General features: G+C 36.6%; 5 protein-coding genes across 13 annotated transcripts in view; 3 read left to right on the top strand and 2 right to left on the bottom strand.

Annotated features, from left to right (window-relative positions):
- Nucleotides 1-11,505: 11,505 nt before the first annotated feature.
- Nucleotides 11,506-74,454, bottom strand: GOLGA4 (golgin A4). The gene is given in 27 exon segments (XM_025165128.2): nucleotides 11,506-12,333; nucleotides 13,698-13,762; nucleotides 15,395-15,481; nucleotides 18,583-18,686; nucleotides 20,083-20,158; nucleotides 20,669-20,737; nucleotides 20,890-20,910; nucleotides 22,207-22,320; nucleotides 26,851-26,981; nucleotides 30,206-30,327; nucleotides 31,314-32,322; nucleotides 32,325-35,547; nucleotides 36,667-36,822; nucleotides 40,350-40,481; nucleotides 41,507-41,685; nucleotides 50,983-51,130; nucleotides 51,527-51,610; nucleotides 53,009-53,196; nucleotides 55,254-55,392; nucleotides 56,413-56,511; nucleotides 61,066-61,122; nucleotides 61,453-61,500; nucleotides 64,347-64,661; nucleotides 64,974-65,027; nucleotides 68,604-68,702; nucleotides 71,486-71,578; nucleotides 74,110-74,454. Coding segments are annotated over 26 exon segments (6,864 nt in total). The 5' UTR covers nucleotides 74,197-74,454; the 3' UTR covers nucleotides 11,506-12,333; nucleotides 13,698-13,732.
- Nucleotides 74,455-110,013: 35,559 nt separating this feature from the next.
- LRRFIP2 (LRR binding FLII interacting protein 2) lies at nucleotides 110,014-169,980 on the top strand. 7 transcript variants are annotated; one of them, XM_025165122.2, is made up of 27 exons: nucleotides 110,014-110,110; nucleotides 124,586-124,732; nucleotides 125,423-125,509; nucleotides 126,289-126,339; nucleotides 128,892-128,945; nucleotides 129,068-129,112; nucleotides 131,247-131,315; nucleotides 135,306-135,368; nucleotides 137,985-138,059; nucleotides 138,624-138,671; nucleotides 140,532-140,579; nucleotides 140,695-140,751; nucleotides 143,105-143,173; nucleotides 145,534-145,647; nucleotides 151,760-151,804; nucleotides 152,871-152,978; nucleotides 154,127-154,198; nucleotides 156,951-157,121; nucleotides 157,849-157,941; nucleotides 159,598-159,690; nucleotides 160,888-160,989; nucleotides 161,212-161,344; nucleotides 162,089-162,138; nucleotides 163,401-163,521; nucleotides 164,211-164,290; nucleotides 164,857-164,961; nucleotides 169,094-169,980. In XM_025165122.2, exons 2-27 carry the CDS (start codon nucleotides 124,643-124,645, stop codon nucleotides 169,202-169,204), a joined length of 2,154 nt encoding a protein of 717 aa, XP_025020890.1. In that variant the 5' UTR covers nucleotides 110,014-110,110; nucleotides 124,586-124,642; the 3' UTR covers nucleotides 169,205-169,980. The 7 variants fall into 7 exon arrangements, with proteins under 7 accessions (XP_025020890.1, XP_025020892.1, XP_025020889.1 ...); XM_025165121.2 differs by having other exon boundaries at nucleotides 110,023-110,383; XM_088149937.1 differs by lacking the exon at nucleotides 135,306-135,368 and having other exon boundaries at nucleotides 110,023-110,383.
- A 417-nt stretch (nucleotides 169,981-170,397) lies between these two features.
- MLH1 (mutL homolog 1) lies at nucleotides 170,398-203,621 on the bottom strand. 3 transcript variants are annotated; one of them, XM_025165120.2, is made up of 20 exons: nucleotides 203,465-203,618; nucleotides 203,131-203,293; nucleotides 201,731-201,821; nucleotides 201,540-201,638; nucleotides 200,559-200,632; nucleotides 197,668-197,740; nucleotides 196,528-196,619; nucleotides 195,699-195,741; nucleotides 192,585-192,673; nucleotides 190,388-190,500; nucleotides 189,218-189,311; nucleotides 187,683-187,836; nucleotides 186,971-187,302; nucleotides 185,438-185,583; nucleotides 184,097-184,205; nucleotides 183,532-183,595; nucleotides 179,151-179,312; nucleotides 177,765-177,857; nucleotides 176,731-176,844; nucleotides 170,398-170,820 (listed from the first exon to the last, which is right to left on the bottom strand). In XM_025165120.2, the coding sequence occupies exons 2-20, from the start codon at nucleotides 203,244-203,246 to the stop codon at nucleotides 170,653-170,655; spliced, it is 2,226 nt and encodes a 741-aa protein (XP_025020888.1). In that variant the 5' UTR covers nucleotides 203,247-203,293; nucleotides 203,465-203,618; the 3' UTR covers nucleotides 170,398-170,652. The 3 variants fall into 3 exon arrangements, with proteins under 3 accessions (XP_025020888.1, XP_007425810.1, XP_007425811.1); XM_007425748.4 differs by having other exon boundaries at nucleotides 203,131-203,621; XM_007425749.4 differs by lacking the exons at nucleotides 203,131-203,293; nucleotides 203,465-203,618 and having other exon boundaries at nucleotides 201,545-201,638; nucleotides 201,731-201,785.
- Nucleotides 203,622-210,618: 6,997 nt separating this feature from the next.
- On the top strand, nucleotides 210,619-263,595 carry TRANK1 (tetratricopeptide repeat and ankyrin repeat containing 1). The gene is made up of 24 exons (XM_007425751.4): nucleotides 210,619-210,770; nucleotides 218,202-218,351; nucleotides 220,620-220,749; nucleotides 221,780-221,930; nucleotides 223,384-223,502; nucleotides 225,371-225,454; nucleotides 225,786-225,924; nucleotides 226,459-226,590; nucleotides 228,267-228,437; nucleotides 229,002-229,163; nucleotides 236,216-236,470; nucleotides 237,526-237,702; nucleotides 240,592-243,516; nucleotides 245,426-245,625; nucleotides 246,344-246,481; nucleotides 247,449-247,595; nucleotides 249,370-249,526; nucleotides 250,415-250,503; nucleotides 251,793-251,896; nucleotides 253,579-253,711; nucleotides 255,722-255,867; nucleotides 256,639-259,646; nucleotides 260,628-260,726; nucleotides 262,574-263,595. The coding sequence occupies exons 2-24, from the start codon at nucleotides 218,203-218,205 to the stop codon at nucleotides 262,681-262,683; spliced, it is 8,925 nt and encodes a 2,974-aa protein (XP_007425813.2). The 5' UTR covers nucleotides 210,619-210,770; nucleotide 218,202; the 3' UTR covers nucleotides 262,684-263,595.
- An 18,422-nt stretch (nucleotides 263,596-282,017) lies between these two features.
- DCLK3 (doublecortin like kinase 3) overlaps nucleotides 282,018-288,358 on the top strand; it is a 26,252-nt gene continuing 19,911 nt past the window's right edge. Inside the window, exon 1 of the mRNA XM_088150956.1 lies at nucleotides 282,018-282,226. Within this exon, the coding sequence (XP_088007082.1) occupies nucleotides 282,145-282,226 (82 nt within the window). The 5' untranslated portion in view covers nucleotides 282,018-282,144. The remainder of the gene's footprint in view (nucleotides 282,227-288,358) is intronic.

Below are 288,358 nucleotides of genomic sequence, written 5' to 3'. Positions count from 1 at the left end.
TTTAGTCTTCTAATATGATTATCCAGCAGCTCTGGTGATCACACTATGAATCTGAAATGAGCCACTCTACAATAAAGCTTTTGAACACTGCAGCAAGGAATTTGTCAAACATTTGCTGTTGATTAACTAGCCCTTCAGTGATTTTGCTTCCAAGTGTTAACTTTCATTAATTACTCATGTGAAAAATCCAGATAAACAGTAACCAGTTGCATTGGAGACAGCCATAACGTTTCAATCTTCTCAAATCCAAATAAGTAATCAAGCTGAAGTGTGTGTATATAAATTGATGCATGCTGAATTTAATAATTGAAATACATCTGGGTTATGGTATCAATGTGTTGGACAGGTTATTATCTTTGGAATGCCATATTTCAGCTTATGTGCCTCTCTCTGCAGTCATTCAAGTGGCTTGAGAAGTGGCTCAATTAATAGAGAAGTGAAGTCTATCACACATTTGGGTTTATTTTTGAGTCTCCCCCTTTCAGTCATGCTCTATCCCAATCTTCAGGATACTTTCAAGAGAATTATTCTATGAGACAAGGGAAGCTGCCAAGCAAAGATAAAGACAACCATGAAAATCCCAACCCAACACATGACAACACAACTCATGCATGTGTGAAAGTGCTTTGCACATGAGTCACACACGAGATTCTTTTGAATGTCAGCCTCTTTTAATATGTGAAATGAATGGAGCACAGCAGTGGAAAAGACTTTTCTAGCAAATGAATCTAGGAGTTCCCAGAAAATGGGGCATCACAGGAAATGCAGATGGAGAGTAAGTCAGAGGCAGAAGAATGGAGTAGCTTTATGAGAGATTGGTATGACTGAAGAGAGGACCAGGACAAGGAAGGGATTGCATTAGTCAAAATGAGAGATGATATAAACCAGAACCTTTCTTAGCAAGACAACTCATATGCCTCCCACTTACTGTTAAAAAAGATGTGATAATCCCAGACTAAGACTATGTTTTATTTTAGGGACTTTCCCTGGAAAATCATTAGGACAGAACAGCCTTTTCATATGACCTGGATGGGATCTCAAAAAAAAAAAAAAAAAAAAGTCTGTGGGAACTTATATTTATGTTTTGAACTGGCTTCTGCTCTAAAATTGTTCATCAAAGTTCCTGGTCACGTAATGGCAAAATATATAACACAAAAAATTAGAAATATCTCACTTTGTCAAAACTCATTCTTGTTCCTTTCTGTAACACTCCATTTATACATGCCCAAGGGGTTATCTGAAAAGTTATGGAGATCCCACAATACAAACATACTCAGATCTCCTATTTTTAGTCAGCATTTAAACTCAGCCAAAGTAAATACCCGTCTTCACTTTTCATCCCATTAGCAATGCTTTTAAAACATGATTAAACATTTGATACTTTAAATTGATGTATTTGCTTCCCTCCTTTTTTAAATGTTTCCTTTACTGTATTAATTTCCTATACTGCATCATGTAATTTTGTGGGTTTGGATACAGTTTATTCCCTATGATTGTCGTTAAAATAAATATTGTTCCAGTGCACCAATGTGGGATGGGTGGGAACAGGAGGAGAAATCCAAATAAAGCAACAAGTTAAAAGCTAAATTTGAAATGCATTTAAAATACCAGTTGATATGAAGATAACAATTTGTATGTAGCAAGTTTCATGCACCATTGCTTCAACCTCATTTTTTCATACTATGCAATCCAAGAAGTTAAATCAGAATTACAATTCTGAAGAGGAATTGAGGGATGGGTGAGTGTTATTTCATATGATCTGAGAAATATTCCCAGTAGGGTGTGAGAATTACTCACTGAAAAGCATCATTAGTATATTTCTTGTGCAGGGCAATGCCAGTGACTCACAGCCTGCTTGAGTTGCTTCCACAGATAATTTATTATGTCTGTGAGATTTATATCCTGGTTTTGATTATGAGTGGTCCTGAGGTCTCTAACAAGATAATAGAATAGCTTATATAAAATCACAGCTGGCAGCTCATAAATAAAACTTAGCAACATCTAAGCCATTAAAAGGTCCTGAAGTATCATAAAAGAAATGGCGGAACAGCACCCTTGGCATCAGGTGCTAAAATACAATATCATTTGAATGGTCTTGTGTTCTCCTTTTCTGAAAAAAAGAGAACACTGATGCCTTGAAGCGATGAGCAGTAAAAATAATTTTGAGGAACAGGAGGAAGAGCCACAACTAAGACAATGGTCAGATAAAAGAAATCTGAGCCCCAGGCAGAAATGTCAGGTTCAGCCCAAGAACAACAGCGAGACAGTCCAGAACAGTTTAGTTCCTTTATTAGCTTGTACCTAATAGACAGAATCTCTCCAGACTAGTCCTAATCCCCAACAACAGCAACTATAACCATGATACCCTAGGGAGGGGCCAGTCTCATCCTCTTGACTTTCCCACACTCCGGCTGGGGGCTGAGGTGCTCCCCCTGGAATCTCTCTTCCCCCTCTCGGCAACCTTGAAGCTCCATTCCAGAATCCTCCCCGCTCATGCCAGCCATCACAAGAAATGTAATTTGAAAAAATATCTCAGGCATGATGGTCCCTAGTTCTCATGAAGATAAAAGGAGAGAGGGGAGAAACACATTCAGACTTGCAGGATTCTGTTACTGTAATCTTATAATAAAAATAGTATTTGCATTCATAACTCTGGTTCCCTAATCTGGTATATCTTGAAGGGCTGATACCCATTCATTGAGAAGATTAGGATAATAGAGTAAACATACAGATACCAAATATGGGTGCGGTGGGTGTTAATCTATTCATATTCTTCCTTTGGTGAATTATTTTGAATTTGTAGATCATTTATTGCAATTCTAATTAAGTTTATAAAAAAAATATACCAATCTGTGTGGGGTGGTTTTTAAGTGGCTCCCTAAACAAAGATACTAGCCACTTGATCTTCATAGTTAAGGATACACAGAGCAAGAATACTTGATAAAGGTGGTATATAAATCAAATGAATGAATCTCTTCTTCCTATTTACAAATTACTAGAAAAGTGTTATGGTAATTTTAATCTTAATTTTAAAATGTTGCATTAGATAACTAAATATACCCCATCCCTTCCCCCATAATTAAGTTGGAAATACTTTATAGTAGTAAGTTACTTAATAAGTTATAGCAGTGGCATTTCCCAAGTATCCTTTATGTGTTCCAGTTCCTCCTCATGTTGTTGAAATAAAATAACAAAGAATTCATTGTTTCCCTCTCCAAATTTCCCAGTCACGGGAAAAGAACACCAAAGTCTGAGATGGCAATTTTAGTCACCATGAGTTTTCATGAAGGAGAAACTTTCAGGTTTACACTGAATGAGAATTTCCCATGGATACTTAACAATAAGAAAAACAATTCATCTTGGGCATCCATTCGCTGCTTCTGTCAAAAGGTTAAAAGCAGAGTCACACCATAAACTTCACCCCTTTCATACAAGTGTAGGATGTCATGACACATAAAGAACTTTCTCCAACCTGGCACCTTCCAGATGTGTCAGGCCTTTAACTCCCTGAATCTGCAGCCAGCATGGCCTTCAGGTGCAATATTTTGGACTTGCACTCCCAACTTATCTAGAAGGCAATCAGAGTTGGAAAGGTTGCTATAAATGCTGATTCTGGGCGCTACTGCATTGAAGCATTTGGCATTATGACAACAGCTGTCCAATAAGAAATAATAATAATAAAAAGGATAGAAGTGGTCCATGCAGGCAGTTACCATATGTGGCTTTTTTTTTTTCAAGCAGGCAAAAAAAAGTGCAATCGTTGAATGGTCTCTCCTACTTTGGTCCTGATAATATTCCCACAGAGCACTTCGCAGTTTATTAGATTTGTATCTTGCTTTTTGTACAGAGCTCAAGGCAGTGTATATAATGCTCCCTCCTCCTACTTTTCCCCACAACAATAAACCTGTGAGGTAGGTTGGGGTGAGAGTGAATGACTGGCCCAAAGTCACCCAGGGAGCTTCTGTGGTTGAGGATGGAGTAGAACCTGGGTCTCCTTGCTCTTAGCCCAATACCTCCACCGCTACACCACACTGGCTCTTAGTCGACTCATATCCAGGTCAAGGAGAACACAGTACTTGCTCTGGCAGAGATTACCACTCACTTGATATGTCCTGAAATGCCATGATAGAAGTGGGATAAACCGTTTGTACCAGATCTGAATATATCTTCAAATGAATTAAAACCAAATTTGTAGCATTAAAATGAATATACAGTACTTGTATATTTATACATATTCTAACTAAATAACTAGCTCAGTCCTGGCTGGAGATGAGGAACAATTTCAAACTATAGCTACTATATATAATTTTTGATTTTATATCTGACTTTTTATATTCATTTATATTACCTGTTACTCAACCTTTCTAAATTAGTCAGCTTATTCTATTCTCCTTCCAACTCACTTATTTTCGAACATAGCATCTTTTTGCTTAGGGTTGCAATCCAGGTATAACAGATCAATGCAAAGAAAATCAGCAAGCCCAACATAGAACAATTCCTTAACGGTCATTAACTACTTGATTTATACCAGAGAAATTATCTGCTGTATAAACAAAGTACTGCTCCAAGCTTTTAAGCATTGCTTGCTTGTTTTAGTAAAAGTTTGATTTTATATCAAAATGTAGCTTGAAAGCAATTAAGTGTATCTGTTGAACTGGAAAGCACATGTCTTTAAATTCAACTTTTCAGGCACCAGGGAAATGTATAACAATGGAGATTTACAAAACTTGCACTAGCGCTTTCCAAATTTAAAGAAGATTGCCCAATAAACATGAGAATATGGACTTCAGAGTTTAATAACTGAAACACCTTGACCTCAGATAGATGTAAAGCTGTAAATTCAGCAGGTGTCTTTACTAATGTACATGAATTCATTCTCTCCCTGCATTTTTTCATGTAGCTATGTGATCTTGAATGACAATTCAACTGTGGACATGTCTCCTGAAGTCCCCATAAGCATCTCTAGTGGGCTTGAATCATGATTATCATCATTGGGGCAGGGAAGCTTCTGCAAACTGAAAGCTGACAGTTTTTCTATTCTGTTATGCAATGATTCTTATATGCTGCTTAACACTATGCCTAATATTCTAGCACAAGATTGGGCCAAAATAGAGCCGAATCTATTGGCTGACCTATGGGAGATTTACATAGATCAACAAAGATTTCTGACTCCCAATTAATATAAAACCTAACAGTTTCTGGCCTCATCCTAAACTAAAACACTACAAAAAAGAAAATCTGGTCTAAACAGAAGTGGATATTTATCTGAAAGAGTAGAAAAGGAATGGACAGCCTGCAGGGCTTGTACAACCCTTTTCAACACCCCTTTTTCAACTGCAAGAGCACACACAGAGCAGGTGGGACCAGCATTTTCAAGTCAGAATGTTTTATTTCATTAAACCTTTTTCTGATTTCAGATCTTGCCTGGGTTAAGATCCACCTACATCATTTATCCAGATCCAAAAGTAAGCCTAAACTCACCTTTGTATCAATTTTTCAGCCATTCCAAGTAGGCTATGTAAATCTTCAGCCATTAGCTGGATATAATAAGGGATTGGATATAGACAACAAAGTTGAACTCAATCCAGACAAGAGCGGGGCTTTGCTGAATCTGTAGACAAACCAATCTGGGAATGAGGGTACAAGCTATTCCTAAGTGGCACAGTACCACTTTTGAAGGACTAGGCTCATTACCTACTTGTGGAAAAGAACACAGCCAACTTGGAGGATGTGTTGGCTGCTCTGTCTAGAAATTCCTTGGCTCAGATTCAGATTATGTGCAAGGATCTCTCCTCCCATGGAAGGAAGAGTAATACAGGTAGTACTTGACTTACGACCACAATTGGGACTGGAACTTCCATCACTAAGTGATGTGGTAGTTAAGTGAGTTGCACCCAATTTTATGACCTTTCGTGTTGCAGTCATTAAGTGAATCACTGTGGTCATTAAGTGAATCATGCCATTGTTAAGCAAATCTGGCTCCCCCATTGACTTTGCTTGTCAGAAGCACCCTGGGAAGGTCACAAGTGGCGATCATGCGACCCTGGGACACTGCAACCTTTGTAAATACATGCCGGTTACCAAGTGCCTGAATTTTGATCATACAACTGTGGGTATGCTGTGACGGTCGTAAGCGCAAGGACCATCGTAAGTCACTTCTTTCAGTGCCATAACTCTGAATGGTTAACAAATGGTTGTAAGTTGAGGACTACCTGTAATCCATTCATTAACTATCACTTGTTTAGACCACTATTAACACGAGTTTGGTCTAGTGGTTAAGGCACCAGGCTAGAAAGCAGGAGACTATTCCTGTGAGTTCTAGTCCTGCTTTCAGCATGAAAGCCAGCTGGGTGACTTTAAGCCAGTCACTCTCTCAGCTCAACTCACCTCACAGGGTTGTTGTTATGGGGAAAATAGGAGGAGGAAGGAGTATTAGGTATGTTTGCTGCCTTAAGTTATTTATAAAAATAATAAAGGCAGAATAAAAAATATAAAATAAAAAATATAAACAACACTATTAACATAAGGCTGCTTTTGAAAAGTACAGTGGTACCTCGGGTCACGAACTTAATTCGTTCTGCGACTCTGGTCGCAACCCAAATTGGTCGCGTCCCGAATCAAATTTTCCCATAAGGTTCAATGTAAATACGGTTAATCCGTTCTGAACCATATGTATTTTTTTTTAAACCACAAAAATATGAAACAAAATACAGTACAGTGCAGTACGAAGAGAGAGAACGCTAACCTTGCTCGAGGCGACTTCTGGCGTGGAGGACAGGAAGGCGGGTGGGGAGGCGGTTATTGCTTGGAGGGAGAGTCCCCCTCCCTACAGGAAGCCACGACCACGTGTCACGGCAGGGAAAATGGCCACGGATCCTGTTCGAACCTGATGCGGAGTTCGCGGACGGAAGCAAAATTTTGCGAACGGTGCTGTTCATGACCCGAATTGGTTGTGAACAGAAGCGTTTGTGACCTGAGGTACCACTGTATTTCAAAACCTCAGCTGGTACAAATGCAGCTACCAAGCTTCTTATTGTCTGGTATGTGTTTTACAATTTATAGACAATTTACCACCCTTCTCAATTACTTAACTTTTATTCAATTTATACCCTAACTTCCTATTGGACTTTCCATTTGTTTTCAATGGGATATTGATTTAGGTTTACAAAGTCCAAAATGATTTGGAATCACGATAAAACAAAAAAACTTTCTTCCTATATAAGGCTACCCATAATCTATGCTCTTTGTTTAGAGGCCACCGTATGTCCCATCACCAAGAAAGTACCCTTTGATTAGTACATAAAGCAAGCCTTTCCTATAGCAGCTTCCTGATTATGGAAACTCCTTAGGAAAGAAATAGAGATGGCTCTATCCATACCGGTCCTTAAGATACACAGTTTATACAGTTAGGACATTTACCTTTTTAATTAGACTTTTTTTCTTGCAGATATATTAACTGTTGCACATTTTCTCGTTTACTGTTAATGTACATTGTTTTATGGCATTTGCTATCTTGTTCAGAAAAATAGGACGTGGTTTTAAATAATAAATATCGGCTTTTAATGCCAGAGTAGATTTTTAGACAAATTCCCATCAACAGTCAGGATGGCTAAATGAAAAGGGGCTCTAAGAATAGCAATAGCAGCACCACAACTGCCTAACTCTGCCCCATATTTTGTCCTGATGAAAACTAAAGACTTTTTGCCCAGACTTCACAATTTCAGAATTCCTTTGGGGACCGAAACATGGAAAGATAAGGTGGTGGCTTTTTTTCCTCCTAAAGATAGTATCAGAAAAGGCTAATAAAACAGGCTCATAGCAGCATCACAAAGATAACAAACCCAATTATGCATTTTCTTAAAACTGTGACAAGAAGCTGCTGGATGGTGCGTCCAGATGCACCATCCAGCAGTTTCTTGTCATAGTTTTAAGAAAATGCATAATTAGGTTTGTTATCTTTGTGATGCCTCCTCCCCATTCCCAACCTAACGTTGCTTGGGAACCAGGCTTCAGTTTCCCAAGACTTGTGTTTTAGGTATGTGAAATAATTACTCTTGTCCAACTATCTAAATATATTACACTTGAACCCAAGACTTTTTCTCAGCAATGCCTTGCCAGTCAAGACTTATTTTAAGTCTGCCTTGTTTCCCTCAGCACTAAAGTGGACTGTGTCAAACAGATGGCAATGTGCTAAACTCCACTATGTTGTTGAATTATTCATTTCCAGATCAAGAATCCATGCTTAACTTCACCCAGCAACAGGGAACTTACTTTGCCTAATTATTTCAGTTTCTTTTTTTCTATACCAATTCATTTTATCAACTTTACTTATTATACATTACTCCACTATTCAGTCACATTCCCTTTCCTTATGTTTATTTTCTCAGTTGAAATCAGTGAAACAGAATCCCTGTTATTTTCCATAAACATCAGCTGGGAGTAATGCTCTGACAGTTGCATGGGGAAAATGGCAATGAATCCATGATTTTGCAATTCAGAAAAAAGAGCAAGAAAATCCCATAAGAAAGAATAAACAAGATCAAAGAGCAATAGCCAGTGGGAGATTGATGGCAGGCAACAGCAGCCAACACATGAACTGGGAAGTAATTAACAGCAAGAGACTGGCTTCCTCTTACTGGCCCCTGTTGGGGCCCCCTCTTATTGGCCCGTTACTACTCAGGGTAGTGGGGACAAGTGTTAGACGACTTCTTTATGTCACCCAGCACCTACAGCCCTGCTGTTCTGGAGCAGCATATATCAACACCCAGGCTATCTGCTTGCTTGCAGATGTGTGATTCCAATCCAGTTGTTGGTTCAGTTATGATCATGTTTTATCCAGACTAGTATTAAGAAGGTGGAAGGTAAAAGGAGTTATTACTCAGAAATTTGTACAGAACCCTAAAATGTGATGGAATTCCGTTTTGTGCCAAACTACGTGATGTTGCATTTAAATAACAGAGTAGCTTTAGATCATTTCATTATACCAAATGATAATTGACAAAAAGCAGCCCTTTGTGACTAACTTGTGGGAATGAAAAGAAATCCCACTCTCACATTATTATTTTTTTTAAAAACAGTCTGTTTCTGAAGTACAAAAATCCTGAAGTCTGTTGTCAAGAGTAAAAGATTGCAGGTGTGGGTGATTTCTCATAATGTAACAAAATCCATATATAGCAACTTCAAGGTTTAGCTCTGCAGTTCAGACATTTCTAGGAATGCTCAGAGCAATTTTAAAGCCCTAAAAGGTTGAATGTGGAAGAAACATTATACGAGTGCTGTGATTACACACATATATTTTCTGTAAGTTCAATTTTTCCATATATAGCTATATACACAAAAGCCAAACAGAAAACATTTTTTTAGGGAGGGAGGGAGGGAGGGAGGGAAGGAAGGAAAGACTTTGTATTATGCATCCACAGTGAAGGTCTTCCTAGTTGGTGATGGGGTTTCAGCAGAAGGGAAGGGACTTTCATCCAGAGCCTTTGGAATATTCATATTCGAATGATTAGAGCAGTGTTTCTCAACCTTGGCAACTTTAAGATTTGTGGACTTCAACTCCCAGAATGCTGGCTGGGGAATTCTGGGAGTTGAAGTCCACAAATCTTAATGTTGCTAAGGTTGAGAAACACTGGATTAGAGTAAGCTGCACCATTGTGTTTAAGTGGCCACTTTTGTGAACACAGGAAGTCCTTGATTAACATTCACTCATTCAGCAAGTTATGATGGTGCAGAACGAGGGGGACTTATGACCGGTCCTTGTAGTTGTAGTCTTTGCAGCATCCCTGTGGTCATGCGATTGCAATGCGGGTGCTTGGCAACCAGCTCATAATTACAACATTGCAGCATTCTGGAATCACAAGATCACCATTTGCGACCTTCACTGCTGGCCTCCGACAAGCAAAGTCAATGGGAAAGCCAGCAGGAGATTGCAAATGGCAATCCCGTGACTGCAGGATGCTGCAACCACATGGGATTTGCCTAATGACAGCAACTGGAACTGCTACAGTAAGTTGGCACAGTCATGTGACATCTCACCTTACTACTGTGTCGCTTAGTGATGGAGTTTCTGGTCTCAATTACCGTTGGTAAGTGAGGACTACCTGTAGAATATAAAATCAGATATGTTAACTTTTCTAAGTTTTATTAAACATACTAAGGTATATTAACCAAATAGGACTTGCAAGTGGGCAGAAGATGCAATGATTTCTAATGTTTACCAGCTGATAAGGCATTTTGTTGGTATGCTTGCATTAGTGCTAGTCTGTTTGAAGAGTAGAAGTTTATCTCCTAGGACTTCAGTCTGGAATGGACTCATGTCCATGCAATCCTGTAAAGACCTTCCATTAAATTTGAAAAATGCCTTTGATTTAAAATGAAGTTAAGGAACTGTTCATCTTCAGGTTGATATGACTGTGCAGCACATAACCTTAATTTCTTCTGGTTGGTTGCTAGAAATACAGCAAGTATCTATTTTCCATTTTGTATCTCTACTGGGGCTTTTATTTCATGATTGTAAGAATCATAGAATTGTACTTGAAGCCAGCTATTGTCACCAACAAATCCAATGCTTGCTCAGTGCAGGAATCCAAATTAAAGCAACCATTTTGAATCCACTCTCACCACATGACAGCAATTAACAGCTGGGCACCGGGTTTCTCATTTAAGCTCACTTTCTTTTCTAAGAGAGAAGCTCCAGCACTTGGAACTGATTTAAGAAATCCCCCTTTGTCTTTGAAATTGAAGAAAGCAAGAAAGAAGTGCACTTTTCTAATACCTTCCTTTGGCCAATGAGAAGCAGCCACACTTTGGAAGTTGCAAAAAAGCTATATGTCATTCCTGCAAAAGAAAAACACATTTGTAATTGCATTGGTAGACTGTTAGGTTAATTTTATGGACTTAATTCATACCATAATTGTTCAAATATGATGCCTAACTTTCTGCTGAAGATCACATCTTGTCCTACAAAACGTTCATATATTTTCAACAAAATAAAATTATTTCACATGTTTCTCATAATGTTGTTTGCAGGGGAAGATAAACAGTTTTATCTTCATTTTAATGGCTTTTTCCCACGAAACTCAGGAAGGGCTCAGTCATGAAGTCATCTCTGACACATGCGAGTATATCTTTTAAAATTCAGCATGGCTTCAATGCCTAGGAATCCACACACTGCACCTATTTTTCATGCTAAAAATCTACATCCGACCCACTGGATATTTTCTACCTTTTCAGAAACTGGTGTAAAAAGAAAAAACATAGTTTTGAGAAGTAAATACTTTTGTTCATGTCCATGTATCATGAAGCTGATATGCTTCCTTTTTAATTTTTTTTTGGGGGGGGCGGTTAGTTGCAAGACTATGTGGCTTGGTCAGAATTGACATTCAGTTCTGTAATTGCATGCTAATAGTCCAATGACCAAATAATTGCCTCAACTGTAACTGATATCCTCCTTTAATGTGCTCTTTTGTGGATCAGCTAAGGAACTGTGTTACTCTGATCTATAACTACAAAAAGCATCATTAGCCTCCTATTATATTTATTTAAAAGCAAAATCTCATCCCTTTGCACAGGATCAAGAAAATTAGCAATCAAGCGCTGACTTTTGAGGAGCACATCAGGCGGCAGCATTGTACAGTAAATAGAGGTTTTATTTTTTTCCCAGCTCTGCAAGATTAGCACTGCCAACAATCAGAGATCAACTTATAATACAAGTAGATAGTACCTATTTACAACTTACAGAAGTGTAAATTTATTTCCCACAAAATATAAGTACAAAAGCTATGAATTAATAAATGAGGTCCTGCAATCTGGATTCATTATAAGCAAAAGCTTAACAGAAATGGCCTTTAATAAACAATCAATAGGAGGAAAATAGCTCCAGCAGCTTAACTTATTATGAAATCAAGGCCAGCTCCCCACTCAAAGCGTATTGCACAGTTATTTCAGACAATATGTAATATTTGAAACAAAACCCACCACAAAATAAATAGAACCATTCATTTTTTTAAAGATAGTTTGTGAAAGCTGTACTGAGAGAAAATACTTCGATTTCTTTAAAAAATCTAAAGCTAAATTGAAAATAGTGTCCAAGTTAAGCACGCGCCACCTGATCAAAAATCTTTCTTAAAGACAATAAATTAACCACATTCACAGTCCCAATTCTCAGTCCATCATTCCTTGCTGTGCTCCTTTCACGTGAAATCTGAATAACAGTTTTTGTCTACTCCATGCTCCAAAGAGCTAATTTGGAAATATGATCAGATTTCAAAGCTGTGTAATCTGTTACAAAGTGCATATGTCGCAAATTCTTCAAGTTGATGGTCGTAACCAGGACTAGAAAAGAATTGGAGGGGGGGAAAAAAAGGGGGGAGAAATGTTATAAATTGTGAGAACATATGGCATGCATATATTTGTAAACATATAGCTAACTAATTGCAACACAAATACACTAATAATTTAATCATCAGTGCCACTAACACGCTGGCAAAACAGTTTTTTTTAGAGTGGCAGTGGGAATTAAGGAACACAGCATATGAAGGGGGCAGTCACAATGATACCGTGAAAAGAGAGCAGAAGTCTTGGTTTGGCAACAAACATAACACATTGCAAGGTATGGAGATGTCTATTTATCATCATGGGTGTAATGAGAAGTGCAGCATAGTAACTTATTGTATTTTCTTTTTGTGCTTTATGCCCCTTTCAGGATTTGGTAATATTGCCTTGAGACTGAATATGGAATGCTGCATTTGTTTTAATAGTTTTTTGTGTGTGTGTGTGTGTGTGTGTGTGTGTGTGGGGTGGTGGTGGTGGTGGTGCTGCCTTCGAGTCAGTGCTGACTCCTGTAATGGTATGTTGGAAAAACCTTGGGAGACTGGGCAAAGGGACGCTGCCAAGGGAATGGTCAGATAAGAGACAGCATAGCCTACAGCTAGATAGCGGGCAGGGCAAGAGACTCAGAAGAGACTCTCCCTGGTTTCTCGGGCTGTAAAGGAGAGATGGCAGGGGGGAGAGAATTGTACTTTCATACTTGCAAGATTCTGTCAGTGTAGCTTTACAACAAAGTAGAATTAGCTCATCTGGTTGTGATTCCTATCTGGTTTACCCTGCGAGGCTGACAGCTCCTGACGACTGCCTGCACAAGTCCCTGCAGTTTTCTTGGTAAGATTTCAGAAGGGGCTTGCCATTGCGTTCTTCCTAGGGCTGAGAGTGTGTGATTGGCCCAAGGTCACCCAACTGGCTTTGTGCCTAAGGCAGGACTAGAACTCACGGTCTCCCAGTTTCTAGCCTGGTGCCTTAACCAAACTGGCTCTTTTTAATACCTTGAAATTAATAATTTTTTTAAAAATAGAGTTTTCATGTTCCAAAATCACTCCATGTATTTTTCCTATAAACATATTTTGTTTAAGTTTTGGTATCGCTGCCCTTTAAACTGCAATTGTAAATTTTAATGGCTTCTAGCTAACAAGTACCATCTTCATTCATAAGAGCATGTTTTCTTTTAATCTTATGTTGCAGATTTGTACAACTTAAACCAATTCCACTGATATAAAGAAGGAGTTAAGGCTTGTTAGGAAAGTTATTTTAGAAAACAAAAAATAGTAAGAATTAAGCAAGATCACTAATGCATGGAGAAATTACTATTATTTTAGCAAAAGAGAAGGAAAAACAAATACGGTTATATACCAGGCAACACTCACCTACGTACTAACTAAAGCACTGATTGATGATTTATTCAGAAGATACCACTGCGAGGTGAGGTGAACTATAAAGCCAGGAAAAGAACAGCTTATTGGATTAATGGGTTAATCAAAGCAGGTGCGACTACAGGAAGAGTTTGGTATTTATTTCTAGCTATGGCTACTGGCCAAAGCAAATGCTGCTCTTAATATCAAATACAGTATATCTGTGTTCTGCAGCATATTGCTGAGGTTAATTCTAGACAATCCAAGATACTTAGATTCAAAGGCTGTTTTGTGTAACACACTGGTGCAGCGTTTAAATCTGCACAAGCCTTCTAGATTAGAATACTAACTTACAGTAATTTTGGTCTCTTCTTTGTTGTGCTCAACTAATCCTCTATTAAGAATGATAGTATACAAAATGAGACCATAAAACAAAAGTACAATTTTGCTTGTTTTGATTATTCCAAAATGAAATGTTGAGTCCAATACTGTACCCCTGCCAACTCATCTAACATTCGCATGGAAAACTAAACAGGATTAACATCCATGGCCCACAATTGTTCAGAACAGAAAGGAAAGCACATTAAGATTATTAGTGTGCATTAAAGCAGGAAAAAGTTTAGGCAAAGCAACCAAACAGAAACATGAATTGACATATACTTTGTTTTTTCCAACATAATTCATATCTAATATCCCTAATATATTTCTCATGAAATATGCTATCCCACCATTCACCCAGCTTTCTAATAAAGCTGGATACTACACCATTTAAAAATACACCAACTATATTAATAATTTTAAAGCCAAACTATGGTAGTTCAAAAAGTGAATCATTTTAAAATGTATGCTGACTATCAAATATTTTTATACTGATCACTGATTAATTTTTACATAACCTGGCTACTGAGAACATAGATAAAAGGAGTAAGCATAGAAAAAAGTTAGAAAAGAAATCCTAAATTTTTGACCCATGTCAGAAACTCTGCAATAAAAATATAAACAAGAGATTGGTGCTTACATATTAATCAGTTCCAGAGAATTATTATTAACATTCTAAACTGACCCTATCTGGGCTGGGAAACTAAGTATGGTCAGGCCTGGTTAGTATTTGGATGTGGGAAAACCAGGGCTGTACACTAGACTGGGAAGCTGAAAAACATCTCAGAGGAAACAATGGCAAATCACTTTACAATTGTCAAGAAAACTTAATGGTTGTGTCCATAAAGTTATACAGAGTCCAACTCAAAGGAGGCTTTCTCTTTTTTAAACAGAGATCAATATGTAAAAAATTGTTCCAATTTGGGAGTTGGCAAATACCTATACTTTTGCACAGAATAAGAAAACTATGCCATTCATTTCAATTTATTCAATCTTAAAAAAAAGGAGAGGCTATGGAGGACATGGGATTGAAATATCAGTTGTTCATCTAGTATAAGTTAAAGAGATAAACATTTTTAAAATTTGTTTGTCCTAATTTTAATGGATTGTCTTCACATTATTTAAGTTGTGTAGGTTTCCTTGGACTTCCTATCTAACTGTGTAGCAGACGTATCAAATAAATATATGCTGGCATAGACATCACATAGTTTTATTACATTCACTAAAAGTACTGTATGTTAATGTCTGCTATTATTTGTGAGTCACACCTATCGCAGGAACATCTTCCCAATATTTTCCCATTTGTTACTCCAAAATCTCTTATCAATTCTTACCACTGTCCGTGCATCTTCTCGTTCTAAGATCTTCTGAGTTTGATCAGGAGAGAATTTCAGCACTGTAGTTATAACCTTTGCCATTGTCTAAAACATGAACAAAGGAAATAGTGTTCAAGCGCCCAATTTGATCTATTAAATGATATGTATCTTATTCTTAGGAATGGTTATGGAAGCATGGTAAAAAGAAAATGAGAAGCACACATTTGTTTCTTACCCCATGACAGCTTGTGACATGATTGTGTGTGTGAATCAAGGGTATTAAATTTACTCAGTTTATAGTACTGGTACTTACTACTATTAAACAATTCAAATTCCACATTCCACACTGAGAGGCAGTCTCTGCATGAAAAAAAGCAGTGGAAGTCAAGAAGAAAAACTAACCTATAGCCAATGCATCTTCTCTTCTATTCTAGTAGATTAAAAACAATAGAAATTTAATTATGTATTGCTTTCAAGAGGATGTTCACCCTAAGTTTATGCACATATAGTTTGAAATATCTTTCCATAATCCTGGAATGTTCTCTCAAATTAGTGTAAGTTTTCAGCTCCATTTTTGCTAGATTATGTCCAGCAATTTTGTCCTATAAATTTTCACATTTGTAACGGTAGCTGATATATTATCTGCTTTACTGATTCAGTGTTGTCTGCAATATACTGTATGTATGTCCTAGTTGGCAGGGATCAAAGTAGGCTGTCTTGCAAGGTAATATCAAGATTAGAGATCCTAGTTTGCATAGATTAGTGTAAACATGCTTGGGATAAAACCCAGCTTATGGCATACTGGTTAAAATATATACTATCCTTACTGTCAGCAGGGAATATAGTATGTGATATAGGCAAAACTAAGGCGTCTTTGTCTACTAAAAAGTACTGTGTGAAAGCCTCAATTAATCAAAACTATGGTGGGTGAAGGAAAGCCTATGGGTCCATTTAGTGATGAATCTGGCAAATGAAAAATTGTAATTTGGAATATAAGAGAACGGATATATAAATAAATGAACAAGTATAATGTTTTGACTCATTTGTTTAATTCAGTTCTCTTTATCTTGTTTTAGGACTTGTGCACAGAACAGATCACGTTTTAGGTCATATTTATGCAGAAATATTGAAAATTCAAGAGACTTCACAAACTTTTAAGCACTGCTGTAGATCTAACTGAAAGTGGTCTGATGTGCAGCGGACTTGATAAATACATGTGTGGTATTCAAAGTATAGATTAAATGACTAAAGTATATGACACACTGCATGGATCTGTGTCATCTAGATTGTTCTGGGTGCATATGAAAGGTTGACAATTGCATGTTAACCTCCACCAAATAGTGGTAATGGAAGGAGGATGAGTTTTGGAAAAAAATAGTACAACATTCTCAATTACTGTGGTCTGGAGGAAAAAAAATATTGTTACAATATGGATGGTTGGGTGGGAACAAGATGTGAGCATACAGAAAAAACTGAGCCATCTGAATACCTAAGAATGAATGAGAATAGTTACTGTTTTGCAAGTATCTGCTTAGAAAAAGCTCTGTTTCAATTATGTGATTTAAGCATACGTCTTTTCATACATTCAGATGGAAAAGGAATGAACTGAAACATTTGAGTTATTTAATTGTTTAGGATGAAAGACTAAGAGACATAGCAAAGAGATTTAATTATCTAATGGAGTTATGTCTAAACGTTTCCACATATGAACCTTTGAAAATTAAGAATACTTACAAGAAATAATTTATAAAAAATATGCTGGACAATTGGTATACCAACACAAGTTAGATAATATAGCCCAACAGAATTTTTGACATTTGTATTAAAAGTCTACCAAAGTACAAACTTTTCTTTACTTTGGAAGAAGACAGCTTCCTGCAATTTTAATTTTTGGTTCTTTTAACCATGAAAAGAAAGTGATTACAAAGTTAACATGGCCAGTTCTAGAGAAATCCAACATACACACAACAGTCCTTGTAACGCCTCCCCCCCCCAGCAAGTCATTTATTTATTTATTAAATTTGTCCCCCGCCCATCTCCCCCCAGTGGGGGACTCTGGGCGGCTCACAACATGATAAAACAATAAATAAATATACAATTAAAACCTATAAAATTACATATTCACAAAAAAAAAAAAGGGAAAAAAGTTATGCTTCTAATGGTGTCTTGGGAAAGGAAGCCCAGCATTATTTCTGTTCCATATCAACCAGGAAAGGCCATGCTGGTTTTAGTCAGCATCTAGGTGCAGAGACAGATTGAAGCCAATCAACAGGGTATGAATTCTATGAATATGGGGCCCCTGTGGCAAAATACTCACTGGTCCAGGAAACAGGTAGTTAACCTATCCTGAATGAAAATGTATTCCCTCAGAGAGGTATGTGCAGAAGCCTAAGGATGATGACAGGCTTCACTGTTGCTACAGCCTGAGTAACACCTTTTCCTATTTTCAACTGGCACACCTCCTTGAAGCGGTCCTTAAATGGGGATAGATTTACTTTAAAGATACTAATAAAGCCATCCCTTGATTACTAGAATGTGTTCTTCATGGGGCTGCCCTTAAGCATGATCAAAGTTACGGCTACTGTAGCAATTAAGCTATGGTTTAGAGCATCTACCCAGGGGTGTCTGCAGAGAGGCTGGGGTGAGGAATAATCACACCTGCCTGATGACATCATGCAAATACACTGATTTGTATACTCGTTACCTCAAGCAAATGTCATAGTTTAATTTGTGATATAAGTATGTAATTGCAGTTATTTGTGAGATGATGTCACCACACATCATTTTGACATCATGGTGGTTAATTGCAGACGTCACTGCATTGTATCTACTGCCACGTTGTTGAAAGAACTGCAATGACTACCAATTTGCTACTGGGCCAGATTTAAGATTCTGGTATTTTAACTACATACTTTAATAGTTTTTATTGTGTTTTAAATTGTAATTAATACATTAAATAATGTTGTAGGCTGCTTGGAGATTTTTTTTCTTAAACAAATACATAATTTTGCCAAAAGCTCCAAGAAACCATTGTGTAGACCACTTACTCTCCTTACTAAGGCTTCTTCAAAAGTGCATTCTGCCCATCATCCTTCCTTTATCCAAGTATGTTCTTCTTGGGCTCATCTTGTGATGGTATCATAACACTGCAACTTTCCTCAGAACTATTGGCATGACCATTCAAGTGCTCTAAATATAAGGGATACCTTTGTCTCACGGCCCATCATATATTCGAATAGCACCTTCCTCAAGTATTCAAACTCAGTTGGTTCAGCAAAAAGAGAGACATCCGAATGGCAGAGGTTCCCATCTGCATAGAAGAAAAGTGGGACTTTATACTGATCTCTGCTACAAGCTTATTAAGAAATTACATACTGTACTTACCCTATTCGGTAATCTTTTTACAAAATATTTTGAATTCATAGTTTTTAATCCATGAGGGCTCCAATTTACTATCTTTATCCATCATAAACATCCTCAATCATAAATATCTTCAATCTTGGCATAAACTGGTCATTTTACTTTCCTTATTACAGGCAAATTCTAACCCTTTATATGTATATACTCTTTGCACTTAGCAAACATTTCAAGCAATCATTAGAATAGCTTACTTCCAATATCAGAGGAATGTTAAAATAAAGCACCTTCCTCAGATATAGCGCCTATAGTTGGCCTAAAAGTTTGGGGGAACTTCAAACAAAATCGGGTGCAACTTATCTGTTCTTTGTAAATTAACCACCAACTTTTGCTGTATAAAATTAGGAGAGGAGGCAGACTCCTCACTTAAGCTTTCCACATCTATTCTTTGCCATGCTACCACTGAGGCAGATCTTTAGTCACGCTTTTTAAACAGAGATTGTTTGAAAAGGGCCTCATTTTAATTTTATTTAATCTCTAAAACCGTGGGAATTACATGTATGAAGTGTTGCCTAGTGGTTAAGGAAGTATCTTATTTCTGATACTGCTGTGATACTTTTATATAAATAGGCTCTCACTTGCACATCAGGGATGTTCAAGTTACATTCATTTTCCAAGAAAGATAAAACTGAAGTCATAATACTAAAATTAAAGCCCAGCACACAACTAATACCACAACAACTGCAATACTAAAATGCATATTAATTTCCTTTATTTAAGTACATGAAATGTAAATGGCAGAAAACATTCCCTTATATATTAGTAATGATCCCAGTATTTTCTCAAACAAGGAATACACATACATTAACTGCATATGAAGCATCTACGAAAGTAAGTTTCTGCTCTTACAGAGAGCAGATTTTTATACTTATATTTACAGATCTTAGAAATCTATGAAGATGTAATAACTATGCAATATTTTTGCAATTTTTAAAATTTGTATTTCTATAGAAAGAAATAAAACCACATTTTACTCTAGTATCTTTTGATATATACAAATGTTGGGGATTCTATAGAAAACCTACTGCAAAATTACTGGCCAAAAGGGCAGTAAGATATATGTGTTCTTATTATTACAAATGTTAAAATGCCTTTCTGCTACTGAAACACAAAATCTGTATATTAATTACCTGCTACATAAGCCATCTATTATTTTAACAACGAACACCCCAATCATTTATTATCTCTTTTATTCCCAGATAACTGCACAGAACTGCAGTCCAAATTAGGCTTACAAATGTTTCCTTAAGCTTTGTATTCTATTGTTCAGTGCCAAAACAATTACTCACCTCTATACGGTGTTTCAACTGTTGTGGCATACACAGCCTTCTCATAATTTTTCAACTTATCTTGTAGTGTGTGAATCTAAAAATAAAGTGAGTCAGAAAGTAAAATAATCATTAACCAAGATTAACTTTGGGATATGTTTTAATAAGTTTAAATGTTGAAAACATTAAAAACAGCCACAACACTATTCCTTCATGTTAAAACAGTGGATGTTAAAAATCTATCCATGGCTTTCAAACCTGCCACCATGCATTAACTTGTGCTAATTTGTACTAGCAAAGATGGAAGCATTATTTCAATTATAGTCGGTTGCACATATTTAATTAAAAGACAATATGCTAGAATATTCTTTTTTTCACAAGCAGAATTTGTATTTGAAGCATGAAAGTTTGTAACCTGAACTTGATTTTAATAGATTTTAGCTGGATTTTGAAACCTGCACAGGACGGCAATAGGCAGGGGTGGGGAAAAGAAAATCATTAACATTATGTAGCATTTGATCAAAATTTCAAATTATCCCTACCAAGTTGTATGCATTTTAGAGCTAAAGCTGAATATCCCCCTTTTCTCCCCAAACTAGTACCTTACCTGTTCTCTGAACTCCTGTTCTTTCAACTTCGAATCATTAACAAGTGTTGTCTTTTGGGCTAGCTGGGCCTGAAATACAATACATATACACTCTTCAGCAAAATATGTATGTGAGAATTTGTACAGCAAACCTTAATCTTGTTTTTTATCACTACTGTAAGCACCAGAGGAAAATGTGTAATTGACATTATGCTACATAAAATTTATGAAGTCACTCTTACCTGAAGTTCTGCTATTGTTACCTAGGGAAGATAAAAAACAAAAATTTAGTAAAATACTTCTTTCTGCCCAATACTACAGAAAATATTGCAAAAGTATCTTGCACCCACATTTATGCCATTTCCTCCGCAGTTATAATTAACATTTGATATCTTCTACCAAAACATATAGAAAAGCAACACTAGCTATACTATGGTCTCACACTGTTGGGCAAAGTTGTATTTCTGAGAAAGTATTCATGTGAAATTATGAACCAGGCACATAAAAGAGACCAACACTTTGATGGCCTTTCATTGTACAGATGGCCAGTACCACTGCATACCCAGTTCCAAATTCTATAATATAGATAATGAATGAACTATGCTCCCACATGATGATTTGCTATTTCATCGCCATTTCTTGCTAAAATCTAAAAATATATTTCTATATCCTATCTGGAAGCTAGCTTTTTTCTCTTATATATTAAACATGTGTTTAAAACCTACTGCTGAAAAACTGCAACATTTTTTTGCAATGATGCGAGTGGTCAGGATGCAAAATCTGACTTCTCCGTTTTCCCAGTGAGCTTAGTGTGAGAAAAAAACATAATACTATGATAATGGAGGAGGAGGAATTGCTTCTTTTTTGTCTGTTTAGCACAACTAAAATTATTTTGTAATGGATGAAGCTGTTTCATTTTACTTGGAAGAACAAGAATGAGACACTGGTAACATCCAGACAGTTAAAGTTAGTTCCCATTAAATCAAATGGATTTAAGATTTGCATAACTGTTCCCATTCATTTAAAGGGAAGCTAAATGTAAGTAACTTAGTCTTCTTCAAACTCTAGCACAATTTAACTTCGTGCATATATAACACAAGACATCTAAGGATAGTTCTATTCCTAAGATACCTGAAACAATACAAGGAAACCATTTTGCCAAAAATTAGTTAAGAATACTATAACTTACACAGATTCAGAATAGTAGAACTGAAGTTCCTGACCTGCTTTACTATCACTGCACAGGAACGACAAATAAATAGTATAATGACTACAGCTAAATGAGGCAATGTCAATATTGTTTGATTTGTGTAAATATGAAAAGAGGTGTAGAAGTATCTGAAAGAAAAAAAGGCCTAGTCTGTTATGTTTATTCTACACTTATTCTTTGTAGAACCCCTGATATTTCTGTTTAAAATGCTCATATGTTGTCAGACCAACATAGTATATAATAAGCCAACTGTGATGAATGAAGTTGCAATAAAACTAATTCATTGTTTTCAGGAGACATAAAAACATAATACAAAATTAAGAACACCAATAGGTGTTTACCAACTTACTTCATCACTGTTCCAACTTTCTTCATCTGCCAATCTTTGTTTGTAGTCCTCTTGTAATCTCCCCAGCTGTTCCTCCAATTCATTTACTTTTCTCGTCATTTCTTCTTCTCTAGCCTTCAGAATAAATATTAATAAATCCATTATGTATACTTTGTTACAATTCAGTATGATACAATTTGGCTTCCAATCAGCTTCAGTATTAAATGTCCTATTGATTTATTATTGTTTTAACGAAGTATATTATACTCTTAATTTCTAAACGTTTAAATACTATTTCAAAATCTAGAAAACCATTGATGAACACACTTAAAAAGCCATTTACCAAACTATTTAAAAAAGAATCCATATTCTACACCTGGATCAAATCTCATTTATCATTTATTAAAATGAATACTAGTCATACTATGGTTTGAACTACAATGTCATTACAATGAAATGTGTTCCCAAGAAGGCAACCTGAATGATCTAAATAGAGCATACTCTGCTTTAGCATGTTTCTTTGATATTCTTTAAGATTTAGTTAGAATATTTTGCCTATAATATTTACAACTTCAGTTTTCTTTTTTCTTTCAGAGGCTTTAGTATAAAACCACATACTGTACAAGAGGGGAAAAAATCCCAGCATTGAACTGTATATAGATGGCAAAGTTTCCTCCCACTGTAGCCCCATAAGACATTGCTTGTAATGTTCAGTCACTTCCTTGATCCTTTGGGGCTTTTCAGAGACTCTTTCCAAAAATCAAAAAGGACTTGTGTCTCAAAACAGCGAAATCTCATTTATGCATCCACAGTTTACAAGTATTGTTGGATATCACTAAAACTAAGGGCTAAAGTGAATCAAAGAACACAAAATGCAATGCTTTTTGGATACAAAGTTTTTCATTCTAGTGAGATGCCACTATGTCAAGAGTTCCACCATGCAAATAGAAAGTTATGAAAGAGGTATGAAAGAAATGCAGGAGTAAAAAAAGAGATAGGGAGACACACAAACATATATACATATTGGCATAAGAAAGTTATTTGTCTTGGCTATGAAGCTTGAATTCGAAGTTACAATAGCACCGACTGAATGGTGGTTACGAGTGGTCCTTGGAATTTCGGCTGTCCCAGCACCCCTATGGTCACGTGATCATGATCTGGGTGCTTGGCAACCCGATTGCACTTACAACTGGTTGCCAACTGCCCCGCGACCACATGTTTGCCATTTGCAACCTTCCATGCTGGCTTCCCCAGAAAGTCAAAGGGGAAGCCAGCAGGAAAGATAGCAAATTGCCGGGGTAAGTCTCCCCCACCTGCGCAACCTCCTCCAGTCCCTCTCTGCAGCACTGAACCTGCCACTCACGCACCCCTGCGCACCTTCCTTGACCCACACCGCACCCCCACACACCCTCCCCATCCCGCACGCCTCTCATGCACCCCCATGCACCCTCCTTGACCCTTCCTGACCCGTGTGGTGCCTCTTGCACACCCTTGTGCACCCATCTCAACTCTCCCCAACCCACACAGAGCCTCTCACACAGCCTTGTGCACCCTCCTGACCCATAAGGTGCTTCTTGCGCACCCTCCTCAACTCTCTCCCATACCCCTGCCCACTCCATCGCTCCCTCCCCCATCTGGCAGCAGCCACTACCTGCCTGTGGGCCTGGGACTTCCAACTTCCTGTAGGCTTCTCCACTGACGTTGGTTGTGGAAAGTCGGCAGAAAGTTGTCTTGCCTAACAACTGTGGGATTCAGTTAACAATGGCAACCGGTAATGCAGGGATTGCCGTTGCTAAGCGATGCAGGCGCACTTTACGATCACATTGCTTAGCAATAGAAATTCTGGTCCCAACTGCCGTTGTAAGTCAAGGACTACCTGTAGTATATACTATACTGTATATTATACGATATATACTATATGCTGTATATTATAGTATATAGTAGAACAATAACATCTTCATAAAGACAGAAGAGATATTTTACAGGTCTTTTGGGTTTGAAACATACATAATTAGGTATTAAAACAAAAAATGGTGGTTATATTTTCAAAATAGAAATATTCTTTAATGCTTATTGGAAAAAAAAGTACTTGGTTATGGTACTATCAATTTTATATTCAATAAACTGGTTTGATGTAATGTTACAGGGAAAATCACATTAATAAGGCTAAAAGCAAAAACATTTCCAATATTATATGAAAAATTTTATTTTCTCTCAGCTTTGCACCAGTAGATCTAATGTAGCAGCGATTCCAATAATTTGTGTAGTTCTGGAAGATTACTGAACACTGGCAATAATGTTGCAACTATTCAACAAAGCTGATAAGTACATATTGCATTCTTATAGTTCTGCACAGGAACAGCAATACTGTACATAAACGTAACTGGCAAAGCAGAAACTTTGAGTATGTCTCAGGTTCAGCTAAATACTGAAACTCAAGGTAGAGTACAGTAATTCAGAACAGATTTTTATTTCACAGGGATTGTAAGAACTTGTTCCATTTCAATGCTGTGCCTTAACCAAGGTGCAGTCCAACTCTATTTATCTGGAAATCCAACATACTACAACAGGTGATAACCGTGGCAAAAACACCATCACCATTTGTAAAAACCACTTTCACTTATGTAAATGTTAATGCTGATAGGGGAAGGAAGAAAAGCATTGGATTCAAGGACTGGTGGGTCCATCATCAAATCAAAGATCCCTGTGATGAGGCCTTTATCCTGTATCTTGAAGATGCCGGGAAGATCATAGGGGTAAAAAGTTATCTTACTCCTTTGTCCTGTATGTCATCTGGACCGATTGTGCAATGGCATTTTCTGAGCTGCTTCAGCTTGCAGAGTTCATCCAGCAAATGATTTATTATATGAAAAACACCTTCAAGTAATCCTATATATTTTTGTAACCACAGACAATTAGTTCTATGAACCTAGAAAACTGCTACTCCTAGAGTTTATTGCTGTGCTTCTATAATAAACTCTACTGTAAGATTAGCACTTAACTATTTTTTCTTGATTGAACTGTGGATGATAAATATTCAAAACAACAACAATCTTAAAGATATGCTGGTACATCTTAAGTCTAGATGGAAAAACTCCTTCTGCCAATGACCAAACCTTTATATTTTTACCCATCTGATCAGACCTCCTCTGATCTGATTATCATCAATTATTAATCAGTCAGAAGGGGTCAAGCATTCACCTCGTTATCTTATACTACCAACTATCCACTACATCAGGTTGTATTTCAATGTGTATGTAGTACAAAGGGATAAGAAGACACCAGAAATGCTGTAACTATAGAATTCAAGCTGGAGTAACTGCAAATTACTGACATTAGAGCTACTGAATTTTGGTAGTTCTAACTTTGGTAGTTACTAACTTGTTGGATGAAAAAAAGAAAAGTAATAGCTGGAAGATTATTATTTTTGGGTAGTTACATCTACCAATCAAACACATTCATGTGAAACATCTAGGAGATGTTTTCAGAAAATGTTTAGTGAGCTGTCACTAATCTGAATGACATCTCCTTTTCATCAAATCCAGATTATGCAGTATGCTGAACTGACACCTGGATATGCTAATGAATTGGATAAGGTCAAAACACTCAATCAATATATTTCTTGGCGAAGGGAAGGGAAGAAAAGAAGTACCCATTCCACTCTGATTTAGTTGCTCTTTTGTTACCTCTGCAGAAGTCAAGACTAATTTCTCTATGGGGATAGGAATTTCTCTTTCCATAGCCTTCATTGGATATAATCTGGTATCTCTGTACAACTGGCAATATAACTGATACAGTACTAAGTGAGCTCACAGCTATAATATGCAACAGTTATCCCAAACAAAGCATTTTGCAGCAATAGTAGTTCTCACTTAATGCTATGGACGGATTTTAAAAAGAAGCACTTGCTGCACAGCTCACTTGACAAAACTAAAGGTAAGGACTTCTGCTACAGGCCTACTACTACTGAGCAAGACTGCTATCTGAGAGAGACGGCAATACAAAATAATATAATCCTGTAATCATATTACAAAAATGCTTTATGAGCTGCACTGTCTTCCAAGCCCCAACCAAAACACCAGGATTAACTTTTAAAGCCTTAAATCATTTGGACTCAATTGCCAAGTGATTTCCTCCCCTATAAACCTGCCTAGACATTAAGATCATCTTCAGAGGCTTTTCTCTAGGCCCCCTTGCCAAATGGAATGAGACAGACAGATGCTAAGAGGAGAGCCTTTTCGAAAAGGTTATCCCAATATCCCAATTCCGGAATGGCCTCCATAGAAAAGATAAGCTTTCTAAATACGTTGTTTGCATATAAAACAAAAAGAAGAATAGAACAATAACAAAAAAGAAAAGAAAAAAGAAAAAGAAAGCAATGTGACAGGATTGGTATGTTGTTATGCTCTTAAATCTCTAACTTTACTGTTTAGAAAAGAGACATTGCATTTTATGGTTGCTGGCTGGTTGTGACTATTTCATTTCTGTGCAGGGATTGATGTATTTTTACTCACCTACTATACTAAATACACTTCAGATATTAATATCACAATCATGCAGCTTTTGTGCACCAATCTCTAGTTGTGTATAAATCTCAATTAGGAACATAACCGGTTTCCTTTATATTCAGATTTTAAAAACAGAAACATCAGTACAAATATATACCTCAAGTATTTCTTCATACTTTTTCACGGTCCTTTGCAGATCATTGTCTTTTTCTAAAATCTTTTTATGCAGTTGAGCTATCTCCGCGTGGTGACTTTCTATCAATTCAGATTCAACCTCCTGGGCTTTACCTGTTTAAAAATATTTAATAGTGTTATTATGGCTAGTTAATAGAACTAGCTTTCTATTTTAAACCTTCAATCTATCTGCAAGACATTATATACATGGCCAAAAAGAAAATAGCAAATACTGTGCCTGCAGAAATTAAAAAAAAGAAAACATGAAAAAGAAAACAGGTCTATAACAATCTTGTGTGTTTTTAAAATGCCAGAACAGTTGTCTTATGAATCTTCTTTCATGCAAAAGCAGACCTAGGTTAATCATGAAAACTGGTATTCTTTGCAAACAAATCTGTGATCAAGCTGTCTGCAAGGAAATACAGTAGCTTCAGTCTAAAGCTCATCCATCACCTCTATTTTAACTATCTTTATTTTATTTTATAGCTATTTAACAACTATTAGCAATGTACAGAGCTTAGGGCTGCTTTCCCTCAATGAAGTTTCCAAGTTTCCCTTCAGAGGGTTCAACAAACAGCAGTAGCCCTGCTTCTCCTTTTCTCTGAACAATAAATGAACTTCCCTGAATGTGCAGCATATTCAGCAATGTGCAGCAACCCTACGAATCAAGGCACAGTGCCAGGGCCAAGAATTTGGAATTCCTTGATGCCTCAAGGCAAAGGTTACTGAAGTGGGGTGCCTTAACAAAGTGAATGGGCACCAATCCGCATAGCCCTACCATTTATCTGGTCTCTTAGATTTTTATTTCCTAAACTGGGTTAATTTCAGACATCTTGAAGCCAAGTAAAAATACTTGTAAGCAGAAATAGTGATAAATCCTCACAAAAGGAGGAGGAGGAGGAGGAGGAGGAGGAGGAGGAGGAGGAGGAGGAGGAGGAGGAGATTTTTTATTATCATCACTGACCAGAATTGCAAACAGGAACACATTAAAAATAAAAATAAAACAAGATAAAATATTACAATTGGTGGTGGGATTCTCCTGAATCCTAAATAAATTAATAAAGGAAGTTGATGGAAGGGAAGGTTCCTGTCTCCTATTCTTCCTTGCATTTCTCCAAACAATTATACCACAGGCTTTCATGAACAAGGCAATACTTTACACTTTCTTTCTATTACTTATGGAGGACCTCTTCCACTCCAGGAAGAAACCAGGAAAAATAACCAGGAAAGGTATGTGGCTTTGTTAGAAAAAGAGTGCTTTATTAGAAAGGATACACACAAAATAAACATAGTGCTCACATAAACAAGGATGGGGATTCATATTTTAAGTGTTACTTTCCCTATTTCTAAGGGATTGTTAATCTGTATCCTATTACTACTTTAATTTCTATAACGATTTCACTTTTAACATTAAATCTCTTTTTATGGTTTCATTACCATCCTTATCTGCTGGAACACCTGGGACTTTTCTATTTTATTGCTCTTCCTCCCTTAGCTAGCCTGCTGTTTCTTTACATCTTGACTGCTTTATTACTTTACTCCTAAACTTTACTATTTAATATCTCTTTCTTGCTCCTCCTCCCTCCCCAGAGTCCCTTGCTTCTTTGGGGCCTTTTTTTCTCAAGTATCTGGGTTCTGGAGTTCACAGCCATCAACTCCTCTCTTTTTCATTTTGGAGCTTCTCATGTCTCACTCTCCAGGATAGGCATTGATAGTCTTCTCATTTTGAAGCAATACCATTGGGATTATATGTTTTTCAGCTACCTCTCCATTCCTTCCTTCTCTGGCTTCCTGATAGCTATAACCATTTTGAACTCTGATTCAGAGGGAGATAAGATGCTATTGAGGATACTGTTTGAGCCTTGCCTTCACAATGCTTTGTTCATTCTGGTTCTTGTTTGCTCTGGAGTTTCTCTGCATCAGCAGTTCACCTCACACACACATATACTTCTCTCCTGCTTTTTCTCCCAGTTTTAGCAAAGGTCCCACTAGCTTTCCCTCTCCTCTGCACCAGAAACATATCCTCATCTCACCTTCTCTCTTCTGGACTTTTCCTGGTCTTCTAGGTGCTTAAATTCTTTGGGTTCTACTTATTCTCTTTTCCTTTTCTTGCTCAGGAGTCAGACCATTCTGAAACTTGCCTTTTCCCTAATGAACAGCTAACACCATAATTGTCCCATGTCCCTATTTAATATCAGCTGGACCTTCTAGAAAAATACTTGTTCATGTGCAGCTGGACACGCACTTACAGTGGAAGATGAACACAACTGATGATTCTAGTGAAAGACAGACAGAAGCTGCCCTTTCACATGAAGCTTCAAAAAGTACATTTTTAGTGGGAAAAACAGGTCAATAGTTGACAGTTTGCAGACAAGATATTATTGGAACCAAAATGCAAACAATTTTTGGAAGAGGAATGATTCATTCAAAACTCTAGATAATTCCTTCCTCCCAGAGAAATTCTTCTGTAATCCATCTCACACTGATCAGTAGCACCTCCAACCAACATCCAGATAAACTTTTCAGAGGGTGTGTAGGAAAGAAAAATGGCTTTAACTTTTAATGTCAAAGTAATTATACACAGAGATCACTATGTATACTTATTAAGATTATTCACTTTCAGACCTAATGAAGACACAGATATAGGTGGCTTTCAATACCTACTCCTTCCTATCACAATGTAAATATTAAATGCCTGAAATAAAGTTGTGGTATCTATGTCTTGGATCTAGAATACCAAATAATTACTATCAAGATGCTGAAATATTACAGTTACATTCAACTATCTAGTTTGCTTTCAAACACAAATTTAATAAGCATTTTCAACTGCCACACAACATGTTATATTTTTCTTTTGGCACACTTATAACTACCATCAATATCTAGGAAGATAATTTCCACACTGATTTTAGATAAAACAAGTAAGTTTATATATACTTATATATGCTATAGAACAAGAACACTACATGAGAATTCAAGCTTAGAGATGAGACTAGATATTGGCAAGCTTTGCTTGCTTCCAAATTGTTCTATGTCCCAGATATTGTTCAGATAGATAAAGAAAAAAACACTGAAACCTGGACTGTTCCCCAAATCTATGGGAGTTTGCTTTGTAAATCAGTCTTTTCCAATATAGTGCTTTCTGGAAATGTTGAATAACAACTTTCATCATCCCCAGCCTGCAAGCCTTGTTGGCTGTGGGTGATGTCATTTTCAGTCCAAGAGAGCTGCAGAGCATTATGTTGAAAATGCTACCCAAAAATTTCTGACAAAAACATATTTGGATGTACAGGACATGTGGACATTTAAGATGTACAAAGTATATTGTTGTAACTCACTGATAGTTTCTTTTACAGCTATTTCTAATTCCTGGTCCTTTTGTGCTAGTTGGGTATTGAATTCCCTCATTAACTGCTTTAGTGTGGAGTTGTGCTTCAATTCAATGTCTTCCTGTTCATATCTATAACATACAAGAAATTAAGATTTTTAGCTCAAACTTCATAGTACAAAAATCTAAAAAATATTCATTTCTTACAGACAGGGTTACAGTGGATAATAAAGTGATTAAAATAGTTACAGTATACTATTTTTCCATACAGTACTTATAAAAATGAGGTATGATCCTTTAGATTTTTACTACAATGAAAATTTAGAAAAACACACCATTAATGTAAAAACTTATTATGTTCACATGTTCATATGTATGTAGCTCAAAAAAAGTGACAATCCTAAACATATTTATCTAGGAACAAGCTCCACTAAACAGAATAGAACTTGTCAGTAAATATATTGACTGACTATAAATTGAAACCCAGCAACTTTATATATAGCATACATCTTAATAATTGTTGGGAACACAATATACATGTAAAGAACTCTCTTGTTTTGTATAAATTTAGGCTTATGCCTAAATGATGGTCACATTCCATTCTTTATGCAGCTTCTTTATAGTAAGCAACTAGAGATGGAAGCTTTTAAATAATCATAATTTCTGATTTTTATTGGAGTTGTGAAGTTCAAAACAAGATATAACATTTTGGCTTGTTCTAAAGCAAACACATATAGTTCTTAGTTTTCATGAAATGGGAAACCATGATAACTCAGATTTTTTTCTGATGTGATTACTTGTAACCCAAAGGAAGGAGTAAAAGGCACTGCATATATGTACAATAGGCCTTTTCATATCTGGACTTATTTTAAATTGAGAAATGTTCATCCAAACTGAGATTAGTTCTCCATAAAGTTTTCAATGGATTTCAGCAGCAAGCTTTACCTTGTTCCCCTTTCTTTTTTACTGGCAGCAATGTTACTTATGAATAATAGAGAATACATATATCCATTTTTGGAATATAATGTTGATCATAAGCTTTATTTCATTCAATTTTAATCCTCATACATTTCATTAAAAAGTTAACAGTTAGTTAATGGAACATAGTGACAACTTACTTTATTTTTTGTTCCATTTCTTCTATAGATTCTTTCTTCATTATTTCCAGCTCTTGCTGATGTTCCTTCCGCAAAGTTCGCAAATCTTTCTGAAGCTTAATCAAATCTCTGTGCTGTTCTTGTTTCTCCTGCTGTGTCTGTTTCAGTGTAGCTTGCAAATCCTTTTGTTGAACCTGCATCTCATCAAGTGTCTTCTGAAGTTCAAGGACTGATGTAGTCTTTTCTTCTATATTTCCTTCCAGAGTTTTTATAAGGCCACTTCTTTCATCCACCTGCTCTTGCAGTCTGTTTAATTTCTCATCATATCCTGAAATTCTATTTTCCATCTCAATCCTGTGCTGTTCTCTTTCTTTCATAAAATCCTCATCAAAATGGTATATCTTTTGTTGCAAAGACTGCTCTTCTTCCTCCTTTTCTTGCAGCTTTTTTTCCAAGTCTTTAATTACATTCTCCATATTTTGTTGTTTTTCTTCTTTGTTTTTCAATTCTACTTTGATATTTGCTAATTCACTATCATACTTGGTATGCTGTTCAAGTAATGAAGCCTGCTTCTTAATTTGTTCCTCAAGTTCTTGTTGAAGATTTTCTATTTTATTCTTATATTCTTGATTCATTTTAAGAAGTTCCTCTTGTTGCTTCTGAGCCTCCACCTTTGAAATATTAGATGTATTTGCTTCCTCACTGTACCTCTCAAGTAACCTCTCCTTATCCAACAAATCCTTTTTTAAAATATCAATTTTTAATTCATACATCTGTTGCATATTCTCTAAAGCATGGACTTTATCTTGCTCTGCAGAAACATTTATGGTTTCTACTTTCTGTATCAACTCTTTTTCTAACTCTGAGTCTATTGATTTAATCTTTTCTTCTAAAGACGTAATTTTTTCTTCTTTTTCTTGCAATTTTTGCTGTAACTGCTTTTCCATGTCTTGCCTATATTGCTGCTCTTTTTCTTCCATCTGAGATGTCAACTGCTTTTTAATAGAAGCAATTTTTTGTTCAGCCTTTTTTTCAGATCTGCTATTTTAGAAGTTGTTTCTGAAATAAGCCTTTCTTCTAAAGCCTTTAATTCTTCCTCTTTGGTTTTCATTAGAGCCAGTTTTGTTCCTTCAAATTCTTTTGATTTTTCTTCAAGGTCAATTTCCATAACCTGCATTTTCTTCTCAAAAGTTAGCACTTTCTGTTCCATCTCCTTCAGCCTGTTATCCTTGTCCATTAGTGTCCCCTGAGCCTGTTGAAGTTGTTGTGCCACTTCTTTTTGCTCACTGTCCTGGTCACGGTACTTTTTACATTCTTCCATTAACAAATCATTTTCTGTTGTTTTCCGAGCAATATGCTCTTCTAATTCAGCAATTCTTGCTGTATGGATTTTTATCTCAGCAACCAAATCAGATTCCTGTTTTTCTTTTCTGATCTGCTTTTGTTCCATTAAGCTTTTTAAATGTTCTAACTGTTTGGTTTGTTTATCACACTCTTCCTTCATTCTATTCAATTCTTCTTCTTTTTCACTAGCTTGGTTATTACTCAGTTCAATCTTGTTTTGTAATTCTTTAATAGTATTATAGTTCTGTGTAAATCTTAATTGAGCTTTCTTCTTCCATTCTGACAACTTGTTCATCCAGTGGTCTACCTGTTCCAGCGCAGTAACTTTTTCTTCACTCAGTGTTTCAACTTTGGAAGATAACACTTCCATCTCATTTAGTAACTGCTGATGGTTTTCTTTGTGCTGCTTGTTTAACAACACTGTGGCAACTTCTTTTTCTGATATGCTCTTCTCAAGTCTGAGGTTCAATTCACTAACAAGCTTGTTAAGATCGGTGATTTCTGATTTCTTCTCATTTAGCTCCTCCCTCATAGAAGTGACAACATTACTATACTCAGATAATTCTTTCTTCAGCTCTGTGATACAAGATTCCTTTTCTGTTGCCGCTTGCTGCTGGTGACAACCTTCTTTTTGCAATAGTTCTTTTTCGGTTAGAAGCTTTTCCGTGTCTACTTTCATAGACATCATCAATTTTTCCTTTTCCTCCAAATGCTTTTTGGACTCCTGTAAACTACTGTTTAAAGTAACATGACTCTCTGTTATTTGTTTAAGCTGAGCTTTTAGGTCTGTAATCTGACCAGTTTTAATTAATATTCCTTCTTTAATTTTTATTGTCTGTTGCTGACAGTGAGCAATTTTAACTATTACAAAAGAAATTTTTTCACTGCATTGTTCAATCAATTCACTAGTTTTTATTTGCAATAAAGCTTCTGCTTTTTGCTGGTAATCAGCCAGTTGTGTAATTGTATCCCCTTTGAATTTTTCAAATTCAGCTTGTTTTTGTTGAAACTCATTTTTGTTTTCCTCTAATTTTTTCTCATAATTCTCCTGTTCTTTAAAATGTGACAGCTTCAAGGCCTGGAGTTCCTCATCAGACCTTTTCAATTTATCTGCCAGCTCAATAACTTCATATTTCTTTTTTTCTTCTATTGTTTTTATTTCACTAAGCTCTTCCTGTACTGCTATTTTCTCTTTCAGAGAAAAACTAAGATCATTCTCTAATCTTTCAAGTTGCTTTTTCAAATCAATTTCTTTTTGTGTCAAAATATTCACTTGGGCTAATGTCTGTTGCAGTTGCTTTTGAAATTCATTTATAGTTTTGTCCTTCTTTCTATGTTCATCCTTTAACCATGTAATCTCTGCATTATTCCCTTCCCTTTCAGTATTGAAGGTGGCCAGTCTTTCTTTCAGGTCTCTTATTTCCTGGTCTTTTTCTTGCAATTCTGTTTCATGCTTTTCCTGAAATTCTTCAGCCTGTTGATTTAGTTTCGTTTCCCAAAGATGTACAACTTCATCTACTTCTCGTTTGTGAGCTTCAGCCATGCTTTCTAGTTGTTCCTTCTGATTCATCTCCAGCTTTGATACAGCATCATTGATTCCAGCTGAACTGGCATGAGCCATTTCCAGTATTTTTGAATTGAATTGTTTCTCTTTCTGACTAAACTCCAACTGTTTGTTCTCAATCTCTTTTTTTAGTTTTGCTTCTTGTTCTGAAAGCTTTTGCTTAAATACTTCATGCATTTTTTTTGCTTTTTATTTAGCTTGCTCTGTTTGTGTCTCTTGCTGTTTTAACTTGATTTCGTATTCATCTCTTAAAGAACTAATTTCTTCTTCTTTGGCTGATAATTGCTGTCCATGCTTTTCAATCTGTTGATTCAGGAGATCCTTTATTTGTCCAATTTCATTTTCCTTGTCAGTACAATGACTCTTTACCTGACTGAGCTCTTCACCAAGGTTTCTTAACTGTGATTCATACCTTTCTGTCAGAGATGAGGTTTTCCGTATATTTTCTCTCTTTTCCTCTTCCAGTTCACTTTTCAGATCATTTACCTGGGATATCTGAGAATCTAACTCAGCTTTGACTTCATTCAATTGGGTTTCAGTTGTTATTATTTGTTCTTCAAGTTTTGATTTTTCATCTTTTATAACTTCCAATTCCTGCTGCAAATCTTTTAACTTGATTTCATAAATACTTGCATTATTTTCCCTGGACTGACACAAGACATCTAATTCTGCAGACATTTTTTTACATTGTGATTCCGCTTTTACTAGAGATTCTTTCATTTTTTTCAGTTGTTCTTCTGATTCATCTTGACATTTCTCTTTTGCTTCCAAGAGTTGTTTGAGTTGACTAATTTCTTCTTTCAATGTTTTCTCAACTACTTCCTGGTCTTTCAAAATAGCTTCAATTTGTTACTTTTGATTATTCTTTTGCTGATCAAGTTTTGCCTCAAATTCCAGCTTTGCTTTATCTGCATCCTCTTTTAACTTGAACAGACACTGTTCAAGATTTTGATGGCTGTTCAGAGCATCTGATAATTCAGATGAAAGTGCTTCTAGCTCTGTTTGTTTCACATCAAGCTTTTCTAAAGTTTTTTCATTCATCTCTTCTACATGGGCATGAAACATAGCCTCTTTTTCCTTTAATAGTTTAGCTATTTCTTCTTCATGATGTTTTCTCAATTTTTCCATTTCTGATTGCTGTTGCAGGGTTAATATGTCAAGCTGTTCTTTCCAAAGTTGTTCCTGCTGCTTCATATCTTCAATTTCTTTTCTATGTTTTTCAATCATAGTAGCTATTTCTTTATTGTGCTCATTTTTTTCTGATTCTGTTTGAGTAGCCCGTTCTTCCAACTGGTTTTTATCATTTTGTGCACATTTTGTAAGGGAACTTTCCAACTCAAGAATTCTCTGTTAAGAAGATTAGTTAAAAATATAATGAATAAAATTAAATTAATATGTAAAATACAGGAAGATACGGTCTACTTAAATGTTATACATAACTAGATGCTAATGTTTTAAATGAGAAAATTAAATATAAGCTATGCTGCTTCTTATTCTGATGAATGGAACTAAAAGCTAAAATTATTTAGCTTCAATATAGTTATACCCATAAGAAAAAATGTTAATTCTATCTAGGTTTGAATTATATAAAATTAATAAATATTCATTTATTATGACCCAAATACATAGGAAAAGCACCTAGAATTATCACACTCTGGATAAGGTTAATATGAACTAATTATTTTGTACAGTAGATTAATGAGTAAAATGCTCAAATTCTACCATGGTAATGACTGCAAGAACAAACTCAGAAATATGACAAAGAAAAGAAAGCCAAAAGAAAATTATCTCCTCAGAATGTTCCACATGTGAAATGAAATCATCCACATTTGTGCACCATCATTAACATGGATGGTAATGGCAACTGGGCGTTTCTTCAGTTCCCTGCAAAGTAAGGGCTTTGTATCCTTATGAACCTCTTTCAGATTTGCCCCTTTTTCAGGTTTGTCCTTTATTTTTTACAAGAAATATGGTCACCATATTTATAACAGGAATTTGAGGTGAGATTGCTATCCTTGTTCTGTATTCATTTATTTTGTGCCACCGTGTTAGGTGCTGTTCACAGATCATCAAATGGCATATTTATATACTATATTTGTTAACCTAACCAATCAAATCACATTGATTGTGTACTTTTAATACACAAAGTAAAAACAAAACAAAACAAAACGATAGAAAACATCAGTGTTATATAAAATAAGCTATATAAATAGATACACAACTGAACATCCACAACCAAGCAAGTAGAGCCAAACATCTGATGATATTCCCTAACCATTTCTATTATCTACCTCAAATTATTTCTCTAAGCTTCTTGTAATATACTTCCAAGGGAATAGCCAAAGAACCACAGAAGGAGTTTTAACATTCCTATTGGGGCTTAGTTTCCTTCTCAAGAGATCTGAGCAATTACATTTCAATTTCAAGCAAAAAGAGAAACAAAAACATTCCACATCTTTTACTTACTGTTTTGAAAGCTTCTACTTCCTGTTGCATATCTTCAAGCTTTTTGTTGCATTCCAACTGCAGTGCTTTCTTCTGCAATTCTAATTCTTCTAAAGCTAATAAACCTTGCTGTTCTTTTTCTTTCATTGTCTGTAGATGATCACTCTGGCATTTTTCCTGTATCAAGAATTGCAACTTTTTAAAAAAAGCAAAGTACCATATCATCATTAGTACATAAGCAGTATTAGAAGAATTACTGATTTTTAATGGAAGTACTGTTTAATAAATCCCATAACTTTAAGATTTTCATATAACCATGTGAATATGCAGAGAACAATATTTAGAATGAGGGCAGCAAACTCCCTATATTTCACAGGTTGCTTGTTGATTAACCTTACATAGTCAATTAGTCAATTATAAAGTCTTAAGTACTCAATGATAAGGATAAGCATAGATATTTTACTGTCTGGACAGAAATTACTGTAATGTCTTATTTTGCATCACATTTTATACTGTACTGATTACTGTTGTTCATGTTTATATACTATTTTAATAATGAACTAAATGATATAAGAAATTTAGCTATATAAACTCAAACTAATGCTATACTGAAAATTCTTAACACATTCAATTTTATTCAATTTCATGATGTTTGTAAATTTCTTGTTTATTCATTGTGTGTTTTATTCTATTTCTCTTTTGGGGGGGGTCTCTTTTTTCTTTGTTCATCCATTTTTTCCTTTAAAATGTTTAACTAAAAAAATAATCATTCCAATTTGCCCTCATTCATCATATAGGGGACTGCCGATGTGAAGTGGCTGTTTCACTTTACAAAACAAGAAACTACAAATGGCTTCATACTGGAAGCTACAGGGTACCTGTTCCCCAAAAATCAAGTTTTTATTTAAACTAAAAACTAAAATTTAAAACAAACTAGCATTTTCAAAATTCCCTAATATGTAGAACATAGAGTTGAATTCCAGTTTACATGGTAGCTGTATCATGTAATTCTAAGATTGATTATAATATGTTGTAATGGTGCTACCTTTTCAGATGGTTCAGAAATATCCACAACCAGACTACTGAATATAGCAATGAAACCATATACATAACTAGTACTAAAAGCCACTGGCTTATAATCCAAGCTCAATTAATTATGCTTCACTTTAAAATGCTATTCAGCTTGAAACCAAGATACCTGACAGTAATCATGGCCTCATACCAACCTGGCCCTATATTAGGATTCCTTCAGATGCTCTCCCCCAAGCCATTCAAAACCATCTAAGGTAAGAACAGCATTAATCAAAAAAAGACAGTGTTCCTAGATTGTGCTAAGCTAAACATTCAGTTCAAGAATATACAGTCAGGTCCAGAAATATTGGGACATCGACACAATTCTAACATCTTTGGCTCTATACACCACCACAATGGATTTAGAATGAAACAAAAACAATGTGCCTTAACTGCAGACTGTCAGCTTTAATTTGAGGGTATGTACATCCAACTCAGGTGAACAGTGTAGGAATTACAACAGTTTGCATATGTGCCTCCCACTTGTTAAGGGACCAAAAGTAATGGGACAATTGGCTTCTCAGCTGTTCCATGGCCAGGTGTGTGATATTCCCTCAGTACCCCAATTACAATGTGCAGATAAAAGGCCCAGAGTTCATTTCAAGTGTGCTATTTGCATTTGGAATCTGTTGCTGTCAACTCTCAAGATGAGATCCAAAGAGCTGTCACTATCAGTGAAGCAAGCCATCATTAGGCTGAAGAAACAAAACAAACCCATCAGAGAGACAGCAAGAACATTAGGCGTGGCCAAAACAACTGTTTGGAACATTCTCAAAAAGAAGGAACGCACCGGTGAGCTCAGCAACACCAAAAGACCCGGGAGACAATGGAAAACAACTGTGGTGGATGACCGAAGAATCCTTTCCCTGGTGAAGAAAACACCCTTCACAACAGTTGGCCAGATCAAGAACACTCTCCAGAAGGTAGGTGTATGTGTGTCAAAGTCAACAATCAAAAGAAGACGTCACCAGAGTGAATACAGAGGGTTCACCATAAGATGTAAACCATTGGTGAGCCTCAAAAACAGGAAGGCCAGATTAGAGTTTGCCAAATGACATCTAAAAAAGCCTTCACAGTTCTGGAACAACATCCTATGGACAGATGAGACCAAGAGCAACTTGTACCAGAGTGATGGGAAGAGAAGAGTATAGAGAAGGAAAGGAACTGCTCATGATCCTAAGCATACCACCTCATCAGTGAAGCATGGTGGTGGTAGTGTCATGGTGTGGGCATGTATGGCTGCCAATGGAACTGGTTCTCTTGTATTTATTGATGATGTGACTGCTGACAAAAGCAGCAGGATGAATTCTGCAGTGTTTCTGAGCAGAATATTATCTGCTCACATTCAGCCAAATGCTGCAGAACTCATTGGACGGTGCTTCACAGTACAGATGGACAATGACCCAAAGCATACTGCAAAAGCAATCAAAGAGTTTTTGAAGGGACAGAAGTGGAATGTTATGCAATGGCCAAGTCAATCACCTGACCTGAATCCCATTGAGCATGCATTTCACTTGCTGAAGACAAAACTGAAGGGAAAATGCCCCAAGAACAAGCAGGAACTGAAGACAGTTGCAGTAGAGGCCTGGCAGAGCATCACCAGGGATGAAACCCAGCGTCTGGTGATGTCTGTGCGTTCCAGGCTTCAGGCTGTGATTGACTGCAATGGATTTGCAACCAAGTATTAAAAAGGGAAAGTTTGATTTATGATTATTACTCTGTCCCATTACTTTTGGTCCCTTAACAAGTGGGAGGCACATATGCAAACTGTTGTAATTCCTACACCGTTCACCTGAGTTGGATGTACATACCCTCAAATTAAAGCTGACAGTCTGCAGTTAAAGCACATTGTGTTTGTTTCATTCCAAATCCATTGTGGTGGTGTATAGAGCCAAAGATGTTAGAATTGTGTCGATGTCCCAATATTTCTGAACCTGACTGTATATCCCCATTTTTTCCTACATACACACAAATCTTAGTAAACAAAACCTTTTTTTTTTTTAATTAAGCATTGTAGTTTACTGTATTATCCAAACCCAAAAGAGCCATTTAGGGTTTCCAAGAACTAGGATTTCTTTTCAAGGTTTGTCATAGATCACACATCCCAATTTATGGAAACTTACAGTAAGCCACAGAGTGTAGCATATACAACTAGAGATGGGGAAATTGGTGGCAGAAATTCATTATCATACTTTTTAGTTTAGCATGTTGTGTGAACACAATCAAAAATCTCAGTGGTAGTGTTCTGTTTTACAATGTTGTTCCCACAGAGGCCTAACGAACACCAGTCTTTTTATCCCTTTTTGGCAGTCAAAAGCTGTTCCGCTATTCCTTTTACTGAAATTTAATTATATTGTTTTCAAAAAGCCCAAACTGTTATTTCTTTTATTTTCCTATTTTTAAAGCACTCTAGAATCTGGATCACATAACCTTTGTAGAAAAATAGTACATGTCTGTCTGTCTGTCTGTCTGTCTGTCTCTATAAATTGTGTGTGTGTGTGTGTGTGTGTGTGTGTACAGTATATATACACATTTACTTACAACTGTAAGTAAATAAAAGATGTATGGTCTGTTTATTCTGATATATCTCCATGTATATATGAGGATTTTGCTTCATACTTAGAGACACTTACAAGAGCTGTTTTCATTTGTTCCTGGAATTTCTGTTCTTGAATTTGTAATCTGTCATTTACTGTCTTATCTTTGCTGGCCAGTTCATTTTTATGTAATTTCTCCAACTCAATAAATCGATCTTCTGAAGATTTCTGCAAATTTAAAGCCAAAAATATAAAATAAAAACTAGATTCTGTTACAGGTAGTCCTCAACCTACAACCATTTGTTCATCGACTGTTCCAAGTTATGACAGCACTGAACAAAAGGTGGTTACAACCGGCCCATGGAGTTCCGGCTACCCCAGCACCCTTGTGGTCACATGATCACGATCTGGGTGCTTGGCAACCTGTTCACACTTACAACTGTTTGTCAAGCGCCCTGTGATCACATTATTGCCATCTGCAACCTTTCCTGCCGGCTTTCCCAGAAAGTCAATGGGGAAGCCAGCAGGGAAGGTCACAAGTTGCTGGGGTAAGTCTCCCCCACCCACCCACGCACCCTACCCCAGCCCTTCTGTGCTCCTGCTGTGCCAGCCACTTGTATACTCCCATGTACTCTCCTGGAACTGTAGAGCGCCCCTTGCACACCCTCCCCAACCTTTATCGCACCCTCATGAACCCTCCCCGACTCATGCATCTCTTGCACACACCCACGCACCCTCACTGACCTGCATGGTGCTTCTCATACAACCTCTCACAACCTCCCTGCACCAAGCCACATCTCTTGTACACCCTCCCTGACCCTCCCCTGCACCTCCATGCACTACCCTGCTTCCTCCCCCCACCTGACAGCAGTCATTTATTTATATTTTTATTTATTTGTATTTCAAATTTATTCACCACCCATCTCACTCAATGAGCAGCTCTGGGCGGTTTACCTGCCTACAGGCCTGGGACTTGGAACTTCCTGCCAGCTTCCTCACTGATTTTAGTTGTGGGAAGCCAGCAGGAAGTTGCCTCACCTAACGACTGTGGGATTCAGTTAATGACAGCAACTGGGACAGCAGGGATTGCTGTTGCTAAGTGATGTGGTCACACTCTACCACTGCATCGCTTAGTGACAGAAATTCCTGTCCCAATTGCCATCATAAGTTGAGGACTACCTGCAGTATTATCATGATTAATTCTGAATCTATATTGATTTTCATATTTTATTTCAATTAAATTCCATATTTACCTTCATAATACTAACTACTTCCTGCTTCACCCTTGTTAATTCCTGTTGAAGGGTCACACGTTCTTCTTCATTTGCTTTTTCAACAGCTTTGATTTTTTCATCCATTTCTGCTTGCAATTTCTTGCGTGTTTCTTCAGCCCTTTGAGCTGCACTTAAAGTCTTCTCAAGCTCTTCAAATGCTAGGAAAAAACCCCCAGAAGATATAACAATTACATTGTGAAAATTCAGGCTAGAATTAAAATTTTCAAACAGAGATTATGTTCTCACTGAATTACTGAATTAATTTTTTAAAAAGCACTAGGTTCTGCTTTGTATTTAGTATCCATTTTGTTAATCTCCTAAGTGAGTGTCAATAAAATTCACTTACAGGTAGTCCCTGGGTTAAGAACGCCAAGGTTACAGATGACCCACAGCTAAGAATGGAACCTACTGTAGCAAAATTCAAGTTAAATACATAATGATTTGAGTTAAATACACAATGGTTTGAGTTCATTGCACAATAATACTGTTCCTGCTTACGTACAAATTCGACTTAAGGACAGACCTTGGGAATGGAACTCATTCTTAAGCTGGGGACTACCTATACCATCAAATTGGTGGGAACAGTATGTTAGCTTGTAAGATAGTTTCTAAATTAGAGACTTGGGTTACATACTTAGTGTAATATTGTAAGCATACTTGGATGTAACTGGGCTTTGCTTATGCTTGTAGAATATTGGCCAAAATATGCACACACAAAAAAGAAGCCAATATTGTTCATACCATTATCAAGGAATGCTTCAAGTGGCACACCTATCACTTGATCTGGTACACTAATCTATAATTTATCTTATTAAAAAGATACTAATCTTTAGTAAGATAAATATCCATCTTACTAAAGTCATGATGAGCAGTAGAGGCCAACATTTATGATGACCACAGCATATGACAGATTCTGATCTGGAACATAAGAGAAGAAAATGGCAAAGAGCATGAATTAATGAATGAAATAAATAAATGAAAACGAGATAAATTGTGTATATGTGAAACTAAGAGAAAAGGGACAGATGTAATAGATCTGAATGAAGGTGGTCTAATCTTATGGAGTTAGGTAGATAAACAAATGTTGAGTGAAAGTATAAATTGAATTGTGAAGAAAAGGACTCAAATATATGTCAGAAAGTATACATTAGTATCATTTACGTTATCATGGGTGTGGAATAGGAATTCATACATTGGTGCTAGCTGCATGTTACAATCCAGTGAACAGATTTAATGGAGGAATCCACTGCATTTTGGAGAAACACTGCAACATTCTGAATGAATGAGTTAGAACGGGAAAAATTATTTTGGTAACAGACATGAATGGAAGGGTGGGAATGAGACAGAAAAGGTGACTGGGCCATTTGGACACCTAAAAATTAATAAGAATATGATGACTGGTGAGTACCTCCTTAAAATATGTATTATTTTGAATATGTGTTTTAAGCATAAATCTAAACTTCTGTACCCATGGCAAAGCAGCAATCTAAATTTGACAGTTTATGATAAAAGACTAAAACAATTAATGAATGATACAAGGATCATGTGGTTCTCAATGTAGGACAGATCATTATTTGGTAGTATCAACAAAAGGAAAGCGAAAGAAATTTAGAAATGAAGTAGAATAACTGCAGGTAGAAGTATGAGTACTTTATGAAAACCCTTTATGAAGCTAAATTATGACTGGAATATGAATGGAAGGAATAAGGATGTAGAAGCTGCATAGAACGAAATTAAAAGAAATATGTTATAAACTGCAACCAAAATATGGAGTTATACTAATGAGAAGTATGAAAAAAGATGTTGGATATAATTATGAAGTGAAAGAGGCTGTATGGAGAACAAAGGAAGTGGCCTTAATGGAAATATGTATGAACCATTTCCTAGGCAAAAGGGTCTAAAACATATTTTAAATCCAGAAAAAGGAGATAACATGTGGAAGTGACTCAAGCAGACACTTCCCTGAATTACTAGAGCATAACAAAGATGCAGGGTGGAATGGGGTGGAGCACAATCAGACTTACAGGATTCTGTTATTATAGAAAATCTCAAATAAAGTAGTTTTAACCTTTCTGTGGAGTTGATTTCCTGGTCTGGTCTACCTAGTGGGGCTGACAGGCAGCCCAATGTACAGCACATTGCAGCAGCCAAGCCATGAAGTGATTAAGGCATGAATACCTGTCTGAGAGCATCCCCCATCCAGGAAAGGGCACAACTGGCATATCTGCTAGTTTTAATTGTTTGGCTTTTTATGTTTAATGCTAGTCTAACAGATATTTTAAATGTAGTTTTTAGTAACTTTAAAGGTTCTTTTTCAAGACAGAAAGATGAAATATGTTTGCAAAAAAAAAATCAGATACATTGTGAGGACTCTGCCATATATAAATAAAACAGACATTCCGGTGTGATTCCATGCATATTTACTTTTAAATTAGTATTAATGCACTTAGTTTTTGCCCATTTCTGCGGCTAGAATTAAGTAGAGCACAAAAGTACTATCACATATTAACTTGTATTTTATAAAGCATAGTCAATAATTAACTTTTGATTCAAAATTGCATTTAAAGTGTGGCATTGCCAAAAATTAATACACAATTAAATCTACACTTCTATATTTTTAAATTTATACTCCATCATTCCTATTACACAATATTGTCTTTGACAGATAAGCTACACAGCACAAGGTTATAACACTGTTACATATGTCACATTTTAGAAGGGAGAAAAGGAAAGAAGTCAAGATAACACAACCTAATGATAGCTGGAGGTGGTGGTGATGGTTATTAATTAATTAATATACTGTGTTTAAGCCCTGCAGTGAATAAGGGGCAGGCTTCCTGAATCAGCGCTTATACAGGGTAATGGATTGGATGAGGGCCAATAAACTGAGATTCAATCCAGACAAGATTGAGATAGTTTGTGAGTGGTAGATTTCTCCAGCTGAGTGGTGCCCTGCCTGTCCTGTAGGGGTCCACACTTGACCTAACAGAGCTGATTTGCAGTTTGGGCCTGCTCCTAGATGTGTCATCATTAGAGAGGCCCAGGTGGCACAGAGCGCCTTTGATTTGCTTTAGCTGATGTGCCTTTAATTGGACAGAGACAGCCTTACAACAATTATTCATCCTCTGAGATTTTTTTCTGGCTGAATTATTGCAACGTTTTGTATGTAAGGGCTGCTTTTGAAAATGGTCCAGAAACTTCACTTAGTTCAAAACAGACTGGCTAGACTATTCACTGGGACTGGTCAATATGAATATATTACACCAGTACTTTGCTATTTACACTGGGTGCCAGTCTGGTTCTGGTCCCAATTCAAAGTGCTTGTTTTGAAGTTTATAGCCTAAATGGCTTAGGACCAGATTACCTGAAGAAGTGCCTTTTCCTGTAAGGCTTTCCTTAAGACTGTTCCTTGTCAAAGGATGTGAAATGGATCTCTACAAGGAAGACAGCTTTTTCTGTGGTGACACACTATTTATGAAATTCTCTCCCCAGAGAAGTTCAACTGGTGTGCACATTAGCTTCATTTCAATGCCAGGTGAAGACCTTTCTATTTTCCCAAGCTTTTAAATTTGTTTTTAATTGTATTTTAATTTTTGTTGTTTTAGATTTTGAAAGACTCTTGCTGCCACCTAGTTTGTACAGTGTTTTCATTTTTGCATTTTGATTTTATTGTACATCTCTTAGTGTGCTTAATTGTAAACTGACCAGAGAACTTTAGCTATTGGGCAGTTTTAAATAAATAAACATGTGAGGAATCAATTAAAGGAAATACATTTTTAAATCCATAAGCAGAGTAGCCAGGAATATTTCCAATACAAATTAGGATTCACTATTCAAATGCAATAATCCAGCGACATGCAATTCTGTTTTGCTACAACTGCAAGCACACAACACCAAGAAAAATGCTAGGCAAGCAGAAAGACAAAGAGCTGAAGAAAAGAACATGAAAAACATAAGGACACAACACAACATAGGAACACATTCTGGTTCTTAAAAAGTAAAATCGTATGCATCTCAGGCATTCTAACATATAAGCAGAAATACATGTTATTTTTATTCAAAGTAGTCAATTCCAATAAAATGGCATATCATCTCATAAATAAATTGTATGTCTATACATATACACACACACACACCAATTTACAGTATCCATGTTCACTTTTTATTCATTCAATGTTTATCTTAAAACAAAACTATAAAACTAGTTCTGAAGTAAGGTGTTCTCTTTGTTTTGGTATACTAACATAATTGTTTCCAAGAAAAGATTTTAAATTTCTACATTTTTACCATTTTCACAGGATGTGGCCATTGTTTTTAATCTAGAACTTCTTCTGCAAGCTGGTACTCTCTAGACATCTGTCTAACTTCCAAAATGAGTATGCCAGTAATCCAACACAGGTGGAAGGCATCAGATTACAGGCTGACCTAGATATATAAAATACATCTCCGCTGAATTGAACATACTCTGACCTTCACTATCTTCTGGAAAGCAGGAAATATTTACTATTGCACTAATTATCTTTAAGCAATTCAACTATAATTTAAGTCTAGTTTTCATAAAAAACAGAAATAAGCCTATGTAACTGCCACTCCAGACATGAGATAGGCTCACTTGACTGCTTAAGTTATTCAGCAAGAAAGCTTGAAACAAAGATAAAGTATGATTAATTAAGCCCAGGTTTAGGGTAGGCAACTAGTCGCCCTACAACTTTCACCATCCTGTCCATTGGCCAGGTTGTGCTTAAAAGTTCGTGAACCCTTCTGAATTTTCAATATTTCTCCATAAATATGACCTAAACTACATATTTGTGTTTGCAAAAGTAGATGAACCTCTAGGATTATCAGATCATTTGAAGAGGAAATTAGAGACAGATGTTTCAATCAATGGGATGATAATCAGGTGTGAGTGTGGGAAGTCCTGCCTTATTTAAAGAACAGAATTCTGGGCATTGACTATCAAAATTTGATCAACACAGTACAGGTATGGTGGAAGTGTGTTATGGCTTGAACAAAGGAGATTTCTGAGGACCTCAGAGAAACAGTTGTTGATGCACAGCAGGCTGGAAAAGCTTACAAAACTATTTCCAAAGGGTTTGGGCTCCACTAATCCACTCTCAGACATGTACAAATGCAGGCAATTCAACACCATTGTTATGCTCCCCAGAAGTGGCCAACCAACCAAGATCACACCAAGAGCAAGGCATATAGTACTCTGGGAGGTCTCAAAGAACCCCAGAGTAATGTCTAAGAAACTAAATGTCTCTCTTGGATTGCCAGATGTCACTGTTCATGAGACCACCATCAGGAAAACACTGAACAACAATGGTGTGTATGGTGGGGTAGCAAGGAGAAAGTCACTGCTCTCCAAAAGAAGTTTGCTAGCCATCTACAGTTTGTTTGTTTTTTAATTAAAACTTTTATTAAGATATATAAAAAGTACAGTTAAAATACAAATCAGAAAGTATAGAAAGGAAAGAAGATAGAACTAAAAGAAAAAGACAAAAACTAAAATAGAGAGATTAAGTAGAAAGATGAAATGGAAAGTGACTTCCGACTATCTCCAATACAGATATGAGCTGGCCATCTACAGTTTGTGAAGGACCATGTGGATAAGCCAGAAGGCTATTGGAAGAATGTTCTGGGAACAGATGAGACCAAAATAGAACTTTTTGGGCTTGAATGAAAAGTGTTATGTTTGGCGAAAGGCAGACACTGCATTCCAATATCAAAACCTTATCCCATTTGTGAAATAGGGCATCATGATTTGGGCCTGCTTTGCTGCCTCTGGACCAGGATGGCTTGCCAACATTGTTGGAATGATGAATTCTGAATTGTACCAGCAAATTCTACAGGAAAATGTCAGGGTATCTATCTGTGAACTGAAGCTCAAGAAAAAGTGGGTCATGCAGCAAGACAACCACACGAAACACATAATTCATATGAACAAAGAATGGTTATAGGAGGAGAAAGTTAATGTTTTGGAATGGCCAAGTCAAAGTCCTGACCTTAATCCTAGAGAAATGTTGTGGAAGGACCTGAAGCAGACAGTTCACGTGAGGAAGCTCACCAACATCCCTGACTTGAAGCTGTTCTATAAGGAGCAATGGCTAAAATTCCTCCAAACTGATGCGCAGGACTGATCATCAGTTATCCAAATGTTTAGTTGCAGTTATTATTGTCCAAGGGTAGTATACCAGTTTCTGAAAGCAAAGGTTCACACACTTTTGCCACACACAAATATGTAGCTTCAGACCATTTTCCTCAATGAGCAAGTATAATGTTTTTGACTCATTTGTTTAACTGGGTTCTCTTTGTTTAGTTTTAGGACTTGTGTAGAGAACAGATAACATTTTAGGTCATAATATGCAGAAATATTGAGCATTCAAAAGGGTTCACAAACTTTTAAGCACCACTGTAGGGCCAATGGGATTTGAAATCCAAAATATAAGGCACACACCAAGTTGCCTATCCCAGTCCACATCCAACCAAAGAATATATGTTCATTCCCATTTAAAACAAAACCAAACCAAACAAAAACAAAAAGCACTCTGTGCCTTCCTGCAATTTGAAATGGTAGAATTAAAGATACAGGCTCATCAAATTGGTCTGCTGCTTTTTGATAATTAATAAGCAATTATAAGTAACTATTATTATTTATATTGTGATAAGGAGAAATGTAATTAGGTTTCATCTGAATTGACAAGCTTACATCAACAGTGTAATTGTAATATGTTTACAAAACCACAATTCATATTGAGGTCTTCTAAACATATTATACAAAGAAATCTTATGAATTGAATAAATGAATACAGAGGATTCACTTTTACTGCTCCAACTCTGTTTTAAAGAACTTCATCAAATTTTCTAACCCATGTTGAGCACAGAAGTCTTCCATCAAGAACTGCTGAACTAAGTGAAAGTAAATATTGGATGTCATGTTTTATTTGCTTGTGGTAACACAAAAAGATTGTGGGAAACTTTGAATTTTTTTCCTAACAAGGAGAGAGGTCCTTACTCCAACTGGTCTAGTAAAATAATCTCATTTATTTCCTATCTTTCCGTCAGTCTGTCATCTAAACATATACTGTATCAACATGAGAAAGAAAGGATGAATGATGAACCACATAATTATATTTTGTGAGAGCTCAACAATATATTTTCTCTTTCCTCTTGAACTGATAAAAGAAAGATGTGTCCAATTTGCAATTCCCTTTTGAGATAACTTCCTTTAAAATATTTAAATTCCAGCTCTAAGGTACTGTAACTCCTTGTTTTGATTATGTGTAATTCGAAGGCATGCTAAAAAGTTTTTTTAAAAAAAATAACCAGAGTTGATACAGTAAAAGCTATCTTTATCTCTTTCTCTTACGTCACCCATGTCATGTTAAATGATTTCTTCAACCACATTAAGTGATGAAAGCAGCATGGAACAAGGCTATACAGACTAAGAAATATTCATTTTGTTCATTTCAATATGCAGGAAATGTGAGTACACAACAGTAAAATACAACCATACTAATCAAAACTATAATGTCCTACCTTCAAGCAGCCTATACTGTCTAAATATAGAAAAGAAAATTTGTGATCACTAAATGTTTTGTGTTGTTTTAGGAAATATAAATTTCACAGGCAAGGAAGAATTGAATACTGATTGCAGTGCATATTCAGTGTTTCCTAATAAAAATATTTAATGCTAATAATGCTAAAATTTAGCATGAAATTAATATGCAATATATTACCTACAAGCAAATTCTACAAGGAGCCAAATATTTCAAAGCATTGAAGGATTTAATTGCAATGAATTAAAAGCCCCCACTTTAGATATTGCCTGAGAAGCATATAATTTACTTTATAAAGCTTGCTGCAAGCAACAGTTTAGTGATACAAATAAAGAAATCCCTTACCCCAATCCTGTTCATACAAGGCTTGGGAAAGGCACCATGATTCACTTATTGGCATGTGTGGATGCAAAAGATTAGATGCTTAGTGAGATTTTAATGCAATACACTCATTGGTACAGAACCGAAAGTTGCAGTAACCATCTTACATATGAACTTTTATGGATTTATTGTCTTATAATGGATTTATTGTCTTATAATGGATTTACTGTCTTATAACTGCTTTGTTGTAAAGACTTGTCCATTACATTTACACAAAGTCCAAGAAGTGCACTGCATGGATGTGTATGCATTTTTTAAATTTGAAGTTCATTTTAAAATGGCCTGTGCCAAGTACAAAATGCCCCATCTCACATCAAAAACTCTGTACTGTCTGAGCTTGAAACACTTCCAAAATGATCCAAGCAGCTGCACTCTAAAAGGGGTACTTTAAATTCAAAAGCATTTGAATTTGAAACATTTTGCACATCCCTAATAACTGTATCATTAAAATAATACAGGACAGAAATTAAGTCTTTCAAAAAGTAATTATCATTTAAAGTTGTTGTTTTGCATTCCATTATACTGACATTCCAACAATTGCATTTTTTGCAGAGTACTGCAAAGAGGCAGTTAGTGGAAGGACTGATTAGGCTCAAAGGAGACCCAGTGCAGTCATTACAATGCTTCCCTGCAAATTATAATTAGCAGATGTACGATACCCCCTCTTCAAACAATTTCTCATTCAGTATTCTCTATTTTATCACTGTTTATCTTCCAATCAAATAGCATTTAAAGCGAGTACAGTCCTTTTGTAAACCAGCAAATGAAAACATGGCCTACCCACCAAAGTTATGATACATAATAAGTGTTAATGTGAGAGAGGAAAGAAAAAGGGGAGAGACAAAATTATCTGGAGGATGGAGTGATAATGCACATTGATGAACCTGGCTCCTAATTTGAAGAAAGTCTGTACCAGATTTTAGTACATAGATTTTCCACCAGCACAACACAGATGATCTCCTCAACTTTTGATTTAAGGAAGATAAGTCAGCTAGTATGAAGTCACTTTTCTTTATAGAATGTAAAATCTTTCTAAGTGACTGATGTGACTACAGAATGCCAATTAATTAGTTGATGGAATTTAGAAGATGATCCCTGCCAAGAGGACTTGCAGTTCATAATTTGATCTTTTCCTTGAAGCTTGAAAAATAAGACAACTAGTTTTCATTTATAGTACATTAATAAAAAATAGGTGGTTTAAATTTGTATAGAGTATCCTAGTGTCTTTGGTTCTCAAAAGAAACAAATGCTCATTAGCAATGTATGAAATGAGGAAAGCGGGAGTTCTTTCACCTGCAAACCTCATAACATGCTGTTTCTGCATCTATGAGTACATATCACAAAGAAGTGTAACATCTACACAAGGTTGTGAAAGACACAAACATCTTACAACTCTTCAAACACTGGTATTAGTTTAAATGATTAGAAAAATGAAAGTAAGGACTGTCAGCAGAAATGTAAATAAGCTATGCCAAAAAGAGTTGCCTGCTCAGGTAAGCTATCAAAATTTCTTACCAGCTTTTTCAGACTTTTCTTTCTGTTCTTTTAGTTCTTCGCTCTGCAAAACCACCTGCTTGATATGAATACGCAACTGGGCAATTTCTTCTTCCTTCAGTTCCAGAGTTTCATGCATTTGCCGTTTTGTTTCTGCTATAACCATGCCCTATAAAATAGGTGAATGCAGGCAGCGGAAGTAGACTGTGAGAATGTATTAATATAAAGCCTAAGCATAAAAGCAGGATACAGGATGACTACTTTCCTAATTAAATCACCAGCTCTTTTTGTTACATCAAAATGAAGTGCTGAGAAAGATTTAGCAATTATTACACAAATAAAATTTAAAGATACAAAAAGCCAAGGAGAGGGGAAAAAGATCTAGAGGTTACTGATGGAATTGTAAACAATCATTGCTCAGTCTATGCTTACCCAAGACAGGTCAGAGGGAATGAAAAAGAGAAATTATATTTATTTCAAACTATGATAATTGTATAAATATCTTTTCATTTAATTACTAGTACCAATAAGAAATTGTGGCACTTCAAAAATGTACATTGCTTACTTTATCTTGCTCTAACTGTTCTATCAGGTTTTTGGCATCACGTAGCTGAGTAATAAGTTTGGTCTTGTCAGCCATATGAAGATCCTAAGAAATTAAAGAAAATAAACTTTAGAAAACTGAAGACAAGTAACTTTCTTTTCCACATTCCTCAGTAAGAATTATATCTAGATATTTTTTAAATGTATAAAGAGTCCAGTTCCTCCTCAGAAATTAAAACAAATCACTCTGGGAAATGCATGCATGCATGCATGCATGCATGTATGTATGTATGTATGCATTTATTTATTTATTTATTTATTTATTAAATTAATATGCCACCCATCTCCCCCAGAGGGTGACTCCGGGCAGCTCACAATTAAAATAAAACCTCAAAACAGTTAAATATATATATATATATATATATATATATATATATCCACATTTAATTTAGTTAAAAAGTCAAACTATATATAATGTTTTAAGTGCTTCAGATTGTGATTTAACACAATCTTCCCAAAATAATATAATAACCACTGATTAACAGTCATTGGAATATACCAAATTAAATGTTCAATAATAAATGGAGGCATGGAATAAAAAAATGCTTGGTGTATGATCAATGAAAAACACTTTCTATCTATATCTGATAATTCTTAGATTTAAAATGATAATTAATCCAACAAAAAGTATTAACATGAACTGGTCAAGCCTCTTTGGTTGTTGCTGTTGATGTTTGCGGCTTTGCTTTTTAGGTTTTGCCTTCCAGTTAACTGTCTTTTTTCTTGATATATTTTGTTTTTTGGAGTTCTTGGTGCTCTCTGAGCTTGGTGATTTGCTTGCAGAGGTTTCATTACCCAACTAAGGTAATGTGTAGCAAACCCCACACTCACTAGCAGTAATTAAGTTACCTACTTGGGCAATGAAACGTCTGCAAGGGAACCATGAAGCTCAGAGAGTACCAAGAACTCCACAGCATAACCCTGAGCTACAGATATTCTCTTCTATTGGATATTTTGTTTTCTTTTCATTTTTATCCGTAAGCCGCCCAGAGTCACTATGGAATCAGGCGGCCTTGAAATTGAAATAATAAATAAAATAAATAAATAAAATAAAATAAAATATTTTAAAACACTAGATATACCTTTTGTGGGTTTTTTTCCATTTCTGTGTACATATGCACACATGTAAGTATAAATTAAATAAAAATAGACTCTGTAAAATGTCTTTGGCAGGATTCCTTATCCTGATCTTTTAAAAAATTGCATTACTAAAAGCTACCCATATGCTTACTCTCAAGATATTAACATCTAGTTCCTTTCTAAACATTATCAGGTATTACAGAATTTTTATCTTTTAGCATATTGAATTTTTATTATTATTTAAAATGTTTTTTGTCTTGCTGTTTAGTCAAAATGGATTATAATCTCTGGCATCTTTTGCTAAATGAGTTAAGTAATTAATTGTACAAATTAATATCATGAGAAGCCTTTTTTTCCCCAGTACCTTTATTTTCTCTAGCTCCTGAAGCCTCTCATCTAGTTGTTCCTGCAGTACTTCTTTCTCACTGGTCAGCTGTGCTGAGCGCTCCTTGTGAGATTTAATTGTTTCTTTACATCGATGAAGCAAGTTTTCTTGACGTTTTACTCGCTGAGTTAGAGTTTCTATTGTTTTATCAGGATCCTCATTACCAACTATGAACAGCAGAAAAATTATGCTTGGTTTTCATTTGACATTTCACAGGTACTGTAATCTGGAAGTTTGCACAGTGCTGCCAGTGATATGAACTGATACTCTATGTGGGAATTGTACACATGGTTCCTGCCACTTATGGAATAAAGGTTGACCTTTTGTACATCTGCTCCATATTTAAAGTTGCTTGGCCCCAATACAGCTCTTCAAGTAGTAAAACAAAGAATCCTTGATTTAGATGCTCAGAACGAAAGAGTCACACCTCTTGTTTCTGGGAACTCTTTTACAGCCCTTTTAGATTCCCACAGTACTTCTAAAACATCACTTCTGTCACACACAGAAGAACACTGACCCTAAGAAAGTTTTAAATCCTTACCATCTGACCTGACAGAGGGAGGTTTAACAATATCCCATATTCAGAGCAATTTTGTATTTGCTCAGGATCCACTACCAAGTCAGCCATTTTATTCTCTGCTTTATGATAACCAGTGTTATCAGCTTCTTATTGGTTGCATTGGCTGGCCAGAAATTGAAACTGTTCATATCCTACTTCCATACTTTTTACTGAAAATTTCCAGGAATGTTACCAAGCTCTGCTCAATCACTCTTGCCATTAAAGGTTTTCGGCTTAGTTTTTACTTTAGAGGGTCCTATGGATAATATCAACTGTGCTAGATCATTTTCTCCAATGTTCATTATGTTTTTTTTTCTTTTTCATTATGTTGCATTACATTCTGGTTTTACTTGTATTATTATTTTATTACTATTACTTTTATTTATAATATTTCTTTGCTTCATTTATGTTTTTTGTAAATCAATAAATTAAGTATACAGCATAAACATCTGGGTTAAATAATTATCAGTTTACATTATTATTATTATTTTATTTATTTATTGCATTATTTATCCCAACTTTTAGTTTTGGAAAATCCCAAAGCATTCTAGACCTGATTATGTGACACAATATAAAAATAAAACAATTAAAAGCAGTTAAACAAATCGGGAGCATCCACACACAAATTGTTTCAAAGTGTTTGGCAGTGCCTGACAGTTTTCATGTTTATATTATTCAACAAGAGATTAACAGTAATTGGGCCTGCCAAACTTCCTTCAAGGGGGCAATCCTAGAAATTTATACTGTTCCAATGAAAATGTTATTATTCAGTAGCCCTCCAGTCTTATCAGGATGAGACACAGAGACTGGTTCTTAAATATTGACCTGAGGATTAAAAGGACTTTTAAGTATTTTACTTTTAGTCCTATACTGGATGACACATAATCTCTAAGAACTTAATTAAATTAATTAATTAATTATATTTAGCAAGGAAGGGGGAGAGCCTAACTGAAAAGTAATTGGCAACATTGTTTTAATTTATTTCTCTATTTATTTTAACCCAGATATTCCCAAAAGAATCACCAAGTTAATTCCGCAGAATTTCTGAGCAACCATAATATTTTACCAAATCGTCCAACTTCTTCCCCCGTTTTATTGCTTCTTTCCTTTTTTTTTTGCTTTTCTATCAAACAAAACATAAAACCAGAACTAAAAAAACCAAGAAAGTTAAAAAGGAAAACAAAGCATTAACAAAAGCAAAAGACATGAAAAAAGAGAAAGAAACTTGGTAGTATACACTATATGATTTCAAGTTTATACTGTTAATTTCCAATAATCAGAGCACAGATTTATAGGCAACAAATTCACCCTCTGTAAGTAGAATTTTTTTTAATCAATCAGCATCAGTGGAACTTGGGAATGAAAATTCTTGCTGATACAATATGCAATGTGAAGTGATTCCAGGATACAGCCAGAAGGCACATAATTTAGTAACTTTACCAAAGTTTATTAGATGCCCAGTGCTTATCCAGGTGATTATCAGAAATTCCATCCTCATAGAACCATATTTTAATGCAAAGCAGAAATTTAGTGGGAAATAAAATGGTCTCATAAAACACAGCCAGGCAACCACTATATATGAATTCTCAGATTCAACTGTGAAGATTTCCCAGTATTTCTTTAACATACATTTAGTGTGTTTTCTTTTTTAAGATGACAACTTACCAGGACTCTCTGGCTGCAAAGTATTCTCCGTATTCTGATCTTTTACTGGACTCTGAACTTGTGATTGAGTTTGAACATTTGGATTAGGTAGTTCAATGCTTATCTGGCCATTATGTAATCGTTGCTTCAGTAATGACACCTGCATAAGCAAAATATTTATCCATTCAACAGCTAAACATATATTAGGATTTACTCTGATTTTTTCCCTAGAGAATACAAATTTCTGCATTGCCCTGGGTGATATCTTAATAATATGTGATTGAAACAGCAATACACAAAGCTATAGGAAAACAAGTCCAGATCAGTGACAATGATCCATGTAGCTGCTGGAAGAGCTTTTTTCTGGAACTTCCTTTTGATAAATACTATCTTTTAAAATTCTTGTTTTCAGAAGAGCTTTTTCAGTAAAAATTCAATTTCAAAAATTGAAAGACAAATAAAAAGAGTGAAATACACAGTATGCATCCATTAAGTACATCCAAATTCCCTAAGTACAGTACATCCAAATAAATTATTTTCTCTAGTATGAACTATTATGTGATATTATATATTACCATTATTGTGCATCCCATTGACTCTCAGAATGAAATGGGCATTTGTTTCAAAAGATACAAGAAACTGAAGTTGATTACAGGTAGTCCTCAGTTAATGACAGTAACTGGGACCGGCAACTTCATCACTAAGCGACACAGTTGTAAAGCACAAGGTCATGTAACAGTGTCAATTTACGATGGCACTTGCAGCAGTTCTGGTTGTCATCATTAAGCAAATCCCTCACGCTAGTTAGGCACGATGTCAAGTGATCACCATTTGCAACTCCTGCCAGCTTCCCCATTGATTTTGCTTGTTGGAAGCCAGCAGTGAAGGTTGAAAATGGTGATCACATGACCGCGGGATGCTGCAACTGTCATATTGCGGGCCAGTTGCAAAGTGCCTAAATCACAATCACATGATCACAGGGACACTGCAACAGCCACAACTACAAGGACCAGTTGTAAGTCTCCTTGTTCAGTGCCGCTGTAACTGTGAATAGTCGCTGAAAAAGTGTTCATTAAACAAGGACTATCTGTATATACTTTTTAAGGATAGGATAGTATTTAGCAGAAAAAAAAGTTGCTGCTCCTCAAGGATGTTTTGGAAACCTCTCTCAAGCAGTTACCTGTGTCTGCAGGACACTGATAAGTTGGTCCTTTTCTTCTAAGGATGCATCAAATTCCTCCTGAAGGTGTTTTTTTGCTTGTTGATCCATCTGAAGTTCCTATCATAATATGTTGTAGGAATTTATTATCAAAAATATAAAACAATTTAATCAACTTTAAACCATGTACCTATGTGTGTATATATGTGTGTGTGTGTTCTGGTCAGATCTAAATTTAACTGAATTTATCACTTTCACTGCTACCAATATTCCTTTTTTTCTTTCATATGACTTTAGATCCTATTATAGAACAGTTAAGGTACAGTACTATTCTTTTAATTTTTCCTCTTTCCTATGTGGATCCTATTCTGCTCTGCATCACACTATCTTAAGTTAACACCCTCATCATATTAAGGAAGTAAGAGATTGCATACTAATATGGAGCAGTAACACTTTCAATTTTTCCCAGTACTTTATTATTATATCTCAAAGAGCAAAGAGAAAGGGAAAACCCAATCAGGTCATTGAAATGGAAATCTTACAGCAGGGCAAATTTTTAAAAAGATAGTCACCCCATGTTTCTATGGAAGCATAAGGAAAATGTAATTAGGAAAACTAGCAAAAAATAGGGAATGAATCTGTAGTTTCTAACTTGTGTTACAGACAATCCTAGGTTCTTCAGAAGCTTATCAGAAGTATCCCAGTTAGAAGACTGATAATAATAGACAAATTGTTTGTGTGGGGCATGTTTCAGAGCACAAATCGACAATTCATATCAAATTATCAGTGCCTTAATTTGTCCCAATTTGCAGAACCAGCAAAACACATAGTTTACCATACCGTCAAAAAGTACAGGTTCAAATAAAATACCACAGTTTAATAATCATAATAAAAATAATAATAATTTATTAAAGGTATATGACACCCAACTCCCAGCGTTTGTGTGAAATCAGTGAGATAATTATAACATAGAAGTCAAGGAGAGAATAAAGCATGTAATCTCAAGAAACCTGAACTAATCTGTCATCTGTGCCACAGGTGTGTAGGTAAATAAACAGGTATCATATTCATCTGTAACATGCAAAATTATCTTAAAACAATGGCATAATGAAGGAAAAATTGTTAAAAATAAAATATGGATTTAGCAAATACAGAATTGAGCAACTATGAGGTAGGCTGAGCTATGAATCAGCCTTCATCATCCAATGATCTTCCATTAAACAAATCAATTTAAATCTAGTCTCATCACCACAATATGCTGGCTACATATTATTCCACATTCATATTGTGAAGGTCAACCAAAACTTCTTACCCAGTCTTGGCTATATCAAGGGTAAAAAAGTATTTTTTCTGCTATGCTTCCACAATTAATTATTCTCTTAATCCACTGTAAGTCCTTAAGAGTAACTTAATTACTATAGTCATCCTTACAACTGGTCCACAAAGTTGTGACCATTGCAGTATCCCCCACAGACATGTGATCACGATCCAGGCCCAGTGGCCCACCTACCTATGCTTAGTAGCCCCTACCTGTAACCCCCACCAGCCCACCCACAGCCCCCGCCAGCCCATTCATACTCAGTAGCGCCCGCGGCACTCACCCACCTGCTTGCAGCTCTCGCCCACCGGCCTGCTTGCCTAGGACTCTGGTCACATGAGGTCCTCTCTTAACAACCGGTGTGGTCTCTCTGGGTTACAACAGCAACTGAGACCACCAAGATTGCTGTCGCTAAGTGATGCAGTCACATGATGCCACACTTTACAACCACATCACTTAGTGATAGAAATTCCTGTCTCAATTGCTGTCATAACCTGAGGACTACCTGTATTAAATTGCTAACAGCCACCAATTCTAAACAAATTTCAGACAGAACTAGATGTTTCAATTTAGGAAATATATTCAGCTGCAAACAAAAATAAAAGGAAATAAGCCAGTTTTTTCAATGGTAAGCTAATGTTATGCAGAACATTTTAAATCTGATCAATAGAGGAGATGAAATCTACCTTATCACTATGTGTTTTAAGCTTGAAAGGAAGAGGGGGTTGAGGAAAAAATGTAACAGTTTATATCTTTAGAAACACTGTAATATCTGCAAATATACATTTACCTGAATTAAACACCACATGGTTGAAAGAACAAACTCTCATAATTCAAAGCTATTGTTTAAAATATATATGTAGCTACATGAAACAAATATTAGTAGTTTCACAAGAAAATCTCATTTCTAGTGTAGGCCTTGATCCTACTTGAAAATCTCTTTCTGCATTTGTTAAGACATATTCTAAGATAATTTGTTCTGTTTATTTAGTTTAAATAATTCAACTATAAGAGCCCCAAACTAGGCTGGGTTACATTTTTATACTGTACTTCATGGCCCTAAGAGTTTGTTGATGCCACGACAACCAGGTTGACTATAACATGATGCAGAATCCAGTGACATCACCATGGCAGTTTGCATGGAAATGTGACACACTAGTTTCAATTTGAAAATGAGAGTTTTAAGTCTTCCAGTAATAACATAATTTATATGTTGTAATTACTTTCCTACTTTTAAAATGTTATTGTTATTTTAAACTTTCAAGACACTGAAACCTAAATATTGACATTTTGTATAGTTATGTCAGTTAATATCTGCAGCCTAACTGAAATGGAGAAAAATGGTCAAGGATGGGGGCTCTCATCACAAGCTTGTTAATATTCCTAATAATCAATATTCTATTATATACTGATCAAATATGAAGAAACACATGAAAATGGCAATACATTTTTTAAAACACCATGGAGTGCAGCTAAGTTGCTACCATCATATCATGTATAAAGTATAGTAGTAAAAAAAATTATCAAAGAATGATTCAATATGTTCTGCAGGATAAAATTTGACTATTCTGTTTTTGTATAGGAAGCAATCCTGAAAATTATAAATAAACACCATGAAAAATTAAATGAGGTTTAATAAAACCATGGAGCAGGCAGTCTGGTCCTTTCCATTAATCTTAGCTAGTCTATAACAGCTGGGGGGTACCAGGTTGCCAACCACTTCCAAACAAGTTCATTAAAGCAGATACTGGTATAAAACACACACACACACACACACACACACATACACATACACACACAGAGCATCTCTTTAGAAATGAAAACGGATAGGCAACCCAACTGTACTATTAAAGTTTGACTGAAATGTTCAGCCAGCCTGTTTTTCATTAAAAAAAAAAAAAAAACTTATTTGGGGTCTCTCTAATAAAGGAGGCACAGAGGTAATGCCGAGGGTTCTCTCCATTCACATAAGGATCCCACACCTTCGACTCTCCTTAGCCCCTTGCTGGCTATGGTTGGAAACTGGTAATTGGTTATGGCTGGGAGCTACGCACTAGGTGTCCGCTCCCTGCCGCCATCTTGAAACTTGAAAGAATTAGTGAATTATACAATTAATTCTGAATTAATTCAGAATTATACAATTAATTCTGTCATCCAGCTTGCTGATAAGCCTATTATGGAGTTCTTTGCAAAGTGCTTCGTAAAACTCAAGATAGCATTCTAAATCTGTAGCATTCCACAATCTATTAATGAAGTTGCCAAATCAAAAATAAGAAGATTAGTCTGGCAAGATTTATTATTGAACCTAAGCCAATTATAATTTCATTTCAGATCCACAGCCTATAGTTTATGAAAACTGAAGGTTGGGTATTCTGCCAAACTAATATTAATCAATAGGATCCTTAGTTACATTATGTACATCTTTGATACATATAATTTCTACTTCTTCATTACAGAAAACAATCCACAAATTTAGATATAAAAAGGTTTTATTTAAAAAAAAACCTTCTCATTACCTTTCCTTGGTAAAGAAAAAACAATTTTTTCTGTGAAGTTTCAATATTGAAACTTCAGTATTGAAACTTCACAAACTTCACAAAGCAAAATAAAAATAGAGAGATGAAAAATCCAGGGATGAAAAATAAAGTTTACATAGAAAAGCAAAGTTTTTTGCCAAGAAAGGCTAATAGAGAAGGCTTTAATAGCCTTCATACTAATTAAAGTTTAGTTGTACTAAAAAAACAACAACTCGTCTTTTGCTTTCTGTAGAAGTGTATATAGGATTATTTTCTATGTTAAACATCAGAATGAAAGTAAATACATATCACAGGAATACTTCTTTCTTATTGGAATATATGCGTATAAAAAATGTAGGCAGGTAAGTAGAGAAATATGGATGCACTTAGAAAGGCTTCTTTTAAATATTATGTTGAACAAACCAGATTTACTCCCAGAGATCGTATTAATGGCTTGTTTAGCCAATTCCAGCTTTGCTTTCACTCCTTTTTAACTGCTCTTGTTTCATTCTGTCTTTAGCTGTCCACAGTGTTTTCCCCTTTCCCCCCCGAGAACATGGCATCAGACATTCCAGGGATGATTTAGTAATTTTCCAAAATGAAGTCTTCCATAAGATGGTGTTACAGGTAGAGTCCAGCACTGTTTTACTAGAAATTTCTATTCCCAGATTAGTGAGTTTTGCATACCCTCAGTGGATTACCATGCTTTATTCAATTACTCCATTCACATATTACAATTAAAAGGGTCACACAATGGCTTAAAGGAGAATGTGAATACAGCCTGTAAATTCTCAGTTTTTTTCTGGAAAATCTGCATGTATAATTAGAATTAAGAGTTACCTCCCGCAGTTCACCAATTCTGCGAAGTGCTTTATCCTGACTCTGGCTCAATATTCCCTGAAACAAAGCAAGTTGATCTTTTAAAAATCTGACACTTAATAGTTTCCATATCACTAAGGATTTCTGCTGTTACTGAAGCCCCCCATCCCACAACATTTGAAACACAATGACTGAGCAAAAAAGTTATTTTTTTCCTATGAAAATCCTTCATTCAATTTAAGAAAAAAAATAATCAGAACAATGGAATACATTTGTAGATCACACCTAACTTCAAATATTTTATTAGATAATAATCATAACTTATTTCATTGTAACATTTTATACTTTTCATAATTAAGAATATCTTTTTTAAAAAAAAGTTTTATAAAGTAAAGGTTAATATTATACCTGTAATTTTTTCTTTTCTCTTTGTAAAACTTGATAGGCAGTGACCAACTGAAATGTATGAATAAGAATATATGGTCATTAAAATAAACTGTAAACAGAATATAATTAATTTTTCTTTATCACCTATGAAACTTCCCCTTTGGGTATGAGTGAAATTACACACACACACACACACACACACACACACTCATTCTTCATTCATTCATAACAAAAGGACACCATTTAGAATATTCCATTAAAACATTTTTAATCTTCCACGTTCCTAAAATCACCCTGATGTTCTCTGTCGCAGGGAATAAACAAGGGTAATTTTTTTTTTTTTTTACCTTGAAGGGTAAAAAAGTAAGTTACATGTTAATCTTAGTGTTGCCTGCTAGGATATTTTTTAAACTATTCTAAACATTTAAAACATTCTTACAGATATCAGTGAAAGCAAAATATCAGCATTATTTTGCAGCTTGACTGAAAAATCTGAGCCCAGCAAAGAAGCAATAGCAAGAGATTCACTTCAGCCCAAGCTATTCAAAATAGCTATTAGTTTCTCAGTATGTATTTAACTGACTCTCTCTCATTCTCCCTTGCACCCATCAGCTCCAGTAAATGGCAGCAGGATGGAACTTGTTCCTGTTTTATTAGTTAATATACCACCCAGTTCTCTGTGGCTTGGATACTTTTCTTTTAAAGCTGTATGTTGGAATAATTAGAGCAACATGTAACGAAACACACAGTTTTGTTTTGCATATCACCAAACTTCTTTGTATCACTAGATATTCCAATATTTAAATATAGTAACAAAAATAAAACAGAATTTCCAGGGCTATCCAAAAGCACAGCTATCATGTGCTTTCAATGAGTTATTTAGCAATAGTGATTCTAGTGGCAAAATAATCTCATCTAGAGGTATCAGTTTTCATTCTTTACAAGATAAATGATTGTGAAAGGAAGAGCTAATATGGAAACAATGAATATTATTGTATTCTTTAAGGGCATAATATATTTGTTATAAATCTCTACACAGAGAAATATAGCATATTTTTCACAGTGTTCTAATATTTATGTGGTATAGGCACTTAATAATCAAGAAAATGAATAGTTTTCACTCCAGCATGCTATTGTACCAAAGATTAGTCCTTTACTTCTCATGAAAGTGTAACCATCCACAAATAGGAAAATAAAGAGAATACTAACAAAATGAATATTCATTATTTCCTCTGGCCTTAGTAATGCCATTATTGAGCTGTATTAAATGGAAGGCAACCTTGCACAAGCAACCTCTCCAAGAAATTGCAAACAGGAAACAGAATTATGAATTATAAAATAGAATTTCACTGACTGGAGTTCTACTTGCCTTTAGTACTCAAAAGTTTCTACTGAAGAACATTCTTGACCAGCAAGTTTGGGCTGAGGACTCTTATTATGGAATAGGTACATAAAATAATTCAAGTGGTAAATATATTATTTTGGATTACACTTTTGGCACAGTATTTATTTTTAAAAATAAATATAAGGGGTGGAAATGTAGAGAAAAGAGAGAAACCCCACCCCAAGAGATTTAAAGATGAGAGGAAACCTAAACTTGATCAATAAAATCTAACCTGTCAATTTAGATAGTGGGTGAAGATCATCAAAGCTTGGGAAAATCAAAATCTGAGCAACCAAACAGAATTGGAAGGTTTCTTTTGTGTGAGCTTTTAAAAGAGAAGGATAGGCTCCATTTTGTCTTTGTTTACCCTTTTTCAAGGGAGGAGCAAAAGCACCTTTTCCTCAGCTGTCTCAAAGCCAGAGTAAGCAGTGTCCTAACCCAGACAAAGATGGAGATCCAAGAAATATACAGAAATCTAGAAACCGATTTTATTTATTTATTTAAATTTATTATAGCCACCCAGCTGAAATAGAAGCTAATTGAGAATTAGAATTTTGATTTTGTTTTATGGAAAGTGATGCTTTGTTGTGCCTTTGTTTTATATTGTTCTGTCTTTCTTATACCTTTATCTCCTTCTGCTTTTAAATTACATGTATGGGCAGGGCATATCTGGTTGGGATAATCCCTTTAGAGAACATGCTTCTTTTTCCTTTTGGCTTTCAACTCCCATATAGTTCCTTAACCTTGACATACATTAACTTTCTTCCTGAATCAAATAGGAAATTCAGCCTTTATCATGTCAATGTGAGGGCAGGAGGTTTGCCATTTTCTTCTTCCTGAGTAAATCAACTCAGGAAGGCTTTTTCTCCCAAAATAAAAAGATTGGTGGTATGAGTGTGGGAGGGTGCAGTAGGGATCGGGGGATGGGCTTAGGGATATCTACTTGAGGGAGCCAAGGTACCAACCCAGCAAATCCCAGACACGAGCAAACTCATGTGTGTCCCATACAGGAAGGCACAAAGGTAACTATTATCATTATCCGATTTACCAGAAAACGAGAAGAATTTCCATGGTCTTAAACATGAAAACATGGAGAGGGTTGTTTGTTTAATATAGCAGTACTTGCATTTTCTAACCATCTGTTTAGTGATCTATAACTGCAGAAAGTTTGACGAGCACTGCTCTAGAATAAGGGACAAATTAGTTCTTTCTTCATTAGATCTCAGATTGCAGAATTCTTACTTCTTTATAAAATTCTACCTGATGCACTGATAATCAGACAAAGCTGCTCAGCTCTAAACTAGAATTTGTATTTCTTAATAATTCCTGTCCATGTGTATCTAACAAACTTTTCTTGATAAAAGAAAAAAATGCATGGCAGCAATCAGAATGGCAACAATTAATTTGGCCAGCTAAATAATTTAAAATAGTTTCCCCAAAATCAATAATGTATCCTTTAGAAAAGTATAGCACCTAATTCACCAAGTTATTTTAATTCTTATTAAAATAATTAAAATATATACATTCTCACCTCTGAGTATTTTCCCCTGTAGCACCCTAAACTTCGTTCCATTCTATGTAATCGATGCAACAACTGTTCCTTGGGAAAACTATCAACATTTCCAGGTAATTCTTCTGCTTCACTTTCAACATCAGAAGGTGGATCAAATGTTGGACAAGGAGAATCGAAATCCAGTTTGTTCAGAGAATCTTTTGAAGATGTCCGCACTAAAGATTCTTTAGAAGGGGACCGGAACAGAGATTCTTTTAAGGGACTTCGAAATAATGATTCCATTGAAGAAACCCGGAGTTGAAGCTTCTGTGTAAAAGACTGGCCATCACTAGGCTGTAAACAATAAAGTGACTGAAATTTATACTACGTTTTCCTCAGAATATCATAGAATTAATTATTTTCATATATGCTAAATATTTCATTACCAGCCTCAATTTACTTCTGAGACTAAATAAACTATTATAATGTTTAAGAACTATATGAATGTTCATGTATATTTTGATTTTAATACCTTAATTTCCAGAAATGGTAAAACAATTATTTAGACTGTACAATGTAAATTCAGGAACATATTTTTGAAGTATAAAAATAACATATCTTAGGACATTATAATTAAATATACCATAAAAGCTTTATGCTACATACCTGTGGGGAAGATGGTTCATTTTCACTATTGCTAGTATTTTGTTTATGTATAATCTAGAAGGCAAAAAAGGGAAAAATATCAATCAGAATAAGAATACTGCCCTAAAATATAGAACTGTGTTCTTTTCTTCTATTTCTAAAATAGAAATATTTTGATAGAAAATATTTCTATAATACAAAGCAATCATATGAAAGCATTACAAATCTTTTTGTTGTAGTTGTTAATTATTAGTATCTGTACTGTGCAACTACTTTTGAAGCACACTGAAAAAAGATTATTAAATGGAAAGGTGAATCAGCCTCCTATAATATGTAAAGCTATAAAACAGATTTGCTTATATGGATCAGTACAATTAAGTAGAAAATGCTAATGGAATCAACAAAAAAAAGATGTTCTTAAAATATATATCATTTATTGTCAAAATTCACTCCATAAAGAGAAAGACTACAAAATACAGATCTAGTTCTCCACTTGGAGCATATGTTTCCCTATCAAATATTTTACTCTACAAGAAAAACCAGAAACATAATTCTCCATCCCTAACTTCAGGAAAAATATAAACAGAACCAAAGAATGCATAATTGCTTACAATATTCAGTACTTCTATTACTTCATTCTTATAATGTCAATTTTTGTAGCACTTACATTCAAGGCTGAAAATATGTATCAAACAAATATTACCATTCTCAGATCAGAACTAATTTTAGAAAGGCTCTTAGAAATCATCCACAATTAAATATAAAGATCTTTTAATTGTAAAAATGTATGGTCTGTGAATAATGGTAACATAAACCACATAAGATTATAAAGATTCCCTGAAGTTGAGTTCTACTTGGTCATATCCATGCAATACAAAGTAGTTTGCCATTACTTTCTCCCATGATGTTTTTTCAAAGTCTCAGTCTAATCTACTACCAGGAGTTTCCTGTTGATCTGCCATCCAAATATTTACCTGCTTGGCTTTTTTGAGATCAGCCAAAGTCAACTAGGTGCTGCCACATCTTAAATTCAGCAGAGTTCAAAAATTACTAGTTAAGGCACAAACAGAATTGTTAGTATGCCTGGACTGAATTTAACATGCTAAATGCATATTCTGAATACTACAAATACTGAAACATACAGTCTTCTCTGGAGAGTTGCCTCAACTTAAAAACTGCTTTACTAAGCCAACTTTCTTCACAATTCTGGTTTACTAAGACACCTAAGAAAGATAATTGACTTGATTTATTATGTGTCATCAACCCACTGCAATTGAGTCTATCCACCTTGCTGCTGGTCATCTCTTTCTTTCCACCTTTCCCAGTACTGTAGACTTCTCTAGAGAGCCAGGTTTTCACATAATGTGTCCAAAATATGATAATTTGAGCCTGGTCATTTGTACCTCAAGTGAGAACTCCAGGTAAATTTGTTTTTGGATTCATTTGTTTGTTTTCTTGGCTACTCATGGTATTCTCAGGAGTCTTCTTCAACACCAAAGTTCAAAAGCATCAATACTCTTTCCCTCCTGCTTCTTCATAGTCCAACATTCACTTCTATAGAGTATCACAGGGAAAACCAGTGCCTGGATGATTCTGACCTGTGTAGGTGTAGATGTATCCCAGTATCTTGATACCTTTTTCAAGGCATTTATTGCTACTCTACCAAGTGCTAGTCTGTGGCATAGTTCTTAACTACCAGTCCCTTTACTGTTGATGATCAACCCAAAAAGGCAGAAACTATCCACCACTACAATATCTTCATTGACAATCCTAAGGCCGGTTGCCATACCTGTTGTCATTAATTTGCTCCTTATATTTAATCTTAACTCCATTTTTTTCACTATGCTCCTTGATTTTCATTACGAGAGTTTGCTTTTCAGCTATCAAAGCAGTGTCAGTAGTATAGTGCAAGTTACTGATATTTCTTCCTCCAATTTTAAAACACTTATCTTCTTCCAATCCAGCTTTCTTCAATATATATTCAACATACAGGTTAAATAAATAAGGAGAGAGTAAAGACTGTATATGCATAGATAGACTGTTGAAGACTGTGTATATATAAATAGAAAACAATATGTCCAAATATGTTTAATTAAAAGGCAGTTAATCTAATAGGTTAGATCTTCCTGGTAAGAAGATAAAGAATGCAACCTAAATTTGCTTTCCTAATCATATATCTTAAAATATAATTCCTGCTGTACTCTTTAGGACTGATACCTGAGGAACAAGATTTAGGAGTAGATATTTATTATCTGGTATTAATACAAATAAATTATCTCACATTCCTTAGGAACACCAAGAATTGAAAGAGCTGTTTGAAATAAATGTATGGTTTTAATTGTAGTAAAAATAATTCTGACACAGTAACATAATTGCTTTAGCTCAAATAATAAAACAGATACTTATATAAAAATTACTAAATATAAAAATAAGTTAATACAATAAAATGAATATATAACTTTAAACAATTTAATATTTATATTTTAAATATTAAAAGTAACCTATTGCAGTGTATCCAGATCAATCCAAAGTAAAAGTAGCCAATGAGGAACAGATTTCCTTTATCTATGCTGAGTCCAAATGTCATAAACTTCATTCTTCAAAACAGACTGGATTATCGGAAAGTCATATGACAAGATGGTATAAGTCATGATACCTTACTTTGGCCTCATCTACTTATAATAATTAAAAATTCTGATGCAAAATTTGTATCAATTATGCCACAATAAACTGCCTCTATTGAGGCAATCATTTAACTCAGAGTTTGGGGGGAAAGTACATCCTTTGATTCAGAATAAAGCTATAATTATATTCCTTATATTCTTTCTCTCATTCTTATCTTGTTCCAATTCTTTAACCATTACCTAGTCAGATCCACAAAACATTACTTTCTGTAAAACTGGTCTACAATGAAGAGTTGTTATTCTTCAACACCCTCAAGTATACCAGACAGCACTCTCTTAGAGGAAAAAAAAGAGTTGTAGTAGAAAAAAGAATATTTGATTTGATTTTTAAAAATCTAAACAAATACAATTCTAACTATATTACAAAAATACTTTAATGAATGTTTATAATATGGCTAGCACAGTAGTGTTAATTTTCGTTACAATGTTAAAGTAAGATGGGGAGAGCCACCTATGGCCTGCATGTGGCTCCCAACACCTTATCTCAGCCTCTCAACATCCTGAATTCACACCATGTAATTTGAGAAATGAAATAGCCAAATTTGAGCATCAACATTTCAAACCATTTATTTTAGGTTAGATATGATTTTAAGGGTGGAAATTGGAAGAGTTCGCCTGATTTCCTGTTCACATTGTCACCCTTATACCCCCTCCCAAAAGCAGTAACAACAACAAAAGAGGCTAAAAAATTTCAACCACACCCCCTTTCACAAAATCACATCATCAAATGGCCTTCTTGGATCCTTCAGAAAGTTGAGATGCTGAGTCGCAGCTCCTCGAAAGTTGCCCATTTGCTGAATTAAGGTGAGTTAATCAAGTATATGCATTCTTTAGCACAGGTTAGCAACACAGCATTTAGTATGGTTTAAAAATATAAACAAAAGCATTATTTTTGGCTTCTAGAATTATAGTATCCTCTTGCATCTATCAAGCCATCACTGTGAAGGATAGAGCAGTGGGGACTCACCACACTCTCACTCTTTGGCTTAGGACGTTTGGTAGGATCCAAAGCAAAAACAGTATATTCAGAAAGAAAAGCAGGCTCTGATATCATCCCAGCTAGCAGCTGTGTCATTCAATGAATAAAGCAACAAGATGAAAAATAAAAGTAATGATGTAAAAGGAGAGAATAGAAAAGCACACTGCAGTTTTATCCCAATAGATGTTCACATCCAGGTTACAAAGCTGCAAATATGTATAACATTTCATAAAAATATATAAATAAAACACAGATTGTTTAATAGAACATTCAAATCAACCAAGATTTCTATATGGCCATGAGTACATAAAAATGCAGATAATTAATTGTGAATACTACAAGTACTCATGAAACGATAACAGCATACTGATTCACCTCATGCCAAAGCTCTGAATTACCTCTCCCAGTGGTTTCAGGTTGATATTAAATAATGCATTAGGCAAAACAGAACCTTACAGGACACTAAAGGTCAATGTCACATCAACCATAGGCAATCTGCTTACAGCTTCTAGATATAGCCTGATAGTGAACCACTGCACAATAGTCTTGTCATGACCAACTTTTACCAGGTGATCCAAAAGAATACCATCATCAATGATAGTGAGGCTGCCAAGAGGTCAAAAGATATTAAGTTGGGCTCATACAATTTAGTCCATTAGGTCACCCAGCAAGATTGTCAACTAAGCAATCTTAGTTCCTTATCTCAGGTAAAAGCTGAACTGAAATGGGTCTAGGTAACCATTGTGAAGCCACAGTCTTGGCTAAAAATAATGTATTTGAGACAAGTCTGTATTTACTTAGATTTACTGGCTCAGGAGATATGTTCAGTAGATGTCACATAATTGCTTCTTTAAGCCAAATGGTCACTTTACTTAATCACTGGGCAACTTTCAGCACGGCTAATTTAATCAGCCTGAAAGGGCAAGGATCAAGTAAGTGGCAATCCTCCTATCTTCAAATACACTATTCATATCTTAGATTTGCAAGTTGAAAAGAATCTAAAACAACAAAGTAGTTGCCCATACTATATTACATCTGTCTCAACACTGAAGCTCAAGTGAAGGTAGATTTGATCATCCTTATTGCCCCAAAAATTACACAAAATGTTCCCAGTAAACTATTTACTGTTCTAGCTCTACAACATCCAGATGAAAAAGGTGCCTCATAGTTCATAAAAGCAGTAACTTGTTTCATGAACATGCAATAGTGGCAGAACAGTGTTTTACAAACCCTGAAAAATAACAATGTCCTATTTTGCGGTTCTCAAACTTTGTGGTGCCATGACCCCTTAACTTAATAAATAAATTTGTGTGGACTCTTCCCATGAATAGGTGCACAAATCACAAAGGATGCAAGCCACTGACAGGCACCAGAGCAAGGGAGATGTATTCCCAACTGAGAAGTGGCCACCATGGACAGGGCCACTTCCATATCTTGATAGCAGCCAATGAGAAGATCCAGCACATGGGGGATACACCCCAAAAAAATCTGTAGCCAGAACACACTGGCCTTCCACCACTGGGCCTCATCCTCAAGTAAGAGAGATGCAGTGCTTGGCTGCTTGAACACTGGTGCAGAGGACCAGGACCTCACAAAATGCGACCCAGAAAGAAGCCCAGAAAGAGCTCCTTGGAAGAAGAGGAAGTTGAAATTAGGCAGGAGAACCTCAAACTTGTGTGGGTGATCCTGGATGTCCTCAGAAGCAAAAGCTGTTGGAAAATTCTGGAACTAATGTCACAGCCCATCAAAATCTGCCCACTCCTAAGTAGAGCACTAGTAAGTACAACTCATCTCAAATTTGTTGGGAATCCCAGGAAGGAGGGGACAGTCTGAGAATCCCTGCCCAAAAGTTTTATCATGAAACTGAAGCTGTGTCCAAAGCTATAACTGCTACCAATTTACAGGGAGAGGGGTATATGTTCATCAGAATAACTCTATGGGCTTTAATTTGGTAATCTGTATTGCAGACAATACTATCAATTATTCATTTAGTGGTTAATTTATATCCCACCTTTTCTCCAGGAACTCAAGGAAATGTACATAATACTCCCCCTCCAATTTTTCCCCACTACTATGTAAGTAGTGGGGGGAAATGTAAGTTGGGTTGGGTTGGGTTGAGAGACAAAGAATGACTGACCAAAGTCAATCTTCTGTGGCTGAGGATAGACTTGAAGTTAGGTTTTCCCAGTCCTAGTCCAATACTCCAATCACTACATCACATTAGCAATGTGACAATAAAAGGCGACAATAAAAACAGGATGATTCATAAGACAAAGATACCTATAGATTAAAAAAAAAATCAGACAGACTGAAAGGATCTTGACTTGTTATTCCTTTTATAAACCAGAATACTAAAACAGTTTATTTGGTTTACAAATCTGAGCCCAAGAAATCTGAATCCAGACTCTAAGGATAAACCCATTCTGGATTTATTTAGTCATATAAGCAGGAATGAATGGACAATATATATCAGTTTAGAGTTTGATTAAGCCAGATTCACCAGAACTATGGCTTACAATCCTTTGCAAACTCAGTCTATAACTCCATTTTTATAAAAGGAAATAAAAATACACAGGAGGGGCATTATGCCATATCAAGTGCCAAAGGAAGTGTAGAAGGCAATCTGGCACCTGTGGGCACTGTAGCCTTTAGAATTCCAATTTCTATACTGTATTGTCTTTCAACAGAATTGAGAAAGTTACCCTTTTTGTAATGTTCATTTATACAACTACTAATTTATACAGCATTATTAACTGGCAGAGCACACATTAAAATTAAGTATTAATTTTATGCATTTTTGCTACATTTGAACTCTTTAAAAACTTTGTGTATGCCCTGTCCCCCACTTAGGAGACAGATCTTCAACCCACCTCTCTATTGGGAGTTAAAATGCTTTCATCATTTTGCTCAGTAAGAGAAGATGTTCTGTTCCTAGGTATTGATGGTGAAGATGCAGGAGATTCCTGGAAAAGAAATACCAGTAATAAAGAACAATGAGCTCCTTCCTATAAATAAAGAATTTGATCGTATACAATACAGAGTGCAGCTAACTCTATCAGTTGAGATATTCCCTTAAAAAAATGCAAATTGTCTTAAAAACAATTTAAAATTGAGTTAAAAATAATATCAACACTTCATGAGGTAGAGTTATTTTGAACACTATTGGTTCTAAATATTGGTTCTCCCAACCATGCAGCTTTCAGGTTTTTTATATATTTATACAGCTGTATCCATATCTAATCTATATAATATTTTATATATTTATGTATAAAATATATTTTATATATATTTATATATTTTAGGCTTTTTATATACTTTTTTATATATTTGACAAGAATGCATATGGTTTTTTACTATCTAATCTTCTTATTTATTTATTTATTTATTTATTTGACTTGTCCCCGCCCATCTCCCCACAACGGGGGACTCTGGGTGGTTTTTTCAGTTATGCTAATTGTTGTCCAAAGATAAATAAAGGTTGTGAGTTCACTTACAAAGACAGAAACAAAGTAGCTGTATGGACTAGTTGTTATATATGCCAAGATCCAAATAACTGTCATCTGTTCTAATCTGCAGCTACCACTATTAAAACATACAATGCACATTTGATTGTGTACTGAAACCTTTGGTGGCTAGCCTTTTTTCAAGTGTCTCTAGTTTTAAAAATAAAGTACATGGCAATCAAAGATAAGATTCTCCTGGGGAGAGTAGCTTTTTTAGAATCAGATAAGTATCTTTTACTTCCATGCTTTTTTAAAATATGAATTAGTAGTGGGAAAAGATTAAAATTTCACTATGCTGTTCTTTTTTAATTTTATTACATGTGTATTTTATAGCTATTTGTTACAATTAGCTACCCCAAACTATTGCTAATGCCTGAGGCAGAGGGTTATAAAAAAAACCCTGATCTATACATATTGCAGATTAAGTTAGTAAAGTACTAAAGTAGACCGTAAGTGGCAATCATATTTTAATGCTCCTTTACATATTTAAAAAAATTCTACAAATAAACAACCAACAATGTCTAAAGTCTGGGGCAAATCCATTTCCCTTGATGCCAAGTTCCTATATAAGAAATTTTAACAACAGTTCCTTCGAAAACTGGTACTCTCCACTTGCAGCCTTATGCATTCTTACCACTGCAGCACTTTATTGTCTTTTGATAGCCATTTTTTTCTGAATCTAATAGTATGCCACCTCAGAATGCAAAAGTTCCACATAACACAAAAACATGATTTGTACAGCTTGATGAAACTAAATACTTCAGATTTTAAGTAGGGAAGAGTGGACCACTGTCTTTTGTTTGGAGACTGCTTTGAAACTTATATAATTTGACTAAAATTTTCAGTGTTGGTACTGTAGGTTTCAAATCAGCTCTTTTCAATCTTTTCATCACTAAGAATAATGGAAAAGATGTCATGTCATATCAGGATAAGTATTTAGTTAGTCACTTGTTTATATCAAGAGCCATTTTAAAAGACATGACAGAAAATAGCAAAAAATATATAACATCAGGACTATGGATCTAAATACATAACTCTTACTCAATAATCATTAAACAATAAAACAGCTAAGAAAGATAACTTGTTCTACAGCATGATTTAATGCTACTCAACATTCCATTCTTGGCAGTTTCTCAAAAAGCTCCATTTTTCATATGCTAATTTATTCCACATTATTATTAAAATGAGATATAGCATATTCTCTGTAATCACAATTACATCCTGACATCCTGTTTTAAGGAGCTAAGATTGCAACAAAACTGTTCACCCAGAGAAAAACGTAGCAAGAGGCACATCACTGGAACATATACATCAATTCATAATAAAAAGAGGCATATAAATAAGTTGCCTTTGATCTTGCACAGGAGCAAATACCACAATGTTCATATAAACAAAAGGCTATGCTGGCAGAGAATTCTGGGACACATCTGGAAAGGAACACTTTGGGATATTGTGTGTGTCTGTATACACACACACATACGTACCATTCTTTCTGGTAGGCTTAGGTATATAAGCCTATGAGCCCATAGCTGAAATTAAGCCACACCGCCTGGGTTCACACAACACTAGGCTAAAATGCAATGAGCTCTTTGGCGGGTTCAGCACGTCATGCAAACGCAACTATCAGCCCAGGCTGGGACACGTCCTGCAGAGGCAGAACCTGAGGCTTAAACTAGGCAACCTAAATTAACCAAGCGTGAGTGCGAGCTAGCCCCTGTGGCTAATAACCAATGCAAAGCGTCCTAAAGCGAGAAACTGAAACAATGCCGCCTTACGGATCCGGCGCGGAGCGGACCAGCACCTGAGCCCTTTCAGTGGTCCCTCCCACCCCGCAGATGGAGGTCGAGGGGCGGGAAATTACGTCAGGATCCGCACACATTCCGGAGCCAGCCCCTCTGAATCGTCTCATCCTCCCTTTTAAACCACCCAAGATCTCCCGGCAGAAAGAGAACCGGTCTCCGATTTCCGCGCCACATAGGCGCACCGCGTACCTGAGGAAAGGCTGGAGCGCGGGCGTCAGGGGTTCGGGGGCCTGATGTTTGTTCCTCGCTGATTTTCTGCTTCAGTTTCCTGAACATGACGGCGGCCGGCTGAAGTAAATGAAGGGAGGTTGCAGCAGCGGCCGGGAGGAAAGCCTTCCCTTTTACGGGCCTCAGGGGATCGAAGGGTCACGAAGGCGCTTTGCTTTATTTCTTCGAAGCCCCACGAAAGTAATGCGGGGAGCGGCCCGTAATGGTCGCCTCTACTTGCCACCCCTCCCTCTCCCCAACATCCGCTTTACCTCTTTGCGGTTCCCGTAGACAAGTGGCAGGTGATCAAGCAACGCTAGTACGCATGCGTGAGCAACGTGGATCGGGGGAAGCCCTCAAAATGGAGCAACTACGGCAAAGGACGAAGGCCAAACTTCCTCTAGGACTACCCAATTCTCCAGTTCGTTTTGTTTCCCCGCCCGTGTTGCTGTTCCAGGCTCCAACTAATCACCGCGCTGACCTCAGGCTTTGTGTTGTTTATTCCGCTAGTAGCTTTATGACGTGTCCTCTCTATTATACTCGGAAGCAAATCTTGCTAAAAACAAGCTCATTCTTAGACCTGACCCAACAGATTCTGCTGTTTTGCTGTAAATAAATGCGTCCTGCCATCTCGCCCATCAAGACGCATAGCCAAACTTAGACAAGTTGTTTGCCAATTTAAGCAAAAAAGATAATATAAAGCGTCCCCCATTGGCAATAAACAGAGAAACAACAAAAATTAACTATTTTCTCCTATTTCTTACATTCCTCCAATAGCTGGTGTGTTACCCATTGCATTCTACTTAAAAGTAGGATGGCGTGACTACCGGATATGCCAAAATTAGGTTTACTGTTTCAGATTTGGGCTGCAAAAATGCAAAGAACCACTAGGTAGCAGAAAATGCAAGAATCTCCAATTCTTTATTGCCATCTAGCGGTCGTTCAGATTTGTTCAGTTGAGATCTGATAGCTCTACTAAAACGAGTAAGTGAATAATCTAAAATTCATATTTATGAATTTTAATAAGTCAGTACAATAAGTTTTTAAACTGACTGTATCTTATATGAATGAGACTGTAACAAGGTATCTGCATGGACTCAAGAAACCTGACTGAAAGAGGCAGGACCACATAGTTTTTCAAGCCCCCCCCCCTTTTCTTACTACTGTATTTAAAAGCAGTAAAATGCAGTTTCAGCCAAACTTTATCAGAACAGTCAAGCAGCTTCGCTTGCGGGGTCAAGTCTCATTAACTGTTTTGCTTACTTTTCCTCCTCCCTGCTGCTAGCTGACACAGCCTGAAGAAAAAATACAAAACAAGCAATATTTTTCCTGCACTGTTTTAGGTGAAAACCCTTCTAAACACAAATCTCTTTCCAAATTATAATAGGAACTTATTATACATGGCATTTTCTACATTGCTAAATACTAGAATACTATCCTTTCTACGTTTAAGAAAAGTGTTTACAGGACTGGTTGGCCATGTTCCTCCTTCTCAGTCTGATGAATTAGCTGATGAACTTTTTATAGGAAATCTTTAAAATTTTCTTTCTTCCATTTATCTTCTGGCACAGCCCTCATGCCATCTGAGTTGGTGTGTTAGCTCCCATGGTGCTTTTCCTCCTTGTTTACTCTTCCTCTAGGTCTCATTCTTGAACATTTCAGGGAGTTCTTCCCACTGAGACACAGATGAACCTTCAGCAGTACAAAAACTGCCCAATTTGTTTTAAAAATCACTACCTCCTCTTTCTCTGAATTAAGATCAAAGATCATGCTGAATAGTTATTAGAATTGTCTGTCCATTCCAGCTAATGTGGCACCTTTAGCTGCTTACCAGCATCTCCCTGAACCTTTTCTTTTCAGAATTTTTTGTAATGTAAATATGTCATCCCAGGTATTTTAAGACATCCCTCCCACTTTTGCCACCTCTGTCTCTGCTACCCCCTCTCTTCTCGTATGAGCATTATGTCCTATGAAAACCTGAAGTACCTTCTATTCCCAGCTCCTTATCAGCAAAACGCAGCACAGAGAGTTGCTACAGAGCTTGTTACAGTGTCTGCAGAGATATGTGAAGAGCCAGTGAGCAGGGACCATATTCTCATACCCCTTGCAAATTTTTAAATATTATAAAATAATATTAAATATTATAAACTTTTGTCTCTGGAAATTTATTAAAATGTATTGTTATCCCAGAATTCACAAATAATTAAAAAACGCACTCTTTATTGTTGCACAGCACACTGAAACATAGTGAAGTATTATTTTACTTTGCAAGTTGTGCAGTCATAACTTCATGGTTAGTTAATGGCTTAGAATATTTTCCAAACCCAGAAAATTGGGTTGAATATCCTGTAAGGTTCACAGCTACCCAGAAAACGTGAAATCAATCAATCAGCACAAAACAAAAGATTTCAAGCAGGGACTTCTCTAAACAGCGTTTTATTTGGCCAAGCAAAAGTCTGGGTGCTCACACCATGCACCAAGAAAGAGCAGGGTGGCACACCCTTGGAGACAAAAACACAGCCTTTTATAGTATTCTTAAAAGGGCAGAACTAATTAACATTATAATGAAGATGAGGTTTTTTCTTATGCCCTTATATGGTTTGGTTCTCCTTTTCTGGTCAGTCACCTACTAAACATTCCTGGCATTCCTTTCCCCCTGACCTCTCCTCAGCAGGTATCAGTTTACACAAAGCCCCTTTCTCAACCTTCTGGCTATCATTTTACACAAGGCCCCTTTTCTCAACATTTTACGCATATACCTTTTTCTTAATAATCATATAATCCTTCATTCAATAGTTATTCAGTTTACACATAACCCTTCAATCCTATGATAAAATTAAGCATGCTTTGTTCTCAAGGCTAATGTCTACACTTGCTTTAAGAATATATCCTTGGTCGAAGAATAACTTTATCTAGCTATTGCGGGGAAGGGGTGTCCCATAAAGGCATTTACAGTATGAAAAGCACATTTGGAATTTGGAAAGAGCATTAGGGACATACAACAGAAGGGCTGCCGTATTGCAAGGTGCCCATTTGCCAGAAGGCAAACAAGTGAGGTTCCTTCCCACCACCCCCTCTGACGTCTTAGGATGTTCACTGATGCCTTAGCATACCTCTCCTTTTTCTTTGACCAGAGGGACAAACACTGGACTTCAGCCACCCACTACTTTATTTTTCTCAGAATGCCTGTGAGGTCCATAGGAGCCCAAGAGACGTTGCTGGAAATAAGATGATGTGTTGTTTTGCCATATGCTTTTTTTAAAAAAAATAAAGGACCCTAAAAAGAAAGATAGCTGATATAAACATTGCCTGGCAAGGGAGGTGTCTGGGGATAAAGCTCTGAGTACAGAGTACAGAAAAAGGAATCTCCTTGCTTTTCTATTGATTAAATGTTTCAAAGTATCAATGTGGATTGGAAAAAGCTCAGATTAGTCTACAGTGCTTATAAGAGAGACTTCTTCGCAACAACTCTGTTCCTGCTCAAAAGGAGCTCTAGGACTCTAATCATATGAGGACTGCTGAATTTCACAGATTAGCTTATTTATTTCTAACTCACCTGCAGTCTAACTGCAAATCTATATCTATCTATCTATATTCCAATGGCGAAACTGCAGGAACAGCTCACAGATTTCTCATTTCTCATACTGTGTTACCCAATAAGGTATTTCTGTGTGTTGCTTAGGGTTTTCCATCCCCACACCCATCGCAAACAACTCCACCTTCATCTCTGGAATGTTCCAAACATTATTTGCTTCATTCAATATTTTGAATGAAAACACCATCCTTTATTATGTACTTGATGTTTGAGGGCCTTAAATATGCAAAGTTTTATGCATGATTGATATGCCACAAAAATGTATGGTTTGAAACTTTATTTGGAATAATATTGCAAGATTTTTTAAAAATCATGTTTCTAACAGCTAAAAGACATTTTATAGCTTTCCAACCCACAATTGGATTTTAATAGCACTCATTTCAATGGGTAAAGTCTTTCTGGACATCAAGATCCAATAGTAAGGTGGCACATATTACTTCTGCAACTTTCCATAATGCTTTTCAAGTACATAATTAAAATGTATTGCAGGAAATATGTATGAAGCTGGCAATAGCAGCAAATGGCAGCATCTAGGCCACCTTGGCTAATGTAGAAACATAAGCAGGGCTGACCCTAATTAGTATTGGAATGAAATCCAGGCTAGACTGCAGAGTTGAAAAGATGGAAGATGGCAATGATGCACCACTTTCATATTGTTGCCAAGAAAACTGCATGAGTGTCTCTGTGTATGTAACTAGAAGTGAAGCTCGACTTGAAGGCAACTTTATTTTTTCTTGAAGCTCTAACAGAATGGTATATACAGTCCACCATCCCTTAAGCCAGTGGTACATTTGTGTACTGCTGAAGGTCCACAGATGTGCCACAACAGTGAGCCACAAGTAAATGACAGAAAGTGCTGTGCAGCTGTGGAGCCAGAACTCCACCTCCATGACATCGCCAGTCAGGCTGCCTCCATTTCCCTTCCCTAGTCCCAGTAACTTGTGGCATCATGGGACTTCTGCTTTCGCAGCCCAGAAGTCCTGCCTATGAGATGTGTGACCGTGCATGTTAGCACCTTGTCAGTGTGCTGTGAGATGAAAAAGATTGAAAATCACTGCCTTAATTTCTCAGAGCAAAGAGATACAGATGTTACATAATGTCATGGCCTGATTAACAAGGTTTTCCATAACTTCCACCACCACTCCTTAGAGGAAGGGGAATTTCTCTGTTTTCATACAATGCATACAGTATCCAGTGTGGTATTTTCAGCTACATTGACTACGAGGAGGCACTGCATTACTGTCCTTTACTAGGACTCTTCAGACATAGGTAGCCAGATACTGTTATATGGGACTAATGTCCTTAAAACCTGTCCAATACAACTTCCAAATCCCCTTAATATTATCTTCCCTTAACCTGAGTTTTAATATGGGGCTTTTGATTTTTCAAATCCTTTTTATCCTGGACTTTTATCAAAAAGAATCCAGAGCAGATCCCAGACATAGTGGGAAAGAAAGGAGTAAAACAAACTCAAATAACCATTCTTACTTGAAATATAAATGGTCAGTTGAGTTTCTTTGTTTTATCCTTTCCTCTCATCCCTTTCTTACAATATGCTTTTTATAATAGTTCTTTGGGGCACATCATTTCTGGGATACAAGTGGCAAAAAGAGTCGGCAGCATAATGGAGCTACTAAATGGGCCATGCTTCATTTCTCTCCCTCTGATGTAGGATGGTGGGATGACTGCTGTTCAGAATCCACAAAATGGGGGTTGCTCTTTCTCTTCTGATACAGCCAGGTACAACACCCTTGCCAAACAGCAACTAAGGTATCTTGTCCTTGTAACCTGTTCTTCCATTATATTTTAATGGTGTTAAATTTTAGTAGAAATCACATAAGCATTCCTTCTGGCATTTTACACAAGTCTGAACCACTTACATTTCTTCTTGTTCCTGCTGTGTAAACTGGATGTATTAAAAATCGTAAGCAGTATTGTTCATCAGACTTTAAATTGTTTTTAAAATGACTTAGTTCAAAAGTATTCTTAAAATGGAAATATTTATTTCATTTGTTGTCTCTGAATTAGCCTAATATGAGCATTGCCTTATGAAAAAAATTCAACTTTTTTCTTTTAACCAGTGCAGAAGTAACCACTAGATGGCAGGGTATAAGAACATATGTACACTTTGCCCTGGTTGTTATGACTTTTACTGATCTTTTTTTTAATGGACAATGTCACCATAGCATCCCTGAGATTTAATTGGTTCAAGGAGGACATGCCAAAGCAAAGATGCATGTGTTTAATTTCCATATGGATATATTTTAAATAAGTCGCCCTATATACTGGAAATAGTGTTAAGAGAATGGGGGAATAGGAAATGAGTATTTCAACATTATAAGCCCTAGATATGTATTATATCAGGCCTATAGTCAAAATTAATGTCTGTGTAGTACAAAGATTAGCTGATCTGCAGATATGCAAAGCTATTTTTTCCTGTCTTTTGCAGGGGAGGGAGTAAAGGAGAGAGGTGACTTAATGAGTGAGCAGATCCTCTTGATACCCATCAGTTTGTTCAAGCAACATTAGCCAGGGAGGGAGGGCTCCAGAAAAGAGAGAGAGAGAGAGAGAGAGAGAGAGAGAGAGAGAGAGAGAGAGAGAGAGAGAGAGAGAGAGAGTCTTTTCTTTCCCAAAATGCCTTGTTTCCCCTAATGCAAACTTTTATTTCTCCACACTATCTCTCTTCTTTCCATCTTTACAAATAATTTCTCAACTGTTCTCCAAACATTGCATTCAAGCCCCCTTGATCTGCTTCATTCTGCCTAAATATAATTAATTATAGCCTGGTTTGGCAGATGTTAAATCATATTATGGCTTACCTGTATAAGTGTAACATGTTACGCAAATCCAGCCAATTATGGTTATCCAACAGATTTTTGTAAAAGAGACTATGACTTGGCATAACTTGTGAACCCAATCATGGGATCACTATTACAAGAGGTTCTGGGGCTTTTAAAAAGGGATTAGATCCATTCATAAAGGAGTGGTCTATCAAAGATTATATATTTGTCATGATGATGGAGCGTCCAACTGAATAATCAGTCATCTTGATACATAAATATACATTTGATATGAATGAGATTTTAGAGGAACCATTTATTAACTCAGAAATACCTACAAAGTAATTTTTATTCTCCCTCTACTTGCCACCTGTCTTATTTCCCCTTTTTATAGATCACTCCTTATTACCTCTTGCTTACCTTTATTCTTTTCCTGGGCAGCTAGACAAAGCACTAAGTTAGAGCCATTCATTATTTGTATTTCATAAGAAATATTATGGAGATCGTTTAGGTTCTAGAGCCATTCTTGGAAATAAAGGTTATGCTTAAGGCTGGTGCTTTGCTGTGCAACATGCCATCTTCCCATTTCCTTTTTAATTAAACAATTGTTTAACTTGTAAAAAAATAAGTTGAGGCAAGGTGCTGACAGATGCCAAAGGATCTGTATGTGAGCACACTGGTGCACCCCAGAGCCACATTGGGAACACCACCCCTACTTTTTTTCCTCCAGATTAAGCCTAGCAGTGATTTCAGTGTTTACGATGAACGAGGTAAGACATTGTAAGGTAATTTGATGTGGAACAGGAATTACCTATCTGGGATAATTGGGTAAGAGATTGAATTAATTCATTAGCTTGCTTCCAGGGAAATTTAATTTATAACAATAATTTCTAAATTTGCTTGTATAATATCAAATCTTATTTTCCCCTGGGAAGGAACTCCATAATTGATGCTACTGCTGTTATTAATTATGATCATTAATTATGATCCTTATACAGTATTTTATCATGTTTATAAACAATATCTTTAGCTTACCAAGCACCTGGGTAATGTTTATTAAAACATATAATTTAAGATAAATCTGTATAATATAATATGGGGAGGAAGTTGAAAAAAAGAGAGCTACAAAGATGTAGTATTAGAATCCTGATAGTGCAGACCAGCCTTGATTGCCTTCCAAAAACAGAGCAAAGTAAGATCCACTCTGTTTACTCATGGGAGGGAATTCCACAATTGGGGTGCTGCTGCCAAAGTAAAACAAAACAAAACCCTCTTTCTATATACCAGTCTGATAGTGATAGTCAATTACAAGCGGGGGGGGGGGAGTCAGTTTTCTTACCAGGGAAGAAGCCAAGCCCAAGTGCCAAATTTATTAAACCTCAAAATGAAAGCAAAAACTAGTGAAGGCCAGTGACATATAATCCTCAGCACTATGGGAATGATGTGCGATGAAATGTAAGTTTACTTGCATTCTACTAAATAATTAAAAGGTAACTGGACACTTCCTTATTAGGCAGACAGACAGAAAGCTAGGAGAATTTGGAGAGAGATTAAAAGAGAAGGGAAGCTCCAGAGTCAGACAGAATTGAAAAAGGAAAGGAAAAGAAAAGGAGATGACCAGAATATGTAAAACAAAAGAAAAGCAAAATACTGGTGACCTTGTGACAAAGTAGACTAGAATTCTACACAGAAGAAAAGGAGTTATCTTGATGTACCTTTTTAAAGAAAAGCCATTTATATCCTGCATTAACACTGTATTCATACAATATTAAAGTTTTAATTTTTTCATAATCAATAGAACCTCTGAGTAAATGAGTCACAAAATACTAATAACAACACCACCTAAGATACAAGGGCAAAAACACAATGAAAGAGGAAATAAAGTTAAGGTTACCATTTCAGGGTGGTGGTAGTCATATTTTAGGGCATATTTATCCCCCAAAGAAATCTAGAAAACCATATGCCACTTCTAAACAAATATACCCAGGTTCACTACAAGATGCATAGAGTGATCTAAACAAGGTGATTAAAGCATGAATCAACAGAGCCTGATCTTCCCTCCTCAAAACATGGACAGCTGGCATAAGACAAAAGCATTCCTAGCTACGGCTGCCACCTGATCTTCTAAAAGCAATGACAGATCCAAGAGCACTTTTAAAGCATATATCAGATTTTTCAGAGGAAGTGCAACCTGATCCAGAATGGGGTGTATATCTGGCCCTGCTTAGGTTGCCTGCTCATCGCCAGGAATTACATCTTGTCAGAATAAATCTTAAGGAGATATGATACATTCACACCCATCTCACACTGCATCCTGGCAGCCATTTCGTTCTCCTTGAACTCTTGCACGTTCATTGAAAAGATGATACAGAGCTTAATGTTCTTAGCATATTAATGGGACCCAACTCTAAAACTCTGAATGTTCTCCCTCAGCAGTCTAACAAATACTTTAAAACGCATAGAGATAAAATAGAGCCTCAAGGAATCACATAAAGGACCAAATGCTTACCTAACAATGTCACCATAAGATGATGCCTCAAGTCTCATTCCAGCCAGATAGTTCCAAAGAGGACTATGATGTATAGTTAATGGCATAAAGTAGCTCTGAAAAGACCTTTCTGGGCCTGAGCCAAACTGAGAAAGATCCAGATACTTAACTTATCCAAAAAAACCTGGAGTTATAACGTTAGACCTTGCTTCAGGATCTTGTTAAAAAAAGTCACCATTATGACACTAGCTCATGATAATCTAATCCATTCTCTGGGAGTCTTGATCCACAATGGCATTATCAACTCTAAGAAGGAATTATCAGGGTTGGGGTATTTCAACATTTGCAGAAATACAAAAAAAGAAAAAAGGACCTCTCCTTCCAAAACACAGCAAAAAACCTTCAGTTTAGTGATCACAGAAGTCTGAGCAGCTTCTCCAGGATAATAGAGGAAAAAGGTGAGGAGGGAATCCTTGAGGACAGAGTATATAATGGAGTATTATGGAGGAGGTTACGGCTAGCAGGAACCCTGAAGAGGAACATTCTGTGTGAAATTTTGTGGCATACCTCATTTGATTTTCAGGAAGTGTTGCAATTTCTAACGGGGAAGAGGAGTCTCTCCAAACCTGAATTTAAAACTATATCACCTGTTTTGCAGAAAGAAAGAAAGAAAGAAAGAAAGAAAGAAAGAAAGAAAGAAAGAAAGAAAGAAAGAAAGAAAGAAAGAAAGAAAGAAAGAAAGAAAGAAAGACAGACAGACAGACAGACTGTCTCAGGCTCTGCAGAACAGATGAAGCTTCCATCCTCAGACAAGGACCAAGGACTGCTAGGGACCAGGGAAAGCATCATAACAAGGGAAAGAATATACTAGCCCCTTACATTGTCTAAAGAAGACAACTACAGGTGGATGTTCCCCCTGCCCTGCTAGGAGAACTCTTGACTTCAATTGCCTAGACTACCGAATGAATGCTCTGGTTCCATTCAGTGCCAGAGGATGAAAGGCCACCAAAGTAGTGTGCATGCATGAGGGTTTTTTGGAGTTTTGAATTCTTACTACCTGCTGAAAGCTGCTCTGAGAATCATTTGACTAAAAGACCAGTTACAATTCCTTTAAGAAAATTGGGACTAAAACGTCAGGACTTCAAATTAAAACATTTTCACCATCTAATATAATAATGAGATGGTTCTAATACAGGGGGAGGGAAATAAAAGATTCAAATGATATTAGAATAAATCATAGAAGAATGAGAGGAAACATTATTAAAACAAAATGTGTCACTGACTTAGAACATTACCGAGTCATAACGGGGCTGGATTTCAAAATTACATTGTAAACCCTTGAAATGACTTAGGTAATTTTAGACTCTGGACTTATTTGTTTTACAGTATGGGGGAAGGGATGTTCAGAAGTAAAGAGTAAAACTTTACTCCCATCAAAATGCAGTGAGTGAGCTGTCTGGTATTTAGAGTCTTCTTGCCCATTCTACTGAGTGGGATATTGGTTGTCTGTCCCAAGTTCCAAACTCTGCTCACGGTCAGAGCAGTCTGTTTCGAGGCTGGGCCACCTCCAGGAAAATGGGAAGATTTGAGTCTGATGCTAGAATATTTCCAGTGAAATCAGACCTGAACAGTCAGAGTAGGAAAGTTCAGGACTGGAAAATTTTGATCTCAAAACATCTACATTTTTCTGTATCTACCACCCAAATTATGGAACGTTATAGAAGGGAAGAAAATCATGTACTGAATGTATGGCATCTTCAGATTCTTGGAACAAAGACAGGATATGTCCTATGACTTGGTTCATACGACATGTTAAGCTATCTTTGGTAGTTAACGGAACAGTATAGGTGGCCATCCTACTCTCCCCCTTGTGACTTGCAAAAATGGCCCGTTAAAGGGGAAGAAAAGATATCACATAAAATCATTTTAACAGGAATATTACTACTGAATAACTGAACAATTTACAGATCAGTGCACCATGACAAAATTATAGATTTTCCATAAAGCTGACAATATTCAATCTCAAAGTACATTACTGTCTTCCGTTTTATTTTAATCACTTTAGATTGCAGTCCTATACACACACTTACCTGGGAATAAATCTGATACTTTTGGGCATACTATATAACAGGACAGGACATACCATCGCTTTCAAATCACATCATGATGATCTCATGCTTACCCAGAGCTCCTTTCACTGAAATGTGGTACTATGCACTGGGGCATCTCTTCTACGTTGAATACTCTGGAAGTGTTAACATTAAGTTTATAGTTGGCAACATTTATAATTCTGTTAACATTTTTTAAAAAGATATTTAGGAAAAAGAAGGGGACGGGGGGCGGGGTCTGATTCCAGACACTTTGAGCTTACAGGCCCTTGGCACAAAAATTATTGCTAATGTATAGCCCTTTTGCAATTATTGTTTTTACTGATATCAATGATATATTTCTAACCAATTGCCATACTGTCAACATCCCAGAGTGCTGGAAGTCTTAGATGCTCCTTTTCCATTTGACTTATTGCTATGTGATCAGGATCCATGGGATATTCAAAAAGCTACATTCTAAGTTGGATTTTCTCTGTTTTAATCAGTATTATAAACAATGGCAAAACTCTGTTCTTTGTGTGAGCATGGAGGGGTCAAGGAATATTTTGTGTCCCTACAAAACAGGAGGAAAGCATCTAAGATCCATAATGGCAGGGCACAGATTCTTTTATTTGAAGGTCAGAGGGAAACTCCTTGGGGGCAAGACTGAGTTTCAGAGACTGCCAATGACCTATCCACAGTCAAGATGATTCATCCTGGTAGTGTAGCATAATGGAAAATATTGAGTTTGTGCATCCCTCAGGCACCCTTCTAATTTTAGTTTTCATTAGTCACTACTGTCTTGCTAAGTGGAATAAAACAAGCTGTACTTTAGGGGGGAATAATTCAGTGATAAAATTTCAGGCTTGCTTGCATGACTATTCTTCACTTTATCTTTCAGGCCAAGCAAGCATACTGCTTCCTTTTTGGCTCTGCTTGGCTATCCATTTATTCAGATGGCTTCCCCCAATTATTTTCTGTAATAATACTATACCTTGACGTGCAGTATAAACAACATGTAATCTTTAAGATGAACTCTGTGGCTAAAAGCATTTTGAAAGCTTTATTTTAGTTTTACATACCATTTCATTAGATAGCAGGAATCATTTACTATGCATTAAAGTTATGTCCTTTGTTATTTGTTCTACTGCTGTATATGGACTTTACTGCTCCTTTTTAAAAAAATATTTTTAATATTTTAGAGTATTATTTTTCAGACTGTTCATTTTTATCTCCATGGTGGAAAATTCACCCAAAGAAACACCAATAATTGGAGAAAATCTGACAATCTTTTTATTTTCTGAAATTAGCAAATTATATGAGTCACTGATCTCCTGCACTCAAATAAGCCAAGGGCAAGAGCCCCAAGGTCTTATATGGAATTTGATTAAATAAACTATATTTAATGCATGCATATACACATTTATTACAATTTTCAAACTTCAAATTACAAAAAAAAATGACTTTACAACTAATAAGGTTATAAAATAATAGAAAGGAAGGTACAGATATTTTTCAAAATATGAAGATATTTTTTGAAATGAAAAGGGGTTGGATGGGGTTGCACTGCCCCAGATGGACCTGGTGCATAATCTGGGGGTTCTCCTGGACTTGCGACTCCTACTCAAGGAGCAGGTGGCAAACATGGCCAGGAGGGCTTTTGGACAACTATGGGTTGTGCGCCAGTTATGCCCTTTTCTGGACCAATAGGCCCTACTCAGAGTCACCCACGCCCTAGTCACCTCCTGTCTTGATTACTGTAATGTGCTGTACATGGGGCTGCCCTTGAAAAGTATCCAGAGGCTTCAGTTGGTTCAGAATGTGGTGGCCTGCATAGTTTTGTGCAAGTCTATATTTGCACGTCACCTCTCTTGCAGGAACGGCATTGGCTGCTGATTTGCTCTGGGTCCAATTCAAGGTGCTGGTTATCACCTTTAAACCCCTACATGGCTTGGGGCCAGGTTATTTGAAGGACCACCTTTTCCCAGTTTCATCTGCCCGATCCACCAGATTGGGGAGGCAGGGTATATTACGGTCCACCCTATTAAGGAGGTCCATCTAGTGGGACTGAGAAGAAGGGCCTTCTCCGTGGTGGCTCCGTCCCTGGGAACATCATCCCTGCAGAGATAAGACTGGCCTCTACCTTGATGCTCTTCTGCATGTCCTTGAAGACATGGTTTTGCCAGCAGGCCTGGGGATCCCAGGTCAATACGGAGCCCATCAAATGGCTAGTGTAAATGTGTTGTTGTCACCATGGGGGGGGGGGGTGTAGTGCAACAGTTCCCAACCTTGGCAACTTCCAGGCAGATGGACTTCAAATCCCAGAATTCTGCAGTCAACATAACCATTGATGAGAATTCTGGGAGTTGAAGTCCACCCACTTGGAAATTGCCAAGGTTGGGAAACACTGGTATAGTGGGTTTTGTATCTGGGATTTTTATTCCGGTAAGCCACCTGGAATCACCGTGAGTGAGTTGGGCGGCCACATAAATTGCTTAAATAAATAAATAAAGTAGCTTTGATATATGAGAGATGCCAAGCTGATGCTGTGTTTTACTGTGGAAGGAAGGATAGGTGATCAGGGAAAGATAGGGAAGTTGTATTACACATCTTTGAATCATCAGGTTCTGCTAACAGCATAAGAACTATATTTAAATTATTTACAATATATTGGCACAATTATAATATTCCACACTTGAAAGAACTGCCAAAGAAATGTAACTAAAGGCATATCAGCAACATAATAGCTGTATTCAAAAACAATTATAGAGAAGTACACTCAATTAAAATCAAATTTCTTATTTCAGTTCTCCACGTTTTTCTCCACAGTCTGTTTCCCATGTGGGTTTTTTTGCAAGCTTTTTTAAAATTTAAAATGTTACTAAGTAAATGTGAAAAAAAAAAATTGTAGCAATTGCATATTACTTATGGGATTTGTCCACTGCCTGAAACCAGAAGGACTCTAAGCAACTTACAGAACTTATACATAAAATCAAAACAAATCAGTATAATAATTAAAATATTAAACCAATTATTTTTATTTAAATTAATCCTAAAAGTAATAAATTCAACATTGAATGGAGCATTGCTATTATAATTAATCCCTGAAGGTCTTCTGGTAGAGCCATGCTTTCACTTGCTTCAGAAAGGCCATCCATGCTTCAGGGGACAGGTGTAGAGAGTAAAGGAAAGGACCTTGATGGACATATGCAGGGAATGTTACCTAGACAAAAGGGGCTGAAACATATTTTAAGTCCCAAACAATGAGATAACTTTCAGATGTGGCTCAGGCAGATGCCTCCCTAATTCACTAAACTATGAGGAGGAGGAGGAGGTACAGTATAGCCAGACTTGTTATAGCTAATCTCAATAAATGTTGTTTTAACCTTCCTGTGGAGTTGACTTCCTGGTTTTGTCTACCTAGTGGGCTGACAGCAGGCTATTCCCATGGAGGGGAGCTACTACAGAGAACACTCACCATTGGGCCCCCCTCTCATGCAGAAAATTTGAGGGGACAGGTGGTTCCTAAATATCCAGGCCCTGAGCCATATAAGTTTTTTAGGTAGTAACCAGCATCTTGAATTGCACTTGTAAATCTACCGATAACCAGTAGCAGAGGTATAATTGGCAATATTGTGTTTGACTACTCAGCATACGTGCTGCTGTGCTCTGGGCTAGCTGATATTTTTGCATGGTCTCCAAGGACAGAAGTTACTGTAGAACAAGTTACTAGAATCTAATCTAGAGATGACAAGGGCACGAGGGACCGTCTTCAGTGTGTCCTGTTCCAGGCAGGGCTGCAACTGGTGCACCACCCAAAGCTGTACAGAAGTCCTCTGGGGTTGTTATATTTGTAAATAAATAAATAATTAAATTCCCTATATCCTGTCTTTTCTATCTGTCTGAACAACTCTGTGTAAACAAGAAGCCTACATTTTGCCACAGTAGCAGAGTTTGGGTTGTTAGCCTCCATACACTAAACTGGAAGTAAGAGTTATTAAAACGATTCATACTTATTTCCAACTTAAAGGATCAGAATCTACAAAAGAGATTATTTTATCCTCAAATACAAATGGAGTGCAGTCTATTTTGCAGGGAGACCTGTCCTTAGTGTTTGAGTGATGCATCGGGGCAGTACTCCAAAAGTGGTAGAGCCAGAACAAGGAAATGGGCAGACCTAGAACAAAAAAGTGCATCTGATTTAACATAATTAAAATGGAATTCAATACATTTAATATAATAATTCCTCATGCATTTACCCATTTTTCCCTTTTATCAATCAAACATCACACTTTGATGGCAACTTTTAAAAAGCCTGACGTGCTGTACCCAAGGCTTTGGGGATTTCATGTAGCCCTAGGACCCCTAAGTTGTGTATCTGGGCTCTAAAACTGAAATAATAGTCTTCACAAAGGTGACTACAGTATTAAACATACCTTCCTTTGAGTAAAATCCTTGGAGCATACTCTACTACATACAGTGAACAAAGATGCATAAGGTTCTACTGTTAGGCAATTACTTCCACACTGTCCGCTGGCTGGCTGGCTGGCTGGCTGGCTATTTATCTATCTATCTATCTATCTATCTATCTATCTATCTATCTATCTATCTATCTATCTATCTATCTATCTATTTTGCTGTGAGATATTAATTTCTACCCATTCCACTGCATGTTTACTCAATATGCGAATTGGGATTTACGCCTAGTATGTATAAAGAGGACTGCAGCCTCAATCAGTGCTGGCTCAAGGGTATATAGTGCGCCTAGTCTATGTTGACTAATGACACTCCCTCCTGCCAATATGAAGCTTTACATTTTTCGAACAGCCTTTGCATTCAGAAGAATGGGTGGCACTGGCACCCCCTAAGCTTTGGTACCCTAGTCAGTGCCTACTGAACCTTAGCCTAACACTGGCCCTGGCCTTAATTATTAAAATATTCTGCAAACTCACAACATAAATGGGTTTATTTTGAACTGTGGTCACCAGGCAAGGTGAGCCAGAACCCAGGGGACAGGATATTACTGAGAGTCAAAGAATAATCAAGAACACAAAGACACAAGAGAGTTTAGGAAGACTATTTTGCTCAAACAAAATTCAACTTAGGAAATACTTATGGCTTGTGTTCTCATAAGAGACAAAGCTACAGATACTTTTGAAGGTTTCTTTATTAACCCATTAATCAGGATTCACAGCAAGCCCTGTGAAGATTTTGTCAAAATGATTTAATGTGTCATGATATAAGTTCTCCCAATGGTCTTGCAAATGAATTGCACACACTTCATCATTTGCTCTTCCTGCCATGATATTAATTTATGGCATTTCTATCCTGCAAATGTGAGGTTATAGTATCTTCACAACCATCCTTAGACCTCTGCAAAGTAGATTGGACTGAGAGAAAATGACTGACTGATAGGTTTAAATCTTAGTTTCATCAGCTCCAGTCCACCACTTTAAACACTACATCACACCTGGTTAATGAGCATACATGTACACAGCACTTATATTCTACCTCGCATGCAGGTCACTAAAAAGGCTTCATGGAAGCTCATCATGTTGTCTAGATGGTTGCTATTGTTGGTCCCAGCTTAACAATGAAGCCCTCTCAGGATTTGGAGAACAACCATGACCCTCAAGTAAACCTCTATCCCTGGTTAGTAAGTTGTAAGTGATGGGGCTGTGAGCCTGCTCATTAACCCTTGGAAGCACTCACTTCTCCACCTCAAAATTTAGCTGTGGTGAGAACATAGCCTTACTCTACTTCCTGCCTAGAAGAAACCAACAGCTAAATTTGGAGATGGAGGAGAAGCGAGTCAGCTCAGGGCTCAAAGCTACTTATTGAGGTAATTTCCACATTAGAGATCTATCATCCATGCATTGTAGTGGTAATATCAACTGTGAAGACAGGCTTTATAAGATTGGATTATGTTCTACAATGCTATAATGCAGAAATTGTCAAAGAGGAACATATTGCTTGTAGTTGAGATCTATCTGCTACTCAGGCTATTCACAGAGAAATCTGTGCATGGTTTATCAGCTTTGGCTGTGATGCAGTTGATCATTCAACAGTGCCTCATGCAAGGAGGCAAAAGGTGGAGTTTCCCTTTCTGGGTGAATCACTTGCCCTGGGTTGCTTCTCTCCTTCCATTCAAGAGACAGGTATAGAGCAGAAACATACTAGGTGGGGTTTTACTGACAACTTGTTTTGCTTTGCACCCTCTTAACAATAACCTTCTCTGGGAATACAAGTGAGGTGTGCCTTCAATACCCTCATCCCCCAAATGTCTTCAGCAAACGTTTAGCAAAATTACCTGCACATGTTAACAGTACTTTTCCTTCTGCATTGGCACTTTCGTTGTATATTGATAATTGTTCTATTAGAGGTGAGGAATGCCTTAATGTTAAACATCCAGACAAACTGGAAAGATGAAAACTGGTAATTGACAACATTCAATATTTAGAAAAAAGTTAAAAATGCCACAATTCTGGAAAGGAATATTTTCCCAGTAGCCTCAAATATGTCTACAAAATGATGTGATTTTCCAAATCAGAAAATAAATTCACTCTCAAACTCATGACAACATCCTTGGGGGTAGAAATGTTCAGAAAAATATCCCTCTGCAATATTACTAGTGTAATCTTCCAATCATGTCATGTAGTTTGAACTTATTCCTGTACAATCCTTGCAGGCATTACATTTCCTGGCTGCAATTACATGGTTTTCCAACTGTTGTAATTCATGCCAAGCTGCCACAGCTCCCACGGAATGAGTGACAAGTCTAAAATAGCTCTGTATTTTATGTTATGCCATATCCTCCCTTTCTCTCTTTCCTCACAATGCTAGCGTGGTAAGTATGAGAGGAGAGCAAAAAAAAGGGGGGAGGGGGAGGGGAGACTTATTCTGCCGTTTTGTCCCAGCTGTCTGGAAGAAGTTTAAATTGGTTTCCATCTATGACACACTGGTTAAGCAGCACACTGGAAGATGTGGTTCAGAAGTTAAACAATTATATACTTAAACACAGAGCTCCATATAAGACACAAAATTGTTCATTGTTGTTCAACAGCAGCAAAATCTAAGCCATGTGATAAATTAGCAGTATCAATCAATCCACATCTCAAATAGGAAAATATCTTATTAGAATTACTCAATACATGATTACCTCAGCAAGACTTCTTTATGCACAATTTTGGAAAACCCAGACACTACCAACAATACAAAAATGGTTGTTAAAACTGATGGAAATGGCAGAAAATGATAAACTGACTTGCTTATTAAAAGAAAACTCAAATAACTATTACCTTAAAGAATGGAAACCATTGATGGACTATTTGCAAAATGCAGGTGGGGTGAAGCTTACATGGGGATTTGAAGATTAGATTATAAATGTAATGTTTTGACAAAGAATTACTCCTACTTAATGTATTAAAAACTAGCACTTATGATAGTCTTACTATTCCTAAGACCAGAGATAGATTGGAAGTTATCTATTTTTCATATCTTTTTTCTTTTACTTTTACTTTATCTCACTTTTTCTTTTCCTTTTCTCTATAATTTGTATTTTCAATTTTCTTTTTCATTTCTAGCTTTTAACTTTGTAACTTTAAAGTTCAATAAAATATTATTTAAAAAAATCAATCCATCACTCCAAATTACAACTTTTTTTCTTGCAAAGAATTTGGAATTATAAACCACCACTATCCAGATATAGCAGGGAAATGTATTTTGAAAATAACCTATGAAAGCAACATTTTACATTTAGAGAGAATCCTACATTCCATAAATATGGAGTTCTTATGGACAATAGTACTAATGTTATTATTTTCACCATCCATAAAAGTACTAGGTTGTACAATAAAATCTAGTTCTAGTTAGTGAGCCTAGTACAACTGTACTCCATATAGTGTTCTTCCTGCCCTTGGCAATCTGAAAGGCAGTATATAAAAATGTTTTAACATCAGATAAGAAAATTAACATGTTTTTTAAATCCTTAAAAGCTTGAACGGAAAAAAAAAAAGCTTATCTAAAAACCATCAGGTGCAGAGGGATACTGCTCTATGCATACCTTGAGCCAACTCATTTAAGGCTTTATAGGTAATTACTAGTTTCCCAAATTGAGTCCAGAAATGAAGTGAAAGTCAATGATCATATAGAGCTGAATCTGATCTTGTGAGATTTGCTGGACCCAGTAATCAAAAGCAGTGGTAGAACAACATTCTAAAATAGTAAATTGCTGCCCTTTGCTCTTCTCCATGACAAAGAGAGAGAAGACCTGTAGACTGAGATGCAAGAGTGATAATATCTCCTATACAGCATACCTTCTCAAGAACCGCCAGTTAGCGGTTCCTTGTCTGAAGGCAGAATGGAGAGGTTCAGCTACTAGGAGGTGCAAAGCATGCTGATAATCAGATAAATTGATCCCAGCGCTAGTGGGAACCAGCGCTCTTTTATAAGGCTCATCCACACAGCAAAGCCAGTGTGCTTCCTTCCTCTGAGATGGGAAAACAAACAGTGATTTAAAAAGTGCTGCCTCCCCAACCTATCCTTATCAGACCTCAGCAATACGACCAGTCAGTGCTGCTGCCTGCACAGTTGCACGTGGGATAATTTCAGGGCAGCAGCTGGTACATTCTTTGCCATCCTTTCTACTCTCTCCCTGCATCACCACCAATCACTCCCCAGAGTATGAGATGGAGGGCTGGGCAGGCAAGCCATGCCAGTCCTCTGGTATCTTTCCATTCTACTTTTTTTTTTTTGAGATGCTGAAAGGTACTTACTCTGTATTCTGGAAAGCTGCAGAGATTTTTCTCATACCTACCACACTGAGAATGAGAGTGGATTTCTCCCTCTGCTCAGCAGACAGCAATTCCCTTCATGTTGTCAATTTCACCCTCTCTTCAGTTCCTCCATGTTCAGATGTTCCCTCTTGCCTAATCAATTTTATCTCTCCTCCTCCCCCCCCCCCATAGCTTTTTGGAATGGACAAAAACCCACGATGGTGGGAGAGGAAAGGGTGAAACTGACGAGGCAACAGGGAGCACCTTCCTCTCTTACATGGAAGAACTGAAGAGAGGGTAAAATTGACAATGTGAAGGGAATTGCTGTCTCCTGAGCAAAGGGAGAATCCACTCACATTCTCTGATGGCCCGGGTGGAAGGGAGCACTTTCCTCTACTACACAGAAGAACTCAAACACAGCCAAGGGCATTCTGCACGCAGACCACCACCAAGGGATGTGAAAGAGCAACCTCTGGCTTCCAGCTGAACCAGTGGGATGTCTTTCAGCCAAGGCAAAGAAGCTGTGTGGATGAGCTCAAAATAGGTAGGTATTAGGACTGTACAAATCCTTTTACAATGCATTGGCAGGAGTGTAAAGCACCCCTCTCTGAATCTTTAAAGTGGTTGCATCTGCTCATACATGCACTTTGTAAAGTGCTCCTGGCTGTCTCCAGGTGCACAGGGCAAGACCAAGTAGCTGGGCATGTACATGCACATGGAAGCAGATAGCAGCAGCTTACACAGTAGCCACGCAAGCCTTGAAAAAGATGGGTGTGCTTTAATTATTCAAATCCTTTCAAAGCATTTGTACAGCCCTAGTAGATACCTAGACTGGACCCAAAAATGAACATTGGTGTCATGTTTGGCTATAAATATTCAGGAGATTAAATAAAAGGAACTTTTAAAAAACCAAAATTACAGATTTTGCCTATTGAATTAATCCATTTTAATACAAAAATTAAGAAATATTATGTTTTAATGAAATAGGCTGGAAACAGTATATTAACCTGGTCTGTATATATACTTTTATGGCACCAATGTCTATTTTTTTACAGCCAGAACCTTGATAGGACAACATATTAATTGGGGTAATTCAACAGGTTACAAAACAATGCATTTTGCAGGACTCTTTTTCAGTGTGGTTAATATATTTTTTTAAAAAGCAGTAAGGTGGGGAGTACCCAAGATCCATTGTTGGCAATAATGTAATTTCAGAAATGTAGAAAGTTAATTTTAGAAGGTTATTTTTAAAGCATCTTTACTGACTTGCAAGGTTTTATTTATGGTGTGGCAATGGGGAAGGCAGAGGTAAGGAGGCAGCCTACTTATCAATTTGTACTGGAATCTTAAAAAACAAGGTTAAGGCCCCAGATAGCAGGGAATGAAATGAAATTCATGATTTAAAGTGCCTGCTCTACCACTGCCTCTGTAAAATTCAGCCTCTGCAGTCCTTCTCTGGCTGAACTTTCTGGAATTGGCTGTTGTATAAATACTGGAACCTAGTAATCTTTTATCAAAAAAGGCAACATTATTGTCAGCCCTACTGCTAGGAAATGAAAGCAATGTTCAGATGGAACCTTTCATCTTGCTTCTTTCTGGGGCTGGCAGTTCAAATTGCCACTTGCTAGTTTTAAAATATGGAAAACAGTAATAAACATTGAGGGCAAAGGAACCCTGTCATTTGAAGTGAGACAGTAGCCACGCAGCACACAACAGCAATTTAGGGATAGTCACTAAAAGCAGTGTATTGGTTGGGTAATTTGTTTTGTTAGGCTAGAGAAGGGGAAAAATGGATAAGCAATTATCCCAAGCTAGCAAAAAAACAACTGACACTTGACATCCCTAGCATGCTGGCTAGGGAATTCTGGGAATTGAAGTCCACACGTCTTAAAGTTGCCAAGGTTGAGAAACACTGACTTAATCTGGATCTGGAAGAGAGATTTAACTGGAGATTAGGTTAGCTGTCTCTTCTAGCCTCCAGTATAGAGATAGTAGGCTAGAATGGCCCCTCACATATTCGGCTCCTCTATCTCTGTAGGCTGTTTTCAATCTTATGTTTGTTCTTGTTTTCACTCCCCTGCTCCCAATATAACTGAGTTAACTCTCAGTTCCCTTGAGCACCAGGTCTGGGATAAGACATTAACCTATAGTTAAGGCCAGACTAGGGCAGGACTGAGCTTGGATAGGTATCCATCATGACAAATATATTTAAATACCCCATAACAAAAGTTGTCTAAAAGAATAGAAAATGGAGTTATAAGACAATAAGATACAACAGTTGGCATAAGGAAAAGAAAATAGAATATATAAAAGCTGTGATCCCAAAAGCATCCTTCCCAATATAGTACAAGCAGTTAAGATTTACACTAAATTATATTATAAACAATTGAAATCTAAACTGGTTGAAAGAAATAAAGGAATATCCTAGTTTGGTGCTGAAAATATAACAGCGTAGAGTGGGAAGCAAGCTTTCAGAAGACTCTGTACTGGGGACGCAATAGCATGAAGACCCTTCCTATTCTCTAACTTCATTCAATACAACAGGAAGTATATATAAGAGATGTTCCTTTAGATCAGCCTTCCTAACCAAGGTACCATCCAGATGTGTGGACTTCAACTCCCAGAGTTCCCATGTCAAAATAGTCTTTGGTGATGATGCTGGGAGTTTAACATGCTCCTGGTGGGTGTCCGCTTTGGGTAAACCTGCTCTAGATTAACAAACAGCTATGCTGGTGACTTTTGCCTTTTGTTCAGGTGTTCTAGGAATAGAATCTGTTGAGGAAAATATAATTATTGCTGGCTTCCAGATTGCATTTCACCCTTCAACTCAGGTAGCTCCAGAGTGACTAACAGTACAAAACAATGAACTCGTTAACACATAAAACAACAAATGAAATGCTACAGAACTTTTTTCTGATTAATATGCTCAAGTGTTTTGTTGTGTTACCTAGACAGCAGAGCCCAGGGATGGGCTCTATTACATAGTTAAGATAGGAAAACATGTATTAGGTATATACCCTACCAACAACACCTCTGTCTAATCTATATTAGGCATCAGTTTGTTGTACTACACCCAGCCTGTAAGAGATATCAAGCACCATTTCAGAATATGAACCTTCTTGGATTTCAGACCTGAGGATTTTAGCCACCAGTAGAAAGATCTTGTCAGAATTGTAGTCATCAGTACAAGAATATATTTTGAACTCCAGATTTACTAACCAAAATGAAGGGATGAACCTAGTATACCAATTTATTAAGATCAGACCTGTCTATCCTGATAGACAGGCTGTCTAGACAATGCTTGATGTGATATAGTAGTATATGCTAGACATGGCAGATCTGTTCTCTGATGCTATGAGGCCCTTTCTTAATCGAATGTGCTCCCAGACACAAAATCTGCAATTCAGGAATGAACATAATGGTTGCAATGGAAAAGTGATAAAAAATAAAGTAATAGCCCAACTCTGGCCAAATACATCAATTTCTCCCCATCCCAATTGAAAAAGATGCTCTCCACAGACTTCACTGTTGCTTTTATAGAATGCTCTCCAGTATTTCCAAGAGAAAGTAAAGAGCAGAGCTCAGTGGTAGAGCCTTTGCTTTGCCTATAGAAAGTCCTAGATCAGTGTTTCTCAACCTTGGGAACTTTAAGATGTGTGGACTTCAACTCAATTCTGGGAGTTGAAGTCCACACGTCTTAAAGTTCCCAAGGTTGAGAAACACTGTCCTAGACTGAGTTTCTGTGTTCCTAAGTTCTTCAGGAAGGCTGTGAAAGCTTCATCTTCTGCTAGCGTAGACAGTGCTTGAGCAAGCTGAACAGAATCTGATTTGGTATAATGTGGCTTTCCATGCTCTTGAACAAGAACAAGATGTCTCAAAGAAAATTGTCACATCTAAGAGAAAAGTGGGGTTGCCAAAAATTATTCAATGCATCCATACCAGCAAAAGGGACTGCTGTATTTTAAAAGTGCCTGCTATATGTGCAAATTACAATCGCATCCTATATTGCCGCTTTATTCCCTCTTTGAAACACTCCAGGGGATGCACAAACTTATCCTCTGCCTTCTAGCACAGAAAGCTCTTTCCAAGGAAACTGAAACCCAAGTCAGCACTGATACTCCTGAAATTTCTTAGAACTTGAAAGTGGGATATACACACATAAAACTGGCTGGGCACAACTTGCTAGACTAAAATATCTTTGGTAGATATGTCTGGCTAACCAGGTCTCTTTTACTACATCCAGGAATATCTGCCATACAACAGTTCAAATGGGCTGAACTCCGTTGAAGCAAGGGGCACTTCCTTGTATGCAAATGGCAGGTATGACAGATACTGGTCCCCAGTTATTACTACCAGTAGGCCAGATAATAACTTTGTGAAGGTAGCAAGATGACAAGAAAGGCGTAGTCCACAGCATATCATAGATCACAATTGTTTGGGTTCTCACAACAACCCTAGGTATAAAATGTGCCTGGTTTAATAATATTCTAAGCCACTGTTAAATAAATGATGGTTTACTGAATTAACCTGTCTGATTTCTTGCAATATATTGAACCATATATGGGTTGGTTTGCATAAAATACTGAGGCATAAGTTCGCCAAGTACTTTTTCGTCTAGATGTTGTGTGAATCCAACCAATGAGATTTACTTGATTTTCAATTAACTGTGTGAGAATCTAGCTACGCTCTGCTGAGATTCTTATGGCCTAACCTGAGCAGATTTCTGACTTCTCAGTAAGCCCAAAGGAGATCTGAGACATATATATTTATCCTCAGCAATTCTCATGGGCTGATTTAAGAAGACTCCTTAGGCCAAAAAAAAAAAAAAGAAGTCTGCTCTTGTAGGGATGGAGTAGATTAATCACTTGTCCGTAATTTATATGCAGTATTTCTACTGAGGCTCACACAACAATTTGTAATGCTCTAAGCAATTTTTTTCCAGGACAATTGGATGAATTTTATGTACACAATCTTTTGTTGAACCAAAAACTTAACCTTTACTGTAGTCAAATTCTTTGCAACAGAAAACAGAATTTGCTAGCAACTACTATCTAACTGGGGGGGGGGGTGTCTTTTTCCTTTTCCTCCCTCTTTCCTGCTTACTGAATAGCAGGTAGTCCTAGATTTAGTTGTACAAGCAGATTACCAGTTTAAAAAGGTAAGCCCATTACTCTGATTTCACTTCTTGTGGCAATATATCTGTTTGTAACTATTTGTAATACTATCTATAATAATCATCAGTCTCATTAGTAAATATTTATTTGATAGCAATAAATTAGTTACCAATCAAGTTAGGAAGATTTTGCTGTCCATACTTTCCATCATCACAAAGTTTTGATGCCTGTTGTCTCCAGAGATCATCACACTCTTGATGACATGTTGGCCTATATTACAAGCAAACAAAACCAGATTACTTGTTCCATGAGTTATTTCCTCCCATTTTGCCCAACAGGGAAACCATACAAGAATATCTTCAAAATGCAGATATTCCAATGACGTCCTATCCCCATAACTTTACTTAGTAAGCAAAAGAAATCACCACCCTTCCTTCAGGGAATCTAATTACACTGAATGTGGAACAGGCCCTGCGCTGTGGGAGAAGAAAAGATGCTAATGAAGGTGGCAAGCAGAAACCTGTTACACGGAGCAGGAGCTGAACCAGGACATTAATGGTCGAGAGAAGTAAGCTTACCTCCTGAGACAGTTTCATTCTTGAGTTCCCCAGTGGCTTCACTGACGGCAAACATGAAGATATTTAGATGTACGACAGGTAACAGCAAGAAGCCATGCAGGATTTCTGAAGCAGTGGGAGGGAACTCTACTTTGCCTGCTAATTTAGACTCCTCTTGGGTTAGTAATTTACTTAGGTTGCGCTCATACATTGCATTACACCAGTGTTTCTTAAACTTTTTTCTCTCAGGACCCCTTCCTACCCTAAAAGAACTTTTGTTTGGATGAGTTATGTTTATCAATATTTACCATATTAAAAATTAAAATTGACATTTCCGCTGCCACTACCACTTCTCAGGATTGTTTTATGGGATTTTAATATTGTACTATTTTTCAACATAGACTGGCAAATAATTTGATTTTGCAGACCCCTGAGAGGGTCTTGGGAGACTCTCAGGGACCCTCAGACCACACTTTGAGAAACACTACACTACACCATAATGTGGCTGGTTTGGTTTGGTTTAGTGGGCTGGGTGAACCCAGTGATTGGTTAACTATTGCTTATAACTCAGCAAATTTTGTGAACCTAATCACTTGTGGTATATTCAGTGAATGATGATTAAGCAAATCACGGTTAGCATAAAGCATGAGCCCAGGTCTCAGTGATCTTAGTTTGCAAACATGGGAGTAAATCTTAGGGAATTAAATGTAACTTACTTCTGAATAAACATTTATTGCTTCACATTCTTTATAAAAAAAAAAAAAGCTTGCTTACTTACCTGGTTCATTTGTCATAGCAATTTCTTGGAAGCAGAGTGGAAGCTATTATGGTACAGAGTCCAACAAGAAAAAGAAAAGGGTGGTGTTGAAGCAGGGGAGAGGTGTGTTTGCATGACATATTGAACCACAAACTAGTCCACCACATTTCAGTGTAACATGCTGCACAAATGCTGCACCCTAGCATTTTGTTTCAGATTCACTGATGCTTGTAGAATTATCAAATACAGGCTGCAAAGTTTAAAAAGTGAACACTTTGCTGCCATCTAGTGGTTGCTGGATTTTTGCAACCCTGACCTGGTAGCCCTAGTGTCTTGTGAACTCAGAAAAATTGAACTGAGTAAACTGTGAGTAAACCAGGTAGGTGTGTTGTGTAAACAAAGCCAAACTCTAACCAGGGAGGAAAGGAGAGCAAGAGAAACATATCAACCATATATTTGTATTGTCTGTAGCATAAGTGCAGAAGTGATTCTTATTACCAGGGGATAGATATGAATGGTAGAGAAAAATGCTTACTCCATTCATATCTATCCCCTGGTAATCCTTATCCAATTCATAGCCATCCTTTTTCAGATGATACAAGTTCATTCACTGGCAATGCACACATGGTATATATACCCTTAGTTATCTTAACCATAGTTTCTGCAATCTACATGAAGGCCCATTAATGCAAATATATCTACCAAACTGTGAACTAACATAAACTTGTATTTGTTTTTTTGCTTGCATTTTGGTATACTTGGAACAATGTATTGTATAACCAGAATCTCATATCTATTGATAAATCTTTTTTTTTTTTTGCCAGATTTCTCTGACTGATATGAAATTTAGGAACTAAACATTATATAGATAAATGAGCAACATACGTCTGCAAACATTTAAGACGTTGATTTCATTCACTAGTTATTTGTTTTATTTTTTATTTTATTTATATATCAAATTTGTCATTGCCCATCTCATTAAAAAGTGACCCTAGGCAGGCAACCTGAAAAATTAATAGTAATATTTTATGGTTATGTTTGCATTATATACCTACCCATGATTAATAATGATGGTTTATCTAATAAGCCCAATTTTCTGGGCTCAGACAATAGGGTGAACCAGAAACAAGCCATGTGGGCTGGGCTGGCACAACAACCTAGGCTAAAATATGATCAGTTTAGTTTGCGGTACAGTATGCTGTGTCATGAAAATTTGAGAGGTTTGCTCAAACCATCAATACACATTAACTGTATAACAAGAAAAATCTGGTAGGTTTGTCTTTGGGGCTCCTTATATTTTCTTACTTATATCCTTTTTAGTATTTTTTTAAAAAATAAAAAAATCCTAGCTCATTTATCTTTTAATCCTCACTAGTATAGCTGACAGTGACTTTTATTGCATTTAGAATAATAGAATACCTTTTAAAGCACAGTTGCAGCAATTTCAACTACTAATACTATTGATAGTTTCAGAGTATTTTGTGCATAAGGAGCACTGATTGGGTTACAGAAGCTATGGGAAAGCAACTGATTTGACTGATTGCAAGACCACAAAATAAAGATAATGATGAAATTAAAACAGGCTGACATATAATTGACTAGTTTGTAGTTCAGTGTGCTCAACCAATTTTAAGAACTTATGATAAGAAATTAGAGGCTATGACACTGTTGCAGCCCACTGCTGGGAATAAATACACAGTACATGAGTTCCACTACAGTAAAATGTACCCAAGTATAACATCTAAAAGATTAATGTATAAATAGAATGAAGTAGTGGCTCATATCCAAAAGAGCACACCCAAGAGTTATGCACACCCTGTGGGACTTTTTTTTTTTTTCTGTTTTCTTTGAACTGACTCCTATACATCTTGCAAAATGCTTTTAGAACTTCTCAGTTTTTTCCAGAAATGATCTGGTAAAAATATATGCTATTTAAACCTTGGCATGTGGAAGTACTTACACAGTTCTTTGAATATCAGTTATCAACTGTCTATTTCTTTGTTTATTTTTTGACAGGCCTATACAGATTTCATAAAGGAATCCCAAAGTGGAGATTTTTCTTTGTATGTTTGTTTTATACACACACACACACACAGTAATTTGCAACAGCAAACAAGCCAAAAGAATCTTGTGGCACATAAAAAACGAACAGATAACATAATGACAACTCAAAAGCATTGTTGAAAATAACATAAACATCTTGGCATTTGGAAGCTAATTAATACCTGTAGTGCACTAATGCCAGGAGGTTTACATTATCAACACTATGCCGTGCATAGCCACTGTTACTATTTTACAGGTATTTGGAGCTTTAAGGCAATTATCATGGATTGCAAGTCTTGTATTTAGCATCCATATATGGTTGCTAACCATTTTCTTTCTCCCCAACCAAATAGATACATTGGGTTAGCATAACATTCCATACATCTCAAGGCAGACTCTTCTCCACACCTTTCTGCTATAATGAAGTAATCAATCTGGTTAATCTTTAAGGTACTGTAAGAGTCTTTGTGGTTTTGCTGCTGCTGCCCAGGGTCATATGCAATTCATCCTTTCACAGGCACAGAGAAATGCACTACTTTTTGTATCTTCAAAAGAAATTATAACCATTCAGTGAAATAAAAGATATAAATCTAATTACAAAGATTTATTTGGTAATATTGCTTTAAGTTAAGAGAGTCTCCATCTCAAATATCTCTGGAAGATCTTTCTGAAGTCAAAATCACACAATCCTAGAATATTCATATATTTTAGGGAGGGCTTGACTGGTGGTAAACCCAAGCACAAGAATAGCTTTTAAAAAAAGGAATGTTAAAAAAAAAAGACTTTTTTTATACAGTCATTCAAGCCACAAAAAGGGGTTGATGTTTCAAGCCCTCTGGAATATGAGTATTAAAAATTGTTGGCACAGTTTTTCTGGCTTTCATAATTTTGCTTGAGAGGAATTTTGGTCTCATGATGCAACGGTTCCTCTTGCTTAATACTGTAGATGAGTCATTAATTCTGGAATTAGGAGATCAGAATCTCCTGCCACAGACATGTTAGTGGTGTTATAAACATGGTGCACTGCTGTTCTTATTGCACAATGAGCAAGATGATATTCTGTTCTTCTGTTTACCCCAAGTAATGCAGTTTACAACTAATATTATAAAAGATAGGTAGAAGTGCCTACATGGACTTATACTGAGCAGTCTTTTCATTCTGTCAACAGAGAAGGCTGAGAATGATTACATTTCTTCAGTTTGGGATTTTAAGTCTGGAGAGAGATAATTTCTCTACAGCAATACAACAGTATAATCATGTTCTCAGTATGATCAGTTCCATGGTGATCTGGATATTCATGCAGAGCTCTTTTTTTCATGCAAAGCCCTATTTTTAATTAGTTATATATACTGACAAATGATATGCTCTATGGGAAGAAGTGGGCCTCTCCCAGCATGGAATGAAATGCAGTATTACCTGCTCTGGTTAACCCCCTGTGAATTAGTGTTTCTGGGTTTGGGAACATAGTAATATAGACCAAAGGCAAACTCCCGCTCTCAGAAAATCATATTCAATGGGTTGGATCCACACATAGTTTTCCTTCTAATAGATCTATTGAAATCCATAAATGTTACTTGTGATTTCAAAGAGTCTGCTCTAAATGTGATTAAAATGTTTAATATCTATTTGCATGTGTCTAAAATTTTATTTCTGAAGAAAAACAGTTTTCAAATAGTTTAACTTCAAATAATTGAAAAACGATAAGGTTTTAATCAATATTTAAAATATGTACTACTAATTAATGCAGTTTTCAAATAGTGTTCAAGTCATTATCATCAATGGTGTTAAGCTTATGACCAGCAACATTTTCAGAAGTGATACAAACTTATTTTAGTCTGCACCATGCAACCGTATCATGAATGTTGTTAATGTAGAAGTAGATACAGAGCAGTCCAAGCTCAATTTTAAATGAGTGGATTGTCCAATTAGTCAATGCTAATTGTGGATGCTAAATTTGCTTTAAGAGTTGTTTTGGTTAGGCTACCAATAATATTCTGGAAGTATGATATTAGTAAAAACTTGTGTTTAATTCTGATATTTATTTCCAGAAAAAATCAAAGACATTAATTTATGGATATTTCTTTGAATTCAGTTAGGCCCAGGATATGTGCACCTTTTACCTTCCATATGCTTCTTTAACTAAGCATTCTGCAAAAGAAAATTCTGCCTCATTAAACCTTGATGCATTTTTTTAAGAGTGTCGGTAGATTTTCACAAAGCCTTTGATAAAGTTTCTCAACAAAAGCCCTTGAGTAAACTTAGAGGTTGTGTGATAAGAGGACCTATCCTTTTAAGTACTGCTGGCAGCTTAAGAATTGGCATGACGACAAACAAACAACAGTTAGAATATAGTATGGAACAACTAAATGGTTCAGAATTGGAAAACGAGTGTGCCAGGGTTATATGCTTTCCCCTTGTTTATTCATCTTATATACAGAATATATAATTAGATATGCTGCACCAGAAGAAATGAAAATTGGAATTAACATTTCTAGGAGAATCTATCATAACCACAGATATACTGATGAAACCACTTTGTTGGCTGGAATTGAAGAAGACCTAAGGAATCTCTTATAGAAGGTAAAAGAAGACAACATGCAAAAGCCAATGTCCTGTTCAATTTTTAAAATAATAATAATGATAATTTATTAAATTTTTTACAGCACCTGATTCCCAGCAACTCTGGAAGGCATATAAACTAAGATTATGTTTACAGACAAAGCCAACCCAGTGCAAACGGCTAGAGAAGAAGTTGAAGTGGTAATAAATTATATCTTCTAGGCTCAAAAATTCATAGGGACAATGTCTATAGAAATGAAACAGAGGTATATGCTATTTGGGACAAAGACTATGACAAATTTAAACAAAACGCTTAAGTGCAGAGACATCACACTGACAACAAAAGAACATACTGTTAAGGCCATGTCCCCCCCCCCTCCCCCCGGTAACATATTGACTATAAGAACAAATAATTCAATACCAGAGGAAGTAAAACCATACCACCACTGAAAATACTAACAAGGATGTTAAAGCTTGAACATTTTTCACACATAATGCTCAGACAAGAGCTTTGGAAATGACCCTGATGAAAATCAGAGGCAACCACAAAAGAGGCTGACAGAAGATAAGGTGGCTAGATACTATCACTGAGATTATAAGCATGGGCTTACAAAAACTCAAACAATTACTGATGTCCATTGGGTCATGAAGAATCAGAGCAACTGAAAGAACAACCAATAACAATGGTTCAAAACAGAAAGCAGAGAATACATGGGTAATTTTCTCAATGAGGGAATAAGACGTGGAGTCCTTCAAAGATCTGTGATGGGACTGGTACTTTTAAACTTGCCCATAAATTATTTTGACTTAAAAGGAAGCAGTGAGCCAATCAAGTTTGAAAATAATTTGGGTGATAAAAACCCAAATGTGAAAAGGTCCAGAATGATCTCTTTAAACTAGGTGAATAGTCAATCAAATTGTAAATTTGGTTAAATTGAAACAAGCTGAATGGTTCGATTTAAATAAATGCAAAGTGAAGTATACTGGTACAAAATTCACATATATACTGTTGGGGTCTGAGGTGTCTGTAACTACCCAAGAAAAAGATATTAGGATCACAATGCGTAACTTAATCAAAATATCAACTGAAGCATGAGGCAGCTTTAAAAAAAGGGGGATCTCATGTTATGGATCATTTGAAAAGGGACTGAAAATAAAACTGCCAACGTTGTAATGTCCTTATATAAATCTATGGCACATTTGCATCTGGAATACTGTGTACTGTCCTAAATGCCACATTTCATCAAATATATAGTAGGTTCAACCACCTCTCTTACAAGAAAAGGCTATAAAATTTGGGACTCTTTAGATTAGAAAAAAGTAACTTGGATTTGTGGGAGACATGATTGAGGTGTATAGATTCATCCGTGGCATGGAAAAAAGCCAACAGGGAAAACATTTTGTCCCTTTATTAAAACACTATGACCAGATCATTCAGTGAAGCTGATTGAAAGGAGAATTGGAATAGACAAAGGAAAGCATTTATTTACACAGTGCATAATTAACCTGTGGTATTACTATGGTACAGGCTGTGACCACTAACTTAGGGGGCTTTAAAGGGGGTTTAGATAAATTCATATAGGATAAGGTCTATTCATTTATTATTTATTTGAGTTAACCCCACCTTAATCCAGAGGGACACTAGGTGGTTTACCAGTAATAAAAAGCATAATAAAAATAATAATAGACAATAATAAATTTCAATGACAGTCATAAGTTATAAATTCCATTAATACATTAAATAATATAGGCACTGATGACTCCACAATTAATACCCAAAGGTTCTCTGAAAGAGCCAGGTTTTACTAGCTTCTGGAAGAACCTAAGATTGGGGGACATCTTCACCTCCGGGGCAGGCTGTTTCATAGGGGGAAACTCCCCCAGGAAATGCTGGTAATAGCTTCTGGTAGGTGGGGACTATTAATAGGAACTTCCTGTCTGTCCAGGTTGGGTGAACTATTTATCTTAAAGATTCAGTATTTTTCCAGGTTGAGCCATATGCTCCAATGTCGGTTATTTATTTACAAATGTATGTATATTCTGCCTTTCAATCAGGAGCTCAACTCAACATATATAGTGCTCCCTCCTCCTATTTTTCCCCATAACAATAATGCTGTGAGGTTGGTTGGGATGACACAGAGAGAATGACTGGTCCAAAGTCATTCACTGAGCTTCCATAGATAAAGGTGGATTAGTACCTGGGTTTCCTGCTCCTAGTCTGACATCTTGACTGGTACACAACACTGGCTCTCAAATATTGGTTGCAGGGAGCACTCCAGAAGTATCTGGTGGGCCACACTGAGAAACAAAATGCTTAATTAAGATAGGCTTTGACCTGAACCAGCAAGGCTATTTTTATATTCTTACTCTTTCTGGATGTGTTGGATTGCAACTCTCACAGTGCCCAATCAATATTTGCTATAATAGCAATTTTAGCACAACTTACATGGAGAGCACCATGCTGGAGAAGTCTGGTGTATAGCAATCTTGGATGTCAGAGATTTCAATTCTTAGAAGGTGATTCTCTGGCCAAATAGTTTAATGATAAGACCACTCTTTCAAACATAGATAGGCTTCTATAAATAGAAACCTGATTCTCTATCTGGCTATTTTTTGACTCAGACGGCTTTCAGATGAATAAGTGATATGTTTTGGCAGTTTGTCTCATTACGTTCTAGGTTGTCTGGAGTTTAGCAGGGTAATTCTGTATTCATAGGTCTTGATTCGCTTTCAGAGAATTGAATTTAAAACCCTGTCACTGAATTGGCAGGGTATGTTAGCATGCTGTTCACTAGCTTAAATGTATTTCTGGCAGTTAAATGTTAGCCAAGTGATACCTTTTATTGGCCTAGTTTCTGCTGATGTATGTTTTAATACTTAGTTTGTATCTTCCTGTTTTCCCAGAGAAAACGGGAAACCATGGAGAGGATAGAGGATATAGTCTTCCCAATACTTCTGAAGTTTTCAACAATTTTCATTGTCATTGACCATGATATCCTTCTGAATTAGTTGACAGTGATGAAACTTAGGATGTTATTGTCAGTGTTTTTAATGCTACCTGGATGGGCTTTTTTAGAATGGAAATTTGAGAGTGGAGTCTGTTACCAAAGGAGTTTCTCCTTCACATAATGTGTTCAGGTATAGGCTAGAGAGAAATCTAATGGGGATGCCTTAATTTGGATGCTTGCAACCCGCCAGGAAGGGTTCCAATCTTTTAAAATAGGGAAAAAGTAGACCCAGGAAACTGTAGACCAATCAGCTTGACATCATTATCTAGGAAAATCCTAGGAAAGATAGTCAAGCTGTGGATTTGCAAGCACTTAGAAAGGAACAAGTTGATGTAGAAGCCAGCATTGGTTTGTTAAAAATAGGCCATGCCAGACAAATCTTACTGATTTTTCTTCGAGAAAGTGACTAGTTAATAGACCAAAGGATTGCTGTGGATGTAGCATACTTTAGTAAAGTATTTTATAAAGCAGACTATAGCTTTCTTCTTGATAAAATGGAACAATGCGGAATAGCCCCACTGCCAGATTGATTAGCAGTTGTTGAAGAACTGTACCAAGCATGTGTTCCTTAATGGACCTATGTCTACATGTAGGGATACACACAGTGGGATTCCTCAGGGTTCTATCCTGACCACAGTCCTCAACATTTCTTATAAAGACTTACATGAGAGAAGGGATGCTCATCAAATATGTGGATGACACATGGCTGGGGGGATTACTAACACCTCAGAAGACAGACTCAAAGTTTGAAAGGAAATTAATAGACTTGAACATTGGGCCCTATCCAACAAAATGCTCTTCAATGGTGAGAAAAGTAAGGCTCTGCATTTAAGCAGGAAAAACCAGATGCACAGGTACAAGATAGGCGGTACCTGGCTCAGCAGTAGTACTTGTAAGAAAGATCTTGGATCCTCAGATTAAGCATGAGCCAGCAGTGTGCTGCAGCTGCCAAAGAGCCAATGCAATCTCGGTTTGCAGAGGTATAACATCAAGGTCATGGAGGTTATATTTCTGCTTTATGCTGCTTTGGTCAAAGCAGCTGGAAAACTGTCTAGTTTTGGTCACCACAATACAAGAAAGATGCTGAGGAATTGGGGAAACTGCAGAGACAAGCAATAGAGATGGTGAGGAGTTTGGAGGCTAAATCCTATGAAGAACAGTTAAAAGAATTGGGTATATTTAGCCTAAAGAAGGGAAGGCTAAGGGGAGCCATGTTAGCAGTCTTCCAATACTTGAAGGGCTGCCCAAGGGAAGTGGGTGTAGAATCATTCTCCATAGTGCTGGAAGATAGGACAAGAACCAATGGCTGGAGGTCTTAGAGAGAGAGATCAAAGCCTGAAATAAGGAGGAATGACCATAAGAGCTATTAAGCAGTGGAATAGCCTTCCTCCTGAAAAAGATTGGACAACCATTTGCTTGGGAGGGTCAGAGGATTCCTGCCCTGTGTAGGGAAGTGGACTGGGCTACCTCCAAGGTCCTTTCCAGCCATACAGATCTATGAATGAAGCACCTCTCCTGAAATCAGAAAAGCAGCATCTTTTTGGGTCAGTAGGAAGCATATTCTCTGTGGTTTGGCAGTGGTTTGGGGTGGATTTAGTATCAAAATGATGAGGGCCAATTTGTTGGATCCTCTGGTTTCTGATTCATTCTGAAGAAACATTTGTGATCTGTGTTTTGAGAGAATTTTTTTTTTTAAATGAGAATTTGGTGGATGAAAAAGAACTAATTCTGTGGAGAAAGGTGTGGTGTGTGTTATTATTGTTTTTAAAATAATATCCTCCATTAAACAAAAGAAAAGATTCGGATTTTATTTTTTCGATCAGGTTTTTATTCAGACCGTCACTGAACCGTCTGTTTCCTTTCTTCTATCGCGTGGAGTATTGAGGGTGCTCCTATGGTTTGAAAGTGGCCACAGGATGGATCTGAGACTTAATGACAGCCGCAGGACACACATACTGTAACGGCTTCCATAGGTCCTGCTGACCCAGCGACCGAGAGAAACTTAAGACGCGCAGCCTACAGCTACGTTCCAGGCACAGAAAGCTCGCCTCCGCTTGTCAATCTTGCGCATGCGTTTTCCTTTTACGGGCCCTCCTCCTCCAGCCGAGGAGCCGCGCACGCGCGCCGTTGGAGGGTTCCTTGCAGCTGCCTGAGCTCGTTGGTGACACTCCGGGCGCGCGCTGGCAGAGCGGCCGCGGAGCGACGCCGGGAAACAAAAGGGGTAAAAGCTGCGGTGCGGGTGGTGTGAAACAAGGTCGACCTGGAGGCTGCGTAGGAAGAAAGAGAGGACACTGCGAGGGGCAAACCGGAGAAGCCCGCTTCCTTTCCCCCTTCGAGCAGGCAGCGGAGTCCGAGAAGAGCCCGGCGCTCCCTCATCTTTGGTGCGCCTAGGGCCCTTCGCGGCCCCGCCCTACCGGCTTGCCCGGAGTGTCTCGTCCTTTCCCTTCGGACTGAGCTGATCTCGGGCGAGAGAACTCGGAGCCGCTGGCGCTGGGTGAGAACCGGAATTGGGATGGAAAGCTGGCAGCCGCTCCTGCCAGAAGGATGGGCGGGGACCCTTCACCTCTCTGGGGCGAATGGTAGGCGGGGAAAGGATTCCTGGTGCCCCCGGACTTGTCGGAAGGGATAGGCCGACGCGCAGGAAGCTCTGGACCGTGTTCGCACGGCCCGACCCGTGTCGGTCGTTTATGATTCAGTTAGCGTGCCCGTAATTACCACGACGTCCTGAATATTATTGTTCATTTTGAGACATAAATGTTCTGGTGCTTAAGGGTACCTCTAGTAAAACCTCAGATCCTCATTTTTTCATTATGGGAAAGTTAACCTACATTAAATGTCTCTGACAAGATGTTGCTTGGAGTTCAGGGATACTTCACAAGATCTTTCTCAGGAAGTGTGGTTGGAGGGTGAGTCAGAGAAAAAGTTGGAAACTGGCCTGGTTCAACTGTCTTCTTATTGTGAAAGGAAACTGGCCCTTCTACCGGTTCTTTATAGCAAAGGATGAAAATTCAGGATATTTACTTTACTGATGTTAGCTTGATAGTTCGTTAGCCAAGTTGAGAGAAAATTCTGTTATGTTTAAAATTATAATCCTAAGCATGTTTACTTGGGAATGAACACAGAGCCAGTTTGGTCTAGTGGTTAAGGTACCAGGCTAGAAACCAGGAGACTGAGTTCCAGTCCTGCCTTAGGCCTGAAAGACAGCTGGGGTGACTTTGGGCCAGTCACTCTCTTTCAGCCCAACTCACCTCACAGGGTTGTTGTGGGGAAAATAGGAGGAGGAGAAGGAAGGAGTATTAGGCATGTTTGATGCCTGGGGTTATTTATAAAAAATAATAAAGGCGGGATTGTTGTTGTTGTTGTTTAGTCGTTAAGTCGTGTCCGACTCTTCGTGACCCCATGAACCATATTGCGCCAGGCCTTCCTGTCCTTCACTGCCTCCCTGAGTTTGGTCAGTTTCATGCTCATTGCTTCAGTGATGCTATCTAACCATCTCATCCTCTGCCGTCCTCTTCTCCTTTTGCCTTCAATCTTTCCCAGCATCAGGGTCTTCTCCAAAGAGATCTCTCTTCGCATTAGGTGGCCAAAATATCTGAGCTTGAGCTTCATTATCGATCCTTCCAATGAGCAATCAGGGTTGATTTCCTTTAAGATTGACTGGTTTGACCTCCTAGCAGTCCAGGGAACTCTTAAGAGTCTTCTCCAGCACCACAGTTCAAAGGCATCAATTCTTCGGCGCTCGGCCTTTTTTATGGTCCAGCTCTCACAGCCATACATTACTACTGGAAAAGGCGGGATACAAACATCTTAAAAAACACCCTTAAATTCAGGTGGTGGTAGTTATCTCTTACAAGTACACTATTATAAGTAATGTTGCATAGTACTTTAAAGGGTTTCATAGGCAAAAAATAGATTGCTGCCCAAATGAATTCATGATCTAAATGTTGTGCTTTAGACATGCATTTAGAAATTGTGTTCAGTGGGTAGAAGAGCATGTTTCAACTGTGACTTTTTAATAGTATTCCTTTCCCTGCTTATTTCACATTCAGAGCAACATTTGCATTCCTAATCCTGTTAATTTCAGTGTGCTGCATCAAGATTAAGTTGATTTAAAATTGTCTTAACATCAGTGTGGGAAATTGGTTATTGATTTCTTCAGGAATCAAGTACAAGTGGAGGAAAATAGTGTTTGATGCTCTTAAAATGGGGAGAGAAACTATAGCATGAGTTGTAAGTAGGCAACCTGTGAAATTCCAGAACTACTGGCAGAATGATGGGTGGGAAACTCCTGGCCAGTGGGTAGAAGGGCATGTTTCAACTGTGACTTTTTAATGGTATTCCTTTCACTGCTTATTTCACATTCAGAGCAACATTTGCATTCCTAATCCTGTTAATTTCAGTGTGCTGCATCAAGATTAAGTTGATTTAAAATTGTCTTAACGTCAGTGTGGGAAATTGGTTATCGATCTCTTCAGGAATCAAGTGCAAGTTGAGGAAAATAGTAGTGTTTGATACTCTTAAAATGAGGAGAGAAACTATAGCATGAGTTATAAGTAGGCAACCTGTGAAATTCAGAACTACTGACAGAACGATGGGTGGGAAACTCTTAGCCAGTCTGGTCAGTGATGAAGTGATGAAATTGCCAGAGGTTCCTCATTTCTGCCTTACGTTTTTGTGGATGAATATCTATTTTGTCAGACACATGATTTGAATTACAAAAATATCTACAATATAGTGTTATAGTTGTTCCAGAAATAAGTGAGATGCTTATAGTATTTTATTTATTCCTTTATTTAATGGACAAAATTTGTATGCTGCCTCATCAAATAACACTAGTCAACTTACAACAACAAAACAGAGATACACTTTGCTTTCTTATTTTAGCCATTTTCCACCCCTCTTCAGTTACCCTCCTCTAGAAAACAGTGGTTTAATTGTAGATCTCATCGTAAGCTAGTTTTGGGGAAGAATGTGTTTCTAGAACCAGTAGGGCTCTGCCATACCCCTGAAATGACACATATTGGGGGATTCTGATGTTTAGATTTATACTTATGATGCTTTTTTGGCTTAAAAAGGCCAAATAAATGTTATCTTCCCTCAGTAGTAAAGTCTAGTGTGGTAGGCTTTTCTCAGTAGTGAAGTCTAGTTCCTCTGGCCTGATTTACTTTTTCCATGATAGCCATTCAAGAAATTATAAGTGCTTTTCCCAATTGGATCCAATCCAGTGGAAATTTATTTTAAGTACACTGAGGATTGCAGTATAACAGGTAAAGGAATTGTATTGAGGTCTAGGCTTGTCAGTTCAACTCAATGCATGTTATCTACCTCTTTATACATTGTTTAAATACTCCATTGGGGTGTATTCTCAATCTAACTTAATAGAAAATTATCCTTTTGTTGTCTTAAACTTCTACTTGTATTCTCAGCCAGGATTTAAAAAAAAGGACAGGGATTTTCTTCTCTTTCAGTACCTGTTTTTTCTCTTTGCATAAGAAATAAAATTAACTGTCCTGAAATAAAAATAAATCCTAGTTCAATTAATATAAGAGCTCTGTAAATATGCATGCTGAAAAATGAAATGAGAATATGAACACACACACACACACATTAAATTGAGTAGTGAATAATTATTTCAGATTAATTAGATTATCATTTTTGGGTGATCTTTATATGATCTAAAGTGTGATGAATCTCTGGAAAAAAAATAGAGCTGGTTTCTCTTCAGGTCTGTTTTTGGTTCACTTCTTGCCTCTTCGAATTCAGGGAATAGTCAGGTTTATTTATTTTCCAGAAGTCTGGACTGATACTGGAGAAATGATATGAAGATATATAACTGGGACAAGTGGGTGTTAACTTGTTAAATTGCTCTCCCCCTTGGTTGAACTAAGAAACAAAGTTTTCAGCAAAATTTGATGACTATGAACCGAAATTTCTGTGGCATTATTCAACTTTGATCCTTAAACAGGATTTATATCTGAATAGGTGTATTATTTCCAAAACTTTTTGTAGATGCAAATTTGTTTAGATCACTACATAGTAACCTACCTGTTTTACACTTCTGGAGCAAAGCAGAAAAAATTATCTTTTTGGTGTCTGGTTAGGAATTATTAACCATTGTCCCTTTTCTTGGGAAAAGGAATGAAATGCTATAAGGAAGGGGAAAAGAAGTGATACAATTCAAGAAATGTGGAACTCTGCTCAAATGAATAAGAATTTGATCCACTGTATTCTTCCTTATGACTGTTACTGTGAATTGTCCTACTAATTTCATTAGATGCTAATATAAAAAATAAAATTTAAATGGCAGGTTTCTTGACAGCTAATTCCACTAAAATACTGTTCACATTGTATTATTATGGATGTGCACCTGGATTCTGGTGTTTAAGAATTACTCTTCAAATCATTGCTAACAAATGTCATCTCTCATTTATGATATTAATTTTCTTTATTATTTATAGCATCAACATTTTAAGAATTCCTTTGGAAATATTCCTTGGAGTTATATTTATAGTTTTGTATCTTTTGTACTGAACAGTTCCTCAGCTGATTGCAATAAGAAATATAATTGCATAATCTATGTGGATTAGACGAGAAAACTAAAGTGACTTGAATATGAAAATGTGAAGACTGAATTCTGTATTGAAGCACAGGCAGTTGCTAAACTGAGGGCCTTCTGAGCTAAGTGGAGGAACTTTGAAATCTAAGACAAACTTTAATTTTTTTTTAAATAGTTTTATTCCATCAAACTAATTAACCAAACATTGCATATATAAACAGGATTATAATAAAACAATTGGAATTTTATCTTATGAACAGAACAATTAACTGAATTGCTAAAAAGCCATCCTTCGTTGTGCCATTGTTTAAAAAAACAAAATGTTCACAAATTATATGTATCAGCAATTCCTTGACCCAGGTTCAAGTGCATTCTCAGCCATGGAAATGTATTGGATGATTTTCACCAGTAGCTTTCTCAACCCAATCTTCCTAACAGGTTTGTTGTTACAGGCAAAAATGGGGAAGAAATTCTATGCATGCCTCCTTGAGCTCTTGAATAAAAAGAAGAATATAAATCTAGCAAATAAATAGATTTTTCTTTCTAATATCATTTAATCATTCTTCTGGCTGATTCCCAGTGTGTTTTGATGACTTAAGAGATTCCAAATGCTGGGGATGTATCAAGCTGCCCTGCGAGACTAGGAAGAGGCATAGCTTTTTTAAAATGCTGTGACAAATGCAGTGAATACAGCCATGCTAGATATGAAGCACCTTTCCTACTTCAGTTCTGAATACCTGTACATCCCTACTAATAGATATAGAGCTTCAGAGATAGCTTTAAAAATGTTCAATAATAAGCCTGATAGTGTGGAAAATTAAATTGCTTTTCCCAGCACATAATTGTAATTTACACCATGAAAAGCTTGAGGGATAAGAAAAAAATGGTAACCTATGTATTTGAAAAATAAAGGAATAAAAATAAGGAAACCTTGAAGTTAAATTCAACTAGATTATAGTTATACAAATATCAGATAAATTCTAGACCCTCAGTTTAAATATTACATTTGTGTCATTGAAGGGATGTGGAAATCAGAGCGAGAAAAGATTTATGAAAGATGGTTAAAGCTGTTGGACTGTTCCCACTTGTAGAATGATCTTTGCAAATGCTCAGTGATTTATCAGTTCTCTCTTCTTAGTATATAGCAGTCTTCTTCATGGGTCATTAGTGCATTTGGAGTTTTGCAAAAGTTGCACAGGTACATCATAATAGAACTATAATGGTGAGTACTCAGTATTAATTTCACAGAAAGACAAATCAGTGAAGGTAAAATACAAGTAGCTTGCCCAAGCAGCTAATAGTAGATGTAGAATCTGAACCTTAAAACACACAGCTTTGAACTTACAGCCTTTTTTTCAGCATGGGGATCCCTGCTTTCTCCCCACTTCATAGTCTTTCTTCTGCTTTCTCCACCTTATGTAAAGGTTCAGGCAGGAATCTTTGATTCTCATGCTAGAGAAAGTTGTTTTGTGAACAACGGACCCCAACAGCAGAAACCTTCAAGCAAGTAGCTACATGGGCATTGATTCAAAAAGGTGGGAAAAAGGGACCCAGGATTCTACCTTGGGACTAACATATATAAAAAGCAGGATTCCTTAATTGTTAGACTGAGATCTTTTCATATGTATGCCTTCCTAATTTTCTGAAAGAAGTGTACTTATCTAACCTTCTTGAGTCTGCTTGTGAAATGTGACTAGGAACAGAATTTAATTGCTGTACCTAGTACAAAGCCTTCAAACTTTGTTGGGTCATGCCAAGTTCCAGTCTCTCTGATTCCTTTTCCTACTATATCAAATCAAGTAATGCCTAGTTCTCTGCCTGGTTTTCTTCTAATAAGGCATTGGCAAAGGAGTTTGTCCTATTCTCCAGTTTAGAGCAAGATGTTGGCTTCTAGTTGTCTGCCATCTTTCTTTAAAATGTTTGTGAGTTCATATTGGGCTCAAAGGCACTTAGGGTAATGAAGATGACAGGGTACTGAAGATCAGACCACTGGGATATATCTACATCTTGCCACAATTTTCTCTGCCCATCTAGTATGAACATTTAAGTCAACCCTGTTAAGACACCCCTGCCCCATTTCATGAAGTTCATGGCAAGGAGACAGCCCTCCTATGTGGTTGCTCCCACACTTGCAACCACCCCTCCAAGGTTCCTTTGGCACTTCTTGCATTTTCAAGACCTTTAAGTCTATTTTATTCCATTATGCCTTTGGTTCTGATTTATTCTGTGCATGCAATATAGTTATTGATTTTGTATTTTGTTATTGGTTTCGTACTTTTTAAAAATTGCTCTTCTTGTCTTTATAGATTGGCATAAATAAACAAAATGCTTTCTAAAATTTGATACATCCCCAATCAGTTTGGCAGTGTTTGAGGAGGAATCAGCATAGGGGAAATATATTTATTTTCTTGTAGGAATGCTGATTATATAAATTGCTGGCTATCATCCAAGACTAAGCAACAACATGAAGAAATTATAAATGTGTCAGATCAAACGGCCAAATAAAAGCAGTATTAACAAACATTTATAGCTTTGCAACTGCATGGTTATAATTTTAACTTACTGGGAATACTGCAGGTCCTAAAACCAGAAAAAAAGGTGGTTATCTGTACTAAAAATATAATTTGCTCAGATACTCTGCCAGTTAGCTCTCTTGTTAGAAAACAGGCATAATGAGAGCAGGTGTTAAGCTTCCGAAATCATTTTAACTAGAATAAATTGTTGCCATTTTATTTTCATGCAAGTGTGTAATATTTGGTTTATACTGAATATTGAAATGATTATATAAATATAAGTTTTCAATAAATCCAATAAGAAATTTGAGTCACCATAATTAATCTTTGCTTGAATTGGGCCTTAACAGAAATTCTTAATAGTTCTAGAACAATACTTTTTTCCCAGGTAGCCAGAATCCTGTACCTACAGTTGGCCTTTAATTTTGTTTTATATACCAACTCTTGGCAAAGCTTACAAAGGCAAGTACCAAAAAGATATAAGGAATAATAATAAGAAATATTTTAACAAGCCCGAGAGAATAAAATGCCACAACTTTTCTTGGTGCTGAAAGTATGATAGTATTGATGTTGGACACACTTTCCTGGAAAATCAATAAGTTAAATGATGTGACATTGGCTTTTTGTGATTTTTAATATTTTTTTGGTGTTGTTTAGTGCTTATATAAACTATGTCCCATTCAAGATCAATAAAGCACAAATTAATGTGATTTTCTTGTAACATTTTTGCTTGCTTTAGATATGTCAATTAAACAAACACGTTTCTCATTTATCAAAAGCAATATACAACATGAAACATCATAAAATTAATTTTAAAGGAAGCAAGTATGATTGTTATAAGCAAAGATATGACTGAGTATACAAATATGTTCATCCTTTTATCAATTTTTATTAACAGCATATATCTCTGAAGCTTTGGTCCAAGTTTTTCCTTAATTCCTTCTTTTTGCCAATGATATGAGATTGAAATTTTCCCAGTGTTTAACATTTTCCATTTTTATAATTATAAATGTATAATTTATAAGTAAAACATTAGGTTACTTTAGCAGCTTCTAAGTTTAATGTTTTGCAGACAACTAGCCTCAGTAAGTACATAAGAGAAATATACATACCATTAATCAGCAAACTTATATAATTTACTTTATTAATATTAGTCAGTCCTCCTGTTATCACTTAGCCTCCTTTTCTCTTTAGAACTTCTCTTCTTATCCATGCATTTATTTCATATATTCACTTGTTAGATTTATATCCTGGTTTTCCTTATAGAACCCAAGGCTGCAAACATAGCACTCCCTTATCCAGTTTTCTCCAGTAATAGCCATCATATGAGGTAGCTTAGGCTACAAGATAGTGTATAGCACAGAGTTACACAATGAGTCCTTTATGGTTGAATCCATGCTACATAACCACTGTGCCACTTTGGCTGTCATCTGATCATAGGTTCTGCTAAATATTTCTTGACTGATAAGAATTCTTCAATGTTTTTTCAAATACTTTCCCATTTTAATGAACATCCATTACTCTTCAGAACTTCCCATTCAGCCCTAAGTTTAGAATTTCTTAGAAGGCTGTTTTCCTTAACCTGCTTTCCATTCATCTTTTGCTTTTTCTTCTCTCAACATACCATCTATGATTCCTAGTACAGTGGTACCTCGGGATACGAACTTAATCCGTTCCGTGACTCTGGTTGCAACTCGAGTTGGTCTCAAGTCGAGGTAAAGTTTCCCATAGGGTTCAATGTAAATCTGGTTAATCCGTTCCGCCCTCCGAATTTGGTCGCAACCCGAGGCGAATTTCCCCATAGGGTTCACTGTAAATCCGGTTAATCCGTTCCGCCCTCCACCCGAATTTGGTCGCAACCCGAGGCAATTTCCTCTTCAGAGCCTGACTCCCGCCAAGCCTGCTCTGCATTTTCTTTGGAGCCATGCTAACACGCACACCAAAAACCTTCACAAAACACCGCAAAACACACCACGAGCCTCACCGAACATCTCCTTGCTACTGCGACCTCGCCCACAGGAAGCCGCGACTGCGTGACAGCAGGGAAAATGGCCGCGGATCCGGTTCGTAAGTAGAGGCAAGTTCATAACCCGAGGTAAAATTTTCCTGCCGAAGCTGGTCGTAACCCGAAATGTTCGTTAGTAGAGGCGTTCGTATCCCGAGGTACCACTGTATTAGGCTTTCCATGCAACTTTGTTACCATACATTTATATACATGGAATTTATATCCTTATCTTCCTCTTTTAATTGAGCTTTTTATAGCACCTATATAGACAATATCACTAAAATGTTGTGGAAGCACAACATAAGAAAATGTATTGTTCCAGATTAAATTTCATGAACCAGAAATCAAATCCCCTGCTTAAATAAAACCATGCTAACTTGGTGATAGAAAAGCAAAGAATAGATTTCTCAAAGGAAAAAATGTCATTATCTTGATGCTGTCACAGAAAAGACCTTTCACTTGTTTCTACCAGCTGTTTCTCATTTTATGATGGGAGATAAAGCAGACTGTTCTCAGTTCACTACAGGGGGCCCAGTATAGTAGTGTTGGTTATATTGATCATCTTTAAGGTATCCAGTTCCCAAATGGTTTAATTATTTAAAGGTTATAACTTAACATTGTGTTTAGAAATAAAGTATTTGCAATGAAAATGGCACAGAAGAAAAAGTGCATGCTCTTTAAAAACAGTATTCTAATTATAAGTGCACTTTTTCCATCAGCTTGATGCCCACAGCAGGTTTTGGACAGTGTTTTGAGGACGGATTCTAAAAGTACGGTCAAATCTTAGAAGGTATAAGGAGTGAGATGGATGCCTTAAGACTTTGTGACTCCCTGATCTTAGTTTGAGGCAGTATGCTTTGCTTCAGTATTTGCATAGTTAAACTAAGAATTGCAGAGCCTTGCAGAATTTATTAACAGTTTTTAACATTCTTGAAATAATCCTTTAATTGCATAATAGTTGTTCAGCTCTTCATTTTTTAATTTTTCCCTGTTTGAATGGATGCCTTTTCTCTGCCTTAAGACTTTGTGCAGCTTGAAGCACCAATTTTGCCCCTTAACTCCACTTCAAAATTTAAAAAAAAATATGAAAAAAGTAAGGCTTTGACTCTACCCACTCTGGAGTGCCACAGGAGTGATTTTGGCATTTTGCACTTTTTCACTTTTACCTTAAAGCATCTACATCAAGATCCAGATCTTGCTGCTTTTTGGGGGAATGGGAGAACTGTTGATTGTTTCCTCCTTAGTTGGATGCTGCAAGTCAGTAGTGATGAAGGACAAAATTACATGCAAGTACAAGCCACTTTGGTGTAGTGGTTAAGATGTTGGACCAGAAACTAGAACCATTCTGTTGGACCAGAAACTAGAACCATGAGAACCTAGAACCAAGTTAGAACCATAATCTTCCATTAGGCATGAAAGCCAGCTGTATGCCTTTGGGTCAGTTACTTTCTCTCAGCGTAACACACCTCACAGGGTTGTTATTGTGGGAAAAATAGTCAGAAGCATTATGTATGCTGCCTTGAGTTGTACAAATAAAGGCAGGATAGATGGTGGTGGTGGTGGTGGCGGTGGTGGTCCCTAGGTAGGGCAATACAATCCAAATTAGAATAGTCTGAGTTAAAGAACACAAGGCTATATGGTAACAATTTGTACATATGTATGCATGTAAATGATGACTGTTTATATCATTTTTTGTGGTTTCTAAAATCTATTCGTGCTTTAGGAAAAAAAGATATGCCTTTTATATTTATAGTACATTTCAAGTGGGGCGGTTCAGTATATTGCATACATTTGATATACTGTCTTTTGACACAGGCATAGAGCAGATAGCAATACATGAGGTTCAGAATGATATACCCTGTAATGTGTCTCTCTGCCATGGGGTGGGGGTCTAAAGGTTCCACATATTCACATGAAAGTAATTTCATTTACTAATTTATAAACTGAATTTATAAACTATTTAGAGGTGAATGAGCCTGGAAGAAACTTGGACTTATATAGTCTCCCCTTTTCCTTCAGGTGATGATTTTCAGTTTCCTGATCTTAGTTTGAGGCAGTATGTTTTGCTTCAATGTTTGAATAGTTAAACTAAGAATTGCAAGATCTTGCAGAATTTATTCATAGTTTTTAACGTTCTTCAAATAATCCTTTAATTGCATGGTAGTTGCTCAGTTCTTCATTTTTAAAACTTTCCCTGTTTGAATGGATGCCTTTCCTCTGCCCATTCATTTGTGAAATTAATGCTAGAAATACTTATTGTCTTGTAAGATGAATTACTATATCATTGCACTGATGCTGAATCATCCACTGTAGCTAAATTGAGCATGACAGTGGAGAAAGTAGGTACTGTATTTACTTCAAAGGAAGATGCCTCTGAATTTAAGATCTCAAAAAACAAAGCTAGAGAGAAAAAATTATGAACATTGACAAACAAGTGCCTTGTTTTTTTTATCTTGTCGACCTACTGTTTCCAATTCTGGATGAAACTAGTCCTAAAGATCTCCAACCAATAAATTTTATGTATGAATATTTGTAAATTTTACCTGCCATAGCAACATTCTGAAAGAAAGTGGAGCCAGGATTAAAAATAAATATATATTAATGATTAGTAAGTAGAAGTTGAAATGTTGCTAATAGAATAAGATGTCCCATTTATAAAATTGATGTTCATTTGCATATATCAAGCATTCTGTCATACACCGAAACACACTACACTCACAAATACATTCTGTTTCTTTTGAGCAGAAACAGAAAAAGAAGAAAATTAAATAAGAAGATGAATAAGAGAAAGAGTATCTGCATTGGAAGGGAAAAGAAAATAGAAAACAAAACAGGGTGGAGAAGACAGGAAAAAAGAGAATTAAGCCAGTTTGATTCTCAATGGAAAACTTTTAAAAGAGGTGATGTACTTCTCTTCAAAGCTTTAAAGTAGCCATATTCTTTGCAAAGCTTGTATATGCATGTGTATGCATGAAGGGCCACTTCTTTTCATTGGTGGCCTCTTGGGAAATGTCTGTGTGTGCATGTTTGAACAGCTTTTGAAGCAGCCACACAAGCCTTGCAAAGAATACTATTTTAATGCTTTGAAAAGAGGGGTTTCATTTGCTCTAATGTACTTTGTGAAGCTCCTCTCTCAAGTGCTTTGCATAGACTAACTCTTTAGGACTTACCAAAAGTGTTAAATTCAGTTTGAAGCAGCCCTTTCCAGGCAACTGAAGAACTTCAGTCTCATCTTCCAAGACATTCATGCTTGGAAGATGACAACAGCCATTTCCATTTCACCACCCTTTACAGGTAAATTGTTTATGGAAAAATATAGTACTTTAAACAGATGCTAATGTGTCTCAAAGGTGATGTTTTCCTATAACTGTTCTTCTTTTGATCTATTTATGTCATTCATTTACCATGATATAGATAGACTTTGTTCAGTTGTCTCTTCTATTTCCTCATACCATTCAGGAAGAAGGAACAATAAGCTCTCAGACAGCTGTTATACTGTACTGAAGACATAGCTGTCTTAGCAACTTTTCCCCACCACACATGAAAATGGGCTTTTATTTAAAAAAAAATTATTTTAAAATGGCATTAAAACTAAGAGGTGTTTTGGTGTTTTTGCTTTTAGTATATAGGATAAAAGTTAGACTGAGTTGTAAGTCAACATATTTTATGAAAGAGAACATACAAGCCACAAGCTGCAAGTGGAATGTGTCAAGTTAGATTGGTAATACTATTTTTAGGCATGTATGTCATAGTAATTTGCATCTAGAAACACTTTTAAATCATTGAGATTTACCTCAAGTATCTGTGCAATTTGATTAAATTGTGTAATTTTAAACATATCCAACAAAGCTCAGTGTGATTAATCTTCCTCTAAATTTCTTTGCGAATGAAACCTAAAATTTGTTTTAAAATTGCCATTAGTTAGTAGTCTCTGTGTGAATGGAAAAATGCCTTATAATTCAGAGAAAATATTCATCAATCATAAATTCTCATAATGAATAGGCTATTCATGAAGGTGAAGAAATCAACTTTGAATGTGAGAGATCACCTGAGGGCTACCATTTCTCAGTGTACAGATATCAGTTATGTCAGTAACCAGCAAAGGCTTGGCTTCGAGGCCATGAAGGCCTGGTCAAAAAGTCCATTGAAATGTGGGAAGAGCAGGAGGAGAAAAAAACAGGTTTAAACTGCTATGGGTATAAGAGGAAAAGTGCACCCTCGTGCTGACAGAGGGCAGTCATCTTTTCAGTATGACTTTGTTGTAATTTATTTATTTATTTATTTATTTATTTATACATTCGATTTATTGTCCGCCCATCTCCCCCCAATGGGGAACTCTGGGCGGCTCACAAAGTACATATCATAAAATTACAATTATACAATTAATTACGTTATGTGACCGGCAGGGGTAGCTAGGGGGTCATCCGGGCTTTTTTCTCCTCCATAGATCTTCCTCGCCGCTCATGCCGGCTGCATTCGGAGTTCGGCCAGCACCGGTATTTTGCTCCCCTGCGCAGCACCACCAGTTCCTCCCATCTAAACGGGAGTACCCATTTATCTACTCGCAGATGGAATAGCTTTCGAATTGCTGGGTGAGCAAGGAGCTAGGACAAGGGACAGGAGCTTACCCTGTCCCGCAGGGCTGGGCTTGAACCGCTGGAGAGCCAGTCATTCTGACCGGCAACTCCCATGTCATTAGCAATCAATATTCTTACTTAACCATTCAGTGTAAAATTTTTCAGAGATTTCAGTCAAGTTTGAGCCTAGTAGCACATTTAAGCTGTATAAAATCTGAGAGCGGGGGAGGGGAGACTGAAATTTATTGCGAAGTCCTGGTCTGGGAAGCCAGACAACATAAAAGGAGCTCTGTGTTGGGTGCTCCATTGGAATTACTGGTTTTAATATCAAGAGTAGTTGTGCTGCTTATTAGCAGGTTATGTCAGTGTTTTGCTTTCTTGTATCAAGGGGCTTTTGTTTGTCTTGCTACTTCTGGAAGGATTCTTGGTGGATACAGAATAAATTATGATTTCCTGGTGCTAATTTTGCCTATCACATTTCAAGGAATGTTTGTTTATTTCTGTATGGTAGATCATCTTACATTACTCTCTTGTGAACATTATGTTGGTAATTCATTCTAATTCCTATATCAATAATTATTTCAAACACATAGCAAAATGTTTAGATAGAATTGTAGATAAATATTTGGGATATTGGCTTATTGACCTGAAATAAATACTTACTTATATCTGTAAGGTTTAAGAGAATATAAATGTTACAGCATAAAAGACATAATTAGTAATTTTAAAAAGGCAGGAATAGCTAATAAGACAAAATCCAGAACATAGTTTAACTAAAATAATTGGAATGCAGGGGAAAATTATGTTAAACTACATGCTACACAAAATGTTTAGATTGTTTAGAAAACAATTTTTGCAAAACGAATGTTGCTTTTAAGTCCCTAAAATGTAGTTAGTTTTGAAAATACATTATGAAATGCTATTCACTGGTAGTATTTCAACCATGAACAACCTGGGGAAATGTAATTATTGAAAAATTATTTTCAAGGTATAGGCAAATGTATATCATGAAAGTAATCCACTTAATATTTTTACTTTATTTCAGATCTGGGTACTTGGATTTAAACCATTACTGTGACACACTATCTGAGATTATATTAACATGGGGACTCCTGGCTCAGGAAGGAAAAGAACTCCAGTGAAGGACAGATTTTCTGCAGAAGATGAAGCCTTAGGTCATATTGCTAGAGAGGTTGGTAAATTTGTTCAAAATTAAGTGACAGTTATAACCTGGAAATCAATGTTTTATTTCAGAATAGGTAATTATACTTCTTGGAACAATTATTAAGTTGGAACTTATGCTCAGTTGGTATACTCAGAGAATGTAACCTTCATCAGCATGCTTAGTGGTTCAAACATGCCTAGAGATTCTTGCTCTCCTAATGGTGTGACTACAGACCACCCATCCAGTGTATAGTTTCAAGTGGCCATTGTTATGTGAGTCTGCACAATTATAGCTTCTGGCAAATCTGTACAATGACATCTACTAGTTAGAGTAAACCAGAGAAAGTACTTATAGCTTATTAGTGAAATAATTGGTCTTTGTGTATACAGATGAGTGACCAAATATGAGACTAGTGTTATGCAAAGAATTCTTAAACATTTCATAACAGGATGTCCATTTCTTAACAGCTAATGTTATAATCATTATGTATCTTTACAGCAAACCTTAAGCCTGTTACCGAAAACTAGATTTCTTTTTTGTATAATTAAAAGTACACAGATTTTTCCTTCTTCTCTTCCTCCCTCCCTCCCTTTTAATATTAACATTTTTCTAAAAACCTAAAATAATTGTGGAAAAGTTGATTCTTAACTGTTTTGTGCTGAATTTTAGTGATGCTGGATTTGTTAACTGCATGTACATTTTTTTTCAATGTAACAGGCAGAAGCACGCCTTGCAGCCAAACGTGCAGCCCGAGCAGAAGCAAGGGATATACGCATGAGGGAATTGGAACGACAACAGAAAGAGGTATGTACCATCAGAAGAAAATACTGTTACTGTCTTAAATTTACTAGAGTATACAAGCGTTAGATTTCCTTTTCCTTAAAAAATATAATGTAGAAAGCTTTTAAAAGAAAATGTTACTACTATAGATATCTTTATAGTATATTGAATATGTTATTCTTTAGCAGAGGTGTGCAGTGTTTTTAGGTGAAACATTACATATGATGCCATATGTAATAGTGGGTGAATACATGTATGGGTTTATGTGTATAGACATATACATGGCCTCCCCACTGTGTGGTGGAAGAGGACAAAGAGGACTTTTGTAGTACAATAACTCTAAGTTGCTATAGCAGCTATACTATTACAATTCTATAGAAGAGAGTGCTTTGTGCTAGAGAAATCAAGTGAAGCAAAGACAGTCTGCACAAAAGGCTACTAGGAACCATGTGCAGAATATGGGTTGCCCCTCATGATATAGAACAACATTTCTATATTGTAAAAACAGTTTACTCTGTTTTATGTGATAGAACTTGTGGTAAGTATATGAGGATTTGTGGTAGTTTTAACAATGCCTTCATTATGTGCATCATTACTAATGTATTGGTATTGAAATATTGGTCAAATGTAGCCTATTTTGTTCTTATGTTATTGCATTTAACCTTTAAAATTGCTAGTAGAATTCTACTTTTCTAGACAGTATTGCAAAATAACTTTTGTATTTTGTAAGCAAAATTTGAAAGATGACTCTATTGTTACTAGAGCTTTATCCTCTTTAAATCAGAATTTCTACCTTCTTGTAGCTTTCTCAGCGTTCTTATGATAGAAAATGGGGACATATCCAAAGGTGGATGGTAGGCCAGGATTGTGTGTTTTGTGATGGTTTTGTCCTGGAAAACTAATCTGATTGCGGTGTTTCATTTACTAATATTTAGTATGTGAAATTTCATGATAAGTGTGTCATGAAGTAAAAACTTTTTAAATGTATAAAGATATTTTCATTTACATAAACATGCTGATTAATACAAATATGAATATAGAAGAAACTGTTCTGCATCATCATAATTTGGATAAGTCTCCTGTTGTAATTCCTAGAATTTTAAGGTACTCAGGCTTTGTTGGGTCATGTCCAAAATGATATGTATCATTCCAGTATTGAATAAATGATTGCAAAAGGATATAATTTTATATTATGTCATCTCTGTCTTGTGTAAATTTAATCAAGACAAAGTAAGCTTGGTTTTCTGTGGCTACTCTTTATTTAGTAAATAGTTTGGAACTTTGCAGCAATTGTATTATATGCAAGTTAAATTATGTTGTATGTTAAAGGAACCTTCTCTGATGTAAAGATCTGTGATATAAAAACAATAGTAAGTGGACGGAATGTCAAAAAATGACCCAGTATAAAGACTTACCTTATGCAGCTTAAGAATTGGATCAATGTCTTTCTTTAACAGAAAGTCACATATCTATGTAATATAGCATAGGTCAACTTCACCCATATCGTTTGTAATCTCATTCTGAATTTTAATGATAAATGTACTTACTTTTTATCATTTATTTTCACTTTATATTAATTACTATCTCTAATTATTCAAAAATAATACTTCTTAGAAGAGGAATCTCCTATCTGTAGAATAAGTATTATAAATTATAAAGCATAAAGCATCTAATATTTATATTAATATATCATCTGGTTACATTGGATCAAATATATCATTTAAACTACAAAATATATGACATAAATAATAGTAATGGACTTCTAGTACTTTTTTTTTTTTTAGTTTTTTAATTTTACTGTGTCACAGTTCCAACTTATAGCTGTTGGCTATTTTCTTACCATTTATGTAGCAGGTAACTATACATTTTATTTATTTGTTTGTTTGTTTGTCACATTTATATAGTATAGCCATCCATCTAACACAAAGCGACTCTATACATGATAGTATACATGAAATATCAGTAGCCTGGGGTTGGCAGAATGCAGTCTTCTGAGTCCATTCTGGTTATGATTGCTGAAAAATTAAATTTTCTTGCCATTTTAAAAGGGAAACACATGTAGTATGAGCCCTGAAATAGCATATCACATTTAAAAAAAATAATGACCCTCCTCAATTCATCCTTAACAAACCACCTCTCCTATAGTCTCCTTACAGTGAAAAGTTACCTCAGATTTGACCCAAATCTAGATTTTAATAGATTAAAAGTATACATAAGTACTGCACAGGTGTTTTTTAATTATAATTCTAAGAGAAAGAGCCTTTATAAAGGCAAATAATTTTATGCTTGGAAGTTGCATATCCATGCATATGCCAGAAAATGCATTCCCAAAACTAAATTATTATTTATATTTAAATGTAATTAAGATTATATATAAATTATATATATATATATATATATACATATATGTATATATATATATCATATATATATATATATATAATTTATATATAGCTTAATTTATTATAATTTATATATATATAAATTATTTATATAATTTATATAATATATAAATTATATATAGCCAATAAAGTTACTTTCCATCAATTTCATCCTTCTGATGCATTAAAAATTACAATTTGATACCAACTTAGGAAGATCTCTGCAAGCTGCACCCAAAACTTTCATGGGCTGAAAAACTATATACTTCTACTCTATTTTATTACAGAGCTGGTTACTGTATATATTTAGTGTAAACTTCTTAAAATATCAATTTTCATGTTAGTTGTTGATCTGTGTGCTTTTCCTCTGGATATAACTATCAAACTTTGTAATACCTGTATGCTTTCATAAACCTCTTATCTATCATCTACGTAATGTAATATTCATTTTGGCTTACTGCTAGATGCCAGATATTTTCACCTCTTGTTTGTATAGCCCAGCACAGCACTTCATCATAACAACAGATTAGATTGGTTAATTTAATGCTTTAATTAGAAGGTTTTCTGGATGAATTGAATAGAATTTTTGCAGATGCATTATTAATACAAGGGCTTATAAAATACAAAAAGCTAAAAACCATGTTAAAAGAAGAATTGTTAATTCTCTAACACAGGAAAAAATGACACCTGTGCTTAATCGCTAAACAACCTTTTTTTTTGCTTGACCAATATTTTTATTATCTGTAAAGTAATGCAAGTTTAATTCATTAATTTAAAACATTAAATTTAAACAATTAAATTAGAACTAACATAATGGCTTGTTGCTATAATATATTGGGAGATTGAGAAATAATTAAATAAACTAATGTTACATAGGAAATTGAATCTTGTAATACACATTTGTATGAAAACTAGCTTCCACCATTTCAGTAACCTCTCCATTTTAGAATAATTTTCTTGGTTAAAATAGCATTCTTCTGTTTTTTTATTATTTTTTTAACAATACCTGATGTTTCCCTTCTTAGGAAGATTCTGAGAAGGCTAGGCATTCATACCGGTCCAGCCGGCAGTCATATCTGGTTTGTACTAAAGTTAGATTTTAAAAGTAAACTCAGTCTTACATTATCAATTTTTTGTTTTTTGTTTTTTGTTTTCCTTTTTAAAAGTGCCACTTCATTATTTATTTAATTTTTTTGATTAGGGAGCCGGTGATTTGGTATCCTCTCGAAACACTGGTAGTCACAGGGTTAGTATTTAAAATTTATTTCAATAAAAGTAATGCAGTATTTGTTTCATACCAATGTAGTTTAAAATTTTGGTATGTGATGTGATTATTAATATATTTGCGTGCTGGTTCTTATGCAATACAGAACAGAGCATAAAATGAAAATTTTGAAAAGTTCAAAGATAATTCTTTAAATAGAAAAATGCAGTTTCCTAGAATAACTGTTAAGAAAAATCTAAAATACACAATGTAATGATGTTATTTCATCATTAAGCTAAATATTTTCTGTATTCAAGATTTTGTCAGTACAGTATCTATGATAATGCAGTTTTTATATCTGCATGGGTTGCCTACTGAGCTGCAGTTTGAAGAAAATTGGTTAAAGTTAACTTTAGTTAGGACAAATGCTGTTCTACAGCTAAAGGAATTGTTACAACTACACTGGGACTGTGGTACTGTAATTCACATTTCACATTAAGCCATAACCTGATATGTTTGGTTTTGACATAGAATGTTGTGTCAGTCCACCATTGTGGTTTGCAAACCATAGTTTATGACTCAACATAATATGTATGAACCCAGGTAATTATATTAGTCAACAATCATGGGTATTTAAACCATGGCTTGGCCTAATATGCAAACTAGAGCTGCACTAAGCTCTCAAAAGAGATACTTTGCAAAGTGTATTAACATGAGTAAAGTATGTGCATGCATGCAAAAATGCAGAAACACTTCTGAGACTACCAGTAAAGTAAGTGACTTTGCATACACACACATTGATAGTAACTGGGAATAGCCTTCAATACAACTGTGGAAGCCTTCAAAAGGATGTATCTACTATAATGCTATGCAGAGGGGATCCTTTATGCTAACATTCTTTGCAAATCACCTCTTTTGAATGCTTTGCATAGCCAAACTTACTAGTGAATTTGTAATCCTTTAATAAGAAAGGAACAAATACTCTGGTTCTACATGAAAATATTCTGAGTTGGAAAGTGAATTGTAAGTTTTAATTAGAGTTTTTGGAGAAATTAAAATAATATATTGTTAGATGACAGGGGCAATAATTCTATACTCATTTTCTTAGAATTAAATCCTTTTGAATTTATTGACTTAGTTCTGAATAGACAAATCTTCCAGATGTTAGGGTTTCAATTCTCACAGTTCCTTATAATAGATCATGCTGTGAAGGGCTAATGAGAGCTGAAGTTCAAAAAACTGAAAGCCATCTAATTGCATAACTGTATGCACGTCCAATATATTAACTTAAAACAAGCTAGCTGTGGCAATGACCCCTTTAGGCAGAAAGATGGAGAGCTGACATGACAAAGCAGTTGTACGTGCCAAAAGCAAACAATGGAAACACCAAAGGTGTAGGGAGTTTAATTACATGTATTCATATATGGCCCTTAACCTCAGGTACATGATTTTAAAACAAAAAAGTGTCTTATGAAGTATCTATCATTCAACCAATTAAATCAATTCATAATATCCAACTAAAGAGATAAGGAGCAGCAGTATATGTCCTTTACATTCACTTTCCCCAACAAATTAAGGTTGTTCGCCTCCTTAACTAGTTTCTCTTCATCCCATCTGGCATTGCACTTCTCTGCCTGGGCAGTCAGCTGGTTCAACTCCAGGCCATGCTGAAAGCTTGGGAAGTTTGTATAAGCCTAAATAGAGAAACCCAGCAGCAGCTGTTCTTGTTGCCTTAGCTTTCCCTCTGCCATCAGCTTCAGTCCATCATCACCGTCATTCTTTCCCCACAGCCATCTCTTTGTCAGTGGAGTTTTTAAGTTCAGCAGACACTTAAGTCTGAAAATACTCTTTCCCTGCTGAATGAGGCTTATTCTCAAGGTGACTGGTGTTTTTCCTTCACCGCATTAACATCAAGCTAAATGTTAATCTCATAATATTAACTTGTTTAAACTTCCAAAGAAAAAAGTAGTATGGAAATAAATTATGTTGATAAATATGGTAAGAATTAAAATGATGAGAATTGAAGCCATGAGCATAATGCTTTAGATTACCATAAAACTATGATACTCTAAAAGATTGTTTAGAATTATAAGGAATAAAAATAACCAATAATCAGCCTGTTTTGTAATGAAATCAATTTTTGAAGTTCATAATCTTTCATAACTTTGTTCTTAAGAGTCTTTCCTTGGATGTCAGTGGGTCCCACAGGAATAGAGCAAGTAGCTCCCGGAAGAGAGATGTAGTGGTTTGTAGTCCAGTTCAGCATGTTGTGGTTTGTTCATATAACACTTCGTTATGCACTAATAAGAATGACAGCATAATATTTTAGTAAAATTTTCATTAAGTGTGAACTGTGTGCGCATGAGAGAGACAAAAAACCAGAATCTAAAATTACTGACTATAAAACCAGTAGTTATTGCATGCCATACGGAGGGTATTGATTTATAGGCATACCTCGTTTTATTGCGCTTCACTTTATTGCACTTTGCAGATTTTGCGTTTATCAAACAGCATCGCATGCTATAGAGAAATCTTTCGTGAAAGGAAAAGTCAATTGATGCAGCAAATTTCATTGTTGTCTTATTTTAATAAATTTCTAAATTAAGGTATGTACATTGATTTTTTTAGGCATAATTCTATTGCACACTTAATAGACTACCGTATAGGGTAAACATAACTTTTATATGCACTGGGAAACCAAAAAAATTGTGTAACTTGCTTTATTGCAATATTCACTTTATTGCAGTGGTCTGGAATTGAACCTGCAATATCTCTGAGGTATGCCTGTACTAAAAAAAAAGTGAGATGGGAATAGGTATGGGTTAAATCTTTGCTTATATACAATGCTATCTTTGAAATACTAGTGTCCATAAAAATCTGTAAAGTTGAAACAATTCAACTTTATGCATGTAATGTAAATTATACATATGAAAATAAGAATTTTTTAATCTCTTTGCTTACTTTGGCTATTTCTAATGGATTGTATTAACTTTTTTCCTTTTGTTCTTACATTTAAGGTCTATTTGTTTCTTTTGCTTTAACAAAAACATTTATTTGTTTATTCATTACCTGTCTGTCTGTCTATCTTTCTATGCAAGCTCATGATCTTAATTAGAACAATGCTCATTGTTTAATATCCTCCTGAAAGCTGTCAGGGAAAAGGCTAGCTGAAAAATGTTGCCTGTGGTTTTAATTATTTAAATATAATTTTTTTTTATAACGATCCCCTTTGAAGGAACAAATGATGAATGAATTTTGATATATTAGAACAGAAAATATGGCTGTGTTGTGAATATACTCCAATTCAGTTCAAGTGCAGATTTCAGGAGGACATGATTTGATTCATAGCTGTGATTTGAAATTCAGTGACAACCCAATTCAGTTTCAGCTAATTTGAGATTTTTTTAAAAAAAATGTTGATAAATTGTAATAAGGAAAAGTATTATATCTGAAACTGTTTTATTTTTTGACAGAATGGGATAAAAATAGTAGGAATGTTAGATCATTTATTAAAGTTTCAGCCAGAGAGCTTTAGTGGTTTTGTAACAATGACATTTTGAAAATATTCCCCTGTACCTCTTTCAGGACAGAGAACATAGTTGAAAGGCAATACAACAAAGCTTCAAATTGTCTACTGTCTAACAAAAACTAAACAAACAAAAATGCTTACAGAAAAGTTGGCTGAATCAGTGCCAATTTACTTTCCAATTTAAAAGGTTTTGAAAATTATTTTAAAACCCAAATTTTAAAAATTACTTTAAAATAAACTCTTTTATTTGCTTTTCTGGGGTGGCACAGGATTCTGCTTGGCTGCCTTGGATTTTCTGGGGTGCCAGAAAAGCTTGGACTCTGCCAGAAAGGATCCATTCAACTCTTTCTGAATTGTGGCTTGTTGGTGAAATCTATGTTAGTTAATTAGCAGAAACAGAAGAAGCAGGTTGGCTAAGTGAGATACAGTGTCACAGAGAAAGTGTCTGGCATTTCTAGTCTTGTCCTCTCTCCTTGTAAATGTTTGACAGTCTTGCCAAATGAGTGCATACTGGGCTGGTCATTCTGGAGCCCAAATTCAAATTGCTGAGAATTGAGCTGAGCTTCCAGTTGTGTTGGCAGGCCTCCATAGAAATAAAACATTATATTAGTCCAAAGCAGAGCAAAGTTAAGGCTTATGGCTTATGCATTTTAGAGCTGAGAGAGTTAACCAAGACTAAAGTAATATAGGTAGTCTTTGAGTTGCAATATTTGTTCAATGACCATTTGTTCAGCGACTGTTTGAAGTGATGGCACTGAACGAAGAAACTTACAACCAATCCTTGAAGTTCTAGCCGTTGCAGCATTCCACAGTCACGTGATTGCATCTGCGACCTTCCCTGCCAGCTTCCCACAAGCAAAATCAACAGGAGGTCAGCAGGGAAGGCCTGCCCTGGGCCTCCCTGTGCTTGCATATACAGACACATGCACCTCTTTCCTGGCCTTCCTGCGCTTGCATGCACTCACCCCACACTCTCCTTCCCAGCCTTTCTGCGCTCTCACACATGCATGTACCCACCAGCACCCTCCTTCCTGGGCCTCTCTGTGCTCGACATACCCTGCACCGTCTTTTCCTGGCCTTCCTGCGCTCCCTCCCACACGCATGCATCCACCAGCACCCTGTTTCCCAGTCCTCCCTGAACTTGCATACATGCAGATACCCCGCACTCTCTTTCCTGGCCTCCCTGCACTCGCACATATGCACCCCCCCAGCACGCCCCCTTCTTCTCCTTCCTGTGCTCACATGCATCCCATACCCTCTTTCCCGGATGCAATGCAGCACCACCTTGGCCAACTTACATGCATCCTGCCAGGGCCTCCACCTCCTGTAGCACTCCCATGTTCCTTACCTGGGACTTCCTCCACTCCCCCCCGCAACCTGAGGCTCCCTCCATTTCCTGCTTAACACCCTGCACGTCTTGGATTACAATGACAACCGGAACTGCCTGGATTGCTGTTGCTAAGCAATGCGGTCACATGATGTCACACTTTACGACTGCATTGCTTAGCAATGGCAATCCTGGTCTCAGTTGCAGTCGTAACTTGGGGACTACCTGTATTAGCCTTGCCATCCAAAAGACCTCTGACAGGCAGGGAGTTTAGCATGAAAAATCTTACTGGGTAGTAATCCATATCAGGGTCAGAAAGTTCATCATAGCACTCAATCCCCCTTCAGCATTATTCATATATGTAATTTAAGTTATAACATTGGATGATAGAATATCAGAATGAGCAGAAAAATCAATTCTCTAAAGCACTTTGAAGTATTTCAGAGTCATCTTGTTAGAATTGTTTCTTCAAAGCAGGTCACTATTTCAGTTCATGAATCTGCTTCAAAGGACTAATTTTATCAAGCTTTGTCAAACTGAATCACCAATTTGAAACTTCACACAGCCCTAGAAAATCACCCAATAGCATGTTCAATTTTTAATATCTCGATATTAGCACTACCTTTATCTGTGTTTGCTCTTCTGTGCATTGTGAAGACATAGTAAGTATGTAACTCTTAAACCATTTCTACTGTTTTGCAAATTCTGGGCAAGGCAGTTGTTGCTTCATGAAATAAAAGAATGATGCAGTTTTTTTGTATATCAGGATGACAACAGTGCTAGAAAACCTCATCTTGATGAGAAGGTTTACATATGAGAGACTGGACTTTTTCCCTTCTGGCATTTCTTCCCTACTTTGATGAGGATGCAATTCTTTGCTGTGCGAGATGATAAGATTCTGGCTAGAATTGTTACATTTCTGGATCAACTACCTGTGTTGCACATCCAATATGAAATTGTGGATGTGTATTTTAATAGAATTCATTGCCAGATATAATGTTGGTTGGCAAGCTTTTCTGCATGTTTTTTGTGCATATCTTCAAAACCAGTTCTACCAAGATTTTTCTATGTATCATGAGCCATCATGATACACATCTATAATTTCTGCAGATCTGAAACTTTGGATGATGCTATTAAATGTCTGTCAGTATATAATTATTGAATATTACCCAAAGGAAAAATACAACAATTCAGTAAGTTGCAAGAACAAGGGTCAATTCTTTATTTCTTCTTAATTAAGTTTGCTTATAAATATATTTTGTTGAGATGGCCATATGATAATTTAAAATTATTTATAAGGATGCCACTTATGTTGATAATTATTTACGTGGATGATAATTACAGTATTTTTATAATTGTAACTTTTATAATTTTTACAGAGTCATACTTACAGTGATTCTTATGGTGGGAAGAAGTCTTCTAGCTCTCATAAAGATCTGTTGGTTAGTGTTCTCAGTTGGGATTTGTTACAATGTCTCTTAATTGTTTCTTTATACAATGCCACCTATATTTATTTTATTGTTTTTAACATATTTATAACTCAGCCTATATTAGTAGATCTCAGTAAAGGATACAGTTAATTTAAAAACCAGCAATATTCCATAAGTCGTCATATAAACTAGGGCAATACAGTGATTTTGGAGTCAAAGGGGAAAAGGTTTGAGTCAGTGGAGATGTTAACATGGCATCTGCCAATAACTCCTTAAAGCAGCTGTATCTTTTCCCAATATTGTGAGGTTGCCCTCTGCAGTTGCAACATGATCTTAGGAAGAGACATGCTTGGTTCAAGGAATTGCCCAACAGTGCTGCAAGTGTGCCTGTGCATGCTCTGAAGCATGTTTTCCCTTTGAATGAAAAGTGCTGCATAACCTTACCATAAAGATGGTAACAGCTCTAAGGGACTACTAAGGAGGAAAACCCTCTACACTAAACTGAATAAAACTTCAGTTTTCATGTTAAATGTTTACATGCCATCAATATAACACTAAGATTGGCCATAGCCAGGCCTCCAAAAGAAAGGTAATTCTGTAAAAGAAGGCCATAGGAGAGAGAGGTTTATTTCCCTTTCCCTGACATGTACAGCTCTCAATAGGATGCAAGGGAAATCCCTTTCTAGGTTTTAATACTTTGACAGATGTACATACATAGAGATGTTCCCTGAAATATTGTGCCAATATAATGATAACATAATGAAATATTATAAAATATTATGTACCATGTTAATGAAAACATACTGAGGCCTGACCTAAAACTTTTTGGAAGCCAAGGCAGTTCCTATAAGACCAGTGTACCTTTAAAACAAATATTTCTCTATCTGTACCTGATAGCAATTTAGCTACCACATTTTGTTTTAGGTACAACTTCTAAGTTGTATTCAAAGATAGGTGTATTATTGTAGATAGATGGGAAGTTCCAGGGCATAAATTATTGATTGTAAGTATTTAACTGGCCCAAACTGGCTGAAACATATAGAGTCAACAAAGCAAAAACATCTAAAGCACCCAATCCTCCATTAAACAAGATGAAAGTAGGAAAACTCTCAAGCTGTCTGCTGCTTCGGATGGAATGTGATCCCATCCAGGACAGGACACCTAGTTCCTGGGCTCGGGAACCACAAATCCACAGGTTTCATCCTATTAGTTTTCTGATTATCGATTCTCTTCTAACTCATAAGTGTCCAGTCCTGGGTTTAGTAATAGTTGTAGTCATTTTATTTATTATGTGCTTGTCCCCTTTAGTCTATAATTAATTATTAAGAATTTGATAGAGTTTGGTGTTTTAATTTTATAGTACTGTGTTAGCAATCCTAGCTTTTAGCTCTCTTTTATCGCTTATAAGTTTCAGTGGAATTATTGGAATGGGTATAGTTTTCCTTGTTTGTATTTTATGCTGGTCTATGACCAAAATAAAAGTTTTGTTGTTGTTATGTGCTTATAACTAAGCACAGTGTTGACAGGATGAAACAATATTTGATACAATACCTTAATACAGTCAACTATAACATAGTAAAAAACTAAAAGGTCCATAATATATTTATTTATTAAAGTTTTTGCTTGCTTTCATCTGATTCTGATGATAGAGAAAAATAGATCCACTATCAGCATGAATTATTGACCATATAGTGTCTCATCTGATGGACAGAAATCTTGCTGATGAGGCAATCTCTTTGCCTACTTTGTGCAATGGCAGGTAAAAGTGCCAGTGTCAGGAACATTAAAATGTGAAACAATTATTGGTTCTGGTAAAAATTTGACTCCTCCAGTACAGTTTTGCTGCCTTGTTTCCAGTATATGTGTTTGATCTTTTTCTATCTGTTGCTCCTGCAAGATTTTTCTGAAATATTTTGAATTGTTGAAGTTGATGTTGAACCATGAAAATAAAACGTTGCTTCTCATTGTGTATTTAAGTGGTCATAGAAATTTTCTTTATGAAGCCTCTCAGTAATAAGTGTTTGACATTCCACTGGAGAACAGTCTATAGAAGGTCAAATACTTGATGAGAAGTAAATATCTGTTACAACCTCAGTGAATCATTGCAATTCACAGCTTAAATACCTTGTTTTTACAGAACATTAGTGAACAATTTCAGAACTTTTACGTTTGTAGAGTTTTGTTGTTCGCTGATTAAATCTGAGGAGTTCTCTGAACAAGATGAAATAAGTATTTTCTCAAATCTTCCACATACAATAGTAAATTTAGTTTATTACATTGTGAAGTTAGCAGATACGGTAGATTTGTCACGGTTTCAAGATACTGCATTATAGGGAAGTATTGTCTTGTTTAGCAGACATATATAACCAAATAATTTTGTCATGTATAAAAAGATGATGTCATTAAGAGAAATCAGCACAGAAAGTTTATGAGGTTTTATATGAAAAGACTGCATCACCATGTAATACAATATCTTCATTTGGTTTCTCACTGAAACTGATTACTGTACTTCAGCACTTTGGAGCATCATAATGTATCTTGAATACTGAAGGAAAGATCATTATTTGCAGCCCCTGATGAGTTTGCGTTTGAGTAGCTTTTACACTCTTGTCGTATTTTTTTTAACAGAGTGGATTTTATCATGACCAGCGAAATTACAGCAGCCTTAGACATAGCAAACCACTTTCTACTTATCATCCTCGGGTTTGTTGGATTTTTTTGTATGAATTATTTTGCTGAACAGGTTTTTTCCCCTTTAATAAAGCATAACAGCATGAGAATTTAGCATAACTAAAAGCTTTGCTTCATTTGGGTGTCGTTTGGATTAACAAATAGCTAAGGATCTAGTGAGTTTTTTTCTTTTTTTTTAATCCTGTTTTGATTGATGCAATGTGAATCATATTAGGATTAGAAGTAATGCTGGGTTCAGGAATTTAGATTTCTTTTCACTTCTTGTCATGCAGCTGTCTGTTTTGAATTTGCCAATATGTTAACAATAGACATAACACATTTTAGTATTATGGGCAATCATTCTAAAGCTCTTTTTTCTGAAAGATGGGATCAGTGTAGCCTTGTGAATGGTAATACCTTATTAAATATCTAGTGAAATGTTTAATCTATTATTGCCAGCTTTGGACTGTGTATTTATTGTTTCTTTTCTATCACTTTATGACAATACTCACACTGTTTCTTATCTGCATGTATGATGTACAATGTGCATAATTTGTACAGCATTAAATATAATACAATGCCTTATTCTTCTCACAGTCATCATCTCTATACAATGAACCTCTGGCAACAACTAAGAGTTACAGGGTTAGTAAAATGTAACATGATAAATAATGTTTAGGTATTGTAATATTTATATATAGTGTAAATCTAAAAACAGTACTCTCCTCTATAGGCTTCCTCAGATGTAAACACTGGTTTGATAAGAAGTACCAGTTTGGTTCGTATGTAGATCTGCATGATCGCTTTAGCCTGCATTCTGAGCTTACTGTACCTTGAGAGCATTGTATATCTTCTTTTGTAAATCTTTAGGTTAGGTATATAAACATATAAGTGTGAAGAATATCAGAAAACTCTTCTGAAAAGAAACAAAATGTATACAAACTCAGGCTCTTAAATCTGTAGAGATTTTCTTAAATTATACAGTGCTTCATGCCTTCCTGCAAATATAAAACATTAATGATAATAAGCGTGTACTTATTTCTTAACTGCTTGTGCACATTTGAAGAGGTCCACTATTCTTTCTTGTTGAGCTGTATACATACATATCAAAGTAGTTTTGCAAGGCTGCCTTGCAACTCCTTTTTCCCTTGGGACTCTTCAGAAGAGCTAAACTTAGGCAGATATTACACGGACTCATATGATATTTCATCAGTGGTTGTGTCTTTCAAGCTGGCTTCTGTTGCCCTAAAAAGAAACCTCATAGATGTGATATGCTCATTTTGCAGAATACAATATGAGGTGGCACATCTGATGTTTTTAGATTCTTCAGATAAAAAGCTTCTTACAGTCCTTTAGGAAAGAAGAACTAAGGAAAGGTCCATGATTATGGAAAACTAATGAGTAGGAAATCAGAATGAATACAGCCACAAAAAGAAGTGGCACGGGAGAGCATTGTAGATAACAGAATTGTCAGCTTTTGTTTACTAAGAAGTTTACCTTCAGTGCCTCTAAAATTTCATAAGTGAAGCCCCCCTCCCCCTAAAAAGCTTAATTTGCTAGAATATAATTCTGAAATCTCTGGAGCTGTGAAATTGTCCATGTATATAACAGAAAATATTCTGTTGCCTAAAGACTAAACTTATTAGTCAATCCTCCTTGTATTGTTTTCTGTAGTAGAGCATATATTTATAATGTTCCTTCTTTAAAAATCTGGCAATCGTATTAGCAAACGATGTGCATGGAAAATGAACAAAGTGCTAATACTTTATAAACTTTATTGCATGTGGGTGCTATGATATCTTCAGAGCTTTCGGAAAAGAAATATGTTACTGTATGGATGCCACAGGCAGAGATTATTCAATTTCAAGCGGTTGCTTGGTTTTTGTTCATTTGTCTTTGAAGCTGAATTGGAAGAAGAAAAATATTTGGACTAACTATATAACTTTCTCTTTTGTAGTAAATGCTTTTGGCTTGGAATTTTAAAATACAATAAATTGCTGTGTTTGCAAAGTTCTTAATTAGTATTTTGTTGACAAGAATCTTTGAATAACAAAAATGTTAATTTTATCCATAAAGATCAATAAGCATGGTGCATATGGCTTCTGCAAAGTATGAAATATTCTAAGCATTATTTAAGAGATAGGACAGGCTAAGGTTACGATGAAGAACCTTTTTTTTCTGTTGAGAGCTAAATTACCCTAGCAATAATCTGTATATGTCTGCATGCTGGTAGTGCATAGAACAAAAGCCTAAAAGCTTTTTTTTTTTTTTTACCCTTTTTCTGTTTCTTCAAGACTGAACTACATGTAGAATTCTACCTACTACATCAATATGTCAGTTTGCCTGTTTAAGCTGCCCCTCTCCCATTCCGTTTCACTGTTCTCCACCTAAATGAAATTAGACCCATTATGTTGAATAGTTGTTCGTCCATGTTGTATTAAGTAGCACTTACAGATTTATTTATAATTTTATATAACAACAAACACTGTTTTCTCTGTTCTCTAGGCATCATTATATGATGATGGATTGTATAAATCGTATAGTTATCGTACTGTAAGTCTATAGGACTCTCTTGGTTTTACAAGTTTTTGCATGTGTATGTGAAAATAAATAGCTGAAGAACGAAATATTTTTCCATTCCTTTCTTTTCACAACTTTTGTTTTTTAGCCTTCAGAATATAGTTATTACTCTTCAAGAACAAGTTCAGCACGAAGTAGTCCAGTGGTGAGATGTGTTCTGCATGTCTTAAAGTTTACTTCTTCTGTTTAACTATTTGTGTGGATAACTCTGATTATAAATAGATATAGATTATTAATTTGCATTATTTAAGATAATGTAAATGCAGAGTTGTTGGCTGTCATTCTGGGAATCTTCACTTCTTCAATTATATATTTTGAAAATAGAATATGAATTATTCTAACAAGAAATGTAAACTATAGTAGAAAGAATGTAACTACTATACAATCATTTTTAAAAGCTTGTATTAAAAAAAATCTTGAAATTTTGCCTGTCTATCTTATTGTATTTACTCTGTAATTAATAGTAAGCAGAAGGAGTACTTAAGGTTTTCAGTTAATGCTTCCTTTGATATTCACCTTCTACTTTTCTGTGCATACTATATCAGGAACTGGTATAATATAACTTTCACTAGTAATGCATTTGTTATAAGCTCAATATTTCACTATCCCAACTTAACATTATGGACATCACTTAGTCCTATGATAACGCATAGCATTATTTATTTATTTATTTATTTATTTATTTATTTATTTATTATTTATTTATTTATACATAGACTTATCCCCGCCCATCTCCCTGCAATGGGGGACTCTGGGCGGTTTACATCAATTTAAAACAATAAATACATAATTAAAATTTATAAAAGACAGACACATCTACACAAATGGAAAGAAGAGAAAAAAATCCAAGAGGCTGATGGAAGCCACACTAGGCCTCTAGGGGGCTAGCCAACCCCATTTCTGACAACCTCCCTCCCCGCCCCAGGCCAGATGGCAGAGCCAGGTCTTCAAATCTCTCCGAAAGCCCAGGAGTGAGGGGGCCTGTCTCACCTCCGGGGGCAAGATGATCCAAAGGGCAGGGGCTACAACAGAGAAGGCCCGCCTTCTGGACCCTGCTAGTCGGAATTATTTTGCCGAGGGGGTCCGGAGCATGCCCTCTCTGTGAGATCGGGTGGGACGGATTGAAATCGTGGGGGCGAGGCGGTCCCTCAGGTAGCCTGGCTCCATGCCATGTAGGGCTTTAAAGGTGATAACCAACACCTTGAATTGGACCCGGAAGCAAACTGGTACCCAATGCAGCTCACGGAACAAAGGTGTTATATGGGTCCTTCTTCAGACCTCAAAAATAGCTTGCATGGCTGCATTTTGGACCAGCTGAAGCTTCCGGATACTCTTCAAGGGTAGCCCCATGTAGAGCACATTGCAGTAGTCTATCTGGGAGATAACAAGGGCATGAGTGACTGTTCGAATTAGCTCTACATAGAGTAGGGCTGGGGAAACTTTGATGATCAAGGACTACATTTCCTTGTTTCAGAGAGAGGAAGGCTATTTTGAATAAGTGTGATGCTGCCAAGTTGGCAAGGCTATCATATACATGGATTAGTTTAGGATATGGAGTCTGCAAGAATGGATTCAGGGATCCAAAGTTGTCCACCTCTCCATAGAGCATAATAGAGACCTATTTTCTTTATTTTCCTTTGGCTGGATGCAGGCTCTACACTACAGGTAGTCCTACAATTGGGACTGGAATTTAGGTTGCTAAGTGATGCGGTTGTTAATCGAATCATCACACGACTGGACCAATTTTATTACCTTTTTTGTGGTGAATCACTGCAGTTGTTAAGTGGTGTTAAGTGTTAAGTCACACAACAGTGGTTCCCCATTGATTTTGCTTGCTGGAAGCCAGCTGGGAAGGTCACAAATGTCAATCGTGTGAATCCGGGACTGTTGTAAGTGTGATCTGATTGCCAAGCACCCAGATCATGTTCATATGACAGTTGTAAGTCACTTCTTAGCACTGTCATAACTTCGAATGGTTGCTAAATGAACAGTCATTAAGCGAGGACTACCTGTATTTAATTATCAGGAATGGAAGAGCTAAGACTTTTTGTATCCTGTCAAGCTGGTTCTTTCAGCCAGACTTGAAATATACCTAGTTGAATGTTGATGATTTGCAATCTCACATAGAGTTGCCAAATTGGAAAAAACAGCTTGAATGTTACTAAGAAACAAAATCCAAGATGGAACTAGGTAGACAGCAATCGTTTAATTAAGCCAATTATGTCTTCAAATTAGTGCATTTATTTTGCATAAATACTAGTTTGAAACACTGTTTTAAGAGACTAAAGTGAAAACTTGCAGGTTACCTTGACTCTGTGAAGTCTATCTCTCACTGACCAGAATCCAGTATCACAAAGGTATTTCTTCACAACAATGCATTGGGTTATATATTTAGTATCCAGATGAGTCCTTAACATTATAGAAAGATCTTAATATTGATTCAGACAAATATGTATCTAATAATAAACTAGTTAATTACTTATTTCCAACTCTTATAGTTGACAGATGATGAATCAGGCAGCATTGCATCCTCTGGCCATGCTGAACGAGGTCGTAGGGATAGTGTGGTGAGCAGTGTTGCATGATTGTTATAGGTTTGCTGTGTTCTAACCTTGTCAATTCATATGTTAAATTTCACAGGTGTGATCCTGATATGAATAATAGATCCCCTATTCATATTGAGTATACTCTTTAGCTTAAAGTATTTCAATTTAATTTATTACCTCTCAAGGCAGAATTGCGCGATTTTTAAAATACTGTGCTTTTTTTATTCTTGACATGTTTGTTATCTCCTAATTTAATGTAGACAAGGCATTATTTTAAGCTTGTAAAACAACAGAGAGCAATTAATTACACATATAGAATATATGTATGCACATAAATGTATTAATATGTAGTCATGGCATCTGAAAGGCTAAAACAGGTCTTTTTTCAGCAAAAGAAAGGGATTCTTGGATCCATTTAGAATTAACAGTTATATTGTTATAACTGTAGTATTTCCAAAACTTTTAAAAAACTCCTTTTTCAAATTACAATACAAGCAATCATATCCAAACACATTTATATAGTTCATGCATCAACAGTTTTATACTTCTAATCAATGTCCATAAAGTCCAATTTGCAATGCATTTCAGATTCATAATCTAATAAACTAATAGATTTAAGATAGACTTTAAAAGGAATACATTGCGTAAAAGCCCTCAGTGTTAGATTAACTCATTCTAGTTGGATTCTAAATTTAATAATGACTACTACTTCCTAAGATACTCCACACCTTACTAAATGGGCTATTGTTTTTTCTTTAATAGTTTCTCCATTTATTTCATTTGCATGTAGTTTTTACTAAGTCTTATATAATTCATCTAAATGTCTCATAAGAGTTTTAAAGATTGTGAAATGTAAAGGAGATTATATTTTTAATAATGGATAACTTCTTTTAAATCACTGAATTATCAGACAATTTCAACATTCATTATACCTATGATCTGATATAATGCAAACTTAGTTTAGTTTAAGAGTTCTGCTCTGTACACATGTAATGTGCTTCTCTGTAAGATTAGACACTGGCTATTGATTTGCATAAAACAGTTTTGAATTTTCCATGAATAACGTGTTCTCTGATCCCTTGTATTAGAATCCAACTTCAATCTGGAACAGTTAAAATAGCAGGGTAGATGGGCTTAATGTTTTATGTGGGAACTAAACCCTCATTTATTGTTCTTCTGTAAGTCAATTTCAAGTTCTAGATTGTTTAAAGGAAAGATAATTCAGGGCCCAAATTTGGACGTAATATTAAGCATTTTTTCCTAATATATGCAATAAGATACAGTTAGTGAGATGATTTGGGAGAATAAGCATATTAGGTTTTTAGAATACCCTAGGCATTTAAACATATGATATTTATTCTAGTTTAACTAACCTATCCTTGCCTTATTAACAACAAATTGATAACATGTTTTTCAGCTATGTTTTTAAAAATGGATCTGAATATGCTGTGTCTTTAAGTTTATTTCCACAGTGAGAGCCATCTTCTTCCATCCTAGCATTTCAAATCAAGGAAGTTTTTTAAAGATCAGTAGGGAAGAGACCTTCAGAGCTAAAGAGAGCAGCTTAAAGAAAGAGAAACCATATTCTGGCCCTATACCAACAAAGGATGTGAGAGAGAATTATGTAACAGGACAGTTAACATACAGTGGACATGTTAATTTAGAGATTTGATGCCAAAGAAAGGATAAAACCCACTAATATGTAGGGGGATTGATGTTTTGGATATTTTAACCACTGTGTTAACAGTTAGAATGAGGTTAGAAACTTATGATACCATTCTTACTTTTTTTTTTTTTTTAATTCATTCAGTTGTGTCCGATTCTCAGAGACTACTTGGAGAAGTCCCTGCAGTTTTCTTGGCAAGGTTTTTCAAAGTGGTTTGCCATTGCCTCTTTCCTAGGGGCTGAGAGAAAGTGACTGGCCCAAGGTCACCCAGCTGGCTTTGTGCCTAGGCAGGACTAGAACTAACAGTCTCCCAGTTTCTAGCTTGATGCTTAACCCCTACACCCAACTGGCTCTACTTTATGTATTAAATGTATTAAATTTACAGACTTTATGTATTAAAACTCTGTAAATCTGATTGATTTCAAAAACACTGTCAGAGTCTATAACTTTTGTCAGGCTTATTATGCTTGAAAACAGTCTTGTTGTGAAACAGACACATACTGTATATGATGCATAAATGCATAGGATTGCAAACTGATGTTGATAGCCTTAAAGTTTTCAAGTCAAAATTAAGAGAGACCTAATTATTCAAAGGAAAATCTCAAACAATTTTGATAAAGGAATAAGAATAACATGATCAAATTATATTTTAGGTTTCTGAATTTTTTTCTGTCATTTTCTCTCTATCTGTTTGTGTTTGTTTTGGTTATTGAAGTCAAGTGATTTTCATCATCACGGTGAAACTGCAGCTGATTATTTTAGCCGCACTAATCGTAGGGGAAGCATTGTTTCTGACTTGGATGATGTCAGCATTCCAGACATGAACAATGTGAGTGTATGTAATATAATGCCGATGACATTGCTGCGAGTTTTTCTTGATAAATGTGTTAATATTTTCCTAATATTTGTTAGTTTCATTAACTATTTTCATGTGAGTTGTGTACTTTTATACATTTATTTGAAGTACACTATTAAAATTTTATGATTGGAGTCTTGTATTTTGTATGATTTTAAAAATTACATTTGGGGATTAGGTAGAGGACTTCTGGTCTAATAATATTTGTATTTGCGTTAAATATGCATGTGGCTCTCTGACATTTACATTAAAACTTATTGATTGTGTGCCATTTAGACACTTTTGATTACGTCTCAGTAAATATTTTTACATTTAGGTAAAAATGCCCAGAGTCTTGCAAAAATTACAAAATAAATTTACTTAGTGTACTTACGTATCTTCATATTCTGATTACAGCTTAGTAGAGATGTTTGTGATATTTATTACCTCCTGCCTTATAGTTGCATGAGTTAAAAACATGAAAAGCTTTTCACTTCACTGCCCTATTTATGTTACAGTTCCTGCTACTAATACATAAAAGTATGTATGTTTATTTTTTTTTATCTCAGACAACTAAAAGTAATAAAATCACTAACCTGGGTTCTACAAACTTGAATTTCTACTTGGCAAACGCATTATTATATTTGATAACACAGACTTTTTTCTAAAGGAAGTGCTGTAGGGAGAAAGGTTGAATTGTATTATAGTAAACTGTGAACAAAAGTGATCTTGTGAAAAAAGGATATGGAAGGAAAGGAACAAAGTGAAAGAAATGAAAGCAAATATAGAATGACTACAGGAAGAAACAGGATGAGACTTGCATGAAAAAATATCAGAAAATAAATTCTCTCCCAATTTAATGATTAGAAAGAGGATATAGTGGAAGTTGTGCAGAACAAAGTAAAAAAAAATACATTACAGAGTGCACAGAAGCATGTGAAGTTATATTATTGCGAAGTATGAAAAAGACTGCTAATGTATTTTCGTCATCCAAAGAACGAGGAAGTGAAACAGGCAGTGAGTGATTAAAAATATGCATAAAGAAATGATGGAAAGATATGGTATGATGGGTATATAGAGAAAAAGACAGTTGTAAAGAGTGTAGCCACAAGAAAATTAAGATGAGAAAGAGAGAAATGCAACAATTTTGATGAAAATTAAAAAACATGTTTTTGAAAATGGAAGTACAGGACCTAGGAACGACCCTTCAGTAAGTGAATGGATTTAAAAATAGAGGTGTTGAAAGGATTTGAGACTGAAGTGAGGGAATGCTGGAAAGAGAATTTTAGAGATTTGTATGGCAATTAGAATGATAGCCAGTCTGTAGCTTCCCTGCCAGTCTAAATGCTAGACAGCAACTGAGTTTGAATTCACACTTTCTTTCAGGCATGGGCTTTAGCATGCATGTTCAGGAGATTCCTTCAAACGCAACCCTCCTAGATAAAATGACATTTTTTTAAAAGACAGAGGCAGAACTCCAGGGAAACAGAGCAAGGAGCTACTATAGCTGAGTCAGGGGAAAAAGTGAAATGAACCATCTTTCCAACAGCTCTGATAAATGGTTGGAATTATGCCCAGGAAATCAGATGAGGTTCAAGGTAAAGAAGAAAAGAACTTTGTTTTGGAATTTGAGTTACCTTTAAGAAATAGGTAATTGTTTTAGCTAGAAGCTGCATTAAGTTTTAACTTTTATCAGGGTGTGTTAGTTAAGGGTACTTCTGTATGCAAGTACTTCTGGGGTGTTGACTGAGAATTCAAATGATTTTGCAGCAAATATTAGATTCTATGGAGCTGAAAATTAATATATCAAAGGCCGAGATAATTGCTTTGGATACAGAAAATGGATTGAATGATTGCAAATTATATATAAATGGCAAATAACTAGAGCATAACTCTAACAAATATGTATTTTATAATTTGGTAGAAAGTTTATTAAAGATAGGGAAATGGATGGAGAAGTTTTAAGCATACAAAAGCAGTTACAAGTGGAGTAGTGCGTGGTCCGATGCTAGGATTGAATCCTATCTCTTGATTGTTTACCCTCCCTTCCATCATTTCCCTTCCCATGATCTCTCACATAATGTTCTCAAAAGAAGCAAAAATGAGTATGTGTAGATGGGTACTTCTGCCCACTTGGTTATGTAAAAGTGAGAACTGAGTATGTCAGGAGAAACTAACAGAGAAAAAGAGGGAGAGAAGAAAAATGCAGTTGGAATGAGTTGAGAAGGGGAAGACAGAGAAAGTCATGGTTGGAAAGGGTTAATGAGATCCTAAGAAAAAGGTAAGATGTTTAAAGAGCCATGAAATGATACATGGATCTGGTTGAAGTGAGATTAGTTTGCAGGATAGAAGGATATTGAGAACCAGAGATGTGGGCCAGAAAATCTACTTCAGACAGGTTTGGTAGTTTTAAAGTTTTATGATGATTAAATTTCAGATAATTGTTCTAAAAAAGTGAGAAGCAGAGACTTCATGGCTCCCCCCCCCCCATCAATAATGTAGCACACATACTTGCGAAGGCTATGAATATTGAGAGGAATATGATACTTTGAATAATACTTATTTTATGTAAGAATTTTTTCCTGGAAAAACCACATCTCTGTTTTTAAATACATTTCCTTTTTTTTAATCTCATGCCTTTAATTCTTTGGTTATGCTGTGCCCTTTTTCTATACTTGAATAATGATACTTACCCTGTAAGGGATTGTTGTGATGGATATATGTATGTATGTACGTATGTATGTATATTGAATAGCAATGAATAAAATATTATCTTTGGGGTATCTGTAGAAATACTTTTGATCTTACTTACTTACTTACTTATTTATTTATTTGACTTGTCCCTGCCCATCTCCCCACAACGGGGGACTCTGGGCGGCTTACAACAAACTAAAATCAGAAATACAATTAAAAGCTATAAAAACCAGACATTACAAAAATAAAAAAGCTAAAAAATCCAAGAGGCCGATAGGGGCCACACCAGGCCACCAGATCTTTTAACTTTGTGCTCCTTCCTTGGTCTGACTTTTCAAACCCTCAACTAAAGTTTTGATTAAAATTGAGTTCTTATTAATAATAAATAGGTTTGAAGTAAATATCTTAATGAATTCTTTAATTTGGTTTATTTTACTTTAAAATTCCATGCTGTGTCGCCTAATTTAGGCTGTTGCCCATATTTGTCAGTAGGACCTGGATCCTGATGGATTTGTACACAATATGTGTTTGTTTCCTTTTTTGTTTGCTTTTAGGTGGCAGTCATTAGTTTTTAAACCTGTGCCACTTTTTCAGATTTTCACAAACAGGCCCCTTATCAATGATTATATAATTGTGTTGGTGTATTTATGAGTTAGTGAGAGAGATTGAGAGAGAGTAGTTTGTGAGAGAATAGTTTGTATCTAAACATGCTGATGGGAATCAATCAATTTTACAAATGAGTGTCTTATTTTGTAGGCAGTTACTTTTATTCAGTAAGCATTAATTCAATTCTGATATTTTTTCTGATACTGCTCTTTTTTGGAGTATGTCCCTGTTCATTGTATTTCTGACTTCAGTATAGTTTTCCTTTCAGGTAAAGTTGCATTTTTTGTGGACATGTGTGGACAAAACGTGATCTATTTATGTATTTGTTTTGGGGGAGAAATATAATTTATTATTAATATGTTGCAAACAGCTTATAGGACACCATTTTTAATACTTTGGGAAATATATGAGAAAATTGTATTATTTATTTATTTATTTATTTAATTTATTTATATTTCATTTAGATACCGCCCATCTCACAAAAAGTGACTCTGGGCAGTACACAATAAAGCAGCAATACATATTAAAATACAATAAAACAATATAAAATACAATAAAAATAGAATAAAAACCAAATACATACACAAATAATATCTTCCAAGATGTTGATAGTCTTATATATTATATAGACACACATACACTGTATGGATATGCAAAACAGTGTACATAGGAATAGGCCAATCCAGTATTACAAGGATTGTTTGTCCATTTTTGAAAGTGTATCTTCCAGAATGAAAAATGTTTTTTAATATTTTGAATGTGGTCTGACCCTGAATTCAAATTTTTCTAATGGAACAAGTCAATTCAGGAGAAGAAGAAACAAAGCCACCATTCCATGTGGTGTTTGGCTCCATAGAAATGGGCAGGTAGCTTTTATTTATTCACCTGTTAGAATGGTGATTAGAATTTTCCAATTTGTGGTTGTAGAGGAATTTCTTGTATTTCCTAAGATATAATTATTCTACTAGTTTATTTAATTCTACAAAATGAGAGGATTTTGAGGGAGAAAACTGTGTATCAATTCCCTTTTGGATTCTTGATGCTGGTTCCTGTCTCTAGATTAGAATCCCAAAGAGATTACTCCTGTATTTTTTTCTGACTTCCTGTACTGTAGGTCAATACTGGGTATTTGTCAAGCTCATTTAAAAACACAAAGCACTATCTAGAGATTTATTTGCATACAGATGTGTAAAGAATAAATGTTTTCAAGACATCATCGTGCCAACTATCATGAGGGCAAACTATCAGCTGATATTTTGTTTTCAATTTGATGAAAGTAACCCTTTCATTCTATTTTCAGTAGGACCCAAGTAGATAAAAATTATGAGAAATGAATGATTCAAGTTGACATACTCTGTGTGGTATTGTTCCACACATAAAGTACGTGTAGTTACTACTATAAACTACTGTGTACAATTGGTTAAAAAAAAATACTTCCTCTTGATAAATGTTTCACCTACAGTTTACTTAAGTAGTTCTCAAACTCCATGGTACTATATCTTCCTAAAAATGGGAAATCCCACCCCTATGAGTAAAACTAGGATTTCACTGATGTTAGGTTATTTTTTTTATTTATATACTACAGGGATTCTTGAACTTTGTGGTACAACAACTGTTTTTTGTAGGTTTATGTAGGCAAAATGAGGAGCAAAGTCTAGAATAAGTTTTGAAAGTGTTTCTACTTTGCTTGCACTAATCTGATAAAGTTAAAAAAAAGGGGGGGAACACCCTCCCCCCATAAAGTTGCTTGTTCCTTTCTTGAGAAGACCCAGCATAGACTGAGAATTCCTTGGTTACCTCATATGAAATACATACCAGGTAGCATTGACGAACTCATATGTGGCAATGTATTTCTTGTGAAATGTACAAAGAAATTGTGGTAACAAATGTGCAGTTGAATCCTACATTTTTAGAAACCTTTTGATTTTACATGGAACGGTTTTGCATTGCATCATTATGTTGTATTACATAATACAGTTTTCTAGTACACTGCTTCTGGTTTTCATTATTGGAAATATTTTAAGGAATAATACTTGTTCTGTTACACATGGTTTTTACTAAAAACATTTATTAGGAAATAGTTATTCAAATGGCTGAATCTTGACTTTATGAAATGATGAAAAACTGAACTACAGAAAATGAAATATTAATTTTAGTTTAACAGTTGACTCCAAAAATTGGTAACTGCAATTCAAAGTGTTTAGATTTTTGCTAAGAAAGGCATTTTGGTATAAAATATATGATAATTCTATATCCATGAATTATAGAAGTGTGAGAGTGGATTATGGGTATCCAAATACACAGCATTAGGAATTTGATGGAAGAATTTATATATATGTGCTGCTAAAGAGATTTTCATTACCATTGACATTACATTGCACATTTTTTATTGGTAATAATTACAGGTATTGAATACAAGAGTATGTTGCATAAAAGAGGTAGCAGTCAATGCATTTCATTCTAAGAAAAATACTGACGTCTATTAAATTAAAGTACAATCCTAAGCATGCAGATTTCAATGCAATACATCCCATTGAAATTAAAGGACTTCCTCTTAAATAAGTTGGTATAGGATTATAGCTTTAATTTATTTCGTGACATCTGTTCATAATGAGTTTGATAAAAACCTGTGTTAAGAGACAGTTTACTATAAGATAGTACTGTATTTATATTAGAAAAAATAGAAATAATTTATTGTTTAATGCTAATATTCTAGCTATATGCACATTGATGAAAGCTGATCTTGGTAACTCAAACATACAGTTGAAATAAATTCTAAACATTTATTTTTTAAAATATTTTTCAGCTGGAAGAGAAGGCTGACAAGCCATATTCTGATTTATACACAAGGGTGAGTTTTTAACAGATTGGTTTTCAAATTATGGACTCTTTTAAAACATACCAGTACACATAATAGAGCCAATCAAAATATATATTCCAGGTGCCCAGCATGCAGCAAGGCTCAAGCCTCCTATGTACTGGCAGTTGTCTTCATTATTTCTTCACATCTATACAAGTGGAGTAATTTAGGTTACAATGTATCTCATATGTGAAATCTGTTACCTACTAAAGCTGTGCAAAGTATTCAAAACTAGTGTTTTGCATAGTGTGAATTAAACACCTGCCTTGGAAGCACTAAAGTGGCTTTAACCTTTGCAAAACTTGTGTAGCTGTTTCTAAAGCTGTCCCCAGTTGTCTAGTTTGCATGCTCATGCACAAACAGCACTTCTGCTGAGATGTCTGCTGGACCAGAGCCAGTTTTCAAAACAACCAGATGAAGTATTTAAAGGATGAATCTGTTTTAATACTTTAAACAGAGTTGCTTCATTTGTGCTAATGTGATTTGTGAAGTACCTCTTCTGAATACTTTATAGAGCCCCATTTCCAACTTTCCATTTCTTCTTAAAAATGTAGTATAAAGAAATGTTGCTTAGGTAAACCATGGGATTAAATCTGAAAAAGTCATAAAGTACATGGGTAGATTGAACTGATAAGACATGTTTAACATTTCCTGATAAGACTCAGTAAACTCATTTAACATTACAGTGGCCTATTGTCAGGCCTAGCCCAAGGAACTCCTGGAGACTGTGCAGGTTCAATCAGCAAGGTTTATTAGCTGGTGCTTGTTTACAGAAATCTTCTCAGACTGCCGGCTAGTTCCCAGGAACAGGAATTCACTATCTTCTGGAATGTTAGGGGTACGTCAGCTTTCACCTCTTATCTCCAGTGCGTTGCTCTGGAGACGAGATCACGTTCTTTACCCCCCTTCCAGTCCCATGCCATTCCATCACACCTATATAAGAAAATATTTTTTTCCAAAATTATACTATTCTTCTAGGATTGATATGTTATTTGCATAATTTAGCTAAGAAAGCTGTTAAAATGTGAAGGAAATTTAAAACAATTGTCTTTTTTAGCCAGCATCTCGCAATTCAGCAACTCCTTTGAGTGGAAATTCTTCTAGACGAGGAAGCGGAGATACAAGCAGCTTAGTGGATCCTGATACCTCATTAAGTGAATTGCGGGTGAGCACTTTTTGTTGTTTAACAGTAAAAAAAACCTCTTGTACATTTGTAAAAAAGGAAATAGTTCTGAAATAACTCTGAGATTTAGAATTGAAATATTTATTTCCTGTGTGGTTAATAGTGTATGTTTGTGAAAGTTGCATTAGTTATTGGGGAATGGGGAAGGCCTATATTCCTTTAGGGATATGGATTGCAAAATGTATTGAATCAGGTTGCAAAATTCATCGGACCAAGATAATTCACCAGAACTCTTTTCAACTGTATTCTAAATGCTTAAAAGTAAATAAATCTCAGTGAAATCAGGGGGGTTAGTTAAGTGTGCTTAGAAATGGGTTTTAAAGTTGAATAATTAATTAACATGAAAATGGTTGGAATATAGTGTAGCTACTTTTATAAATCATACACTTAAAAGAGGGACACTTTGAAAAAGAAATGCTAATGAAAGGCTACATTATCAGTATTTTAAAAATTATTTATTTATGCCATTATTTACCACCTCACTCCTAGTGGACTCTAGGTGGTTTACAGATATTAAAATAACAATAGTATATAATACCTTACACTGAACAATGAAAGCTATAACAACATATATAGACTCTCTTGGCTCCAGTTAGCCTTGAGATTAGATTATAAATTTGTTTATTTTTTCCAAAGTTTAAAATTGGTTGAGTGTATTTTGTAAATAAACATTTCTTAATATGGTAGACTCTCTCCAATATTTTCCTTATATTAACAGGTTATCTATAATCTCTTATTGTAAGAAGGAAGCAGAACATTACTTATAGTATAATATAGTTTTGTAGAGTAGAGTTCTAGAATTATATAGAACTGTTATAATAGTTCTAGTTTGCAGATGTCAGTATGTATCTTTTCAGATCGGCATTCAAAACAAGTTTGTGAAAAGTTTATGTCTGAAATTGGTATTCTCATACTTTATGTATTTTAGATGTACACAAACCTTTATAAGAAACATAGACTTAAATTGAATGATATCTTGGTCAAGTGTCAAGGAAATCTCATTTAATTTAATCTATAGTATGTTCAGATACAATATACACAAACCAAACCACCTGGTTTTTAAATCATAGAATTATATAATCAGTACTTTGTGATGTTCTTATGCAATGGTTCATTCCTATGTCCTGCAGGATATCTATGATCTTAAGGACCAGATACAAGATGTAGAGGGGAGATACATGCAGGGACTTAAAGAACTAAAGGTATTAGGGTTTCTCCCAAGCATGTATTCACTGTGGTAATACTTTGGTAATGGCATTTTTGCAAATTTCATTAACAGAGCTTTACTAACACACTAATAACTCTTTTTTTAAGCATGTGCCTAACCAGCAAATTGGAGAATGGGTTTTGTATGTATAGTTACTAGTGAATGTTCCATGTTACTTCAATAGTGTTAATGTATATTTAATACGGCTAATGTTCTATTAAAAAGTATAATTGATTGATTATGTGCTGTCAAGTCGGTGTCAATTCTTAGTGACTGCATAGTTAGATTTTCTCCATAATGTTCTGTCTTAACCTGGTCTTTCATGTCTTCCAATGGTGCATCCATTGCCACTATAACTCTGTCCATCCACCTTGCTGCTGGATGTCCTCTTCTTCTCTTTCCTTTCCCAGCATTAGAGCCTTCTCCATAGAATTTGATCATCGCATAATATGTCTGAAGTAGGATAATTTAAGGGCTTAGTATTGTATAGCATATTGCATATTAATAATTTGAATATTATGAAGATTTACTTTCCTTTTTACAAGACAACCTATGCTGCCAAGGAAGAATTTGGGAAGACTAATAATTGAAAATCACTTTATTAGAGATTGATAGTGGAGTTAAAGATAAGATATAAAAATTTCAGTAAGAAGAATCCCACAGTACTCTTTGCTCATTAATGATATAGAAATATAGATTAAGTATGATTTTGCATTCCCACTCATTTGATTCTGTTTTAATCATACTAGGAAAATAAGCATTGTTTCCCTCTAATTCCCCCTGTATTTTTACTTTGGCTCATGTTGCATAAATTAAGATTGTAGATTACTATTTGCATATTTACTTTTTTCTTTTAGTTATCCTTTATGTTTACCTTCATGTGTATCATTTTTGGAATGTTTATACCATTTAGATTTTTTTGCTTATTGCAGTCAAAGCACAACTTCACATTCTTTTCAAAATTAAAAAAATAATCGCACTAGGTATAATTCTTCAGAATCTAGCCAGATGACTGATTTACCAATTGTGGAAAGATTCTTCTATTTTATTTACTCTTTGAATAAGTCTTTCTTCATAAACTTTTCTTCCATTTTCCTCTCCCACCTTTTTTATTCACTTGTTAGCTAATTATACAGAAAAGATGCCATTCCAGAATTGATATACCCATTAAATAACTATAGTGTGCACACATCTCACAAAAGGGGAATTAACATAATGTTTAGGGATAATTTTATTTGCTGTTGCTTATTGTGTTCTTTTTCCCACAGTTTATTTTTCTGTTGAGAATAAAAATATTTTGAAGCAGAGCTTGTCCTACATTTATAGATTATTTGGCATTTTTGTGGAATTCTGTTCTGAAGTAAAGTCATACACTACTAGATAATTTATAGTAATGCTTTGAGTCCTGTGGAAAGCACTCAAGTAAAAACAAAAATAAAAATAGATATCAAATAACACCTCATTTAGAAAGAAAGTGTGAAATTGGCCTTATATTTGTGTGTCTAACTCCAAGACTATACACCAATCTTTTCTTTTAGATTATTGGTTATAGATATGAGCACATTTCATTAATTTATATTTTAAAAATTAATCTGAATGCTCTCCATTAAAGATCCACATCGCCTCCTAAACATTAGGATCTAAAGGATGTTGTACATAAGCTGTGATCTGCTTTTTCATCAATTATATTTCTTTATTGGTCCTTCCTCTATGGGTGGGGAGTAACAGCTGTTTTCATTGATGCCTAACACTCTGTTATTCAAATTACTACTCATAAGAACAGCTCTGCTGGAACTGACCAAGAACCATCTTAGTCCAGCATTTTCTTTCTGAGGTGTGTTCACAAGCAGGAGATGGAGATTAGTGTTCTCCTGAAAGTAGTATTTGGAGGCATATCATCCCTAACCAAGAGGTAACATTAAATCTTCAAGATGAATAGTCCTTAATGTCCTCTCTTTCCATGAATTTTTCCTCTTTTCTTATAAAGCTCTTTTCAGAGTCTGTCTGACTCTATAAATCCCTTCCCTATGCCCTCAAAACTGTCAGTACATATGAAAGTTGTCCAGGGTAGTTTAATTAGGTATTTAAATATCATTTTCTTTTAATTTGAAAATGTATGTACTTCTATAAGCTGTGCTGGCCACTGAATTTGTAGAAGGCAATACCATATTTTTTGTGTCCATGTTTCACTTCTGACCTAATAGGCTCTCAAACTGCTCATGTATAATCTTCAGGGACAAAGGGTACTGTTTCTTGCGAAGTGATTCATACGCCTGCAAATCTGTAGATAACTTTGCTTTCTAACTGTAAAGCTATATTACTGTTACAAAATTCCCTCCTTATTTAACTTCTCATTGGAGGGAAATGTAATCCTTAGTGATGAATGTAAAGCTTGAATAAAGTTGAAGACAGGACTGTGCTTTCCTTAGACTCTAGTTTATGAAAAACTATGCTGTAATATGTTAATATAAACATTACAGGACTTGTTAAACTTTTTTGCTGCAGGAAACTAACATAACTATCTTCTAGATCTACTACAAATAACTTGCTTAGATTGCTGGCATTTGCAAAGGGAAATAATAACAATTCTGTAAATATTCTTATGCATGTTAAACTTTCATTGACTTCTGCAAATTTAAACAGACTTAACTTAGAAAGACAATACAGCTAATGATGTATGGAACAATCTGTGTGCTTCTATTTAAATTTTATTCATAATGCTTAATAAATAAATAAAATGTTTCTAGGAGTCACTTGCTGAAGTTGAAGAGAAATACAAGAAGGCCATGGTTTCTAATGCTCAACTTGATAATGAGAAAAACAATTTAATTTATCAAGTGGACACGCTAAAGGATGTCATTGAGGAAAGAGAGGAGCAATTAGCAGAATACTATAGGGAAAATGAAGAAAAGACTAAGGTACTTGAATTTATAGTTTATTATATGCAGAATGTATATTTTAAATAGCAGAATATGAAAGCATCCATGTGTAAATACTTAGGCATATTGGTATTTGAAAACAACATTGCATATTTTTAATTAAAACAAAGACCTTACTAAGTTTTATGATCGCTCAAAAATGGGAAAATTAATTTGTTCTTCGAGTAGCTTCCCCTCCTCCTTCTCTTTCTTCTGATTCTAAGCTACTTTTCCCTAAAACGGATTTGAGAAATGCTAATGAAATCCTAGTGCTGAGACAATATTGGTCTAATGTCAAACATTGGAGTCAAGCAGGGAATTGGTTCAAAATCATGTCCTGATTGTTATATTTTTGGGGGGGAGGACTGCTACCCAGAAATTGTGAAAAGTGCTTAAGTTACATTTCATACTTGGCTTCTTTAACAGTTAGGAGTTAGTATACCTACCTACTTTGTAATTATTAGGAGTACTTACCAATAGCCTACAGAATCTTGAAATCAGCTTACTTTGTTGTAACAAGCTTCAAAATGTTACTGGAGGGTGGCCAAGCAACCGAAACAAATTTTAAAGTTATCTAATCTAATTTCCACCTTGCTGAATCAGAATAATGGTCTTATACTAATAGATTATAATTATATTAATATAATTACTAATATAGTTTATGCTTAAGGTAATGTTTTTCTTAAAGATAAACTTGAATTGCTTAATTATTGTTTGTCTAATACAGGAATTAGAAAGACAGAAACATATGTGCAGTGTTCTACAGCATAAAGTGAATGAACTCAAGGAAAGCCTTTGCCAAAGAGATGAACTAATAGAGGTACGTGTTCATACTGGTAAATAACTAATAATATGGTCAATAGTAGTCAAATGAAATTCTGTGATTTATTTCCTTGTGTCTTATTTTAATACATACCACACTGTTCGTGCCTACCCTCCAAGCTTATCTTTTGAGGAAATAATGAAAGTCTTTTTCTTGGTATGATGGGCTCCAGATAGCAAGAATTCTTGATATGAACTTTTAGTTAGACTGTCTCAACCTGTGTCCCAAGTGGAATCGTCCAGAAAGGATTGCAGTGCTTAGGTGTTCTGTTGGGATATCATTTATCTTGCTGCCCAGCACTTTCTTTCTTTCTGAGCTAACTGGATTGGTTTCAGGATTGGTTCTCAATTATCAGATGCCTTGTTTTGTGGATGCTGAAGCTGAAAACTCACAATTTCATGATCACTATTTACTTACTTATCTGAAATATTTATATGCCATTTACAATTTCAAAACAGTTTGTGTGTGTGTGTGTGTGTAAAATAAATTAAGTAAAATAGAAAAATAAGGTGGGATAAAAATCTAATAATAATCCATCCGAAATCATTTCTGACCATGGTGATTGAGAAAATGGTTTCTTTAGATGCATCTAGAAAATAAGGAACTTGTTTTTGGCTAAGGTTTTGGTCAGTGAATGCTTTGATTGGAATAGTGAGTTACCTGCTCTGGGAGGTGAATGGAAAAATGTTAGTTGTATTAATTTGCTGGCATCTTAGGAGATTTTGATATCCTTCTGGATCACCTTGCATACTTTGAGGATCATTCTGTTGGTCCTTTTCATGAACTTATATCCAGAAGATGATTCTGAAGACTACTGGTCAATACCAGAGCCTTTGATTTGTAGTGTCCTACAGAAGTCTCCCTATATTAAGAGATCCTTTCAAATGAGGTGTCATCAGTATTTGTGTGTGTGTGTGTTTATTTCTCTTTGTTTTCTATTATCAAGAAAGTTATCTATTTATCAGTTTGAAAATTTATTGAATGACTGAAAAAATAGAGACTATTCAGATAAGATAGAAGTGCTTTGATCAGTAAAACATCTAGCTTAGATACTCAAATTCAGACATTCCTGGACAGAGCTCCAAATGGTCAGTTTTGTAAATTGTGTATGCTCCTTGTTTCTTTGCTGTTCCTAGATTTGGAGCTGATTATTGGTAGCAAGGAATGAATGTGTAGAATTACTTTAGCATCCTGCATGTGACCTTACTTGGATTGGTTGAATTGGGTAGAAGCTATGTGTACTGTGGTAATATAAATTTGGGGATGTTGCTATGCAGTCTGTGTATTAAAAATAAATGGAAGGGCCATTTCGTATAAAATGTAGCAGCTAAACTGAACTGGTACATGGTGTAGAAGTGAAATTATAACAATATTTTAAAATGGGATAAGTTTCAAATATTATTACAGTAAAATGTTGATCAAATATATAAAGATAAATATAATATTTGTGGTTATAATGCAAAGTCAGTTGTAGCTCCTTTGAACATAAATCCTATCCTAAATCTGTTTGTAATTCCACCCTTCAAATCTTTGTTCATAAAACCTCTGTCTTTCATGTTTCTTTGGCTTATTTGTTCACTTCTTTCTATCCTTTTGTAATTTCCTTTACTTGTTTTTCCCCTCCTTTTATTCTTTTCCCTGTGTTTACTGCAGGAGAACCAGCGCATGCAGCAGAAAATAGAATCTATAACCAAAGAGGTGTTTGACCTCCAGGAGACAGTTAATTGGAAAGATAAAAAAATTGGGGTATGAGATTATGCTGAGGTGAAACGTGATTAGGAATAGACTGGCAAAAGTTGATGAGATTGTTAATGTTCATTATGCAGTGGGCTTGAATATAGTAATTACAGCTACAGCAATAAATTCGATTAAATAAATTAATCTAATGCTGGATACTAGACAATAAATAAATGCCATGCAAGAGCACACGCTGCATGCATGAACATATTTATAATAGAATTATTTCTCAGCATTTCCAGTGTTACAGTCAAAATTGGAATTTGGATGCTAGTTGTTTGTTGCCATGATTAAAAATGAAATATAACTTTGAGAGTGACAGACTTGAACCACCGCCTATACATTACCTGTACAGTATGCTGTAGGTGCAGTTTCCTCTCCACTCTGTAGTTCCTGGGAGTCTACTGATTGGTGGGCTGCTGGGGAAACTATTTAAAAGCTTACCAATCTGCTAATTGATTGGCTGCTGGGAAGGAGGTTATGGTTTCCTGTGAGAATCCAGCATCCAAAGCAGAGCCAGGCCCTGGAGAGAAATAGGAAGCTGTATGGTTTCCTCTTTCTTTTAATGTTCCTTGGGGAAAAATCTGACTGACAACGTTGTTTCATTTCCATTTAAATTAAAAACCATAGTACCATGTATATAGTTTTGTAGGCCTGCTATCATATCCAAATATTTATACATGAAAATCTCAGTGCATCCCAGAGGACTGTGCTTTCTTGCTCTGTATAGTGTTAGGCTTTGAATAAAAGTACACACATAAGGTTTGATCCAGATTTAATCACAAAGTAGACCCACTGAAATTAATGGGATTTAATTTAGTCCCATTGATTTTAGTAGGTTTGAACTACATAAGACTAGAATCAATTCAGCCATAATTTATCAATTTCATGTTGAATCCCAGCATGGGGATTTATTTGTGGGAATGGTAGGCTTATTCAGTGGAAGAAATACTATGCTAGAATTGTATTTAAAGTTAGAACCTACATTAATGTAATGAATGAGACTCAATAAATATTTGACAGATCCTTTATAGCTAAGGAATTCTTGTGCTAAGCATGAACTTTTGTGGCAAACACAGGATTGTGTAAAGCTTTATTTTCTTTCTTTTTGTTTAACTATTCTTCTTGTATTTACAAGAAATCTCTCTTACCTATCACACATTCTTTTTCTATACTATTTTCTTTGTGCTACCTGGCTGTAACCAGGCTCTAGAGAGACAAAAAGAGTACTTTGACTGCATTAGGATTGAGCGAGATGAGCTCAGAGATGAGCTGGCTGACCTGAAGGAAACAATGAAGACAGGAGAGGTATGTTAGCAGTAGTGCTGTTTACAAATGTAGATTGGGGAATAGGCCAAAGGTAGCATGGTGGAAAGTGCAGCATCCTTACCACATCATTTCCTCCTTCCTACTAACTCCTTTATGGGAGCAATGGTGTTGTGGCTTGTGATTGTATCAGCTAAGTAAAGAGTTTATCTGTAAAATAAAACTTTCTGATAAATGTTGTTAATGTTGCTTCTTTTTCCCCAGAAACATGGATTAGTAATAATCCCAGAAGTCACTCCAAATGGTGATGTTAACCATGAACCAGTAGTTGGTGCAATTACAGTTGTATCACAAGAAGCTGCTCAAGTTTTGGAGTCGGCAGGGGAAGGACCACTAGGTAAAATAAACATTTTGTAAAAGCTTAATGTTAAGTTAGGGTTTTAATGTATATATTGTAAATTCAAAAATTACACAGAAAGACCTGTAATTTTAGAGAGATCAGCGCTTGAATTCTATGTGATTAGTTCTAGCACTCCATAAATCTGTTCAGACTTACAAAATACCTATAAATATTCTGTAAGCTTTTAAAAAACATTTAAAGGTAAGCAGCTATGTATTAGAATACTTCCTATAGAAAGTATTTCAAAAACAAACTTTAAAATAGATGGACAATTTCAGAAATGTGTATTCAATTGGCGATTTAGTGAATGTAAAATTGTCTTTAAAAAAAGAACTTTGTACTACAGATAGTCCTCATTTAACCACCACAGTTGGGACCGGCAGTTCCATCACTAAGTGAAACGGTTGCTAAGTGGGAAATTACATGACTGTGACTGTGCTTTCCTTTTCCTCATTCCTCTGTTCTTTGGAATGCTCAGTCTGGCTATGCTGGAGGGGCTCAAAACTGTCAAGATTAATCAGTTTCACACCTTTGGCTTTTGTTCACCTCCTAACCACTTACATAATGATAGCCTTAATCCATTATTTTGTATACTAGTTTTTTATTGCTCAAAAAGGGCCCATCTGTCTCTTATTGTGAATTTTCAGATGAAATTCCAACCACATAAAAGTATTCTTCAAAAGCCTCCCAATATGTGAAATTAAATTTTCATTTGCTAATTGAACTATTTGTTTGTTTTAGATGTTAGGCTACGAAAGCTAGCAGGAGAAAAGGAAGAGTTACTGTCACAGGTAAGCCTCCTGCAGGTTTCTAGAGATAGTGAAGTAAACAACTTTCCATAATGAGGTTCTAATCAAATGACATAAAGTACAGTTGCTCTGAGACCTCCTGAGTTAGTTTTTGTACGTTTAAGCTATAACTTTATTGCTCCTGCAATAATCCAGCAGCCATAGGATTCATGGTTATTTCCCTACTCTCTTCTGCCTGTTTACTGGTGGGGGATGGTCCAGGAGGGGCTTTGAATATGCTGGATTCTAAGCTTATAATGGGAAACTTGCAGGAAAAAAATCAGGCTGGAGATGAAAAACTGTGTCTTACATGCGAGATCAAATTGCTGTACATCAAAATAACATAACATAACAAATGTACAACTTTTGTGAGCTGATTAGCCTTTGAGTGGCATGCTTAGTGCCACATTGCAAAAAATGGTGGCGTAGGCAGAACAAATATACATTTGATGTGATGTCATATACGGTTCAGTTTTATTTCAGTTTAAATATATTTAGCCTGTCTACTCCTTAGTCATGTATTTTAATCTTTCCCTTTTGTCACTGAAAAATTACATTTTGCTAACAGTTTTGGAAGTTGTCAAGGGCTGTGGCTAAATCTTTCAGGAGCAACAGGTTGTGAACTTCTGCTGTATGTGTGAAATGCTTCATCTATGTATATGGCAAAGCTCTACTTACTTATTTACTTTTTAGATTGCTATCCCACCTTTTAGTCAGGCACAGCAGAGTGCTCCCTTTTCCCATTTTCCGACAGCAACAACCTCGTGAAGTAGGTTGGGCTGAGAGTGAATGATGGCTCAAAATCATCCAATACGTTTCTGTGACTCAAAGTGGACGTGAACTTGGGTCTCCCTAGTGCCAATCCAACATCTTTACACTACACTGGCTACATCTGCTGAGAACACCAGACTATTCTAGCGATAGGATTCTTGTTCCAATTAAAACCACTCATATGAAATGGCAATTGAATGGAAAAGTTGACCCTGTGCAGATATTCAGAATTATTCTTCCTATAATCTCAGCATTTTAGAGATGTAGATATCCACAGCTAAATTGCCATTTTGTTGGAATAGCAGCATCCTGAGAAATTTTGATCAGACAAATCGTGTAGATTTATTTAAAGCTGAAAATAATCACACTGGATTCCTGATTATAGCAATAGATGCTAACCATTTGTTAAATGTGATATTCATTCATTCTAGATGAGGAATAAATAAATTTGAAGTCAGGTACTAAAAATATTAATCGTGTTATTTTACTTTCAGATTAAAAAACTGAAATTGCAGTTGGAAGAGGCACGGCAGAAATCTTCTAGGAATGAAGGCACAAATTCTGATTTAACAGGACTGGAAAATGGTTCTGATTTACAGTTAATTGAAATGCAGAGTATGTTAATTCATTCAGTAATCAAAGAGGATACACTTTGAACAGTCATGATTTCTATGCAAGTTTTCAGTTTATGTGTTTTGCAATTTTATACCAGGATGATGTAGCAGATGTACTTAATGAAAGCATTTGTACACAGCCTTTAGACTTATAATCTGAAAGGCACAACACAAAAGAAAAAATGTGGGATACTAAGAAAAACAAGCAAAGTCAGGTGCCAGTTGTGAAATTTATAGAGTTCTTGTGATAACCAGAGACAATGGAAACAATACAGAAAGAAAGCTTATTTCTCATTTGAGCTGTTAGACGTCTCTCCTGTCATGTGGTGAGAAATATTTTGATCTAACAGTTAATTTGTAGAATCTTTTGATCTAGTAGTTGGCTGTTTTTTAAATAACCACATTTTCATTGTACTTAAGATTAAAATACTATTATCCTGGTAAGTTATACTGCTTTTTGTATTCCAGTAAAAATGTTGACTAAACTCCTGAGATCTTAAACATTCACCTCATAAACACTTCAGGAAAAAATGGAAAAATACCAGTCTCCAGAATTGCCTAATTGCCATATTCAATGCTTTGTTTTCCCTCAGGAACAAAAATTTGCAATAAAAATGCAAAAAGTTGGATTTGAAGTGAATTCAGAAGTTTGGTTTACCGTCCTTAAATTCTGAATTTTCTTGTCTCTAGGAGATGCCAACAGACAAATAAGTGATTTCAAATTTAAACTTTCAAAAGCTGAACAAGATATAACTACTTTGGAACAAAATGTAGGTATCTATTAAGATTTTGATAAACTTAAGGGACCTACCCTCCCTGACTTTTTCCCTACTTCATCTCATAATATGTCTCTCTTGCAGCACTAGTATGGGAATCTTGTCACTTTATTATCAGGTCAATGATGCACAGGGGTTGATATTTCCTTAAGAGTATCATCCCTTCAAGGAATAGAGTTAGTGATGTATATATGAGTTGATGGCCCAGAAAGATACTTGGGCATCTCAGGCTAAAAGAAATGGAAAGAGGACTGTGTCAGAACTAGAAACTGTGTGCATAAACACTGACACAGGGAAATATTCACTTATAGTCAATGATAATGTTGATGCCACACTTGCATTTCATTTAAATTAATTAGTATTCTGTTGAGTTTCTGGGCATGATTATCAGTTGAGTACATATTGTTGGTTCCATTGATACTGCTGTTTGCACTGGTTGCCTGGGAGGAACAGTGAAGGTAAATGCTCTCCTTTTAGTGCTTCTAAGGAAAGGTCAAAATTACATTGGATCTTCCTTGCATATGGGAAGATAAACAAATAATTGCTTATTGGTCTTTTAGGTTCTAAGACTTGAAGGACAGGTGGTAAGATACAAAACTGCTGCAGAAAATGCAGAAAAAGTAGAAGATGAACTGAAAGCAGAAAAGAGAAAACTTCAACGAGAGGTAAGTGCCTCCTTTTTCTTTCAGTGAAAACAGATTATAGTAATTGAGCTGTAAATGATGTGTGCTATATTTAAAGGTAGCTTGAGATTATTCTCAAAGTAATATAAATACTCTGCCTGTAGGTTTCTTGCAGTTGTGGCTATGAAATTGTGTGTTCATAGGACTGCCAGAAACCAAACCATTCACAGCATTCAGCATCCAAGATCAAGCTATTAACATTCAGCAATAAAATAATCCATATCCAGCAGTACAATGTTCCTCCATCCCCCCTGAACCCCAAATAATATATGAATGGGAATATGAGGTCTCTGGGAGGCAAACATCTTCAGTTTCTGCCCTTTACACCTCCTATTCATATATATACTTTCAAAATGATACAAAATTGATCTGTGACTCAATTTTGGATCATTTGAAGGGAAAATTAAGGGCGGAAATAGGAACAGTTTGCTTCCCAAAGAACTCATGCTCTTATTCCTACCCTTAAAAAAAAAAAAAGGAAACAGCAGCTTCTACCTGGTGTTCATCATTGCTCCTTCAGGTGATGATACCATATCACCATGAGGTCTTCTGCAGCCTCCTGGAAATGTTCATCTTATATTCAGAAGCTAACTAGCATAGGAAAGGCCTTTTTTCGGGTTGGAAAGGTACTCTCCACTTAATTTCCCAAAGGAGGTAGGGCAGCAACCAGAATCTTAGTCTTTCTGTTTTATTGTAAGAGACCCCATGAAGGAATCCCAGATCATCAACTTTCCAGAATTTGGAGCCATTTGCCTAGAACACCAATTTACGCCATGGCTGATGATGCAGGGTTTACATAAACAGAAAGCATGAGCTCTAGATTATATATGATGGAGCTGCCATGCCATCTCAAGAAACAGGAACCAAAACAAAAAAATGATATCTGTCCAGATATGTGATCAGACATTTAAGATTTCAAGTTTCAACCATTTAGTCTTCTGAAGCACCACCTTTTCATTACCATATTTCACAATAAGATGTTAGAAAGAAATTACAGAACTTGTGTACTGTTTGGTCACAGAATCAAAAGAATTCTTCTGTGTCTCATTTCTATTCCATAGAACCCTAGAGGATCTTGTGAATCAAGGATAACAGGTGGACATAATGGCCAATGTGATTGAGTTTCTTAAATTCCTGTCCTTATGAACTTATTCATAGCATGTCTTGTCCACTTCCAACTTAAAAGGGCCAACTAATGTAGGATCCCATCTTTCTCTAGAACTCCAAGTTACTTATAATTAACCTGTAGTGTCTGAATAAGAACTATTAATTAACGTATATTACTTTGACCTAATAGTGTTTACTGTCCTAGAATCTAGAATAGTGTAGGAGGTCTATGAGTACATCTAGAGGTTTATGACCTCAAGTCACCTCACTATTACAATCACCAATCTCCTAATCAGTGGGGAGGATTTCTTAGTTGGCCTTAAGCCAAATGTGCTAGAAATACATGTCTGTGTTCTCAAGTCTGTTAAGGAATCTTAATAGAGTTCTGTGAGATCTGTCCATGTATTGGATTACTCAAGCATGCATTTCTGCTTAATATTGCCATACTCCACAGATTCTTCCCATCTTCTTTTCAAGCCTCAGAGCAGTTTTCTTCAAAGTCCTGGCACTGAAGACAATATTCTATTGATGGCATCAGCAAAGCCTGTTTCAGAACTATTTGGGGTGTGGACTCTTAACTGATAAAGTGGTTCTCAGACCATATACAGATGTATCCCAAATATAAATGAAAAACAAAAGGTTCAGGGTATAGTTCTACTGCACCTCACTTTTCTATCTTCTTTGAGAGTGATACATGCTGGATAACCACAGAGGTATAAAATGTTACCTAGATTGGAACACCTGAGATATCACAGTCTCTTTAACTTCTTTGTTCATTCTCCAAGGGCAAGGTTTCCACTATCACCTTAGCCACATCTAAGCAGAAATATCTATTCTGTCCTGTCCTGTCCTGTCCTGTCCTGTCCTGTCCTGTCCTGTCCTGTCCTATCCCTCTAGTGGCTCTAAAATCACTGGATGTAATCCTAGAGAACATCATCAGAAAGTTTTTCAATCTTGGGATGAAAACATTCCCATTCTCAAAAGGGTGCCTGCAGGGGCATCCACCAAAGAATATTAGAAGGAGGCTAATGGAGGGATATTTGGCCCACTCAAGAGTTGTAGTGCTTTTGTTTCCAAGCTAGCAGCCTTCCTGAATTCACAGTGAGAAACATACATTCTTAACTTACCCTTGAATTTCTACTCTCCTTGATCTGATCTTAACCTCAGGCCAAACATAGCCAGTCCAAAGCTAGATACAGGTAGGTAGGTAGGTAGGTAGGTAGGTAGGTAGGTAGGTAGGTAGGTAGATAGATAGATAGATAGATAGATAGATAGATAGATAGATAGATAGATAGATAGATTAAATTTGTATGCTGCCCATCTCCTCCAATGGGTGACTCTGGGCGGCTCACAATTAAAACCAAAAACCACAAACAATTAAGAATAACCACATTAATAATTAAAATTAATTAATCAATTAAAAGTCAGACTGTAAAACAAATTCTATACATAACTACTAAAAACATTCAAGATGATGGGGGGCAAAATCAATTACCCCACAAGCCACAAGATGGACAGTGGTACTCAAAATCTGCTCACAGCTGTGGTTAGGATCCATTGAACAGTAGGAAGCATGGTTTAATTTTTTAGGGAAGATCACATCTCCAGAAAGGAAATAGAGTTGCCTTCTAACCCCAGAGGTAGGCCTTCCTGAAGCTAGCTGACCTCCTTCATTTGAGCAGAAAGGGAAAATTTATGAATAAATAGTGAACTTATGTTTCATTTTGAAAAAAAGATGGGTTTCCTTCATCTGTGGACAACTGAGCAGTGGAGTTTCTTTAGAGCTGTTAACCTTAGCTGATGCTCTACTACCATCTGAGCTCCTCTGTGAACAGCTTACAGAGGTTTTTTTACCCATAAAGTCTCCTAGATTAGATATTTAGCCAAACTGGTAGCACTGCAAGTCTAGGAACTTTTGGAGGAAATGGACTTTCCAATGTGGATTTAGTTCTAGCTTTGTTGCAGTTTGCCTTCAATGAGTGATAGAGGAAATACAGTTTTGTTATTCTTATGATCTCTCAGTTGCTTCTGGTATGGTTGACACTCTCCTACTCTTGTAATTTTACACTAATTTCTCTGGTCAGAAGGTGGCATTAGGAGACTTCTGCTTTGACTTTGGGAATTATCTTGGGAGATGTTACAAAAGCTCTATCTTATGTCTCATATTAACATCTGATAGAATGGGAAAGTAACAAACAAGGACTTAAGAGTTAATTTCCATAGTGTGACATAAGAAAAGAAAATCAGTGGTATTTCTCCTTTCCTATGAATCAGGGCTGGACATCTCAAAAGCCTGTATATCTCCAGGTGCACCATTGGTTTTGGACAAGATTTGTTGCCAATTCTGGCGACTGGACTTTGGGTTTGGTGATACTTTGATCAAAAGATCAAGTTTGCGTCTTGGAGCTTGTCCTGGATTTGGCATGGGCAGCTATGATGCCTTTGTGGCCGGTAGGATTTTTACCAGCGTTGGCAAATAAGAGAGGTTGTGTTGGTAATGTATATGGCAATTTCAAGGTTGGATACTGCAGTTTCATCTTCATGGTGGTTCTTTGGAAACTTTAGTTGGTCCAGAATGCAATGGTGGTGAATGGAAGCATAGGTGGCCAGTGTGAGGTTATGTGTGTCCCTCCCCCCCGTTCCTTAAGTGATTTCCTTCTCTTCAAGTTTGATAATGGACATTAAAATAGTGTAGAGAAAAGCAACTGAGAGTTGTTGGAATAAACTAGAGGAAGTTTCAGCATTTGTCACTTTCAGCCTTGATTTAGCTGCTGTATGTAAGTTTAGCATAGGCCCCCTAGTTCAGTTGTTATTGAACCTGATGCAACTAAACCTAGTAGAGCTGAATGCTTTAGAATTTTTTTTGTAGACAAAGATTGTTTCAGATCTGCTTAATTACGTGTGGACCTTACTTCAATAAAAAGCTACTGCAAAGTGTTTTGTTCTTATATATTTAGATACTGCATTGGTTTTCTCAAACCTAACAATTTTTTATTTCTTTCTTTAGTTAAGAACAGCATTGGACAGGATAGAAGAGATGGAGATGACCAACAGCCACTTAGTGAAACGGTTGGAGAAAATGAAGGCAAATAGAACTGCATTGCTATCTCAACAGTAGAAAGGAAACGTTAAAAAATATGCACTGCTCCTTGAAATGCCTGAGCTTATTTTAATACAGACTTTCTTTGGCATAAACTTTGAACACAAAGCTGTTCAGTGAGTTTTAGTTCCATAATTAAGTGGCAAATACTTTGTAACTTCAGCAAATGGGAAAAACAGCTTGCATCTTTATGCCAGTGATGAGTTTTAGCAGCTTAATTCAAGAATCTCCTGGAGCCCAATGCTCTGTGGTTGACTTACTTTATATAAACTATTTTCACGATTGTGAAATCAAGTTTATTCTCTGAATTATTTTCAACTGCTTTAATAATGCTTGGTGCTTGGAAACAGATGCACGAATTCAAGAGTATGCTGCACAACAAACTAACCAATTATGTGCTCAAGACATCACATGGCACAAGTGCCTTCAATATAGTGCAATGTATACTTCAGAGATTAGAACAAAATAACCTATGGAATCAAATACCATTTATTTTAAGATACAATTGGAGTCTTGTTTGCTAAACTTTATACATTTTGATGGAAAACACTTTTGTAAAATATTTAAATTTATATAAAATAGAAATGACTGTATAAAATCTGCTTTATTGCATGGTGATGCACACTTGAGGTTTTGATTTGAAAAAGTACTGTCCCTATTCTTAATATAAGAGTAGTGAGCAAGATTTGTTATTGTACAGTGTAAAACCTGGTGTGTGAGCTGCTTAAGCATGGAGTGAAATGTGGGTGGGAGAAATGTGGCAGAAAAAAACTATTAAATGACACTTTACATAGCATGGCTGTGTCTTATCTTACTGTTCTCTGACATTTTCATTGTTGAGTTTTTCATTGTGCTAATTCTGATAATTCTTGTCCTCCCATATAACTCAAAATACCACTGACTGAAAATATCTCAGCTATTTATGTTGAACAATAAACTTGGCAAGATATAATTAAGTAGCTAAAAACTATGTAAACAGCAGCTGTTTATATTCACTATATTACTTGTGGAAATTTGCTAATTACTCTATTACTGTCTTTGTATAAAATTTGAGTGATCCTTTACATTGAAGGGTGTGATCATCTATTTCCAGACTATCTGCCAGCAGAAATATTAAACTAAATAGGGCCAAGTAGAATAACAGAATTTTGCTCTTACATATTTGTCCAATATATACCCTCATCAGTTGCATGATTCATTAATAATAGGATGTGGATTTAACTATCTTTTATATTTCTGGGTTATAAATGGAAATCTAGGAGTTTAATTAAGTTTTCTTTATTTGCAGACTGTACAATATGTGGATATTGTGAAAAGTTGAACAATAATGGATCAATTTTCTGACCGTACAATATAGTCACTTTTATACAGAAGTTAAAATATAGTAATATTCAATGGCTGGTTGAAGTTTACAATGACAAGAAAGAAAATAAATAGTAATGGATTCTTAGATTAAATATCTGTGTTCAGCACCGCTCAAAAACTTTGTACAAGTCAGGTAGATTAGCAAGTTGCAAAACATTGCCATCTTCTCTGAAGTTTGTAGGAGGTAAAAGGTATGTTCGAAAAGCTTTGTAAAGTATATGTTCCACTGTCCATTTCCATGATCTTGTACTTTTTCCAGGCTCTTCAACCTGTAAGAACAGTGTCAACAATCAGTTTAATACCAGTTCATATTAAACAGTTTATATAAAACATACACATTAATAATGTAATTAACATGCCTTGTTTAGATTCCTCCCAGTTGATTATTAAATTTGTAAGTCATTACACTAGTGCAAGCAGCAGTAATAGCTGTAGACATGCTTTGTAATGGTGAGTGTCTAGCAGTTCATTTGTTTAATCTTTTTTTGATTATTTACCATTTTTGCAATGATCTGTAAATTAATTATAAAAAAATTCATTCATTCATTCAAAATGAGCATTTTGCAAGAATTGTTCCCTTTCAAATCTTACCTACACTGTGACACAAATTAATGAAAAATACAAATATTTAAGGGTGAATGTTTTACTTACATAGCAGCTTGAGAAGTGCAAACTGGGTACACTGACTTTAAAATGCAAATAGAACAAAATTCCCATAATGTCTAATACTTGGTTGCTTTAGTATACCTAAATTCATGTGCAACATCTAAGTGCTACACATCCTAGTAATAAAGCTTTTAGAGTAAAAAAAAAAAAAAAATTAAAACAGGCAATATGTTCATCCTATACAGGTAGCCCTTGCTTACCAAATGCCTTGTTCAGTGATCATTCGGTTATGACAGCATGGAAAAAGTAGGTTTACAATCAACCCTTGTACTTGGGGCTGTTGCAGCATCTCTGCAGTCATATGATCACCATTTGAGACCTTCACAGCCAGCTTCCAACAAGCAAAGTCAACAGGGAAACCAGCAGCAAGTCATGATCATGTGACATCATGCTTAACGACCGTAGCGGAACTGACATGTCTGGTGTGGTTGCATGACGTTTCACTTAATGACCACATCACTTAGCAATGGAGTTGTCAATCCCAATTGTGGTTGATAAGTGAGGACTACCTGTAATCACACCTCTTGCAAAAAGTTCACTAGAGGAAATAGAAATGTTGTGACCCAATATTTATTATAGAGTATTCATTTTTAAAAATTTCTACGCACAGTAGCTTTTATTGCCATGAATATACATAGAGCAAATGAAGTTCAAGGCAGAAGATAAATCTAAATCTTGTTTATATTTACATCATTGAAATACACTTGCAAACTATCCTTGTTTCTACAGCATCCATACATCAATTCATATATTACCTTTTGTTCTTTAAAATTCTCACATCTCTTTTTGAGGATCCCATCATCCAAATACAACTTTCTCAGCCTTTTTCTTCTCAACTCATTCACTCTTCCTTCACATACTTCCATTTCAGGAGCAGATTGCCTTAAAAGCACATTTAATACTGAAGCTCCCCATGATGGAGATTGGTGTCAACCAATGTGTTGACAGGGCTGCCCTTGAGACAACTCTGCAAGGACCAAATTGCCATGGATGCCAGCTATTTGAGCTGAGAACTCATTTTCTCAGTCATTTGTCTTAGAGTTTTTTATCATGCTATCAGTCAACTGAAGATGAAGGCAATCTTCACACCACTAACAGATGGAAGCCATTTGGATATACATTGGCTCCACAAAAACATGCTATCAAGGAAGAATGAGGTTGAAGGGGCTGCAGTTAGAGGCATCCTGACTGTTTCTCTGGGCAGAGAAGATCTGCTGATATAGCATAGCTATGGTCTAGTTAAGCAGACTGTATTTTATTGCAGCCAGAATAGATGCTGCATCCAGAGGTGTTTCAGAAAATCATGGATCAGTGGGGAGCACCTCTAGCTGACATTTGTGCAACAAAGGAGAACGAAAAAAAAATTACCTGTTATTTTTTCACTTCTATTGTGAATTCAAAAGGTATTGATGCTTTAATGGGTCCTTGGCCACAGGGTTTACTAAATGCAATCTCAGCTAGCTCACATTTAGCAAGGGTGACCCACAGGGTAGGCATCCTATGTGCAAGGGTAATGATGATTACCCTCTTTTGGCCCAGGCAACCTTGGGTCTTGGTGCTGGTCAAGATGAGGATTGAGGAACCGTAACATCTTCCAGAGTGGCCAAATCTTCTGAGCCCAGGTTCCATCCTGCATCTACATCTGAGGTGACTTCATCCTTTTTTCTGGAACTTGAATGGGGGTAGCTCTTAAAAGCCAGTATTCCCAAAGAAGTTGGTAGGAGAAACCAACTTAGTAACTAGGTGATTAAGCACAATTTACCTATACCCACAGATGTGGAAAGTTTTTCTTTGTTGATGTAGGAGAAATTGTCTACAATTCCCTCCTATATCCAAAGGAAGCCACAAGTTCCCCAGCAGCTAGATTTCCTTCAGGCAACCTGCACAGCAGGCTATAGCTCTTGGCTCCATACTTTGGAATAGGCAAGGCACCTGGGCTCAGCAAACCCTTATGTTAAACCTTTTCTTATGAAGGCTGGACTAATTTCCCCTCCTGTTATTGTTTTACTTGGAGAGATTTATCATTAGTGTTGAGATCCCTAACAGAAGCTCTTTTCAATACAGAGGTTCATATTAAGGTATTGATTTGAAAAACTGCTTTTCTGGTGGTGGGGTATGTCAGCCAGAAGGGATAGAAAAATGGGAGCTTTATTCATGTGTGTGATTTTTGTTCAGACAGAGTAACATTGAGGCCTATCTAATGTTAATTCAAAATTCCATAGGTATCAGGATATAACTATAATTTCTGCCCAAATCCCAATCATCCTACAAAAAGATTTTGGAGTAAGTTGGATGTACTTATATATTCACACATGTATTTGAAATGCGTTCTGACTTATTCTTCAGTAAAGGAACAATAGTGGCATTCTTCCAATTGTTACACATAGATGCAGACTTCATACATATGCTAAACAAGCCTTGCAGCCATTCGGCAAGCAAAGTATGTCCATATTTTAACGTTTCTGCAGTTACTCCACCTACACCCTTATTTTTTAACCTTCTCACAGAACTTCTGAGTTCCTTTTCAACTACTTTATCTCAGATATTTATATTCATAGTATTCATTTCAATTCAACTCTTCCATTTATCACTCTCCCATACAAATCCTTCCAGCATTCCCTTGTTTCAGTCTTATCCCGAATCATGTCATCACTTGTATTATTCCTTTTATTCTGCTGGAGGCTCCTCAGTTGGCCCTTTTCACCCACTTCCAACCCCCCCCATCCACAGCTTCTTTCACTTCAAATTCCAGCAAGCATTCTTTTTCATATTTTACACTAGCATGATTCCATACATTTTATGAACACTGTACATTTTTTCAGTTTGTTTCAAGCATTTTCACTAGTGAGACACTATTATTATTCCAAGTCTCCAATTGACTCAATCACTTCTGCAATCTCATATTTGTTCTCTCATCCAATCTTGTCACTAAACAGAATAACATTTCCCCTACATCGCATTTATTCAGAATTTTGCATGTTTTTTCCCTAAAAGCTCATTCGTGGTTCTTCCATTATCACCATTTAGTGGATCATAACATGCAACTGTTATCAACCTATGGGTTCCTACCTTCATATGCATCTATAACAATGCAGATGACATCAATTCATATTCTTTGAGATACACTGTGGCCTTTTGTTCATTGTTAAACCAACACCTTCATTTCCATATATGTGTTCATCAACTTCACAAGATGGGGTCATTTTCTTTCAGATCTATTACATCTTTCCACACAGTTTCACAAACACACAGCATATGTACTAATTTCATTTCACTGTTAATTAATGCCCTTTGCCATTTACTACTCATATATCCGGAGTTGCAATCTCTTTGTCATGGCCATCACCAGATAGATCCACAGATAACGACCTCTACTGCCCACCAAAGCTTTCACATAAGCTATACTATACCTTTTGTATCTTACTGTAAGAGTGTTAACAGCTTTTGTAGTATGTTATGTCACATCAGCAGTCACTACTAATGTAAGGACAATAGTGATCATTTTAGCCAGTATGCTACAAATGCAACTGAAACCCAGTTTTACCCAAGCACACTATTCTATGTAAGACCTCTAATCTAGACACCACTTTGCAATCAACATACCAACTAGGATGCACATGCAGTGAAGGTAACAGCATAGGATAACATTAATGCTGAGACAGTGAACACAGTAGTTTTAGAGCTAGAGAGTTCTCTCCTACAATTGTGCTGCTCAAGATAAGTCGTTATTATGAATACTTACATAAATGAAAAGCTAATTTATAAATAAAGCCCCATTTCGGCCTATAAAAGCAGATTACAAATGATTTGCTATTACACATCAAACTAAGCTCTTAACTGGCTGGGTTTACCTGGCACCCTAAACCTGGGTTAGTAAAATATAATTCTTGTATTAATATAACAAACCATTATTGTTTAGCATACTGAACCACAAGTCAATTTCAGTTTTCTAGTGGATTGTGTGAAACCTACCAATATTGTTTATAGAATTTTGATTGTTTCTGGAAAACAATCCTTCATAATTATTTCTAAATTAAAATAAAACCTAGATTCTCTGAACATTCATTCAGCAGTCAAAATTTTATTTGAGGCTTTACTCCCTAAAATGAATAAAGTCCATTTTCTCCAAAGCAGCCTGAATATTTCTGTAAACCTGTCTTTTTAAAAAAAGAACCCTTGAGCTTTCTTATAAAACCAGCTCATATACACTAATAATTCAGGGTGCTACCAGATGACAGGACAAACACAGAAGTGTGTGCAAAATTGTCTTGATCATCCAGGCAATGTAGGCAGAGTTTAATTATTAAAACCTTCCCTCCAAGACCTTTGACAGCAATGTGTAGGACAGAAAGAATATTATAAAAAACAATTAGGTAAAAAGAAAGGTCTACCACAGAGGCTGCCACTACAGTAATAAGAAGCTTTGTTCCAATTTTTCTACAGGTCCAGGTCAAGGATTCCCTGTTGAGTTTCTAGGATGGCACTGAATACTGAGGTAATAAGGCCACAACACTTCAGATCTGAAGTAGTAGATTTATTTGCTAGGATTAGCTGGGCTAAGAACAATCCAAGGAGGCTAATTTTAGCCAATGCTTCAGTCAGCAGGATCTCATATGAGCCTCTAGAGAGACAAGGCCAAATTCCAACACAGCAAGGAATATGCAGTGTAGCTCATAAGAAGTAAGACTATGCTGCTTCCAATATTTTGTCTTTATAAACACAATGCTAAGCATCCTCAGCACATGGCCACAACTGACATAGTTTAGGTAATTTGTGTCAATTTATGTCGTGCATAATTACACAAATGATGATTACATTAATGATGCAAATTTGGATACAACAGAAATCTCACCCCACCTCCATTCTGCTAAATTGAGTTTCACTGGATGTGTCTTGTTTTGTTGTTTCTTTTTACTGGATTAATCTCCTTTGTAGGTACACATACTACCTTTTCAGAGGAATGATCAAGCAGGTACTCAGACAACATTGTGGCAATTGCCACTTCAGCATTATTCTGTGAAGCTTTAGTACAACTAAGCACTTCATTTTTGACCAAGGACCAATACAGCTAAAGACCTCTTAAGATTATCTTGCATGAATATGCTCCTCAGCCCTTAACACAAGAATGCATGCTATGTTCTCACTGAAATGAGGCCAACATGTACTAAGATATGAGGTGATATTGCTGATGTAATGTTTCACCATTCAAGGAACTTAAAATGCTACTTGATGGCACATGTTGGTACCAATTTTAGCAACAGCATAAACTTTTTCCAGGATGTTAAAAAATAAAGTACTTCTATCTCCATGATCATACCCTAGACATAATTTGCAAGTATAGTTTGGATGCTGTAGCCTTTCCAAACTTGGTGCCCTCTAAATGTACAGTTCCCAAAATTCTTAGACAATTGGTTGTGAATTTTGGAAACTGTAACTCTAATACATGATGTCTACAGGTCAAAAATGATCTTTTTATTCTTTACTACCTGTGCAAGAGTCAATTAAGACAATACCTGTTGAACAGCGAGATCAGAATCTTCCATTATATACTGCTTTCTAATAGAGTAGAACATGGCACATTCTTTACTAAGACTATCAAAACACTCCTTTTCTTCATCCCAGTTTACCTGGTAAAGAAAACAAACAAAATGCATAGCTCTGGCTTTAGTGAAAGTGGTTAGTTACAAAGATGAGTTGTGCAAGAACAAAGTATATTTTAGTTTTAACCTTTTTTGGGGGGGTATGACAGCTGGGAGCTGAAACACTCCATTGTGAATGTTTCTAATCTAATTTTTATTAGATTTATTTAGGTTGCAGTTACAGATATCTAAATACAGTTACACTTTCTAGTAAGTATCCTACATACATAGAGTTTAAGTTGAGAATATATGTTATTAGAAAAAATCAAGAAATAACCTATCTGTAGGTTCTACTTTCTGTAGTGCAATGAACAGATATATCCCGAGAACAAAGAACACAAACCAATATGGTGTAGCGGTTAAAGAGTTGGACTAGGATCTGGGAGATCCAGGTTCAAGTCTACCTTCAGCTCAAGCTACCTCACAGAATTATTGTGAGAGAAAATTGGAAGTTCTATGTACACTGTCTTGAGGAAAGGCAGGATATAAATTAAACAAATAATCCTATCATGACATTTATAGGGACAAGTTTTATAAGTGTGTATAAATTACAATTATGTTGTACAGAATCTACCTCAGTTTTAACTTTTTTAAAAAGAAGGTCTCTATAGCTGTGAAAGTATGTTTGATACAGACAAAGCAGTTCATTGTAATTTAAGAAGTTGGATGAATGGTTGGAAAAAGTTGTGAAGGTCTTGCATAAATTCTTACTTCTTTCATAGGACTGGTAATATTGAAATAAATTATGAACAGTTAGGTCTCAGTTTAGAAATACCTCTTTAGAGCACCAAACTCTTTTTGCTATCTTCTTTCAAGGTGAATAATAAGAACAAAAATGACCTACCTAATCATGATTACTGTGTACATATGGCTTGAGAAATTGTAATTTATGCTGAATGTCAACCTACCTCTGTGGCCAAACGAAGGACAAACATAGGTAGCCCTTCCAGTGGAGGAACATAATTATCTATCAGAAGTGGCAGTCCAATAAGATTCCCCTCCTGTAAACAGAAAGTTTTTATACCATTACTTTCATCAACACATTCCACAAAGACATTTGTTTCTAAACTAAGTACTGCAAACAAGTTAAACATGTATGCACATTTTACATATAAATATAAAAGAACAAATGTTATATATAAAAACCCACAGTAAGTTATTTCCATTAGACCAATTAAAATGCCACATTCATGAACACATTTCTATCATGTTACTATTTTAGTTTTATTTTGGTGGTGTTACTAAATCTTACTATGGCTTTTGGATTCCCTCTTGATGGCCTACCATAGGTATCTATAATGGTACGTGGGAATGACCTTGGGAGACTGGGCCCAGAGACGCTGCCTAGGGAACAGTCAGGTAAGAGACAGCATAGTCTGCAGCTAGATAGTGGGCAGGTCAAGAGGCTCAGAAGAGACACTCCCTAATTTCTCAAAAGTAAAGGAGACAGCAGGAGAACTGACCTTTCAGATTTACAAGATTCTGTTAATGTAGCCTTACAATAAAGTAGAATTAGCTCATCTGGTCATGTTTCCTGTCTGGTCTACCTGGTAAAGCTGACAGTATCCATAATTTCAAGAAGTTGGTAACTCATCGCTTGCATGCTATCATTTTCTTCATTTACCATTAAATTTCAGCAACACTGCTACTGAATGTTGGTAGCAGGCCATTTGGGGAATTATTTTTTCTTATTTTATACAGGTAGTCCTTGTTTAGCGACTGCCTCGTACAGCAACTGTTCGCAGTTACGAGAGTGATGAAAAAGTGACTTTGCGACCAGTCCTTGCATTTACAACCTTTGCAGGTCTGTAAAGCAAACAAAAGCTGAAGTAAGATCATAAGCAGTCGCAGTTTCACTTTGTGACCACTTCGCTTAACGACCAAGTTGCTAGTCCCAATTGTGGTTGCAAAATGAGGACTACACATACTAGAATTGCTAATGTAAAGAAACTGGGTATATTCCTAATCATCATAAATTTTCTGATCCTGATCCCACATACCTTGGATGTAGTCCTGATATTGCCACATAAGATAATGTGGACCGCAGTTCCTAAATATTGCCCACAACCCTCAAACTGGTCCATGCATTTATTTTAACAATATACAATTGTACTATCTGTTAAATATTTCCAGCCAAAAACAGTACAAAGGGATAAAAAGCTATTTAGAAGCCCCTGTTATAGTTTTTTCTCTATTATTTAATTGCTTGTAAATCTTGTCTAAGTCTTCATTCTCTGGCTTCTTCTATCTATTATAAAAATGCATTGTTTAGAAACTAAATGTTATGGCAGTACATCAATTTCAAGGGAGAAATAGTCTTTTAGCATTTCACTCTTCTTTGATAGGAAGTCAACAATATATTCAGCAAGGCCTTCCTTTGGGCCATCTTCTTCTGTCCAACCACTTTCAGCATTCTCCAAGGCCAGCATAGCTAGATCAAAGAGAGGAGCAGGTTCCTAGATATACAAAACAAAGATACTTATTGTTTATCAAAGTAATACAGTATCTAGATGCATCCAAAAAACTGACAGAATGAGAATGTTTCCATGAATAGTAAAATTTTCATCATAAGATGAATCATACAAATGTGGGGTATGAAAATTATTAACTGCATGCCATCCTTGCTATTTTGTTAAAATCTGGTAAAGAACAGTTATAAGAAAGAAAATCAATAGAGTTGTGGAGACTAATCATATATTGCAGCATCTCAGAAGTACATCTATACTTGCTGGACTGATACTATGGATTTATACTTGATACAGTGGGCTCCTATCACATAGTTAGCTCTCCTGGGCTTGTAGCAGTTAAACGAGAGAGGCTGAAAGAAGTGGAAAGGGAGAAAGAGTTTTTGGAACTAGTCATGTTTCTCTGTCAGAGTCATTGGTTATTTATTGTTACAGGTATAATCGTCCTGGCAATAATCCTATTGCCTTCTTTCATAATACCTTTTCAGTTTCCCAGTCTAATCTACAGCCTAGGGGTTTTCTGGGAGTCTCCCTTCCAAATACCAGTCAGTACCACCCTGCTCAGCTTTTCTCAGAACAGTGAAGATCCATTAGGCATTGTCATTGGATGTCACACAGAAAGCTTGGAAGTTACTTAAACCACAACAAAAGTGAAGACAAAAAGTATACTAAGGCTACATCCAAGAAGCCACTATAACTAGGATAACAGGAATAGTATCCTGGAAGCTACTGGAAGACAAGGAGGAAGCTTATTTCAGAGCCCAAAAGAAAAGAACAAAAAGGAACACAAACGAGCACACACACACATACATGCAAGCAAGACATGTATAGAAGGGGGCAGGGGTGGGGGAGAAGCAATAATTATGATAGTTAACTGCTATCATTAAGATCAATAAAAGCTGACTGGATGATTGGATAACAAGGAAGTTAAAGTGGCACTAAAGAAATATTAGAAGAATGAACTGTGCCAATTTTCACTGGCTAAGAGAACGCCTGAAGATTAGCTGAGATTTTCTAGAAATTTCTAGAAGTTTGAGGAACTCAGGCAAATAGCTAGAACTGTGGAATGCCTGGTGCTCTATCAGCTTGGTTGTTTGCTTGCAGACATTTCATTACCTGACTAGGTAATGTCATCAGTGCTAGTTAGTGTGAGGTTTTCTCCCTGATTATACACAGTAGCTTGACCTGCCAATATTGGTGGGGGTGTGGCTTTTTCCTTGGTAATTCCTTGATTAGGGTATTGTTTTCTGCTTGATTATTTGCCTGGGGTTAATCCCTGCTTATCTGGGTGTTGGCTGCTGGATGGGATGTGTTCTGGTCTTTTTGTTTCCTTCTTAGCTGTTTTGTTGTCTCTTTTGAATGGTGTGGAAATATGGTTTATTTCTATGTGTCTCTTGATGGCTGGTTTGTCTGAATGCCAAACTTCCAGGAATTCCCTAGCATTTTTGGATTTAGCTTGGCCTAGGATGCTCAGTTTCCCAGCTGAAGCTATGGTTCAGTCTGTCCATGTGTTATGAGATTAAGGAGATTTCATCACGTCTTTTGACTACTAGTTGATGTTCGTGGATGCACTCTGCTAGCCTTCTGCCTGTCTGTTCTACATAGTGCCTCTTACGGTCCTTACGCTGTATGTTGTAGATGACTCTTGTTTTTTTCTTCCTGGGCTACTGCATTTCTCTAGACTTGGATTTCTAATTTGCCATCATTTCTTCTGCTGATGAAGATACCCAAGAAGGGTAGTGTGTTGTTGTTTTCTTCTTCCCTTGTGAAATTTATTCCTTTGAAGATGCTATTGACTGTTTCATGTGTCTTCTATAGTTGTTCCTTTTTTATTATGATGAAGGTGTCATCCACATACCGGATCCATACTTTTGGTTGTAAGTGTGGGAGTGCTATAGTTTTTAGACACTGCATTACAGTCTCTGCTATGAGTCCTGAGAGTGGATGGGTGCTCCCCTGATTTGTTAGTATATTTGTTCATCAAACTGAAAGTAGGTAGAGGTTGATATGGTCCATGATTCTGGGTATTCTGATCTTAGCGTATTTGGCTAGGTCAGGTGTGTTGTGTAGTACTGCTGCTATGGGTTCTTTCATCAGTTCTGGATCTATGGACATAAAGAGTGCTGTGACATCGAATGAAACCATTTCATCCTCTTCTATTTTTAGGTCTTTGGTTTTCTGGAGGCACTGTAGTGGGGAATTGATAGAATATTCACTTCCCTCCATGAGATTTCCAAACTTCTTTGCAAGTTCTTTGGCTGTGTTGTATGTTGGGGTCCTCAGTAACAATACAATTAGATGAAGAGATATGTCGGGCTTGTGTATTTTGGGGCATCCATGGAAACATGAGAGGATGGGTCCAGTGCTTTTCATCTGCCACTGTTCTTTTGTGATTTGACCTTTCTTACTCGTTGAGGGTTCTCTTGATCAGGTTGTCTAGTTTCTGTATAGGGTAGGTGTTTACTGGGATGTAGGTTTCTTTGTCCTCCAGTAATTCTTTTTCTATGTACTGAGTTTTGTCCATGATAATCATGGTTTGGCCTTTGCCTGCTGGGAGGATGGTGATGGTTTGGTCCTTTCTGAGGGCTGCTCTGTCCTCTGCTTTGAGCTGGTTCTGATTCTTTGTTCTTCCAGTCTGTGGTATGATTGTCTGCCTTATGTTGTCTTGGGTCTCTGTGGCAAGTTCTGTGATTTTAAATGCTGCTTCTAGGCTGCAAAGCATTCTAGCTGATTATCATTGTCTAAGTTGTAGTTGAGGCCCTTCTGGAGGATACTGTGTTCTGCGCTGGACAATGGGCAGCCGGACTTGTTGACTACCCATTTGGGTTCTTTGCTTCTGGGGTTTGGCTTGAGCAGTTTGGTTTGAAGTTTTGTTTTCCTTTTTTCAGTTTGTCTTAGAGTTGTAGACTTTATGGTGGTTGTCAGGATTTTTGTGTGTTCTGGGGTCATGGTTTGTTTCAGTTGCTCCCTGAAGTTATCTATGGTGTGCTGGTATTTATACAGTCTGAGGTGAACATCCATGATCATTAGCCATATCATTTTCCAGCTGCTTTGTTGAACTATTTTCCATCCAGCTGTGCAGTTTATTGGAGGTTTGTATCTCATGCTGATGGGCAGGGCATGCTGTCATAGGCATTTGTGAAGAAAGAATAGTTGTTCCTTAGTGCAGGTTTGCCTACATGCAAATTTCTCCCATTTGCATGCTTTCTGAAGTGTTTGATGCCATATGTGTTTCCAATAGAAGAGAATATATGTAGCTCAGGGTTGAACTGAGTTCTTGGTGTTCTCTGAGCTTGGTTGTTTGCTTGCAGATATTTCATTACCTGACTAGGTAACATCTTCAGTGCTAGTGAGTGTGGGGTTTGTTCCCTGTTTATATACAGTAGCTTGCCCTGCCAGTTATAGACCTTATCAATACATTGTAGTATCTATCTCAGAAACCTCAGAAATGCTCTATAGTTCAAACATGAAGTTAGTTTGTTTATTTTTTAAGTAAGCTATCAGCTAAAATCAGCATTTATATCAGATGTCTTAATGTATGTTCCAGGTAAAGTGGTGAAAAACATTCTTAAAAATAACATTATCAGAAGTGAAAATCTATGGAATTTCCAGCATCTTTTGCCATTACTCAGGCTGTTTTAGCTACCAGGCAATATCTGGAAAGTTAGTTTTCCTTCCCAAAACAGAAGATATCTACAAGAATATGAATAACAGAGATCCAGTAAATTATGTATCCTTGATCTTTCAAAAATATTTTGTCAAAGATTTCCAAAGATTTCTGAGCAAACTTAGTAGGATAAGAAGTTTTTATTCCACTCATAATACTAGAATCTGGGTTCACACAATGTATGGATTTAAAAGCAGACCAGGTAAATGTTCACAGAGCTTGAGGAAACAACATTTGCATTCCACACATTGCTGGAGTGCAAGCCATCTGCTATACTGACAAGGCTTGAATTGAACTGGTAACACAATGTCAGCACTTGGGAAGTATGAATGGGTGGCCATTACTGTACTCGTTCATGCATCTGGCCATGGGCCCCTTGGGAATAGAAATCTGGACTGGATAGGTCTCTGGCTGAAATATTTATTTTTCTGTGTTACAAAATAAGAATGCTTTATATTCTAGCCTAAAATGTATAGAAAGAGCTACTATCTTTAAAAGGATTAGTAAAGTATCTAATTTAAATCCCCCCAAAAGTATACTCACTGATAATCTTAAAACTCCAAAGTTTCCAAAGTCATAAATAAGGATCTGATAGAACATTTCTTGACTTGAAAAGAAAAAAGAAAAAAGAAAAATCAGTTTCTTACATGCACATTCTCTCCTATGTATTAGGCATCTGTAGAACATAAAATTTTACCATGAAATTCTTAGACTGCAAATTAGATTCTAATTTATGAATTAGAAGTGATAATCAAATGGTCAGCAATATATAAAATCAACCTATTTTAGTGGAATGGTGAAGCTAATATTTGTCATACATATTCCTGTAAGACAAAATTCTGATAATGTCTTCCAAGTGCTAATTACATATTATTTCAAATCCATTATCATCATTATTCTGCAAATCGCTCTAAAAAGTGGTATATTCTAATCACAAATCACATACCAAAGCTGGCCTTAATTGGAAAGCATGCTTTCTCTTAACTTCTGGACAGCGAAACAAAAAGTTAAAGCTAAGCTACAGTCCAGAACATCTATTTAAGATTTAGTTCCTATCTCAAATAATTAAATCAATTTTGTTTTGACAAAAATACATTCAGGCTACCACCTGAGTTTTGTGGTATTCAGAAGATAAAGTTTTGTCTGATACTGCACCAGTGCCCACTGAGGACTAACACAGCCAACAAAAGAATGATCACGAAGCATCTCCTGAAGACCTGAAATAACAGAGGTTATTTGCATTTAGGGTACTGTACAAAATTAATAATAATGCTGCCCTTTAAAAATCACTATGGATTTTATAATTCACTCACTTTCATATACTGTAACTATATGAAACTATGTATATCTATATCTATATGAAATCAGTTTTAATAGTCCTGTTTATTGAACCATTGTAAATTTTAAAAGCTTCTGTTTAAAAATATAAGTATTTATTATTTAAAACTCAGTATACCATAGTATGGATTTTGTTTCCAAAAATCTGCAGATTAGCAAATATTTAAGCCCATTTCTAAATTCAACTCAAATCAACATGATATCTATTTAGAAACTGATTGCCAATCCAGATTTTTCAGAATAGTTGACAATGTATCAACAATTTAATGGTATTGGCTATTTGTACCAGTAGAAGAATATGTAGGACAAAATAATAAATCATTAAGCACTTCCATATCACAATGTAACTTTAATGGTCAACTGAATGCCAGCCAAGCTTTAGCTATTTCTATCACATGCATATTCTGCTCTGAAACATACAAACATACAGCTAAGAGGAGTCTACTCCTAACAAAATGTACAAGCTATTTTTATTTCCTTCAAAATATTTACAGAACCTGATTCTGACAGCAGAATTCTGCTTCTGATTCTTCTGACTGATTACAAAACTGGTAATAAATTGTAGCCAAAAATATGTCAGTGGAGATTGTTTTCACATCAACATCAGCACAACTCTGCAATCTATCTTCTGAGTTTAACTCTTTCTATACTGCTCAGAAATATACAACATGTTTCCCCTGTTGCTATATCAATAGCTCAAGTATATAAATCAAACTTTGCTTTCTAGGCTGATGTTTTACAGGTCCTTCAACATGAACACAAGTTCATACTCTGTGAGGTCTTTAAAAAATAAAATAGCAGTTTTTACAAAATAGTTTATAAAAATTATTTATAAACAAACAAACAGATTATCCTGTCAATTCATTAAGGATTCTGAAAATGAACTTGTGATAAAACAGATATACAGAAGTGCTAATTTACCATACAAATTTATCTCAATTCAATAATATGGACCACTTTATATACTATATTGAGAAAAAGTGCTGAATATGTTTTCACCAAATAAACTATTCTTATCCCAACAGAAGTTACACTGGTTTTACCATATGAAACTATTGAAAAGGATTATAGGCAGTGTAAGAAACTAGAGGCAAAAAATAAACAAGCTTACTTGCATTTGCCTTTTTATTAATTTCCTCTTGAAGGGTCAATACACTGGTTAGGTTAATAATTCTTCTTCTTGGAGTGCAGGCAGCTGTCATTTCCTGTTGTGGATGTTCTTCCATTTCTAGACCATGATTTGTTCGCTGCTTCTTTCTGCAAGAAAAATTAAACCAAGTAACATATCTTTCAAAGAACCCATTTAAGAAAATAAATAAATCGTTGCTGATTTCAAAAATATTGCCATTTATTTATTTATTTATTTATTTATTTATTTATTTATTTATGGTCCAAGACCAAGTCATAGAATTTAAAAATACAGCACACCATTAATATATGCCTATAGTACATACATGTATAAAAGGAAGAAACCTATAAAGTTAATATTTCATTGAAGGGACTAAACAGTTTCTATAAGCTAAGGCTATAAATAAAAAGTTTGCTATTGTCTTTGAAATACCTGGGTTTTAGTTATTTAATGAGAATATCTCAATCTCCTCACTCTATCAAATGATGTAGAGGAGCCATATACTCACTGGAGAAACCTGAGGGCTACTACAAATAGTACACTGCTACAAAAAAATGTAAGCTTTTAGGAAGCAAGATGTATTTATATTTACCCATGGCAGAGTAAGCAGAACATAATTAAGTTACATCCCAATTAGACAGGGACAACTGTGTGCACAAACTACCCTTCAGAATACTATTAAACACAAAGTGTTGGCTGGATGACAGACTATATGATCAGTGACTGTGAGAAAATGGAGAATAGTACCCCACCTCAGGGATGCTGGAGCCATAGCAATGTGATATAAAACAGATTTAACAGAGAGCCAGTTTGGTGTGGTGGTTAAGGCACCAGGCTAGAAATCGGAAGACCATGAGCTCTAGTCCTGCCTTAGGCATGAAGCCAGCTGGGTGACCCTGAGCCAGTCATTCTCTTTCAACGCTAGGAAGGAGGCAAGGGCAGACCACTTCTGAAATCTTGCCAAGGAAACTGCAGGGACTTGTCCAGGCAGTCACCAGGAGTCAAAAACTGACTCAAAAACACAGACGCACAAAATTAGCAACTTGCCTAAAAAATCATTAGCTTCTCAAATGCTCTAGGTTTCTTATTTCAGCCCCATAGCTACTGCCTTAACTATCAAAACTTCACATTGGTACTGGATACACTGATAGAAATTAGCAGCATACCACATATGAAACCAAGCTATGGACCTAATATGTCCTTCTACAGTGTAAAGCTTTCTCTTTGGGAGTATATGGAAAATTGACCTCCCCAGAAAATCGAAGCAAGATGGTCTAAGAAAGAAATTATATTAGAGATGGAATACTAATCAGAGTAGAATAGAGAAAGTGCTAGGCAACCTTAGGCAAATATTAAAGAATTTTAAAAAGCACTTTTTATTAAATCTAGACCAAGATTCATCTTTTTTTCTGTCAAAGACTAAGGAGCATATAGACTCTGATTTTAATGTAGCAAGAAAAGAGAGGAAGTTATCAAAAGAAATAACTTAGAACACCCTACAAAAACAACTCTTACTTAGCAGGTACTGCTTCAGGAGGTATTGGTTGGCTTTCCATTGATCCTTTTGGTGCCTCCACATCTTCAGCTCTTGAAACATGTACATTCAAGTCACCACTTTCTTCCATTTCAACATCTTGTACTCCAGTAGCCTTGTCCTCTGGTTCTGCCGCAGCAAGTCCTGAAATCTTGGTTTTATTAACTGGCTGAAGAAAAGCATCTAATTTTTGGTCCCGTGAGTCAGTGCGGATCATCTGATGGGCGTAAACCTTCTCACTTCCTTGAATAGTTGAAGACTTTGCTGATTTAACAACTTCAGTGGAAGGGGCAGTAACAGCTGGTAACAATGTCTTTATTGCAGAAAAAATAAAGATGAAATAATATTTCAGTATTTCTAGAAATGTAAATGTCCTTTTCCAAGCTTTGCCTCACATAAAACCTACCTTATCTTTAGATCACACTATTAAAACTATTATTAATTTATATTAAGATAATCTATTTGGACCTTTCAGTGAATCTAAAACAACAGATTTACAATGATTTGTCATAAGCTGCAATCTTGATTTTATGAAAAAAAAATCTCCCTATTGTGTGCTCAACTATGCAAACATCAAGCAAGAAGTGCTTCTCATACACAGCATACTATAATCTAGTTTGGAATAATGTCCATAGTATTATTATTAATGAAGCACGTGTCTGTAGGCTTTTTTGGGGGCAAGAATCCACTCACTTGGGTGAAATACATCCTTGATGAGTTGGAACCTAATAATTTGCTCTCAATGTGTTGTTGTACACGCTCCAAGATGCTGTCTTCATGGAGGAAATGAACTTCATGCTTTGTGGGATGCACATTCACATCCACATTTTGAGGTGCTATCTCAAGGCTATAAAACATTTTGAGAACATTAAGTGCAAGTTGATCAAAGACATGCTCAATTGCAAATTTGCTGTAGCCAGAACTGTGATCAGAAGTACGCTAATAATGACCATCCTTTAAGCAGACAAACTGAAAAAGAGACATATTTACCGTATAGCCTACTGTGTATTTTAAGACAAATACACATAAAACTTCAGCATTATAACATTCATTTACTATAATTTATTTCCTGCCCTTTCTCCTTAAGGAGATCAGAAAAGAACACACCAAAAGGTTAAGCATTATAAACCAGCAACAGCAAACAAAAAGTTCACAGCAACATTTATGACATTATAGTTTGATTTAGCCACTTTGGTCTAGTGGTTAAGGACCAGGCTAGGAAGCAGGAGACTATTCCCGTGAATTCTAGTCTTGCCTTAGGCATGAAAACCGGCTGGATGACTTTGGGCCAGTGGCTCTCTCTCAGCCCAACTCACCTCACAGGGTTGTTGTTTTGGGGAAAATAGGAGGAGGAAGGAGTATTAGGTATGTTTGCCACCTTGAATTATTTATAAAAATAATAAAGGCGGGATAAAAAAATCTAAATTTAAAGGTAGTATTTTAAGACTTGTCCTAAATGCAGATGGTAATGTATATTAGATTTATATTCTACCTTTAGTTCAGGAGCTAAAAGTGGGATATTCCCAGGAGAGGAATCTATGAAAACTGTAAGTCCACATAGAAAAAAAACCCTGTATTTTGAATTATTATTTAATTCATAAAGAGTAGTAGCAAACATAGTCTTTGAGAACATCTTACTTCTCATGCAGAAATATTCACAATACAGGATCAAGCTATTTACAACTTTACAGATGAAGAATATATTTTAAATTGTGTTTGGAGATGGACAGGCAATAGGTAGGTAAAACTGAAACCTTGCTATGGCGTTTTGAGCCAATGAAATTTGCAAATGGTATTCAAAGGCAAGCTCATATTTGCAGACATTACAATAATCAAAGCAAGAGATACCCATGGCATGAATCACCATAACCAGTAAGAAAGTTCCAAAAGGAAAAAGTGCCGATACACCAATCCTAATTGTGCAAAGAGGCATCAGATCACAGCTGGGATCTGAAACTCCAGGTCTAAGTCCAGATCCAAGAGGACCGTTAAATACATTTGTTTGTAAAGGAAGCACAACTTCCAACACTGCTTGAAATTCATACTGAAATCTTCCTATTGCTTGGAGGCACGTTCTTCTTATACAAATTTAATTTCCATTTGGTAGCCCTCATCCAGTCGATTTCACATATCAAGCACTGGTCTTGGACAACTACATTTTTGAATTGTTAGGAAGGAAAAGTAAGTCTCTTCTTCCAGCCTACCTGAATTTCAACAGTAAAGGTTACCTTATATATAAAAATGGATGCATGCCTTTGGGTAAATAAGCAGCATATACAGTCTCTATTGCTCTGCGCAATGCAGTTGATTCTACAAGTCGATCTGGAAAGAGAACAGAAAAAATAGTCTGAATTACCTTTTCCAAAATATCACTTTTATATCCATTTCTGAACAAGCTTAGCCTTTATATTCAAACAGCCTACAGAAAAATGTATGATAAAAAATTTTAAATGTATGACTGTAAAAATGTTCTTGAATAACAATCTTACATAATCATGACACCACATTCAACAAATATTCTTAAAGACATACATACTGACTGACTTGGAACTAAGTTCCATTTGTTTTAATGAAAGTTAAGAACCTTAATTATAAAGAAAACCTATGCATGAAGGATTACCCACTGAAAGTATGACCAAAGAGATTAGCTATTTTGTCAGTAAATTATATTTTAATTAAGATCTACTTATTTGAAACATGTAGATGGATTATATTTCTTTCTAAACCACTGAATGTAGTGATCCTGCCACCACTGTGATTTCCTGTTTTCTCATTTATGATGCCTTTGCCTGGATGTATAATCAATCCATAGTTACACTTATTAAGTCTTAAGCTCTCCTTCTGATGTTGCTGCAATATTAATTAAATATTAAGCAAAACCAAGCTAGGTTGATCATTATACCTCTAATACAGTTGATTTTAACTATGCTATTAAATCAAAGCAACTTATATTTGAACCCTATTTGTTTCTTTAAACAAAGGTTGCACAATCATCTGAAGACTACCCTGGGCTTTCAGAAACACATCAAGACCCATATTCCAAAAATGCATGTAGTCGTTTTTTCCCTTTTTTAATTGCATTCTTTGGGAGAGGTTGATGACTGTAATGCATGCATATAAAAACATGAAGTTGGAGCTTTTTTCTTCATCTATAGACCATGCTATTTCATTGCAATTCAGTGCTGTAGCTCCTGCTATTAAAACAAACAAACAAACAAAAAATCCTGTTTAACGCACAAAAGCAGCAATGTGGAGAAGAGAAAAGTAACCAGTGGTTGTTTCTCTTCCCATTCTGAGAGGTTTGGGGATGGTGTTAATAACCAAAATTGGCATTTAATGAGTGAAAATGTCTCTTAAACACTCAGTGAAAATATGGAAGTGAATATTTTTGTACTTACGATTTATAAAAAGCAGAAAGATGCACTTCTTCATGGAATAGTTTGCATTAGTTACAAAACCTTTCATTTTAAAAGCCAATGTTGCATCTTCACAGCCCACTTCAATCAATTCTCTAGAGATATTTAAATAGTAATTAGTCTTCCCTTTAAAAAAACAATTTTAAGTATATGCTGAAACTATTTTAAGTTTAATAGTTATTAAGTTAATAATAATTATTATATATGCAGTTATTATATATGACTGCTCATGATTCCACTGTTTTCAATAGGCTTTAATCTATTACTTTTTTCCTTTTACTGTAATGTATTTGCATAATGCAATTTTAGTGAACCACCCAAATTATATTTTTAGAAGCACATGGTAGCTCACTTCAAACCATGACCTGACAATCATGAACCAGTGTTTCATAAGCTTCAAAGTACTTTTCCCTTCCATATTTTTGCATATGCAAGAAAACAATTACTTTTGTTTTAGAAGTTAGTTCCCTTTATTTATCAATGAAGGAAATTGTTTATTCCAATCATGCTAAAAAATCAGAGTTAACAAAACATTATGTGAAGCATGATTTACTGTAAATCAGTGATCTCAAACCTTTCTAACCCTTTTGTGCACTATCATAAAATTTATATATTATGATAAAACATTTGGGAGAACTGCAAAATAATGAGAGTTCCTTTGAACCCATTTATTTCAACCAACACATTTTTAAAAAGCCAATCCAATTGTTCCAAATGGCCTTTAAATAAATTATGCTAAAAGTAATTTGTTTAGTCTCAGACACAATCAAATTTGCTACTTGGGTTGGCTCACAAGCAACACAGCTTTGGTATCCAGCAGCCCCACCATTTTCCTATATTGAAAAAGGAAAAGGAAAAAGATGAAAGCAGGGAAGCTGGAGCTGTTTTCCAGCCTCCTCAGATAATGCTTTCTTTAATAAGTAAAAATAACCATTTTACAAACTTGGGAGAAGTAGGTGGCTTTGGCAGACCCCAAAACAGTTGTCTGGTGATACATTTGTGCCCACAGACATTATCATCCTGATCTGAGGTTCAGATGATTGTAAGATCAGGCCTGGTCCAGTCAATATCAGAGAACAGCAACAGATACAGTGGTCTAATGGAGGCATTATTAGAGCCTTGACCAAATACATTAACAATTGCCTCTTCTATTTAAGAAAGATACTTAACATATATCCAAAAACTTATTTAAAATTAATTTTAGTACATATTGTAACTTTAATCTATGTTATTTCAGGAATCAAAGGTCAGGAGTCTTTTCAAGGGGAAAAATGGAGCAGATTAAGCTGTACAAAGCCTCAGAATGATCAAGCTTGCATTGCACAGGCTAGTCTGTATAAACAAATAATGTATTATGTTTAAGCCTACTTCTGCTAGCATGGTAGAAGCATCAGCTGTTCAGCCCAAAGCTATAATTACCATTTTTATAATCAGAAAGAGTTTCACTCTGACATTTATGTCAAGGCTAGCAAGAATTCTAGAGAAAAAACAACAAACCCTTGTGTTACTTGTGTGATTATGGGAAAAATTCTTTCTACAACTATAACTGAAAATCTCAAAGCACTGAAGAGTTAGTTACCTTGTTTGAAATAGATCCAACCATTCATAAAAGGCATATCTACCTGATTTTTATAGTTTGCTCACCCCATTCCAGCCCAACAGCTCTCTCCAGAAAGGAGAGAGGTCAGAGGAAATCACCTTTAGTCAGCTCAGCCAGTTGCATGTACTAAAACCTGAATTTTTATATATTTTTAATTGAATTATATCTCATCATTTCTCTAGGAGCAGAGGTGGCATACATGGTACTCTTTTTTCCAATAAAATCTTTGCTCATCTATTGTATTTTCCATAAGTTACCACCTCTCAACATTTTTGTCTACAGGGCTTATTTATTTTAAATGGTAAATTTATGTTCCAACTTTCCTCCAGGAACTGAAGGTGGCATATAAAGCATTTCTTCCTCCAAGTTTCCCCATAATAGCACCCCTGTGAGATAAGTTGACAGCTAATGCCTGGTCCAATTTCATCCAGTGAATTTCTGAGGCTGAAGATGGTCCTGAACCTACTCTCTGCTGTAGTATAGCATGTAAACCATTACATCATACTACACTCAATCTATGGACAAGGTAATGCTCCAAATTAGACTTATATGTTATACTACATTTTATGGTAACTATACCTGCTAACAGCATTTCCAAAGACCGACCGAATATTGTCGATAGTTGTAGCATTTGACAATGTTCTTACATCTGCAACTGTATCGCCTTGCTACAAAGCAGAAGATAGGATGCAATTATCAATGCTTTAATATATATGAAAAAGTAAATAAATAGAAATTCACATAATTGTCCTGCAATTTTGTGCATTTTCCATAAGTATCTTGCTTGCAAGGTCACTTCTTTTCTGGGAAAGCAAGGCTTAAGGATCTTATAAATAAAAATCCTGTACTAAAACAAAGGAGCATGTAAAACCTCTCATGTGGAAGCTTCACACCCCCCCCCATTCCTAATCTTATCAAAGCAATGTTATCACATATTCTTGACTCTGGAGAACCAGCTTTCAATATATTTTCTAAGAAATGACCTAAAGCTTACTCTCTTCCTGCTTCTGTTAAGTACAAGAGAATTAACCATCTTTCTTTTGTGTAGCTGGAAATTACCCTTCCAGATTATAATATATACATATAGTCTACAATTACAATTCATTCTGAGCCTGAAGTTCAGGAGACTTCCTTATAGTTCTTTGCGAGCTCTGTTGGCAAGTTTTAAATTCTGAGTTTCCAGCTAACTGTTCACTACATGTGATACTACCTGTCCATTATCTGTGAATTTAACTTGCCAATGAAAAGAGTATACGTAGTTTATCTTTCTAAGTAAAGTGTCCTGTACTCCCCATCTGTGTTCTATTACTGTGAAGTAAAGGAAAAATGCAACCATTTCTTTTCAACTTTTCAATTTCTAATTTCTTCATATTCCTTCTTCTGGAAGCTCCACATGATTAATCACAAGATTAATTTTTGCTCTTCTTGGGGACAGCTTCCAGAGATACCATCTTTTATACTTTTATAGTGAAATTCCTTTTCTAGAAAAGCTCTGGCCTCATCTTCATTACTTCTCCTGGCACCTTATGAGGGGACCCTACCACAATGTCTAAACAATTTGAAACTACTCATGATAATCTCCTGTGTCTTTCAGCAAATGTGCTAGTTTCTAGGCCAGCTCTATCAGACAGGCAGCCATCTTTCCTCTAGCAGACTGGAATAATTGTAATGGGAAACATTAACTAAGTTCTTGGGGGGTCTATTCCACAAGATAGCACTTAGAGGCCCCAACCCACCCAAAGATCTTTGGTGTGTCCACAACATTTTCTACTGTCCCATGCTTCAGTGCTTAAGGATGGACAATGCAACTGCAACTCTGCCTTTGGAACCAAGAATTATCAGGAGGAGCAGCAAGTTATAAGCTAATTGTCCTTCACTTTAGCTTATTATATTGAATATATAAGTATAGAGAAAGGGGAGAACAGGAACAATGTTTCACAGCACAAAAAGTTTATTTAATTAAGGGTCTGGTTTAGCTAAGGGAGGCCTGCCTGTCACTAACTAAATCAAGATGCTCCTCCTCCTCCTTTCCTATTTATGGAATAGGAGGGCTCAGAGTAACTTGGACTTTTATTCTGGGAGTTGAAGTACACACATTTTCAAGGCTGCCAAGGTTAAGAAACACTGTGTTAGACTGCTTGTCTTTCTCACAGAAACTCAAGGTAGCTTACATGTTAATCTCAATTTTATTTTCACAACAATCTGTAAGGAGGTTTGTCTGAGTGTGTGCAAATGATCCAAAGTTGCCCAGAACGTTTTCCTGGGCTGAAGTGGATTCGAACCTCAGCCTCCTCAATCATCAGAGCAGCAACAAAATGAACTGGAAACAAACCACCAAGGAAACAGATCTCCCTGAGCTTTATTTAGATTTATTAAGAAAAGATTAAAGCGATAGCACAAGAATTCTGAACAGTACCTTTGCTTTCAAATGTCAACCATGCACATATATAAGTTAATCAAAACAGTGAGCATCTCTCTTTCTCCTGCACTTTTGGCAAATGGGGATGGAGCCTTTTGCTTCTAATAATATGAGTCAGCTTGCACCTGGACACTGTTTACACAATACTTCTCACCCTCTTTTTTAGATGTGCAAGTTCACCCCCCTCCCCCGACAAGGTAGAGAAGGAGCTGAAGTGGTATACAGCACTCCCACTTTTGTTTTTTTTCCCCCTAATCTTGTTGTATCTGTTGCTGGTTTCCTCTGTGATAGAAGTTATATTCTCTTTTCCCCTTGTTTCAGCCTCTGATACTCAGCAATACTGAACAAGTGAGGATGGGGTGTCATGTGGCAGGGCCCAGAATAAACTGCATTGTTAGTGAAAACCTGAAGGGAGCTAGTGGTAATAGATGATGCTCTGTCTGAGAACAATCAATTAAGGAAACAGAACCTTCTATCACTGCCCTGCTCATTTAAGTCCCTTTCTTTGGATGCTCTTCCCCTTTCCTTCACCCAGCCTCTGCTCTTACATTACTTTTTCCCTTCTCCTTTCATACAGGATCCCACTTATTAAAAAATAAAACTGTTAAAAAATAAAAATCTCTGCACTGGTGCCTAGCTGCCTTCAGCTAGAAGATTAAACATATTTTCCTATCTAACCTACCTGGCTGGTAATTTCGTGTTCAACTACTAAACAGCTCTGACTCTGTTTGCTTTATTGAGTACTTTATCTATGCATACTTATAATAAATAGCATAGAATATGTTGTGGCCCATGGGTTGGTATGATGTATTGATAGAATTTTCTGAGCTAGATTTGGGGGTTGCAAATCTTTAATTACTACACTAGGTAACACCATTAGTGCAGGTGATATGGAGAAGTGAAGTTCATTGGTTGGCAAGGGCTGTATATATCTGTTTACAAAAAAACTAGCTCAGAGAACACTAACACATCCATATAAGCGCACATGCAAGTGTATCAGAACCATTCATTTGTATTCAGCAGATTTTATTCCTAGGTATGTGTTTATTAGAATCTAGATTTAGGGAACTTTAATAAACAATGTCATTTGAAAAAATAAGTTCATAACTTAAAGACTCTGAAATCAAAAATAATGCCTTATAATTTTATAGGTAGGCTTCACCTACACATACATTTAATTCCTAGAGGCTTTTTAATTGTGTGATTTTTTTTAATTAAGCATTCAAATGTAATGTTTATTTTAGGAATATTGAAGAAGAAAAGTTATTACTTACCTTTTTAACAGAAAAACTGATGCCAGAGTTATGAATGGCGTACCTGACATGTGGAATACATAAAGGAAAAAAAAATGTAGACAGCCAAGCCAACTTTGAACAAACTGTTAGTGAAGCATGTGAAAAGTGAACTTGAATTATTAAACTGAATTTGATTAGGGACTAATCTACAAAGTATGGAAGGTACATGGCTGTTACATAATGGAACAGGACTATATAACCACATCTTCCTCCCATGTTTGGCAATATACGGTAAAAGTAAGAAAGTCTCATAGTATCAAATACTAGATTTCCCAGCCAACAAAGCAACAGTCATGAAGTGGAACAAAGAAATTCTTAACATGATAATATCATGACACATATTATATATTAGCAGGGGAGGGGAGGGGGATTGCTAAACTCCATTAAGATCTAAAATTAAGTAAGCAAGTTCTAAGGAATGTTTAGTTACTTGTAATCAGCTATATGAGTCAGAACAAATGTTCTATTTTCTTCTTGGCATAGTCTTTGTTGGCTTTATAACCATGAGAACAGAAGAATCTCACATGGCCAATAAGCGTTAGTGCTTTTACAGTTACTTTCAAATATTTGCACACATTGTTCTTGTTCTCCTCAACAATTATATTAAATACCAGAAATGTTATGTAAATGTTGTGCTGGCTTTAGTTGGATTCTTGTCAAACCTAACACTATCCAGCTGTATATCACCATTTTTGGTTCTTAATTTATCAAAGATATAATTCTTGGCTAGAAGGAGAAAAGTATTCCAATCTAACAAAAAACAAGGCATACAGATAGAATATGGCAACCCAGCTTTTAAATACATCACCTGCTAACAACTTCCAGTATTTTTGCATATTCTTCACTAGAATTTTTAAAAGCTTTTCTCCTGGTGGCTACATTGTAAAACAGATCCTCAACCTGCAGAGAGAAACAACAAAGTTTACTATAAACAAACAAATAAAAAAAATCAAAACAGAAGGGTTACTGCATAATACTTTATTGTGAAGCACAAGAAAAGGAAATTCCACCAAGTGCATGGGGCTTACACTTAGTTTGACTACCCTGCTTAATCCTGTTCTCTCTTCTGTTTCTTCCAGATGTCCTCTGGGAGCACAGAATATTGCCTCTGCCTGCAGGGTTTGGAAAAAATAGTATCTGATTGCTGCAATCAGGCAGAAGAGCACTGCATTTAAATTCAACCTCTGATTTTATGTAAAACTTCTACATTACTACAAATATGACAAATTGAAATATATCATGATTATAGGATGATAAATTTTAATTGAAAAAGTCTCTGGTTACGGTACAATAAAAAGCTGGAAAATAAGCATTCCTTAGTTTTCCAATAATGGTTGACAAGTTTAATCCAATTTATACACTGCATTCTCTCTCATAAAAAATAATTTAGCTGTCACTGTATATTTACACTATTTGTTTTTCTAGTCACCAATTCCTGATGCAGTTACTACTTTTCAGTATTTGGCATAATCAGTTTTGGCTGCAATGTTCATATAATCTCAGAGATAATCTTACAGTGCTGAAGCATTTTTTAGTAATGGAAGGATTTATTTAGAAATTAGGTATCAGAATATAAGCTTACCTGTGAATGATAAAAGAACCTGTGAATCCTACAAAGAATCTGCACACCCTTCTTTCCAATATTAAAATGTAAAGAATTTGTTACTGCTAGGGAATACTCTTGTTATTACTCCTTCATGAGTTTCAGTGCTAAGAGCTGCTTCTAAAAGCATGTTTGAGGCTAACCACAGCAATCCTCCCCACCCCCAACTGTTTACACTGATGCATTCCTGCTGGGACAAAATACTATGACAAAGTTAGCACTTGGAGAGTAAAGATACTAGACAAACTGAGAATGTGTCTGCTCCAGCACTGTAAAAATTAAAAATGGAAGTAACCTTTTTTTAATTGTGTAAATAAATTAATAAATAAATAAAAATAAACCTACTGTGATCTGAGTTCCCTGGTTTCCTGCACAAGGTTTTGGAGCACTCTTCAGTCTTCCATCAGAATAATTTGCCCTGATAGCAAAACAAAACAGTGTTACCTCTGCCGTTACAAATTTCCAGAGCAGCATGGTAGATGGAGATACAAAACTTTCACTACCTGCTACTTTCTAATTTTTGTACAGCTAAAGAGAAGCAAGACTGTCTCTTAGCAGGTTCATTGTAACAGGCAGAAAATGACTCCTTTTACAGTTTAGTTGAACCTGTGAGAGTCACACGGGGTCAACATCGGAGGAAAATTGTTGCCAATACCAGCTATAGCTATTTATCCCCAAATTAACTAAAATAATAATTTTAAATGGACTGGCAACAAGGGGGAGAATTCTTTAAATTAAATTTATATACCTGGCTCAAAGGAAATAGATCAGCTATAGTCTGGACTATATGTTAGATGTTAGAGAACATCATAAAACAATTGTTACAGTGGATTTTACAAACAGCCAGAAAAGTTTAACTGTAATTAATGCCCTTCATTCAAAATATGTTTCCTTGCAAGAAATAAAGCAATGAATATCCTCTGGTGGCTAAGTTAAATATTGCATGATACTAAACTTAGCATTGCTAAAAGGAAACAAAGCTGGTTGAAAATAGTTGAAATGTTAAAGAATCAATGTTTTCCTTTTTCATTTAGCAAACACTGATTACTTCAGACACATCTTTCAGGACATGTGCTTTACAACAGCCTGCTTCTGTTAATACAATATGTTCTTTCCAGGATGTGCTTTTTGTCCTTAGGTTGCTACACCATTCATTGATAAATTCGTAACAATGCAAAATGATGTATTCTCAGCTCAGGACCCAGTAAATTCAGTGTGTGTTGGAGAAGCATGCACAGGATTCCAACCTTCATTCTTAATAAGGTACAGTGTAGAACTTTTATGCACAACTAGAATTGAAGTTAAAACTAGGTTCAGCACATATAATTGGTTTAAAACGAAATAGACCAATTCTGAAACAGAAAGCCTCCACACACTTCCCTTATTACTAAGTAAAATCTATAATCCAACAGATTTAGAACTCTATTCATTCTTTGTTCACGTTTACATAAAACTTATCTGCCTTTTATTACTGCCCACTTAACCTGTGACTAAGATGCTCCTTACTTTTAAATCAGCTCTCATATAAAATCAAGTCTCTTTCAAATTGAATTCAACTCCTTCATGAACATACCCAACTAGTTTTCTTAGCAGCAACACAGTAGTTTGCTATGGCCTTCTATTTCCCCCCCTTTACAATCTTGCCTACAGCCCTGGTGTCCCTAGATGTGTCCTGAATAAGTAATACCCATATGAGATCCTGCTGAGCTCCCAAGCCTAGAAAAAGTTGGCCTGGAGCTGCTACCTGCTGAGACTTTTTTCAGACGCTTAACTTTTAGTTATTCCCCATTTAACATTATCTCAGTTCATAAAAATATTATAATATATGAAAAATATGAGTTTTTTTAAAAGCAGAATAAAACTACAAAATGTGATATTTGAATTATGATACCAGCTTGTGAGTAGATATTGTTCACAGGCCTCTGCACTTTGCCTGCTGCAGCCCAAGCAGAGACCATGTCCATCTTTAAAGCCACATAATAGAATTCCAGTGGTTGATGTATATCAAAGTGAACTCTAATTACAGTGAAATAAAAGTTCAAAATTCTGGTGCCTTTCTTTCCTGAATAATGCAACAGACAAGATGCCTCTCTGTTTTGGGTGGGAGGCCCAGTCCCAAATGTTTCATTTTGGTAACAGCCAGATCTGGTATTAGGATGTTTACTTTTGACTGGGTGACAGCTAACTCTCACATTCAGTCCATTTCTCTATGCACAAGTAGTAAAAGCAGTTAGTAACTTATTTCCTTAAAAATGTCTTTCTCCAAGGGCTTTCTTTGGCAAAGGCAAAAGCAACTGTGTAGATGGGATATGAATCAGTAGATGGAGTAACAGTTTCTTTGATTTTAAAGTCAGTCCAGGTATAGGCAGGGGTTGTTAGTCCCTGAAAGAAGGTTTTAATAAAATATATTTTTATTAGATTCCAAGTCTAACAGTTAAACAACTGCAGAATAGCAGTACAAGCATGAAGCCAAATTCAAAAGCATAGCTTATTGTATCCTATAGTCCAAAAGGAAATAGATCTCAACTGAATTTCTATAGCAATGAGAAACTGCTATTAAACACTGAACCAGAAACATTCCTCTTTTATCACAATGTAAGCCAGCATTTTTGTTAGCTTTCAACTATTAACATTCTATACACATCCATCAGCATGTTTAGAATCCCTTGTTTTACACCATTTTTTAAAGATTAGATTTAGATTTTATTATTTTTATAAATAACTCAAGGCAACAAACATACCTAATACTCCCTCCTCCTCCTCCTATTTTCCCACAACAACAACCCTGAGGTGAGTTGGGCTGAGGGAGAGTGACTGGCTCAAAGTCACCCAGCTGCTTTCATGCCCAAGGCAGGACTAGAACTCACAGCCTCCTGCTTTCTAGCCTGGTGCCTTAACCACTAGATTGAAATGATAGTATTTGTGCTATTAATAATTTGTTTTATTCATTTTATTTACATATTAATGCTCCTCCTAGCACTTTAAAAGGTCCCTTAAAACGTGGTTCTTAGGCTAGACTGTATGATGTGCCTCTTATTCAAAAGGTCTGTTTACAATTATGTTTCATTGCTCTGAATGTTTATCATTCTTTCTATCTGCTACATTGCTTTGAACTGTTTTTAATACTGTAAGCAGCCAAGAGAAACTATTAAAGTTCTAAAGTTGCCTGACTCCATAAACAGTCCAGAGTAGTATAATGTACAAATTTGCCACATTTAAATACTGAATATACCTACCTGTAGGCACATTTTCCATCAGCTGTTTTAGAAGTTACGGTAACATGAGCAATATGACTTATACTAGCCAATGCCTAGAGAGAAGAAATTCAGTTTTAAAGCAGAATAACTCAGTATAAATATCAAATATGATACTTAGCACTTCACTGCTTTTAATAAACATTCTCTGTACTGTATCTGTAACAAATGTTAGATGTGTTGAGATTTCAGACATGAACGCACAATCTCACAAAATTTGGTGACCTCATGTAATATGGGCCATTTCCTCATTTAATTTTGAAGTTCTATGGCTAATATCTGGGGTAAAACAGGCATCATGTTATCAAACCTTGCTCTAATTGATCTCCAGCTTGAGATAAATTATCCAACATTTGATTAACTGAGAAGAAAAAAACAGGCATTTTAAACCTAGCTTCTAATATGCAACTCAGATATCTAACAAACGTATTTGTTTAAAAGTTTATCATTTATTTTGCCATGTTTTTCAAATAGTGGTCAATAATTCTATTACTGTATCTCTTAATAAGGATAAACAACATTTACTTAATAATACCAAGTTAACCTATATATTAGTTAAAATTGCAGAAAAGCTAAGTCACAGTGCAGTTAGATTTCCCTTGCTTGTGGATGTTATGCAATGAGTGTGTATGTAAAACTAACCATACTCAGTAAATGTTATGAAGGTAGAGGGAATGATTTCTGAAATATTCAGATCCTAAACTGTTTTAGCTGGCAGCTAATGATACTAACCCTGAGCTCCTGAAGGAGAGTCATAAACTAAATCTATTTAGTAGAAGCCAAGGAGTCATAATTCACATAATTACATCAATCAGCCCTACTCCATCTTTCTGCCAAACTATATATAAGTAATTGCAACTACTTCTGGAATCTCTTTTTAAGAACCAATATACTAGATAAGATTGGAAGGGAAAAAACAGAAAACCACAAAATTTGTGCTTTATAGTAACCATCTCAACATACCTCACCTCTAAATCCATACGTAGAAATACTAGCTAGATCATCAAAAGTCTGAAGTTTACTTGTAGTGAATCTTTCACACACAATATCCAAGTCTTCCCTCTATAGAAGAAAGCCACAAATCAGTGTTTTCTCAAATACCACATACATTTATTTATATAAAGCCTGGTTGCTAAACTATCAGATTTACTCACCCTAATTCCAGAACCATTATCTTGTATCTGAATAAGTTTCAAACCACCATCTTTAACTGTCACCTGGATGTTGGTAGCTTTAGCATCCAAACTAAAACACAACAAATACATCGCAATGAGATACTGCCCATCCTATAACATTCTGCATGAATGTATAGAATAGGTGCATGGAAATCCTAAGTAGGGAGCAATCTGCTTTTCCTATAGAGATAAGGTAGACTTTGGGTCACAATGGCAATTGGGACAGGGAACTCTGTCACTAAACAACACGGTCATAAAGCACGACATCACATGACTGCATTGCTTAGCCACGGCAATTCTGGCAGTTCCAGTTGCCATCATTAAAAGAGGACTGCACAGGTTGTTAAGGGAGGACCTCACATGATTGTGACTTCCTCACTGACTTTGCTTGTGGGAAGCCAGCAGGAACATCAGAAATTCCAATCACATGACTGCAGCTCGCTGTGATGTTGTAATTGCAAGCTGGGCACCAAGCAACCTGATCACATAACCGCAGAGATGTTGTGATGGCTAAATCTCCAAGGGCCTATCATAAGTCCCCTCATACAGTGCCATTGTAACTGAATGGTCACCTGTATGACCTTTTTTTTTTCTTTTCAGTAATGTAAAGCTATACATATTTATAAACTTATTTTTATAATTAAGCCTTCTTACCTAATACAGACCACTCAGGGCAGCTAACAACATACATAAGTGTAAAGGAATTTAGAGCTGACCTTGGGGAAGGTATGAGAGAGCTGCTAAGGGGCGAAGGAAGGAGCAAGCCATTTGGAAGGGATTTGGAGAAATGATAACACAGCTCAGAAATAGAAGGAAATAGGAGAAACTCAAAATAACTGCACCTTGATTTTGTTTAGTGTAAGATGGGTCAGAAAGAAATTTGGACAGGCTTTCTAGTTTCTGTTAACATACTTTACAACAATAAAATAACATTCCTCAAATTTGTGTCTCTTTCTTGACCTGCCCTACCTTGAAAGGCTGACATCAGTCTTGAAAAGCCTGTCCAAGTTTCTCTACCTCCCAACAAATTAAAGCCGGGGTTATTTTGAGTTTCTTCCTCACACTTCCTGCTATCTCTAGACTGCATAATCTCTTCTCCAAGCCTCTCCTTAGTGCTCCTTCCTGCCCCCTTAGCAGCTCTCTCATACCTTCTATGAGAATGTAGAAGGTCAGTTCTAAATTCTTTACAATAAAACAGAACATCCTAATCGATCTTTAAAGCCTCCCGAAACTCAGGTACAAACTATGTAGGAATGCAGTAGGTGCCATTGGGATATTCCACGCTAGGCCCTATTCTCGCGTGTCTAGGCTGGTATCCACCCGTTGCTTCCCTACAGCTACTGGGAGCACTCAACCCCAGGACCCGCCGGGCGTATTACCAGTTCTCGAGCATCTCTTTAATGGCGTTGGCGGGTCTCTGGATGACCTCTCCGGCTGCAATGCGATTCACCACCGTCTCATCTAGCCGACGGATGACACCAGCCACGAGAGCCATAACCGGAGCCGAAGAATGAGCTCCGGGGTTGGACCGCGAATACCGAACTGCGGGAGAGGAGAAATTACACCCTCAGGAGCTCAGGTAGCTTGAAACTACGGAGGGGCACCCTACAAATGATAAGGGCCCAAGCGGAAAAACAGACTGCTTCTCGGATAAAGAGGAACGGAGATTAGGTTAAAAGCCCGGGGAGGGGGGAGACTATTGATCCCACTCACGACCAGCACCGGTCCTCCAACACGCCAAAAAACGGACCGGGAGCTGCAGCTATTATAATAATCACGCGCCAAAATTCCGGGATCGAATCCATTGCCGATTGGTTGCAAGCACGTCAATCAAACGGCATGTTTTCCTTTCAGGAACGCCTTTCCGTCGAAAGGAAAAGAAAGGCTAGAGCGGCGTTCGAAGCGTTTCCTGTTTCTTATTGTCGCTTTTTTTAAAATAAAGGCACGCCTACTTGAGGCAGGAGTGTTGTACGAACTCAAATAGAGGCTACGTAACGGCTCTGCAAAGCAGCCCAGTTTATTTGTACGGTACTACTGTAATTTCCGGTGGGGGGGGAGGAGGGGATATTTAAAGAAAATATATGGTTCATGGGGTCACGAAGAGTCGGATACGACTTAACGACAACAACATATGCGTAGGGAGGGATGTCTGCAAGGAAAAGAAACCGAAATGTTTCTTGCTGCTTCTTTTAGCTGACTGGCACTTTATTCCAAAATATCAGACAAGTTTTCTTTTTTATATCTCTCTGCACTTTTCTTTACTTTTTACATTTTCTTTAGTTTGTATTAGCCTTTTATCTTTATATTTGTAAATTCTAATAAAATTATTATTAAAGACAAAACAAAATAGCAGACAAGTTTGCTACATTTGTTTTGATATGACCATGCCCAATTAATTTCAAAAGACTCAAGACAAGCCCAGCTCACTCCTTTCTACCTAAAATAAACGGTAGCAATTAGATCAATAGCAATATTTCCAGCCTCCCAGGAATCGTGCGATTTCACCAGGATGAAAACTCCTTAATCTCACAACAGATGGACAGACTTAACTATAGTTTCAACTGGGAAACTGTCAGCATCTTAGACCAAGCTAAATCCAAAAATGCGAGGGAATTCTTGGAAGCTTGGTATTCAGACAAGGCAGTCATCAACAGGCACATAGAGATAAACAACATCTACACACTATTCAAGAGACAATAGAAAGGAAAACAAAAGACCAGAACATCTCACCAGCAACCATCACCCAGATAAACAGAGATTAACACCAAGATTACCACCAGACATGCAAGCAGTAAACAATACCTTAATCAAGGAACTACTAGAGAAAAAAACAGAAAACAAAACCACATCCTCACCAACACTGGCAGGGCATACCACTGTATATAAACACAGCAAACCCCATTCCATTCTAGCACTGAAGATGTTACCTAGCTGGGTAACGAAACTTTTGCAAGAAAACCAAGTTCAGAGAACCCCAAGGACTCCACAAAACTAATAGCTTGATTCATAAGGCAACTGTAGTGCTCATGCCAAAGAAATGGCAAGAAGGCATAGTAGTGTGATTCATTTTCTCCCTGGTACCTTATATAAACTCCATATTATTCTATATCACCCCATGTCATATTACTTGCTTGCTTCTGCATTATTTCTTTTGATTACCTAATAACCTTATCTTTTACTGACCTTGAGGCACACATACCTGCTGTCTTAGATGTATGCTAAGAGGTATACTCAGTTTTATTGTTGTTTTGAACAGATGTATAACTCTCCAAAGGGGAGGATAAGTTATCAGCCAAGAAAAAACATCTACCCAGGAATGTTCTTGGCAATCATCTCCAGATGCCAAATCACTCCCTCACTTAGAAAAATGTATTTACGCCAAGAGAAGTCAGGTGGAAACTTCAGTATAGGCCTAACCAGGAAGGTGATATATTCCAGGCAGCATGGAACGGGGAAGGGGTCCTTCTGCACTGTTTTGGACTTTCTGTCTGCAGAAAGGATGCTTAGCTATATATAGTCTTTTGTAATTTATATTACTTCAATAAACTTCTGGGCTCATTGCTCTCTGGTGTGTTTATTGTCTTGAGTCCTAAAGCACTGGTACCTAACTGACCATTGGCCATCAGAACTAACAGCAACTTCCAGTGTTTTTAAGTAATTTTGATTTATTTCTAAAATCTTTCTCAGCTACCCAGCTTCCACATCAGCTTTCACCAACTTAGTGGAAATTAGATGGTGAGATTATAATTTTTAAAACTCCCAGCAACCTTTGTAATTATCTAAAATCTGTCTAGTACCCAGCTAAAATTTTACTGTAGTTGGAAACCTATCGTGTATCTCATAAATGTTTACACAAAATAAGCATTTAATTCAACAGTGCGTGTTTCCATTGCCGATTGGTTGCAAGCACGTCGATCAAACGGCATGTTTTCCTTTCAGGAACGCCTTTCCGTCGAAAGGAAAAGAAAGGCATAGGAAAGGCTAGAGCGGCGTTTGAACCGTTTCCTGTTTCTTATTGTCGCTTTTTTTAAAATAAAGGCACGCCCACTTGAGGCAGGAGTGTTGTACGAACTAAAATAGAGGCTACGTAACGGCTCTGCAAAACAGCCCAGTTATATGCAGCATTTCTATATTCTCCTGAAAGTAAACCTCATTATATTCAATGGACTTTATTCCTGGATAATTTTATTTTAAATATTCATATGCTGCCTGTCAAGCAGTGCATCCCAAGTGGTGGATAAAATACTTTTTAAAAAATGTAAAGTACAAGATAAAACATACAAAATAGTATAATAATGGCAAAAGTGGTTTAAATATATGCGTTCTTAAATCTTGAGGCAAATGAAAATATTTTGAACAAGTGGCTAAATTGTACAGTGTTGACACATGCTGTTTTTCTAGGAGGGGAATCTTGCAAAGAATGGATACTGCAACATGATACAAAATGGATTTCTACAGCAGCCTTTTCCAGTTTTGATGGAAGGGGTCAAGCATTTTCTCCCCAAATGGACATGAAAAACTGGATGACAAATGTTCAGATAATTGTTCAGTACCTCAGCAGAGAAGGGCCTTTTTTCCCCCTTTTTTCCTAGAAAGGGCTTAAGGGCAGTGATCATTTCCACTATCTTAAGCAATCTATTCACTAGAGACGTATAAAAGAATGCACAATTATCTGAAAATAAGCTTCACTAAACTCAGATTTACTTCAGAGTACAAATGCTTATATACTTATACTATAAAATATCCTTTGGGGACAAATGAGTCAAAAATTAGCATTCCTTCAAGCTGTCAGTATCCTGAAAATGTTTTGCTTAATATAACCATTTTTACTTCATTCAATGTGTTTATATTTCACACAATCCAAAAGTGGTTTACAATAATCATTAAATAAATATTTCAGAATAAAAATCTTCCATTAAAAAGATGGATATTAGGAGGAATTCCAGTTTTCTTCCTGGTCTCCTAAATTCTAAAATGCTTTGATCTTTTTCACTACTTTTTAAAATAAATACTTTTAGACACTTTGTCAGGAGCCAAGGACTGTTAGCAAAGCATTCCTTCATAAAGCAATGTATTATCTTTATTGTTCTTTGACACATTTTTCTTCATTGCTTATGATAATCATTTTTCTATCAGCATTTACACACTAATATTATTCCATTTCTGCCATGGAAAAATGTGGTTTATTATAAAACATCTAGCATACAATCTTGACAGTTACATATCCAAAATATTCTTCTGTATGTAATATTTTCTAGTAACAAAATCATTCTTGATATATTTTAATTTGGGGGAACACAAAAGAGATGTTCCAAAAGCCACTACATTCAGCAAACACTAGAACAGTAATGGACTCTAAAACAGATGGAAGCAGTGGAAGTTCTGTGAAATTTGTTTGTAACATTTGCTGAGTCAAAGTGATAGTCATATCAGTCCTTGGCCACACGAAGGATGAGAAAAACATTGTGTTTGATAAGATGCCTAGATGACCACTGGAAAGAACACAACATACTTGGCTTTGTTTTGAGAAAAACCTGCTATGAGTTTTGTTTATGTGACTTCTGAAACAAATATGCTGGGGGCAAGGGGGGGAGGAGATTACAGTTTCATCTGAGAAAATGTTGACCATTAAAAGTGAAGGAAGTGCCATTTTCCCCAATCTGGCTCAGTTTCAAATGTATGTAAAGGTTTAGTTTGACCATTATGAATGTTGATGTATTACATTGATATAGCACTTTTCCTCCAAATATCTCAACTCAAAATAGAAGCCTTTCCCAACTTCCATCCTAGCCATACATGAGCCTCTTTGGTAGGGTAGCCAAAGGAATAATGGTACAATGTAACTCAGTGAACTTTGTTATTGTGTGGGAATTTGAACCACGCTCACCCTGATCAGAGTCTGAATTACAATGCACACAACTATAAGCTGCTTCTGTCTCCAAAGCAGTAGAGAATTGTGGTGTTTGTAGTGCGAATATGAATCCTGAAAATACCTCATTTTAGCCAAACACATTTTTTTTTTTTGGCCTACAATGCATAGGAGGGCAAGTTCCTTTTTGTAATGATAAGGTGTGGTTTCCCATATGCAGTGTTTAGGTCCATGTAATCTGCTGCATCAATCAGTACATATCTGATCTTACATAGTATGTCCTGGATTTTCTTCAGAATTGCTTACCAAAAGGCTTTGAAGACTTACCCATGAAAAGCTGCATTGACACTATATAGATATTCTACCTAGGGAGCTATGTCTTCTTGAGTACAGCTCCTTGAACAATAAAAACATTTCCTATTTTTCCCCCTAAAATCTAAGAGCTGTGGTTTTTAAAATAAAATCATGTTTGAAGTACAGTAAGACTAACAACCCATCATGTAGAAATGACATTACCTAGTCAATCTAACCAGGGTTGGACCCCAGTGCGGGGTGTACTCTAGACGAAAAAGCTGAGAAAACATCCTATGAAGCTGCAATGGTTACCATATCCATATTATTGCCAAGAAAACTACAGGAATATAAGTCAACAGGAACTCAGAGAGAAAACACTGACTGATTGATTGCTATAATGCTGTGTATACTTACCTGGAGGAAGGCACCATTGAATGTAATAGATCTGAATTAAGATGCATTAAAACACAAAAAGAAGGCTTATACACCTATGTTTCATGCTAGATGATGTTAACTGCAACTTATATTTTTGAGAATATACTCTCTAATTCAAAATGTTTTACCATGTTTACTGTGAAAAAGAATATGCATAGTTTTTATAGGTACCTGTTCCTCTAAAGCCAGAAAAAGACATCAACTCAGCTCTCAAAACCAGCCAAAACTGTATGATTGAAATAGTTCCAAAGAGTACAAAGTCCTCAAGTGGAGGTTCAACTTCTGGCTTCATAAAGACTATCAGTTATTACAGCCTAACTTACCATCAGACATCTAATGAATGGCAAAGTATTCACAAAGGGAGGCAAAAGGGTCAAGAGCATTGGGGAAAAATCCTAGAGTACAAATATAAACAAGAGCCAGTCATTTAAACATGCAGCTATTTTTCCCTGTCATTTTTAGTAAGAAAACAAACCACTACAAAAGCATATGACTCATTAGTTTCATTTCAGAGGTGGATCTAGCAACATAAAATTAGGTTTCAATTTCCTTAGTGATTTTAATTTAAACGCAGAGACTCTGTTATGTACAGTTTGCTTAAGTCACAATGCCCTTGGAACCCTCTGTAAAGCTTGGCAAAGAACCGTGCCAAACTAGCAGTGGGTCAGACTGAAGGCTGTTTCTTTTATAGAACTGAGAAATTATGATGCCTCACAGCTCAGCTACTATGTTCCTCATATAGCTCTAGAAATAGATTTGAACACAAGGCGCTGAACCAGAATGTTACAAGAGACAGATCTATCCTTATGATTGTCTGAATGCACATTAACCATACATTAAGTATCAGTAATGAAACTGACCATTCTGCTCCAGATATCAAGTGTTCAGAAGATTACTACACTTATCCATTTACTACCCCTTATATTTCAAAAAAACAGGGATGTAAGGGCAAACCAGCTGTAGCATCTGGCATCCTCCTGATTGCTTGACCTTAGCCAAAAGGCCGAAACTCTATACACAATGGCATACAGATCGTATACTACCTATTATTAATATATTACCTATTATTACTACCTATTATTAACTTGGTTCCTTTTATGATCACAAGGTGACCATTCTCCTTCTTTGCGACCAATTTTCAAGTATCTTCAAAAAGGTGACAAAATTTTCATCAATAGCTATGGCTTATAGAAGCCCTCTTCATATTGCAAATTGCTTCAGGCTTTCTTATACTTTTTAAAAAAATGTTTTATCTGCTGTATTTGATGTATTTTTAATTATTGGTCTTGAACAGTAAATAAACTTCAAAGAAACCTTTCTGATCACCAGGTTTGATTTAATAAAATAGTGATTGAAGCACTGTTCTAGATGCTAGATGCTTTTTGCCTCCTGAATAATGTTGAAATGTAAGGTAACTTAAAAATTAATAAACAAAGCACTTTCCATTAAAAAAAAATGTTTTCAATAATTATTTTGAATTCTTGAGCTCTTATTGGTTCTAATTTGTATCTCCCTTTAAAAGTTGGTATCATCTCTTGGTTTGTTTCTTCTTTTTCCCTCTTCCAGCTCTGCTCCCATTTCTCTTCTGTTACTGTGTTTGTAGAGTTGGCGGGAGGAATTGCCTGTTTTCCTTGTGTGTAGCAACCCTGGGAGCTTCTTTTTTATGAAAAGATAAAGTTGATTAAAATAAGCAGCTAAAACATTATTTGTAAGTAGTTTTAGTTTCAATTCATTTGTCCATATTAATTTGCCCAGGTTACTGTTATTTTTGCACAATGGGACTATAAATTCTAGGTTTGGATCTAATCCACTGGCTCTCTCCGCACAATATTCTTACCCATGAGTTATTCAAATTTGCCAGATTCCAACCACCCATTCAACTTCAGACAAACTTCACAGGGTAGACTGGGCCAATAGACTAGGCTAAGTGTGGTTGACTCATTTGTGTTTCAGTCTGTCGTGTAAACCCAGCATATATAAATGGAAAGTTATACATCCGATCTGTCAAAGAAAAAAATACATTTAGGATCAACAGATACCACCGTTAAGCTCTCTTTTTCTTCTTGCGCGCTTTCATGAAGCCACGAAAGGGTATCCGTCTGAGAAGAAGCAGCTTGGTTGAGTTTCGTTTTTGCAAAGAAAACGCCACTTGGCTGGCAGCAAAGCCAGGCAAGCGCAGCAACTGATTGGAAAAGACCCGCCTGTTTCCTCAAAATGACGTTGCCGTGCGGGGGGAGGCCACGGCCAGCAGCTCGCGCTTTTATGTGCGGAAGGGAAGCCCGCACGCCACTGGCATGAAGTCGAGGTTGTTGACGGGCAGCAGCTGAGCAGGAGTGGCGGCTTGCGCCGCGCGCTTGCGCCCTACGCGGAGACCTGTCCTGCACGGCGTCTCCGAGGGAAGGTTTGGTGGGTTGCCTTCAGGTAAGAAGGTTGGAGGGAATGGGGAAGTGTCGTCGCCCCCTGTGTTTGGCTTGGCTTGTTTGAGAGCAAGAAGCGGTGGCTTGCGGGTAGGTGCGCGTGTTCTGCGTGAGGGAGCGCAGGCGTTTCCTTTGCTGCTTTCCGTCTTTCTTCAACATTTGCTATGTTAAGCGCTTATTAGGAGTGGAATCCCCATTTCTGCATTCAGTCGAGGAAGTTTCGTTAAGCTTGTAGGGTTTACCGCTGACGCATCTAGAATTGGGTGCTGGCTGCAGTAACCGCTGAATTCTGCGATTCTCTGGAGCTTTAGCTCCGCTGAGCGCAGTGATGAGGTGGGGTGAGTTTCTGGGGAAGCTCGCTTAGGATGGGGCCGCAGGAGATGTTTTGTCTGCGCGGGACGTACAAGCCTGTGAGCAGATGTACCCGGAACGAGCAAAACTCCTGCTTAGGGACCAAGGACGAGGGGGAGAAACTTGGCCAGTGAAAAGCGGCTGGAGTTGCTTTTTACACAGTTTTAAAAAGCAGCAAGAACTACAGTGCTTTCTGTAAGAGAATGGGTGTTTTGCTTCCGGCAAAAAGACGCACACCCAGAAGGAAAGACCGCGGAATACTTAGCACTTCCCTAGAAAGGCCCCGTGGATCACTTTTTGGAAAAAATGATGGTGGTGTGTCTGCTCTTCGAGCTGCCCTCCCCAGAGATCTCATAGTGATGGTGGGTGGGGCAGCTGTTAGCTTGGTTGCTTTGGAAGACTTGGGCTGCAAAAGGAAAATAAATGCCCATCCACCCCTGGTGCTTGTAAATCAGCAAACACGTTCTGTAAAAATGAAAGCCCCTTCTCTTGGCCGTTTTCCTGTCAGACTTGTTGGCCACAAATCGTGGTTTTCAGCCCAGCCCTTTAACCCGACTGGACTCGAGAAACTCAGTTACCCATTTATTAAGGCACCTTAGTAATTGAGGGCTCTTCCCAAGAAGAGAGCCCCGAAAATAGAAAGCATAAATCTTTTATACCTTTTCAAAAACAGCAACATAATCAGGGGTTACATGATTGGTCACATAGTTGAGCATGCATACTTAATAGCTAACATCCCATAATAACATAACACATTTTCAAACCATATGTGTCTGTGACCATGACGACTGGTGATTTTCTGTATCTGGGACACTTAGTGGTTTTAGGACATCTTTATTTTAGGTTTTATCTGAATACACATCTATGTCTCTACTCCTGTTCTTCTGCTAGCTAACTTCACACCTGATCAATATCTTCCTGTTTCAACTCTTTTGCAAACTTAACCACAGAGCTTGTTGGCATGTTCTGTTGAGGGGTGCAAGTTCAATAGTTTATGACCCCAGTCTGACTCTATCAATTAGCTCCAATTTTGCTGCTATCAGACTGATCACAAGCAAGTGGCTTACCTGCTCGCTGTCAGGTGGCCCTGGATTTGCTATTTTGGAAACATAATTGGGGTTATTGACAGTGCTGACTGGCATTGTGTTTTGTTTGGTTTTGGTTTAGTAAAAAAAGGAATGTAACAAAACCTTTGGTAGACCAGACCCTTTTTGTGAGAGAACTTAGGTCACTAGTTTCTTTTGTTTCTGAGACCATTTGGTGTTTTAATCAAATTTAATTAGGGTTTACCTCCATTTTTTCTCATGTAAAAAGCCTTTTGCTACTCTTCAGTTGCAGTTTTAGATGTGGCTTTTATTATTCTGCCTCATTTTAGGACCATTACTACATCCTTTAATTTGTCAATGTTAATGCCACCTTTTCAAAGAACTGAAGGTAGCATACAGGGTATTACCTGGTGGGTTGTTGGGCTATAAAGAGAGAGTGGCTGGCTCAAAGTCATCTAGTGAGCTTGCATAGCTGCAGATGACATGAATCTGGGTGTCTCAGCTTGTAGTCTTTTAACTTGAATCACTACACTGTCCCCAAGAGGAAGATCTATATATGCATACATGCATGCATGCATACATACACTTAATTTTTTAGTTATACCACTAATGTCCATTTGTAATGTTCTTATGTATTCCTATTTCTTGTGTCTTTTATTTAGCCACAGAAAATCAGTCAAGAAGGGAAAACTAGTGCAACTGTGCATTGTTTTTTTATTGATGGTAATAGCAAAATCTGGAAGAAAATTTGGCAGAGAAGTTTGATCCCCATTCCCTTCTCAGGATCCTACATCATGGTGTAGAAAGCCTGTATAAGTCCCTTTTTTGCAATCCTTGTGGTTCTGTCTCGTGTCCTTGTGGCTTGCAGTTAAGGAGGAATGGATTCTCTTGGTCTGTGTTTAATAATAAAGTAATTAATAGTGAAGTGATGGTGACCTGGTTATAATAGGTTGATATAAAAGATTAGGAGAAAAATAAAAGCAGTGTTGGAATTTTGGGAGACGACTCTTAAAAATGTATAGTGTTTGCCTCCAAAACTATTGTGTAAGCTAAGTGTTGGCAAACAGAGATTTTTTTATGGTTGTTTATTTTCTAACGAAGTTAAATTTTAAACCAAATGTTGAGCTGAACTTGGGATTTATCATTTGTACTTTGCAGTATCAAAATAAAAAGTGTACTTGTTTCTTGCACAAAATTCCAGTTTTAGTAATGTTATTGGCAGTTCTTATAGAGAAGTGACAGGTGTTCTTTACATTATTGCAAACTATAATTATTTGTTGCTAATAATAAGCAGTGAAGCTGAATAGTATAAGTAATATTGTGTAGAGTTGGGTATGATATATGATATGATATGATTCCCGGTTGTCTTTAAAGAGGCACTGGTGCATCCTCTCCTCAAGAAACCATCCCTGGATCCCACTGTGCTGGACAACTTTTGTCCAGTCTCCCACCTCCCCTTTTTAGGGAAGGTGGTTGAGAAGGTGGTGGCATTGCAGCTCCAGAGAATACTGGATGAAACGGGTTATCTGGACCCTTTCCTGTCAGGTTTCAGGCCTGGATATGGGACGGAAACAGCATTGGTCGCACTCATGGATGATCTCTGGCGGGAGCGGGATGGGGGTAGTGCATCCATCCTCACTCTTCTTGACCTCTCAGCGGCTTTGGATACCATCGACCATGGTATCCTTTTGGGCCAACTTAAGGAATTGGGCGTGGGTGGCACAGTTTTGTGCTGGTTCACTTCCTTCCTCCAAGGTCAGTACCAATCAGTGTTGATTGGGAGCGAGAGGTCTGGCCCACGGTCCCTCTGTTGTGGGTACTGCAGGGCTCAGTACTGTTGCTGCTCCTTTTTAACATCTACATGAAACCACTGGGTGAGATCATCCGCCACCATGGGATGAGGTATCATCAATATACAGATGATACCCAATTATACATCTCCATCCTGGGTGACTTGAGTGATGCTGTGACCACCCTTTCACAGTGCCTGGATGCTATATGGGTCTGGATGGGGAACAACAGGCTTCAGCTGAACCCTGATAAGATGGAGTGGCTGTGGATTGGAGGCTGCTTTGTATCTGGGGGTTTACATCTTTGGTTCTTGATGAGGTTGCACTGCCCCAGACAGACCTGGTGTGTAATCTGGCGGTCCTTCATGACTCCTGCTCGAGGAGCAGGTGGCAGTCGTGGCCAGGAGGGCCTTTGCGTGACTTCGTGTTGTACTCCAGTTACGCCCCTTCCTGGATCAGGAGTCCCTCCGGTCTGTCACTCACGCCCTGGTCATCTCTCGTTTAGACTATTGCAATGTGCTCTACATGGGGCTACCCTTGAAGAGTGTCCAGAAGCTACAGCTGGTTTAAAATGTGGCCGTGTGGGCAATCTTGGGTGCCCCAAGGAGGGCACATGTAACACCTTTGCTGCGGGAGCTGCATTGGGTTCCAGTTTGTTTCCAGGTCCAATTCAGGGTGTTGATTATCACCTTTAAAGCCCTACATGGCATGAGTCCAGGTTACCTAAGGGTCCGTCTAACCTCCATTACATCGACCCATCCCACCTGGTCTGGTAGAGAAGGCATGTGCGGATCCCGTCAGTGAGGGAATGTTGACTGGGTCCTAGGAGGAGAGCCTTCTCTGTCATTGCCCCCACTCTGTGGAATACTCTCCCCCCAGAGGTGAGGCAGGCCCCTACCCTCCCAATTTTTTGGAGGGAATTGAAGACTTGGCTCTGCCAACTTGCTTGGGGCGAGGAAAGATACAATCGACCCTGGGGATGGCTGGCACCTTGATGATGCTCCCTGAGTTTATTAACACCTAATTAACAGCTGCCTCTTAGAAGTATTATAAAGGAAGTGTGTTTTTAACACATTTAATTAATATTTATCTATTTTAATTAATGTTTGTTCTATTTTTACTGTAAACCTCCTAGAGTCACCCCACAGTGAGATGGGTGGTGACAAATTTGAAATATAAATAAATAAATATTATCTAACATTTGTCATGGAAGCGATAACTTGTACAGTTTTTAAAATTGTTAGGATATAAAAGCAAGAGCATTTAGGAAACTTTACAGTGGTCTTTCATTTGTAGTATTGAGTGTGATAGCAGTATCCAGGGGTAACATTTCCCACTGTCTTTCCAGTATGCCAACAAGCTTGTCAGAAACCAAAGTTTACAAGCGATCCCATAAACCCAAGGACAAGGAGGCATGGCAGAGTAAGAAAATGACCAGTGTTTTTGTGCTTCATGTAAAATCTATATCATTTATTTATTTGTTTGTTAAATTTATACAGCCTTCCATCTCACTCCTATGACTCTGGGCAGCTTACAAAGTTTTAAAAAAACCCAAAACAATACACAAAAATAACCAAAGAACATAATAATAAGAGTAATTAAAACAATAGAAACTATTAAAATGTAATCTGCAGGACAGTACCATTTCCTAACAGTACACCATTTTGCAGAGTCTACACTAATATCACAAGATCCCCAGGCCAAATGGCAAAGGCATGTCTTCAGAAGGTCAACAAGGTCTGGGGCAGTCTGACTTCAGGGGATGATTTTCGAAAGGGCAGGTGTTGTGGCAGAAAAGGCTGTCCTCCTGGGTCCCATCAGATGACATTCCTTTGTGGGTGGGACCCGCAACATGCCCCTTCTGCCGGATCTGATGAGGCAGGTAGATGTGATTGGGAAGAGGTGGTCCCTTGAATACCCCAGCCTGATGCCATGTAGGACTTTATAGGTCATTACCAGCACCTTGAATTGAACCTGGAAGCAAACTGGTAGCCAATGCAGCTCACAGAGCAGAGGTATAAAGTGCACTGATCTAGATGTGCACATAACTGCCTATACCACCCCATTTTGCACCAGCTGAAGCTTCTGGATGCTCTTCAAAGGCAACCCCATATAGAGCTCATTACAGTAATCCATGTAATTACTCTAATAATACAGTAATTTCCTGCCTATTAGTTAATGTTCTTTCAATCTCAGCGTTGCTTATACTTTTATCATACTCTCTATTTGTGATGGTATATGGGAACAACCTTGGGAGACAGGAAGAAGAGCCGCAGACTAGACAATGGTCAGGTAAGTGGCAGTAGAGCCCACAGAAGGAATGGGGCATGGCAAATGTCTCAGAACGTACCCTTCCTAGTTCCTTGGACTGTAAAGGTGAGGGGGGAGAGATGTACTTGACTTGCAAGATTCTGTTAATGTAACCTTACAGTAAAGTAGAGCTAGTACTTCTTGGTGTGCTTCTTGTCTAGACCAACTCGCAAGGCTGACAGTACTGAAGTTTGTGCTGGTTATATCCTTTTAAACTTAATATACTTAACAACAACCTGCCTTAAGCTGCTGCCCCAGATCTGTATGGAATTGTTGTATAGGCACAGTATTCGAGCATTCAGCTTCATGACAATCTCTGCTTTCATTTAGAGAAAGGGTTGGCCAAAATTTACACCAGGTAATACACATTCCCTAATTATAGGCCCCTGTCCCTTGACTTGTTGTTGCAGACTGAATTAAGTAAGCTAAAGGAATCTGTGATCCAAAGAACTGTTTTAAGGTCTTGAACTTTAAGCAAACTATTATTATATACAAGAGTATTAATAATATAGTAAAACTTCAAAATTAAGAAAATCATATATTATCAAATTTTACAATATTCAAAAGCATTCTTCCTTTGCTCCTTAGGATATTTTAAACAAATCCATATGTTGATAAACAACACATATTTAGACTGTTACACTGCATAGACAGGAGAAAGAGGCACTGCATTTGAACCTGGCTAGAACCTAAACCTACTGTAAGTTTGGCTTGAATTTTAGACCTGGCAGTTGCTGGATTTCTTCTTTAACAGATTTTGTAGTTCTTACAATAAATGCTTATTCTTACAATAAACATCAGTTATCAGAAAGCTGTGTCCTTGAAGCAAGGCTTTCAGTATTGGCCATGAGACACCGGACAGCAGTCATGGGGATCTAGAGCCAAATTAAAAAGAAAAGGATTCAAAGGATAAATGAAAGTAGTGAAAAAATAGTTCTTTCTAGCGCAAGCCATCTGGTTGCTTTGTAAGAAACCTGGGCTGCTATTGTTTTGTCTTTTATCTAAATGCTGAATATATTAGTATTTTGTAAAATCTCAAAACATTTGAGCAACTTGTCTGGTTGCATGTTGTGTAGACTTCAGTTATATTATAAGGAGTAATGGAGATGATCCTATTAGTCAAAAGGGCTTTAGATTTTATTATTTATTCTATTTATATGGCCACCCATCTCAAATTAATGACTCTGGGTGGCTAACAATGTTAAAAAAACAAAAACACAAAGACAACACATATAAAACAGCAGCTGGGGTAAAAGATACATCCCTCAGGAGACTTCATCCATTCAGTGTATGTCTCCCTCTCTATATTTTTGAATATGCTCCCATGTCAGCATCTCCCAAAGATACTGCTAGTTTTGTGCAGAGATTCACACGTTGCGGTCAGCCACAAAGTAGTTTGTTTGGTTTAGTTTTTAGAGCAGTGTGTGAACTGAGTCATTATAACAAAAATGTTTTATTACAGTGTATGATAAGACTCAGCTTACTGTGATTTCTTCAGTGAATTATGATTAAACAAACTATAGCCTAAAACAATGTGTGAACAGTCAGTACCTTTAGAGGCAAATCATTTAGTGGCTGTATCTTTTCTAGAGATATAAATATATATATGTAAGGGCCTTTTGAATAATCCAGAGTTTATTTTTGTCCAATACTTACTTTATTAATTGTCCTTATTTAAATAGACTTTTTAAACATAATTTTCAGGAGGAAATGCAAGTAAACTTTGATTCCAAAAGAAATTAGCCACATAGTACGCAGGTTACTGCTGGCTTCCTATTACTGCTCAGTCTTACTAGGAAAGCATTGCTTTTATGATATATCTGGCAGGTCAGGTCTATATTCTGGCTTGTCTGTTGGTTATAGAGTCACTTTATTCATTGTTAAACATGTGTATAGGCTGCTTTTTGAGTTAACTGTTTTTTTTTTCCTTTTTGTCAGAATGGATCCTCTCAACTTTGGAGATCCCATCACTTATGCAGAATTTCTGAAAGCCCGAGGAAATCAAGATTTCAAAAATGGAAACTATTCTTTAGCCATCAGAAAATATGATGAAGCAATACAAGCAATTCACTTCTCCCATGCAATGGGGTAAGCTTTTCTTTAAATAATGGACAGTCCTGTGCTAAGTTCTTGAGCTGATTATGTCTCTTTCATCACTAAGGTTGGATAGCAGAGACTAAGTTATTCAGATGATGGCTGCCAACTCTTCAGCTTTTGAGATTTTCCTTATATAGCAATCATAATAGGGTCAGATTTTCCTTTATGAACACTCTTACCAATTTATAGAAGAATTACATTGTGTAAGGTGTCCAGCCTGATTGCCAGTTGTGTAATTCCTAGAAGAGTTTTAGGCAAAGTATTGGAACATCAGGATAAATACTTCTGCAAGACACTTCAGCAAGTGATATAAGCAGGTTATGTGAAATGAAGGTTCTTCAAATGATTTAGATAGTTCAGTATTAAAAGAAGTTACAGGGAAGCAATGGCAAGATACTTCTATATTTTGCCAAGGAAACTACATGGACACATCCATGAAGATACCAGGAGTTGGCTTGAGGGAATCTTTACCACTTCCTTGGTGAACTCCTGCATGGCTAATGATTTGTGTGTCCTTACACAGCATCCCTCCAGAAAGCAACGTTAACTCCCTCATACAATGAAAGAGATAATAGATAGTGCTCTCTTTTTCTGGAATTTGTTTTATGGTTATCCAAGAAAGGGGCACTAAAGGTACAAGTTTGCTGCATTAGCTGAAGATTTATTTTTTCAGTCAGACATTTTGCTGAATTTGTAGTGCTATTTTTCTTGTTTGTTGTTGCTGCTACAGTACTTCGTACTTGCTATTCTGTAAAATAATGTTAGTCAGTTGTAATTCTATATATCCCATTTGGAGATTATTATTATTTTTTTTAATAATGAAAGAATTGGTAATACAATTTATAAATATATAACTGCTCTGGTCATTCTTTGGAAGACAGGGAAGATATAAAATAAAGCTACATTTTTCCTCAACTTTTTTATAGAGAAGAAAAGTTTTCTATAGTTTTTTGCAGAGCTTGTGCAGCAAACTGTGTCTGGGCAAAAGGTTTTGAAAATTAAAGTTTGAATTTTGAACCTGAAAACAAAGACCATACAACAAGCTTTATTTACTCTAAATGTTGTATTTCACTTCAATGGATGTTCTTTACTCCAAAAATGAGAGGAGATTTAACAGATCCTTGCAGGCAGCTGTGAGGCCTTCCTCTGCCATTTAATCTGCTGCACAGTCTGGGATGGCTCTGGTGAGCCAATTCCAAAGCTCAGCTTGTCCAGTTGCTACCCTTAGAGAGGCTTTGCTGTTTTAGATTTATACCCTGAATTGTATACCTTCTGATACAAAGGCATGCTTCTGATGGGAACTTTCTCTTCCTGGCACAACTTTTCTTCCTTTAGTCAGCAAAAGTAAACATTCTTCAGCAAATTCAGAGATAAGACCCTTTTAGAGCTTGATAAATGCTTAGAGGAGTGTGGTCAGAATATTGTGAACTTAATACATCCCATTTAAATGAAATATGTTATGTCGGTCTACAAAAACTATCATTTATGTTCGTATGGACGTGTCTCTGTGTGTGTGTGTATTAAAGCTTATATGCTAAATTAGCTGATTGGCCTTTTGATTCAGTGAACTGTCAGGGGAAAAACCTCGTTAAACACAGGAGACAGACACACCAGAACATAAGTCACCTCAAAGTTCTAAAAGCTTTATTAAAAGTTAGTTCAATAAGCAAGTAAATTTAAATCAATAACATACAAGGTACTTACTTAGATGCACATTGCAATGAGGACCAACAAGAGCAAGCTGTCAGCTGAGACAGCTTGACCATGTGGTCCCGACCCTTTAGTGGCAATCCTTTTTATTCTTAAAAACCACAAACCACAATCATGACTCTCAGGATTTTCAAGTGAATCATAACGTCCCCAGAGCTAATTTTACCATACTTTCCTGTTCCCTTTGTCCTTGTCACATCTGTTCCCATCAACAAATTTGTTTATTTAACAGTTTGCTTAGTTTTGCAAGTTTTACTTATTTCCTGTCATTGCCCCAAAGGTCATCTCCAAGCTAGCCCTTGCTTTTATTATTAAATGTGATTAAAATATATATATATCTATATTAAAATAAGTTTCAGGCCACTAACATTTTTCCTCTCACAGAACCTATTCGTTCCTTCCTTAGAACACAAAAGTCTTCTGGATAGGTCAGCTTTCTCCATATCATACAACTTTTTAATGTGTTTAGTGCAGTATAAGCTATTACATGAAGCATTTTCCCTTAAAACAGTTGCATTTAAAATCTTTCTCTTCCCCTTCCCTTTTTAGGATTCCATATCATCGAGACATGGCAGTTTTGTTCTGCAACAGATCAAATGCTTTTTACAATTTGGGTAAATGGAGTGAAGCCTATTACTCAGCAGAAAACAGTCTCAAATGGGATCCAACTTATGTTAAGGTATATTTTAAAATTGGTGTTGAATGTTTCTTTTAAAAAGTCCAACATTTAAACTTTGGAATAGTAAGCATTTTACAACATTTTTGTTCTGTCTTTAAATAAAACTTTTAAAAGAACAGACACATTTCTGTAATCATGACAAAATTTGACAAAATGGAATAAGTAAGGAGGAATTGAATAAGTAAGGAGGTATTGGTATTTTTGACTTTAAAATGTCTGGTAATTCTAAGTTTTCACTTAGAGCTTTTCTTTGGCTGCTTTAAATAAAAATATTCTTCCTATAGAAGAGTTATGGAAATACGTTGCAGAGTATCTTTAAGAATTTCGAGGATGCAAATAATATTTATGACCTCTGGGAATTTTGAAAGCTTCACTATATATAGGAAGCCTTACTTTTTGGACTAGTCTTCCAACTGTAAATGAGGATTTCACGCGTATTTTGCTAGAACATTTTTCTCTACAAATCATAGGGATATGTTATAGTGCTTTTGATCACATTACAGAGTGGGAAAAAATGAAAACTTTAAACTTCCCATTCTATACATTCTCCTCAAGTTAAACAGAGATGACACATTTTCTCACATAATTCAAAACACAGCATTTTCAAGTGGAGTTGCTTTATAGCTCAAACTACTAATTATGAAGTTTAAAAGTATTTTAATGATATCTGTGTATGTGCCATCTAAGCTCTCATATGAGTCTGAAAAATTACTTTGAAACTTATTTTAGGATTTCTTTGAACTCTATTAGTTCTAGAAAGTGATCTTTGACTTAACTATTTTTAAATATAGTATTTCAATTTTACAAGCTATTGATTGGCCAAGAACTGGTTATTTTAGTTATTGGTGTAATTTGTTGATGTAGTAATGCTGTAAGCTAAATAACAATTTGTAAACTCATATACAAGCTTAATATACTTGACTAGATTATTCTTTTTGTGGGAAATTGCTGTTCCTAAATTGTTTGGCTCTGCTTGTATAGGACTAAAGTGGAATGCTGACTCTTGAATTCTTTTTTCCTTTCTTTCTAGGGGTACTACAGAGCTGGTCACTCTCTGCTTAAATTGTCAAAAACCCTACAAGCAGCCGAAAAATTTTATCACGGTTTGACCTTTCTCCAGACTTCATCAGATGTTGGTCAAATTTCTGATTTTATAGTCGGTGCTTTATCAACTGTTAACAGTAAGTAATATGAAACATATTTTCTTGAGAATTAGAAAATAGGAGATTTGGGGGAAGAGAGATATAACAGATACTGCCTTTAATCCTTAATACAATCTAATCTTTATAATATGGTTTTGTGGCCGCTGCCTATTCATAGAGAATAACATGGCTGCAGTACCTTTTTTTAAAAACATACTTTATACTTGTATGCAAAACTCACATATCCAGGAATGGAATCTGCTGGTTTTATTTGTCCAGAATGCATCAAACGTCACATGCAACTTCCTGTTCTAGAAAATGTTCTTCCATGCTAACAAGCAACCCCTGAAACAGCTGGATTGGCATGTTCTAGTAGGAAAAAAGTAAACATAGGAAGTACTGGAACATTCTGTCCACAGAACAGTTGAAATTACACTTCTCATATATTTGGTAGGTCTTTGTGAGTGACTGAGGCAGTGCCTCAACTTGATTAGAAATCAAGTCCTAGGCCTCAGGTTGAAGTGGAGAAACTCAGTTTAGCTGACCTTTTCAATCTTCTGGCAAGGGATCTATGTGCAGAAATGCCTTTTTAGCATCTGGATCAGAGGATTCATCACTGATCTAGCGCTTTGAAGGATGCACCATTTTAATTTAGCAGTTTTCTTCAAAAGGGCGTTTCAATAAAGTGTCATCAAATCAGACAGCTCCTTTGAAGCTCACAGTCCTGGTATTTTGCCTGATCCTAAAAGAGATGCTGTGCAATAGCGATTTCAGGGATGTACCTCTGCATTGTAAAGCGTTTTCAGGTATGTGGCTTCTTAATATGGTTCCACTTCACACATTCAGGTGCATACCTATGGATGCTGCAAATGCATATATTTCCCATGCTGTACTGGGAAAATACATTCTATGCAGGTAAAGTACTGGAGATTCTATAAGCCCGAGGCTGTTTCTCTTTGTCCGAGGTAGTTCTGTCTGTTTTACAAGTGAATTGTTTAATGAAATGATAGAATGGAATGTACCATTTAAGAAAGTACATAGATAATCATGTTTTCAGTGCTCTCCTACTTCAATAATTTCTTGCAATTAGAACATCAACAACAGGCACAAATTGCAATGGATCCTGTCTTGCTATCATTGCTAGTTTCCCTGTTTGTAGATGCTGCTGTATGAGAATTGCCATTGTATGTTATAGCCCTTCCTGCCATCACATTCCTCTTTTATTCTGCTGCTTGTACGGACCCTAGCCTGAAACATAGACAGCAACTAAGCAGACTTTGTCTCTGGATTCACCAATAGTGAGAGGATTCTTAGAGAAAATGTCTGGCTCCTTCAATAACTTAGTTTGTTTATACTATGCAACTGAGTTTTCTAATATTAATTTTTACTATTTCCTGTCTCTCTAAGTAAAATGTGAAATTGGAAAAGTGCAACTGGTTTAGATGATGCTTCTGATACATGCTTAAGCTTCTTTTATTTCATTTTTCCATAGATGAAAGGATTGTTAACCAGAATATTTTATCTATTTGTAAAAAAATTATGAATAGTATTCTCAGTCCACTGATTTGGCAACAGGTAGTTGAAAAATTGGCCAGAAAAGGTTTATGGCAGGTAGGTGTATTTCTGTTTAAACATTGATATTCTTCCTCTCCTAAGTTCATGTCTAAAAGTGTCTCCATCCATTTTCTGATTTACAGTAAACACTCGACCAAGATATACTACTTGTGCTAGTTTTGTCCATTTTTATATAACTTGTAACTGTTCATTCAGTTTTCTCTGCCAAGTACAACTACTTTGGTCTTTGGTACATTAATTTTTAGATTCATGCTTTTCATTTTGTAATGCAATCTAACCATCTTCAGGTTTCCAGCCAACCACACAGCATTGTCTCATTACAAAGTACATATGTATTCATACCCCCAGTATACCTCTAATGTCACCACAAGGATTCCTTGTGAATTATCCATAAATACATTTTATGTATTTGTGTCCCTTAAATAAATAAATAGTTAAGTGGACAACTCTTGTCTTACGCCTTAGTGTCGAGTGCTAAACATTCCATTTATTCTCATGCATGTGTTACCTCTGTTATGCACAATTGTTCTATTCACCCATGATCTCCCAACTCCATAATTGTGCAAAATGTTCATAAATCAAGCCTTTATCATATTTATTTATTTAATACATTTATATGGTGCCCATTTCCCCCAGAGAGTGACTCTGGGCAACTCACAATTAAAATCCAAAACAGTAAAAACAGTAAAAATATAAATATATTAAATTAGCTAAATAATAATTCTATATAAAAGACTATATACATACATACATACATACATACATACATACATATATATATATATATGTATATGTATGTATGTATATGTTATATGCTGCCTCCAAATTAGCACATATATGTAAGCTACTTTTCTCATTTATACATTTCTTACTGGCCCCCCTGGATAGCAAAAATTTAGTCTGTATTCTGCTGATCAGAAAGCATTTCTCAAATTTAGCTCTGTTATCTCTTGTATATGAGCCACATTGATTCAGAATGTTGCACGCTTTTTCCCAAACCTCATGTCTGGGCCTATGATGTCATTGTCACCATCCTTTGAATTTTTACTTTCATAATTTCACAGCCCAGAGTCACTTCCTAGTGAGATGGGTGGTGACCAAATTTGAAATATAAATAAATAAATAATCACCATAGCACTCTAGATCACATCAAATCATACTTCCTGTTGATCTGAGCTCTTTCATTCATAATTAAACCTAGACCTTCACTTCTTTGCATTTATTCATCAATTCTGTTCCACTAGATCAGGCTATGTTCATTCAGATCACATCCTTCCCCTTTCTTACATCACAAATAGTCAGCATACCTGTTTTTATTTTATTTATTAATTCAGTGTGTTTCAGTTTGTACATCTGTTACATTCCAAGTAAAAATCTCCAGTTGATATGATTGATCTCAACATCAGTAATGACCTTACCATCTATCATGACTTTGGTCAATTGAGGCTTTTTCATAACACTTTTTAGAAAGATAGCAAAGAGTAGAAAGAGTTACCGCCCTTGGTCATATCCATGCCTCATGTAGAATTTTCTGCTAATGGTAAGGACAGTTCCAATTGGTTTTGGCATCTGTTGTCCAATATGCCACGAGTTCAGTCAAAGCCACTTTTATTCTAAACATGCTCATGCTATTCAGTGCAAGTTAGGATCTTTAATCAAGAAATTACCTTGCAAACCAATATTTTATTGCCTACGACCCAGCAACTAGTCAGTACAGCAGTGTACTGATACCACCCAAGATGTTAATGCATATCATATTCTAATGTATATTGTAGTTTTGAAGAACTCTGGTGGGTTCTGTGACCACTGGCATTGCAGAGATCAGAAAAAAAAATCCTGTCTTTTTAATATAATTGGATGCTAATGTTTAAATGCCACAAATTCACAGATTTGTTCTTTCCTAGTCTTGTCTATTGCTGGCTACTGAGAAAGACAGATTACCAAGAAATCTGCGAGTTACTGATTTATCACTGAGAGATCTCTTCGAGGTTAGTGTAACTCTTTCAGTAGAAACTATCTGGGCCATAAAAAGTAGGGTAAAAAATGAATGTTAGTAGATCTTGTAGAAAGACAGTGGCTGCTTTACAAAATGAAAACTGCAATCCAGAAGCAGTGGCATGCAAACAACACCATTATTTTAGCAGCTCTTACACTAGCATCTCAATGCAGCAATCAGCACTTGGGGATGGGAGCAAAAACAGGGATTTTCTGCTAGATTTAATGAAGCATTTATCTTATTCTTTTCCCTGTTGTATATGAGTGATATTTTATACTGGTGAATATTAAGTCTCTATGTCTTTTCTGCTTCTCTGCAACCAGAAGTATGTTTTTTGGGGCCACTATGAGAAGATGGAAAGATTATCTAAACTAGTGGAGTGGTTGCTCTCTATTGGAGCAAAAGTAGAAAGCATTGGAGCCTATCCTCTTCATGCTATCATCATGCTTTGTATCAGAGCAAGTAAGTTCCTCTTCCGAGTAGGAAAATGAAACACACATCTTAAGTGATAATACAGATCTTATGAATGTGAATTATGTAACTAAAACTATTACAGTTTCATTAGAGTGATGTGTTGAGGATCCTATATTGCATATTCAAGCATCATCTACAAGATGTTTAGACAAGAAACATGAGTGGATGGCAATCCTAAAACAAGTCCAGAAGTGTCCACAATATAAAAGTAGTTGGTAGATCACTATGCAAGAACGTGTTCAAACTAGTCAAGTATTTAGGAACATGAATGGAAGCTCCATAGATTTTGGACAATGCCCAGGAGTGATGCTGTCTAATAGCTTGGACTTGACTTTTGCTGATTGAATCTAAAAGGATGGCCATTTCTATCCTGCAGGCTTCTTCATTTGACACAAAATAGGTTAATCCAAATAGAAAAAAAGTATTACAAACATACTTATTCATCATGTGCAGACATTCTGTAAGTTTTGTTGTACCTTTCCCTTAATTTAAAGGTGTATGCTTCTGCATTTAAATATTTAGATGAAAACTACCTTTTCAAGTGGTTACTGAATTGTAAGCCTGAACTGAAGAGCCTTATCAACCAGCAAAATGAAGATGGGTCCACAGTTCTTCATCTAGTAGCATCTCAGACTAGTGGATATTCATTGAAAAGTAAGTTTGAGTGCACAGCATAGAATATTCCTGCACTGTAGCACTGTGTTGCTTTCTGTGAAATAACAGTTTCCATTTTTAGCCTCTCTATCCCCAAAGGCTCTAGATAAGAAACAGTATTTGAGAATAAAATTATTAATAGAAGTAACTATGAAATACAAATACATTAACTCTCTTCTGTAAGGAAGCCTTGTCTCTAAGAAGCAAAATACTTCTTGTCCATGTCTTGCTGTTCTTTCAAGTTACAGGATCTTATAAAGAACCATTTTATCTGTCCCTAAGCAGAAAGGAGAAAATAGATGGATAACCAGAAGGCATTGATTGAGGACTCATGATAAGCTAAATTGCTGAAATTAATTTGGCCTGGATTGGACTGCTTGGAAATTTTATATACAGGATGTATCAAAAGTCAGCCTTTTTTTTTTCCCCAGAGAAAATGTTACTAAGAAATGTTCAAGGGTCATGCGTCAGTAAGGAAGTGTTTAGAAGCAAATGGCAACCAATTTGAACATTTAATATAATTTATGTAATAAATTGTCTATGGGCCTAACTTTGTTCATAGGTTCTGACTCTTGGTATACCTTGTATATGATTCTGTATTTTCTTTTAGTAGTATAGGAATATGTTAAATAAATATGTTAATTTTTTTTTGAAGTGTGAAAATTAGTCCAATCTAATTATCTCTAATGGTGTGTATCCCTTCTCATTTCTGAGTGAACAGGATCTTTGTAAGAAAAATTTTTGTAGCATTACAGGACTGCAGTTAGACAAACATGGAGTTACAACAATATGGTGAATAAATGCATCATTGTCATGCTTTAAACATTGATTTTAGTTACCTGGTTTCTTAATTCTGTAATGTTTACTTCAATTATTATTGTCCCATTTCTTTTTTTAAGGTTAATGTAGCATTTTTTTCTTATGTTTAGGTTTAAACTTAAGCTTTCTTGTGTCTGACATATTTGCTTAGAGCCTTTTTTGAGATTGATATAATTATAGAAATAAATGAGTAAATGTCATTCCTTTGAACAGATGAGCAGTGCTGCTTTGCATCATTTGTATACGGAGGGAAGGACAGCAACCTTGTTTGCACATTATGCTAAACCATAATGAGATTATTTGGCTTTGTAAACCAGAGCTTATATCTATCTATGTTATGTGAACTCAGTCAATTTGGGTTTATTCATTAATGCATCGTTAAACAAATCACACCACAACTCAATGTATGAGTAAATAACTGGGTTCATATAATGTATGAAGCCATAATGAATTGGTTTGATTTTAGTTTAGCATGTTAGGAGTGATGTAAACCTAGTCACAGTTTTACTTTGTAATTTTCCATGAGTCTTCTGAGACTTCTAAAAATGAACAGTTTGCCGAAAAGTGTATTTCTACAGCATTTCCTGTTACTTATTCAACAAATGCCAAAAGTAAATTTTACCTGCATTTTACATGCTCCTTTGATGGGGCTTTCTACAAGTTATAGTTAACACTTACAGCAGGTCAGAGTAGAGAAGAAGGTTGTATTGTTTGGGTGGTGCAGGTAGATTACAGAGATAACATATTGTTGGATGCTTGCTACCAGTGCCATATGTTTTTCTCAAATCAGAGTTGAAATTAAGCTTTAAAAAATTACATCACAAAGATCAAATCCTACTACTTGTCTTTATATTTAGATCAAAAGGAAGATATCGTGATGCTTCTCAATGCTGGGGTGGATCCAAGAATTTCTGATGCGCAATCAAGATCTGCTATGGATATCTTGAAAAAAAACAAGAGGTTCATAGCTATAGAGCTAATCAACAAGTACTTAGCTAACCACAAATTATACCAGGAGGAATTACCAGGTACTTCCCAGATTGCCCTACTCAATTTAATAAACAGTGTTCTTTGAAAATCAATTGTTGCAATTCTCCTGTCATTTAGGATTGTATTGGCTGTCTTTCAGGCATTGTTTTTCTCTTTTCTCTGTAGCAGTATAGCTGCTATAGGAGTATTCCTGTCAGCATCAGGAAAGGTATGAGTTTATCTCTGTGAGTGAAGGCTATTGGGCAGCTAGGCTTGAAACTTAGGGTGCTAGCATTGCTCATTTTTAAGCACTTCAAGTGCAGCATTGTAGAGAGGCACAGAGATGATCTTGAAGAAACTACGCAGCCACAGTTATAAAAACAAAATCAGGCTTTAAGCCTGGGATATAAGTAAAGCATAAAAAAGAAACTTAGACTGGTTCCACCTTAACTCTCGGGTATAAGAGAGAGGGAAGGGAAAACACAGTCAGGTTTTCAAGATTCTATTACTATAGCCTATATCAATAGAATCTGTCTCCTGACCTGGACTATCTTGGATGGCTGACAAATCCTGAGCTTGGCCCCCTTGTCAATAGTATCCTTTTCCTGTGCTTTTTAATGCAGGAGAGATTGAAAGTAAAGCATCTGCAGATGTTATTACTTCACTTCAGGAAGCTTTTGAACAGTTTGTGGAGTTTTGCTGCTTAAAACATGAGAAATATAGTATCAGAACGTTGAAACATGACAAAATCCAAAGGCTTTTGAAGCTACTATCTACAATAACAGGTACAGTATGTGTTCTCCTTCCCAATTGCATAGATGTCAATAGTATTCTGGGGGTGCCCTCTGCAATGCAAGAATAATTTTGATTTTTTTTCTTTTCAAGGATATGATTGCAAAGACTAATACAGAGGTTGACATTATTATTATTATTATTATTATTATTATTATTAATAAATTTATTAGCCACCCAACTCCAATGGACTCTAATTAACCCATGTAGATAAATGCTTGATGTATACATTTTTGTAACATTTCATATTTGTTAAGCACTTTTGTTCAGCATTCAAACAGTACATGCACATTATTTAGGTAAGCTTAATAGCTTTATCTTGCCTATATAAAACTATTATAACTGGAGATCTCTTACCTAGAAAAAGATTGTAAAATACAACCCCACTTATCTGAAATGGTATAAGGGCTCATCAATGTGATTATACCTAAGGGTGGATCATATTGCCAGAGTGATCTAGTTTTAGGTTTTAAGGTCCATTTTTGAAAGGGCTAGTGTTACATTTATCCCCTTGGATAGGCAGAAATTGTGTCATTTTGCCTTTGGGAAGTTCTCTGTGAACTCTTGTAAGTACTACCAACCATTTGCTAAGCAGGCTCATCACAATTGTTCATTTTGTTTGTGAACAACTCTTTGGGAGGAAGCAATAAGGGCAGCAGGGTCCAAAACTACTGTAGCCTCCTCATCTTCCTCTAACCCTCCTGGTGACTTCATTTCTTTGAGAAATCAGTAGAATTTTCTGTCTCCCAAAGAGAATCCTCAGTTCCTGCTGTGCCATTATAGATGTGGAGAGTAAGAAGATAACATTGACAGAGATATGCAGGAACTGCTACCACGGCAAAATGGGCTGAAACATTTATAAAGTCCAGAACAGCAAGATAACATTCTGAAGTAGCTAAGACACCTCCCTAAGTCAATGAACTATAAGAAGGAGGAAGATGTACAACACAATCAGACTTGCAACATTCTGTTATTATAGCCAGAAGTAGTTTTAACCTTCCTATGAAGTTGATTTCCTGGTCTGATCTACCTAGTGGGGCTGACAGTAGGCCCCAAGGACATCATCCATAAGTTCAAGGCTTTCTAAAAGGCCTGCTATACCTGATTCCAACTAGGGCAAAAAGATAAAGAAGGTTAAAGACTCTGTTGTCTCCTAAATTCCAGGTCCAGCAGCCTTGAGTTCTCCTCCGCAGTGGTCTTCTTCAGTACTGTTGCTGCCCATCCTATCATTAATGGGCTTCCAGTTCACAGTGTTCAGTCTTCACTGGCTTCTCTTTAGGCACAGAAGAGGATATTCAGGCCAGAACTCCCTTGAATATGCCTTTTTAAGGTTTGGGACAGTGGAGACTAAGGCTTCCTCTTCACTTGTCTCAGGATCATCAAGAATGCAGCTGGTCATTTTATTCCCATTCTGCTTTTGGAGGGCACCTCTCTTTGATTTCAGTTGGTTCCATGCTTTTTTGCTTTTCTAGGGCAGATCTTTGGCCCTCTTGGCATCAACCTTTTCACAACCCCAATCATTGGACCTGTATTTTGTAGAATAGCTGAAGATATAGTGAGGTGAACATTATATGTATTGGCTTGATCCAATTTGTAATAAATGGATCTATTTATCAGTGTGTGTTTTACTGTTCAGTAATGAAAATTGCCCTGAGCGTCTTTTCTAAATCTATGGCATTTGTCCTCACATATCTCTGCCTCTAAGATACCATTTTGTTCCCTTATTTAGGCAACTGACTTGTTTATTTTCATGCCAAGCTATCTCACTACATAGGTCAAGTTCTTTTGCTCCTATATTACTTCAGTCTCCAAGTCAGTTACAAGAAGTCTTTGCTTCTTCTCTTGCAGGTTATCAATATATAAGGTTAGGATTTTATTTAGAATCTTCTTGAGATCTGTAATACTTTGAACAATCTCCAGTCTGTTACAGAAATTTGAGGCAGTGAGCTGCTCATTAGTGATCAGGAATATTGCAATTTCTTTTGGGTTTTTTTCTTAATTAATTTGCAAGTTACCATATTATTATTATATGGGTAACTCCGTAATTATCTCCTTCCACATTCAGTATTTGCATTTTAATTGTTAGTACAAACGTGAGGTAGGTAGTTATAGTTTATTCTTTTGAAAAATGTTTGGTTTTGGTTAATTTTCTGCCAGGTTGATTTAATACTTCAGGGAGATGGGGACTAGACTAATTTTCTAGTCACCATGCTCTGTGCTACTTAGCCAGGAGATGCCACTATCAAAATTATTTCAGTTTTTGGATTTTGAATTTCTAAACATCAGAAAAGCAGCAAAAGGTGTGAGAGTCCTATCTCTTTCACGCACTAGGATTGGGTGATGAATGTCAGGTGAGATACCCCCTAGATAGATGATATCAGCAGGAATTACCAAGCATAACCTGAAATAGAAGGTGGGACAAGTATGTGAAGATCAGGAGGCTTTCAGGATAGGAGGTTTGGGACTATTTGCTTCCCATCCTGTAGGCCTCGGCATCACTGCAAATCATACTGTTATTTTTGGTTCATATATTTTATTTGTACTCTTTACTTACTGATCAAACAAATCTGTCCTCGCTGTTTTATCTACCTGTATTTATTTTCAGAGCATAACACTATAATTTTTGCAGTCCTGCTATCTTAGAAACGTGATTCCACTTTTCTCCATTTTCAGGTGTCAGTGGAACATTCATTGAAAAGCCATTAGAGTTTTCTGGGTAACAAAAGGTTACTCAGTTGGAGTCCTAACATGCTGTGAAAAAATTTTTTCTTCTGAACTGTAACTAATTGAATAAAAGAACTCTAAGAAATGTATCCTATCATTGGATTATCTAAAGCGGGCAGCTGTTGCCAAGTGTTGTAGCTTTTCTGCCTTGTGAGCCTTTCAGTGCTTGCCAGAGAGATTGTTGTACTAAGGATTTATTTGTTGTGTTCAGTCTGAAATTCATCTCTGTTGGGTAGAAGCCTCATCTTTACTTCTACCGTGAGAATATCTCTGGATGCTAAATGGGAAAATTCACACACACACACACACACACAATCTTGTTTCCATCTAATTGGAAACTTTATTCCCACACTTAATTAAATACTTATAATAATTGTATTGTTGTTCTCATCAAGAGAGGATAGAGGAGGACCAGCATTAGCATATTAATCAGTCGAATAGTTAGAAACTATTTTAAGAGAAATGTCTATGTTTGTGAAGGTTCCTTGCCATTTTCTGGTGACTTTTGATTTGCAATTCTGGAAGGAAATACCCTGTGACTGTTATAATTTTGTCCTGGCTGTGTCCTGTAGTTAACTGTTCACCTCTTCTCTCCAACTACTGCAGCACAAATAGAGATATTGTGGAGCGGACAATACATCAGTCTGTAGCTTCTCTTTCTCTTCACTACTGAATATATTCACTTTCACACACATGCATCTAATTTATTTCCTTGTATAAAACAAATTTATAATTTTAAGGATGCAGGCTAATGTGTGCTATCTAGTGACAAGCCTACTCAGTACTTCTGAATAAGAGGAGTGACATTGTTCCATATATGTCACAAATATTTAAGGGTTTGTGGTTTGTAGACAGTCTCTCTTGGAGAAGCAATTTGCCTACAGGCATGTGGCTCTGCCATGGTGAAGAATCTAGGTGATTGGTAGGCAGTGGCTGAAGAGAAGTAGGGCATGCTTTGCAGAAGTGCTTTAAGGAATGGAGCACCCCTTCGAAATCTACACAGTCCTAATCCATATATTGAGTAGGCTAGTTTTATACATTAGATGATAAATTATTCATTTAGGTTAAAGCAGTAATATTTAGGTTTGGTAAGAATGTATGTATGTATTGTATACATTAAATATTTTACCTCAAGTGTTCTGTTTCCCTTTTCATATGTTATGATTTTCCATCTTTACAAAAATCTAGCTGAAGAAGTGATATATTAATATTAAAGAAAGGCTGGAACTTCCTGAAAATAAACAATGGCTAGAATGCTGGGCACAGGAGACCTACATTTAAATTCCACTTGACAGTCTACCCAACTTCCGACGCTGGGCCTGCTATTCTCTCTGTCTATGTATGAACTTAACAGTGGCTTATTCAGTAAGGCATGTTTCATCAAACAGAATTAGGCCTGATCTGTTAACAAAGTGAAAAACGTAGGTCCAGAACAAGTAGAAAGTATACATAAGTGGCTCAGACAGACACCTGCCGAATTCACACGGACATAAGAAAGGGAGGAGGCACAGCACAGACTTGCAAGATCCTGTTGTTATAGCCAATCTCAATAACAGTAGCCTTAGCATTCCTATGGAGTTATTCTTGGTCTGGTCTACCTGGTGGGATCACTTGTTCAAACCAGTTCCTGAGTAGTTCTCACATAATGTCCACGTTTGTTTTTTTGTAACCTTCTTAGAAAAAAAAAACTCAGTTTTGTGGCTTAATAGGGTTTTATACTCTGGGTTTCATTTGTTCCAGAACAAACAAGCTAAGCGAGTATTACGTGGAATGAGTGGGTTGCCAGATAGCAACCTATTGACTTTCAGTGATTGGATGGAGTAGTCCTCAGAAAAACAAGGTTTCCTTACTAGACCTTGGGCCAACCTCTTCAAATGAAGTTTTATAAAGGCAACAGCAAGCTCCAAAATGCTAACTAAATTACTTAGTTATAACTACCCAAGTGTTCTGCTCCCCATTTTAAAGGTCCACAAGGTGAAAATTGTACCAGTGCTAACATATGGTGCAGATTTGTGGGGCCTGTCAAAGGCCTCCTTATTTGAACAAAATCAAGCATGCTTTTTAAGAACTATTTTAGGGACCAACAGGAATACACCTGCAGCAGCAGTAAGAGCTAAATCTTATCAGAGCAAGATTCAAGCAGTTAGATTCTATGGTCAAATATGGATGATTCCACCAAGTCCCATATTCTGAGAGAACATATATTTGTGAAACGTCAGAAATAGAAGTCATTGCACATATCCTGTTCAACTGTCAATTATATGCCTCAATAAAGGCTCAGTACTTACAGACACTACTTGACAGAACCATATATTAGGACTCTAACAAAAGATTATCTTATTTCCTTCAGGGCACAAACAAGTATGTAGTCACTAGAACTATTAAGTTTATAGTCAGGGCTGTCCAACAGAGAACACGTTTTACAGAACACATTGGGGTTGCATGCAAAGGTGATGAATTCACCTAAACACATACTGTTTTCAAATTTTAATATTTATTTTACTATATATCTCTGCACTCTGTTTTATCGTATACTATTTTATTCTACTTTTTATCCTTACTTTATTTTACCTTACTATATTTTATCTCACTGTAGTCTATTTTATTTTATTATGCCTTACTTTATTTCATTTTATTGTATCTTATTGTGGCTGATGCCCATAATCTGATATAGTCAATTGACTAATCAATGAAGTATACTTGTACTGTACTGTAGTGTACTACACTACACTACACTACACTACTAGGCCTAAAATTTGGATTCTCTGCCCTCGAGCCAGAGAAAACTGGAACTAGTAGAGTAACGTTAGTAGGGAAACTACAGGCAAACTTTTAGGGTTATATTATTCATTTCTGCTTTGTTCAGTTAAGTCGTATAGGGAGCTGTGGAGATGACCTTAGAGAAGGGATCCAGAACTTGTTAGGTCAACAACAGCTACTGAAGCATGTGTTAAGCTGAGAGGGTAGGAGAGGATGTCTTCTGACTTTCTGGGATATAAAAGGGAGAGAAGGGATAACACAAGCAGACTTGCAATTTTCTGTTACTATAGCCTATCTCAATAAAGTATAGTTCTAGTCTTCCCATAGAGTTCATTTCCTGATCTGGTCTACTTTGTAGGGCTCACAGGTAGTTTTACAGTTGTTTCCATTCTCTGTTGCTCTGTCTCTGCTTGTTTGGCCTATCTGTTTACAGGTGATTCTTTGCTGGCTTTAATATGTAGATCTAAATTTCATGATACTTTGTTCATTACAGCAGCTATTTTGCTGTATTTATTGTATGGAGTGAGCCTCTAGAAGGGGGAGAGCATTCTCTATGCACCCCATTTATGGAATTCCTTCCACAGAGGCTCAACTGGTACCTCTGTGCACATTGGTATCATTCAGCATTGGGGGAAGACATTTCTATATTCTCAGTTTTCTAACTGGCTTTTAATCATATTTTAATTCATGTTGTTTTAGTATTTGAATGACTGCTTTACATTTGCATAACGTGTTTTTTTTATTTGATTGCATTGTATATATTGTATTCAAATTGTATTTTTAGTGTGTTTTATTCTAATCAGTCCAGAGAGCTTCAGCTGTTGGACAGTTTAAACATTTTAATAATAAATTAATAAAAATTATTATTATTATTATTATTATTGCTGCTGCTGCTGCTGCTGCTGCTGCTGCTGCTGCTGTTCCTCCTCCTCCTCCTCCTCTAGTGTTGGGCCTATATTAGCACTATACATTCCAAAACTGGTTGGGCCCGAAAACCTTGGTTAAAAGGGAAAACTGGAAACATTTATTTAAAAGCCTAGTCCTAAGGAATGAGGATTCCCTATTCTGCCCCATTCAGATTCCAGAGGAGGGTTAACAGGTGGTAGCGACTTATTTCCAGTCCCAGCTGAACTTTTCACTTGCAGGGATCAACTACATCTAAACTCAAATAGAGGGAATAGGAGGGTGAAGATCCTAAGGACAGGTCTGGTGGGCTGATATCTGTTTTTGAAACATACCATCCAGCTACCTGATGAAAATGTAATACCAAGCTAAAGTTAAAGCTGACAAGAAAAGATGAACTGCTATTAAGGCTGACTTGCAAAGTACAATTTGCAGAGAATCTTTATTAGATCTTCACTGTGTTATTTGAACCAGCTATGATGGTTCTGCTTTCATTGAGAAATGCTATCCTGCAATGCATGGGAATCCTTGAGTAAATCACATTAAAGCTGCAGCAACACAAGATCACCATGTGTGGACTAAATAGGGAATTTATGTATTATTCAAGTGAGATCCAATTAGCTGTGCCTGACAACTTTTTTACTTTTATTTCTTTCAGAGATTCCTGAAGACCTTGCTTGTGAGATTTCTCCTACCTGTGCCAACAGCTTCATAAAATTGTTGTTGGAGAAGCAAATGTGGCATGAAGTTTTGTTACTGTTGACTGGAAAGGCCACAGGGGAAGTGACAGCAGAAGACATATTTCTTAAGAACTGTCCTCTCTCAGACTTGGACATTGGCACTGTCTTGAAATGCATAGATAAGAATTATAAACAACGAGTACAGCTCATAAGATGCTTGACAGTGAGAGGAGGTGAACCTTTAATATACTAAAGTACTTTAAAAGATTTAGACCCTTATCTGTTTTTCACTGAAGAAAAATCAAAAGTATACTTTTTAAAAGACTTACATATCTTCATTTATGCATGCTGAACTATGATTAAGAAAAATTCTTGGTATTTGTCTTTAGAACTCCACATGATCCAGAATTGCCAAAGTAAAATAGCTTCAGATAAAAATATTTTATTTAAGGTCATACAATCAAGTTTAGTTGGATTGTATTACAGTGAGCAATAAGCATTATTAAGAATGGAGTAGCTTGATACTGGCAGTTTAAAGATTTTGAAAATGAAGTTAAACTAATAGGAGCATATTTCTTACACACTTGGTTCTAATGAACAAGACTAATCCCAAAAAGGAATATCAGCTTTTTCAGTTTTTTCTCCTCCCTCAAGGGCCCTCTCCTCAGCCCTTCCCTTTCCCCTCAAGAAAGAGAGTAATCTTTCTTCCCTACCTGCTCTTTTTATTCAAAACTTAAATATAATTTCCTTGCCATCATACCTGTGCTCAGAATCAGCAGCAAGGTAGCAGTATCATCCTTATAAGTATCATTTTATCAGGTTACCAGATCTGAACTACAAAAAACCAGACAATAACTAGGTGTTGACAAAGAATTATGCAAAACTGGAATCCTTGCTGCCACGTAGTGATTTTCAGTTTTGCAGCCTAGGTCTGGTAGCCTTTTATCTTTTTCTTCAGCTTGAAATGTAATTAGCTTCTAATGGAAGTTTCAGGGACAATTGGGCAGTTTTTACAACTCTATTATTTAAAGTAAGACTGCTGTACCTCTTTCAGATATTCATTTCAGACTTAAATGCATTAGCCTAAATGCATTTGTAACACCTCGCTGTTGAAAGTTTCATGTCTTCTGCAGATGACTTTTTTCCTAACCATCTGAAACAATGGTTGGATTTAGTTTCAGATTTCTCTGGCATTATGTTATATATTATAAATATAATATACCAGAATGTGATGTAAAATATCATATCATATATTATATCATACATGTTTATGGTACTTCTTATGCAGCCTCACTTGAAGGGACTGAAATTACCCAGGAGAAACTACTTCTGGAATTCTTAAAAAACAATGACTTTGAGTTGGCATATTCGTTTCTGAGACCTGATGCAGATCCTAGTTGTATATCCATTTGGGAAGGTGACACTCCATTACATGCTGCACTGTCAATTTATCTTGATAAAAAAGGTGAGCTTTTGGCTTGGTCAAAGCAGATGGAAAAATTACTTAAATATTGTCAGGGAAAAAACCATGTTAAACACAGGAGGCAGACACACCATAAAACAAGTTACTTCAAAGTTCTAAAAGCTTTATTAAATGTTAGTTCAACAAGCAAGTAAAATTCAACCAATAGCATACAAGGTACTCTCTTAGATTCACATTGCAATGCCGACCAACTAGACCAAGCTGTCAGGTAGGCAACTTGACCAAGTGGGTCCCGACCCCCTTGTTGCAATCCTTTTTATCCTCAAAAACCACAAACCACAGACATGACTCCTAGGTTTAGCAACAGAATTATAACTCCCTTGGTGCTAATTTTACCATACCTTACCAGACTTTACCATACTTCTCTTGTCACGTCTTTTCCCATCAGCAAGTTTGCTTAGTCTTGCAAGTTTACTTATTTCCTGTTATTGCCCTACAGGTCACATTTTAGCTAACTTGGCTTTATTAAATGCAATCAAAACTAACATTAAAACGTATAGAAGGCTACTAATATTTTCCTCTCACAATATCAAGCATATGTAACATCATCCTCTCACCATCCCCCTCATGTCCCCATCAGTATAAAGTTAGGAATATGTCATATGACCTGTTAGAAAGGGAATGTCAGGATTCTGTGGTCTAGTGATGAAACAATTGGCTTGCCTATAGAAGCTCCCAGGCTAGCTCTCCCTCTCTCTCTTTTCTTTAACAAAAGGATGACAGGCAGCAGGGCTAAAGAAATGTCTAAGGATTGTGGAGAATCTAGTTCACAATAAATAGTTTTGGCTTATATTCCTCATAGTTTAATGAAATAACTTTCCTATCCCAGTGCATTGTAACACAGAGAATTCCCTAATAATTCCCTTTCCTCCTTTGCTTCTTTTCATAAATAGAAAGTGTTTGCTATCCTGCTATGAGTTTTCCCCCTAGATAGTGGAATGATGAGAGTCTACTTGGCAGAAGCTTTCAAAATAGTAACTCCTAAAAGAAACTTGAGCCAGTTTGGTGCAAGGCCCCAGGCAAGAAACCAGGAGACTGTGAGTTCTAGTCCTGCATTAGGTACAAAGCCAGCTGGGTGACTTTGGGCCAGTCACTCTCTCTCAGCCCTTGGAAGGAGGCAATGGCAAACCACTTCTGAAAAAACTTGCCAAGAAAACTGCAGGGGCTAATCCAAGCAGTTGCCAGGAGTTAAAACTGACACAAAGGTACCAAAAAAAAAAAAAAGGTAGGGGGGAGAAAGAAAGTTCTCATTACCTCTGGGGTGTTTGAAACAAAAAGGCAGCACTTCTGTTTGAGCATTTTCAACTTGCAGTATTATTCTCTTCTATTGCAGTGTTGTCTTTGTTAACCTTATGGAAATTGGAAGCGTATTTCCTATAGGACACCAGATGGCAGAAAATATAGCTTTCTTTTTCCATTATAGGTTTCTTTCTGGGTTTCTGCTTCTAATTTTCCTGCATTCTTTTAGAAAAAGAAAAGAACAGTTATCATAATGTTGTCAGTTGGTGCTTCTGGATAAAAGAAGCCAAATATTGCAAGAGAGAGAAGGGAAGATACCTTCTTTCTATTCTTCTGATTCCTTTGCTTCTCCATTTCCCAGATACGAGAGAATAAGAAGCTCCAGCATCACACTTAAATCTAAACTGACCGATCTTGTTGTTTTACATTTTCCTGAAGCAAGGAAATGTGCCATCCATATTACCTCTTTCAGGAATATCCCTGTTTAATATAAAAAACAAAACAAAACCCACTTCTATGAGCATTAGATTTTGAAAAAAATGCCAGTTTGTATCTCATCCTTTCAGTTAAAATGTCCATCCTTTGTAGCAGTGCTAAAATCTGCAGGATAGAAGGCTGCAGGAACTAAATCTACAGATCCAGATGCCCCTTGGGTCTTCACATTCTGGTCCTGCCTTGTCTTTTGATGTAGTAGCTTGGTAGTGACTGCTGTCACCATCTATCTACTTAGTGTCCATTCCCTAACCCTCTCACACCTGTGCTGCTATTTTGGGAATTGAAAGGTCAAAATGCAAAGTTGAAATAATTTCAATAGTGCCATTTCCTATGTTGTGTAAAAGATAGTGAGAGGATTCAGCCCTTCCCCACCCTCTGAGAATTTAATCAATCTCTCAGGCATCATAAAAGAAATTTTTTTTATGGCCATGGTAAAGTGGAAAGAAGCATCTAGAACAGGAAATAAAACCAACCCCTATCATATGATTGCTTGCATTCTAAGGAAGTAAAAAGCATTAACTCAATTGGTTAATATCCCACGTCAAGGAACATTTGTGAGAAGCACCTATTTTAATTTTTTTCCTCACACTACCTGCTGCCTGAAAATTATTTCTGATTTTGGGTTGAGGAGAGATTTCAGAGAAGTCTGTATACCAGAAGAAGCTGTAAGACAAAAAGAATATAAGAAAAGATCTATTGCATATTCCTAAAGTGCTATTTAGCTCAATATTATGAAGCTTGAGTTTTGTTTGTTTTCATTCCTTAATCCTTATTTATTTATTTTATTTATCAAACTTATGCCTGTCCATCTCCCCCCAATGGGGGACTCTGGATGGCTTACAACAGATTAAAACAATAAATAAATACATAGTTAAAATGTATAAAAAACACACATTTACACAGAGTAAAAGGAAGAGGAAAAATCCAGGAGGTCTTATCCTGGGATAAGAACTTTGATTAGACTGGAAAGTTCTAGTAGAATCTTGTAGGTAACTTGAAGGAGCAACAGGTTGTAAAGGGTGAATTACTTTAAAAATAAATAGTCATGAACTATTGAACATTGCTCAGTAGGAAAAATAATTCTCAGATGAATGTACTGTAAAAATAAAAAAGCTTCTTGCTTTTTTTCCCCTCTAGACGATACTGGTCTCATTATCCTGAGTTGCCTTCTACAGTTGTACAGGTCAAATCCATCCACATTTTCATATCTTAATCCAAATAGCCAAGACAAGAATGGAGACACAATATTGCACATCGTCTTTCAGAAAAATGTAACAAAGCAGATTAAGAAAATTCTAAGCTTGCTAGCAAAGTTTGACATTAACTTTAATTTAAAAAATAATTTAGGCAGAGATATCCGTTACAAAAAAAAGAAGAATGACCCAATGCTTATTGCTTGGAATGATGCTTTAGGTGACAACAAGAAAAGATACCGACATGATGCAATGGGACAAAAGTCCACTGCAGCTTTAAACAAGTTACAAACAAAAAATTCTGCCCATTCTTCAACCATGCAGTTATCCAAAGTGACACCTGGAAAAATGCCATTAACCAAGGAGCCAAATGCTGATACTGTTTTTCATAAACAAAAAGTAGAAGAAGATGCTGGAGTAAAAAATTCTACATTTAGGGATAGTAATAAGCCACTAACTCTGAAAGAACATATTGTGCAAGAAATCACATTGTTAATCCAGAAGTTTGGGTTAGGTGAGTTCTCAAGAAAAATGAATCCAGAGACATCTGAGATACCAAAGCCGTTATCTTCAGTAGCGAAGACTGAAGGCAAGAAGATCAAACATCAAAAATCACATGGCGATCAGAAGTTAGCTTACAATAAAAAGGATGCTGGCCTAAACAAAGACAACTTGAGGGAGAAAACCCACAATCAACTTACTGAGTACAAAGGGAAAGGGGAAGAAACTATTCAAGATGATGGTCAGTTTCAGGACTTAGAGACATATGTTCAGGATTTTGATAACATGACATGGGAAATTGAGTGCACATCTGAAATGCTAAAGAAGCTGAGTGACAAAAGCATGCCTCGTCATATGAAGAATAAAGTAATACTTGTAATTCAGCAGTTAGGAAATGGAGAATGGACTCAAGGTCTGCAAAAGCAGCTGAAACATTTGAAAGGTGACATTCAACTCTATGAAGCAAAGTTGAGCAAAGGGGCAAGGATGCTCTGGGAGTTGGCAATAGACTTTTCTCCTCGTTGCAGTGAGAAACAAGATAAGATAATAGAGAATGAGCTTTATAATAACTCAGCAGAAAAAAATGGGAGAGTTTACACAGAAATAATTCGCATATGGGATATCGTTCTGGATCATGGCAAACTCAACCATGCCATCGAAACTGTTTGTATTGCGTACAATCGTGGGCTTGCTTGCATCCTGAAAAAAAAGCTCAAAGGCATAAATACAGGTCCAGTATCTTCTAACCTGAAAACACAAAAGCGTATTCCTCGTATTTATGTTGAAGACACCAAAGCAGAAAAATTGAAAGATCGTGTACATCTTGAATATTTTCCTCCAGCAAGTGCCATTGAAACTGAATATAGTATAATGAAGTTTCATAGTTTCAGTACTAATATGGCATTTAACATCATACATGATATAACTTCTACTGTTGACTATCCCTTTAGAGTTGGTGAATTAGAATATGCAGTTATTGACTTGAACCCCAAACCATTGGAGCCAATAATCTTGATTGGACGGAGTGGAACAGGAAAAACTACTTGTTGTTTATATAGACTTTGGAAAAAATTCCATTCCTACTGGGAGAAAGCAGAGTTGGCAGGAGGTCCATTGTTAGTTAGACAGATATGGCACAGACTAAAATATAATATGCAGTTGGGAAATGAGAACATAACAGATACAAGTCATGATGAAAGCCAAGTCAGCAGTGACTCCATTAATTTGACAGAATTGGAAACATCTTTAAGTATGAATAATGATAAAAAAGAAAATGAAGTTGAACAGGATACTTTAAGTTCAGTGGACTCAGAAATGAATTCACTGTGTGAATGTGATGAGGATGAGAAATCTATTGTAGAAGAATCTGACAGACTAGAACACCTGCATCAAATCTTCGTTACTAAAAATCATGTTCTGTGCAAAGAAGTTCAGAGAAACTTCATTGAGCTTAGTAAGTCTTCCAAGGCAACCTGTCACTTTAAGCCACCTGAATCGAATATCTACAGACTTCAGGATGTTAAAGATGAAAATTTTCCACTCTTCCTCACCACCAAACAGTTGCTGCTCTTACTGGATGCCTCTCTGCCTGAGCCTTTTTTCCTCAGAAATGAAGATGGAAGCCTTAAGCATACTGTTGATGGATGGTCTACTACAGAAGATCTGGTCATCATAAATTGGCAAGAGGAAGATGAAGATGTGGATGGAGAATTAGATTATGATGAAGATGAAAAGGCTACAGAAGGTTATACAAAAGAGTGTGACCCTCGAATCTTTGTGACTTATAATATATTCGCTAATGAAATTTGGCCCAAAATGGTCAAAGGCAAATGTCCCTATAACCCAGCATTGGTTTGGAAAGAAATAAAGTCATTTTTGAAAGGATCTTTTGAAGCATTGAATAGCTACCAAGGTATATTGACTGAAGAAGAATACAAAAATCTAGGACGAAAACGTTCCCCAGATTTCAAGGAAGACCGCAGCGAGATCTACCGACTCTTTTGCCTGTACCAGCAAATAAAATCACAGAGCAATTACTTTGATGAGGAAGACTTATTGTATAAGTTGTCTCAGCGACTTTCTAAACTCAATGAATTACCATGGTGCATCCATGAACTTTATGGGGATGAAATTCAGGATTTCACTCAGGCAGAATTAGTGTTGCTAATGAACTGCATTGAGGATCCTAATGCAATGTTCCTGACTGGTGACACCGCACAGAGCATCATGAAAGGAGTGGCTTTTCGTTTCAGTGATTTGAGATCACTTTTTCACTATGCCAGCCAGAGTTCTAATGATAAGAAGCAATGTTTGGTTAGAAAGCCAAAAAGGATATATGAGCTTTATCAGAACTACAGATCTCATTCAGGTATCATATTTTTATTGTTCTCTTACTGTTTGATATCCATGTCTGTATTTGTACGGTATGGTAATGGGGTGGGCTGGGCTGGGCTGGGCTGGGCTGGGCTGGGGAGAATGAGACCTGAAAAATTTAGTCATGCTTCGGGAGGAAAAAGGAATTTTAATTATTTTTTTGGTGAATAATGTGGAATGAATATTCTAAGTTCCTGGCCTAAACATGTTTGTGTTTTATAGGTAGTCATTGGCTTACGATGGCAATTGGGACCGGAATTGCCATTTCTAAGTGATGCAGTTGTAAAGCATGATGTCATGTGACCGCACCGCTTAGCAACAGCAATTCTGGCGGTCCTGACTTTATTTATTTATTTATGCATGCATGCATGCATGCATGCAATTTATATGGTCGCCCAACTCACGGTGACTCTGGGCGGCTTACAAGAATAAAAATCCCAGTACAAAACCTGCTCCATCCCCTCCCCCCCTGGCAACAACAATACATTTACATTAGCCATTTGATGGGCTCTGGGTTGACCTGGGATCCCCAGGCCTGCTGACAAAACCATGTCTTCAGGGCTTTGCAGAAGAGCATCAAGGTGGGGGCCAATCTTATCTCTGTGGGGATGATGTTCCACAGGGAGGGAGCCACCATGGAGAAGGCCCTTCTTCTCAGTCCCACTAGATGGACTTTCTTAATGAGAAAGTCCATCTAGTGAGAGATGGAGCACAGACAGAGCAGGAGCACAGGAGCACAGACAGGAGCAGTTCTCTCTCGGCACAGAGAGAACTGCTCCTGTCTGTGCTCCTGCTCTCTGAAGATGCCGGTCACAGATGCTGGCGAAACGTTAGGAAACAAAACTTCCAGAACACGGCCACACAGCCTGGAAGACCCACACCAGCCAAATCCAAGTGACTTTGTCTTCCAGAAAATCACCAAATGCCTCAGTGTGCTCCTGCAGGTAGACTTCTGTATCCCCATTCCCCAGAAGGAAACAGGTCACCTTAAAGAGGGTTGCTGGGTGATTATTTGCAATGATTGCCATTGTTAAGTGAGGGCCGCTTGGGTCATTAAGCGAGGACCTCCCATAACCACGATTTCTGACTTCCTGCTGGCTTTCCCATTGATTTTGCTTGTGGGAAGCTGGCAGGAAACATCAGAAATCATGATCATGTGACTGACTCACTGTGGTAGCATAATCACAAGCTGGGCGCCGAGCACCCAGATCGCAATCATGTGACCATGGGGACACTGCAATGGCCAGAACTCCAAGAACTGGTCGTAAGTAGCACTCATTCAGCACAGTCATAACTTTGAATGGTTGCTGAATGAATGGTTGTAGCCTGAGGACTTCCTGTATTAAAGATAGATGTCCTCTGATTTCTTAAAATTAGGCCTGCCTGCAGTTTTATGGTTTCAGTTTTGTGGACTTGAATAACATCACATATTTACAAAGCTCTGTAATACGGAGCTCCTGAGTGGAATGCAGAAATTCCCAGGTTTGTCTTTGAATATCTCCAGTTTACATGTCTGAGGCTCTGGAGAGCCCCTTCCAATGGGAATAGCTAGCAGTGGGTTGCATAGACTAAAGGTCTAACTTATTGCCCTCTTAAGGACCAACTTTCAGAGCAGCTGAGTGATAGCACCAGTTCAGATGGACCTCACTTCTTTGCACTGATCTACTCATGGGATGCATGTAGTAATCTTTATACAAACTTTTAGAAATGTGGAAAAGAATATGTGCCTCAACTGTTTATAGACTGTAGCCCTAAGAATTTTTTCCTGTTCTGTTTGTGTTTTTAAAGTCAGGTATTTACTGACTTTTCAGAATTGATATTCTTTCCATTACTGTTTTGTTTTCTTTTTCTTCAGGAAAGGCAGGGTTGATGTGTTAATTCTGCCCACTGCTCTTTGTTTGCAGGGATTCTGCACTTAGCTTCAGGAGTTGTTGATTTGCTTCAGCGGTATTTCCCAGAATCTTTTGATCGTCTTCCTAGGGATAGAGGTCTCTTTGATGGGCCTAGGCCTACTGTGTTGGAATCTTGCAGTGTTAGTGATCTGGCAATTTTGCTAAGAGGCAATAAAAGAAAAACGCAGCCAATAGAATTTGGAGCACATCAGGTAAGCCTTTTGTGGTGGGGTGGCAGACAGAAAATTCTTTAGATAATTTCTGATTTTATACAAATATAACAATTCACTTTTTCTATAATCTCTAATGTATCGTTACTATTGTAAATTATAACGTTCAGATAGTTAATTTCATTAATGCCAGTTTAGGTCTTTTTCAAACATTTCTTTTTCAAACAAAAGGAAGTACTTCAGATTTCATTTTCAAAATGAAGGAGTCAATAAAAACAGTTTCTGCATTCAGCTTCATACAACGTGCTCGCATACAGTAATCCAACAGTGGCATTAATGTTACTTGATTATGCTGGTTCTTCATTGTCTGCTTAATAGGTAGGTCAAGTTAGTTTTCTGTCCATCTGGTTACTATTCCCTGACAATATTTTTATTTTATCTCCTCCTTCTCCTTCTCCTTCTCCTTCTCCTTCTCCTTCTTCTTCTCCTTCTCCTTCTCCTTCTCCTTCTCCTTCTCCTTCTCCTTCTCCTTCTCCTTCTCCTTCTCCTTCTCCTTCTCCTTCTCCTTCTCCTTCTCCTTCTCCTCCTTCTCCTTCTCCTTCTCCTTCTCCTTCTCCTTCTCCTTCTCCTTCTCCTTCTCCTTCTCCCTCCCTCCCTCCCTCCCTCCCTCCTTCCTTCCTTCCTTCCTTCCTTCCTTCCTTCCTTCCTTCCTTCCTTCCTTCCTTCCTTCCTTCCTTCCTTCCTTCCTTCCTTCGTATAGGCAATACTGGTAGCTAATGAAATGGCAAAGAAAAATATCCCTGAGGAACTTAATTTGGCTCTTGTGCTAACAATTTATGAAGCAAAAGGCTTGGAATTCGATGATGTGCTCCTTTACAACTTTTTTACAGATTCAGAGGTAGGTAAATTACTGGGAAACTGGAGGTATCTCATTTTCTTTTACCTAGTGTGAGGAAAATGAGGTATAGAAACACTTGGTCCTCAAAAGTACTTAATAGTATCACATTCTAGTATGATTTTTATTACATATGGTTGTATAAATTATGAAAATTTCACACAACTTAACTTTTATAACTTTCTTGAATTGGAAGCCTTAGGACAGTATGAAGACGTGACCTCATACCTCTTGTTTTGGGTACTTTGGGCACATTTTTAAGGGAGTGGGCAGCATATCATTTGTAAAAGAAATAGTATTTATTTCTTCATTTTACAAATCCGTATGCTATCCATACCCAGTGGATCTAGGATGGCCTACCAAAATATAATAAAAGAATATAGTCATAAAACTATATTCCAACATTATTAAAAAAAATACAACTCTGAAAGGCATACATGAAAAATGTATACTGAGCTCTCTTATAAAATATAATAAGGCAGCAGCCTATTTGGTAATTTCTGTAACATAGCTCTGCCATAGAACAATAAAATTAATTGTTAATCTCTGGCAGTCCTTGTAAATATGAGAATGTAGAGTGATCCAGTTAGTAATGGGACTTCAACTACCGTATATTAGGTTTTGTGTACTGTAGTTATTGTCTATAGTTACACTGAGACTAGACAACGTTATCTGTATTTGCAAGGAAACTAAATAATTTACTCATCTCTTCAAAATTAGTGGCATAGGAATAGAAGGAGAAAAATGTTACTGCCTTCTTTCTAATTTCTCAAATATTCTTTATGGCAACCTGTCCATGACTTTTTTATAATTAAAAAAAAGAAAATGTGAATGTTTTTAATAGAATAGCTATCTTTCAATTGTTTGTGATCCTTTCTAAACTTAATTTTTCCAAACATTTACAAGTATCTGTGAGCAATAGTGCTGTCATTGTTTAAGTATTTTATTTTATTTTTCCTTATATTTTTAGGCTTACAAAGAATGGAAAATAATTTCTTCTTTTATACCTCTCACTGATTTGCCTGATGAAGAAACCAAGCTAATAATTGAAGTACCATTAGAGAAAGATATTGATGCTCAAGGAAGACTTCCATTTCTAAATCCAGAAATGTACAAGGTGATTACTAGATAAAAGGCCATAAAAGTTCAGTATATCCCATGTCATGCTGATAAGCAAGCTAAGTGTGGGCTGGATGGCATAATTGTGTGGATTTACTAGCTAAAAATTGTACTCAGAATGTTCATCAGTGATTCCTCATCAGATTGAAGAGACTTGTTAAATGGGTTTTCTACTGCAGTATCTTTATTAATTATTTGGATGAAGAGGTGGAGGCAATGCTGTAGTTGATACAACTAATACCCTAAAAGAAATAAAATTTTAAATGACCTTGATAATTTGGAGAAATTGGTTGAAAATAACAGTATGAAATGTAACAGAAGTAAGTGCAAATTTATTTACTTAGGAAACCTACATTAAATACAGTCATATCATGCTGCTGGCTTGGTAATAGTAATTGTAAAAAAGATTTTGGAATAAAACTGAATATGAGCCAGCAGTGTGATATGGCTGCAAGTCACAGGAAGTGATCATAACACTCTATTCCACTTCGGTCAGACCCACCCTTGAGTCCTATGTCTACTTACGGGCACCACATTTTAAGGAAGATTCAGAGAAATTGGAACAGGTTCAGAAAAGGGCAACAATGATAATCGGGACTAAACCCTACAAAAAAGAATTTGAAGGGCTGCAGATGTTTATCCTTGAGAAAAAAATGACTGAAGGGGAATGTGATAACACGTTTCAAATACCTGAAAGGATGTCACATAGAACATCAAGACCTGTTCTCTCTCATCAGAGTGCAGGATGTGTAATAATGCTACAGAGAGACAAATTCCAATCGAATGTTAGAAAACATTTTCTAACAGTAAGAACAGTTCAAAGTGGAAGCAATTATCATATCTCTGGGATCTTTAATTAGATTGCTGCACTAAGCAGGTGGGTGGACTTGTTGGTCTACGTAGCCCCTTCCAACTTCATACTGTAAGTCCTATGCCCTTTGCAACTCCTTTTTCTCAGTTAGTGCCTTCTGTATATCAAATATGCCTACAGTTAGGGTTCAAATAGTTTTCTCCAATCTTTGGGGATGGGACTGAGTTCATTCCAAGCATAGAAATTAAAGAATAAATATATAAAGCTGAAACTTGTTAGGACTGAACTCTGAGTGAAGTACTATACAGGAATGCAAGAAAAGATACTAAGTGGAGAGAGAATTCCTACACAGTCAAGAAGGTGAATGTATTGTTTTATTTTTTTGTTTGTTTATTTAGAGTGTTTTAGTTTGTTCTTTAATAAAATGTTTATTAGAAAGTTCTTATTCTTAGGTTACAGTGTAAAATGACCTGATTTACAAAAGAAAGGAAGGTGAGAGGAATAAAAGAGAAATTCTGTTACTAGCTCTTAAAGTCAGCAATTATTTTTCCAATCAGCTGGCATGAAAAGAGTGGCATGATGGAACAGCCCTTAGTATGAGTCAGCCAAAACTTTTGTGAACTGTTTTACTTCCTCTGCTTTGCAGCCTGTTTAATGATAACTGATGGGTAAAACTAAGTACAGTGAAACAATATCTTTCCTGGCTCACCTAAAATGTTGGCGCACAGAATTAATATTTGAATTTGAATCATATAATAATGACCTGAACATACGACCAAATATTTTGATCATGTCTTGGCTTTCTGGGGAAATAATTTAGCATTCCTTTGTTATAAAAATTGGGGGGGGGGAATCAAATTACTTTTCTGAGAAATAGAAATCTAAATATATTTAGCTGAGAATATGTTTTTACAATAGTCTCTTCCATATAGAACACATTCTTGAATCATTCTTTTCCTAGATGCTTAATGGAGAGCTAAAGCAATTATATACTGCTATTACAAGAGCCAGGGTTAATCTGTGGATCTTTGATGAAAACAGTGATAGACGTGCACCTGCATTTCAATATTTTATCAAACGAGACCTTGTTCAGGTTGTCAAAAAGGATGAAAATAAAAGTAAGTCATATATAATTGTTTTATAAAACTCTGTACACTAGCCAGTCTCTGAACCATTCTTTGATTTTGCAAAAGATATGCAATCACTCTTGTCAATTTGTATTTAAAAGTGGCATATTGATAGTCAGTTCACATTTTTCGTTGCTGATGGTAGACTCAGCAAGTGACAACTTCTAGTTAGTGAAGTTCTATATCTAGTTCTGTGACAGATCTCAGAAGTTAAGCAGTGTTGGTCCTGCTTAGTACTTGAATGGGCGATCATTCAGGAATTCCAGGGTTGTTGAATAGACTGGGAAGTTGAAGAAAAAAATATCTGAAAGAAGGTAGTGGGAAATCACTTTATCAAGAGTCAAACTCAGTTCAAGAACATATTTATCCTAAGTTAAGGTTACTTTAGTAATTTTATACAGAAAACTGGAAAGACCCATGTTCTTGCTATGAATTTCACAAATTGAGGTAAGAGATATAAAATTAATAATTTCTAGTGTCAAAATCATTGATAATCAGACCTTTCCCAGAATCAGATTTGGGAACTGTAGAATTCATTTTTGGAGAACAGTTTGACCAGATGAAGATTTTTTGATAGAATACATTCTTGTATTTGTTTATAATATAAGATGAATATATTTATAAGAGAAATTCTCATAACCCAGGCTACATTTATCCCCACTTTATTGTAGGAGATTAATAATTAAGGATTAAGGTTAAGAATAGAAATTCTTAGAGAAGTATCCCTCATCAAAATTGGGCTTTCTATTCTTTACGCAATCAAAGCTGAGGGTTATTTAATTGCATTGGAATAAGCCAGAATTAAGATGTTAGTACGTACAGATTAAACTCATTAACTTTTTTCCTCATGTTTAAACAATTCTGTACCTTTCTTTTTAGATTTTGAGGATAGTATGTTTGTTAAAACATCAACTCCAGAAGAATGGATTGCACAAGGAGAATATTATGCTAAGCATCAGTGTTGGAAGGTAAATTCAGAGGCTTGTTTAAAAGACTTTCAGTGAAGAGAGGAATTGAAAGGAAGTACAAAAAGTCAGACTTTTTCACATATAAAGTAAACTCAATAATATTGGTGGGACTAGTTAAACATGCTTCCATAAAACTATGCTTAGAGAAATTTAAATTTTTCTAAATAAGATTTGATTGTGTTGAGCCTCTTTTTGTGTGTAATTGTTATTTTCCTAAACTATTTTGAAAACCAATTTTTTTTTTATGAAAGTAAAAAAAAAAAAGCCAGCTCAAAACGCCTATCAATTGTTGGGATGAGTTACTCTTTTTAATTTTGAAGGTAAGAGTTATAGGATATCACGTTTTGCTTCTCTGGTACAGATTCTGCTCTATTACATCTTACACTAGTATATTGCTTAAGAAACATTACATTCAAAGATATGATTCAGTTCCTTGCAGACTCATAAGCAACTGCTTATTTTAAGTGCTGCATATTTCCCTGTATCCCTGGGATACAGAAGGAGGCAGTACCAAATCACTTCCATATTCTTGCCAAGAAACTGCATGGACATGTCCATGAAGCCACCAGGAGCTGAGTCACCTTGGAGAGTTAATCTTCCTTTTTAAACTCTGAAGGAACTGTTGAGGAAGCTCTTGTACAAATATTTTTGAAAAAGGACTACAGACTACTTTCCTTCTATTTTCCTTTATTTAGATCTTATTAGTAATTTATTATCTGTATGTCTGTCTGCCCATTCATCCATCTTGGATGGAACTCTGTATATTCAAGTTTAGAGAATTCATATCCAAATAGAGCAATTAACCACTTCAAGGTCTGAGCCCACCTTACAAGGTGCTTGTCTCATCACCAGTCTCCATTGTTTGCCATGCCTTTAGATCCCAGAAAAGAGCTTCTTCCTTGGCAAGCATCACATATTCCTAGGATATTCCTCCTCTTCCAAGGCATATCCTGGCTTCCCATTGAGCAAGACTTTTATCATTACTCTGCTATGTAAGCAGTAGAGACTGATTATTTTCTCTCCAGAAACATAGTATCTAATGCCAATGGTCTAGCTAGAAAATTAGAAACACCTGAATCTGCCTCCTTAATGATTTGTACTTAGAACTGGTCAGCTAGGTCCATTCATGCAAACCATTGTGTAGAAGAGTTTATCCAGGAGATCTATATAGGGGGAAAAAAGGATGTGGGTATATACAGGTTTCCTAGAAAGATGCTACTTTATAGCTGCTTCAGTTACATCAGAAGATTGGGGTTTGTTGTATCTTCACGCTGCTATTTTAATTTCAGGTTGCTGCAAAATGCTATGAAAAGGGAGGAGCACATGAGAAAGAGAAACTAGCTTTGGCACATGATGCTGTGCTTACAGTTCAGTCAAAGAAAATCAACCCCAAGTAAGTGTTTTTTAAAAAGGGAGGAAAATATGTTGCATAATGGGGGGGGTGTCTTTGTGTCTGGCAATATTGAATTTACGAGAAGTGTGATTTGATTTTTCCTCCCTCAAGCATGCACACTTACCTGTTCAGCATGCTCCTACTGTCTCCTTTCCTCTTCAAATATTTATTGCCTGTCTTTTCATCACTGGAGTTTTCTACATCCTATTTTCACATATGAAAAAGAGTTTTAAATGTCCTCTTATGAATAAAATAATTATTGTAGACAGGAAGGAGGACAGAACAGAGCAGAGATTTCTGTTTGCTAGAGTGCAGAATCCTCAAAACAGTGAAAGCCATTAATGGCAGACTGGAAATCTTGTGGGAATGCATGCTGGCATGGAACAACAAAACCTTCTGCAGTATTATGACTTCCAGATTAGGGAAGGGAAAGAAGTAAGGTGAAAAATAAGATTTCCATGAGCATAAGAGTTTGAGCTGCCAAATGAAAATAATATCAAGGGTAAGCAATCCGGTGTGAGGAAAATGAGCAAACTAACATATGGAAATTGAGATAATTAGTGGGTTTTGTCATCTAAGTCGGTACATTTATAACAGATCCAATAGATATATGACATAATAAGCCACTACAAATAAATGGTTTAATGAAATAATTACAAGCCCACATGAGAGCTTGTTCTTATCTGCTTTGTTGATCTGATCTCAAGCAATACTGTGAGAGGTTTTTTCACTGCAGGGCTAAATTTCCATATTGCCTGTTTGGTAAGGTGAAAATTGCTAGAAAAATTATTTATAGAGAACCTGTGTGGCTTGTAAGAGTAAGATTGAGCAAGAGTAGTACTTAGTCATGTCAATAGCTCTTCTAGGTACTTTACAATTTGGTAGAAAGGAATTTTTTTTTCTTCTGTTCATCTTCCCTGTTTATCAAAGACATTATTTTCCTCAGAAAAAAAAAAAATCTGAACACTTCATACCAAAACCTTTCAGGTAAAATAAAGGTGGATGGAATCAGAATGATATAAGAAGTTGTAGTATTGTGATGTAAGTTCCACCCCTTTTGCACATGTGCTACTGTGTGACAAGCACACCCCGAAGGAATACAGCTGCAGTTTCATCATTCTGACAAAAGTGGCCCATTCCTATGGATGCCTTTGCTGCAGTCCAGTGCACACTTACCTGGAGATAAGCACTAAAATACTCTATTTGGATAACTTCTGAGTCAATATAAACATGATTATGTAACAGTTCCATCTTCTTCCCTTTATTTAGATGAGATGGATTGTATATACTGTAGCTTAATTTCAAGCAAATAATTTATTTTTAATGATACAACAACTTTAAGTAAAAATTAGAGGGCTCCAACCGGGCCACTGCCTTCATGGCTAAGGACCACCAGGGTGAAAATGAAAGATCTTCCACCCCTTTGATCCCTTTCTGACACCAGGAATGTTTCATTTCTGAAAGAGATAGCTGTGGAGGCTGCCAAGAAAAGAGACCCCATGTCTGATTTTCCAAGGAGCCATAGGATTGGAGACAAACTACATTTCTTACCAATGTGAAAGTGAACTATTAATGGTCTCTTTATTTTAACCAAGGAATTTTTAAATCTGAGGGAATAAAGTATCTTTAGTGAGTTGGCACCTTACTTTTAAAACGTTTATGTTTGTTTTTTTTATTAATAGAGAGAAGCAAATGGAGTACCTAAATCTCGCTAAAACCTATCTGGAATGTGGTGAGCCCAATTTGGCTCTTAAATGCCTGTTTCATGCCAAAGAATACCAGCTTTGTGCAAAACTTTATGAAAAATTAGGAAAGGTAAACACCAACAATCCTCTGATTTCTGTATGAAAAATTAGGAGGTGGATTTCCTATTGCATAGGTAGGATTTTCTATTTCTTGCCTGTTGTCTTAGAAGACAATAAGAAATCCAAACCAATGAATGAAGACAGGTATATGGGTTAGATCTAGTCTAAAGAAAATGGATTTTGATTCATATAACAGAACTTCTGTTTTGTTCCATAGACCCACTTTTTGCCTCTAAAACTGCTCTGGAAGATTCCCAGACTCTCCAGATCAGATTTGAGGGGATGTGTGCTAGGAACAGGAGAGAGGGGGTTGATTTTATTAATGGATGACATTTTGTCAAAGGACAATCATAAGGGCAGCAGTGCTGGAACAAGCCATGACTCTTCTTATTCTAGCACTTTGTTTCTCACAGTGAACGACAAGATGTCTCAATAGAAGAGAATATGTGTAGCTCAGGGTTGAACTGTGGAGTCCTTGGTGTTCTCTGAGCTTGGTTGTTTTCTTGCAAACGTTTCATTACCCGACTAGGTAACATCTAGGTAACATTCAGTGAAGATGTTACCTAGCCAGGTAATGAAACGTTTGCAAGAAAATAACCAAGCTCAGAGAATACCAAGGACTCCACAACTAGATGTCTCTAAAGTGCTTGCAAGCTGGAGAGGGAGACATACCTTTCCCCTGCCATTGTTCCCTACAACTGGTATTTGTAGGCATAGTTCCTCAACCCAGAGGAACACTGAATTTTTAAAATGAATAGGGCCTGATAGATTTGCCCTCTGTGAATTTATGCAGTCCTTTTTTTTAGTCTTCCAGGTCAGAGACCATCACTCTATCTTGTGTTAATGTGAATACCACAGGTTAATTCTCTGCTCTGTAAAGAAGCACTTCTTTTGTGTATAAATCTCCTTCCAGTCAGCTTAACTGGATGACCTTGGTCATGGTGTTTTGAGAGAGAAAGAGAAGAGAAAACGTTTGTGTTCCTTTTCATCATGATTTTGTACATTTCAGTAATGTCTACCCTAAGTGCCTTTTTTTCCAAGCTAAGAAGGCTCACATGTTATAGCCATTTCTCATAAGACTGATAATTTTGGTCACTCTCTTCAGCGTTTTTCCCATCCCAAAAATGTTTACCATTTTTCAAAAATGGTGATCAGAACTGTATACAATATTCCAATACAAACATTCTGTAGATTTTTATAAGGGCATCATAATATTGGCAAGGTTTTATTTTCCTTTCCTTTCCTAGTGATCTCTAGCACAGAGCTTACATCTTCCACAGCAACCACATACTGAGTCAATGTCTTTATTGTGCTAGTCATTATGACTCCAAGGTCCTTTCCCTGGTTAGCTTTAGACAGCTCAAGCCCTATCCATCTCTATTAGAGACTTTTGCCCCAACGTGCATTATTTTATACTTACTTAAATTGAAGCACATCCACTATTTGGTTGACAATTCACTCAGTTTAAGGAGATTTTTTTGGAGCTCTTCACAATCAAATTTGATTTTCACAAACTGAATGGTTTCATATCTTCCACAAACTTGGCCAGCATATTGCTTTATGAACAAGTTAAAAAGCACTGGTCTCAATGAAGATTTTTGAAGGAGTCTACTTCTTACTTCTCTTCACTGAAGAAATAGTTCTATATTCTTATTCTTTGTTTTCTGTTTTTTAACCAGTTTAACCAGCAAGCCATAAAGGGATAGATCCTTTCATTCAGTGATTGCAAAGTTTACTCAAGAGCCTTGATGTTGAACACTGTCAAAGGCTTTTTGAGAATCCAAGTATACAGCGTTGATGTGGTCACCTACACAGATGTGACTGTAGACACTCTTAAATCCCAGCCTCACCAATCTTCTAGTTTTTTATCATTGTAGTCTCCATGCTGATTTTCCTGCAGCAAGGGTTGTTCCTCTATGTGCTTAGTTATTTTTTTTTCTTTGCTCCATTATAGCAAACCTGGTTTATTTTTTATTGCTAACAATTGTGTGTACATAAAACATGCATTGTTATCATACAGGTGAAAGAGGCAGCATATTTGTATAAGAGATGCCAGTGCTACAAGGATGCATCCAGGTGTTTTGAACAGATCCAAGAGTTTGATCTAGCACTTAAAATGTGTTGCCATGATGAACGGTATGAAGAAGCAGCAAAATCTGTTGAAAGGTCTGTATTTGTACAGAGTTGTAAATTACATTTGGAAATTTGTTATTTCCAGTTTCATCATTTTTATTCTTAATTCTGTGCACTCTGCTGGAGGCTCCTTGTTCAGTCCTTTTCACCTACTATCACTTTTAAAAAAAAAATCATCAAAATCATGCTGCATTTTCTCTGCCTCTTTTAACCTTACCTGTTCCATGCCCTCTTTGGACTACATGGTTTGAAATTGTCTTCTCTTTCTACATATTGTACAGTATCTTTCTCTCATTCTCTTTTTTTTCCGCAGTCATTCTCTTACATGCATTTCATTCTCATCCATAGTCTTTTTCACTTCATTATTTAAACAAGCATCCTTTTTAATACTTCCCATTAATATAATTTCATACTCTTTTGTGGCATTTTGTAATGTAAGCTTTTTTCTTTCTTTATTCCATGCAGCTTCTACATCTTCTTTCCTATGTCCATTTTCCATTCATTCTGTTGGAAAATTAATCTGTTTTTGATACAGATTCATACTTTCTCCTCTGCAATGTTTCTTTCATTTTTCCTTTTTTTCCCATATCCATTTTCCCCAAGTTCCACCCATGACATCCAATACATACCTAAATATTAACACTTCAAGGCATGTATGTAATGCAACTTTTCTTTTAAAATTATGTGCTTTTTCATATGCAAAATTATGAAAAATTTTCTTCCCTCTCTTCCACCAATGTGCTGAAATTTGTGTAATTAGTTCAGTTTTATGAATGACCTTCATGAATAATGTATCTGTTTCAGATATGAGAAGATATTGCAAAAAGAAAATCATCCAGCTTTCAAACTGTCATACACAGCAGACCAGTTGTATTTGGCAGCTGCTGCAAAATACTTGCGGGGAAATAAGATCAGTGGAATGATGGAGATGCTCTCTCACCTGGACACTGAAGACCAACTTGCATTCTTAAAAGCACACAAACACATTAATGAAGCAGCTGATCTGTTGAAAAGAGAAGGCAGAAATGAGGAAGCTGCAAAACTTATGAAACAGCATGGCTTTTTCTTGGAAGCAGCAAAACTCACTAACAAAATGGACTTCCAAGCATCTTGTTTACTTGCTGCAGCCCGCCTTAGCGTAGCAGGCTTTCTTAAGCTTGGGGATGTAAAGGCCATTTTGAGTGATGCCTTAGAACTCTTTGAGCAAACAAACCAGAAATCTGGGAGTGCTGAGGCCACCTATTTGATGGGTGTCATAACAAAAGACTTCGCTAAATTGAAGATAGCCTTTGATATGTTTTTAAGTGTGAATCACAGTGCTGGGGCTGTAGAAGCTTTGTTTCAAGCCACACATTGTGAAGCAGAAAATGAAGCCATCCTACAAATGGCTGTTTGTGGGATTGAGGTGCTTCTAAAACTGGTCAGAGCTTTCCAAAAAGCAGTCACTAATGCAGAGAGAGAAATGGTGAAGTCATGTTTTGAATATTTTGGGATTACGCCAGTAGATGCTGTTTTGTGGCAAGTCTCCCCAAAAGAAGCAGGATGCACTCTAGGATTTTTGCCTGAAGATAATACAGTAAGAGAAAATAAAGCAAGTGACCAGATCCTGAGAAGCTTGAAAGAAGTGAAAACCCTGGTGAATAAGCATTTATTAAATAGGCTAATTGCCATTGTTTGCTATTTGTTTGAACTGAGCTTTCCCAGTATTTGCATGAAATTCATTGCAGGCTTGAAGTGCGAGGATGGAACCTGTAAAGATTTTCATAAAGTTCTGGCACGTTATGAAATAAAATCTATATTTCAGTGTAAAATGCACTTGGCTGCAATAAATGGGCTACTGCTAGAAGCCAGACAACTGTTCTCAAAAGATTTGTTTCACGAATCCAGTAGCATTGATGAACTGTTGACAGATGATAAATATGCATTGTGTAAATCTCTTATTAACATCATATTTCCTAAACACTTTCATCTGAGAATGGTTTCTGAGAATCCATTGACCTGTAAAGAAATCTTCAGTTATGGAATTACTAATTATTGCAATATGGCACTGAGAGAATGCATCATGTTTGAGTTTAAAAATGAAACTGCTAGAAACAGAAGAGAATCCACTGATCTGTGGCTAAGGGCAATGCAAGTCTTTGCTTTGACATCTAGTTATCCTGCAGTGTTTGAAAGACTTCTTTTTAAAGAAGAAGATGAATATAACAAAGAATTAGAAGACAGCAGGAAAGGGAGATTCAAAGGAATAGAAGGCAAACATGGTATGTTGATGCCTGACAAATACACAGAAAATGCTGTGGGCACCCACTTGTGTTTTATTCAACTCCTACAGAATTCAATGGATCAGCTCTACATGCATAGAAATCTGGAGCAATGTAAATGGCTGTTTTACCGTTTCATGAATGTCTTGGTGAAGAGATGCATTCATCCTTTGATTCCAAGCATAGGAAATACAGTGACTTTGCTGGAATTTCAGTTTGTTTTAGGTTGTGCCACTCTCATGCGCCTCTGCAAAAACATGACTCTTTGTCTGCCCAAGAGCTACATTGCCCTGTTCCACTACTGGGACTTTTTATTCACAAGGGGAGTTCGACATAAAGACATATTTTCTATTATACAAGAATATAAGCCGGAGGACCCAAAGCAAGCTATATGGAAATTTAAAATTCATCTCAAGTATTTAGCCAATGTTCTGTGTGGATATGAACATGAACATTTCAACGTTCTCCAGGATGCTTTTTGTGATCCTGATTTCATCATGTCAGGGGAAGCAGAGCGAGCTGTGGTGCTTTGCTTAGTGATGTTAGTAAATGCTGATCAAGTGCTTAGTAGGAAGCATAAAGATATATTAGCTAAGCAATTTCCTATAATTAGGGAATACCTTACAGAAATGAAAGCTGAACGCCCTTCCAAAGTCCCAGAAAGATTGTTCAGGACTGTGGATTTGATGAGTGAAGCATCTGATGTTAAAGAAGTCGTTGAAGGACTCAAGGAGCTGCTGTTTTGTCGAGATAAAGAATTTTTAGCTGATTGTTCTTGGAGGTGGGATCCTAAAGGTGCAAGGGATAACAAAGGAGTCAGAGGTATCTATTATGAAGTTGCCAACTTGGACAGGTTTGCATATCGCAGTCAGGCAGATTATTTTGAAGATCCAGAAATTGATCTTGAAAAAGACATTGATGTTGAGGACAGGGAAGATCCATTAGCCAGTATAGCATCAAAACGGCAGCAGAAAGTTTCTGCCAAGAAAAAGTTGGAATGCCTTTTCCTATTTGTGTATTGCTATGTTAGATGGAAAAGGATTTCATGTCCAAAGCTAGAGTCCTTGGAAATTTCATGTCCAAAGCCAGAGTCCTTAGGGATCTTTAAAAAAGCAGACATTGACTCAACACAATGTGATCTCTGTGGAGTCAAATTTCTTCCAAGTCCCACAAACTTTGTTTCTCAGGTAGAACATATAGAAGAAGAACCCAAAGAAGCGGTGTCTCCAACAGAAACTGATGGGGAGGAAATGATGGAAATAAATCAAAAAGTTGCTGCTGGAACAACTTTTGAAAGCCATGTTACCTTGGTTGATCATAGAAATAAAATAAGTTCCTACAAGAGATATTTTGAGTTTTTCAAAACTGAGATGGAACCATCGATACATAAAGGGATGAATATAGTGAAAAGGATCAGCGAGAATGGCAACACCAGAGGTGACTTTGCATCTAAGGAACATTCTGAGTTAGTACAAAGAAAAATCCAAAGTACTATTAAGAAGATTTCTGATGCAGTGGAAGACATCTACAAGAGAAAAGCATGGACGGATGGTAAACTTTTTAATTGTTTCTGTTTCTCTCATCAAGAAAGTTTTTTCTTTCATATTAAGAAATAAGAAAATTGAAATTTGAGATTCGTCAACATTTATTTAAGAGATCTAAATATTCTGGCTGTTATAAGGAAACTTCATTAAGTCACTTTTCATCCATTCTAGTAACTGTTCAAACTGAGTTTAAGGTCAGATGCCTATCCAGTTGTAAGTCAAGAAGTTAAACAGCCACCATATGCCCATAGACTTTTCTTTCCATACGAATTAATTGACTTACCCTCCATTCCCACCCTGCTGCTCCCATGTATATCAATTGTTGTAATAACCTGAAATAATTATTCCTATAAGTGGAAGGTGGAAAACCCATAGCTGTTCAGATGTGTTTAGACTAAAGCCCTACCTACCATGACTAATGATCAGATTATTTTTAATATTCTGATAGAATATTAATATTATATCAATATTTTATTTATATACTATATATTATATAAAATATTATATTAATATTTTATTTATATACTAAATATTATATAAAATATTATATTAATATTTTATTTATTTAATATATATTGAATAATATATTAATATTAATCATATTAATAATATTTATGTTAAATAATATACATGATAAATTCATATATTAAATAATATTAACATTTTAATATTATTATTACATTACATTTATATGCCACTTTTCCTTTTGAAGTTCAAAGTAATATATATGTAGCTTCCTCCTCTTTTCATTCCCACAAAACAACAACTCTGTAAGATAGAGTGAGAGATAATGATTGGCTCAAAGTCAACTAGTGAATGTCAGTAACTGGAATTAGAATGGAACCTGCATCTCCTTGGTCTGAATTCACCATTGTAAACAACAATATCTGAAAAGCCAGAGGTTTTCCCCATCTCTGCTATAAATGTCCCATATTAGCATTCTTGTTATCCTCATTGTTCTAATTTGTTGCACTGATTTGTATTTTAGCTGAGGAAATCATTTCCAAGTTGGCTATCACTCTGAATTCTAATTTAGACAATGCCATAAAGTTGCTGGAGAAAATTGAATCCTATACAAGGGAGAAAGGTATGTTTTTTCTTCAGTTGTACATGCACTGCTTTGCTTGCAGTCCTGATGGAAGTAATATCTGTGCATGCACAGACAACCTGAGAAAGCTTTTGAAGCACCAGCATAAATCTTCCAGCAGATGTATCTGCCAAAATGCTTTGAGGAAGAGTGTTTTGTGAGCATTGTTCTTCTGAAAAGCCCTACTGTATAATGTTAAATCTGTTAAAATAGAAACTTTTCCTTTGTATTGATTACCCTAAACAAACTCAGATGAAGTATTATATTCTTTTGTATCTGGTAGATATGAAAACACCACATAGTGGTCTTGCTTCACACTGTTTTTGATTGAACCCTTTTAGTCAGCCATATAGTCTTTTCATTTCCTGTGCTGTCCCATCAGTGGTAAAAATAAGGGCTGTGCAAAGGCCATCTAATCTGGTTTAAGGGGCAGACCCAAGACTATGAGAAAAAAAATTCTTTATTCCAAGGCATTATAATATTTTATAATGTGTGTGTGTGTGCGCGCACGCATGCATGTGTATTTTATCACCTTTTTTGTTTCATAAGAACAAACTCAGTTTTTAGTGTATGATTTGCTTGATGCCAACTATCCACTTTGGGGTTTTGTTTCTACTGTCTGTTCTTTAACTGAGAAAAGGAAGCCTAGCCATTTTAATGTAGCCAGAACATTTTCTTTAACTGCTTCCTCCTTTCAGGCCTTCTGAACAAAGCTTTCATAGGACCAAACCCACATCAGGTCAGCATACATCTTCCATCACAAGATCATGCAAGCCCTACTTTTCTACTTCCATAACGAGTGGGGACAGATTTGTTCTGTGCAAATGGAGAAGTCTGCCCAGAACAGCTATCTTGACATTCCCTTGCTCATCCTTTCTGACAGTAATGACCCCTCCCAGGGACTGCACCCCTTTTCTGAATCTGGCACAATTTATCATAGGCTTCTCATACTGACCATTAGTACCACTCAGGCTATTTCCACCATGCATCCCAGTCTTCCGCTAATCCTCTGTGATCTGGATTACTTGACTGAGACTTGCATTCGTCTTAGCCTCTCCAACTAGCCCTGTATAGCCCTGACAGGCCTGTTTCATTATCTTGGCATCGATTCAAGATAATTGGGTTTAAGATGACTGATGATAGACTGATGTACAATCAGTCTGATTGGGGGATCCAGGGGAAATCTGATTGCTTGGTTCTCTGTGAGATGGGGATGAGCTCTGTGAAGAAAGACCCAGCAATTTCCCCCCAAAATGTAAACTTATATGTGATGGAATGTATCTATGAAGGGGGAGGAGGTGTGTTGGAATGCAGTAGAGACCCAGGTTCTCAGGGAGGAGGGGGCGCATTCCAGGAAGGAAGTGGAGGAGACAAGAGGCAACATAGTCCAGAGCAGGAGTGTGGGAAGAAGAGACTTAGGATAATCACTCTCTAGATTCTCCCAGAGTAAATCTATTAGGTTAGCATAGTACAGATTTAGTCTGGCAAGATTCCATCTAGATAGTGTAAGAAATAAAGAACTGAACTTGCCTGGGTTTGTTTCCCTGTTGTTCTTGGGCTGGACCTGACATTATATGTAGAAGGGAGGCCCCTCATTCCCAAATGAAGTGATTTAAGAAGTGCAAGTTTTACTCCATTTGTTATTGTTTAATATACATGTATTGAAAAAGGGTGGCAGGCAGAATGAAGACAGAATCTAACAATTCAATTACAATTTCAAACATGGTTGTATTATCACAAAGTTTTTTCCCCCCCGGATACAGCCAGATATTGATGTGTAGTACCAAGTATATGGTTGTTGTGGAAAGATGCCAACTTGAACAGTTTCTTCTCTTCTTTTAAACTAGAATTTGACCATGACGAATACTTGGACGGTGAAGTAGAAGAAGAGATAACTTTCAAAGAACTGCATGCCAAAAAGCCTTCAAAAAAGAATAGAAAAATTAAAAGGAGATAAGCTTTAAAATGCTAAGGTTAATATTTTCTCTTAACTTGGATTACATTTTATTTACTTTAAGAAATTAAATAGAAAGAAATAAAGTAGAAGACTACACAAAGAAATGGATTGTAAACACAGCCAAATTTTTCCCATCTCAATAAAGAAGGTTAGAAATCAGTTCATAGTAATTAGACTGATTTTACACATATGTTGAAAACTGAATTTTGGTTAGTCTGTTCCTCTATGGGCCAAACAGTATATTTGACAAAGGGACCCAAGTTTCTGCAGGAAACCTAAAGCAAAGGAAAAGCTCTTTGTTCTTTCTCTGCTTATCACTTTCCATCTGCAAATTATCCTACCTCCTCCAATGTTCTGAATCAATGTCTGCTGCCTTAGGAGGAAAAATAAATCTCTGCCTCCATGCTGCTCCTTAGTTTCAAATTATATCCTGCCCTTGCAGCTGTCAATTGTTTGACAGTGTTGCAGGTTCATAAACTGTCCAGTGCATAACAAATTACATTTCTGCATTCCATTCTCCATGAAATTTTTTTTAAAAAACCAAACCTTTCTTCTCTCCAGACCAGCTGGGCTTCAGAAAGACTTAGCAAGAGGCTGAGTTTTGAGGGCTTTAAAAAAAAAAACTTATGCAGGTTAAAGCCACTGTGAATCTATAGAATACTACAATGGAGACAATGTACTTAAAAAAAAATGTTTTGATATTAATTATTTAGCTATACCTGTATCATCTCCTCAAACTTTCATATGATTTATATACATTTTTAACTGGAGAAATTTTCTACATTTAAATTTTAAAATTAAAGAGTGGCAGTGTCTTATTTTTTCTTTTTAAAAAAGCAATGTTCTTGATGTTATAAACTGTATATTTTTTCATTAAAGATTTAAATCAATGTAAATGATAATGGTATATTTTTCCCTATGGTGGAGGAGGGCAAGTGGTAGTGGATTGCTGCTCCCACTCATTCCAGTAGGCAGGGCTTTCTAAAGAAATTTCATATCATTCCCCCAGGCATTTGAGTTGGGGAAGATGAGCTCTGCTACTATTGGTGGTTAATAGTTTATCCTTGGGTGCTGAGGGAGAGGGGTTTATGTTTGGGGAGATTGGTTTGCTTTTAATCTTGCAAGCCACCCAGAGTCACTTGTGTGAGATGGGCGGCTATATAAATTAAACAGATAAGTAGGTAGGTAAGTAGAGGAAGTACCACCTACCTTTCTCTTCCTTTCCTGCCTCAAGAGGTTCCAGCTGTACTATCAGTGGCTCTGGCTAGAAACCAGACTTCTAACACTGCAAATAGACTTTCCTCTGTGGGGAATTACGGGTCCTAGCATAGGAAGGCATGGAGCTTGGCTGCAGTGGGTGACTAGTTCTTCCACCATCCATCATTGAGAGGGCTTCTCTGCATCCATAATTCCTTATCTGGAACAGACAGTTAACTGTAAATAAGTTCCCTCCTTCCAATACCCACAGCCCCAATTTTTTCCTCCACCAGGAGCATGACTTCCAGGCATTTTCCCCCACTTGTCATCAGCTTGGAGGAAAGAAGTGGTGGGAACTGCCATTTTGACCTTTCTATGTAGAGCCAGCTAGTGGCCCAAATTAGAGCATTCTAACTCAAGTGACAATTGTAAAGGCTCTTATTCCTCCTTTTTTTCTTCCTTGGATCCTTTTTACCCAGGAGAGGGTTCATACAGTGGCTGCTTCTCTGAGTCCCTGAGGACTGCCATAAACAACAGAGGCATTTTTCAGAGTTTTCATTCCTCAGCTGTTAATTCTTGTGATTTTGCATCTCTCCCCAACATCTGACTATCGGAATATGGAGTTATATTTCACACTACCTTCATCAGACAAAGCTAAGCTTTATTCTATAGCCTAGTCTATATTTTTGAAGAAAATTTGCAGATTTTTGGAATCCCCTAACACCTGAGGTTTTTCCTGTGGGTTCTTGACTCTCTCTCCGCTTTCCTTTCCCCGAGATCTCAATAAAATTCTAACCTCTGAATGGAACTCTCCAAGGATAAATAAAGCATGATACATTTCCACAGTCTGTTTTGGATTCCTTAAAGGTTGCCTGATAGCTGCTCCAGATGCAGCTCTGTTGGCTGGAGTCATTGTTAATAATGACAGTGAAGACCAAAATCCAAGATGATGAGAGCAGTTGCAATGCTCTTGTGTTGGGCCTGTGAAGCTTCATTCATTAGGAGTTCTCCCTTCAGCCCACTTCTAGGGGAACAGAAACATAGGTATTCTGAATTACAGAACCTGACAAACCTTGTGCAAAACCTTGTGCAAAATGCTACCTTGCGTGTACCATGGTGGAGTAACTAGAAGAGGCCACTTAGGCCACTTGAGTTTAACCCGTGCTCATTGCAGGAATACTTGATAGACAGCTATCTAGTCTTTGCTAGACTGTGGAAGGAAGCCCAAACTATAACTCAGTTTTAAAAAGGGATCTAGAAGATATCCTAGAAATTACAGACCATTGAGCTTCCCCCCCCCCCATAATTGAAGAAAGCACTACTCTGAATCCAAAGGAATGTTATATAAAAGAAACTGAAATATATATATATTATTTATTCTCAATAAATCTAAAACATTTCCATCTAAAAGTAAAAATGACCTTCCTTTCATTAATTCATCCATAATAGAATATTAAGTATTATTAAACATTATTTAATATTAAAAATATTAAAAATTATCCCAGAAGGATAAAAAGCTGAAAAAGAATCCATATGGCTTCTGGAAAAGTTATGAAAAAATAAGATACAGTAATTTTTAAAGTTGACAGCTTAAAAAAGGAAATAGATCAATTAATGGAAGATACAGTTGTCAGTACTAATAATAATAACAGGCTTGGAATCCTAGTTGCTGGGGAACCCGGACAGAAAAATATATCTGATTTTGGGCTTCTTGTGGGCATTTAGTTGCCTGTTACGGGAACAGGATGCTGAATTAGATAGGCCTCTGGTCTGATCAATGTTCTTAAGCAAATAATTGGATATCTCTTAGATCTATGACTTATCCAGTAGTAGAATCTACTAATGTAGCTCTTAGATTGCCTGTTTATACCCTTTTAATGAAGTCTTAATTTCACCTACTGTATTAGTTATAGTCCTTCCCTTTAGGATGAGAGAATATACCTATTCCATCTTTCTGTATCTCAGAAAACGCTATTGGGTCTTCCCTTAATCTTAGCTCCAAGCTAAATATAATACTTACACAGCTCTTCTTCCAAAATGCTTCAATAAATATATCTTAACTCTCCCTTTTGTGACTTAACTAGACAACCATGTGACCCATTGGGTCATCCTTTGAGAGAAAGGTAGTGCAGTCTGATGTGAACAGAATGAACATTACGTTTTAGGCTGACCATATTTTTTTTACCCCAATGCTGGACGGTCCCGTGATCATCTAAGAAAAGCATATATTATAAATAGAAAAATCATCGTAGTAGCAAACAAACTTCAGTAATAAGTCAGTATTTACTTACTTAAGATAAATAGAATGGCCATGGGTGGGCAAAAAAGCAGTGGGAATGAATTCCGACTTCTTGCCAGCTTCCCCATTGACTTTGCTTGTGGGAAACTGGCAGGGAGCATTGGCAATCACAATCGTGACTGCGGGGATGCTGCAACAGCCACAACTTTGCGAATAAAACTGGTCTGAATATTGTGGAAATTTCAATTCCAGAGGAATAATAATCCCAGATTTTATACACATTCTTTAAGTTACAGATTTTAGGTACCTTGATTCAAAAATTGTTGTGGTATAATGCACTGTTTGGGCTAACTTGAGGGTACAAACAGATAAACATAATGAGAGTTTTAGTAGTGTATATAGATTATTCCAAGAGCTCAATAGAGGTCAGTGCAAGCTTCCTTTCAAGAAGGATGATTTACTGCTGTACATCTTTTCACTGAGCAGCCCTTGATAAACAACCAAAGGAAACACTTAGAACATAGCTTAAGCAGCATAAGCTACTTATATGGGATGAATTTCAACCAAATTTTCAAATGCATTTTTAACTTAACATTTAATGTGAGCAATCAAGATTTTTATTTCTGCCCACATATATAACATTGCAGCAAATATACTGTGTGAGATTAAAGCCAGGTACTTTGTGTCTGCATGTGTGTTTGTATGTGTCAGTGTGGAGGACCATAGATCATCTGCCTCTCACTTTTAACCAGTTCATTCTCAAACAAGAAAAGCTATCTTTCTTGCTAGGGGATAGAAAAGATATTTTATATGGAATCTTATGTCATCTCTATTTTGTTTTGTTCTGTTTTGTTTTTGGGTTGTGCACAAGTGTGTATGCTTGTGGCATATTAGGAAAACAAAAGGATGAATTAAAGTAAGCATAAGGAAAAGAAGATTTCTACTTGAAGCTCACTAACTTTCCTCCATTTTGTATAAAATGTGCATTAACATGGTATATGTAGATGCTGTTTAAGACTAGGCTACAGAGCACATATCTAAACAATCTGGTTAGGGCAGACAAAAAACTCTCAGACAATTAGAGATGGAGCAAGCCAATGATCACATTTAAAGGGAAGTTCTAAACCAGCCAACCTTTGGGTGCTGCAGCTATCAAAGCCAAGGTGCAAATGAAAAATGACTGTGTTTCAATTGCATGGTTATGGCTGACATCTTGACCTTTTTTACCCCCTCATTGAGGACACATCTCTTGTAACTTAGAACAGTTTATTACATAACACTTTGAGACATAGCATTCTCGAGTTTGTCCCCTTCCCCATTCCTCTCCAAAGTCCTTCCTCTTCCTATCTGCTGCAAAGTCTCCTGGGTCTTGTACTACTACACTAGGTGGACTGTCGCACCCTTCAAAAACAGATTTAGCCAGACCTCTGAGCTTCTGAATAAGATCTACTCTCTTAAGTAGGATATTACGTGGTTATTTCGTTTCCCGTGCTGGTCAAAACACTTATGCAATTTCAAGGGTGGAATCTCAAGCCTTACTATATTAGGTGATCTTCTGCTGGGAGTCAGATGGATTTGGTGACATACAAATTTAATACATCTCATCAGCATCCAGTGAGTGTTTAGATTGTTTTTGTACAGAAAACAACAATAGAAAAAGAAGAGGAAGATGAGAGAAACTGTTAATTAAAAGCAGCCTTAGAAATAACGTGATCACTCACCACTTTCGTAACATACATACCTTTTGTATTTTTATGGGCAGCTTCTGATGGGAGAAATGTGTGAAAAAATCCTTCCTGGAGACCAGGAATGTTAACTCAGGAGGAAGCCCTGTGATATGAGTTATAATTAGAGGGCCCTAGATTATATTATGAGGAGTTTTAAAGAATAAATGTTTTCCAAGCTGCATCATGTCTTTTCTGGAAAATGAGCTTCCAGGCTAAGCTGCTGGAATTGGCTATGTTTCCAAACATCACTGTAAGAGCTCCTTTATTCTTTTCAGGCTAAAAATGTACTTCTGAGAAAAGAAATTCTGTATTATATAAAACATCGTTCCTATATATAATTCTTTCATTTGATACAAGTTCCCTTCAGTTCTTGCCCCAGTGTTTCTCCCAGTTTTCTAATATGAAATATACAGTTGGGAAAGACAGATGAGTAGAGTTATCTTGACTGCTTGGATTTCATTGTAAATAAACTTAAGAAAGACTATCCACAGGGTATTATAAAAGTTACAGATAGGTTGCCATAGTAGCAAAAGAAGAGTCTCCAGACTCCTTGCCTAACAAGGTATTCTCCATGGTATGGTGGCCTGTTCCTAATAAACAGAGAGTTTCCTAAATCTGTTCAGAGATTTCTTTCTTCTGCAGTTGTTCCATGTTTTCCCTTTGCAACAACACAAATTAAAGCAGGTTTAGCTTCATAAAAGGAGGGCAAAAAAAGAGTTATGAAATTAAAATACTATAGCTCCATGGTATTCTTATTTTCAGAACATTCTTTGTTCTTCAGTTTACCTAAATGGGCATCAGTGTTGCTTGAGTCCATGTAAAGTCTCATAAATGTAAGGTCAATTAAACCAGTGTTCTGGTTTGGTCACATTACAGCTTGAACATAGTTTTCGGTGAAGACGGTTTCAGAGAAACTTCAAAAGGTTCAGAGAAGGACACTAAGGATAATAAGGGAATTAGAAACAAAGTCCCATGAAGACAAATTGAAAGATCTGAGTATGTTCAGCCTTGGAAAGAAAAGATTAATGGAGGATATGATAGCATTCTTCAATTATCTGAAACGATGACACATTGAAGAAAGTCAAGACCTGTTATCTGTTGTTCCAGAGTACAGGACACAGAGTAATGGATTTATGTTACAGGAAAGAGGATTCCAACTGATTATGGTTATAAACGGCAGCAGCACCATGTTCTCTTCAGGCCTCTGTATTGGCAGATCATGAACATTGCACTGCACCATACTTACATAAATAGTCAAATCTTGCAAGCCACACACTACATTTTTCAAATATATAAAATATACAGGATCAAATACTTGTAGAGTTACATATTCCATTCATGTTTAATTTCTTAAAAGGGAAATTTTAGCTATGTTGTACATTTCCCTTTGTACTGAAATAAAGACATTTTCTGTAGTCTTTATTTCACTACATAAACTGTGCTCAAGATTTAAGTTTGACTTCCTTTAGAAAAGGGCTTGGTACTAATGGGTATAAAGATCCTGTATACAGTCATGGGAAAAAGTAAGTACACTCCATTGAAATGACTTTTTCAACATATTTCAGCATACAGATATTTGATCTACATTTCAACAGTATTGATAAAGGGGTTATAATGTAACAAATACCATGCACCCTTTACATTTTGTAGTCCATTGTGTAATTTAAATAAATGTAAATACAAATTTCGCATGTGAAAAAAGGAAGTACAGGTAAGTAGGTACAGTGTTTACTTGTACTTACTAAGAGTACCCAATCCTATACAGCTATTGAAAACATGAGACTTTTGTTTTGTCTGGGCATCTTATATAGATTTCACTGAGAATGTATTAGTTTAAGACAGGGAGGGGGCTAAGCCCTTCCCTCAAATCCTCTGCTTCCTCTAAATTTAACTTATCATTACAAGAGCAGACAGTCTAGTTTTTTTAAAGGGCCTTCCTGAAGGTTTAAACTGGCTACTGGCCTAATTATTAGGCTTGACTGGTGCTTCACTTGTAATGCCTATAGTAGCTCCAGGAGATTATTTTTTCAATTGACACAGAGGAACAATTTCCATCTCCCTTGGTCGTGAGGCTACTCTGGCTCCTCTCGGCATACTAACTGTATGGACTTCAGATCTTGTTTATCCCTGAGACTAAAAGTGCTGAGCAGCATCACAAGATGCCAAGCAACTGATGAGCAATAAAATAGTAATGACAGATTTGTGTCATTTAGTGACTGCTTCCCCCAAAACACTGAATAAAAAAATATAAAATATAATTGCATAATGCTCTAAATGTCACATTTGTTTGCTATTTCAGAACACGGCAATAATTTTAATGCAATATAATGTTTCTCCAGTAAGACAAATGGCTATTTATTATATCAGTATATTGCAAATCAACATTACTTCCCTCTCTTTTCTCTGTTTTGGTTCATCAGGAAGGAGAAATTTCCTTGAGAAATTGGCAAGATCAAAGGTTTCTTTTTTCTATGGGTAACAAAATATTTGATTTTTTATAGACAGTGACTGGTAGGAAAAGGATACTTTGGCGAAATGCAGTCCAATGCAAATCCAGTGAGCTGCAGGTTCTAGAATAGGCTAGCTGGGGAATTCTGGGTATGGAAGTCCATACATCTTAATGTCTCCAAGGTAGAGAAACACTGTTCTAGAAGATCTGCTAGAGGCACAGAGAAGTCTGAAAAGTTTGCTGCACAACCCTGTTTTTTGAGTAACACTGTATAATCAAAGAAGATGGCCTTTGGATAGCTTGATTTGCAGAATTTTCCATTAGGAGTGACTAAATGTGGAAAAGAGGGTGAAGTAAGATCACGTGTGGTGAAGTAAACAACTGTCCCCCTTCTGCTTTCTTGCTCATTTTCCCCCTTGATGCTGATGAAAGCTGGCACTTTTCACTCCTCACTTAGTTGGTCTAAGGTTTATCAGTGCTTTTACACATCCAGGAGAAAGCTTTTCTCAGCATGAATAAAGCATTTCCTGTACTTACGTGTAACTCCTACTCAAAGCAAATTGAAAGACGAACAGTTTGGACAATCAGCCCATATACCCTTGAAATAGTTGACTTTCTAAAAAATCCCACTCTTACACCAAAGTGCTCAGGGAAGCATGCCTGTGAGTTACCTGTTTTATTTGTGGAAATAAAAATGTGCAGGAATTTTTTAAAGTGTGTCAGGGCTTGATTGGTTAACAATACTTTATTGAGCAAGATTATGTTCTTAAACAAAAGGACAGATCATCTGCCCTGTGAGTCTTCTGTTTCTGTTTGTTTTTGTTTTTTTTAATGAAACCTTCCCTGACTTGATGCCCTTCAACTCTCACAATTCACATTCAGGATGGACAGTAGAAATAATTGACATCTGGAAAGCACCAGATTAGGGAAGACTGTTTTAAGGTGAGAGTTTGTGGTGAATTTTCTGAGACTTTTTGATAGTTATCTAAGCTAAAAATGTTGCTTAATGAATATGTGTGTACTCATTAATTGGGGTTCTAATACACATTGTGGTTGACTGTACCTTGTAGAGTCCTTGGTGCTCTCTGAGCTTGATTGTTTTCTTGCAGACGTTTTATTACCCAACTAGGTAACATCATGATGTTACCTAGCTGGGCAATGAAACTTCTGCAAGAAAACAACCAAGCTCAGAGAGCACCAAGGACTCCACAGTTCAACCCTGAGGTACCTATATTCTCTTCTATTGACTGTATTTTGGATTTCTGAAAGTGGAGACTTGAAACCCGCAACTAATCTTGGGTCCAAGTTTCCATTTCCAGAAACCCCAAATGGCAGCTGTTCTGGGTTCAGATGGCACTGTAAGCCACACAGTTTCATTAAAGAGCTGTATGTGACAGGTTAAGTGGCATGTGCTCATTAATCAAACTATATAGCTTAGGGGGTTGAAGGCACAATGAATGTTGTTGCAGCATTGTACACTGTGGGGTAGCAAGGAGCTACTGATGCAGCTGCAGAAAGACTGTTCTGTGAAGCATTTTGTGGTACAGACAGGCATTTTAAAACATGTTTCTGTTGACTGGCCCATATCTTCTCATTGTTCTTTGTAGACAATAACAATTACTGGTCCTGTCCCTAGTAATTTGTTTGCTTTGGGCTGAAGTACATTGTGCTTCAAAACAAAAGCAAAAAGAATGGCAGGGAACAACTAAACAGATTCTCAGTAATTTATATCACTGAGTATAATTAACATAATTGCTGAGAAAAGCAATTTTACTGAATGAAACTTACAATCCTCGTAAAACACTTTCTACACTCCCCTTGAGACTAAATGGGAATTACTTGTGAATAAATGTACTATTAAAAAAGGGGTGATAGCCTCAACTTTCTTGTGAGTATGGTGTTTTTCTCCATCAATTTCCCACACCGTGCAAATTAGTCTGGGTTCACATACAGTGCTAAGCAATGGTTTGCTTAATCACAATTAATGGAAGAAGCCCCAACTGGCTGGTTTCACACATAAGCCAAAAGCCAGCTAAATACATTATGTCTTAATGTGAAGCCAACCACGGTTTTCATCCCACATTTGCAGAAGTGCAGGGCTTCCACAACACAAAATGGCCCTAATGTGGAAGTCACCAGGAATATGGCAGTTTTTTAGTTGCACTCACTGTACCCTGAATTGACAGAGACAAGTCACTAGCCTCTCCCTGATTGCTATGGAGCTCCTTTGCTTGTTTGCTTTAGTCTCCAGTGATCACGTAAACAAATCACGGATTGAATCTGTTAATTCTCAGGTTGACAGCAAGGGAGACAAAATGAGAAATTTTCTAGCTGATTGAATGCCACTGCGGAGTGTGTAAAAGTTATTTGTGAGCAGATCCATGGAGTCCTGATCATTCGAACTCTGCTGCCTTGGTGTCTGTGCTGCAATAGCCCTTCATGATGTTTGCAGGAAAATTTTCTTTTCACAGTTGTTAATAACACCAAAAAACAATATCTCCCAAGAGTTTCTCCCTCAAGGATGTTTTATCCTCTAACTTGGAGTATTAAGTAAACAGATACATAGCAATTTCCTTTTTGCAGTCCGAGTCTCACAATTTTATTTCCAGGATGTCTATATGGGGAAGGACTTTCTGCCTGGACTTTAAACATTCAGGTATCAAAGTTTGCATTTCTTGTACTCTGTAGATGCAAAGAGGAGGAGAAAGAGGTTTCAGAAATGACCCAAATACAATGATACACTTAATGAAAGTGAGAGTTGTCTATGCAGACTCATGCAGTATAAATAATAAATCTTGCAGAGAGCTTGTTACTTAGTTTGTATAAATAAAACATTGGTAAACAACATTTTCCACCAAGTTATTTGGTGATAGAATAGCAGAATGGCTCTCATATGAACTCTGGTTATCTGAGACTCAAGCTATCCAAAAGTCAGTGTGTCTTCCATATCATGGCTGTTTTGTTTATTACATTTTCCTTAATTTTATTAGCCAGGATAGCACTTCCATGTACAGCAACAGTATGCTTCTGAAAAGCAGAGAACACACTTCACTTTGTGCTCTTCAGAATGCTCAGAGCTGAAAGAGCTGTTGGAACTACAGGCATCCACAATCTTTTTCAGGTAGTGGACGTTGTACTCTAACGTACAAAACTGCTGGAATAAATCTGCAATAAACTGAAGCATGCTCTCTAAGCCAGACTGAAGTACTGGAGGCAACATAACATGGAAAGGGGTACTTCAGGACTGGAACTGAAAAATGCACCCTGGGATCGCTTTGACAATGAGTGGGGAATTAATAGAGGCCAGTGCCGTCTTTTTCTGCCTTCTGAAACTGTTGCCCATCTGTCCAGGTGGTGGGACCACTGGGCAGTGTGGATACGCTCCGTGTGAAAAAGACTCGGCGCACCAGCCATCTCACTTTTCAGTGAGAACAGCTCAGTGCTAGTGACACTTAATAAAATGCAAGATATAAAAAATCTTGGAATGCTAAACAGTCATAATTTCTGCTTATTTTTCCTTGACAAAGGAAAATGACACATTCACTCTTTTGAAAAACAATGTCACTATTGTGAGTTCTGCAGCTTCTGCTGTTATTGATTAAACAACCTCAACCAAGAAGCCATTCCCTCTCCCTCTGAATTTTCCCAGTAGCCAGGGAACACTCTGGGGTTACGGGTGTTCTCAATCCCACTGAGTCATTTTCCTTTGTTTCTTTTTACTTTTTGTAAACCTTGGATTGATTGGGCTGTTTTGGCTGCATATGGATCTATGTTCAGAAAAATGAACCTGCTGTTAATATAGTAGATGTCACAAAAGCTGGCACTCCCCAGATGAGCTACAGCAAGATTCACAGCCCAGTATACTAGCTGGGAATCACAGGAATTGTAGTCTAATATGTGGAGGGTAAGGGGGACCACCAGATTAAAAAAAATAACATTAGAGGGCATAATCTGAGCCAAAGGAGCCTATTTTTTCAATGCTAAAATTCAGCCATGAATGATTTGTACCAGTACTATACTGATATCTCCTGCCAAGGTACTACAAAATCCTCATACCTCCTTCCTTGAACATACAACGTCGGTTTTCAAATTTCCATTCCATCATATGGTGGCCAATCAATATGCTGCTATCACTGCTTGGTGAGGCTATATTATTTTTTATTTACCATGTTTACAGAACTTTGCACTGACAGATTACAATGCTATTACCTTAAAACAATAACACCAGTAAAAGAGTTTCATAATCCTTCCAAATCTTCCAGGGGAAAACAATCTAACAGTTGATATATGGGGCCCCAATCTGGGGTTTCAGTAAACTAGAAGAATTAGAAGTGGTCCAGAATAAATTCATGAGATCAGTCTTAGCCTTACCCCCATGTATACCCAGTAGAAGTGGGCCTTCCATCAAATAATATAAGGGTAAAGAAAGCAATAATCTTATATTATAATCCTCATGCCCAACATTTATTTGGCAAAACAATGCCTCCATGAACAATTTAACAGTAATAGGTAAGTAAATTTGTGTCTAAAACTATTCTCACAATTATCGCTAGGTCAGGAACTGTTGAATGACATAAATTATCATACACTATTGAGGGACTACAGTACTTATTTTTTAAAGATTTTAGACAAGATAAAGAGCAGATCTATAAGCTTAAGTTGGCTAAGTGGCATCAATCTTTTAAAGATGGACAAGGAATGTCATACATATTTACAGTCTCTTACATCCCATTCCCTGAGACGAGCCTTCAGAGAACTTCATTTCCAGACAATGCCAACAGCCAATTTGGATGGAAGATATAAAGGATTAGCAACTACACATCATTTATGTATTTGTAATAATTCACAGGTGGAAGATCTGATCCATTACTTCTCACATTGCAAATGATATCAGGAACCTACAGCGAGATGCATCATGCCTTTGTTAATCCAACTGAATCAGTCTAGCTTAGAAGAAAAAAATCTATTTTCTGCTGATTGATGTAGATGAACATGTAACAAACAAGTTGCATTGTTTGCAATGGCTGCAAGGAAGGTACGAAAGCAGATGTTGACAGAGAGTGCTCTTAATATTAGAGGGGATGTATTGAATCGATATGGATTGTTGTAATTTTATATGAATTTTGCTAAAACCTGTGGTTGCAAATAAGTGTATATACAAAACCAGTACATAAACAGCTATCAATTAAACTATCCCAGCTCTGGCAACAGTCTAACAATTAAAAGCCCTATGAAATAGGGCTGGCTGGATCCGTACAACCATGTTAAGCCATAAATTATGATTTACAAACCACAGTGACTAGCTTCATGCAACATACAAGTCTAAGCAAAATAAACTACATTATGGCTTAATGGGATGTGTAAACTAAGCTACCAAGTGTGTGATATTGATCTTTGTGTGATTGAGGCTTCTACCATTCATAAGAAATTCTATGGCCTTACCCAGATTTGCTTTCTTTTGAAAGGTCTTTACTGGAGGTTGATGACATTTTTTAATCTATATTTTTATTTACGCACTGACCATTGAGGGATACAATTTAAATACTCCAACAGGGTATGCCACTGCCTCAGGTTGGATTTCTGGAGAGAAGCAGGTCCCCAAACATATTTTCCAGTTTCTTTCTGTATTTCTGTTTTTTTTAACAAAATGTAATCTGCCTGTCTTCTTTGTACTTAGCTGGCCCTTTTCCTTGCAGCTGGAGGGAGAAGGAAAAAGTCAGTTGATCTTAAATAATTATCTCCTTATTTCTTTGAGGATTTACCTGTAATTTTCTAAACAAAGTTTGCTGGCAACTTTGCTACTGATTAATAAGGAACATTTATGTTCACTCTGGTCCAAATAATTTGATACTATCCAAACTCGTCTTCCCTCTCCAATCTAACAACTCCACTGTTCAGGAACTTTGCTGTTGCTATACAACTTTCATTACCTTGTCAAACATGCTGTTGCTGCGATGTACTGTATATCCCTACTGATAGAATAACATTATTGTAGACATAATTCCTGTGGCACTGACTCCACAAGATTGTTTTGTTCTTTTTTTAATGCAAAAAAGAGAACTATTGCTCTTTCAAACTAATTACATTATTAGTGGGCTCATCCTCATGGTTCCCTATCTGCATCATGAATATGACCTGCTTTTTATGCCAGGTTCTTATGAAGTTGTCTTTGTCTCATCACCAGCCTACTCCTGAAGAAGCTTAATGTCACCTTAAGTTGTTTCCCAACACACTTTTGGCTGTGGTTCTGATGTGGTACACTTCAACAATAACACCGTGATTGATATAATCAGAGGTGGGATCTGCTCAGTTTGTATTGGCTACTTGAGGATGCTATAAGCAGGCCCCCTCACTGCTTTACATGGTCATTTGAATTTGGGTGGCAGGAATAAATAAGACACCTAGCTTCACAGGGACAATGTGATAGTATGTAGGAATGACCTTGGAAGAGCCACAGACTAGACAATGGTCAGACAAAAGGCAGCTGAGCCCACAGAAGGAATGTGGATGTGGCAACATCTCAGAAAGGACCCTCCCTAGTTTCTTGGACTGTAAAGGCAGGGGCTGTGTACTTTCAGACTTGCAAAATTCTGTTAATGTAACCTTACAATAAAGATAGGGCTAGTACTTCTGAATGCGTTTCTTGTCTGGACCACCTCGCAAGGCTGACAGAAATCTGCCTGCATCATGCCTGACTGGTATTTTCTGATACACTTGTCAGATATTATGCAGGTTCCTTATAAACTTTATTAAGATTAAAGCTTTTTCTACTGGCTCTAGGGTTGATGAAAAGGAAAGGTCTCATACTAGTGTAACTGAGGTAGGCCTGTCTCATTAACTGGCTGAAGATGTGATGGAGGCAATGTCATGTACAAAATTGCCAAGGCATGACTTTAAGGTTAAGTGCAAATGATGATATGGCTTTAATAAGCTCCATGAAATATAGTTAGGCTTACTTCCAATTTAAATGTCTAGGATTATATCATAAGAGATTTTTCTTTGATAAAGAAGGCACAATCTTTTTTTTTTTATTAGGTATGGTCTATATATATGGCCCACCAATTAAAATCTATGCCATCAATTATGAATTGGAATCTGATGGGTTTTACAGTTGTTCATGCAAGCTAAAGCAGGCAATCCAACAGAAATTTTACTGAGCTCCTGGGGGACTGCTATAGATGGCTGGCAGACTATGTTCAGCTTGCAGAAAGACAAATATACAAGACAAAAGCATGTGTAAGATAGAAGATGATGCTTTTGATCATTTACATCAGGCGTGTATAGTTGGTGGGCTTAAGGCCATATGTGTGATCCCCAGAACCTTTCTGAAAGTTACTTTTATATGACCGAAGGTAAAAATGTTGGCTAAACGGTATGGAGAGTAAACATATAACTTATATACAATTGATGTATTTCAATTTATGTTGAAATTAAGTAACATTGATTTAAATTTTTTGCCTTGCCCTTCCTACTTTTTGAAGTGTGGCCCCTGGCATGCAACTCAAAAACCCCACACTGAAATAAGCTGTGCCCCCTGCTCTACATGGTACAAATATTTGCTGTATATATAGCAGTGTGCCTGATGAGCTATAATGAAACCACTTGGTTGTTCCCTTTAATTATGAGATAAATTTGATAGAGTGGGGAACATTTAGTGAATGGAAGATGAGTTAGCTTAATTCTTTCAGTTATCATTTTCTCCCTTGAAAATGCCTTCAATGGTGTGCACTTTCCCCTTTTTCCACTAGCCAGGGTTCATATCAGAAAAAAGGACAGTTGGAAGAAAATGGTATGGAGGGTCCACTTGTTGAAGAAGATTGGTGGGCATGGAAGAAAGGAAGTATCCTTTCTTCCTTTCAGTTCTTCACTACAAACATCTTATCTACTCCTACAGCTGTGTCCCCTTCAGCATATGTGAGTTTGGGAATACATCTTTGTTGAAGAACTATGCATTTCATTCTTATTATCTAACAGGTTGCCCTTCTTTTGGCACATTCTGGATTTTGGCTGTTTTATGGCTAAGATTTTTCCCTCTATCCTTTCAAAATGATCCATATGGCTTACCAAACAATCTATGTGGAGATATTTTGGATTCCCTCCTCTCCAACTGCTACTACTAAATGCAGTTCCTTCAATATGCTATAACATCTGCTGTGTAAGGAATGTTGATTTGTTTCAAGCCTGAAAATATCACGTTAATTAGAAGAGGGCGTTTTGACTGGGAGTATGTCGTAGTATTCCAGGTGAGTTTCATGATTCATAGAACTTCCCTAATAGCTGCTGGGCTATCACAGCTAGGTATCTAACTCCCAGCAGGTTCAATATCATAGCACCAAAAAGGATTACAAATGACTCTGATATTATATTGCAAGTTGGCAAAGCATGCATGTTACGCTGAAGACCATTAATAGAAAATAATTGCATTTTCTCCTTTGAGACTTTAAAATAAAATAAGCCATAAGTTTACTACTGAAGCTAACACTACGGACGTAATAGTACACTTTTCAAATATATTCTGTATCAGGTGTCTTTTAAAGAGCAGAAGGTGTGGCAGTTCCCAGGAGTTACTGAAAATAGAGACTAGCCTTAAAGTAGCATCTTGCATTCCCAGACAGCTGTAGTGTGTTTTATAAAGACACCAAATAAAAATATTTGAACATGAGAGAATCTGTAGGTTTGATCTTGCAGGCTGTTTCCCATCCGCTCCTGTTTCTGAATAGCTGTTTACAAAAAGGAGGATCAAAATGGAATGGGATGAAACTTTAAATGCTCACGGTTCTGCAGAGCATACGGCTCTTTCCACGTCAATTCATCTGTTCATCTCCCTTTTGCTAGACTGCAGTGCTTCTAGCCAGTATCTGTGTCATGGTTCAGGAATGGGGCTTGCAACATTTGAGGCCAACATTTGATGGCAGATGTAAATACACAAAGTAGAGTGAAACACAGTCCTGATACCAACCAATGAATGTTGGGTACTTTCCATCTAGCAATTCTTAACAAGTGGGAGATCAGAAGCCAACATTGCTCTGTAATTATAGTGCTCTTCCCTTCACAGTATAATACAGAATGGGGGAGTAGCAGTGCTATCATTAGTCATACTTGGAAGAAAATGAGAGTAACAAAATGACCATGAAAAAGCCGCATAAGGAGTAGTGGCAGGTGATCACTATAGCAACTATGTAAGCTTAATAGAGTTACATCTTTTTCTATAACACCTACATTATTTTTCTTGATTTTTTGGTTGCCGTCCCTCTTTTTTTGTTTGTTTTTTTAACAGTGTCAAGACCAGCCTTATAATGTGGCAGGGCGGCAGCCCATCTCGGGCAACAGATATTTGGAATATCAAAAGAAAACTACAGTAGTTACATTAGTGGTACCATTTTGCTAGTCTAAAAACCCCTTAGGGCTGAAAAGCACCATATTAACACATGTATTTTAAAAAAAAAAAATTATCCCATTTCAGGCATTAAAGAGTCTTAAACTAGTTCTTGAGAGCAATATAAAATAGAAACTAATATTTATTTCATTTATTACTGTACATATTTATTTATTCAAGTTCTGATTAACTTGAACATCACTACCAGTCCAGAACACTGAGTGCCAGACTGAATTAAACAAACATAAAAATATGTTGACTAAAAGCATTTTCAAGAATTCTAAACAAGTAACTGAACATGTTTTTAAAAATGTTTATCTATGTATAATTTTAATAGTGAAGAAGACCTGAGACCTAGAGGACTGACTATGTGGAAGCACAGGATAGACAGGTTAAAGAGAACAAAGTCAGCTAGCATCAGTCTATGAATCATAGCTGTGTTTGCACACACTATTTACCCATGGTTAATTCAACCTTCGTTTACACAACCCAATTTTTCAGGCTGGTACGACACACTTAACCAGAAACAACCCACAAGGGCTTGGTTGGCAGAACAAGCTAAATAAGAGTAGGTTAGTTTGTTACATATGTAATGGCATGTGGGAATGACCTTGGGAGACAGGAGGAAGAGCCACAGACTAGACAACTGTCACACAAAAGGTATCTCAACCCACAAAAGCAAAAGGGGTGTGGGAAGCATCTCAGAGGGATCCTCCCTCATTTTCTGGAAAGCAGAAGTAAAGGAAGGGTGAAATGCTTTCAGACTTGCAAGACTGATGTCAGCCCTTTGAGGAAGTCCAGACAAGAAGCACAAACTCTGAGTACTAACACTTAATTACAGGCCCAAACTTCTATTCTCTTAAGCAGTGTTCCTGTTTACCTGCTCTTGCATCAGAAACTGGACTAAGAATGGAAGTGGTGGGATTGACCTTCCCTGCTTTGCCAATCCTGCTACTGGGAGCCCTCCTCCTATTGATCTGGCCGAGTAGAGCCCTTCACCTCTACTCCAACCTCCCTAACAGCATTGGGAGGAAGTTGCTTAAAATTCTTCTGGCTCATGCCACGTTCTGAAAATTGGCAGAATGGAGGATAATGGAAAAGGAAAGAACTCATCACCTCTCTTCCCATCATCTTCCACTCTGCCTAAACCATTTCACTAACCTTAGGATGGAGGGAATTTATGGCTCGTGCAGCTTCAGTTTCCATCCTAAAGTTGTCTCTCGACAGCACCGCCAAAGCTATACGGAAGGTACCTTAAAATCTGTACAATGACAAAGGCAGTAGAACAGGGAAGAGTTCAAATGATTACATTTATATATAATGTACTATTTATTTATATATTAATTTATATATAATGTACCATTGTTCTGGTAGTTCTTGAACTACATTTACATGAATTGGCTGTCAATCAGATTTGAGAAGTAAAATACTTTTATTAAATGTTTAATTGTTTGGGATTTGGCTTAACATACGGCATCTTAGCTATTGTGCTCTAGGTGGAAACCACAGTTAATGGCTGTGGCATATGAATCAGCCCACTACGGTTCAATAAACCTTGACTGAGCAGCTCACAATTTAGTGAGACAGCTGAACAGTTTGCCTTTTTTCCTCCCATCCTTCCTGGTGTTAACTGGTGGACAATCAGCATGTAAAGCTTTGCCATCCCTGCATCTTAACAGTTGGGATGAGAGACCAGTTTAAAGCTTGCTGGCACAAAGATGAACCCAGGAACCATTCCAGCCATGTGCCCAAGAGGTAAGCGCTGAGGGCTTGATTGTTGATAGGCAACTGCTCATTGCGAGTTGCCATCTTCCTAGTCCCAGGACGCTGGCCTTCAGCAACCATGCCCTGATACGAACTGAAAAGTGGAACCTTTCTCAGCCAAATACAAGTTGGCTCGCTTCTGAATGATCTCTTAACACCTGCGTGCCGTCAAGCGGCTAAAGTAGGGCGGGGCTGGCGGGAGAAAAATAGGGATGATAGTATCACTCCCTCGCTGCCACGTACTGATCATGTATTGCATTATTCAGGCTCCGTCTCTCCTTCTCCTAATTCGCCTGTTGGACAGAATATGGAGAACTCCCCGGCTAAGGGGAGGCCTATGATGCGGACATCCCTGCAGGGGCAACCTTAGGTAAGCTTACACCAACTTCCTAAACTAAGGAGAATGGGGGGGGGGGGGCTCGCGCGGGAGGCAAACTTGGGCGAGGCAGAAGGAAACAAGCGGCTCGGCTTTTGTGAGACGAAGCGGCCGCGAGGCCAATCGGCGCGCGCGAGGCGGCGCTGGCGGAACTTTGGCGCCACCTCCTACCCCCGATTTCCCGGGCGCGGCGGGGAGCTGACCGGCCTCCTGGGCGGAGGAGGCGTTGGATGCCACCTCCTCCTTCAGTCTGCCGCCGTCGCCACTATAATAGTCTGAGCCGGAGAAGCCGCCTACGGCGAGGCGGGGAAAGAAGTCGGGACCGCGCGGATCATGCCTGCTGCCGCGCCGCCTCCGTTGCATCCTGCAGCGGGGCCGGGGGGCTCCTGTCACTGCCCCTACCCCCATCATCCCGGTGAGTGGGCCCTTGCGGCGGAAAAACTTTGCGCTCCCTTGGGGAGGCTTCGCTTCTCCCGCCAAGATGACGGAGGTTACCCTCCCTAAACCTTTCCCCTTCTGCAGCCCGCGGGCTCAAATCTTGCTGCTCTCTAGCTGTTCCCCGGAGTTCTGCCTGCGGTCTCGGCTGCTTACAGCATTCGCTCCCAGAGATCGGCAAACGTGCCGAGGGAAAACGTGTCCGGGTGTATCTCCGCCCGCCTACAGTGTTTGCAACCCCCTTCTTTGTCTGAGTTTGTTTGCTCGCCCAGTCTGTTATTCTGTGTTATTTTGGATGGGTACCCTTCAGGGATGGGGTAGGGCGTAGCAGAGGAGAGGCTCACTGTCGCATTTCACCTCTTGACTTGGCGGTGGGTAGCTGGGGAGGGAAGGAACGACTACGAAGATTTCTGAGGAAGCGGAGCTTAGTCCTTTGGGTGGGTTGTTGCTTGGAAAGTGACAGGTAACTGCTGCTGACAGATTTTGTCTGTAGCAACCTTCATGCTGCCCTTCTCCTACAAAAAAAAGGCGGGGGGAGAAGTGTCAGACGGTTTTTCCTCATTCTTAATGGGAATGCAAAGAAACTAATCAACTTCGTAAGGGCAGGTGGATTAATGTATTTCAGGTGTTTAAAGAGCGGTACAGCAGGATCAACACGTTTATTTACTCCTGTATTGGCTGTTATATGCTTGCTTCTAGTTGCAGCTTCTCAGTCTTCTAGAATAAGGGGAACCTGAGACCCCTTCCAACAACTCTTCTGTTCCTGAAAATGGATAGAACAGTTGCACCCATTTCCTTCTGGTGGTTGGGACTGACTGGGTGTAGGAATTGCCCCATCTATTGCCCAGGATCAACCTGTGTGGGCAGATGATAGATTAGCCTTCTCAAACCTGTTATCCTTTAGATGTATAAGCAAACAGTTCCCACTACTTCCTGTTAGCGCACTGTCTGGGAATGATGGATGTTGTAATCAAATACGTCTGTAGGATATGGGATTAGGAAAAACTTAGGTAATAAACTTTGATTTGATGGTGGACTACTGCCTGTTTCTGGTGGATCACATGCTGCACGTTTTACAAAACAATTCCAAAACACATAAATATTGGCTTGTTCCAACAGAGTACCTACTTTTGTATAAGTGGTGAAGTTTAACATAAACTAGCTATGATTAAGTATTAAAAATATTGCACTGTTGCCTTGCAAAATATAACATACATTTGTGGTGCATAGGGAAATTTTATTGCTTTAAAATAGAAAAAAATCAAATTCCTCAAGTCTTTTAAGCTCCTTTAGTTATTCTCATTCTATAGGGTAAAATATATGCCTGTTGGGGAAATATTGTTGGGCCCTGAAACTGGCAGCCATTCCTCTTGAAATGCATGGGTCTTCTTCCCCAACCTCATATTAAACTTCCCCATCTGTTGCATAAAAAGCACGTAGAGATTTTGATATGCTGATATGTACAAGGTGCTATATATAAGACCTGTGGCTTTACTTAAACTGTCCATATTACATTGCTTCTTCCTACATACTTACTACTGTAGTATGGACAGTTCATAAGGATTCCAATAAATGTTTTCTAAATCTGGATGGAATAATATGAAAGTTATAAACATAACTGATCTCAAGTTCAAGAGCTCCAGATAAGAATATAAAATGTTGTGAGGACCTGCAATGCTCAATTCCCAACAAAGATGATTCCCTTGAAACTCAGGCAAGTTCAAAGAAAGATTCATTTATTGAGAAGAAGTGTACAGTCTCAAAAGCGTTGCTGAAACTAAAAAGCCTGCGCACACCAACCTTTTCTTAACCCCCTTTCCCTTCGCCACCCCCCTTCCCATCCCATAGTCCTCCTTGTGTCTTTCACTGAGCCTCTCCTGATCTCACGCTGGTATGACCTTGGCATTCCTGAGAAACAGATGACAGAGCATCTGTATTTAATGGTTATTCTTCTATCTTTCCCCCCTCTTTCTTTGTAATGGCAGAACTGAAGCAAGCAAGCTAATAAGATGATCAGTTGATTCCAAGGCTTCTGACATGTTATAGTCAAGCAACTGAGAGAGTTTGGAGTTTGTTGTGCATTTTTTCTCTATATTTTCTCTCTTGGCATAAAACAAATTACCTGCAATTAGCTGGTATGGAGATGCTATGTATTTGTTTAATTCTTCAGGCTTAAATTGTTTTGCTTTATTTTAATTTATTTTACATTGCACTTAGGTTTTTAACTTTAAGAAATATTGAAGAGGAAGGCTTTCGGAGAGAAAGTTTTCTTTGCCATCTGAAGAGATATAGGTTGCTGTGCTTGATCTTAGCCAAAGATGGCCCCTAAAGCAACTGTCCATTCAAAATTCCTAAGGGTTCCCTTCTTTCTATCCAAATATGTTTCTAAAACAGATCTGACTTCATTAGTGACCAAAATGCAATTTTCTGTCAGAGGTATTGGCTCAAACTGATCTTGAAAGCTTTTTAGTGACTTTGATTTTGCAAGATAACTTTGCCCCTTCGTGGCTAATTGAAATAAAGTCCAGCTTAAGATTTTTGTGGATTTTCCACCCACTGTTTAGTCTCAGCTGGCTACCAGAAAACTCTGTTGAGAAAAAACAGCATATTTTTTACTTGATCTAGATTTACAAAAGGACCTAAACTATATTGCAAAATCTACAGTTTAGGCAGGCTAGGGAAACCCTTGGCAGTAGCCATATAAATGACTAGTATTCTGCATCTAAAACAAAGAATACTTTAACCTTATTCAAGATTATCTGTGCCCATGTTCTTTGGAAGAAATCAGATTGATAGCACATGTCCTTCTTTGCTGCCATTTGATTCAGATTGGTATAAACATTTAATTGCATCTTTTTTTGACTATCAGACACAGTAAAACAGATACCCACCTTAATCTTTCCCTTTTAGCAGACACTTAGATATGACTTCTAGGAGAGTAGCTAAATTCTTCTTGATGATCATTACTGTCCACTGCAACTTTATATAGTCTCTGTTGTTTAGAATGTTATGGATCCTTGGGGCAGAATTTTAAACCTGTTGTTTAACAGTTTTACATTATTAATAATAGTCATTTATAGCAATAAGTGTACAGATAGGAAAAAGCTTAAAATTTTAGTAACTAATTAACTTTTAATATTTTACTAGTTCTGTATTTTAGTAATGGTAATCTCTTTTGCGTTCTTTGGAGCTCATTTAATAATTGATTTTTTAAAAAATGTTTATAGTGTTTTAGTTTACTTCATTCTAATTGTACTAAAACTTTACTCAGTCCTGGCCATTGACCATAAAGGTGTAACTAACTAGAAAGCTACAGAATCAGCCTGCAAAGCCTTTAAGCTGAGTCTGATCTTCTCTTTGGTGAAGACTTTGTATTATCTTTTTATGTCTATCATTGTCCTCCAAAGAACAGGAAGCAACCTGACCCAGTTTTAACTCTTCCTATTCTATTATATTTATAGTGGAATCAAATCTGGGCCCCACTATCTATTCCAGTTGCCTATATATATAACCAGTATGTTAAACTTAGATTATCTCACCATATCACACATTTTAAATTTCACAAATAGAGAACCAAAAATTAAGGAATTGAATAGTACAGATATTGTCAGCACAATAGTGACAAGGGTGATTCTCTTATGTTGTTGTTTAGTCGTTAAGTCGTGTCCGACTCTCCGTGACCCCATGAACCATACTGCGCCAGGCCTTCCGGTCCTTCACTGCCTCCCTGAGTTTGCTCACTTTCATGCTCATTGCTTCAGTGATGCTATCTAACCATCTCATCCTCTGCCGTCCTCTTCTCCTTTTGCCTTCAATCTTTCCCAGCATCAGGGTCTTTTCCAAAGAGTCCTCTCTTCGCATTAGGTGACCAAAGTATCTGAGCTTGAGCTTCATTATCGATCCTTCCAATGAGCAATCAGGGTTGATTTCCTTTAAGATTGACTGGTTTGACCTCCTAGCAGTCCAGGGGACTCTCAAGAGTCTTCTCCAGCACCACAGTTCAAAGGCATCAATTCTTCGGCGCTCCGCCTTCTTTATGGTCCAGCTCTCACAGCCATACATTACTACTGGAAAAACCATAGCTTTGACTATGCGGATCTTTGTCGGCAAGGTGACGTCTCTGCTTTTTAATATGCTATCTAGGCTTGCCATAGCTTTCCTCCCAAGGAGCAAGCGTCTTTTAATTTCATGGCTGCAGTCTCCATCTGCGGTGATCTTGGAGCCCAAATAAATGAAGTCTGTTACTGCTTCCATTTCTACCCCTTCTATTTGCCAGGAATTGATGGGTCCAGATGCCATGATCTTAGTTTTTTTAATGTTGAGTTTCAAACCAGCTTTCGCACTCTCCTCTTTCACCCTCATCAAGAGGCTCTTTAGTTCTTCTTCACTTTCTGCCATTAGGGTGGTATCGTCTGCATATCTGAGGTTGTTGATGATTCTCCCTGCAATCTTAATTCCGGCTTGTGATTCTTCCAGCCTGGCATTTCTCATGATGTACTCTGCATATAGGTTAAATAAGCAGGGTGACAGTATACAGCCTTGTCGTACACCTTTCCCTATTTTGAACCAATCGGTTGTTCCGTGACTGGTTCTAACTGTTGCTTCTTGGCCTGCATACAGATTTCTCAGGAGACAGGTAAGGTGGTCTGGTACTCCCATCTCTTTAAGAATTTGCCACAGTTTGTTGTGATCCACACAATCAAAGGCTTTTGCATAGTCAATGAAGCAGAAGTAGATATTTTTCTGGAACTCTCGTGCTTTCTCCATGATCCAGCGAATGTTGGCGATTTGATCTCTAGTTCCTCTGCCTCTTTGAAACCCAGCTTGTACATCCGGTAGTTCTCGGTTCATGTATTGCTGAAGCCTAGCTTGTAGGATTTTGAGCATAACCTTGCTAGCATGTGAAATGAGTGCAATTGTGCGATAGTTTGAGCATTCTTTGGCATTGCCCTTCTTTGGAATTGGAACGTAAACTGACCTTTTCCAATCCCGTGGCCACTGTTGCGTTTTCCAAACTTGCTGGCATATTGAGTGCAGCACTTTAACACCATCGTCTTTTAGTATTTTAAATAACTCAGCTGGAATACTGTCATCTCCACTAGCTTTGTTGTTAGCAATGCTTCCTAAGGCCCACTTGACTTCACTCTCTAGGATGTCTGGCTCAAGGTCAGCGATCACACCAGCGTGGACATCAGGGACATTAAGATCTTTCTTGTATAGTTCTTCTGTGTATTCTTGCCACCTCTTCTTAATCTCTTCTGCTTCTGTTAGGTCCCTGCCTTTTTGTCCTTTATCATGCCCATCTTTGCACTAAACGTTCCTTTCATATCTCCAATTTTCTTGAAGAGATCTCTAGTCTTCCCCATTCTATTGTTTTCCTCAATTTCTTTGCATTGTTCATTTAAGAAGGCTTTCTTATCTCTCCTTGCTATTCTCTGGAAATCTGCATTCAGTTGCTTATATCTTTCCCTTTCACCCTTGCTTTTCGCATTCCTTCTTTCCACAGCTATTTGTAAAGCCTCATCAGACAGCCATTTTGCTTTCTTGCATTTCTTTTTCTTTGGGATGGTTTTAGTTGCTGCCTCCTGTACAATGTTACGGACCTCCGTCCATAGTTCTTCAGGCACTCTGTCTACCAAATCTAATCCTCTAAATCTATTCATCACCTTCACTGTGTACTCACAAGGAATATGATCTAAGTCATACCTGAGTGGTCTAGTGGTTTTCCCTACATTCTTCAATTTAAGCCTAAATTTTGCAGTAAGAAGCTCATGATCTGAGCCACAGTCAGCTCCTGGTCTTGTTTTTGCTGTCTGTATAGAGCTTCTCCATCTTTGGCTGCAAAGTATGTAATCAATCTGGTTTCGGTATTGACCATCTGGTGATGTCCATGTGTAGAGTCGTCTCTTGTGTTGTTGGAAAAGAGTGTTTGCTATGACTAGCTTGTTCTCTTGACAGAACTCTATTAGCCTTTGCCCTGCTTCATTTTGTACTCCAAGGCCAAACTTGCCTGTTATTCCGATTACTCCTTGACTTCCTACTTTAGCATTCCAATCCCCTATGATGAAAAGGACATCTTTTTGGTGCTAGTTCTAGAAGATGTTGTAGGTCT

This window comes from Python bivittatus, unplaced genomic scaffold (genome assembly GCF_059951505.1).
Source record: "Python bivittatus isolate LINGU-HERP-01145 unplaced genomic scaffold, Pbiv_v1 ctg000610_np1212, whole genome shotgun sequence".
Taxonomy (NCBI): Eukaryota; Metazoa; Chordata; class Lepidosauria; order Squamata; family Pythonidae; genus Python; species Python bivittatus.
Note: the sequence above shows the minus strand (reverse complement) of the source record. Positions and strands in the feature narration are given on the sequence as shown.

Coding starts and splice junctions, on each gene's coding strand:
- MLH1 (XM_007425748.4), bottom strand. CDS start 203,246: ATGGCTCTCGTGGCTGGTGTCATCCGTCGGCTAGATGAGACGGTGGTG. Junction 201,822..203,130: donor AAAGAGATGCTCGAGAACTG/GTAATACGCCCG, acceptor GTTGTGTTTTAG/TTTGGATGCTAAAGCTACCA. Junction 192,674..195,698: donor TCAGTTTTTCTGTTAAAAAG/GTAAGTAATAAC, acceptor TCTGCTTTGTAG/CAAGGCGATACAGTTGCAGA.
- LRRFIP2 (XM_025165122.2), top strand. CDS start 124,643: ATGGGGACTCCTGGCTCAGGAAGGAAAAGAACTCCAGTGAAGGACAGA. Junction 138,060..138,623: donor TTTCTACTTATCATCCTCGG/GTTTGTTGGATT, acceptor TTCTTCTCACAG/TCATCATCTCTATACAATGA. Junction 160,990..161,211: donor AAACAATGAAGACAGGAGAG/GTATGTTAGCAG, acceptor CTTTTTCCCCAG/AAACATGGATTAGTAATAAT.
- TRANK1 (XM_007425751.4), top strand. CDS start 218,203: ATGGATCCTCTCAACTTTGGAGATCCCATCACTTATGCAGAATTTCTG. Junction 246,482..247,448: donor ACTTTTTTACAGATTCAGAG/GTAGGTAAATTA, acceptor TTATATTTTTAG/GCTTACAAAGAATGGAAAAT. Junction 260,727..262,573: donor ATCCTATACAAGGGAGAAAG/GTATGTTTTTTC, acceptor CTTTTAAACTAG/AATTTGACCATGACGAATAC.